This window comes from Centropristis striata, chromosome 3 (genome assembly GCF_030273125.1).
Source record: "Centropristis striata isolate RG_2023a ecotype Rhode Island chromosome 3, C.striata_1.0, whole genome shotgun sequence".
NCBI lineage: Eukaryota > Metazoa > Chordata > Actinopteri > Perciformes > Serranidae > Centropristis > Centropristis striata.
Genome location: NC_081519.1, coordinates 36,064,804 through 36,353,161, shown reverse-complemented (window position 1 = coordinate 36,353,161; position 288,358 = coordinate 36,064,804). Strand labels below are relative to the sequence as shown.

The window sequence follows — 288,358 nt, the reverse complement described above, 5'->3', positions numbered from 1 at the left end:
ACTGTATGTGAATTGATGAAGTCGTACTTGACAAAAGTATTCTGCATTTGTGTAATGAAGCATGCTAATGAAGCACGCTCTCAGGGCGCCGCGGAAACTCCGTTCCTGTCAAAACTAATTTCCGCTCAAGTCCGAGGTCGACCAAAGGCCAAAACCTAGTTTGACTGTAGCTTTGGGAAGAAACAGACCTAAAGTGTCCTTTGCAGTCAACGTCACGGATATATCAGCAGACTTTTCTATAAAAATGAAAATTAGCTTCTTCGCCAAATACATTCCTCAGGCTCAGGCGTAATCATGGCAGCTTAGCAATTATTAAAGTTTTGCTAATATTCACATTGCCTTAGAAGGAAATCGCTCCTTTTGTCTGATATGTAAGCTGTCTGCTGTTGGACAAGACAGATGGCGGTGCTGTATAATCTGACGTTTTCTACTGACACGCCCGGAGGCCAGAGAGCCGTGTGGGCGCATGTGAGTTTGGAGGTACAGGCGCTGACTCCAGGCTTCATAGAGAGAGAAAGACAGTGTGAGCTAACCAGAGTACAGTGTATACTCCATCAGATACACTCGCAAGCCATCACAGTTTTAGGTTACCTGCACTGCTTGAAAGTGGGACGATAAAACAGGCCACAGGCTCTGGGTCAGTGGGAAAAAAGATGCTGCTCATCCTGCCTGCTACAGCAGAGCGGTGCTGCCTCCAGTCCACCAATCAGCTGCTGATTCACACATGAGATCACCAGGGAGAGTAGTTGAGCTTTGTAGCCATCAATCATCTGACCAGGGGTGAAAAAATAGCAGACAAAAAGCTGAAAAATGTTAGTCTTAAATATTAGAGATTTAATCTGCACATCTAGTTAATTTACATTTGCAGCAAATCAAAGTGTGACCTTCTGAGATGAATGCAAACTTTGCAGGACGGTCAGAGCGATCCTCTGTGATTGATGACATACTTTAATGTCTCTGTCTGCAGTGACGCCCCAAGGGGTCATGTGGAATAAAAGTAGGACACTTCTAAAAGTAATGGGAAAGTGACCAAATATATAGAAATAAATAAATAAAATCTCATCTGCTAGCTGTGTGTCAAGAAAATGACAGACCATGAGGAATTAACCAGAGGATAACAGTGAAATAACCGGTCTCACAGTGACAAATTGCTTGAGTGAATTTTGAAAGGTCACAGTTGCCTCTGTGTCATGTCTGGAGCTTGTCGTGGCCCAGACACAAACACGTCCTGCAGACTTTTAACACTGAAAGAAATTGATCAGTCTACAACTACAATAAATTCCATCCAGGTCTATTTGAAGAAAGGGATAAATTGACAGTTCACTAAGCCCTTTCCTCCTATAATTACTGTTGCTATTGCCGTCAAGTTTATCTCACACACACACACAACATTCTTTTTTACATAATGCTTGATCTCACATGATTAGACAAGGGCAGACTTCTCATTTCTAGCTGACTAGGCCTGATATTAATAAGTGTCACTAACGTACTTTACCAGCTGTAGCCTCAAATACATGCATGTACTCTTCACTACAGCACTGCTAACTAACTATTGTTATCAGTTGGTTTGTTTTGAAATGAGAAGCCAGTGAAAAGGACTTAAATGTGCACTTGATGGCTACAAAAGTTGTATTGTGGTAAAACACTGAAGCTAAAGACTTTCCCAGGCAAAAAGTCCTCACCAACTGATATTCAGATGTAGCTGCATTGTTTTGTGCTGCAGGGTAGATATAATGAGCCCTACACAAAGTACTGTATGAAAAGGAATTGTTCTTGCATAACCTTGTTTAAAGGCTTACCCGAGCTAATGATGTACTGCAGAGGAGATGTCACGTTACTACAGTATGTAGTCGTTGGTGGAAGAAGTAAGATCATATTGAAGCAAAAGCTCTAATACCATTTTAAATACACTTTGAAAAATAAAAGTCTTGCATTCAAAATCTTACATAAGTCAAGTACTAACTCTGCAGCCTAATGGGCTCTTTAGTTGTTAAATTATTAAACATAATATTATTATTATTATTATTATTATTATTATTGATGCAGTAAAATGTGCCAGATACATGATTATACTGTTGGGTGGTTTAGAATACCTGTGTAACAATGTATTTTACTTCATAAAGCCATAACTAGTAACCTAAATAATCAAATGAATGTTGCAAAAGTAAGAAGTACAATATATCCCCCAGGTATTAAGTAGATCAGAAGGATAGAGTAGCATTAGATTAAAACACTGAAGTAAAGTACAAGTTGGTCTTCCCTAAAATTCTACTTAAATGCATTACTCGAATAAATGTTGCTTTAGTTTATCTCTTCATCGGTAGGCAGTAAACAGTGACTGTACAATTTATGTTTATACTCTTGTGTTTTAATGACTAAAAAGAGAGTCACATTCACTGTTCAGGGGTTTTATTGAGTGTTAAATTATTATTACACATGTCTTCAATAAGATATTCCTTTATTAAATTTCCAGTGTTACAGCAGGAAAATGTGTACAGCACAAAATAGAAATAAGCATCAATAAAATAACAATGAATAGAAACAAGCAATATTAACAAGAAATGACAATTTAGGCAAGGATAAATATACAATAAGAAATATCAAATAAGGAACAATATAATAAAGACAGTATGGAATTGCACTATTACACAGAGCATATATATATATATATATATATATATATATATATAGATAGATAGATAGATAGATAGATAGATTGATATTACACAGCAGTAGAATGATAATATACCTGACTGAAGTAATGATTGATATTGCACAGTCCTGATTATTTTAAAGACATAACCAAGACTTTGGTTCCTTTCTAGTCATATTGCCTTTTTACCATTCCTAACCTATACCTTTAATGTACATCTCCCTCTACTTCATTGTGCTAGACATCATATAACTCTGTTGGTGTCTGCGGCGTGCAGTTGTGATTCAGTGACTCAGTATGCGACAGACTACCTCTGCGTGGCCGCTGCCCACATCAGATAAAACACTTAAACAATTACTGTCTTATCTGCTGTGGTGGGAGAAGAGCTTGTGGCCTCATTATGACCAGATTAGAGAGAGGAACAGAGCCCAGTCCCACTCAGTCTCCACTCCTGATCGTCAGTCCTGCGGGCCCTCAGGTGACACTAACCACATTACCGTCTTCACAGAGACGACGTAATGATAGTCCAACATCACCATCTGGGACTCGCCACACTTTCTCCTAGTATAAGTCTCAGTCTGTCTAGTTGGTCCAAGTTATTTATGGGGAGACACGACAGGTGAATAGGGTATTTTTTTAACTTATAGATATCACCATGAAACTTCCCCCATTTGTTATTTAGATTAAGACAATATTTTTTTGCATTACAAGTTTTCTAAAATGTTATGTGTAGATATGCAGATGAGGTGTGAACTCATTAAATATGCGCTATATTTCCAGGACGTGAATCTGAACATTAGATAAAGCAAATTTCACTTCAAGTTTTTTACAGAAGGAAATTTAAATTCCATTTTATAAATCAGAAAATACTGTCAAAAGCCATTTTTAAAAATCTATTTTTGTCATGTTTTTAGGAACAAAATGTTCTAGAAATCACAAACCCACTGAAAAGACAACTCCCTTCTTCAGAATATACTTAGAAATAAAACAGGTAAGTTTGGTGTCTGTAAGTGTAGCTGAAGTTGAGATATATGGCTCAGAATGAGAAAAAAACTCATTTTGAGAAAACAACCTTAAAAGATTTCATGCATTCTTAATGGAGATTACTATTTAAAGACAAAATATTGAATCGAATTAATAGCAATAACATTATAGAACATCTAAAACACATAATATTGTGCAGGAGAGTGGGAGCTTTCTGCCTGTGATGACGAAGTTTACTCTATGTTCGCGGTGCAATAGAACAATAACTTTTTGTGAATTTTGGAGAAATCTACAGGTGCAAATTGATCAAATATAGTAAAATATACAACTAAATGTTTGGTTTGGATGTTTTCTTTCCACTATTCTGAAAGAAGACATGTTATGGGAGAAAATAGCCCAAAACATGCCTGTAGGGTCTTGACTTATATAAAAATAATATAATGTGTCTTTATCAGTTTTATTACATAAATGGTTGACAAAGCAAAGCACTTAGCATTGAGGACATGAAAAGTAGAACCCTTTAAACCTTTCAGTTGTTAATGCAGCTCAAACAGATACTGTATTTTTGAGGTTGATTCTAATATTGATATTTTAGGCTCTTAAGAAATTTGTCATCCATATCATATATGATGATAATATATCTGTGATAAGATAAAATCATCAGATGGGTTCGTCAGGCTCTGATTTCCTTTGTTAAAGTTTCTCTTTCTTGACATTTTAATTACTCAGTTTGTGTTCTGTAGCACTGTCACTGCTGCTGTAACTGTAAATTATGTGTTAAAAAGAATTGTGCCCAGGAAAGGCTGACCTCACACTGAATATATACATCAACAGTTCTGTGCAAAATGTGAAAAACTGAAGCTGAATCAGTAACGACCGTACAAAAAAACACTGTGAATTTTGAAACAGTGACTAAAACAATACATTCAATGGCACAACAAAAGTGTTAAAAATCATATAATTACAGCAGTGAGAAGTAAAAAGGAGTAAAAGTATAATAAGTAGGGGCTGTTTCAGTAGATGGCACTGATTTTTACCAGCCTGCTCTCACATCTCCTCCTCGTGCTTCTCTTTCTGTCTCCGCCGCTCTCTTTCATGTGCAGACAATGTAAAAAGACACTCAGAAATTCAACAATAGCGTTTGAAAGAATGATGAAATCTTAATGCTGTCTTTGTACTGTCACACACACTATCTCTCTCTCTATTTCTCACTTTGTCATTTTGTATTTTTCCGGCCTATTCTTCCACTCGCTGCCTGTGTCTCTCCTCCTCTGCAGGGCAGTGAAGGCTGTTTGTGTTGCAGGCAACTACTGATCTCCATCCTAGCATGCCCTGACATTTTTTCCGGTGTTTTTCTCCTCTCTGCCAGCACCGGAATTACATTAGAGTTGTCATTGGCTGTCTGAATGTGCACTGACAGTTGCTGACAGGCCCAATGGCATTATTATTTATCTAATCAACAACCACTCCGCTTTAGCATTTAGCATGGCTGTGAATCGGTTTGTCCTCGCGTAATCTCCATCGCAGGGGATGTTCATGTCACATACCACAGGCTCGACAATCACTGCGAGGAAATTAAAATGTGGAGAGCTGACTTTTAGAAGTTGCTATCTGAACAGAAAGTGGAAGTGACAAGTGGCCGATGGTATGAAATTAAAAAACATTCTGTCAGTCCAACCCGGACAGAAATATTTCAACAACTTCTCATTGATCTTGACTTTTTCCTTCAGCACCACCAGCAAGTTTTTATTTATTCAGTAAAATATCTCTCCATCTGTTGGTGGATTGGCACAAAATCCAGTGCAAACATTCAAGGTTACGAATTGCTGTCACATTTGGTTCAGACCAAGCAGCTGAAAAATGGATCAAACACAGAAGTGATAAAGTTCCTTTCAGGCTGGTTTGAGTCAACCCTCATTGACCCTCATATTAAAATGCCCAATTTAACAGCAGAAATAAAAAAATAAAAGTAGAATAGAAAATAGAATAGAAAAATAGAAAAAAATAATGAGAGAAGGACATTTTTTTCATTATGCAGGTTGAGAAAAAAAAGTTGAAATGACAGAAATCAATTAAATAAAGTTAACATGTTCAGTAAAGTTGGAAAAATATACACAGATTAGTTGTTCTCATATCAATAATTCATCAGAGTAACATTGTTTTCTAGCCGAACAGTTAGGTAGACTGCAGGCTGCAACCTGATTTTCATCAATGTTATAAAATGAGCAATAACCTCAATATTTATAATATCCCCCAACACATAAATGAACTATTCTTGGTAGTAGGTTGCCACAAGTATTGTTTTGGGAAAATCTGCTATTTATGTTATTTTTAGGTATATTAGAAATATTGAGGAAAAAAATCAGGTTGTAGCTTGTGGTCTACTTTAACGGACTCAAAAAGTTATCTTTATTCCCGACATTTCGACATGCTTCTTAACATTGTATTTCAATATTATTCTTGGCATTTCAACTTTTTTCTCCTCATTATTTTTTTCTCCTACCTGGTCCTAATCCTCCTCCGTAAATAAACATGTTTATAACCTAAGTATATATTTTTTTTTAAAAAGGTTTTGGTTCAATAGCTAACTTCTGGCTTCATGATTTTTTATATAACTCATCCCTGTAATTTATATTAAGACTTAAAGTTATGCAATAGCTCTGAGTGACAGGTGGGTGGCCCGCCTCACCTCCACCTATTTGCCTGGTTTTGGATGAGCTGGGAGTTAGGTGGAGATGGCAGGTAGAGAAACTCACATTAAGCTTCAGAAACCTGAGGGTGACGTCACAGAGACGAGGTCCATGTTTTCTGCTGTCCATGGTTCATGAGCCCAAAAGGGATGAATTGCAATAACTTTTCCTCTCCTCTATTATCCAATAAAACCTGATTTCAACAATACTTTTGTATTTGTCCTCACTGCTAATCACTAAATGTTAACAAGCTGAATTAAGCCGGCACAGACCCATGCTCACTGTTTCCAGTCTTTGTGCTAACATTGTACACATTATACCTGCTGGCATGTTAGCTTATTGACATTAGCATTTAGCTCAATGCACGGCTATGTAGAAGCTGTTTGTCTGAAGGTTAGATGTTGTGTTGGCTCTTTACTGACCAAGACTCATAAATAAGATATGTCTTTATTTCTAAATCCAGTCATCACAGCAGCTTAAAAAACAGATGGGAGAGTTACAAGGAATGTTCAAGCAAATTTGCATATAATACATACATAAATATTCATACATTATATACATAAAATACTTACATGGCTGCTATTGGACATTGTTATTCACATTGAACATAGGGGATTCCCCAAGAGAATGTTGTATTGCACAGATACTGCACATTAGTGAAAATAGATAGTTGCATGTGAAATAGATTATTGTATGTCCTTGTATGTTGTAAGATGAACAATAAATTTAAAATATATTTGAATATATATGCCAAGGATATACAGAGTATAAAAGAGTATAAAAACAGAAAAATAATATAGAAAGTATGCAGAAGATATTTATGTAAGGTTTGCAAAAAATATGTAAAGTAGAAAGCGCTTTATAATATTATAGAAAATGCATAGAATCGAAGACAGAGGACGCTGTGGCCATCACAGTGAGACGTTTGTTATGCAAACATTGACATGTTTTCTAACTGTTAGTAATGATTGGTCACATGGTCGTCCTGGTTGTAGTTGTCCATATGTGCTGGGCACCATATGGTGTAGGACAAATAAGTAATACATAATAAACAAATTACAAAATCATTAGACAGGGCTTTTTGAATTGATGTTGAGATATAGTGATTATACTTCCATACCATTACAGATGGAAACTAATAATTCCATGCAACACATGAAACAGAGTATAAGTGCTACTTTTTTCAGGTTTGAAGCATCACAAACTCAGAAATCAACTTGTCCTGTTCACACTATGCATAAATTGGTAAACATTCTTCTCTCTGTCCTCTCTCTCTCTCTCTCTCTCTCTCTCTCTCTCTCTCTCTCTCTCTCTCTCTCTCTCTCTCTCTCTCTCTCTCTCTCTCTCTCTCTCTCTCTCTGTGCAGACCATGCTGACTGCCATCTCGATGAGTGCCATCGCTACCAATGGAGTAGTGCCAGGTGGGTGAGCAGACGCTGGCACCACACAGTCATCACTGTTTGAGTCTGTCCGCTTCTAAAATTCTCTTTTCACTGATTGCTTTTGGCACATTACACCCAGCGCAGCTTGATATCCCCAGAAACATTAAAAGCTTTAGTCTGGGATCTTCTGCACTTTAACTCGTCGTCACACAACGTTATTTACACAAAACAAAACGGCAGCCAAAAGCCTGAACTGTAAAACTGAATGTATGTGTTTGTATCTGTATGCAGACACGATAATGTGTGGAGTATAGCTATGTTTTATAATGTGAGTTTACATAGTAATGATGGCCTGCGTCTTACCAGTTGGAGTGCGTACAGCAGGGGTCAGAGCAAATTACAGGCTTGTGGAGAAGTGTGGAACTGTACGCCAATTATAACTGTCTCTATTATAACTGGTACCAGCCTTTATGCTGCTGCAAAGTGCTGATTAAGTTCTATTTATTTATGCTCAGTTAATTTATTTGCACGCTCTGAGGAAACGGAAGCACTCTGGTAAAACCCAATGATAAAAAAAGATTAGTCACGGAAACAGCGGAACCAGAATTACAACTATTGGAAAGAGATATGACAACAATACTGTTTTACAATTAAACAAACACTTAGTCAGTCTGTAAAAATAGAATCAATTCCAGGTGTAAAATTTAATAACTGAATAACTTTGAAGTACAACTATCCATCAATGTACATATTTTATAAAGCAAATGTATTTATTTTATTCATTTATTTGTATTTCTGTCTTGTTTTTATTTTGTGTGTAGTGTATATAGCTTTTTTTATTTTTTATTTCTTTGTACTTATGTCTTGTTTTTATCATGTCTCTCTTTTATTTAATACATTTTTTTGTTTGCTTTTTTTTTAAACGTTTGGATCAAGTGAATCTCTCCTAGGTGGGACCAATAGCTTAAAAATAGCAAATATGTACTTAATATAGATTTGCTAGAAAATTTCTTTAATAGAAATTTGCACAAAGTCCACCACTATCAGACATTATTTTGGGCTCTGGTTACATGATTTGTCATGAATTTCTAATATTTTTAGAGTAAAAGATTAATTATAATTTCTTTCTTTCTTTCTTTTGCTTAATTAACATTACTGATTATTCTTTGACGCTGGAAAATCAAAGCACTCAAATAATAAATTTGAATTCAACTAGTCTCTTACACATGGCTAAACAGCAAAGTTGGAATAAAATATTTTTTTCCATGAAATATTTGTGATAACGAGAGTTATTCTTGACAGATGTGTGTATATCTCCTCAAAACTTTTCCAAACATATAATAATGAAAACGAAACCACGATTAACAGAGGATTGTGTCTGAATACAAAATTATTCCAACTTCATGGGCGACCGTATAGTATGGACAGTAATGTGCAAAGAAAATGTAATTTATTGAGATTCGCCAAATAAAAAAAAACACCCACTAATTTTCTGAGCTTGACCACATTGTGAAAGCACATTAAGTGATTCATGCAATTGCACATTAAAAGAGTATGTTGCATTTAAACCTTATACATACCTACACACACACACACACACACACACACACACATATTTCTGTTGACGTTGCGGTGTTTGTTGTTTGTATGCAGCTGGAGGCTCCTACTACATGATATCCCGTTCGCTGGGCCCAGAGTTTGGAGGAGCAGTGGGAATCTGTTTCTATCTGGGGACCACCTTCGCTGGAGCCATGTACATCCTGGGGGCCATTGAGCTCCTGCTGGTAAGAAACATCCTCCCTCTTATTCTGTTACTGTCATCATCAGAGCGTTTAGTTTATCATTTCACAATTTTTGAAGGGTTAAACTTCTGTTCCATTCTCAACGTTTGCAGCATGAGCCCACCAGGTGTGGTGACTCAGTGGTTTTGAAAGAGTTCAGATGTCACGTGGAAGAGAGGTGGGGTCGAGACTGTGAGTGCGTCAGACCAGTCAGCGAACCTATATATGATCGTTGGACTCAACCTTGATAACACATAATTAATTAGACATTGCAGATATAAATGGTGCGTTTCTCTGCAGGATCACAGCAGTGTTCTCACCTCAGATTTATTCCGAGACTCTGGTTAATTATCGGTGAGAAATCTGACAACATTTCCAGAACAGCTGCCATATTTTCTCAGACCAGGAATTAGCAGCAGAGACCACTGACAGCCCAGTGAGTGGGCTCATGTTGATGTGAGTAAAGGAGACCCTCTTTTGTGCAGCCCACTTGAAAAGACATCCATTTCAAGCCAATTCACCCCCGGTGTTGCCAGACCACAATGAGCGAAAGGGAAAATGATGGGATAGCGTTGCCAGGTTAGTGGAGGATGACCACTCACATCACAGCTTCTCATTCCCGGCTGTAAACTCTGCAACATCATATTTGACAGTTTGGTCAGAGTGATAACGCTGTCACAAACACTGCTCTCGGGAGGAAGGTGATGTCGTTGAGTATCAAGTGCAGAACTGCCCGTGATTGAATATGACCCCTCAGATTAAATTATGTTGGTAATACATAAAAGATTTGGTTCCACGTTGCTCCATTCCAAAACTGGTGCCAATGCTGGAAATGGTTCAATGATTTGAGGCAATGAGCCAAACAAAACCAGCAGCACAGAGGCATTCAAAAACCAATCACTGGTGTCTACGGAGAAAATGAGTAATCTTTCTTTTCTTTCCTCTTTTCTTTTCTTTAACCAGGTAAAAGTATCTTTGATATTCAAATGTCTTTTTCAAGGGAGGCCAGACCTTCTGACAATCACACCGAATTACCATTTTAGTTTCCGCTTCATTATTCAATCTGATATTGTGTGTGAAGCCTGACAGCTATGGGACTTTTGAGACCAATAAGATTCTGATTATGGAAGGAATTCACAGATTCCTAATATAGTTTTTTTTTTTAACCTAGAGTGAAAATAGAGCTTTTCTGTATGGATTGTTCCCCGATATTACTATGCAAAAGTAGCTAAAAGGCTGCTTTCTCAAACAAATAACTTTATTAACGATATTTAACATAATTATACATTATTATACCTTATACATGCAGTGTATAACATTATCAACCAATTCTAAAAATATAAACTAAGAAAAATAAAAGAAATAGTTAAATAAACATCAGTACTGTATCTTCAGTATCAGTCAAAATAGCTGACACCATTCCTAAATCTAAATCTTGTTTTCTGCATTATATGTTCTGTAAATCAGAGAGTCATATATGTGGTTGTTGTGATAGTTAACTTGAACAAATACTTCTATATACACATTCTTGCCATGCAGCTGATTCGGTCATTATCACACTATTTTAAAGCCGTTTATCAGTGTTTTTCATACCACATCTGGGCAGGTAGGGGCCTACTCCACCTCAGAGTAGGTCCAGTAGGTTGTTATCAGCCCAGAAATGTAATGAAACACTGACTGGCCATTGAATGGACTAATAACAACCTGCTGGGCCTACTAGAAGGTGGAGTAGGCCCATACATGCCCATACTTACAGTGATGATAACCGCTTACTAACACCCCTTCAATTGGTCTTGTCTGTCTTCATGTGAGCCAGCAGCCAGTTAGGTTGAACTAAATGTAATATTACGTGGTAAATATTATGGAGCTGTAGAGATGCTTTTAGGTGGATTAGCTAAGCTTTCTGTTTCTCTCTGTTTCCAGTCTTTCTGCAAAACTAAGATAACCAGCATGTTGGAGGTAACTTCACATGTAGGATGCATTCGTAAATAGTCATTTTGTTCACAGATGTTGCACAAAATGACTGTTGAAAACCATTGATCAGTTACTCAGAGCACCACAATCTGTCTGAGGAGACAGGAATATCAGAACACTAAGTGCAGTTTACCCTTTAGCTAAACTGTTTGTTAATTTATAAAGAAATGCAACACTGTATATTCTGCAGACAACAGTGATGTAATTTTAGTGTAAAGAGTCAGATTGGATTACGAGCCTCACTGTACAAGCATGAGTGGTATCAATCTTCTCGTCTAACTCTTGACATAAATGTAAAAATGTCAAATATGTATCAGATTTGTTTATCTTAAACATTCTGGAAGAAAATTATTCCAAAATGTTGTTTTTGACATATTTTTATCATAGAAGATAACTGAACACCTGACACAAAGGGGAAAAAAAGGATTAGAGCTTTGTAAATGTGTCTTTAATAGTTTTGTTTTTTTTATCAACGTCTAAATGAGCAGAATATAACACAGGAAGAGATTTGATCTCACTATGATGCTTGATAGCAGAATGCAGTGCAGCTCGATTTCTGTGGACACGTCAGCACAGGGAAATTGATGGTGAATTGGCAAATGTGAAGTAGGAAAAAAAAACACCCTGTGCTCTTAATAAAAATGAAACCTAGCAGTGCATCACTATGTGCCAGATGCTTTTGTGAAAATAGAGTTCTCCTCCAGTTTATTTTTCTCCTCAAAGCGCTTTGAAGCTATTTTTTCTCGAGCTGTGTGTTCTTCAACTTGAATTCTGATCAGTTGATGAAATGCAGGGATCTTTCATCTCGATCTTCATTCCTCCTCCTCCTCCTCCTCCTCCTCCTCCTCCTCCTCCATCACTACCACCACCACCACCTCCTCCTCTGCCTTTTATTCTACACTCCTTCCACTGCAGTCCCCCATGCTGCATGGACTATTGGGTAATTATGCAAATACTGCATTAGCGAGCGATCAAGACACTGGCGGAGTAACAAGACAATTCCTTGAAACAGCTCTCATCACTTTGGTCCACTGTTATCAACATACCAGAGTGTTTTTTATTTTATTTTATTCTCCCGTTATTCTCCTTCTGGATGCCTCTAATGGATATGCAGAGTTTGATCATGCCTGGAGGTTAATTCTGTCTTCTGGGTCAAAGCTGGCTTAGTTTCCATTGTAAAATAACAATCCCTGCAGAATTGTAAGGAGCGGATCTGGAGAAGGCTGATTTGAATATGTTTCATCCTTCCACCCAAGCCAAGAACACAAACTGATGCTGCTATTTTAGGAAGCATGAACAGTTCACAGTGAAGCAGGAGATTTGTTTGCCTAGTGATAATGCTGTTCTTAGCATCAGATCACTCTCTCCAGCCAAATGACCGAAATGAGCCCCGACTCTGTGCTCATTCTCCTCTTTTTCATTTTCCTCTTCACGCTGATTCGACTGTCTTGGGTGGAAACCAAATGATGATTTTGAAAAAAAGAGAAATTCCCATGCTTATGTAACAGCTTCGGCATGAATCATCTAAAGCTGATGACAGATACTGACAGACTAATTAGGGGTTTACCGTTTTTATATATGATGGGACTATTCTTAGATTGACCCGTAGTAAAAGTGTAATAATGACAGTTAATTTTGAATATTAATACCATGCTTGAGTTCTTTAATTAAGCTGAATAAAAATAGCCGAGCGGTTTTATGTGTGCTTCTTCGAGCTCCAGTGGACTGCTCATGTGAGCATCACATGTTTTCACACTTCAGAGACTTGTCCTCCTCACTCACCTCACGCTTTTCACACCTCCCTTTTATTACATTTCTTTTTACCCAGGGTGAAATTTATTAGATTCAGCAGTAAACAGTGAGCTAGAGGAGCAGGTTTGTGACCTGAAATCTGCCAGTTTAAATCCCCAGACAGGCTGGGCAAAAGTGAGGATGAGTAACACTCCTGAAACAACCGCCGCCAAGGCGCCCTTGAGGAACGATGAGATTGTATGGAACTTTTATGAGAAAATTGCAGGTGTGATATCAGTGGATGTATACAGGGAGGGAGAAATAAGAGCAAAACCTTTCTTCTTCTTTAGATCTACATAGCGCCCAAAGCGGCCATCTTTCCCCTGGAGGGCCTGGAGGGTGCCGAGGCAGAAGCCGCCCTGCTGAACAACATGCGCGTGTACGGGACCATCCTGTTAACGTCCATGGCCACGGTGGTGTTTGTCGGCGTGAAGTACGTCAACAAGCTGGCCCTGGTGTTTCTGGCCTGCGTCATTCTCTCCATCCTGGCTGTCTACGCCGGGGTCATCAAGACTGGCATCGACCCTCCAGATTTCCCGTAAGAAGTGAAACCTGAAACAGAATTTTAGCTGTTAAGAGAAACACACCTAGGCACAAACAATACCCATCTGAGCTTCAGTCAGGGCTGCAGCTAACGATTGTTTTCATCTTTGATTAGTCTGCTGGTTGTTTTCTAGATTACTCAATTAATGGTTATTAAATGTCAGTATAAGGTGATGCCCTCAAATGATGAAAAGACAGAAAAAAATGTGTGAATATAATCATTGTATGTATTATTATGTATTCATCATAATTATATAGAATAATATATATATATATATATATATATATATATATATATATATATTATATTGATTTGCTGCATATCAACAAATTGCTAAGTCGATTAATTGTTGCAGCTTTAGCTTCAAATCTCATTTTGGCTTCCGGTGATAACAAAAGCAAAAAAATCAAGATAAAGTAAACAGTGTGCCTCTTTTTATTACAATGATGCACTTCTTTTGTCTTGTGTTATAAATCACCCAGCACACCCTTCCTTTACAATGGTGCACTTTTACCTTTCACTGAGTAACAGGCTGAAATATGCTGAATATAGTTTACCAAAATGTTGATTACACATTTAGTAGTTCTTTAGATTTTTTTACATGGTCGTCCATAAAGTTGGAATAAATAATTTTTTACCTCTTCCCATGAAATGATTGGGACAATGTGATTTATCATTGACAGATAAAGTGTATATCTTCTCAAAATTAATCAAAATCTTCCAAACATATCACAATGAAAAAGAAACCACAATTAACAGAGGACTGTGTCTTAATTATTCCAACTTTATAGGCGACGTGTATGTTAAATACTTAATATATTAGTGTTAGTATAAGTGTTATTAATCAAGAAGTCCAAACTAATGCTTTGCTTTTCTTCTCTACAGTGTGTGTGTTTTGGGCAACCGCACTTTGGTGTGGAAGACCTTTGATGTGTGTGCCAAAACCATTGAGACAGCTAACGGGACAGTCACCACCCAGCTGTGGAGCATGTTCTGTGACTCACCTCTCCTCAACGCTACCTGCGACAAGTACTTTGTCGCCAACAACATCACTCAGATCCAGGGCATCCCGGGCATCACCAGTGGAATCCTCGCAGGTCGGTTCATCCAGTTTGTGTAGGATTTTCATACAAGGAGCACACAAATACACACTTCCATGTATCTCTAGTCATTGATAATAAACTCTTATAGGTATCTTTGGATGTTTAGAAGTGAAGTAATACACTGACAACCTCACTTTTAAAAAAGCCGCTGTAGATCAGCTGTAGATTCTTTTTAGGGAGCATTAAGAGTACATTTTGAAATAATTAAGTTATTAATTAAGCCTGTATGTCATTGATATATTCTGTTCTGACATCTGATTAATAGATTCTCTGAATTTGCTAAATAAGGTTCAAATGCATTTTTATGTCTCATACATAGAAAGAAGACATAGAAATATGTATGATGTCATACAAAGAGTCTAAAAGTCTTTCCAGGAAATGTAGGATATTATGAAATTTATCCAAGACAGAGCAGAAGGAAAGACGCAGACCCCGAGAGTACCATCACTCAGCCCAGGGCTCCCTGAAACCTGAGGCTACAGAAAGCCCAGGGCTAACTGAACCTCGTCTCTCTCTAGTTACAGGACTAACAGAAAGCCCCACGTTAAGGATCCACATTTGAAATCAGAGAAAAATGGTTAATATGGTGCCTATAAAAAGTGTTTACCTGCCTTTGAATTTTTCTTGTTATCTTGTTTTGACAAAACGTCCCTTCAATGTCACAGTTAGGCTTCTAAAACCAATCGGCTTCCTATGGGAAAATAATAAATGAATACATACAAAACTAATGTGAAATAAATGCAAAGATTAATTAATTATATGAGGAAAATAAATAGGAAAGTCAATATAAAAGGGAAGGAATACAAAGGTAAAGAAAGAAAGAAAGAAAGAAATTAAAGCATTAAAATCGATTTATTTTCTATTTTTTCAATTGATGAATGCCTTCATTTGTTTTTTATAGTTAATATTATTTTTGTACATTTAATGGCATCCTTATTTATTTATCGAGTAAGTCCTCCATACAGGTGGTTTGTAGAGAACTAATTAAAATAACAAGCAGGAGCTGGACACTCACAAGTGGTTGTTAAAAATACAATTATTTAAGATATTTTTTAACCTTAAATTCTTAAAAATCTAACTTATTACGTCTTTAGGATCTATGAGAAACCCAACCGAGAGACAAAATGTCACATATTTGATCTTGAATTTAAGCCCAGGCCTTTTGGAGACTAGTGTTAAAATCCCCACAAATACATTTTTGGAATGCATTTTTGTCATTTTTTCTTGTAACACAAACATATGAGCATCAAATTACTTCTAACTGGATAACTAAAGTGAACCAGATCAGCTTAAATTTAGTTAAATCACAATCAAAAATTCTGGATTGAGTGCAGGTTTATGTCCTTTTTTAAAAATATATGAATGCCAATCTCTTAACTGTTCTTCCCTCTCACCCATCCAGACAATCTCTTTGGGAACTACTACGAAAAGGGCGATCTTATTGCCAGAAAGTACATGGAGTCGGCTGAAGAGCAGGACGACACTCTGACCAACTCAAACCGTTATGTGTTGGCTGACATCACCAGCTTCTTCACATTGCTTGTCGGCATCTACTTCCCCTCTGTGACAGGTGAACCTCTTTCTTTCAGACTGTCCCTGTGTTTGTGTGTGTGTGTAAATCTCCTTGCCCTTGTTAATGTTTGCCTGTCGTCTGTCTGTTCAGGGATCATGGCTGGCTCCAACCGCTCCGGAGACCTGCGTGATGCCCAGAAGTCAATCCCCGTTGGAACCATTGCAGCCATCACCACCACCTCCTTAGTCTGTATCCTCTCACTACTGCCCCCTGCAGGATAGCAAGGGCTACTGCACAGACCAAGTCCAAAAATATATTTGTTTTATACACAATTTTTATTATTATTCAAATCTTTTTTGTGGTTTTCTAAATCATCAGTTCAGCAGACATATGAAAATGTTTCTGGGTGGAGCCTTGAGTGGAATCGCTTGTTTCAGATGTGCCATTTATACACAATTTAAACATTTAAAATAATGCCAGTTTTCAGTCAAATATTATAAAATTGGAAGATTGTGTATTTGAAAACTTTGTAAACTGTAATAATGTAAAAAGAAAAGTAAAAAGAAGTATTTTAGCCACCACTAAATTATGTAAAACCACATCTTGCAATGTGTTTTATAAAAAAATAAGTACAGATATTACATACCTGTCTGTCTTGGAGGAACTTGATCTGTTTTGAATTCTTTCAAATCCCACAACTCTCTCCATCTGTCTGCACAAGTATCAGTCAAAACCACAAAATCTAACATAAAAAATCTAAAGAACAATGTCCTCCTGCTTCCTTTTAACTACCTAACATACTATTCACTGCAAAACTTTGCCTGGGATAAGAAACATATGCTCTTCTGGTCTGTCAGTGAGAATAACCATATAGAAATAACCAATCTTCTTGCTGATGGCCGAATTCTTCACGTAGGTCATATCAAGGTTTCATAACCAGTTAATAGCCACTTGTAGTGTCTGTAAGCTCAGCTGTGTCAGACAGGACTGTGGTGCTTTGCTCTGCTGTAACAAAAACACGCTGATTGGCCTGCAGGAAGCACCACAATTAAAGGTCAACGTTTAAACTGTGAAAGGCCACAACTGCTACAATTCCAGTCTGGTTTCTCATTGTTTTTTTTCTGATTGGCCCAAGTACGCTTGTATCACTTAACCATGGTGGCATAGCTGCTGAACCAGTCCAATATCAACTAGGTTTTTGTTTTCACTCAAAGACTCCTTAGTCCTCTAACATGATCATATTCTATTGAATATTGAATTTCTTCTCCTGTGTGTAATAATATGTAACACAGTACAATGCTGAGCATAAAAAAGGTGGCATGTTGAACACTATTTGGCAGATGTGAATACAGGCCTCCAACTCTTAAGCAGCCGTCTTGATCGCCTTCCATGTATCTCGTAGTAATCAGCTTGGGGGTCTCGACAAATTTGATTAGGACGTCTAATCGCATCAGCGGGCTGCCTATGCAATCACAAGTTAATAAAGCAGAAGGAGATTAGTTACAATGCCATTGATCTCCGAGATATTATCCTAAACAAAATCGATTGATGTCTTTTCTCAGCAAGCACAGTCGATTGCCTTTTCAAATCATTAAGTGCATCTTCACAAAGAAAGTTTGATGATTTTTATCATCCAGTTCTGTCAATGTCTGAACCGGTTTAATGAAAGCACTTCAAACTAATATCAAAACATGCTTATGATATACATTCCTGATCCATAACTGCTCAGACATGTCCAGTGTGTTTCTGTTTGGTGCCTGCATCGACGGTGTGGTCCTCAGGGACAAGTAAGTCCTGAACTTGGTTAACACACAACCCTCCTTTCATAAACTGCATGCTATTTATCAGAATCTGTTTTTGTTTTTGCATGGTTTTGAAATGGTAAGCAACCTTTTCCCCTTTCTCCTTAAGGTTCGGAGAGGGAGTCCACGGGAATTTGGTGATTGGCACGTTGGCTTGGCCTTCACCATGGGTGATCGTGATTGGCTCCTTCTTCTCCACCTGCGGGGCAGGGCTCCAGAGTTTGACAGGAGCTCCTCGTCTCATGCAGGCCATCGCCAAAGACGGCATCGTGCCCGCCCTCCGGGTCAGTCTGTCTGCTTCTTGACACACTTTGTAATAATTCTACACACCGGGACAAACTCCAAGCAGACATTTTTTTTTTTTTTTAAACAGTTGTGTTGACATGTTTCTGTGTTGTCCCTGCAGATTTTTGGCCACGGAAAGGCCAACGGAGAACCCACATGGTCCCTCCTGCTGACTGCTTGTATCTGCGAGAGCGGCATCCTCATCGCTTCCCTAGATGCGGTGGCTCCCATCCTCTCCATGTGAGAACTGAACTCTCTAATTTACTGCCATTTCTGAGAAAACCAACAGTGGGAGATTGCAGAGCAGCCAGTCCCCCTGCTATTCCTTAAACGATGGAAATGCCAAATTTTATGGGCTCAGGATTTAGATCATCACACAAAAGGGCAGCCCGCTTTTCTGCTCTAGCGATACATATAAATACCCGTGAATGTGACAGATACTAAGACAACATACTCCTCAGATTGCAGTCAGGGTGAAATCACTGCTGTAACAGGATGTAAGAAGAGCTGTGTTTTAAAATGAGCTTCTGTGTTTATGTGTGTCCTGCAGGTTTTTCCTGATGTGCTACATGTTTGTGAACTTGGCCTGTGCTCTGCAGACACTGCTGAGAACTCCAAACTGGAGACCTCGCTTCAAGTTCTACCATTGGTCAGTTCAGCAGATACTCAGACAAACAGCAGCTGGACTTTTGTATTATCTTGAATACATTAATCTCAGTGTGTGTGTCTGTACAGGGCTCTGTCCTTCCTGGGGATGAGCTTGTGTCTCACTCTCATGTTCCTCTGCTCCTGGTACTACGCCATCGTGGCCATGGTGATTGCCGGCTCTATCTACAAGTATATCGAGTTCGCAGGGTGAGTGGAGCGCAACCTCAGGAGTGATTGGATTCGCCTGCTGCCTCTGGATTTTGCTGGATTGTGTGTGTGTGTGTGTGTGTGTGTGTGTGTGTGTTTGTGCTGTATTTTTGGAGTTTTCTGCCTCTAAACCATCAATATTTTTAAGGGGAGACACTACAGGTGTATAGTCATTTTTTTAACTTATAGATATCACCAAGAAATGTCCCCAGGTTGTTATTTACATTCAGACAATATTTTATTGTATTACAAGTTTTCTAAAATTGTATGTTTAGGTATGCAAATTAGGTGCTGACTAATTAAATATGTACTCATTTGCAAATATTTCAAGCAAATTTCACAGTTAATTTATTTTGTTTTGTTCATATATTAGATTCAGAGTTTTTACAGAAGGAAGTTAGGATATCTCCTTTAATCATTTCAAAAATCAGAAAATACTAAATAATAAAAGAATCAGAATCATTTTTATTGCCATGTAAGATTTCAAATACAAGTAATTTGCTGTAAAAGTATATAAATATAGATTAAGGAAACAAGTACTTCCAGTAAAAAAACGGCATCATAAATATACATGAAGAATGGAAAAGTCAACATATAAACAATATTTAATAAATATGAACAGTAGAAACAATACATCTCCAAACAAATGACTCCAAACAGACTCAGTGATGTTTTGCAGGTGAGGTTAAAAAACTATAGTTGTGTCATTTGGTATCGTTTTCACTTCTGTGTTGTTGTTTTACATCGTTTTCAGTGTCATTTTTTGTGAAGCAGAACTGTCAGGTGCTGTTAATTAAAAAACTGCAACTTTAAGCATTTGGTTCACACTGACAATAAAGAGTCTCACTGACTCCACACCGGCACTCTTCTGTACAGATATTATGCTAAATCCTGCACACACTGTACAAATATTAGAGGAAACCAGCCAAGATAGGCTGAGATGAGGGTTGTGTTTTCTTAAAGTAGTGCCTGTGCGACCGACTTATTAATCCATCCGTGCTTATAATAGAGCAGTACGGAGCCGTGCACACTGAGTATTTAACTGCTGTGACTCCCTGTGGTGAGTGACATCATGTTAACTTGACATTTACCAGTGATGCCTAATCCTTAATCACATAGCATTATGTCAAAGTGTCGTCTCAAAGTAGACGTGTTTCAGCGAGCTGACTGTATCACTGTCACTTTTTACATTTTAAACGAAGCTTCAAAAGTATTGTTCATGTCTTGATTGACTGATATTGATTGGCGTTTGTCCGTGTCACAGTGCGGAGAAAGAGTGGGGTGACGGTATACGAGGTCTGTCTCTGAGCGCTGCGCGTTACGCCCTCATGAGGCTGGAAGAAGGTCCGCCGCACACCAAGAACTGGAGGTATGACGCACAGACACACAGTCACACATTGTGTAGATGAACATCATGTCTGTACATGTTCAGACATTTTCTCAATTAACGTGTTTCTCCTCCTCACAGCTGTCTAATAACAAGAAGTGTTTCTGAATTGATATTAACACATCCACCTTTCGTGCTGTTTTTCTCTTTCTCTTCTTCACAGCTAGGACTTGGACTTGGTCCACTCGGCCATTTCTGTCCTCACACCTTTATTTTACTTTTCATGGCTCTCCCTGCCCTGCATGCCTTTCACTCGACTTTTTTCTGCCCTGTGTTTTCACTTTCTCTCCCCTCTCCTCAGGCCCCAGTTGCTGACGCTGGTGAGTACAGATGCAGAGCAAAACGTGGAGCAGCCCCGTCTGCTCTCTCTGACCAACCAGCTGAAGGCGGGCAAAGGTCTGACCATCGTTGGAACAGCTCTAGAGGGCACCTACCTGGAGAACCACGACAAGAGCCAGCGTGCAGAGCAGGTGTGGAGCCCTTAAAGCCCCTCTCTACTCAAAAATGTTTTTTTCTTTTATTTTTTTGTCCCTTAAAGTATCTGACCTTGACTAGACTGACTTTTATCCACGGCAATATTGGATGTTTAGAGTAACAGACATAAGACAACAAATGCGGGCAGAAATGGAGTTGGATGGGTCAAACAAACCCCAGTCTTTGAGCCTGGTGTTTGTGTCCCTTGTGAAACCAAAAGTCAATGTTTTTATTTGATGTTAACTGTGTCTGGTAGTTAAGCCCAACCTTTCTTTAACCCTAACCTTAGTCAAAGCATTTTATTGCCTAAAGTGAAGTGTTTCCTGTGAGCAGAAGTTTATTTTGAAAAGCCACTATGTATGTAACTAGCAGAAAGTTAGACAGCATTCCTAAAATGTCCAAAACTGAAGCAGTAGATGTACTTCCAACCCCTTTTAAAGTTTACTTTTTATTTGAGAAAACCATATTGAATAAAATACTAACCACAGCAGAGCATTTTTACACACTTCAAAAACGTGTCAGCGGGGGGACTTTAAAATTTTTAGGAGAAAGCTGTTTCAAATTCTGTTTTTTGGTGAAAGAAAATGTGTTTCTTTAAATTAGATCCAAGACAAGAAACCATGCTGTCACAGAGATACACATGAACTAAACTTATTTATCAGTTAGAGTCAGAAGACGATGTTTATTTTATAATCTTGGAAATCGGAACAAACGTTGCTTCCACCTTGATCAGGGGATTTTTTCCTTTGTTCTGTTTAGTCTATATAGGAATGTGTGTATATAAAGATATTTATGTATATTTATATGTATATGTGTATCTTGTCATTATAGTCCTCTTTTTTTTGCTATCATTGCTGATTACTTTATTTGAATTTTCAAAAAGAAAAAAAAAAGTCAGCAGATCATGGAATAAACAAAAGAGCCACTCACACACTACAGGGCTCCAATATCCACTTATGTATTGCACCTTGGTGTCGTTTCGAGCCTGTAAAACGTCACCTAGGTGCAATAAATAAGTGGATATTGGAGCCCTGCAGCATGCGAGCAATTTATTTGTTACATGCAGAACTGTATTCACATGCTTTTAAGTGTAGATGCCATATGAAGATATGTTCTGTCAGTGTGGACTTTCCAGACATAGTTAAATCAAAGTCAAAATTGCAAAAGACAGCCATAAAAGTGTGCAGAAATACTGGATTATTTACTATGGTTTGATATTTGAGGATGTTATCTTGGGGAGTTTCACATGCCAGCCTTAGTGCTAGCCTTTCACTTGTTCTCTGCGTCGTGTTAACAGTTATTCTTTGGCTTTCTAGGCGCTGCGTAAACTGATGGAGACTGAGAAAGTGAAGGGCTTCAGTCAAGTGACCGTGTCCTCGAACCTACGCGATGCCACCTCCCACCTCCTCCAGGCCAGTGGGCTGGGAGGCCTGAAACATAACGCTGTGCTGGTATCCTGGCCACGCAACTGGAGGCAGGGAGACGAGCACCAGACCTGGAGGAACTTTGTTGGTGGGTCACTGGAAAAATAAAAGAAACCAAAAATCCCGTCCAAAAGATTTGGCTCTTTGGCAGTTTTTGAGGAGGTGTGTTGGAGTGGTGCACTTCTCTTCAACCAAAGAACTGCAGGACAAAATCCCTACCAGCTCCAGCTTTTTGAGAGCTTGTCTGGCTATTTCACCGATCAGCTGAGGGGAAACGTGGAATGAATGGCTCTCTAATAAGAGTACAGCATGAAAAAGAAGAAGGAATATTTGCTATTGGACAACAGAATTAGTCAGGACAAAAGTGAAGATAACATGACCTCTGATAATAGTTTGTAATGGAAACAGCTTGTGTAAGCAGTATGTCTGTGTGTCTTCTGCAGAGTTGGTCAGAGAAACCACTGCGGCTCACCTGGCTCTGCTCGTCCCGAAGAACATCTCGGCCTTCCCGTCTAATGGAGAGCGCTTCACTGAGGGTCATATTGACGTTTGGTGGATCGTTCATGATGGAGGCATGCTGATGCTGCTGCCCTTCCTTCTCCGCCAGCACAAGGTACTGTGCAACAAGTAATACTGCAAAATGAATAGTACATGGAAAAGGTTTCATGTCCGATGTCATGTCCCGCCATCCTGTCATAGTATTTTCTATAATGTTCTTTTAGGAAGTAAATAGTTTCTGTTGTAGATTTTTGTGGTGAGTTTTTCCAAACAGGTAGACAAGATTTGCCATTGCAAATAACATAGATGTACAATATAAGATTTACTAAGAAACTAAGTCACAGAACAAACTGCAAGGATATGTCAGCTGTTCTTCTTGCTGTTTAGGTTTGGAGGAAGTGCAAGATGCGCATCTTCACCGTGGCCCAGTTGGACGACAACAGCATCCAGATGAAGAAAGACCTGACCACATTCCTCTATCATCTCCGTATTGACGCCATGGTGGAAGTTGTAGAAATGGTAAGGTTTCTAAAAAAAAAACTAGACTGTTACCACGAACAGTTAACCTGTGAACTAGAAGAATCTGCGTCCTCATGTTTAATTTGCTCTAGCAGCCGACCAGGCCCTGGATGGGCCAATTACAACCATTTATTTAATGTGGGGCAGGTTTGGGGCAATGATTGACAGAGGACCGTTGTTGAGGCATTTTCCTAAACAACCAAGATGGCTGCGACTGATGTGGAACATTCTGTTGAAGCTGCCAAACTAGACAGAAAGAACAAACAACTGCACTAAAGCTTTTGTTAATAAGAAAGATGTGTTTGCTGTACTTTTGACAAGATTCAGTAAAAGTTTAATTTACCAGCTGGCCCCACAGGTCGCCAAATACAGTCATGGAAAAAATTATTAGACCATTGTTTTCCATGGTTTTCTTTATAATCAATGTCATTATCAAGAAAACCATGGAAAATGTTGAGATATCAGCTCTTAAATTAAAGTCTTTTTTTTGTTGTTGTCATTATATTTGTCCAAACAAATTGTACCTTCAGTTATACCAGGCATTAACAAGGGTGGTCCATGACTGTAGATGTGGCACAGTGAAAACCCAAGGGCTACTGTCTCCTTTAACTGAGCTGGGAATTGCTGCAAAGCGGTTTTGGCCTTTCCTGTTTTTTTCAAATATTTTAGTAAAGTGACTAATAACACCATTGTTTTAAAAGTCTGATGGCAAAAACTGTAGTCTGTTTAGATTTTTCTGTGCCTCAGCACCACATCATACATTTTGGTTTTCTGATTGGTCGTAGGCCTGCATTTGCAAATTGGTCTTGTGATGTCAGGCTAACTTCCAATATGTCAGACAAAATGTATATCAAAGTGCGTCTCCAAGTGCTTTAATCTCAGTGAAACTCAGCTGGTGACTTAATTAGTGAACGCAGCGATGCCTCGGGTTTGGACAGCTGCTCCAGTGAACACGTCTAGTATTCTGCACAGAAAGAAGCATGACTGCCCTGGTCATCTAAACCTGCTGATTGGTGCGAGTGACAGCATGATATAGTGCGTGTTAAAGCATCAATCGGCTTCAACCAAAACCAACAATCAGACATTCAGACGCCTACTTTATAAAGCAGTGGGACGGGTATAGAGGAGGTGAGAAAGTATGGGGGATCTTTTTTCCACATTCTTCATACAGTCACTTGAAACCAAGTTCAACATCATGAACGCCTTTAAAGAAACATTGTCTGAAAGAGTTATCCCTTTTATACAATTCATTGCATGTTGCTCCATATGAAGGCAGTCTTTTCCCCCTGCCTTCAGGTGCAGCCAAACAGAACAAATATAAACACATTTGCTATGAGACGTGGTGGTTCGACACGTCATTTTAACTAGTTTATGCTTCTTTTTCAAGCATACCTCACTCAGGGACAGAGATATTATCAAACATGCAAGATTTTGCTGTAAATATACTGGTAAATAAATGTGGAAAGCACAAAAAAAAAACAGGAATAATAAAAGAAAAATGAACCGTACATTTCTTTCATCTTAGCATGACAGCGATATCTCAGCCTACACTTACGAGAAGACCCTGGTGATGGAACAACGATCACAGATGCTTAAACAGATCAACCTGACCAAGACCGAGCGTGAGAGAGAGGTAAGGAAGTTTGTTTGTTTGTGTCAAAGTTTTGTTGTTTTGAAAAGTGCTCAAAGATGCACACATAAACTTGACATGACTTGACGTGCCGACTTGGCATGGCTCGGCATGATCTGACTTGACTTGACACATAAGTCCCCCGGGACAAAAGCATATCAACGGTTAAATCAGAGCAGTTGGACACCATATTTACCCTTTCTATCAGTGCTGAACACAGACACAGCAGCTACTGCTTTGCTTTTGTGAATCACAGCGTGATGGTGTTTTGACAGATGTGGAAAATAAAAGATATTGATCACAGTGTTATACTATTATTAGCTCCTCCGAGTTCTTTGTTGAACTTAAAGATTGCTTGCTTCTCCTGGTCAATAAATTTAATAAGTGCAGTGGAATTATCCTCACTCTTTACTTTACTTTTTCTGAGTCATTGCTGTGATATACAGTAAATAAATGTCTTGTAAAAACATTCTTTGTAAAAAACATTCCTATGCTGCCTTGTTTCTTATAAATATATATATATATATATATATATATATATATATATATATATATATATATATATATATATTTATTTTTTTTTATTTTTTTTAAGTATGTGTATCTAAATACATCTCTCCCTTATATTTGCTTCATCTGTACCTTTACAGATCCAGAGTATCACTGATTCATCCCGCGGGTCAATCCGCCGTAAGAACCCAGCCGCTGTGACCACCCAGCTGAGTGTGACCGAGGACCCGCCAGCAGCCAGCAAGGAGGAGAAGCCCGAGGAAGAGGTAGAGCACAGCTGAACTCAGTCTGAAGAGTAAAGTATATTTGTGTGCTTACATGAAGGTGATTTAACACAAAACAAGAACGAAGGGGAAAAAGATTGAGCGGTGAGATGAAATCAGGCACTTAGAAATTTAAATTTAAATCTAAAAAAGTTCCATGATAAACAAAAACTGGATAACATAGTAGAACACAACATAAAGTTAAGAAGAGCAAAAATAGAACTAAACTATATAGTTTAAAGGTTTAAACATAGAATTACTAGGGTTTTTTTTAAATAGTTTTTTGTTTTAGATTTAATAGAAAATAATAGGTTTAATAATTTGGTTTAAAGTTTTGGGAAATATACTGTCTAACCCCTATTCCCAAAAAGTTGCTTTGAAAAACAACATAAAATATTGTAACGGTGGATGTCTTGTGTAAATGCACACCATCAGTTATTACCAATTACAAAAATGTCCTGAAATTCTTATTGATTGCTCATTATTGGGGTTATTTCTAACCATTCAAAAGGGACCTCATGGTTGGTTTTTCTTGCTTTAAAAAAAAAAGATATGTAGCCTTACTGCAGTCCAAGATGATGTGTAAAACTGTTTGTTTATTTTGGATGAGGTGATCATAGATCTAGGCATCCTAGAGGGATTATACCATTGGAATGAATGGGGGATTTGAATGGGTTAAAGTAATATGATATAGCTTAACTCTTTTCTTGCCTCCCTCACAGCCCATGTTACAAAAGAAACAACATAATATGCAGACTAAACTATTCTTCCTTTTCCCTCTCTCAAACACTGTGGCTCTATGTGACTTTGACCTGCATTCCTACATTTTCACCTCAACCGTGACTCTTTCAACCTTCCATGTAATGTACATGTAAATCCACATCCGTCCTCTCTTCCTCTCGTCTCATAGTCAAAGTCGGCCTCTTCCCCTGTGTCCCCCCCTGCTCAGGTTCAGCTCATCCACGACAACACCAACCCAGCCAGCCCCGCCACCCCGGCCACCCCGCTGACACCCACAGAGGGTGCCAAGAGCCCCGGGGAGCAGGTCCAGATGACCTGGACTGAGAAGTGTGACGGCGAGCCAGCCAAGCCGCCTGGCGCAGCCACGCCAGAGGGCATCAAAGACATCTTCAACATGAAGCCGTGAGTGCTCTGAAATGCTCATTGAACCTTTACCTGTTGAAAAGGTGAATTACCTTCTTGTTCCTGACAAAAAGAGCCTTGAGTCTTTTATTCTGTACAATGTAGCACCAAAGAGGTCTGCCAGAGTGCTGTTAAAGATTCATAAGTCTTCTTTCTTTTAGCAGAACTTGGATTAGGTGCACTAAAATACATTCACAGTTTAGTACTGGTAATCATGTGTTTCTCTTCTTGCCATGCTGCAGCGAGTGGGAGAACCTGTAAGTATTGAAGTCCATATCAACCTCATTCAGTCCATGCACATCTCATACTGAGCAAGTTAGCCACATGAGCAGAAGAAGATGAATACTTTTGTGTGAATGAGCATCTGTCACCGAGACTGGCTAATTATCATGAAACGCTTCATAACATTCTCTGAAATATCCCTTAAAGCTGGGGTCGGCAGTTTTCTGGAAAAGGCCAAAGAAAATACAGCCCTCCTCCTACCCCTCCCCCTTCTCTTCTAAGCTCCTCCCACCAGATGACAACAGGCATATACACGTTTCATACAGTTACCTGTACGAGTACCAGTCATACGTTTCAATCATCACGATAATGACTGTGTTTTTTTATGAGAAGTTTAGATTAACATTAGATACATATATTAACACGTTTTATTCCATTTATTGTCAGACTGTTTTTGAGGCTTTTAGTTTTTGATAAGCCTGTCTTAATTTTTTGGAGTAACATTGCAGTGTAGACAGTTGTTGCCGAAGCTGGAATATCAACTTTTTCTGCAGGAATTTCTGTCACTGAATCAGGCTTTCATGTTTGAAGGGACATGCATGCGCTTAAGCATTTGTAAAGCAGCCAATAGTAACTCCTTCTCTCCAAATAACCTGTTATGGCCAACCTCACCTGACACAGGCTAGATTTCCTATAGCCTGAAAACAGAGCCAAGAGGAGAGGTCTATCTTTCTTTCTTTTGAACGGTTATTATGGGACTTTTGCCCAATAACACCCAAAAAACTGCCTACCCCGAGTTTAATCACTGTTTAAACAGTTTTAACTAATTTTGTTTTCCTTTGTCTGCACTCAGGAACCAATCCAATGTGCGACGTATGCACACAGCGCTCCGGCTGAATGAAGTTATCATCAAAAAGTCCTCAGAGGCCAAGCTAGTCCTCCTCAACATGCCCGGGCCACCCAAGAACCGGACAGGTGATGAGAACTGTATCCTTCACCCGGAAAGAAGTAGGTTTGTCTGAGAGGAGTTCCTAATATGTCGGAAACATTGCTGATTACCTTTCAAAACACAAGTAGTTCGCTTCGACAGGGTTTAAGAGTCTCTTGCACTCTAACTACTGTTTGTATCAATAATAGAATGCAATTTAAAATCTCGTAAAAATTATTCATAGTACAGTTTGATGTCGAAATTTCACACAAAAAAGTCATTGTATGGTATGTCATCAAATGTCATCAAAAAAGTCATAGTATAGTTTAGTTTGCCCATAAATAGCGAAAACACAACAATTATGGGATGTCCAAAAATTACCCCGTCAAAAAAAGTACCGTAGCATGTTGATTTTTGTCAAAAATGGTCAAATTTTGAAATGCCTAAAAATGCTTCAAATGAGTCAATTATAGTCTGTTGATACATATTAGAGCATAATAGGGACAAAAGAAAAACAGAAAAACACCTTATTATGTGATGTCCAAAAACTGAAAAAAGTAATTTATATAGTATGTCAATTTTAACAAAAATGGTCAGTGCCTAATTTACAATGCCTAAGAATGCTAGAAATGGTCCAATTATAGTCTGCTGATACATGGGGTAGTATATATTGTCCAAAAATAGCAAAAAAAACACACCATATTACGGGATGTCCAAAAACTAAGTCACATTATAGTATGTTGTCAAAAATGTCATGAAAAAAGTAAAAACTCCATCATCTTCATTCAGTGTCATCCATTGTTGGGGTTCGAACCACCAACCCTTTGATTCTAAGGTAAACTCTTTACCTTCTGACCTACAGCTACTCATGTCATGTATGTAATGTAAATGTAATAGTAAACTATGACGTCCAAATTTTACGAAAACAAGTCAGTATAAATTGACCTCCAAAATTCACTAAAAGAGTCGTAGTATAGTATCAATGCATGGTCAAGGATTGAACCACCAACCAAATGATTCAAAGGTAAACTCTTCACCACCTGAGCTATACATTGTTTAAAGGAATCTTCTGCATAGTATCCCTTCAAGTGTTTGTTTTGTGTACCCAGTAGTACTTGCAGTATATTATATAAGTTCATATTGTCACGCTTCCAGTAGTTTCTTTAACAGTTCTCTTAAAGACATGGAGTTCCTTGAGGTCCTCACTGACGGTCTCAACCGGGTCCTCCTGGTTCGCGGAGGCGGCCGCGAGGTCATCACTATCTACTCCTGAAAAAGCAGCCCCCTTCCCCACTACAACCCCCTCCCACCCCTCCCTCAGCCCTGTTCCTGTGTTACCTTTACTCCCACACTCTCATCAACGCTGCTTCATCATTATGTCGCTATTACCGTTTATTTCTGTCCTCTCACACCCGACCAATAGCCCAGCTCAGCTTCAGCACCTCTCCCTGAGCTCCATCCCCAGCAGACCGATGAGCAGTATCACATGCTCAGCCACTACACCCTTCATTCTAGTCCAGTAAGCTACTATAACTGTTGTCGGCTCTAGACTCATTTAGATGCTTTCTAGATTTGTTCTTACAGAGACTTTTTATCTTTGCTAGTCTGTAATCTACTGTAGTAACTCGCCTTGAGTCGGAGTCACTCGGTAAGGAAGAGGTGGCGGTGTTGGGCGCGGGTTGTTAGCTGAGGTGTGAGCGCACATGCATGTATGTGTCTGTCTTTATTTAAATCTCTGCAGAGTCTTATTGTTTTTTTTGTTTTTCAAATACAAGTGTGGCATAGCAGCGGCTTCTGCTTGGAAAGAACGAGAGCCAGCTGAAATGAGCTCAGTGTAGGATTTGTCTGTTTAGTTCCCTTGTGGTGATCGGACACCTCCCACAGCGTTCCAGCCTGTTGTCTTCGATGTGATTTATCTTTTCAAGGCAAAAAGACACTGCTACCCACGGTCAGGACCACCAGCTGGAAGGAGAAGTCATTAAGTATGAACTGTGAAATTCACATTGGTATTCGAAGAAGACTGAAAAGGCACGTGGATCAACCCTGCAGTATTATCTTTAACCTGTTCACTCCTTAGCATGGCGTCCTTATAACTGTGTGTGTTTTTACTGTTCTGTTCCCGTCATCACCCGTCCTCCTTTCAACTCATTTCTTAGTGGCTGTTCATCCCCGTGGCCACTGTTAGTGCCAAAAAAAATACAACAAGGCTAGCTTAGTGTGTAGAGATTGACACGTAATTAAAACTGTGAATAGTGCGTTTCCTACCAGAAGGCTGGTGTAACAGCGGAGTGGGGAGACAGTACAAACACCCCGAGGAGATTATCATTGCCAGCACCCCTCGACCCTCGTGTGGATCACTGTAAATAATGTAAAAGCTCTGACGCGTTGTTCAGTATGAGTGTAGTATTTTTGTGACATACTAAAAAGCTTCTAGTGGAGAGAAAACGTTCCTTCGCTGAGAGGGACAGCTCAAAAACGCTGTTTTAAAAAATTTATTTATCTATTTATTTATTTATTGGATGGCATAGGCTCCTGTCACTTTGGTAACTGTCATTGTAACCTCGACAAGCACTGCACCTGCACTGTCCGCCACTGTGCAACAAGTGAAATTTTGATGAATGCATCAAATTCATTAAATAAAAAAAAAAACTTACTAAATGTTATTTTTTCATCTAGAGAACAAATATGTATTTATGTTTATAGACAAAAGTTACACATATTGATGATATAGTTGTATGTCATTTTGATTGTCACTCAAAGATATATTGTTGTTTTTTTGCCTGATTTAGATACATTAAATGTGCCATATCAAAGTATTTTTCAAAGAGAAATAGTGAACAAAAATTCTATCGATTGAATTAGAGAGAACAAAGTGTAAAGTAAAAAAGATAAATTAAGGAAAACTGAGGTGTCTACATGAAACTAGCACGGTGATGACACTGTAGATGGAAAGTCGCCCTATAGATGATGAAATAAAAGATGTTCAGACGCTCAGATTTAAAGTAACAGCTCTTATATCAGACCGTGGTGAGATTTGAACATCTATGGATTGATTGTTTATAGGGTCAAGTCTAAATAAATAGAGAGGACAATGGCTTCTGTAGCTAGGAAACTCCTGTTGTCCACGTGACTGAACTCTATGCAGTAGACTCTCCAGTGAGATTTTATATCCTCTAGATTGGTTAAGATTTGAGCCACACACGTACCTGACTGAATGACTTGTGAGCAAATCATATTTAGGTTCAAAAAGTGCATCTTGGAAGGAATGTGCAATAGTTGAAAATCTGGACTCATGTGATCATGTTATTTATTTTTTTACACATATATTTTGTATATGTAGATTTCGTAAGTCTTTAACAAACAAAAAAAATCCAGAATCATCTCACTTTGACCAAGGACAGCTGTCACTTTACTTTATTTCTGTTTCTTTTCTTGAAGAAACTGTTTTTGGTCATTTGCACTTGTAGTAGAAATATGAATATAAATAAATACGTATATATATACAGTATATACAATATAGGGAAGCAAAACAAATTAGTTTCTAGATCTATTTACAAACAGTATTAAATGTTTTTAGTGTTGCTTGAATGTCGGACCATATGTTGTGAATGCTGCTAGTATCAATAGATTTATTTGTACTGTAAATAGAGATGACTAAAGATCAAGTGAAAAAGGGTATAGACATACATATCAGTGGCGGTGGTAGTTTAACAAGACGAGGCTGTACCTGTAAACATTTGGCCTGAGATCTCTGGACAGGGTTAGCTTTCTGTTTTGTTTGAAAATTATACTGAATACCTTGATGCAATATTATAACCGAGGGCAAATCCTCCACCCTTTTATTCTTTTAAAAGAATGAATCCCATGAATAAACTAATTTTAATGTAACAGATTATTTACTTAGAGAAACATACAGGAATCACTAAAATATGTTTAAATATGAATATTTATCTGCTAAACGTTACTGTTTGCAAATTTTTAACACACCTACCTTTGACACCTGTGATACTTAAGAAGCAGCCACTCCTAGTTTTCAAAGATTTTAGGGTGCCAGGTCATGACGATTTTCTTTAATATGCTTGTCACACTTTGACACTCTGACAAAAGGGGTTGTTTATCGCTCACATCAGTTTTTGAAGAATACGGCTATTTTGGGATTGTCTCCACAACATTGCCTGCATCAACTGAGCCTTTTAAATTTATTCAAAAGAAAAGATATCTGATGTTTATTGGAGAAGTTTATTGGAAATGAATTTATTTATTGAATTATAAATGTTTTATAATTGCTGTTTGCATGGTACTATGTGGCAATATTTGTTTTAGTGGTTTATATAGTGATGACTTACATGTTCAAGGTGCAGAGAGGGGTAAAAGGTTGTCAAACGTTCTCATTTAGTTACAGATTTTTGAGAACTCTGGAGCCGCTCCGTCGGCGACATGGCTAGACCTTGAAAACAAGTCTTTTGCAAAAAATAAGAAAAAGTATGAGTTCACTATATTGTTACTTGTTATATTTCAATCTTGCTCAAATAGTCTTATGTAACGTAATAGGAGATTTTGAGTTTGCGAACGGATGGGCCTTAGAAACGGTCATTTCACCTTTGTAAATATATATCACTTAAGTCAGAGACACTGTAACCTACTAGTGTTGTCTTTTGTTGTACACTGTTCTATCACTGTGGACAAAGTCTTAGAGTTTTGTAAAGATTTATGTGCAATATTGTTCTCACATTGGAATTTTTTTCATTTTGTCACAAGTTATTTATTTTCTATCAACATCTGGAGGTGTCACTTATTTCATCAGAATGTTTGTCACCTGGTCTTATAGACAATAAAGATCTACAGTGTTCATCCCAATGTGGCTGAGACAGCAAAGCACTTTAACACTGAGGGGGTTCTCTGTGACAGGATCAGTCTGCAGGAGTGGGAAGGAGTCGAACAAGAGCCAGCCCACTCTGAACAGACTCTATCACACAGGGACCTCTGGTGGCACCCGAGTGTATTACAACCAGCCGTGGAGGTCTGACAGCTCAGACTTTAAAACATGATTAATTCCCATCATTTTGAAGCAGTTTTAAACTGCAATAATCCAGAGACCTACCTGCTGATTTTGTTTACATCTAATCGTTTCAGCATTTTCTTGGACATTTTAGCATGCATCACATTCTTTCCTTTCTCTTGCCAAACTTCTTTAAAAAAAAAAAAGAATAGTAACTGTTAAATTTATAGTGCTTGTCACTCAATCTGTGAGGTGAGCCTTCCCAGAATTCCTCCTCCACTCCCCCCCAAAAAACCCCTTTCCTCACCCCATCTGCCCCAACTCCCTGGCCTCCCCCATCCCAGCCACTAAATCCACCCCAGCTCTGTATTTTAAATGTGATTGCAGTATAATTCTGAAAAATGATCAAAGAATATAAAACTCGCGCTTCCAATTCTGGTACTGGCTCTGCTTGGACGACAGAAGATAGTCGACTTAGAAACCAGCACGTCCCCTCTCCCCACAACTGATCCATGATTTAGATCAGATCCTTCGCCTGCACAACTGTAGCATGAGACAAACTTGCCGGTGATCATTACTCAGTCTCCATCCTTAAATGGATATTAAGGGCTCTGAAACACATCCGGGTTGAGGAGGCTGTCCTGTTAAGATACCAACAGAAAAAAAAAGAAAAAACAAGTCCCAGATAATGACAGAGAGGGCACAGTCTGAAATAAGATCGAACCCTTCAGTATATTTTCACAGAAGCATCAGACAGATGATGTTGGAGCTTATCACACAGTCGATCTCTCTGGGAGTTAAAGAGAAGAACTTAAGTCACTATCCACGCAATGCAAGCGGAGCCAAGTCCCAGTCATGTTGTGTATCTCAGTGCATGCATGCAATTACCCTGAACAAGGTGTATTGAAAATATATTGGGTGTTTGTGGTATAAAAGTATTTTCTTTATATCGGTTAGGAACTTTTCTTTCTAGTAGTATGATTTTCTCTTTCCTTAGGACTGGCCAATCATTGTATCCAAGATGAATATTATTATTATTATAGTACAAGATTCTATTTTTTATGGTAGATTTGTTGACAAGTTACTCTCATTGTGTCAAATATTATCTGCAGATAAACTGACTACCAAAGTATATTTCAGTTAACTACATAAATTATGGTGTGCAATTGTGTGCTCCAGTGAATTAGACACAGACAACAAAAAAATCCTAACCATTATAGATCATAGATCAAAAAAGAAAAGCGTAAATCTATGAAAGTGCCAAAATAGTAGGAGATGCCTGAAAATCGACATTTCGTTGGGAAAGGCAGCCTGTTTAGAAATATTGATTTGCCCACTTTTCAGTAAATAACTGTGATATAATCAGTGTATTAAGTATAATAATTACCGATCACCCGAATGTGTCTGTTGGGATGCGATCTGACAACCTTTATTGAAAAAGTTTGACATTTTGGGAAATACAATTGTTCTTAGGAGTTAGCCGAGCATAGAGACTAAACAATAGGGCAAACAGCCAGCTTGCTGAAAAGTGACAAAAATCCACACACCAGCATCTCTAGGGGTAATTATTAGCACATTTTATATCAGCTTTGTTTAATCCGTACAAAACCCGAAGTGTTAAATCCATAAAAGTAGACTAGTTTATGCATTGGATTGTAGCTGTTGCTAGGCAACTAGCAGACTCCTCCAGTATGTCACCATTCATAAAACCGCGATTTATCGGTTTTACGCTTCGATTTTTGTTTATCAAAGTCTTGATTGATGAGCTTTAGAGGTGCCTGTAGCTACTCTTTTTTACCTTTGCGAGCTGTTTTCCTCTTTTTAGTCTTTATGCTGGTGTTCTGTGCATATGTGCTCCCAGTCGAGATTTGCTACTTTGCGGTTCTGCACATTCGAGGGAGTATTATTTTAAAGGAGATATTGGTCTTATTGGTAGAAATTATAGAGTAGTAAATTATGCTCCCCATATTTTTACAGTACACTTACCCCGTTTGTAATTTTAAAAAGTATAAAGATGTCATAATACTGGCGGAAATACACAACTGGATATGGGAACATTTTTCGACAAGGAAGCATAAATCTCCAGAACACCTAAAACAACAACAAAAAAACCTGCAGTAGCTCCATTTCTGTGGTGTCAAGCTAATGTATCTCTTGGGGAACTGCCATTTCCCAAAATGTATTTTCTTTTACACTTTATGGCTTTGGAAAAATCCAATATTTAATTTGATACCTTCCTACAGAGGAATTCTGTCACTGTTCAGGTTTGTTTTTAATTCACTGGAGTTGTGGGAAACATTTTGTATGGATGCTTGACTTATGTAACGGATGTAGATATAGACAATATATACAGCATACACACAAAGACACACCTGTATCAAATTTCAGTAATATTTTTTTTCCATTCAGAACCCTTCATTACTTTTCCTTGATACTGTACCTAGTCTTATGGTAAAGCCGTAGTGTGTTCCTTTCAGTTCTGTGGGAGTGTGTATGTGTGTACACTTGTAACTGCTGGGGGCGGGGGTGGGAGGGGGCTACGTGTAAATAAATCAAATACAGTTAGTGTGGAGGTGTTTTTTTTGTGTCAGTGTAAGTTAAATATTCTAAAATTTAAAAAAATAAACATGTATTATTCTCTATTGTGTTTCATGGTACATAAAAAAGAGGAAAAAAGTAGTTTTATCTTACATTTCAAATGCTTATATCTCTATGGCTTCTGGCGATACCCGTTCCATTTTATAGATTTGTCAGCACAAAATGCAATAAACCAATACCATTTTATTACAGCAATTGTGTCTCGAGTTTTTAATCATGTCCTGTTTTGACAATGAAAATGTTACAAATTAAAAAGACACAGTGCAAAACTATAAAACACAGAATTGATCATGGTTGGGAAAGAACTAAGGTGTCCATCATGAACTGAAATATACTGTACACATGCATGTTCTTCATCTTTTATCTCGCATGTAAGAAGACTGAATAAATATCTTCTGGCTAATAAAATATAGACCAGCAGTTCGTCTGGACAATTCATCAAATCAAAATCATAACATTCTAATCAAGTAAACATAATATCGAGAGCAAAAAATACAAAAAAAAAAAAATTAAAAGCTTTTACAAAACATCCAACCTTACAATCTACCTATACACAGCTGGTAAAATCACTGCACAGAGGACTGATGTGTCACAGGGAGAGGGGGAGCTCACATTAGAAGAATTAATTGACTACAACCTTCAGTAATGTCGGGGATACATGGACATAGGTGGGGCCTGGCCCATGCTGGGTGCTGACCTGGGGGGTGGCTGCTGAGAGGCCGAAGAGCCCACCAGGTGGTTGAGAGAAGGTCCGCTCTGAATGAGCGTGTCCAGTGCTTTCTGTACACTCGGGTTGTCAAAATTGATACCTGAAGTAGAGCTGGGCGGTCTTTGACCAACTGGTGGGCCTTGCATGCGGCCGGGGGGGGCGCCATACGCCTGGGATGCAACTGGAGAAGGACCAGGCATCACTGGGCGGGGGGGGTTCTGGCTAGGTGGTGGGCCAAGGGAACCGTAGGACTGCACCTGGGAGACAGAGGGTGGGCCAACGGCTCCTGATGACGCCCCGCTGCCGCTGTTGAACAGGCTGAGAATTTTAGCTTGCAGCTCCTGCTGATTGCTGGAATTAGCTGAGGCGCTTGAAGCAGCCGACAGGCCGAGGTGGCTGGACTGTGGGGCGGTGAGAGTAGAATGGGATGGAGGCGGCAATCCTGCGGCTGAGGGTGGAACGTCATGATGTCCTGCTGCAGGAGCTGGAGCTGGAAGGTGAAAGGTTCAGTTAGAATGTTTTGTTTTGCAAACTGCAAAATTCAACAAAGGGGAGCCATAATTCAACCATAGACCATTTATAGTTCAAAGTTTAGAAGTCTATGTTAATCAAATCAAATCCACATTGAGTATGTGGAGAAATAAAGTTGGTGTCTTCCAAATTAGGTTTTTATTACATCTATAATTTGCTTGCACGGGCTCAAATCAGTTGATGAGTTTGCAAACTTTCCCCCTTAGTTTGTGGTTGGTGGTACTACTACTAGTTGCGTGATCTGCTGCGTTTAAGCATGCAAATCACACCTGGCTACAGGAGCCATTCAGCTCAAACCTGCAGAGTACTGCTGGTAGTTGGGTCAGATCGAGGTCTTTTTCACTTGAAACCAACCCACTCAAGAACACAAACCTGAGTTTGAGCTAAACAAGGTGGGTGTGAAGTGAAAATGCCCAAAAGTCTTTTCAGTCTTTTAGTTTCCACAGAGTGTTTCCTAGCTAAGCTGCATTGCAGAACTAGTGACATAAAGAGGACATTTTTAACAAAATATAGTAACTTTAGAAAATACAGTTGATCAAACTCAGACTGTTGAAGCCTTAAATTGACTTGAGCTCAACCCTGGAATGCAATTTTGCACTAAATCATAACTGGATATTTTTGTCCTCAATCACTTACAGTGAAATCACTTTAGTAAGGGATTTCTTCAGAGCCGGTATGGACACAATGAAAGATTACAGCCATCATTTTCTCTTTTCAATGGCATGTGAGTATTTACTGACAAACAAGACTTAGAAACTAATATGAACCTTTCACATCTTACCTGCAAGAGGGTCTGCAGTGCTTCGTAGCAGCCGGGTTCTTTTGTCCTTCAGGTAGGCGATGAGACTGTCCATTTCATCTGGTGTTACAAATCTACCCAGCAACCGCAGAGAGAGAAAACTCAATATTCCAAAGGCAAGTACAAGTGGGAAACTGTAATTGAGGGTTCACAGAAACTTACATGTTCACAACTAAAAATTGTATATTTTTAGATCAAGATGTTACACAACACGGTTGATCTCAAGATAAAAACCAGATACCTGTTTTCAGAAAGCAGTGTGATGGTGGTGAGCACAGAAATGGGGTGGCCCTCTCTGTCCGGCTCTCTGAGCAACACATTGTCAGCCATTTTGGCAGCCTTTCTGGCAATCTCTTCTCGTTCTTTTTCACGGTTTTCAACTTTGTAGGCATCATAATTGTGGGCAACCAGCATCATGGCATCCTGCATTGGCATGTTTCGATGCTCTGCAGAAATAAAGACAAACAAATATGAGCTTGTAAAACAACAACAGCTCTTTGCGGTCGGCAGGGATTCACTAAACTAACTTGCATTACCTTGTGGTGTGCCGAACAAGATGTTGACCGTGCAGGACCGGTGGACCTGGTGCTGCTGGGTAATGATGATGGCAAAAGGAGTGCGGGCTCGGCCTACATCCTCTAGTGCCTGGGTAAGTGACACTTCTGTGTTGAGGAAGATCAGATCCACCACCATGCCCAAATCGCGAACTTTCCGCCCGACCGTCTCAGCATACTCCCGACAGTTGTTTTTGAAGCACGAGTACACAGGGGCAGAGGACACACACACAAAACACAGAGGAGCGATATGAAATAAAAACCAGCCATGTAATGGTTGAACATTTACTGAGAGTTTTCTGGTCCAAGATCTGCTTGTCCCGTAAACGGAGAGAGGACCTACTTTTGCGCCTTGTTGACGACAATCACTGAGCAGTCAACAGGACGGTCGGTGTCGTAGCGCCGCTGAAGTTCTTCATAGTACTGTCGATACAATTCATTACGCCGACGCTCTTCTGGTCGAGCACGATCATCTGCTGTTGCCGAGAGTGTAGAGGGGACTGAAAAGTGTATTATGTTAGTGACATTTTCAGCAGTTGAACACAATAATCCAAACAGACTTCAAAGTGGTACTGCACATGTAAACTCTGAGCTTTAATTACATTATTGTCCCATCATAAAACACATCAATAGTGGTGTTAATATTGACATTTCCTTCATTCCTGATTCAACTATGATATAGTGTAAATAAAAACAACTTTCCCAGTTTGAACATTAACTATCTTTGTGTAGTGTAGGGCGCAAAAGACAGCATCCCAATCAGGGTTGTAGACGTACACACTGAAATACATAGTTTAAAATAATGTTTAATGGTGAAACTGGGAAATTATTTTCATCTGGTTGTTATAGGCTCTGTGTTGTATCTGCCGTGTCTAGTGACATCTGGACCAATTAGTTGGAAAATTAGACACCCAAAGCTACAGAAATAACCGTAATCGTATGTTAGAAAAAGAAAGTTCAATGTTTAGGTACTCTCACCAACTAAACATGACTAAACAATATAATTTGACATCTTAACTGTGCGGTACACATACCCTCTGTCTCGCGGCGTCCATTCCAGGGATCTCTGTAAGCCTCCCTGTAGGGTTCATCCTTCCTCCGATAATAGTCTTCAGCACCACTGCCGCTGCGGTAGTATCGGTCATAGTCATCTCTGCTGTGTGGAAACATTTCAGGTTCAGACGAGAATTTAAGTTAAACCAGGCGCCCCTAATAATAATGGGCTCAGGGTCAGTAGTCACCTGTATGTGGGGTCCGGGCCTCTGGGGTCTGGGCCTCTGGGGTCTTTGTCTCTGCTCTCTGAGCCACGGTACCGTAAATCATGGTCACGAGAGTGGGCACCCAGCCTCGACTCTCTTCCTGGGTCCCTGCCTGGGTCTCTGCCCAGGTCCCTACCCGGGTCTCTGCCAGGGTCTCTACCCGGGTCCCTTGCATCACGGCTGTCCCGAGGCTCACGGCTGTCTCTGCTGTCACGACTGTCTCGAGGCTCACGGCTGTCTCGGCTGTCTCGAGGCTCACGCACATATACAGGTGATCGTGACCGAGGCCGGGGGTCTTTGCTGTCGCCATAACTGCCATACGGGGCCCTGAGAGAAAAGTTATCAATTAGTGCAAGGACGGTAAGAGTTTACACTGCCTATGAAACACTAAAGGATCATTTCTGTCCAAGACTGGCAAGGACAGGACTACAGTTAGAATTGTAAATTTAATCAATTTAATCTGTACTATTCAATATGAAAAGATGGAATATCTATTATTCACACAACCAAAGCATCGTAACAGAAAACCGCCATCGTGTCCGCAAAGGAAACTAGCACAAAGTAAATCCAGGAGCGACTCCGCAAGTGTCCTTTCGCCAACGACGTTTTAAGTGTCCAGTGATCCGTGTATGCAACATCGGTTCGACGACCAGTTGAGTTTCACCATAAATAAGACTCTAAAAAGAGCACAAGTACCTTGGCTGCTTAACCTTTTTGAACGATTGTTTTGCACATTTAGCACAATTTGCTTTTGTTGATTGTTGATTTTGTTCTTTGAAAAGCCGCATTCCCATGCTGCAAATACATGTTCACAAGAAAGGCAAAAAGGAGAAATGCGTGTTTGAGTTTTGAAGAATAGATCTAAAATAGAACAGTAAAGCTCTCATACAAGTTAATAACCTTACCTTTGTAACTTTTAAAACATGTCTAAAAGGAGTTTTAATTATAATCCAACTTTTCTAAATATTAAGCAGTTCAAAAACATTTCTTGGCAGCAGAAATTGAAACTTGCTTAAAACCTTAAGTGACTAAGGCTGACACCTTCTGGTCATTTGGTCGATATGATCTTCTGAACGGTCATTGGTCGGACAATTATTGGTGTGAATTTCTCTTTTTTCCCCGCTGGCAACACCAAGCACTCTTGTGAAAAGCTGTAGCTACAATAGAGTATATCTGCGAAGGTAAAAGCGTCAGCACGAGTACTTGCTCAGGTCTTTACTCTGGATGGAGAGGATGCTAAACCACGTAGGGAGAGGACAAAGCCAGCGTCCGTCCTTGTGACCAGCAGTAATACTCTCTCTCTGTTGCGTGACGGTTGACCTTTGGCATATTTTGACGAACGGCAGCGTTTTATTCGATTTTCCCAGAGAACACCACCAATTGTGCATCGCTCAGCGCAAAATAATCTCTAAGTTTGCATCATGGTCTGAATGCGCGGTGTTCCCACGAAAAACACTTGGTTGACACACAATGCTACCAGGTACAGTGCACTGAGGCTAATTTGATTAACCTAGAGATAACATACAGATTTTTTCACCAATTTTTCCATCTCCATTGACCAATCAATTGGTTGAAGAGTACACATTATTTCAGTGTGAATGCCCGACCACAGTACCCGAATCCCGCTCAAATAAACTCCAGTGATGCGTGGGATGTTTTGTGGCATGTACTGAATCAGCCATCATGGAAGAGTCATTGGGTTAAAGACTACATACAATTTTCATGTAGACACAATCGGGTAAAGGTCACGTTGTAGTAATTGAACCTCCTTAACAGATATAGGTCAGGGTGGGACTAGCAATGCGTTACCTTCAGCTGGAAAGTTGCATATTCTAGTTAGAAGATGAAATGCGGGACAAAAACCACACTAAGAACATGAGAATCTTTGAGACAAAGACACTGTAAATAACATTCATATGGCTTTTTTTTATTTCAACACATCAGAAAATTCTACTAATGGATGAAATATCGACTCTCCCTTGAACCATCACAAACCCATCTAATAGTACGGCAGCTTCCATTAAGCGGACTTCACCGCAGGTGGAAATGAAAGTTGGAGAATGTTACACGCTTTTTATTTGTTTACCGGCACTTCAGAGATGATTGTAGTTCTTCACACCCATTTCGCGTTACTTTACCTTCGTGGGGGGCTCTGCTGGGATTGAGGTTTAGCTTGCCGTCGCTCCACTGCCATATTTACATCTGAAAATAAATCAATCCAAACGTTGAACATAACAGTAACATGTATATCATCTTATGTTTTCACGCAGAATGGAGTGGCCGCGTCATAACTTCCACGATCCAAATGAAACAGAGCTCCAATATCCAAGCTTGAAAATCCAAAATGGACGATAGTCAAAATGCCGCAAATCGAGTTGCCAAATCTGTCGAATTCTGTTTAAGTTGAAGAAATGAAGAGATCTTTTCTGAAAAGTGACAAAACAGTAGCAAAGTTTGAAAATGTAAATTTGATTTTCAACTTGAAATTTGGCCTTCAGAAACCCCAAAAACCACAAGTGCTCGACTGAAGTGACGCATTAAATCCATGTTAAAGAAAATTCCAACAGTGTTGCAAATAAAAGAGATTTCAGAGATTCAGGCTTTGCCAGAATTTTCATTTAATAAAGCACTTGTTTATTTGCTTTGTATGCCAATATTGTTACATGTCTACAAAAAGGTTCAAGTAGTAAGATAGTCACAGCTAAATATCCATTTTGATGCGATATAGGTAGGGCTGTAACGGTTCAAGTATTCATGCTGAAGTGTCACGGTACAGTGGGGTCACGGTTCAGTGCATGCAATTGCACACAGAATACAAGGTATATCAAAGATGCATGTCATTTTGAACCAAAGTTCACAGCACTGTTTTGCCTGCTAACTTTTAGGTGTATGCCATTAGCAAAATTTGTTGATGATAGCACAAGCAGCTCAGCAGTAATGTTAAAGTGTACACAGTCTTTCAGGCTGAGCGGCTCAGAGTCACATTACACCATTTGTGTCCTCTAACGTTACTTCATTACCAGAGAACATCCGTGTGTGTGTGTGTTGACTGCAGAGAATGTGCAACAGATCGAGGGGGAAATAACCAATCGCAGATGGAAAGAAAGGTATCCTTATTCATTGGGGTTTTTTTCATTTGGTTTACGAAAACTCCCACCGAACCGTGACTCCTAAACCGAGAGTATGAGCTGAACCGTGACTTATGTGAACCATTACACCCCTAGTTGTTGGTCAAATCATACAACCTAGACTTTGAGGTTAATTGTGGGCAAGCATGGGGTTCAACTTTATCATCGCTGTTATGGGCATCTCATTTACTGGTTGCAACATATATCAATAAAGAAAATAAAGAAAAAAAACCTATCCAATTTAGCCAAACAATCACACCCACTGCAGTTAAGGCTTACCTATTTTATAACCTTTATATATGCGACCCTTTTGGGCCGCCTTTGCAGCTTCGGCTTCCTCAACACGTTCAAATTGTACAAATCCAAACCCACGAAACATCGACACGCCTGGAAGAGGAACATTTTAAGTGGTACAAACTTAGGATCATTTTCAAGAACATTTTGGATACCTACCCATTTACCCACTTAAAAAAAATATCAGTAGGGACATCATTTTTTACATGCTTGCATTTCATCAAAAATCACGACTCATGATGCTTAATGCTAGTAGACATGATGAAATTGTCATGAAAGAAACGTATTGCTTGTATTGTGTTTTACTGACCGACTATTTTCCCGTACGGGCTGAACATGTCTTCCAAATCCTTCTTTTCCATGTCGGAGGTCGGCAAATTCCCAACGAAAATGCGTCTCTCCAAATCTCTAGGATCATTACTGCTGCAGGAGCGTGAAAAACGCCCTGGGGAGGGGCTGCGGCTTCTTCGGCGTGACATGACTCGATCCAAAGGGTATACCGTTTTCTTTCTTCGTACGTCTCAAATGCTTGAAATACTTTGGTTTGACCGCTAATAAGCGCCTTTAAATTGTTGTCCACAATCCTGAAACATGCCAGTGAGTTAAGAGAAGAGATCAAATTCCTTGGAAGGATGAAAAGTTTTAGTGGAGCAAAAGTTGCAGATCAAAATCACATCAAAGTTCAGACAATGGAAATGCAGTGATGCTGCAAATTCATTTTCAACTGTAGCAAATATAAAAATGTTAAACAAATCGTGCTCGTTAAATCGCAAATTCTTCCAAGACCTTGTGTTAGAAAAACAACACTTCTTGAATGCACCATTGTTTTCTCTCTGGTGCTCACTTGCACAGCAGGGTATCATTAGATTTAAGGCTGCACTGGAACTTCGCATATCAGAGAGCGTGGCTCTGAAATCAGGCACAACGGGCGCAAGTGGGACATCATCAACATGCATGTTTGATGCTGAATATATTAAATGCAAATGTAAATCCGCCACGTAATACAGTGATGCAGTGGACTTTTGCCCCCGTTTTCCATCGTGTAGGGACGTAAAAGCCTTGCATAACTAGTTTAAAGGTCACTCGTTGCGGTTTGGCACGGTCTTTTGTTTGGCATGAGCAAATTTCATGTAGAGTCATTTCTACACCTGATCGGAAAAAATGTGCACTTGCGCTGGGCTGGTCTTTCAACAAGCCTCAAGTGATTTTAATTGTCCTGTATAAATGGCACACCTGCGAAAACTGTGTCATCATATTAATTGGCTACATCATTTGTTCCACTAAATAAATCTAAACTATGTAATTGCATAAAATGCACCATGACTATGTGCATCTTAAAATGACCTGATTAAGTGTCAAAATGAGCCATGTATTGACATGGTGCCTGTTAAAGAATGGCTTTAAATCGATGGTGAAAACACATGTCATGGTACCCAACATGAATCCGCGAAAATGTCCACAAAATAAAATGGCAGCGTTATACTTCAGTTGTGAGAAAATGAATAAGTGTCAGCTGTGCAGCATGATCAGTTGTGCAATCATATTTTAAAAATGGCCTCTTTGCTTTCAATTCCAGAGTCAAACATTTCCTGACGAAATTTCCCATGACTTAAGTTTAGGATGACGTCGCTCATCCCAATTTCATCTCTCGGTCAAATTCTTAACCGCGCAGCTAATGGAGTTTCAGTTGGCAAGAAAAATATTCCCCATTGGGTCTTAATTCGTTTCACTATATAGTAGTGCACACAACTCTCAAACAGTGTTTCCTGCAAATGGAAATTCAGCATTGGTTTAAAATCATCCTCTTCTCTTGAAATGGTAACGACATCTTGAGGAAAATCGCATTGATGAAATGAAATTATTGGCTTACGATCACCTTAAAAATGCTGAAATGCAAATGTTTTCTTTTGTACAAAGAAACAGACAATCTTAAAAAAAAAGTTTTCAGGAAAAGTTGATGTTTTCACATGGCACACTTTAACAGGATTTAAGCCAAAGAGAATCTCTAGTTATTTTCAGTCTCATCACACATGCATTACAAACTGACATAAGCAAGGGTATTTGTGTTACATTACATTTATGGTTGGAGGTAATTTACATAATGCTTTTTTGGAAGCAACCCTTTACATACCTTAACTTGAACCTGGATGTCTTGGGTTCTTCATCCACATAATTTAAAACCCCAAGTCTGAAAGTGAAGGGGAAAAAAACACTTAAAAACACAGTAACAAATACATAAATAACTTCAGATGCTCTCAGATGTCTGTAGTAGCTACAATATATACAAATGACTTCCTCCCAAAACAAAAACTGATGAGTGCATTAAAAAAGTATATCAGTTCAAAGCGACTTACAATAAGTATAAACAACAAACACTACTTTTGGTAAGTGGGTAAGCCTTGAAATGCAGAACATATTGTTGCTGTAATGAAGCCCTTATAACACAGAGAAGACAACACTGACTAGGGCTGTACAAAATGGAAGAAATCTCAAATTGCAATTATTTTTAACTAATATTGGGACTGCGATAGGATTCAATAAATTGGAAGAAATTGTCAGCGAACATAGTGTGATTATTTTTGCAAGAATCTCTACCACTAGCCTATATAGCAGACATAACTTCAAGCAATTAATACAGCTACTTTATACGAACATAAACATGTAAAAGAAAGGGATGTCATATATGCAGTGTGCACACTGTTTATACAATTATGCATTCGTTTTTTAGCCTTTAAATAAACTATGCAAAGTAAATCTTAACTTGTGTGTGCATGCATGTGTTACTGCTCATATTTGCATAAATACGGTCTTTACGAAACAGCTCTCTATATATGGGTCAATGACGTGATCTAACCCAGTGTCAGTTGGTGCAACCAGTCATTTTTTTCCCATAAAAATCTGATTATATACAGGAAAATAAATGTGAACTAAAATGGGGAAAAAAATACAATCCACGTTTCTCTGCAATTTTGTTTTCTGCATCTACAAATCAAGAGGTTTGTGCAGCACATTTGATAAGCAGTGGTTTGGTCGACTGTAATGTATCTTTATCTTTGAGTAATTAAACCTCTGAAGTCCAGGACATTTTGGTTCAAATTTGTCAACTTCCTATGCATTCATTTCTGTTTGTGTTTAGCATCTTTCAGTCTGTCCTTACATCACCTGCATGGCTCATTTTTCTCCACAAACTTGGCTTTCAGTCAGATGTTTTATTTTATTTTAATTAACAAAGTATAAAGCTGCCAAGAATCGAAAATACAAACAAAAGACATGTTTCTATGGAAATGTCCCTTTTTATTAACCATTTATACACACAAAAACAAGAAAAAAACAATAATAGAACTACACAACAGTCTATGTGCATGTAAATTAAAAATAGTAATAGTTTTCATTGTAGAAAGAAAAATTCACACTTTAAAAATGGTCTAGAAACATAACTGGCACACTGTGAAAGCTCTTATGATTGCACTTTCAACTGGCTTTCTCAGCTTGTCTACATATCATATATAAATAAAGTTATTACTGTAAATAAAACATGTGTATTTTCAATAAATAGATGGACTCCAGAGGGTTAACGTCTGGTGTGTCCGCTGCAGCTGTGCGCGCTCCCGCGGTGCCCAATATGATCCCATGCTGCTCTCTTCTCTGTCGCCACAAGCAACGGCACCGGGGTTTGACAACAGATAATACCATGAAGCTTACTGGGTTTGGGCGATTTTTTTTAATCAAATGAATATGCTGCACTTTTACACTGCCATACACTGATGAATTAATGGTTAAGATACGACGTACACGTAACGTTAGCTAGCTACTTAACGTGAGCTAACTTTAGCATACCTGCTATCTCAAAACCAAACGGCTAGTTTCGCAGCTACAAAGCTAATTTCAATGAGGTATACGAGTTCCCACGGCATGTCATTGTATTACAAATAGCAACTGTTTACTCACCTTCAACGTGAATTTTATCTCCGTTTATAGGCTTTCAAGGCCACGGACAGGTACTGACGATTTCGTTAGCGTCTCACAATGCTCCTTCTTCTTCTGCATTCACGGGCCGGCTGCTATCTCTTCTTCTTCTTCTGCGTATTCACTGAACACAGACATCGCCCCCTACTGGCTAATTGTAACTAAAAAAATCAATGGACATTTTATATATAACCAAATACATCACTGTACACACAATACATATTTTGACCTCCCTTTCTTAAATTATGTTTATATGAATTAGCTGGGAAAAAAACTAGTGATTATGTCTGCTAAAGTTTTATCCACTCAACCAACACAGAATCACATGTCAAACTTGCACTAAATGTGGAAAGTTATGCTGGCAGGCAGACAGATTTTGCAACTATGGAACCACTTGTGCCTTACATGAATACTTTAGTAACTAGCTAGCTAACAAGCGTTTATGCCAATGTTGGACTGACAACAATCTGTCGAAGAAGGAAATAATTATTTTGTGCTTCTTCTTTGGGGTCATCCATTCTTTACAATGTGAATGTTGATTCTGTGCACTTAGTAGCATATCCTTAAACTCCACATGTGGCCTTATTTTGTCTTTGATCTTGCCATCTCTGCATAATGTTTTGTTCTCTCTCTCTCTCTCTCTCTCTCTCTCTCTCTCTCTCTCTCTCTATCTCTATCTCTCTTTCTCTTTCTCTTATTTGTGTTCCTCATGCCTTTCTTCTGCAGCTTCAAGTAGCAAAACAGTTCTCTCATTTTTTTTTGGATTGTTTATCAGATGTGCTATTTAACAATTCACAGTTTGTGTTTCTCACAGATGTGGGATTTTGTGCCTCAGGCTCTACAGACTTTCTTTGCTCAACAGCACCTTCTAACAGTGGTTCTATTGAGATTTGACATCCAGCTGTTGTTGTGCTGTTGCTCATCCAAGGGTTACAGAAACTCACAATAGCGAAAGCACAGAAAATACAGGTTTCAGTATGTTTTCTCTGGAGTGCCTTACTGAAGGGATATCCAACAATTAAAGATGTTTGATTGTAATCTCACAATACAGACTAAATGACATGGATTTCACTGTCATAAATATAATTGAAGTATTTGCCTGAGGTCAATGCAGTGTTGAAAACAATATTTAAAAAGACAATTGATAGGTTTTACTACATACCATCTAAATAAAATAAAAAATAGAGTTCATTGCCAAATGAACTCATTTTTGTTGAAAAACAAAACAATCTATTTAATTGGATGGCCTTAACCTCAATACAAAATGGTAATGAGAAACCTTTGCTTCTTTCAATGGAAAGGGTCACTGCCAAGATGAAAGGCAGAAGGAGCAGATTCACAATTTTTATCCAGCGTTCTACAGTGAGTGACCTGACATAAATATGAATGAACCCACTGGACGATTGGGCTGCCATCACTTCTATATAATGCATACCATGAGTGGATTGTCTTGTATACAAGAATTTCTAAGGAATTTGTATATATAATAGTTATTTTTAGTTATTTTTTTCATCCCCACCCCTTTTCCTTCTTTACAGCCTTTCTTGTTCCATTCCTTTCTTTCTTTTTTCTCAGGCTTGAAATATATGATTGTGCCTTTCAGTAAAACTGTATATCTATATCTATATACTGGTATATGTTTGTGTCAGTAGCAGAGTGTGCTGAACAAACACTGACTGTCAATAAAGATTCAGATGAAACTATCACATAAAATGTGTCTTCTTTGATGCTGTGTTCAAGTCATACCTGAATTTCCGTAGTTAATAATTTCATCGTTTAAGTAGAGTTTATGTCAACATCCAAGCCGCAATCACAACAACGAAAATGGCATTTTTTAAAGGTCTCCACGAATTCATATTAAGAACACAAAACAAACATGGATATCTGCTGGTATAGTGTTGGCGTTAACCACGACTCCGTCTTTTAAGGTAATTACGCCCGAATTTAATGGATATATCGCCATATAATAAGCAGCATTCACTGTTTTTAATATTCACACGACCAATTATAACATGAAACTACATTTGTCTTTAATTGTCCAATTTTGTAAACACCTAAACTGTAAACATAAACATTTTTTCCTTTTGTCCTATTAATCCAATATGACCTGAACGCGTCATGGTTGCCAGGTTGGGAAATTGTCAGCTTCCATTTGTCTGTGAAAGTAATGCAAATTAAAACAGACATATAATATATTAGTGTTGTTCGGATTGAAAAACACATATTTTGTAATTATGTAACGCGCGTTGTTAAAAAAATATCTGAAAATTCATTATTTAAAAAATGAGGTTGCTATTTAAAAATAAATAAATAAATACATATATTTATATCATTTTGTTGTTCAACATTCGGACATTTATTCAGATTCTATTTCATTAAATGTATGTACAGTATATTCAGGACAACATGTACAGTGAGCACTACAGGGCTGATTTTTCTCGTTCGGGCTTGTAGTTTGTGCTGGGAGGAGTCACACATACCTGGCAACACCGACGGTCGCTTTGTTAACACTTCATTGAACCAAGATGGCAGATTTCGAAGAGATCAGCGATAAGGATAAGGTATTACTTTAAAAATCCATGCTGTGACTATTCTAATTCTGTTAATATTTGTCTTGAAGCATAGCAGTGCTTTGTGTAACACTTAATATGGAGTGTTAAATGTCAAACAGGCCGTTTAATGTGTCTGCTGGTGGAGCTAGCTAAACCAAGGCAGAGTTGCATTTGACAGCTGGGAGTTGTAGCTTGATGTTGTTCCTGTGCACAAATACATCATGGAAGTTAGCTAACTTATGAGAGTCAGGAACTTTTTAACTAAAAGCGACAGATGCGCACAGTTTGGCTTGTTGCTTAACATAAATGTGAGTTTAGAATAAGCTAATGCTAAATGAAAGGAAGTCGAGCTACTTCCTGCATTGACAGTGAGGATAATGACAGTGCATCGACAGTATAACACCACCCACACCCAGTTTACTGTAATGTAGCAGCTTATACTTGTCTTGATAAGATCAGAAGTTGGAGTTAATCACACATCTTAGTGGAGTTTGCAGATGTTTTATATTTAGCGTATATTGCCTGTAACTTTTTGCACTATATTCATGGGGCAGATGCCGTTTTCCTGCAGTGTTTTTGTGGCTTGCAGTGACTGCCCCTGGCTCATGCTGCTACATGTTGTAAAATAATGCTTTGCATTCCTAAAGCTGATGGTGTGACAGGAGCTTACCCCTCCTAGCATTACTACAGTGAGCCTTTATAATAAATGTAAATAACTTAATGTAATGAAGGGATTAAAATACCTCATTTTCATTATGTATCTACTTTGAGAGTATCTTTATGAGCTTTAAGCTCAAATTGTCAAACTGCTTGGTGGAGAATCAGAGTTTAAGCCTGGGAGTGTTTTCTGGGCTCTGAATGGAGCTGCTATTCGTGAGCAGAGTTAAACTAGGTTACTCATTGTTATGCCACTCTGCCCTTTCAGCTGGACAGGCCATTTGTAGGTCACTGCCAGCTGCTGCCCGGAGGCTAAATAACCCTGTCTGCATGACAGACGGCATCACTGGCACAGCCACACTATAACAGTGACATTAGGATGTAGGACTGGTTGAAGCTGTGAATGTCGTAAATAAGTGAAGGGGAAAAAAAGGAATGAGGGGTTATTACAACTTCTCTATTGACAGTAAACTTTGCTTCCACCTTTAAACACTCCAATGTTAAACAGTCCTTACTGAGTGTTACCTTATGAGAGCACAAGTACCTGCCACGACTTCTGCACCCTACGGCTTTGACACAACACGCTTACACTTGCATACTGGCTGCTAAGAAAAGCCCTTGGGCGACATACCCTGCTTGCCATCTAAGGAGTGGCCAAAATAGAGCGAACAAGCCTGCAGCCAAGAAAGTTAGCAGACTGCTCTCTGCTTCACTCTAGTGGCTGCTTGCAGGTTTTTCACTTCTCATATACACCGCCTGCTTCATCTCAAAGGAGGATAAATTGGCTAGACCCCCCCCTGCTCCCTCAAAACATTCAGCAGATTTGGCTTGTGATGAAGGAGATTGTTGTTTCTGCTCCACCATAGTTTATTTGAAGAACAAGGGAACTGAACTAATACCGTACACACTGTCCTGAATGATAATGTGATGCCTCTGACTATTTTTAAGTTTTATGAAAAGATGTTTATTTATTTCTAGGTGCGTATCGCAGCCAATTTTGTGATGCACGCTCCCCCAGGAGAGTTCAATGAAGTCTTTAATGGTGAGTAAATTGTAAGCACAATATGTGTCAAAATACCATTCTGAATTAAGATGTCTTGGCCTACGCATCATAATCTACCAACATAAGAAATAAGGTACAGATCCTTGCAAAAATGACACCATAATTATTTAAATATATTTTTCAAAGAAGATGAGAATAATGATGGAAAAATGATAATTCTCTCCAGTATTGTGAATCATATTGCAATTGCAATATCTGCCAAATATTGACAATTAGACAAATTGTACAGCCCTAATTGACCTCTGTATGATTACCTGCATTTGAATGTGCATTAAAACAATTTGTCACTGCTTTTTTAAAATCTTCCATTTCTTTACAGATGTCCGAATACTGCTCAACAATGATAATCTTCTCAGAGAGGGCGCAGCACAGTAAGTTATATAATTTTTCCTCTTAAAATGCAGTAAAGTAATGACATCCTAGATATACATGCGACTTGTGGTGTTTTTCTTTTCTTTTTCTTTTTTTAAACAGTGCCTTTGCCCAGTACAACATGGATCAGTTCTCTCTTGCCAAAATTGATGGATATGAAGATCAGGCAAGTTTATTTTCCCATTAATATTTAGGCAATCTACTTTTCTCATTGAACTTACTAAGATTTCATATCAATTTCATCAAAGGGAAATAACACTTAAATATCATGTGCAGTATTACTTTTAGATATTTGATACTTTTCGATTTTAGTTTACTTATTTTACTAAATGTTTCTTACTTTTATTATTAGTATATTAAGCACTGGTGTTAGCATTATTCCTTATACACTTTATATGTATTACTCTGTAATTGTTCTCTGCTATTGTTTTTATTGGTATTAATGTATGTAGGTTTTAATCATATGTTGCTTTAATGTTTTGAGGAAGCTATGGTACAATAATCTTTTTTTTGGGATTATTAAAGTTCTGCATCTATCTTATCTTATAATAATTCTACATCATTTAGACACTGCCTGAGCAAACAGTTATTGTAACAGCTTGTTTCTCTGTCCATCTCTGTCTGTCTCCCCTGTAGGTCCTGATAACAGAGCACGGAGACCTGGGTAATGGCCGCTTCTTTGACCCACACAACAAGATCTCCTTCAAGTTTGATCACCTCAGAAAGGAAGCCAGCGACCCCCAGCCCCACGAGGGTGAGGCAGCTCTCAGGTCATGGAGGGACGCCTGTGACTCCGCCCTGAGGGCCTACGTCAAGGAGCACTACCCCAAAGGAGTTTGCACCGTGAGATCACTCTCCCAGCCTGCACCGCCATCAGTTGCCATGTTCAGTATCACAAACAATGAATCACACACTCATCCTGTTTTATCTGCTTCAGGTTTATGGGAAAACAATCGATGGCCAGCAGACCATTATCGCTTGTATTGAGGGTCATCAATTTGAGCCTAAAAACTTCTGGTAAGTTGAAATTGGATAATGATCTCATTATAATCTTCCTAATCAAATTCACTGAGACACTTGTGTGTTTTTGTGGTGAGTGTATTCAGGATTGGTTTTTAAGTTTACTCTTCTACGTTTTCTGTTTACAGGAACGGTCGCTGCCGGTCCGAATGGAAGTTCAGTGTCTCGCAATCTACAGCAGAGCTGGTTGGAGTCTTGAAAATACAGGTATGCTGGCTATTTATCAGGTGTAGTATGAGCTTAGCTGTGAAATCAGTTTTGTTTCCCTGTTGTGTGAATCTCCTATGTCTTTATTTGAAGGTACATTATTATGAGGATGGAAATGTGCAGCTGGTCAGCCATAAAGATGTCCAGGAGGCACTCACTGTGTCTGTAAGTGTTCTAACTTACCAGTTTTTTACAGCAAGTAGAAAATAATTGAATAAATGTATCCAAGTATTTAATTTTTGATTCATGTTGATGTGTTTAAGTTGTTTAATTAACACCAATAATGTGTGTTTTGGCAGAATGAGAGCCAGACTGCAAAGGAGCTTGTGAAAATTATTGAGGATGCAGAGAATGATTACCAGGTAAGAAAAACCAGGTTTGCAGCAAGATGTGAATGAATGTAATTATTGTGCCATGCATGCTTTACAAGACACTACAGACTCATGTAAGCCTTCAAAGAATACCAGAAAAATTTTTGTTTTTTTAAATCAGATTTTTGTTTACTACAAAACTCACAAAAACATAAATCACTGAGAAAACTCTGTATAAAACTGTAGAAATGAGAATTAATACTAATGATCTTCGTTAGGCAGTGATTTATTGTTTATTTGTGTCCTTTTCTTTAACTTATTGCCCAGTTTAATCTGTGTTTTTTGTATTTAAATACCTCTGAGAGCACCGTAAAAAGCAGAGTCAAATTCCTTTTATGTTGCACACACACACATGAATTGCTGACTTGCGTCTTTTAACCTGTCCGTACAGAACTTAAAGGGTCAACAGCTACTTCAGTTTCACTGCAAAAGGCATGTCCTAAAATTGGCTAAAAACAATCCATACATGTTGCATGCTGCATTTTGTTGCATTTGTTTCAGCTCATCAATAGAAAAGGTTGGGCTCATTTTGAACCAGAGCATCTGCAGATTAATTCCATACTGTTATGTTATGATCCACGAAAGGTATGCACGATATGAGATAAATCATTCTTCTTTTCTTTGCTGCCATCTTGACTGAAAGGGAGCTGGGAGGGAAAATTGAGTTAGATTCAACAACAAACATCAACTTTGTTTTAAAAGGGGAGAGGAAAACACAGCTGGCAGAGATCTGTACTCTACTGATTGCCCTTTTCTAGTTAAATAATCAATTGCCTTCCAGTTTTTTAGCAACTTAAATCAAGATTGAAAATTTATTCCAAGTTAGTTATTTATTCTGTACACTGGAATATCGAGCTGTTTTGTTAAAAACTTCAGCACTTAAAATGTAAAAGAAACTACATTTTCACATCTCACACATTCAGTTTTCCTCCTGAAAATGCACAATTAACTGGCACTAACAGATGGCATCATGGTAAAACATGTTTTATCACTGAGGTACTTATCATTGTCTTTCAGGTTGCCATCAGCGAGAACTATCAGACCATGTCGGACACGACGTTCAAAGCCTTACGCAGACAGCTCCCGATCACCCGCACCAAGGTCGACTGGAACAAGATCCTCAGCTACAAGATCGGCAAAGAGATGCAGAATGCTTAATGACGAGGCTGTTTGTGTGACGACAAACAAACTGGGAGAAGCTGATGCTTGCGCAAACGTGTGACGCAGCGTAACATACTGTATGTCTTTCTAAAAGAGACATCTGTTTGGGGTTTTTACAGAGAATGACGGCTTCCGTTATGCACTACGAGGGGATGCCTTCATCTTACAGTGACATTGAGTGATGTACCTGTCACTCGTTTGCAAACATATTATTTTTTAACAAATAATGCCTTCGGTAACACTGTGAAAGCCGGGGTTGCTCCCTGCTATTGAAATTCTCAGTCACATGTTAAACACACACAGTTTCTGATCCCTCAGTGCTTCAAAATGGACACACATCCTCCCGAAACCCCCTTGACTTTCATGTAGCGACTAATTTACTCTCTATATAACATAACTGATATTCTTTAAGAGCTTCCAATACCTCCTATAGTTTTTTATTAACAGAGGGCAAATACTGTATGCAATTTGTATGCAAACTGAGAGACACTTGGCAGCACCAAATTCTACAGTTTTAGTCTAAAGATGTGTTTATACGAATGCATCCCTCTGGACACAGGGTTGTAGCCAAAGCATAGATGTATTTTTTTCCCATTCACTGACCATATTTTGTCTTCCCTCTGGAAGTTCTTTGTTGCTGAAAGACATTTTCAGTGATTAACCTTCTACTCCCCTGCTGGATTGATAAAGTATCGGTGTCCTCCTGCCAGCTGTTTGCCTTTAGCTTTTGCTATATTTTTTTATACAAACTGTAAGTACATTTATTATCATGAAATAAAAGTATGATCTTCAAGCAATGTTAATCCATTTTTATTTTCACATCTTGTGTGTACTTTTTGTAAGAGCCTGGGTATAAAGGAGGAGTTTACATTTATTTGATTTCATTTTACACTGAACTTACTTCAGAATATTAATTTGAATCTCACCAACACAACATTACAGAAGCAACTTTGTGTAAAAATAGATGGAAAAAATGAATAGGAAATTTTCAATGTCTTTGCTTGTAGGCAAAGACAAAACTTATTTTAATGACACTTAGTATTACATACCTGGCACCAGTCCATAATATAGTGAGATATTATTTGCAGAGCATATCATTAAAATACTAATAAATAAATAAATAAACTTCAATAGAAACATCCACTGAATTTGGTTGGCAGCTTGTCATAATTATCTCAGGTGGGTGGGGTTGTGTTTCAATATTTGGACCATTAATGTCACAATTCACAAAAAAAAGTCCTAGATGCAAAATTATGCATGAAGATATTTAGCAATATGATCAAAACATATCCATTCTAAAAAAAATCAAACAAGCATTGCCTATTTTTACCGTCTTCTTGTTCAAGTCATTTTTTAAGCAAATATACCAAAGATTTGGGAGTTCCAGTGTAGTATATTTTCATGCCACAAATAGTATACTGTACGTGACATGGGCAGAGGATATTGGCGCCAGTAAAGAGGGGCCTCTCTGACCCTTTGGGGCTCATCCTGACCCTTGGGAAAATAGAGACATCAGGACTTCTTGGGGAGACTCTGGGGACAGCTGTTTTGACAGTGGAGATGTTGGAATGTGAACATCGATCAGAAAGAAGAGGGGTTTTGGATGTCAGCCAAATAAGGTTAAAAAGTAAATTTATTGAGTGTATTTGGGCCCCTGGAAGACGCGCCCATGGGTCAGAACCGAAGGCTTAAAAACGCCTCACACACAGAATTTTTAGAAGAGACAGTGCTACATTTGGTGTGGGACCTTTCATTCAACAGCCTTAAAATTGGACAATAGTCTCCTCCAATGTTCCTGTATTTTTTTGATGAGTTATAATAAAGAAGACTAAAAGGAACTTTCACCTGGTCTTCCATCCATTCTTTTTCACTCAAAAGGGGTAGTGAGTCATACACTACACCAGCCTTGTGTAAGGCTTGACTGCTTTTCCTTGTTTTTACATAATAATAAACAGAATATCTGGGTTTTGTACTTTTGGTTTTTGTGATGGTCTTTTTTTTTTGCCATTGTAAACCAAACGATCAGCCAATTAACAGAGGACATCACTTGCGTATGATAAAATAATAAAAATAAACATAAGTGAAACCATAATTTGGATTAAAATATCGAATTTTAATTCATCAAGCAAAAAAGCCAATGCCATAAATAGATAAACTTGCAATGTGTGACACAAATTGCATCATTTATCCGTGACATGAAATTTCCAAGCTTATCAGTCGTTAATATTACCACGTAAAGCTCAAATTAATCATTTCATGCAGCAATGTGTTTTCTAAAAGCATGATAAAATATTATGTAATGAAAATCGATTGACACGCCCATTTCACATGACTCCTCACGCCGCCCTGTAGCCCAGGGACTGTCAACAATAACCTTTCTACGGATGCGTACTTGTGATCAAAATCAGGTCAGGAAAATTAAAATTATGCCACAGTTTGTAAGGCATATACTGTCAGAATACGCTGCGCCGAAGTTGTTAGTTTTAACTGCGTATTTTTGTTTTATTCCCGACGTGTTTACTCTTCTCTTGTTTGATAAAATGCAGACGCTCCCTAACGGTATCTGTTGCAGACCGTTCAGCAGTTCCAAATTTTGGTGCTAAACTGCGCGAAATCGTGGGTTCATGTCATGTCATCGACATTTTAGCCTTAAAATATAAATAAATGAATCAGTCAGGTGGTAATGTTTTATTTCCGAGTGATGCAAACATGCGCATTCACACCCCGGTATGTGATTCACAGCAACAGCCACATTAATACTTCAGGAAATTGATAGTTGGTTGAACTTCCTCGTTTGAGTCAGTCAGCAGCTGCATCAGCGGCCTGTAACGACAACATGCCGTCGACGCTGAAAGACTCGCTTGAATCCGGACTGGACTTCATTGAATTCCTGGGAGACAGAAGATCTATTAACGTCACCAAAAAGGAACTTCGGGAAATCTATAACTCCGAGTTTAAGCCCAGGTAAGACGCTAAAAACAAGCGTGAGGTACATGCAGATGTTCGAGCCGGTGTTGTGTCCTGACTTGTTTCCACACTAACCGGTGCCCGAACTGGTGTGTGCAGCTGTTTTCTGCCTCATTAAGCAGATTCGTCACATATTTAATAAACATATACAGTCATGGAAATAATTATTAGACCACCCTTGTTTTCTCCCTGCTTTCTTGTTCATTTTAATGCCTGGTACAACCAAAGGTACATTTGTTTGGACAAATATAATAATAACAACCAAAATTGGTCATAATAGTTTAATTTAAGAGCTGATATCTAGACATTTAACATGGTTTTATTGATAATAACCCAAATAATTTTTAAGAAAACCATGGGAAATGTCAAAATTACAGGAAAAAAGTCAAAATCACAAGAAAAAATGTCAACATTAACAGAAAAAAGTCAAAATCACAAGAAAAAATGTTGAAAAAAAATTGTGCGTCAGTAAATCTAGCGATTTTCCATTGTTTCCTTCAGTTTCTTCTTCATTTTAGTGTCCAGTACAACTAAAGGTACATTTGTTTGGACAAATATAATGATAAAAACAAAAATAGCTGACAAGTGATCTGATATCAAGACATTTAACATGGTTTTCTTGATAATGATTTTTGTTATAATCAATAAAAACATGGAAAATGCCAGATATCAGCTCTTAAATGTACCTTTCATGAGCTATTTCTGTTGTTGTTATTATTATATTTGATCAAACAAATGTACCTTTAGTTGTACCAGGCATTAAAATGAACAAGAAATCAAGGTGATGGTTCTTGAACAATTCAATTTTGTTGTAGTGAATTTGAATCTTTCTTTTTATTTATAGGTGGCTGTGATGTAGTGTTCACTTATACAGCAATATTATCCACAGTAGAAAGGAGATGCGACCTAGAAATCGCCAGTTAAATGTTTATTAAATATGTGATGAATCTGCTAACTGAGGCAAAACACAGCTACACACACAACAACGGCAACCAGTTAGTGTGGAAACCTGTAAGGACATAACACCGGGCTGTCTATAAACACCACCGCCTCTCTTGTTTGTTTACGTCCACAGAGAGGGAATTAAAGACGCCACCTTTTACAGTGTGCTCTATGCCTTAGTGAAGTTCAACAAAGCCCAAGTAAGGCAGGGAAAAATCTACATAAATGTCAGGCCTCAGGTAAGCTGTCATTACTCTTAATGCGGACAGAGAATATGACTGGACATGTTTTGTGATAAAGAGGAAGTGTGTTATTTTTAATCCCTGCTGTAGGCCAGAGTGTACTGTGACCAGTACAGGAGGCCCCGGGCCCCTCAGCCGCCTCCCAGCCCCAGTGCTGGCGGCCCTCACAAGACAGCTGAGACACCTGCACCCCCCTCTGTCCCTCCGCTGACCCCCAAGAAAAAGCTGGCTACGGAAATCCTTCACAAGTTAAAGGTGAACAGGTAAGTGTGTTTTTGTATGTGCTCTGTATGATGCTGGGAAATGTTTCATGTGTTACTACTTCTTTTTTTACTGTCAAGTGAGGCATTTTGATGAATTAGGCTAAGTAAAGTTGATTTTTATGGTCAGCCTGTCCATATCTGATCTTCAGGAGGGTGAGGGGCTGAAGCCAGTGCCAGCTGACATTGGGAGAGAGTTCTGACACATATAGACAGACAACCATTTGGCTCTCATTCACTCCTATGGGCAATTTAGAGTCACCAATTAAACCCATTAGCTGCATGTTATTGCACTGTGGGAGGAAGCCAGATGTCCCGTACAGAACCAAGAGTGACACACATTACATTTACATGACACTTGGAAAAACAAATTATTGCCTTAATCCAACTATAACTGGACAACTGAAGTGCATGTAAACGTGTTAGTCAGACTAATGTTGGAGTTCTCCAACTCCGATTAAGACACCCAGATAATGCGATTGGAATAGGATTTCCACAGGCATGTATGACAAGCAGGCGGCAACCTCCAGGTCTGAGCAGGGAGGCAAACCAGCTGCATTCTACTGAAAATTCCAGCAGGGGGTGCTAAGTGTGGCTGTAAAAACATTTCTGTGCATTCATTTCAATGCAAAATGAGAAAACTTCTCACTTGATTTATTAACTCAGAATTTTTTTTAGGACAACACTATGGTCTCAATTGCTAGTAAAAAAATCTTCTTCAAGACATTTTGATGTCAATAGTTCAAATAATGGCCCCATATAGAAGAAAATAGAAGGTAAAGAATCATACATCATACATAATAACATACATTTAGTTGTTTGTTTTTTTTGCTTCCCAAATCTAACATCTAACAAATATTAACCAGCTGAAACGACGCATATCGCCACCTAGTATTGAGGTGGAGGACACTTTCCCGTCAGTTATTCAATTTTCTCAGTTAAATGTAAACTGGACAGAAGTCCGATTAGACGCTAAAATTTTATTTTAAGCATAGCTCGATTCAACTATGCATGTAAATGCACTGACAGGGAGAATATGCAAACTCCATATAGAAGAGTCTCAAGCTGGATTCGAACTCACGACCCTCTTGCTGTCATTACTAACCACAGTTTGCATGTTCTCCCTGTGTCAGCAGGGGTTCAGCCAGGTCCTCCCACAGTCCAGAAACATGCAGCTTGGGTTTAAAACATCTAAATTGCTCGTAGGTGTGACTGAGAGCATGAATGGTTGTTTGTCTCTATGTGTCTGCCCTGTGATATTTTTGGCAACCTGTCCAGCGTGTACCCCGCCTCTCGTCCATTGTCAGCTGTGACCAGCCCACTTCCTTTAAGGATAATAATGGAATTAATAATTGGGTTTAGTCGGTGGATGACAATTTTCAGAGAGCTATTCTGCAAAATGATATGCCAGTCTCCCATTCTTACTGTGGTATTAAGCTGGCACAGTTCATTTTTCTATACTCAAAGATGCAAAACAAAGGATAAAAATTTGTAATAAACATTACCACCTGACTGATTCATTTATGTAAAAAAGTAATTTAAAGTTTGACAGAGGTCATGTAAACATTTTAAACTACCTCTGAACATTGGTGTTGTGTTGTGTCCCACATTGTCCCACACAAACACACTCTTTGTCCCACATTTGTTTTGTTGGGATCTGGTCACCCCAGTCTAGTACCGTAAAGACACAAAGACAAAACAGGTGCTTTTTCCATTAGATCAGATTTAATTCATAACATGCAACAATAGGTTCAGTTTAAGTGAATATTAAGAAGACAATAGTGGTGCAAGAAGCTGAGGGGTGAAGAGTCCACGAGAGGTGCAGGGACTCTTTCATCATGCTGGTGGCTTTTTTCAAGGTCAAGGTTCAGCTTTATTGTTATTATACAATACAGGAATGCACAGTTAAATGTTGTAGCCCCCACCATGCTACACACACACACACACACACACACACACACACGCATACACACACACAATATATAGAGTCTACTTTTTCTGTGTGTGTAACCCATTAAATGCATAATATTAATTATTTGGACTGTAAACCGAGCCAGTTTATATTATTTGCGAGAATATGGTATATTATATGTATATATATATATATATATATATATATATATATATATACACATCATAACACTACATTTTCATTACATGTTATCTGCTATGAATCTTTCCATGTAAACTATTATTTTAAAATCAGTCGCGTTTTTGAGAATTAATTCAGTATCGCAAAACGTTATAGGGTGATACCTAAGTGCATGGATCTTTTCTTACACCCTGACAGTACAGTATCAGAAAAACAAGGAAAAACTGTGTCAAACTATGTGTGAAATAATAGTTACAAGTTACAGTGCACAACAACTTGCAAAGGTATAATCATATGCATAGCAGACCAACATAACAGAATCATTCCATAAATTCCAAAGATGCAGTGAATGAACAGAACAGTGTGCACTTTAGAAACATGTACAACATGTAGAGCTGAGGTTTCATTTTTTCTGGTGGAGTGGAGAGAATGAGGTGGACCTGAGGCGTCTCTCAGCCTGAAGAAGGAAGCGGCTCTGTATCGTTTGCCAGGCGACAGCAGGGTGATCAGGCTGTGGCTGGGACAGGAGTGGGGTTTTTTTTGTATCCTTTGGGCTCTGCACACACACCTCATCTCACCAATATCACTGATGCTCGGTAGATGGGAAGCAGTGATGAATCACCCCCTTCTGTTGTGGGCCGTGCACATCCCATACCAGTTTGGGATGTTTTTCAGTCAGGCCTCTTTCTAAAGCTCCTCTGTAAAAGATATCAAGAATTGCATCAAAGTTCTTAAGTTTCCTTAAGAAGTGCAGTCTCGATTTTTGCAGCAACATTCAGAAGGTAGGGTCAGAATTTGGCGTATTTTGCTGATAATGGTGTGGGGGAAATTTTAATGGCACACTCTGAGCCCCTTAGTCCCAACTGAGCATCGTTTTCACACTGCAACCTATATGAGTATTTTTGTAACTTTATTTGTGATTTTCAGATTAAAAGAAAAAAGGAAAAGTAAGGATAATATTGGTAACATAAGACATATATGACCAAAAAACAACAACACAAAGAGTAAACAACAAAAAGCATGCAGGTGTTTTCCAATTACAAATTACAACAGACTTAACTATATTGATCAGATTTAAACTTTAGGAAAAGGCCAGTCTCTCCATCCAGTTTATTTATTTAACTATTGCATTTCAATAGTCCTTTTGAAGGCGGTTCGCCTGCAGCCACTTCGGTGAGATGGAGATTGTCCTGAAACTTGGTCAGGTATAATAAGACAAAAGAGTCATTTTTATCCCAAAAACAGAAGTAATTTCATCTGCAATATCTTTCCAAAATGGCTGGATTACATAAGAGTCCCAAAATACATAAAAAAGTCGGTAGTTTCAATGTGATTTTCCCAAATAATATATATTATTATTATTATGATATTCCAGTCCTCTACAGATATCTTCTGGCATTTCCATGTCCATCCCTTTAGGGGCGAACTTCTACTAGTTTCTTAAACATGTCAATAAGTTCATTGTACTCTAATCAACTCTACAGTCACCAAATCTCAATCCAATAAGGCATTTTAGGGGTGTAGTGGAATGGGAGATTTGCATCATGGATGTGCAGACAAATCTGCTGCAACTTTGCGATGCTATCATGTCTATATGGACCCAAACCTCTGAGGCATGTTTTGAGTACATTGTTGAATCCATGGCACAATATTTAAGGCAGTTCTGAAGGCAAAAAGGGGTTTAACCTGGCACAAGCAAGGTGTACCTAAAAAAAAAAAAAAAAAAGTGTCAGGTGCGTGTATGAGTGTCCCAGCCCTGTCTGTCTCGGGCTACCTTTGTGGTTTTACGGGTAAAGTCCTCCTGACTGAACTGCGTCCCCAGATTGCATCCTGCCAGGGTACTCTGTAGCATGTCATTCTCCTTCTCTTTTTTCCTCATTTCCTGGTGTATCTCTACTGATGGCTATCGAAGAGAGCCTTAAAAAGCTAGGCAGATTATCATCAAATATTAAATAAAGTCCTTGAAGAGAAATAATGGGATCCAGATTAAATTCTCGGCTCAATAATATAACATTTTTTCACTCGGAACTTTGAAATGCAGTTTTGTAATTATCTGATATCAGACAGTCTAGAGACAACAAAAAAAGTGGAGACAAAGACAGGGGGGGGGGCATAATTGAAGTGGGGAAAGATTTACAGTATTTTTACACCATCTTACAGTTGAAAACTCTGCAGTCTGATCATGCCTCTCTCTCTCTCTCTCATAGGAAAAAACTGACAGCTGACAAGGGGGGCGTTGAGATCACTTCAGACCCGGTGGCGAGCGGCGGGAAGGTTCAGTTCACTGTGGATCGTCTGAGGGAGGTGTTCATCGTCAGGTTCCACATTGTTAACAAAGGCACAAACTGCATCCACTTCACCTACTACACCGCCCTGCACAAGATCCGCTGTTTCACTCTGGAGGATGAGAGGAGAGTGACCAGAGCTTGTCCGCTGTTCCTCTGTCCTGGTGAGACGACCAACACTCTTACTGTCTGTTGTCATTAACAAACACACACCAGAGAGAGGTAATTAACGCTCACAGCTCCTCCTCTGCCTCCTCCCTTCTTTCACAGGGGAAAGCTATGAGGTTTTGGTTCGCTACACGCTGAACCACTATGGATATTTCCCTGCCACAATGTACTTTGAGTTCTGCCCGGACGTGCAGGGATGTGAATCTGTGCCCTTTTGCATTGTGAGGGAGATGGAAGCGGCAGCAAAGACCCCGCTGGCTGTGGAGCTGGGGCCTGTGGCTCCTTACAAACCATTTCAGGTGGTCACATACAAGCCTGTCAACACCGTGGTAGTGGAGGGAGTACCTCCTGACAGGTGAGATATTAAAAAGTGATTGCAAACCAGTTGAGGGCTCAAAATAGCATGAAATGCTCTTTCATGCTGGGTTATTAAAGGAGAACTCCACAAATGTACACTCATTAGAATACTACAGCATAAGTCTTTTAGGGCTTTAGAGGGAGCTGTGTGACTCCTGATAAATGCAGCAGCTTTTGGGTCTAAAGAGTACAAGTTTGGAAATGAAAAAACCTGCCCCTCAACTGCTACACAGCAGAATTTGCAACCGAACTGTCAATGTTTGAGCTGCATTGTGGGAAATGTAGGTGTCAGAGAAGGATGATGGAATAAAGAATAAAAAAGATGATATGTTGGTTTCTGCCTTCGATTTTAATACTTTTTAAAGATCCCCTCTGGTCAAAAAATGTTTTCTGTGTTTATGTCCACTAAAATGTCTGACCTTGACTATACTGGCTTGTAACTGTGCAAAATTAGTCACTAAAGTGATTTGGTGTGTCACCACTTCCAAAGCTAAGAAACCTGAAACCTCTAGTACAGAGTGGGCTTGTTGTTCGCAAAAGTGCAAAATTTAACAGATAAACACAGCACACTATCTTACAATCTCCAAATATAATGAATACTAACTTTTCCCCAGCAGCATGAAACCATCATTACAGATTTCAGTACAAATATTTGTTCTAGAAGCAGGTTGAAGCAGTTTTCTTCATTTGTTATTGCACAGAATGGTCACTGAAAATGTGTATGCATGATGTGTTTGTGTTTTATTCTCTGCAGTTCTGTCACGCAGCCTCTTAAGGTGGCAGTGAAGTTAGGAGACTATAAGTACCCTTATTACCTAAAGGAACTGGCTAAACAACGGATGGAGGACTCCGAGTACCTCTCTCCAGCTGCCAAAAAAAAACTTGAAGAAGTGAAGTGAGAGAACAACCTTATTTTACGCAGCTAACACATTTTTTCTGAGTTTTACTCCCTTGTCATTACAATGTTTGTGTTTGTGCTGTATATCCAGGCGTCTCCTCGACTCTGCCTTAAAGATGAAGACGTACGCGCTAAGATTTCACCTCCTGCTACACCTGGAGGAGATACAGATGGAGGTGGACATCAGGAAATATGACCTCCACAATCAAACCATGACTGGAGACCCAAGCAACAAAAGACTGCTCACACTCAGAGTAAGAAGTCCTCACAGTTACCCAGCTACTGTTTCAAACGGCAGCAATGAACGTCATCTTTTCTCTCTGCTTCCTATGCATGATGTTATATTATTTCTATATGTTTTTTTGTCCTCTGGAAGCTTACTGATCTTCTTTAAGCTCAGTGAATAAAAAACACAGCAGAAATAAGTCTAACATGGATCTTCTCCAACAGGTTCCTGGTGTCGCTGAGAATCGTCCATCTGTGCTTCGAGGAGATTGTCTGAGGGTTTCTGAATCTGGAGAAACGGTCCAGCCGATCACCGTTTACACCGGATATGTTCATAGAGTGGAGCTGGATAGTGTGAAGCTGGGCTTCTCCAAGAGGTAGGAACTGGGGCAGATTCAGTCTAGAAATGGTGTGCACCGTTTTGCTTCGGTTTCCGGTTTGAGAAACATGTTTTCTGGTGTTAAACATTCTGAGGTACACTAAGCGCTAAAAGGTTTGGGGTCACCCAGAAAATGTCTGAGTTGTTTTCCATGAAAATAAACTGTTTTATTCATGAAATGAGTTACAAAATGAATCAAAAATATAGTAAAACATTGACAAGAGTAGAAATAATAATTTTAACCTGTTCAAATATCCAACTTTACCTCTAGAAGATAGTCATCCAGCCTGAGGAAGGATCATTTTATTACTTCTCAAATTAGCACAAAACAGTTTTCAGCTGTGCTAACATAATGCTCAGGTGTTTAAATGATCAATGAGCCTTTCAACACTATAAACGTGGATTAACACAATGTGCCACTGGAACACAGGAGTGATGGTTGCTGACAATATGTTATAGATATTTCATAAGAAAATCAGCCTTTTCCAGCTTTAATAGTCATTTACCACATTAACCATGTCAAGACGGTGTGTCTGTTATTTTAATTTATAAAAAATGAGCTTTTCTTTCTTTCTAAGTAACCCCAAACTTTTGAACAGTAGTGTATATTTTTTCTTATTACCCAATCAGCGACATGTTTATGAACCCTGTCATATTAAAAAGGCAGTGCACAATTATATTATCATTATAAAATAATTAGCTCATATAGATCGTAACATAATCTTGAGGGTAAGAAGTTATTATCCATTAATTTGCACTAAAAACAACAAATACAGAGAAAAAGAAAAACATTGAAATTAAATCCTTGAAATCAATCACATCCGTATTTTACAACATAAGTGATTTTCTGTAAATGCAGTTTGTCATTTCTGAAACCAATTTTGAATTAAAATCGTGGCAGCCCGACTTCCAAGTTATAACACCCAATTTGTTACCCACAAATCTTGAAAATACAACATTTGAATTCGCTGTTGGCATAGTTAAGTGAAATCTCCCCCTTTTAGTATGTAAGTACTTGAAAATTTACCTTGAAATTCCTTGAAAAATGCTTGAATTTACCTTTGCTAAAGTGTACAAACCCTGTTTCTACTCCTGTTTCAGGTTGCTGCAGATTTTTCTCAGCAACATGAAGTTTGACGTGGAGTTCACGATCAACCGCTACTCCCTGAAGCTGCAGCATCGGGCGGTGGACTTGGCAGTGAGACACGAACTCGAAGAGGTTCTGTTCCCGTCTGGTGCAGCAGTGGCACATCTCTCCATGCCTAAACTCAGGTCAGAACACCAAAACACACTCCTGATGAAGTATCATTTCCAAACACAAATGTAACCTCATTGAAGTGCTAAATCTCATGTACTGGTGGTGCACAGAAGCTTAAACTCTCCTAATGATGAGTGAGTGTGTTCTGCAGCCTTTGCCTCAGTTCTCTCTGGGCACTCGTCCACCGTATCGTACTCACAGGCTGTTCTTTGGTTTGATGCCATAAACTTGCCTCAAGTGGCTACTGGTAAAATATGGAGGAGTGTGTTGGCGAGGACACTCAGTTCACTGTCATCTGTGAGACTTGATTGTACAAACTTTAATCGTTTTTTCATCAGATTTCAGCAACACATCTTGAGTGTTTTTCTTAGTTTAACCCAATTTTTAGCCTTTCTTTTGTACTTTAAAGTGTTTAACTAATGTAACATTACTCTCCAGGATGTTCAACCGCCAGCTGGAGAATAATCCAGAGCAATATGCTGCCGTCCAGCGCATCGTAGCCGGATCATCAAAGCCCGCCCCTCACCTTGTGTTCGGGCCTCCTGGAACTGGGAAGACAATCACTCTGGTTGAAGCTATGAATCAGGTATTAATTGTTGTGAATGAGGTATTAAAAGTGCTGTTATTAGTCTGCGGTTAAACCTTTTAAACCTATGAAGTCTTCGGCTATTATGTCCGTTAAAATCTGTTAAAAAAATCTATACCATGCCATGTTGGTATCAGTTTTTTCAGGGCAACCTCACCTATATGTCCTGATAATTCATTTTTTACTTTGATTAATTTTGAACCCAAAACAAACTAAGGAAACATGAAATCTGATCTTGAAAATTATGTTTAAAAAACACAGAATTTTAAATATTGCAAATAATAATAATAATAATACAGGTTGCATATCTAACATGTAACAGGTAAAATGAGGATAATATCTAGTTCAATATTTTATACTAAATATATTTGACAATATCGCTGGTTTTACTTGGCTGAATATCATCAAAAAAAATCTGACATGGACTTTCAAGCCAGAACTTTAGAGGGAAGCTGATGGCAAGACTCAATGTTGCTTCATTTTTATGTCTTCACGTCATGAAGAAGTTATGTGCAGGTGCTTTCATGGACTCCAGAGAGTTAAACTAATTAGGTCATTAAGCCTGTTACGAAATGCAGTGGGTCAATCATTTTTGGTGTTTTTGTGGCCAAAGTGAGATATTTGATGAGGTTACGTTGGATTTAGGATATTGTGAGATCCATGTTTTCAGTTTTTTTTAGCTTTATGTTGGAAAAGCATTTATTGAAAATCTTTTTAAGTATCAATATAACTCCAAGTAGCATCACAAAGTGACAAGGACTTGGCCTTAGTGGTATCTGCTCTACCCGTGAGGCACCGGGACACCTAAACGTGGTGCACACTTTAAAAAAAAAAAAAAAGAAATTGCAGTATGCTTGATAATAATTTTACAGCCTCTTCCAGGCTTTCTTTTACAGCACTAGGTTTAATTATTTATGATTGAAGCTTTCACCTAAGATGTATAAAAAAAAAAAACATTGGTTCATATTACATGTAATTTAAATTGAAATAATCTAATAAACTAAATAAAATATTAACTATGTATTTATAATTTGTGAGAGTCAAATAGGATGATAAGGCAGCCATATAAAGGACACTTCCATAAAGCGTTAACTTAATTTAAGTGTTCTGTATGATAGATCACATATTGTGGGCTTGATATTTCCTTCCATAAAACTGGATGTGTAAACTGATGAAATATTAAAACATCTCTGTGATCTAAGTGAATAATTGACTATAAAGGATCCATAAATTCAATTTAGAATAGTGTTTAAAATAGACTGTGACTGGTCCAATTCAGCACCAGTTTGTTAATGTTTTTAATGCATGATAGTTTTGTTTCAAGACGCACAAAAAGCAAAGCATCAAAAATAACTTGTCAGTAATTCTAAGTGATGAATTTGACTTTGCTTACATTGACAGGTCAGCAGGGCAGACCCTTCAGCCCACATCCTCGCCTGTGCACCTTCCAACAGTGCAGGCGACCTCCTCTGTGAGAGACTGATGGTGCACATGGATCCTCATAAGATTTACCGCGTGTACGCCAGCAGCCGAGACCCGAGAACCGTCCCCAAGAACCTGCTGGTGAGCATCAGCTGGCATCTTAACATCCACAGGATAATAATCTGATTACTGGTCATAAACCAGCTCTTACTGGTGGTATATTGCCTATAAATAAATTTGAGCTTTGGATATCCTGCCATTCATAAGAACAGGAATAATCTAATTAACTAGGTAAAGGTAGAAGAGTTTCAAAATAAAACCAAGCCAAAGAACAAAATGTCTTGGCAATGTTGAATGTTTACCAGAACTGATTTTACTTCATTTAAATGCTGCAATTTCAGGTTGGATGAATGGAAAATTGTTCGTTTCAATGTAGGAATAATAATAAGAAAGGTGTAGATTAACTATTTTTCCTACCTCTTGTCTCATCTTTTTTCTTCTTCCAGAAATATTGTAACTGGGATGAGAGACAAGATGGTTTTGTATTTCCAGTGAAAGAAGTCCTGATGAATTACACGATCATCGTTACGACTTTGGTCACAGCCGGCAGGTTGGTTTTGCTTCCATATACAGAAATGATTCAGTGTTTGGCGGCTGTGGCTCTGTTGGTAGAGCGGTTGCCAACTGTTTGGAAGGGCGGTGGTTTGATCCCAGACCTTGGCAGGCTACATGTTGAAGTATCCTTGGGCAAGAAACTGAACCCCAAATGGCTCCCAATGCTGCGTTCATCGATATATGAATGAATTCCCAGTGGTGGCAGGTGGCACCATTCAGGATAGCCTCGGCCACCAGCATGAATGTGTGTGTGAACGGGTGAATGAGCGCAGTCTGTAGTGTAAAGCGCTTTGGATAAAAGCACTATATAAGTGCAGTCCATTTACCATTTTACCATTAACCATCATTCTTTAGTGTTACACACCATTAGGGTTGCAAAGGGGTGGAAAATTCCCGCTAAATTTCCAGACACTTTCCACGGGAAGTTAAACTGGGGAATTTTGGAAATATTCTGAAATTTACAAAAACATGACATTGCAACAGATTTATTTGTAAGTAGAACTTCATCAAGTTTTAATTCTTTCATTGAACAACAAAAACATGAATGTTATGTTAAATATGACTCACCCCCCCCCCTTCAAAAATCCTAAAAAAGTCCCATTCAGAATTAAATGAATTGAATATGTGATGGAGGAATGCACAGTGCATGTAGGGGTTGTGGCATCAATGGGGCGTGACCTCTCAAGGGGCGTGGCCTCAGCATCCGGCAGTGAGAAATTAAATGAAACCAGAATGAAATCTGGTAGTTTTAGTCGAGGTTATGCTAAAATATATTTTCCACAACTAAAAGGTCTGTTAAGGGCCAGCCTTCAATTTTCTAAATTCCCTATTTATTCCCAAAAATTCCCATTAAATCCCATAAATTCCTGTTTCCAATTTTGCAACCCTACACACCATGTTACACTTGTATATTGCTACTGTAACATTTCTGCTGTGTGTTTCTGTTTTCAGACTCGTGTCTGGAGGAATCCCTGTTGGACATTTTTCCCACGTGTTTGTGGATGAAGGAGGTCAGGCAGTGGAGCCAGAGTGCGTCATTGCCATCGCAGGTAAACGCTGATTATCTGAATTATCAGTGTTCTACAACAGGTTTTTGTTTTGCTGAACTCTTGAGAAAGAGTTAAAAACAGAGGCACACTTATAATAAGCATAAACACTGATGGAGTAGATAGATTATGCATTCATTAGTTTGTCGAGCATGATTTCTCAGATAATATCCTAGATATTCTGAGTCCAATTAAATCTGAAAGATGATTCGTCCGTGCATCATAATGCAGTGTACACAAATCATTTTTGGTTCATCAGGATTTCATACTTTCTTGATGTCTTTATAATGTCTCAAACTATTTTTATTCTGATTATTTTGGTGTCTTTGCTATCTATCGGGCTCTAAAGAACAGAGTATACTTGCTCAGAAGAAGGTCTTGTGTTTGAGAAGAGGAGGAGCTGAACAGATTTATCCTCAGTCATTTCACAGAACTTGATCCAGATTTCAGTTGCACTCCTCCTGTTTCTTCTCAGAAAGCACTCAGCCTCTTTATCGCTGCCAACAACAGGCGATCATCAGTCCAGTGACAGAAGTAGGAATGTGAGGAATGTAGTGGACAGAGTTTTTTCTAGCTTATGTACTACAGCTCTGTACATTTTCACGACATTGCAAAACCTCAGCAGTGGCTACAGAAACTGTGCATGTATTGACACTTTAAAATACAAGCAAAATAGGAAAAATTGGAAAATACCTCGCGCACAACTATAAAAGAAGCTTTTCAATGCTCAGAGTATACGTCCACCTTAAGCTAGACTAGTGTTAAATTTGTAAAACAACCTTCCTCTACACATTACATTGTTTCACTTTAGGTGGATTTATGATTAAAGGTCAAAATGTGTATGTTTGTCGTCTGTGGCTGTTTAAAAAGCAGCATAAGGCAGCAGCTGCTAAAATATGTTAAAGCTAGTTAGCAGATATTTCCTCTTACCATCTGTCTTTATTCATTCTATCTTAACTATTTAACCAATATCTAACCAATGCTTGGACTGATGGCAATATAATTGTTAGTTTGTTGGGACTTAGGCGAGTCTTAGTTTTTTTGTAGGCTGCAAATGTGTGTGTAACTCAGGCTGTCACAATTTGATTAGACTATAGTTTTTAAGGCAAGGCAAGTTTATTTATATCACACATTTCAAAGTGCTTCACACAATACATGAGAGCATCACAGCCAAAAAGGGGACATTTAAAGATAATTAAAACAAAACCTTAAAATCAAAGAGAGAGAAAAAAACAGAAACAGCTAAAACAGAAGCTAAAATATAATAAAAGTATACATAAAAAATAAGTGCAAAGTTATATAGTTATAAAACTTATTAAAATAAATAGTAAGTTAGTAAAAGGCAGCTGTAAACAGGGTTAGGGTTATAGTCTTCAACCTTGTATGGTCACTATTTAATTAAGTTTTCAATTTTAATATTTTTGTTGCAGCACTGACAGCTATGCCATTGTTGGACTATTGAGTCTTTATTCATAAAAAATCAACAGATCACATTTTCAGATTCTTTTTTAAAAAAAATCCACATGGTATCAAGTGTGAAATAACTTTTCTGGAGTGTACCACACTGAGGCCAGATGGTCAAATTTATGATTCAGAATCATAACTGTGATTGCACTTTATCCTTAATAATATATGCACTATTTAAATTCTAGACAAATAATGAATAAACATATATTTTTATACTATCTGCTAGTGTCTCGGCCCTTTTTCTCAGGCTTAAGAAAGCTTTTCAGGGTGTCTCATGTCACATATCTCCATTACGTCTTATGATGTGAACAAACCGAACTGAACTGAGCTGTAGGAGCTTCACCAGTGGTGAATGTGATTCGTCTTGTTTCTGACTGGTTGGACTCTCTGTCTCAGGTCTGCTCAGTGCACAGAAGGGTCAGCTGGTGCTGGCAGGAGACCCCAAGCAGCTAGGACCGATCATTCGCTCTCCTTTTGCAAAGAAGTATGGACTCGGTGAGATGCAGGAATTAATTTTGTTTTGATGTATTTTATTGCTACAGAAGCGCCAAGGGTCAATTGAGAAAAGAGAATCTGGTGATCCATTTTCTAAGTTGGATCCAAATACTTTTTTTCTCCTGTGTTTATGACTTAAGAACAGGTGAAAAAAGGTTTTGCCTGGTTAATCTTAGTAGCTATTAGAATAGAATATAAAAGAATAAAAGAGAATAGAGAATTTATTGTCATTGTACAACGAAATTCAGTTTGATACATAAAAAACAGATACAAGATTTTAACAAACAGACATTAAACAATAGACACAGAACATGCAAGTAAAAACATATTTGTAGATTAAATACATTAAATTAATACTAAATAAATAATATTATTACAGTGTTTTACAACTAAAAGTGTAGGATAGAATTACATTAAATGTTGTTTCTATTGTGTCTCAACATTAAAGTGTATAAATCTATGTTGTTTCAATAATGTTCTCCAGAGCTTTCTCTGCTGGAGAGGCTGATGACACACAACACTTTATATCAGAAAAGTGAATCCTCAGGACACTTTGACACTCGCTTTGTCACCAAACTGCTGCGAAACTACAGGTGTGGTTTTTTTCAGTCTTTATCTACATTTTGCTTGTTTTAGTCATGTTTTTTATTAAAAGTCTTCAGCTTTCTTTTCTGTTTCTTCCCTTTTCTTCACTCAGGTCTCATGCTGCCATTCTGAAAGTCCCCAATGAGATGTTCTATGAGAATGAGCTGCAGGTGTTTGCTGATCAGTGGGAGCGCGAGACCTACTGCAGCTGGGAACACCTTCCCAAAAAGGTGAAGTTTTGTTTTTTAATCTCTCAAAATATTTGAAATTTTGAAAAAAAAATCTCAATAAATGTTGAGTTTCCCATTTGTAGGGCTAATAAGGGAATCTAAATCTTAATATTAATATCAACATAATCCTGATACACAGTAAAGTATTCCGAAAAGTAAATTGAACTGAGGCTGTATGTAAAACGGCTGGACATATTTCCGACCAACCACAGTTTATTTTTATATATTTCTCTTAAAGGGAAACTTCAAGTTATTTGGTCGTCAAACTTAATTTACTAGTCACAGAGATTAATAAAAGTGATGATTTTGTTAAGGACAGATAGAAAAAGGTCCAAAGCACCCCAAATAAAAAAAGAAAATACATACATAAAGAAAATAAAACAGGAAAAATATAGTACAGTACAGTAAAAAACAATAAAAGATGTTTTTGAGTTGCATTGTGGGAAGTGTAGGATCCATGTTTTTGAAGCTTGACCCATACCAGGAAGTTAAAGTCAGGATATCTGCTCCACTAATTAAAAAAAAAATGCTAATCTGTTTCTCTTTTTCTCAACTTCATGGAAGTGCAATAATAAATTGCTCAAGTGTCTCTTTAATTATACTTAGTGTCATAAGGCATCAACTCCCACATTATCTTAATGGATTGAACAAAGAAACCAGCCTTAGACTGTCAAAGAAAACCAGACAAAAATCATTATGACAAATTATATCTTATTACAGGAAGACAAAAATCTAATTTGGAAACAAAGTAGGGGAAAATGAAATGAAAAAAGCATTAAAACTTAGAGTAAAAGAAAAAGTGCTATTTCAAGAGGAATGCCTCTTTTTTTAAACAGTCAAGCATTGAAACAAAAGTCAAAAAGTAAGTAGAAATGAAACGACAAAAACAAAACAGGACAGTGTAGAAGTACACAGATCACCAAATAGCATGAAAACCACAAGGACAACATGGATAACTGCTCACATCACTGCAGGGTTTCCCTCTGATCTTCCACGGGGTAATGGGGAAAGACGAGAGAGAGTCCAACAGTCCTTCTTTCTTCAACGTATCCGAGATCGAAGTCCTGATCCACTACCTCACCAAGCTGATAGAGACTCAAGGAAAGAAGGGTCTCCCCAAACTTGCTGCTAAAGACATCGGCATCATCGCCCCCTACAGGAAACAAGTGAGTCTGTGCTGTGTTCATATGTGTTTTATTAAAAGAATAGTGCTTTGCTAGTGCGTAGGAAGTATGTATTCGTATAGTGGGAGATTGTATTTTGTAGCTAATGCTAATGCCTCTTGCTAGTGTAACCTTAAATAACACAGAAACGCTATCTTTCGTAATATGCTTAGCTTTCACTTAATAAAGTTTTGTTTTAACTGTTTTCAATGGATCAAACTGATGTGGAAGAAAGGGCTTAAATCTCCGCTTAGCATGCTAATCGTGAGATAGCACATTACACAGTATGCTGCACTAAAAGTACATTAACATGAACCCAATTAGCTGATATACTATATTGCATGCAAGTATCTCATATCAAATTATTATAGGCATTAAGCTAAGCAACATGAATGTCATCCCTGAATTACATAGCAATGCAGCATAAGAAGTGACTAAAGCTAAATCTCCACTTAGCATGCTAATCGCGCTACAACAACCTCTGCAACTACATAAAACACTTACTTTTCATAAGGTACCACACCATCCAGCACATACACATTGAACATTGATATTCGCTGGAAACTATTCCAATATTATTGGAAAATCGAACCTTGTAGCGCACTTTAAAACTCCTAAAGATAGGTAGGCTAAATAGACTTACAGATGAGATGAGTCAGGTGTGGAAACGATCAGAAACAGTGCAATGTCGCAACACGTCCTACGTAAATAATGATATTTTGAAAAATTAATTTAAAAATCTTCAAAATCGAGGATGCACACCTTCGTGCCATGCGCAAGCCACATACCAAACCTTAGGTCAGTTTGACTAACGGTCAGTGAGATATACCTTAGACCCCACACACACACACACACACACACACACACACACACACAGGCGCTTCTTGCTTTTATAGATAAACCGTTCTAACTCGTCACCTGCAATATTCTTACTTTTCTTACAGGTCGAGAAAATCCAAAAGGCTCTGAAATCCGTCTCAGCTGTGAAGCAACTGGGTGATCTGAAAGAGCTCAAGGTAGGAAATGCTGCTCTGGACACACACACACACACACACCACAAAAAAGATGCCCATTTAAAGTTTCTTCTGAGATTTTGTTCCGTTTCCTCCCATGCAACTGTAATTAAAGCTGGGGTCTGCAGTTTTTTTTGTGTTTCATTGGGCAAACATTTAAAAATGGCCTTTTCTGCATATTGTAGTTCAAGTTGTCTGAGAGAACTAGACTTCTGCACCTTCGATTGGCTTTGTTTTCAGGGTTTACAATACAGGGTGTCCATAAAGTCAAATTGAATTAAAGGCAATTGATGAGCTATCTTAATCAGATTTGTTGTATCTAGTCACTAGTTATCAAAGTTTTTAATCACATTGCATTTGTGTATTTCAGGTACCCTGTTGATAAAAATAGCTTGTGGTAAATGAACCCCTATAAAAAAGGCACAATGTGTATTATGGTTTATCGAAACAAAAAAATCTTTCTGTGGGGTTATGTTAAAGATATTGTGTATCGAACAAAGGTAACGGACATCACTGACCTAAAGCAAAAGATGACGGACTGCTGAAAGCTGTTCAGGACTTTAATTCTCTTGCTGATATATTACAGCAACAGGATCTGGTGCTGGTCTGGTGGGAGGGGCTTAGCATAGAGCGGGCAGAGCAGCAGGAGGAGGGCTGTACTTTCAAACTGTGTTTCAGGCAGTTTTTCCTCTTTTTTTTGCTATTTCTAGAAAATTGTCTGCCCCAGCTTTAAATTGTGATAGATTGCGTTCATTCACAGCTATATTATTTGAAATCACATTTTGTACTCTTGCTGGCTGTCTTCATGTTATTAGGTGGGGTCTGTGGAGGAGTTTCAGGGACAAGAGAGGAAGATCATCATGGTCTCCACCGTCCGCAGCAGCATCAACTATCTCAAGATGGACAAAGACTTCAACATTGGATTCCTGTCAAATGAAAAGGTCTGTTATACACCTTCCTTACCCCTGTACAATGATCATAAAAACAGTCGGATCTTTCTCAGTTTTATTGTATGGATGTATGAACTCTGCAGAGATTCAACGTGGCCTTGACCAGAGCCAGGTCCCTGCTGATAGTCGTGGGAAACCCTGTGATCCTCAACAAGGACCAGACCTGGAAGACGTAAGACAAAGCAGGCAACAGGAGATGTTTTAGCAAATTATAAAATGAAAATTAGAGGTGGGGGATAAAATCGATACAGCTTAGTATCGCAATATTTTGCGTGGCAATATCATATCGCCATTCGATATTTAGTAGCATTTTTGCTGTTTCGCCATAGCGGGCTCACTTTTAGGAATATTCTGGAGATACTGGTATCATATGAAACTTGAAGATCTAAGGAATACATAGGCATGTACGTCAGGATATGTTGTCGGGAAGTTGTCGAGATAACGCTGCAAATGGCTTTTTTTATGTTTCATTCAAAACAATTCAGAGCAGTGAAGCTAAAAGTTGAGGAAGGTTTGAGAAAATGCTGCAGTTTTCGTCCGTACATGTTTGATATCAGTTCAGTTCAGTTTGACTGAATACTTTGTTGGTCAGTTTGTGGGTTTGACTCTCTTTGTGGAGAAATAAAAAGACTGAAGTGAGATGAATAGACTGAGAATTTTCCCTAATTGACAAAACAATTCTTGATTGAATAGATTTTTTTTGGACACAAAATGCAGTTAAACAGTTAAATCACAATATATTGTATCGCAGTACTCACCATATCACAAAATGCTTAAAATCACAATAATATCGTATTGTGACTCAAGTATCAGGATAAAATCACGTCGTGGCGCCTCTTCTGATTCCCACCTCTACTGAAAATACCACAGGAGTGTACTTTCAGTCGCAGACATACTCAGGAGCCTTGTATGGAGACACAATGTGATTATTGAGATGTAAAGTGCATTCTTGACCTTTTGAAAAAATTGACAAAATAACAAGGTCTGTTTGGTAGCTCACATTTTCACAGATTTTCCTCAGCAGGTGAATGTTACCCAGCCATGGAGGAGGAATAAATGTCCTTTATTTTTTTCCTCCATTTTTTCCTCCATTTTTGCACATTTTTTCATGTGCAGGTTCATCAGCTACTGCGTGGAGAAGGGAGGTTACACTGGCTTTGACTTTGAAGACGCAGAAGGAGAGGACGACCTCGTGTCGAGACTGACGACTCTGAAAATCAACGTGGAGTCTGACAGTGAGTACAGACACAGCCTCAGCTAGACTCAAATCTTCAAGTACTGCTTGGCTGGATCATCACCAGCTACAGCTCAAATAGAAATAACTGCATCTGATTAAAACTTTTGCGAAGCAATCATGAAATATTCAGCTTGAAGCAACTAAAATTTTGTGTCTTTTCCTGCATTTTTGTCATAGATCATGTAGAAGAGAGTCCCCTCCAGCAGTATCAGGATCCTGAGTGGAAAAATGAGCATTAACATCCAACACGAAGCAAAAGAACCATTTGCAGTGACTTACGACTTAAAAGATTATTATGTTTAAGCATGTAAAGATGCATAAGATGCACCAGTATTTAATTTCTCCTCTCTTAAAGCTTTAAACACACGAGCATCTATTACTTAAGAATATATCCTTTTTATCAACTTTTCTAAGAGCAGTTTGCACATTTTGATGCAATGAAACGGCACTCGTTTTTTGATGCCAAAATCAATCAGTGAATCTTTTCTCCTTGACTTTTTCTCTCTTCAGTGGCCTTTCAAATGAAGCTGCCACTCAACAGTTTGATTAGCACGAACAATGCCGCACACGAGCAAGTTCTTTTCTGAAAGAGAAAATAATGAGCAGACTTTTCTATTTCTCAGGAACTCTTCACCGTATGTCTTACTGCTCTTTGCACTTAACCAGTTCTTCTCTTTTTAACTAATTTATTTCTGATAGTAGTTGAAAGCATGAAGAAATAAACTCATTTCTGGACCACATTGTTCTGCACACTGTCATGTCATAACTGTTGATTAATCATCACTTTGTGGTGGAATGTAACTGAGTACTTTACTCAAGTAGCAACGTGAGGCTCTTGTACTTTACTGGAGTGTTTCCCTTTTATGCATTTTTATACACTACTGTTCAAAAGTTTGAGGTCGCTTAGAAAATGTCTGTGTGGTTTTCCATGAAAATAAACTGTTTTATTCATGAAATGAGTTACAAAATGAATCAAAAAATATAGTAAAACATTGACAAGAATAGAAATAATAATTTTAACCCGTTCAAATCTCCAACTATACGTCTAGATCAGGCATGTCCAAACTATTCCTGAAAGGGCCATGCTGCTGCAGATTTTTGTTCCAACCAATCAAGAACACACCTGATTCGACTGATCAGCTGTGTGAACCCTGAGATCAGTTGATTCAATGACTCGTGCATGTTGTGCATCTGCTTGGTTTGAAGGAAAACCTGCAGCCACATGGCCCTTTCAGGAATACTTTGGACATGCCTGGTCTAGATACTCCACCAGCCTGAGGAAGGATCATTTTATTTCTTCTCAAATCAGCACAAAACAGTTTTCAGCTGTGCTAACATAATGCTCAGGTGTTTTAATGATCAATGAGCCTTTCAACGCTATAAACATGGATTAACACAATGTGCCAGTGGAGTGATGGTTGCTGACAATATGTAATAGATATTTCATAAGAAAATCAGCTGTTTCCATCTTAAATAGTCGTTTACCACAATAACAATGTCCAGACTGTATGTCTGTGATTTTAATTTTAAAAATTGTGCTTTTCTTTAAAAAATAAGGACATTTCTAAGCGACCCCAAACTTTTCAGCGGTAGTGTACTTCAACTCCACTGCATCTGTGGCACATATTGCACATTTTACCTCACTTCATCCACTTCATGAACAGCTTTACATATTTTTCAGATTAGTTTTTCATTCTCTCCCTGGCCAGTGAAAACTATGTTTGTCTAAAGTTGGTGATTTTGAATTTGAATATTTGTGATGAACTGAGGGATTTAAATTTTCCTTTTGTGTGTTGAGAAAATCCTTTTTTTTTCTTCTTTTTTTTTAAAAAGCTAAATTAACTCTAAAAACCATCTTGGGTCAGCTAAATAAATCATCAAAACTTAAAAACAGGATTGTGTTAAGTTGACTTTTTAGAGATATGTGGTTCTTGTAGGACAGAGACATTAAAAACATGATCTTATAGAATATGATGCATTACTGTAGATAAAATGATCTCAAACTTAGAACATGTACAGCAGTGAAATGCAACATACACATTAATCCAGCAGTAATATTATTAAAAAACATGTATTAAGGAAAAGCACTGACAGAACATTTTACTGCAAAATGAATACTTTAAGTTATGTTATAAATGCAGGCCTTGTAGTGGAGTATTTTCAGTGTTATTAATTTAATTGCATCATATCCAGTAGGGATTTTGCATTATACCGATATTTACAATAACTGACATTTAAGAAATTAAATATTGATATCAGATATACACACACGAGAAACCAGAGGCTGTTCAGTCATTTTGGTTGTTCTTTTTGTACACTTTTATGATTAAAGCCTCTCTTTCCCACTCCCTACACTTTGCACAATAAACGGACTGATAGAATGATTTTTTCCTTCAGATTTTAAGGAGATATCACAATATCACTAGTGTGAATTCCTTTGGCTGTGATAACTGTAAAATTTGTGAACATTTCAAATCACGACAGCAATAATATGCAGTAAATCATATCTGAGAAGAATTGACCACAGAGGACGAGTTGTTCTTGTCTCAAAAATAGTTTATTAACAATGTTCATGTTCACTTCAGATCAAACATTCACTACATCACTTTCTGTTTACAAAGCATTATTACAATGAGCTTTTATATAAATCTGGATCCTTTATCATTTCAAATACTTCAGAGAAAGAAAGAAAAGTTACACAACACTGAGCAGAAGCTGTTCCCAAAGACGTGTGCGTGTCTTGTTTATATATGTATATGTGTGTGTGTGTGTGTGTGTGTGTGTGCTCACTGTAAAGACCCACAGTTTTTCTCATGCATGCATCAACATCATAAGGACAACTTTTGATATAGCGCAACGTTATCTGTTTACACATTAACAGCAGTTTTTTTGTACATGCTCTCAGTGATATGTTCAACACTAAACCCTCTGCTGCTCTCAGGGAATGCTTTCATCATTAGACCATCTCCGCCGACCGCTAATTCCTAAGAATTCCTCAGCGTTAAGCCTGTTGGGACCCGTGAATATGATGCCACAACTATCAAATGCATAACCCAAGACCCCACTGATAAATCTGAATCGTTTCAACTTGTTGGTGTGCTTATTGTTGTGCACAAAGTCCAGGATCCACCATAGAAAGATCTGAGGTAACATTAATATGGTGCTTGTGTATGTGTGATTGTAATCAATGTTCCCTCTCCTGAAAAAAACAACCATTAATGCCTCAGTTGAGCTGTGGAAAATGCAACTATAGCTTCCCCACTGGATACCCCAGCTAAAGCACACGTGCTCGGCCAGTAGAGGGTATTAAGTTGCATTTCAGATTTCATTACAATAAAACAGATGCTGATCCTGTCAGCTGGGTTTGACGCCTTTACTGGCATTGTAAGAAGGTTGCATGCAACATTAAAGATCTCACATCTCAACATCCACCCTCGTTCAAACAGCGACAGAAACATGCAGCCAAGGGACGTCTACAGTACATGAATGAGCAACAGAGTGACGGGATGCCATGAAGAGTCTGCGCCCGAGGCAGCCGCTGGGCCTTTCAACAATCCTATATACAGTCACGGAAAAAAATATGAGACCATTATTTTCTTTAATTTGTTATTTATTTTAATGCCTGATACAACTAAATGTACATTTGTTCGGACAATTATAATAACAAAAATAGCTCATAAAAATTTAATTTAAGAGCTGATATCGAGCCATTTTCCATGCTTTACTTGATGATGATTGATCATCAAAAAAATCATGAAAAAAGGCTAGATATCAGCTTTTTGTTATTATATTTGTCCAAACAAATGTACCTTTAGTTGTGCCAGGCATTAAAATGCACAAGATATTGAAGAAAAAAAAGTCGGTCTAATAATTTTTTCCATGACTGTATGAAGCCGTCATATTTTCAGGTCAAGTTAACAGTCTGAGTATTCTGTGAGGACCAGTGGACGGTCTCTGATGTGTCCCCAAAAGCTGCAATTCACTGCAGACCCTTTGTGATGTTCTGCTCCTTTTCGCTTTTTTTCTACTTAGTAGATCAACACCAACATAGATCAAGGTTTAAAAAAAAGAGAGAGGAATGAACCCAGTTTCCATTTTTCTACAGTTGTATTAACTTTTCTTATCTTGGCAGTAACTCCAAAAACATCAAAGACAGATTCTGGCTGCAGACGGATATTTTTCCAATGAAGTTGAAGAAATCGGTAATAAAAGTTATGTAATTTTCCCCATGATTCATTCTTGACGCAAAATACATGACGTGAATTGGTGCAACCTAGCTTGTCTGTGCCAAGCTAATAAAGATGAGACTGCAGGTTAATATTTATCTTAAGGGAAGAAAAGGTTAGGAAGCGAATGACACATTTTGCTTAACTGAGCCTACGTTTGAAGCCATTTAGAGAACCGAGCTTTGTGAAACTCTTGACCTTTTGAGTCAGTCGGTTTCAGTTTTGCAATGAAGCAGCTGGTCTATCTGGTCGGGGAGAGAACAACCAAAAAGGCACACAACAACAGAGAAGGCACCAGGGGAAAAGCTCACACAGACACAGCTCCTCTCAAACATGTAAAGAATGTCATCCGGCTGGAAACATCCACACGTGAAGGGCTTCTAAACAAGACATGATTTCCACGGCCGGGCGAACCGGTCCAACACGCGGATTCCAACAGCAGGCGTGACCGGCTCACTTTAAACGTAGCAGAAGAAGAGCTGAACTCAATCACCCGCAATGAACAAACAAGGGAGGTTTCAGCAGGCTTTGGCCTTCATTTCTGTGTCGTCTCATCCTAACAGCCATTGTGCATAGTTGAGTCATACTGGCTTGTGCCTCGTGGCCGGTTGGTTCTCACCCTCGTCCAGCTCCACTGCACAGACTGGTGATAGTTACAAAGGATGCATGTCTATAATCAGGTCTTACTGTCATTTTTTCACGAGGCAGCTACTTTCTTCATCCACCATGTTGAGGGAACGCTATCAAAAGTGACACAAGCACTAACTTGTTGTGCAGCACTGAAAGCCTCAGTTATGGCTTTGCTCGGGTTTCATGATGACAACACCAACTACAGTACAATGGAGAGCCCCTCAGCTGAAATGATAGCTGACATACATGAGAAAATAAACGGTGGTGTACAAAAAAAGGAAATAAAAAGGCACTAGCTCTTATATGGTCAAAAGATCAGGACTACCAGGATGAACAGAAGTGATGCTAATAGGACAGTTTGGACTTTTACTCATGAAGACTTTATGCAAGCTAAGAAAGATGCGGCTCGCTCAAGCTTGTGAAGAACAATATTGCATACAAATTTGTGCATCTATCACTGCCTGGTTACATTACAAATATGAAGAAAAACATGTGTAAAGACAGATATTTTTTTGGGGAAAAAAATGCAAATCAGCAAGGAACTTTAAACATCAATTTCTAACCATGTTTTTTTTAATATAGACAAAGTCCGTTTCCTGTATTCGGTTTGTTTGCACTCTGCCTGCCTGTTATCGTGAAATGAGAAATACAGTACAAAGATGCCATTTGGTAAAAGGTCAGTCCTTTTCATGTGTTTCTTTTATTTTCCTGTTGGTCAGTTGGTTTCATGGTGCCCGGGCTGCTCACAGCAGCGTGCAGCCGCTTCTCTTCTTGCGCTTGCGTACCTGCAGCGCCGCCCTGGTGGCCATCTCGAACACTTCCCGCACGCCATCCTTGGTCTTGGCGGAGCATTCCAGGTAGCCGAAAGCGTTAATCCTGCCGGCCATGTCTCTGCCTTCCTCCCCCTTCACTGGCTCCTGCGTGGTTAGAGCAGATTGTTAGGCACAGTCTGAGGATTATTATGAGTCAATATTAAATACATAAATAAACCTGTGAAATTAATCCTGATAAAAAATAGGTTTTATTTTTAAATTGAGATATTTTCAAGGGACTACCATTTCACGATTACACATTTATTTACATCATGAGACTTTTCTATTGCCACATTATTCTTTTTTTATTCCCATTACTTTTATTCATATAAATGGGAGGTCGTTATCTTACAGATTTATTTGTATTTTTATTTCATATTTTACTTTTTATTTAATATTGACTTTAATGGCGTTCCACAGCAGGGAGGAGCGTTAGGAAAAGGGAGAGACATATCTTTATTTTCCTTTTTGCTGAAGGGAAGGTAATCTTCATTTTTTGGGAGTGACTGAAAATCATAAATCACTATCTTATAGCAGCTCCCACAAATGTATTCTAAATCTCAACAAAAAGCTGAAAACAGTAAAGTAGAATATCCAAAACGAACATAAATGAAAGACGAAATTACTGGAATATCCAGTAAAATCATTCCCAATTTTGGCACTTGCTCATTTTTCTGCTACTTCGTCGACTGTGTGTTTTGGTGCTAAAAAATACTATTTCATTAATATATAAAGGTTTAGATTAAAGTACACAGTAATACAATGGTAATGCTAAAGAGCCTGGCTTTTCAAAATGTGACATGGTATTAGAGCTGCATAGTAAGTAAGTAGACAGAATATGAATCTGCAACTATTTTGATAATTCATTAATCGTTTTCAGCTGCTTTTCTACACTTAATAGTTATAAACACTGCATAATTAATCTGGAAAAAAAATGGCTTATTAATCAATTAGGAAAATAGTTGCCAGTAGCAGCCCTAAACATGTTCAGTCCACTGACCCACCCTGATATCTTTTGACCAGAGCTGAATTTGATGCGTCTGTGTTTTCACACCTTCTTGAAATGATGAGAAATGCATTAAACAGGTAAAACGACTTCACTAACCCTCCCAGCACACACGTGTGGAGCCAACAATGTCTGTGACATGTTAACTCCAAAAATGCTTGAACTGATGACTTACGCCTGGATTCCACTGGATGCGTAACGGCTGCAGATCCGTCGTCGGAGCCGTTACGCACCCATTATAATCAATGTGTGAGATTCCACCGACTGCAGATCAGCTGCGTAATGAGTCCGACAACGCAGGGCCATCCGACAGCCCTCGCAACACTTGCGCAGAGCTTCTATTTTTGTCGGACGACGGAGCACTACGCATAAATTCAGCACAGAGCAGATCGTTCGGGACAGGAAGTCTTGCACAGACACAAAATAAAACACCGGTATATTTTCAAAATAAAATACCTCGGGTTCGCTAACGAGGTCGGCCGGCTCGTTAACAAGCCGGCCGACCTCGTTAGAGCTCGTTAAGACGGAGTCGCTGGATTTGTCTCCAGTCATTAACGAGGAGATGTTGATTATCTTCCAGTTATATCAATTGATTAGGCGTGAATTCGCGAGATCTCGTGCTTCCTCGGGACTGCTGTCCGCAACAGCTCCGACACTGACGGATCCGGTGGGTGTTGACGGACTGCGGAGATACGCAGCCGTTGCAGACAGACCCCTGTCGGAGTCGTTACGCATCCATTGGAATCCAGGCGTTAGTGCTACTCTTTGTCAAACGGCTCCTGATTTCTACAGAAAGGGAAAAGCTGATGGTGGAGTTTAACAGAGCTGGAGCGCTTTGTGGACATGTTGCCATTATCAGCTGGACCTGGAGACAGACACAGAATGGGCCGTAGTAGCACGCTGCAGCACAGAAAACCAATATGCTGCTGTCATTATAGTGAAACTGAAAGGCCACTAACAGCCTTTTCAAAGCGCCGTCACCGTTTGTTCTGAGAGGGAAGTTAACTCTCAGTGACAGACAAGTAGGAAGGTAGAAAAGGAAACGGAGATAGCATTCAATTAACATCCTGTCTTTCTTCTGACTCCTGAGAAATTTGTTTAACTTCTTCTCTGATTGGTATTTTTTCACTTTATTTAATTAACATTCTGCTTTTTTATAAATTATACATAAATATACGATATGTATGTACATGTGACCACAGCTTTACCAGCACCTTAGGCAACATGCCACCAAAAGCAGCCTATTGTGCTTTTTAAAATCAATATTTCAAAAAAAAATTAATATTTCACCCTAAAATGACCATTTGTAGATCAGTTGTTCACCCTGTGTTACCATTAATTCTTAAAGAAAATTGACTTTTTCTATCATGCCTTTACAGAGAAAGAAGAATCCAAAAATGGAGAAAATGCTTAATAAATTGCAGTAAATGGAAGCCACATTTAATAACAGAAAATCTATATCAAAACATATGCTTGAGACAGTCTTGTGGAAAACAATAGTAAGATTTTGGTGAAAATACATGTCTGGGGAGCATACCATTGGACAACTGAGACTTGAATTACATTTCATGAGTTGTGTGAGAGTTTGTGAACAGATGTTTTGATTAGGCAACTGGACAATATGAAAATTTCATGTAGCAATTATCCTGGTAATTGTCATTTACAATGTTGAATCAATGTACATAGATTAAATGAAAAAAAAAATGTATTTTCTGCAAAATAAAACAAATTCTTCTTGATTTATTAATCATCCCAGACCACAGTCCAGACCACAGTCCTGATATAGTTTAAACCCCCATTTACTTTAATTAATCAAGAGTTTTCTCCATTTTGGGATTCTTTGTTCAACATAGAGGCATGTGAGACAAACATTTTCTTCAAGCATTGATATATAAATGGTCACTTTGCGCATGAAGTATTCTTTAAATGCACGGAACTCCAGGTGAAGCAGTACAAGTAATAAATATGAACAGAAATATAAATCTTAGTCGATTCACACTGATGCGATATTGTCAACTAATTTACTAGTTTGGACATTTGTCTAAAACTTAAATAAAACAGAATGTGATCTTTGCTAATCCTTTGTGACATATAATTAATTAAAAACTACAAAGACAGCATATTTAATGTTCAAATTGATACACTTTTGCATTTTGTACACAATCTCACAACTTTTTGGGGAATTAGTTTTACAAATCTGTCGATTAAACAACCCGAGTTTCTCCACAAAGAATCACATCGTGCTCATAAGTCTCTCAAGTCATTTGGCATTAAAAAAATATTTTAAAAAGACGGATCAACTAAAGAAATCTTGAGACCAAGCCCACCAATTAGTCAAATATTTGACTTGGAGGTAGCAGCCGTGAGTAATTCAGATAAAACTTGACAACTTGTTCCTTATGACATGTCTCCACCCTGCACACACCCTCAGGCCTTTAGTGCCACAGTTCTTTGACCTTCAGATTACCTGCTTCATCTTGGCCAGCTCTCTCCGTGTGTGGTCATCGTTCCTCAGGTCCTTCTTGTTCCCCACCAGGATGATGGGAACATTGGGACAGAAGTGCTTCACCTCAGGCGTCCACTTCTCAGGAATATTTTCTGTCCCGGGAGAAAGACAAGAAGTGAGCAGAAACTCAGAAGAGAAAGCAGGAGGAGGAGGAGGAGGAGGAGGAGGAGGGGGACTATAAAAAGGGACAGGCAGTGCAGAGTCACGGCGCAGAACACTTCTCATGATGGATTGCTCTGCAGACTGCTCGAGGCAAAGATGTTTTTAGCTGCACTAATCCTACTTCCCATCAAGTCCATTAAGGCATTTAACAAACAGCTCGCTTAGCTGATATGAGCTGCCTTGATTCTGTGAAGATAAACACGATAAATTTCACTTTTATACAGCATTTTTATACAGCATTTCAGTCAGCTTTCTGTGCTGCTGCTGTGTTGATCTAATTTAGACGGACTTGTTCAAATGTACAATGTTTTAAAATAGGCTGCATTGTGTCAGCAGATCCTTACCTAAACTGTCTGGGCTGTCGATGGAGAAGCACATGAGGATGACATCTGTGTCGGGGTAGGAGAGAGGCCTCAACCTGTCGTAGTCCTCTTGGCCTGCAGTATCCCACAGCGCCAACTCCACCTGGAAGAAATAATTAAAAAAAACACTATAAGACACATATAGTACACAAAAGGTGTTCTCATCATGGTGTCAGAAACACAACGATTCTCCTGTTACTCTTCAGTATCGCCGTGATTCATTCATGTTGTTGTTTTTTAAGTGAAGCTCTTTAAAGAGCGTAATATATAGCAATTTTGCATTAAAATGGCTCAAAACAAGTATTTAACATACTATTTTATATATTTTAATTGGTGTTCTTACATGAATACAAAAACTTTGTATTTGTTTTAATTCAGAGAAATTTGGTACACGTGTCAATAGTGTAGTTGCCTGGCAAACACTGTCATAAATTGACTTTTTTAATTATATACTTTAACTAGATAAGAGGATTCTAGGTTATCAGAGAAACAACATGAGTAAACGGCCCCAGACCCTCTATAAGTGTGCCAAACCGCATTGGAAAAACACTGATTTTTAAGGTGAAACTTCCTTATTCAGTATTTTTGCCAATTTAAATCCCTGGGACTGTTGTTTTTTTGAGAGGAAGAGACCTCTGCTGATAATTCGGCTCCTGTTTAAAACCTCCAGAACATCTCAATCTAAATTTATCACAGAAACAAACTGAGCAAACGTCACCAGCAGCTCAGTTTCAGATCCTCTGCCAGCATGCCGAACATCGTCCGAGAAACGCAGATTTTTAAGGTTTTTTTGGAGAGAAAGACAACTTGGCTGCTGGTTAAACCTCCTTAACAATAAACACTAAAGGATCCAGAAGAAACTGACACATTACTCAAGTCTTTTGTTACTGTTCTGAGACACAAATAGCAGCGGGGAAAACTAAATATTGCACATTTAAGGGTTGAACATTAAAATTATCCATCTACCCAGAGTGATGATGCTCACTGTTCTGGATGAACACACAAACAAAACAAATATTTAACCAGTGATGACATCATTAGTGATGAAGTTCCTTTCTTCGTCCTCAGAGAGCCGTGATTATTGAGCATGACATATGAACCTTGAGGCATGCGGTGCGACTGGGTATTTTCCCCAAAGGCCAATGCTTTAAATACCAAAAAGTCAATAATGTTAAGATTGTCTTCTCTCCTCTTGTCACGCATCCGTCACACATACCTCGCATCCTTGTCGTAATGTGTGATTTGTATGTTTTAACCCAGCTGCATTCCTTGGTTAGACATTTGCAGCCCTGACCTAATGAGCTTCATAAGTCTGTTAACATGCTCAGCGTTGTGGAAATGAACTCAGGGACTGGCCTCATCCCATCACACCACTGATTAATTCAATTAGAAAGTGGGAGATTAGCGAGCATCAAACCAGATACCTTCTGTCCCTGTACGGGCATTAACAGCCGCTCTTCACCAGACTTGCCTCTTTCGCTGACTCACTGTGTTCAGGGGGAGAAAAAAACCCCAAAACTTTCGCAAAGTTTTTAATAGTGGAACATCACTGAATGACAATAGATTCTGGTGTGCCCACAGAGAGTGCAAGCATCAGTCAACGGTCCCAAAATAGAGGTTTGCAGAGGCAGAGGGTGGGAGGTGGCTGCACACTGTTGAGACTGTATGAGCAACCGGAGCGGATTTGTTCCCAGCGGAGTTGTTGTAGGCTGCAGACTTTGGGGAAGAAAAGAAAGAGGGGAAAAAAAACAGCTATTTTTAGAGACTGCCCAATCCACTGAAGGTGAGAGAAAGAAAATGTTTTAATCCTCCAGGGGGAAGAACTCTGAGAACACAAACATAATCCAGCTGGTTGTGTAACGGCCTAACTGCAAAATAAGTTGCAGTGGGGAATAATTAAAGAGGCATATCTTTAGTAAAATTATCCCCCTGGAGACCAAAGTCCATCATGGATCCCTAACGAGGTTAACCCCTCCTCCTCTAAGGACCAGGACAGGAAATGAGAGACGTTTATCGGGCGGGAGGGTCCTCGCGGGCGGAGGGGGATTTGCCAGGAGACATCCCTGTTCCCTGTCTGAACAGGAAGCTGGGAAGTAGAGTCATTTCCTGTTTTGCCAAGTGGTGATCCTGCAGTGGTGGTCGGCTCAAGAGAACAAAACCCTTTGACATAACAAGCCATCTGCGGCTCAGACTCGACCGCCGCTGACCAGCTCCCCGCGACACAGATTCAAGATGTCATACACGCAGAACCTTATCCTCTATTTTTCATACCTATGCACTATATTGTACCATTTTCTTGAGTGTCTGTGTGTTGAAATATAGTGGTTAGACTCTACGCCTGTCAGTGATGACACAAAAATGTAATAATCCAGTTGATTTTTTAAATTTCCTTTGTTTGTTGGAATTTTAAAATCTGTCAAACAGTTTGGCTAAAAAGTGAGTTAATCTATTTATGCTACATCTCGTCTTTGGGAACATGGGTCTACTGTTCTTTGGGTGTCAAATGTACAGACCTGTTTTCCATCAACCTCGATATCAGCGATGTAGTTCTCAAACACTGTCGGGACGTAGACTTCAGGAAACTGGTCTTTACTGAAAACAATGAGGAGACAAGTTTTCCCGCAGGCTCCATCCCCGACAATCACCAGCTTCTTCCGAATGGCTGCCATCTCTGTTGGGAAACAAAAGGAGGGTTTTATCAATTTTTTTTACAAGGATTTCTCACAAACATAAAAAGTGGAAAAAGGAGGCTGTTGCGTGTCAAAATTATCAGCAGCACTACAAAAGGCAAAATAAACTTTTTTTTGCCGTCATGGGAGATTTCACTTGTCATGCAGAAATGAGCCAACACAACAACACAGTCACATTTTGTCATCCCATCTGTGTTCCACGCTACGGATATTTAAATTATTTGTAAAGATCACAGGAACACGAGATAAATCAAGAACAGTGCTGTACAAAACTTTTCCTGCTCGTGCTGTGTGGCTCCAAAGCGACCACTCTGACACGCGTGACTGACAGCACTGCACCACATTTACACCGGAGGGAGAGCTCTGTGATCTGCACGCTGCCACAGACAACTGCAGTCACAGACCTTGAATCCCTGATGACAAATCTAGACTACAAAGCTACGTGAAGAACAGAAGAAAAGGAGGAGGATAGTTGTGTGACGGGGAAGAAAAAAAGGAGAGGTGGTGGTGGGGGGGGGGGGGTTTGTTGAGACAAGCTGGGACATGAAGGAATGTGCTATCAGGCTCCTGCTCCGCCCTGTTTGTTTCCCTCTGCGACGTGTGTGGAAAAGAAAAGCGTCCAGGAAATCAGAGCAGCTGCTAAAGCACTTGGTGGTGTCCTAAAGCAGACAAAACACTCTCCAGATGCTTCTTCAGGAACACTCTGTAGACAGCAAGATATCCTAATTCGCTCAAAATTGCTCTGCATTAAAGGAACAAGAGCTAAACCTGCAGCACACATGTTGTTCACGTGTTCCAGGTGTAATTTCTTACACAGGGGTTACAGATTTGTGAGCTGGTGTATTAACTAAGAAGAAAAAAGTCTAAGTACTAATAACACATTGTGAAATGACTCCACTACAAGTAAAAGTCCTGCATTCGATACTTACTGAATTAAAAGTACAAAAATATCAGCATCAAAATGTACTTGAAGTATCAAACTTAAAAGTACTCGTTGTGCAGAATGGACCCACTCAGATTGTTATTAGAGGTGGGGAAAGAAATCGTAGTCATAGTATCATGATATTTTGCGTGGCATTTTTATATCAATCATGGCCGCCAAGTATTGATATTTAGCGTTCCGACGGCCCACTGTTTGCTATTCTGCAGACCATAGCCGGCTCACTTCTTTAGGAATTTTGGTATCACATGAAACTAGAAGATCTAAGGAATCTATAGGCACCAAATATGGATATTCAGGACATTGTTTTGGGAAAATGTCGAAATAACGCTGCAAAGCTATTCTTTGATGTTTCATGGTAATTTTCAAAGCCGTCATGTGACCTCTGACATCATGCTATCTCAATGAAAATAGTTTCCGTCAAGTCTCCTCTTTACATACATGGCTGCCTCCCGATTCAGAACTGAGAATTTTCTCATATTTTCTCTTATTTGACAAAACAATTCTTGATTGAATTATAATATATCGGGCCTCTGCTGATTTCCACCAGTAACTGTTTATTTATATATATATATATATATATATATATATATATATATATATATATATATATATATATATATATATACACTCCATATATATTATTATGTAGTGAAGTAAAAAGTACAACATTTGCCCCTAAAATGTAGTAAAGTAGAAGTATAAAGTTACATATGTGGAAATACTCAAGTAAAGTACAAGTACCTCAAAATTGGATTGATGGAACTACAGTACTTGAGTAAATGTACTTAGTCCCATTCCACCACTGTTTACCACCAAAACAAAACAAACAAAGATGAATGCATGATGTAACATTTTTACAGCCATGCTTCAGGCCTGCAAGAATGACGCTTTGCTGGCTTCCTGTGCACAAAATTTAATCCACCAAAAAACAAAAACAATAGTTCTGCAATAACCCCGGATGAGAGGACTGGTTTAGCTGGTGCAGGCTGCGTGGGGATGAGTTAGCAGTGCAGCTGATGGATGAGCTGGAGCCCTGCTGCCTTGGCAGCTGTGCATATAGTCATTTGGCTCCTCACCTCATCCACTTTCTGCCAGACAGTCTTGACAGCAATCCTCTTCACGAGGGCACCCACTTATCAGGGGAAATTAATCTTTCAGTGCTGCTGGCGAAAAACTTTTGAGTCGGCCCCAAACGCCCACTTTGCCCGGATGCATGGCAACAACAAAACTGTCAGTAAGTAAACCATAAAGAATCATCACGAACAGAAGTTAATACTCAAACTATTGTTGTTTCATAACCATCGGTGGATTAGTGTCGCCCAATTTCATCTAGACGACATGCTAAAAAATATTTCTTCCTACAAAGCTGAGGGATTTGTGCAAAATAAATATCTCGGTCTTCTGACATTTTAAAGCGAATACCTGTCAACATTTGAAAGTCTTAAATCATTAAATCGAGTTAGCACTTACAAGGGAAATAAAAAAAAGGACACCATATGGATTTTACTGAGTAATAGTCTGACATTTTAGCAAATATGCAAATGGGCTTTTTTTGCAGATAGTTAAATATTTGATGCCACTCATATCTTTGCAGTAAATATGAAGCTACTGCCAGCAGCCAGTAAGACTGGAAACAGGTAGAAACAGCTGGCAAATAAGTGAAAAAGTGAAAAAAACCTTTTCAAATAGCACAATGGGAGGTCTTCAAATGTCTTGTTCTGTCCCACCATCAAATCATACATGATGAAGGGAACCAGAAAATAAATGTAGGTATTTTTTCCAGATCAACAAATCAATGAATCGACTAACTGCTGCAGCTCTACGTTACATTTTGAAGTTAATGATCACACTATGATGAACACAAATACAAAAGGTTCTTTGTTTTTTAAACTTAACTCAAGACTTCTGTGTAACTGGATAAGAGAAAAACCTGAAAACTGTTGGATACGAATAATCCTTGGACACATTAGCAGGGAAATATGTACCAACTGATCTATGAAATGTCTTACTAGTGTCAAATTAACAAAAAATGTACACAAGTGTCCAAATAATGCTCCAAAAAAAGCTCATAAATATGCATATACATGCATATACACAGTGTTTTAAACACATTTAAATGGTTTTAGTTGCAAAGTTAGCAAAGAAACAGAGCAAAGAGCAAAAAGGGGAAAAACAAGGATAGAAGAGAAGAAGCTGTTACCCGGCCATGTTTCCATGGATGTTAGAGTTGGCAAAACCAGAAGCCATACTGGAAATTTTGGGCGTGTTTGCTCTTTTGACAGTTTTATTAACATCTTGGGTTTATTTCTTCTTTTGGGAAATCTTGTCATGGTTTGTTCACATTTTCTTCCTCCCTCTGGTGCAATGTGTTTAGTTTCAGCTGCACGGGTTTTTGCCAAAATGTGCCACAGACTCAAATTAGAATGTTAGGCTGCAACAGCAAATAGTGAGCTCCTGTTGTTTCTGCGTGCTAAATATGCATTGAGATATATATAAGAAGCAAATTCCTTGAATAAACTGTAACTAAAAAGGAAGAAAAATAATTTTTCACTTCATCTGCATTTCAAATCTTCTATTATAATGAGGTGGTATTCAACAAAAAAATGAATATTTAATGAGAACTGCTTCGACTGGAGTGACCAACTGCCAGTGGTGGAATGTAACTAAGTACATTTACTCAAGTGCTGTACTTGAGTACAATTTTGAGGTACTTGTACTTTACTTGAGTATTTCCACATATGTGACTTCATACTTCTACTCCACTACATTTTGAGGTTAATATTGTACTTTTCACTCCACTACATTTAGCTGCTAGCTTTAGTTTCTTTTCAGGTCAAGATTGTACCTGAACATAATCAATCTAAAGTGATTACACTTTTTTTTTTAAATTAAACCTCATGAAAATATATATCAAGTAGTTAGAATGACCCCTCTCATTACAAATCAAAACACTGCTTACATAAATCTGAGTGGGTCCATTCTGCAAAACAAGTACTTTTACTTTTGATACTTTAAGTACATTCTGATGCTGATATATTTGTACTTTTACTTAAGTAAGTTTTGAATGGAGGACTTTAGTCATTTTCACAGTGTTGAATTAGTACTTAAGTAATGGATCTAAATACTTCTTCCACCACTGCCAACTGCACTGTATCTTTAGATTTCCAGAAAATAACATGTGGACTATAGATGGCCTGAACAACATGATACGTTCAAAAACCAAACAAGTGGGAGACAGCAGCAGCAGCGAGGCCTCAGAGGCTCACCCTGTGAAACAAAACAATCCACTTCCTGTTCTGTGCAGCCCGGGAGGAGCTTTTGGCTGCAGTTCTGTTTGGACAGGCCTCAGCAGAGCCGGGACACGGAGAGGGCTGCCAGAGGCAACGCAACAAATGCAAGCACGCAACAATGCTTACATGCACATGCAGAGCGTCTCTCTGCACTAAACTGATAGCTTGTCCTTTGTGCCAGTGATAGTGGGAGCCGAGGGAGGAACATCTTGACACAGTGGCAAAAGGAAATTATGCAGGAAAATATCTCAGGCTTTCTATGACTGATGCCCACAATTTAGGCGCTAATGAATACTAATGATGGCAACAACAGAGGAGGGAATCTGAATGCCAGGAGTGACAGATTTCCAGACTGAAGTCATCCAGATCGAGCCTGTTTATCACGTTAGTAAAGCCTGATCTCACACTGACGCAACCTCGCCACGTGAATTGGCACCTCTTATCTGCAACCGGTATCAGCTGGCTGACCTTTGACCCCCCACTAACGAATGAAAGCAAAAGGTGTCACAGAGAGATTAAGCGTCCTCGCGAAAGCTGTGACAAAAGCAGGAATGGTTCGACATGACTCTGCAGGCTCGACATATCTCATCACTCAGTTCAGGGTGCAGACATTTTCATTTAGCCGTCACTTTGACTCTACACAACACAACTGAGATTTATCCAGCGGTGCAAAGAGGTGCGCTGGAACATATTCATAAAGTCTTCAATCACTCCGAGGTTGACCGAGGAGCGACTACAGCTGTGAGACAGCAGGAACATGGTGTTACTGGCAGGCTGACACATCAAAGAGGCAGACTGTAAGCAACAGTCAAATAATACTGAGCTGGCTGAACTTCACTTAACCGCTCTTCTAGCCAAGGTTGTGCTTATTGTCGTATAAGTCTTCATTTTATGTCTTATACCTGCACTAACGTAATAACATAAGCTGAAGAACACATGTGTAACTTGATAAATTGATAACAGGTGTTTATAATAGTGATCTAAAAGCATTTTTCTCCAAGTTTCCTAGCAGTGGTTCCAATTTTAAAAGGACTCAACAGTGAGGAACTATTTGGATTGATCATATATTTTCATGCAAAAATGGCAGCAAAGCTGTTTTCAAACTCTCAGATATCAAGATTTCCTGCTTCTTTTTTGTTTTCCATCATATTCTACTGAATATCTTTGAGTTTTGGACTGACAAAACAAGACAATTAAAGACATTGCCTTGGACTTTGAACAACTTGGATGGATCTTTTGACCTAAGTACTAATAAATTAAATGAGAAAACAGTCAGCAGTTTAATGGGTGATAAAAATAATTGTTAGTTGCAGCCATAATAAGAAAGAAACGTGTTTTTCTCCATCAAAACCCCAAGAGTAGTATTTTGGGTTACTATTGTGTACTTTTTCAATTGTGGGTTATACAAACGAAGACAATTTTCACTAATTTGGGTTGTTTTATTGAGTAAACAATTAATCAAAAACAAATTAATTCATGAAGAAAATAATAGCTGCAGACAAAAAGTTAATAAATAAATAAAAAAATGGGAGCCGTCGCCATGAGTTCATTGTGCCTCGAACCAATAAAGCAGACAAAGTGTGAAGTAAAAGCACACAAACCTGATCCAAACACAACAAGAGGATCCAATAAAATACATATGGAAGCAAAGCACCATTACTTCCTACAACTATTTGAGCAATGGCCCGGGTTAATGAACACACCACCTCCCTTTCTCTAAGGAGTTTTCCTGAGGCTTATAGGGGCCAACAGGAGTTATGCAACAAGCTGAGCAGAGTTAGCACACTGAGAGCCTGACCAGCGAGGTAAAGAGCTGCCTCTCAATCCTCATATGACTATTAAATCAACAACAACGCTGAATGTAGACAAACACACAACCAATAAAAGGCCTGTTGTTCCTGAGGTCCCGCAAACAAGCAAACGTATTGCAGGAAATTAATCTGGGTGTGATTGTTTTGCTCGAAATTAATCTGGGTGTGATTGTTTTTGCTCGTCTAACAGGCTTCTCAGAGCTGAACCTCTTTTTTTTTTTTACTAGATAAACTGAGCCTGAAGTTATAGATCAGCTGATATCAACACTGAAAAGTTTAGAAAAATGTCCTGGGTGTTTGGTTTTGTTGTCAAGAAGTTCAGTCAAAGTCTGGTTGTAGATTAAGTGCTTCATCACTAACAGAGCAATAAAAAACAAGGCTGGAGACAGAATGTTTGTCAGATAAATATCACCCAGACATGATAAGTCTAGCCTAAATCTCTATGGAACAATGAAAATATACAAACTATAAACTACTTTAAAGCAATTTTATGTTACTTTTACACATTAAAATGACCCATTTTGGGGCCTTTTTGAGCTGTGTAATGACAAATGTTGCCAATAATGTTAAAATCCAGATTCATTTGTAATTTTAATCTAGTCCATGGCCCCATACCATCCACACCATTCATTCAATCCAATAATCAAAAATGGGCCTATAACACACATTTTGGATCTTTTAACTATATATTTTAACCAGATGAAGGATTTATTTTTAGTTATCAGAGAAACAAGCTGAGCAAGTATAAGCAGCAGCTCGGCTCCACACCATCCCGCGTCTGCAGAACATCATTGGAGAAACACTGTATTTTAACATCAAACTGCTTCATTCAGTGTTTTTTCCAGTTTTAATTACCTGGTTCATTTGTTTTATGGAGAAGGAGACCTCTGCGGATAATTCTGCTCTCAGTAAAAACCTGCTGAGCGATAAACACTGAAGGATCCTAACAGGGAGAGGCTGACTACAGGTGCTAAAGGCCGCAGTTGGACCATAATGAAACTCTGCCTTTTGTTATTGTTTTGATTAAAAGACCCCTCACAGCAAAAAAAATATATTCTTTTAAGTACTGAAGGGACCTGATTTGTACAGGAATGCCCTGAACAAAAAAATTATTGTTTATACAATTATCTTTCTCAAGAGACAAAAGCTAACAAGCTTTTGGTTGCATTGGAAGAAACTTTCAGATCTGAAGGAAAACAGAAGTTTGTGAGAGAAATGGGCCAAAGTTCATAAACTAGCAGAGCTTGTGGCTGAGACGCAGCAGACAGCCGGCTGTCTGCACCACCTTTAAGCAGACGCACAAACATCTTATCTGAGTGAATCTGACAGCAGCTAAACACACATCAGATAACACGCAGGATCCGACGTTGGGTGACTTCTTTAAACTAATCTTATAAAGTGAGCTTTAGGCTCTTTCATTTCCAACATTTATGGACACAATGTAGAGATTCCTGAGCAAAGCTGCAGACTCAAGTGCATAAAATTGAAATGTGAGTGCTTAGCTCTGTTACACAACAGCAGGAGGATATGCAGAGGATCAGGTCAGCCTCTTACATTCTTTGGGCGTATGTTACAAACACAGCAGCTCCTTGAGTCATGACTTTACTGGTACACCCATGGAAATGACCAAACGTCCCAAAAGTCTGCCAGCCCATGAAATAAAACCAGGTGTGACATCGCCCTTAAGGCCTCTTGAGGAAAATAACCTAATCGTCCATTCCAGGAAGAAAATCTGACTCTAAACTGGTAAAAAATGTAATAAACACAATTTTCTGTTTAGTTTGAGATCTTGGGATATACAATAATTTTTATTTTCTGACTTGAAGAGAGTTAGATCAAAACAACTCTCATATGTGGCAAGTGTAAGTTAGCTTAGCTTAGCATAAAGAAGTCCCAGCTGGTTTCCTGACGATAAAAACAAGACTCCAGTCAAAGAATTAGTCGAGCTAACACCTCAATGAATGTATTAGAAGAACAGGAAACTGGACTCAAAGATGGTGCATATTCAACTGAACAAAAAACTGATTTTCTTATTATACTTCCGTGTGTCTGGCCCACTGCACATGTCAATTAGAGTTTATCTCGCTGGCCCAGCCCAAACGCTCCCAGCCTGTCCACAGTCTAAGTTAAATATCTCCTCTCTAGACTCTGGGGAAAGTTTAACAAACAAAAATCATTTTACAGATAAAACATTTCTAATACAAACAGTTGAAACTGACAGAGGCCGGGTGATAATTTGTGATAATTTATCGTCTTTCAATGGAATCCTACACAGTTACGTTATCTAAATTGATATAACGCACACAATTTGATGCATGTACATATATTAATTTGTTTTCTTCTCTAGTATTTCACTTAAAACTGTTATGTTCATTTGTAATCAAGTTCTCAAATAAATGAGAAAGTATTTAATTGGCACAGGAGTATGCAAAAATAGGCTTTACCGTGTGGTTATTCAGACTATTTATTAACTAAAATGCACAGAAAACATGCTTTATTATGATATATATTGTTATCAAGATATAAAACTACCTATGTTGGGATCAACGATTTTGATCACATTGCCCAGTAACTGACCTTATTTTACAGATGTCTTTTATTATGGTGGTCTAAGTGGACAATATTTTATGGCCACTGGTACAAAATACATCCATTATAACCTGCCATAATGGTTATGTAGATTCTGATACATTTGAGGTTTATCCTGTGTTTTATTTTTTATTTTTTATTATTTACTTATTCTGTTATTTTATTTGGATTATCAGTTACTTCTTCTGTTTTACTTTTTTAGGAGCCCTTACCATGTACAATATTACCATTTATGCCACCAGATATTGGTTCCTTTGTCGTAAAAACAAAACAAATCACTAAAATGTACTTAATAAAAAAAAATTGTTTTAAAACTTGCCATTTTTACACTTCAGGTTTGAATAGAATGGACAAAAATAACATGTTAATTCGTGAATTTTGTGGTTAAATTTGAATTGTCGCTTGCCAGGCTGGTTAGTTAAACTAAGCTAAACTACAATAAGCTTCATGTATACTGTACAGACATGAGGGTGGCATCTCACGACAAGAAAGCAAATTTCCCAAAATGTTCCGACTATTCCTTTAAATTCACTTGAGCTGGTCTCATCAATGTATTGCCATTTTCAAATTAATGATCCGCAGCTTTGTCCCCTTTATGGCCTCTGACAGGCAGCACTTTATAAATACACTAAAGGAAGACACTGCTGCTCTTAAAGCCTATTGAGAGGAAGTAGGGCAAGACAGGAGAGACGAGTCAGCTGGTGGCAGTCGGAGCGTGATGACCAAACTCAAAGACAGAGGCAGAGGATACACCGACACCTCATGACTCACTTCTGTTCAATATCTCAGGTCAGAAGCAGAGAAACAAGATGTCCTCAGCCTGGACACATCGGATCCTCCAGGGACAGACACAAGGGCTGACACTAACGATTGTTTTCACTATGGATTCATTTTTTGGCCTTTAATGTCAGGAAATGGTTGAAAATCAGAGAAGACTCAAATCAAAAGCGAATTTCACATTAAAAAAAGCTGGAATTAGATGATTTATGGCAAAAGACTCAAACAATTAATCAATTAAAAGTGATGCAAATGTTCTGCTGGTCAACTATACAAGCGACTGATTTGTTGTCTGATTTGTTTACAACAAACCAGGCAGTTTTGGGACTTCACCTTGTGCTCTGTAAAATCATCATGTCATTTTTTTCAATATTTTATAAACAAACAAACAAAAAAATCAATAGATTATTTGGTCAAAATTGTTAGATACAGAACATGCTAAAAAGATATGTTTGAAATTAAAATGTTCCTTTTATTTTATTTAAAAAAATCATTTGGACAATAAAATGCAAAGAAAATAGTGAGAAAAATGTATTTTGCCATCCAGGTATTGAATTTATAATAAAATAAAAAACAGATAAACGCGGCAAATATTCACATTTTAAAAGCTGTAACCAGAAAATATTTCTCACTTTTGCTTTATTAATTATTTAATCCATTGAGTTCATTATTCTAGCACTTTAGTTGCACTATTACTGTTACTGCCACATGCAGGTTGATTTTCCAATAAATTTGAACATATTCAAGACAATGACGACAATACATGACCATTTTATGTGGATTTTAAGTGGTATTTTCCTATTTTAATCCCATTGTATGAGATAATTAAGCCAACTTGGGCGTTTCAGCCTAGATAACTGCAAATATGCCTCTCCACATGTTTTGTTGTGTTTGCAAATCATTGTTGGCAGTTCAAACAACGCCCTGTAAGAGATGGGAGAGTTAATAATGAGGAAATTAAGAGTTCCCAGGAATAGAAGTGGCTCATTAGGAGATTTGCCATGCGGAGTTGGTTATTGAGGTCGCAGCAGTTGGACAGATTGTAACACAGCAGCAGGAGCTGATCTGCTGCTTTGACTTTGAAACTACCAACAATGAAGCTATCAACAGTTGTACAGAAACACGCCCTGACAGCCACACTCACACTGGATATGTACTTTCATTACATTCAGCGATCAAACTACAACCGGAGCAGGAAAAAGGCGATTGTTTGCTTGAGGACAAGCCACCACCTTGTTCTCTCACCCAAGTGAGTGAGCCGTAATTAGCCCGTCGACTTGTGTCAAATAAGAAACCTTTAGTCAAACTACAGCTTCCGTCTTATAATTACCTGTCAGCAGCCAGATGAGAGGTTTTTATAAATATTAATCCCCGCTTTTCCTCTTGATCGTGACACACACACACACATATACACATACACACACTCACTTCTTGCTGCAGTATTCGCTAATTTTACAGAGAGGGTGCTGAGAAACGGGGCAGCGAGCAAGATCCTCCCACCGACACCAGCGACAAGCTAGGCTAGGCTAGCCAACGGCTGCTTCCGCCCGGGAGCTTCAAAATAAAAGGGGAAGATACCATAGACTGTATAAAACATAGAGATAAAGGAGATACACATAGAATACAGACATCAGCCTTCTTCAATAATAATAATAATAATAATAATAATAATAATAATAATTATTATTATTATTATATACTTTCCTAAACATTTCAGCATTGCTATGAGGCATGTAAAATTAGACAATTAATTAATGAAATACATGAATAAATTATTGTCATTATTATTTTTATTATTATTATTATTATTATTATTATTATTATTATTATTATTAGTAGTAGTAGTAGTAGTAGTAACAACAACAACAACAAAAAACAATAATAAACTTTATTGATACAGCACTTTCAATAACCATTGCAGAATTGCAATGAGGGCAACTAAAAGCAGATTCTTTAAATAATACTAACATAAATAAATTAAATTAAAAATAAAATACACAACAATAATATAAGATAAAAACAACAACAATAACAATAAATAAAAAAAAATAAATTAAATTAAATTAAATTAAATTAAATTAATTAGCCAAAAAAAAATAACGTAAAAACAACAATAACAACAACAATAACAATAATATTTATTCATTTATTCAGCACATTTAATAACAGGATTTCAAATCAGACAATTAAAATAATATAATATTTTACAAAAACACTTATACAACACTTTCAATAACATTGCAGAATTGCAATGAGGGCAACTAAAAGCACACAATTTAAATAATACTAACATAAATAAATAAAATACAAATAAAATACCCAACAATCATATAGGATAAAAAAAAACATTAAAAAAACAATAATAAAAAACAATTTATATAGCACTTAAAATAATAGTTTAGGATTGCAGTAAGGCACTAAAATCAGACAAAAAATACAAAAGTAAATAAAATAAAATAAAATAAAATAAGTTACCTAACAATAAATAGCGTAAAACAACAACAATAATATAATAATAATAATAATAATAATAATAATAATAATAATAATAAAAATAATAACAATAATCATAATTATTATTATTATTATTATTATTATTATTATTATTATTATTATTATAAGATAATAACAGATAACATATGTTGGAAATAGAATGGTTTTGCTAGCAATAAAAATTCTGACCAGTTTTTCTTCTCGTTATTAATTAAAGGATATGTGATGCATTATGAGCAAGGCTGGCCTCCAAAAAACCCAGGTTCACCTTGTTGATTATTTGCAAAACCGTATCACTAAAGTACAGTCCCTTCCTCTATCCTCTCCTACCTGACTTAAAAAAAAACTACACTATTATTTTGAAGGCTTCATCCTGTATTTCCGTTGTTGTAAGGGTGAATCTAACGTCTAGCTTCTAACTTGACGGAGCTGCTGCAGGCTCTGGAGTCACCCAGGTCCCTCCTCCCCTCCCCGGTCAAAGATGACATCATCCGTAGTACAAGAAGACTCGTGCAACAGGAGGGATGGGTGTGGATCTCAGCAGTGTGTCCCTCTGACAGCAGACAGTGTACTGCTGCAGGTGTGTCCAATTCCAATATGACCTGAACTGGACATTCAGCACCAAAACGTCTCTGTATCATGGTCTGTCTTCGTTTCTTTTCATTGGCTGAAAAATTAGCAGTGGTGCAAAGTAGCTACATACTACTCAGGTAGTAGTTAACCCTTTGGAGTTTGAGGCTATTTTGTCGGTTTTTGACTACTTTTCATTCTGCCTGTACATAAACTGAGAAATGTTCACCATGCCATGTTGGTATTGTTTTCAGCACAACCTCACCGATATGACCTGATTATTATTTTTTCATTTTGACTTAGTGGATCAACATTCAACACAAAAAAACACAAAAACACACACAACCCCCCCCCTTTTATTTTATTTTTGTTTAAATTGCAAGTACTTATTGTAAGTACTTATTGCAAGTACTATATTTCTACTTGTTTAAATTTTACATTGTTAATACTTTAAAAGAAAATATTTTTTTACTTGTTTAATTGCTAATAACTTTTTATATTTCTAATTTATACAGCTTGTTTACATTTTATTGATATTTTGCTATTCACTTTGCTGCTGTAATACTGGAAATTTTCCCATTGTGGGACTAATAAAGGAAATCTTAATCTCAATCTTAATATGCTGCATATAAATGTTGATCCTGCATCAACTATTTAATGTTTTTTTTCTCCTCAAAATGTAACTAAATTAAACCATGTAATAAAATATTCAAATCAAAGAAAGATAAAAGGTTCCCTGTAGTGTTTTTTTTTTAATTATTTATCTTTAGTAGCACTAACTGCTACAGTTGGTCCTTGAATTTAAAGGATGTACACATTAACACAACCCTGAGACCAGGCCTAATCAGGCTAAAGTTAAAACAGCTGTGTGGCTCAATGATGGCGACCTTAACATTCTCCACCTCAACAGTTGAATTCAAAAGCTGCTCACAGGTTATAACAATTTATAAATAAAGCAGTATTTAGACTATGGAATTATCCATTCTGGAAAAGTTGTGTTGACCTAAAGGATATTTTGCCAGTAAAACTTTATTATTTTTTATTCAGGTAAAGTTTCCAATGGAAGACTTTTAGCTGTAGTGGAGTGTTATGTATTTAAATGATGCTAATTTCAGTCATTTTGGTCAAAAGTGTAAGGCTGGATTGTGTCAAAGTGAGGAGTTACCACATATATATGTATTTGTTTACCTATATAATAGTTTTATATGGCTGTATGTAAATTAATATTAATACATAGTATTCTCATATCAGAATGTAACTGAATGAAACGATGTACATGACAACCCAATTTTCATCAAAATTGGAACGCCAGATTGTGTCAAAGTGAAAGGTTACCTCTACAATACTTTATCAAGAATAGTAAAAACATTAGTTGTTGAAGTAAATAAGAATTAAACGTCTGAGACTCAGTAAATAAGGAAGTTGAAGCCAACATCAACAACAAAAAAAGCACAATGGTTAATATTTGAATAATTAAAATTGGGTACAAATGATTTGAGCTCATGTCACTAAACATGAGCCTACATGAAGAAATTAACTTCATAATTCGTAATTTGTGAAACTCCTGAAATTCAAAATGTGGGAAAACACACCAAGATAACTTCTCTCTTTCTCTTCTCTAGTCTTTAGACAGCTCATCTCATAATATCGTTAATACTGCAAGTCACTGGAGGAAAAAGTAAATATTTCGTGTCTTAACTTTCTTCTGAGTCAAGCTGTAATTACCAGTGACAGGCTCTCTGAACTATTCTGACTCATTAGCCGGTCACCCCAGAGGGTAATTTCCTTTTTGAGTAATACACGAGTCTGAGAAAATAAATAAAACAAGTTCAAAGCAAATGGGAAAAATCTGATTTATTTCTAAGCTGGTACATATTATCCTTCCACCTCACATTCTAGGACACAGCATCTCTCTAAACGAGCAATTAATGGATAAAAACATAAAAATAAAACTTCTGATACAGCCAAAGTCGTCTTCAAAAATATATATGGATAATCTAAATAACAACATGACATAAAAACAAAAATGGTACAAAAGAGGTATACGGTACATTTAAGGGCATACAATGTTCCTCTACTATGATCAAATTTAGTGCATCTGAAGAAAAAAACAACTCATCTTCATCTCTTAATAAGGCATATGTGTGAAGTTTATCACATCTTACTATACCGAGACATTTACAGAGAACGGGTTGTTTCTCCTCAGGGCTTTAAAAGATGTGGTTAAATTAAACAAATGAAACTTTTTTGTCAAGTTCTTGAACACAAGTGAAAGCCTCTGTTCTCTTTATTGTAATGGCAAAAACATAAAACAAATACAGGTGCATCTCATAAAATTTGAATATCATAGAAAAGTTCATTTATGTCAGTAATTCAATTCCAAAAGTGAAAATAACACATTTTATAGATCCATTACACACAGTATAAAACATTGCATGTCTTAATTCATTTAATTTCTTCTAATTATGATTATAATTACATTTAATAAAGACCTAAAATTCAGTGTTTAAAAATTTGGATATTACAAAAGACCAATTTTAAAAAGTATGTTCAATATGGAAATGTTGGTCTCTGAAAAGTATGTCCATCTATATGACTCAATATTTGGTTGGTGCTATTTGACTTGAACTACTAGAAACTGACTTTTCCATCACAATTCAATTTATTGAGATGCATCTGTATATATATATATATATATATATATATATATATATGAGCACATTCAGTGAATCACAAATCAACAGGCTACCACAGAGCGTGTGCAACAGTCTTTAAGTGCTTTTCGTGTCGTCATTCATTCGTTCGTTATTAACACAGGAAGTAAATCAGAACAGACTGATTCTGTTTGAGTCCAGTGCTAAAAAAAGGTCCATTCCACTGTTTTTTTAATTAACTTCCCACATGCATCTTTTAATGTACAGACATGAATCTAAGGATTTTTTTTCTCTCAGTCTTTTATGTTTTTATTTAATTGTACAGATCCCATCCTTATGCCATAACAGCATCTTTGGTTTCCTCACATTCTTTACTGCAATCAGCTCTAAATTATATGATTGTGAAACTGCAAGAGGCCTTATTCTTTTTTCTTCTTTTTTTTTTTTGTACAAAAGGAGTCACATTCAGGGCATGACATGAAAATGAAGAATCCATCCAAAGGATTGAGTCGCGGTCCAGTCTTGAACATAAACAGGAAACAGAAAACACTACGGGGGGTTTAATTCTCACTGGCAACCGTCACAAACAGCAGGTCTGGGAGGACGAGTGTGACTTCTCTTATAATGTCACTGGAGATATTTTGTTACTGAGACCAGCTGGATGATATGGGGTTTCCTGGGTTGGGTTGAAGTCTGGGTCCAGTCTGGGTTGATGAAGGTGCTGCTCAGGCCCGAGGCTTCCCGATGATAAAGGTGTTTTCTTCTCCCGCTGCCCCGTCCGGTCCGTCCGGGGCTTTAGGGAGGCTGGAGGGACCGTGGAGAGGACCCTAAAGCGTCACAGCGGTCGCTGCGACGCCTTGTCATGTCTCTGACTCCTGCCCGGCCAGCGGGATGACAAACACGGTGATGTCATCGCCCGAGCCCAGTCTCTCGTTGGGTAACCGCCAGCCGCGCTCCTTCAGCACGCCTCGTGACCTCATCAGCAAGTCCTGGGCGGCCAGAGTGTACCTGCATAACACACCGAGGGCAGCAAAACAGTCATTATGATGAGATTATGTGTGAGGCTATAATTTAAGAGGAGCACAAACACATGTGTTAAATATAGATTCATATTCAGTCATGTAAATATGTCAAAATAAAAGTGGCTTTTTGTCCAACAGTCACAAACGGTTATTTTTATTTATGTATTTATTTATTTATTTAACCTATTTTTTACTTATATTTATATATATTTCAAAACTCTTATTTTAATTGACTTATTCTATGATTTTTCTTTTAAATGTGCAAATACATAAATACATGAATAAAATACTGCTATAAAAAATCTGAATATAATATTCTTTATAAAATTCAATTTGTTTTTACAATTGAATTCTTATTTATCTTAATTTAATTGATCTATTTTTATGTATATGTGGATGCATATGTATGTGCACATTATTTTTTTAAATCTATTTCTTCTTCTATTTATATATATTTTATTTATTTTTTACTAATTCTATGACTTTTATTTTAAATGTGCAAATGAATAATTAAATAAACTGCTAGTATTTAAAAAAATCTGAAAATATGTTCTTTTAGCTGAGGTTTTTTTTTTTTAGATAAGCCCTTAGTGGGTTTCTACCTCGACTGAACATGCATTTTATTTTTTATTTACTTATTATATGGCTTTTCTTTTGAATTTGCAAATGAAGATACTAGAATCAAAAAAATCTGCCAGGAAAACAGAAATTACAAAATAAAGATATATTTTTGTCCAGCATTCACTAAACAAATTATTTCAGTGCATTGTATCTATTTTTTGTATCTTTCTATCTATCATTGTATCTATTTTATTTACATATGTGTGTATATACATTTTAACTATCTCTTTTAGGTGAGTTTTTTTTATTATTTATTTTTTTATGAGCCCGTAGTGGGATTCTACCTCACCAAAGAAATAATGTACTACTATTAAAAAGGTCTGACAGGAAAACAGTCCTTACAATAGTGTGATCCATTATAATTTAAGACGAGCACAAACACACACACAAGATACAGAATCATATTCACTCATGTAAATATGTGAGGCAAAATAAAGATGGCTTTTTGTGCAGCAGTTATTAAATATATGATTTCAGTGCCTTTACTTTCACTTTTTATTATTTGTTATTTTATTACGCTATTTTCATTTATACATATTTATTCATATATTTTAATCTCTTTTAGATGAGTTTTTATTTTTATTTTTAGATAAGCCTGTAATGGATTTCTACCTCGCCTGTACATGTATTGTATTTTTATTTACTCAATCTATGACATTTCTTTGCAAATAAAGAAACAAACTTAAGTATAACTTAAAAAATGAACTTCCCTTTAACACAAACATTAAAATGTCCCTATATTTGCTTGTCACTATGTTTACAAATGACATAATGGGCCATGAAGTGTCTCCCAGGTGAAATCATAACTTCTCTTTTACTTACTGTAAGCACAACTATCTGCCACCACCTAGTGGAGAAGCTGAGAACTGCTAATACAGGGTTTATGAAGCTGCATGTTCAGATGGCACATGACGAGACATCCAGCCGGAACAAAAGCCTAACGTAAAGGATTATTGTGCATACCTCATGGGATCAGAGGGGTCGCAGCAGGATAAGTAAGCTGACACAGCATCTGCCACTTCCCTGTCCGTCGTTACGTCCCACAATCCATCTGTTCCCATGACCAAGACGTCGTCTGGGCCGTGTTTGTGTTCATCCGCGTTATAGACCTTCACCTACGACAGAAAGAAATCAAATCTTATCAAATAAATTTTATTTATAGAGCCCTTTAAGACAGAGCTAGCTGATACAAAGTGCTGTACATGGCAGGACAGACCAACAATAAAACCAATAAAAACAAAGAACAAGCAAAAACAACTAAAACAAAGCGAGTCTCATGCTGGGTAAAAAACAGTAAATAAAAGTGGGTTTTAAAATTAATCTCAATTTTAAAATGAATCTTAATTTTAAAAAACCGCAAAGAACAAATAAAAACAAAAAATAAAACAGAGCAAAGGCTCATGTTGAGTTAAAAGCCAGTGAATAAAAATGGGTTTTAAGATTTCTTTTAAAAGCGAACAGTGAGGAGGCCTGCCTGATGTACAAAGGTAAATTGTTCCAAAGGCTGGGAGCAGCAACAGAGAAAGACAGAATATCGTGCTGTAAAGGTTTTTTTCCATACAGAAGAACATTTTGTTCTTGTGTGTTCTGTGCTGGAAGATTAGCAAATGTATGCTGACACAACCTCCATGTACAGTATTAAAGCTGCTCATGTTTATTCATATTGTTTGACATTAAGTTGAGGCACTTATTTAAAGTATCTTGCAAAACAAGTGAGTGATATGGAAGATAAGGCAAGAAAGACAGGCCTGATAACATTCCTGTAAGTGCTTGAACAGGAAATGAGAAATAAAGTCTAACAACAGAGTATTTTTAACTCCAGAAAACAAAAACAAAAAAGAAGTGTGACGATGGCAAGAAACCGAAAAAAGGATGTGTGCACTTGTAACTTCACTTGAGGTTAAAAGGTTCTAATGGCTGCATTTATAATGGCCCTGTGCATTTTATGTTTTAATAAACTGAAAAAGGAATCTGATCTGAACAGCAACAATATACTCATGTTCATACTACTACATGCAACAACCTATTTAACCTATTTAACATGTTATAGTATATTTTCTGTAAAAATGCAAAGTACTTTCAGGAAAACAAACAAACACAAAAAATATATATTAATAATGAATGCCAAATAGCAGAAATATATGTATATAATGTGTATAGAATGTATGCATGTCTTATTTTTTTAATATTCTTATTCTGTCTTCTATATCTATGTGCCTGTGTCATGAGCTGCTGTGACAACAAAATTTCCCCACTGCGGGATAAATAGTCATATCTTATCTTATTTTGATATTTATAAGTCAGTGATTCTTTGATTCCTTGATGGAGATTACAAAAACATTTATCATAGTTTTTGCACATAATCAGAACAATTTAAGAATCATCTGAAAACTGATGGAGCATGTGATGAAAAGAGTCTTTGCACAGAAACAAGTGACCTATTTCTGTGTTTTTTTAATGTTTTTTAATCTTGGTTTGATAACAGAAGTATACAGAAGCACATACACTTAAATAACTGAAGTTGTTATGGAAAACTGATGTTTTCCCTGAGGAATAATGGCGAGACCTTTCCCATGTCACAATATGGACACAAAACTGTACAGCCAGACAATATACAGACCACTCAGTTCCCATGCTTGTTCAAGTTTGTTTCCTCTTTCCTGTTTAAGATTCAAGACTTAAGAACACTTTACTTGTCCCTCAGGGAAATGTGTTTTGGACATAAAGGCTGTCACATAATATATACAGTGCTGTAACCGACCTGTACCGCAGAGCCTCATTTCACATCTTCCTCTTGACCTGAACTTATGTAAATTAGCTTTAAATAAAGGTGAAAATAATAACTACTGCGTTAAATTAATCTGTCTTTGCACCATATCTTAGTCTGCAAAATAGCAACAGCTGTTAAAGTGCAGCCCTGAGTCATGATTCTGTCCTCGTTTGAAACTGTTTGAGTTTAATGTGCATTTCTTTGTTGTCTTGTTTCCTAAATTCCTAAAGTTTTAATCCGTCTGTTATCAAGAGGCTGCCTTCCCTCCTTGGCCTATCTACACCGCTGCTCCATATCTATTTCATTAGTCCTTCCCTGCTCCTTTAGATGCTGTTTACACTTGGATTTAAAATGCGTCTTGGGCGATCGGGTCACAAGTGCTCAGCGCTAAATACAAGTGTGAACAGGATCAAAAAAGCATTGTGATCGGATCACTCAAACCACTTGCCGAGACGGTCTAGGGCACATTTTACCACATATATTTTGTAGTTTAAATGCTGATGTGTCCCCGAACAAGTAGGTATAGGAAAGCATGTCATCAATGCAGCCGTGTGGTGGTAGTTTTGATGACAGCGTGCCAACGGTCATAAAAATGGAGAGGAGCAGTGATGTATGTGGTTAGGTCGATTTGAGTGAAAGATTCGGTCTGAGAAAACTTGGTGACTCATATCGAAAGTGAGACGTTTATGAGGGCATTGCTAGAAAGATAGCAACTAGTGAGTGGAGTTGTTGATGTGTGTGAGGCAATTTCACCTTCTAGTGGAAGTGTAGTAGTAGTAGTAATGAAATCTGCACACAAGTGGTCATCTGGACTCTCTTGGAGACACATGATACACACGGGTATAAACAGCGAAGTGTCCTGTCTGTCCACTTGTGATCCACTCGCCCAAGAAGCATTTTAACAAGTGTTAAGTGTCAACAGGCTAGTAGTTTACCTGCCAGGCAGCTCCCTGCCTGCCTCACTACCTCGTACTCCTCACCTGCCCTTTATCTCCTCATTGGTTTAGTTTGTATAAGTCCTGGTTTTCAGTTTAGTCTTAGAATAAAACTCATGTCTTCAAGTTCCAGTTTCCTGCACTTGGGTCCACCCGCTCTACCCTCCCTGACTCCCAGAGCCCAAAAGCTGCTCAAATGTATCCTCAAGGCTCCAGTGTGGCTAAAGTAACAACTCTGTCAGCCAGCGGGACATTTGAGGCAGCATCAGACACAGAGATGAAGGAGGTTGGACAGACTGGTCTAAAGAGCTGGTTCTGTGGTTGGAGCCAGGTTGGACACAGTGGAGGAGGTGGTGGAGAGATGCACTGTCAAGATGTTGGAGGCCATCCTGAAATACCCAGATCATCCGCTACACAAAACCTTTATGGACCAAAAAAACAGCAGTGGACGGCTCCTCTCTCTCACAAAAGATCCTTCGCTCCTACAGCCATCAGGCTGTCTCATTCTTGAAGAGATTCAAGCCAGACTAACGGAATTTCCCCTTGGGGATAAATAAAGTAATTTTGATTTGATTTGATTGATTCGACTCACCTCAGGGACGCAGGACAGGAAGGGCTTGATGTAAATGTTGGAGTTGTACACCTTCAGGTCATGATCTCCCAGCCCACGGGTCACTCCGATTGTTGCCATGACACGTGCCTGTGTTTAACAACACACACACACACACACACACACACACACACACACACACACACACACACACAGTAATGTGGGTTATTGGTTTGGGATCTGATTCAGTTCTCAGAAAATCCACTTAAGAGGGATTATTAAGTGAAGACCATGTTCTCTCAGACAATAATGAAAATGTTTGTCCAGGTCTGATTTCCAGGGCTGAAGAGTTTAACAAATGACTTGGATGAGTAGGAATGCTACATAATTTAATTATTCTGCAGAGACAAAAGATATCAGCTTTTGAGAATCTTTGCATTGAGTAAGATATATTGGGTTTTTCTTACCTTTTTCCCCTCTCCATATATCAGAGGGAACTTCAGATCATCCTCAACGATCGTCTTATAGGCCCTAAAACAACAAAAACAAACAGATCTCAGATATAAATGACTGAAACACGATGGTATTTCATTAAATTAAATTGTTTTTTAATAGTTTAAATCATTTTTAAAGAATAAACGGCAACAATTCACAGTTTCTAGCTTTTCAAATGTTAATATTTGCTGCTTTTTAAAGTTTTTTTAACACTGTAAAATGTATATTTAGGGTTTTAAACTGAAATCAACTTGAGCTGTGAAGCTTTCCGAAGCTTTGTGATATTTATAAACTGAACAAATAATTAATGAATTTAGAGAATAATTGGCAGATTAAATTATAATTAAAATCATTATTAGTTGCTGAATTTATTATCATTTTGGCTTCAAATCATTATGAAAACAAGATAGAGACTAAACAATTATTGTGCCACATTCTGTTTCACAATAATGCTCTCATTTTGTCTTGTATAAATTAAGTTATTTCTCTAATTTTTAAAATTTATTTTGCATTTAATTTTTATTTGCTCTTTCGGCTGAACAACTTAAAAGTGAATGAAAATCCACTATCTAAAAGACATTTTCTTTGGTAAAATAATGACATTGTAATTGCAAAGTCAGTAAGTAATCGTGTTAAACTGACCAAAATCATTGTGATGGTGATTTTTCACATTAATTGAGCAGCTCTACCGCAAACAGAGTGAAGTGTTCATGAAAAGTGATTAAGAGTCAGACATGTGATTAAAACAGTATCTCCACATTTACCATCCAGTCATGGTGTGGTCTCTGTAGAGCATCTTCTTCCCCAGCTCGCTGTGCTGGATCCTACGAGGGAACTCAATGTGAGTGAACTCATTACCCAGGAGCTCCGGCCTCAGGAAGCCCTGCAGTGACACACGAAACGGGTCAGGTCACGTTAAACTACAGAATAAATCACTCAAATGCTTAAATGTGTTTCACGACTGTGAAGGAAGAGCCGTAAGACTGAATGTGTAACAGAAGACCTGCAGTACAGTACGCTGCATACTGAAGGCACAAAACAGTTCCTTATTATAGCAGCAAACATCATCCACCCACTCTGTGACTCAGAACTACAACCTGCTACTAAAACCAACCAATGAACATCAGAATATATATCAGCGCAACACAGGATTTCCTGGTAAAGATAAACAGGTTTTATTGTACCCTTGAGCGGGTAAGCTCATATATGGTTGGTATGGTATAAGGTTTTGTGCATTTTATGACTAAAGCATTTAACTTTCTTCGTGGTTTCTATAGACCATGAAGTTTATTTTCAGGTGTCGAGGCATTTCAGATTTGGTCCCTGGTACTGGGCAGAAGGCAACAAATTTCAGGCTGTTAAATTCCAATTTTGTTTACCTTGTTGCAGGCATAAAAGTGGTAAACATCAATTATATTGTATTTATATGCTCGTAATACAAATTGATTGCAGAGAACTTCTGCAAGATATATTTTAAATTCTACTATAATATACATATTTAATATTTTAAATATTCACAAAGCGGGGAACCCACCCAAAATCAGAAAAAAACCTTCATATTAGATTTACCATTTTCAACTAAATTTTGTTACAGGACTATGGCTGAGGCAGAAAAAAGTTTAGAAAAAAAGTAGCAATTTTGCAAAGCAAAGATATACATGGTTATAATGCAGAGTGATGGGGCAAAAAATATGCAATACTGAGGCTAATGACCTCTCAATGTCACCACAGGTCAAATGCAAACTTCCTCCACATCTAAAATACAACCTTTGGGTATTTAGATTATATGCAAAAAATGTCATGCTCTAATCATAAAAAATAAATAAATAAATAATTTGCTTATCTGCCCCACTATTAAACAGCTAGCTATGCACTTAAAAAGATTATGAAATCCCCTTGAACAGTCAGTTAAGTTACATTTAGTTCATGTATCTGTCAGTACAATAATTGCATTTGAAACATAGAGGACAGAAAAATACCAGATACTGTAGCCGCTGCCTCTCTGACTCAGGTGTGAATTCATTCGTCATGGGAATAACTTCATTATTTCGTATGATTATGGCCCTGCAGAGAGAAAAGAGGCAGGAGAGGCAGGCGTGAGGGTTTACACAGGGGAAAAAAATACACATTTTTTGTTGTGTTATGCAAACAGCTCATATGAGTAGGTTGTTCAGAAAGAGTGTTTGTTGGTAGGAGACGGCTACATAATGCTGCAATATGCAAAGTGAACCCCAGGGGGCACAAGAAACCACCATGTCTGAGGAGATTTCCCAGGAGTGCAGCGCTCCATACGCTGCACAGTGAGCGAGAGTTAAATTACACAGATTTCATCCTGTGGTCTGCAGCAGAAAGTTTCTCTCACCTGCTATCTCCAGCATTGGCCACGTAGAGCTTCCCCATTAAATGCATGGCAGCTAAGGCACAACACCCACCAGAGATGGCATAGGATGTTTTCTCCTTTTCAATTAGGTCATCCTAAAAATAAAAAGGGAAGAATGAGAGTGAAAACAAAAGGCCACGAAACCTCAGCGGTTTAAGAGCTCAATTTGCCTCTCGTCATCCTGAACAGCTCATTATTTTCTCCATAAATATTCATAATCCAAACAGAACGATGGAGAGACACAAGGAGGCTTTTGAACACATAACATATTCTGTGGGTTATTATCAGTGGCGTCTTAAGCAGACAGTAGTTGCATCAGAGGGAGCACCACTTTGAGTTTACTGACAGATTCGGCCTATTTGCACAATTTAAGTTTGGAAACTTATCCACAGTGACTGAAATGGGACAGTTTTTCACCAGTACTGAGAACTGGCACTTCAGATTTTTGTCCACAAGAGTACCCTTACTTCTAACTTTTTACAACTTTTAACAACTGTTTTACTTATAGGCTGATATTTATATAAAACAGGCAATAAATGAGGATTTATTGATAGAAACCAAGCAACTCTATGTAAAATAACACATTAAGCACTCCAATCTGAATGGAATGATCCTTTGTTTCATAACCACATTTTACCGCCTGAATAGTCGACTTTTCATGGTCACACCTACAAGATATACATAAAAATATAAATATATCCAAGACACATTATGTCATGAATTAGCTGAATCAGGGTACTGGCACATTTTTTGCAGTCTGCAGTATAGACTGTACATATAGATTGACATAGGTCAGCTCCCCTAAAGTGAAGCCAAAACGTCTTATTCGCCCCCTGGTGGCTGGCTGCAGTATAGCTCACAGCCTCCATGTTACAATGTTCACTTTTAGTTTAACATGTCAGCATGCTGACATCTTCTTTAATTAGTAGTAAACACTAAGTACAGCTTAGGCTGATCAGAATGTCAGTTGTTTTGACGGCATTTGGTCATAATCTAGGACTGGACAAAGTGACATTTTAGCCTGATGAGGGCGCTAAAGGAACAAATAAGAGATCAACAAACTTTTAACAATTAAACCTGAGGGGAACATGAATGTCTGTACTCTGTACCAAATATGATGGCAATGCACCTAGATGTATCTTCCTGTGAGAACTACCGATGTCTGTACCAACGTTTATAACAACCTAAATGGCCAAAAAGGTTGTGAGAGAAAGTTAGATTCAATATTTCTCTTTCTCCCTTTGCTGAACAAACTATAACAGAACAGCTAAGTTAGTAAACCTGTGGTCTAAAGTGTTTTTGCTGTCAGAGGATAAGAATGTGCATAAATACCTCCTGCAGATTGAAACATGCAAAGTGCTTTTTTCACATAGTTTGTTAGTTTGATCATCTGCTCACCATCTGTGAGAAGGCGGTCTCTATGACTCCCATCACCAGGCTCTCCAAACTGACAACCTTCTCCATGTGAAAGCGCACCGAGGAGTCGGTGACGGCGTCTGGATCCTCATTGTCCTTTTCAGCCCCCTTCTTGGTGTCCGCCTGGTACGGGCTGCCGTTCTTGGCCAGGCAGATGGGAGGAGCGCTGCTGGGGTTCTCCAGCAGGTGGCAGATTTCTCCCAAACGGTCTCTGATGAGGCGGTGAAGGAGCTTGGAGGCCATGATGGCGGCTCCAGAACCTGCATGTCCGTCAAACACGCCCCAGAAGTGCATGGGGATTCCTGTTCCATCCTAAAAAAAAAATCATGTTAAGAAAAAATTTATAAAATAAGATTCAGTATTTCTTATTTTTTTTTATCCCGCAGTGGGGAAATTTAGTTGTCACAGCAGCTCAAGGTACAGACACATAGATATGGTAGACAGAATAAAGAATATAAACATTTAGTTAAACATTACACATTTACACATTATATACATACATGTTTGATATTTGGCATTTATTATAAATCATTTTTTGGGTTTGTTTGTTTGTTTTCCTGAAAGTACTTTGCATTTTTACAGATGCTGCACATTGGAGAAAATATATTTTAGCATGCTAAATAGGTTAGATAAAGTTGTTGTATGTAGTAGTATGAACATCAATGAATAAATATATATAAATATAAATATATAAGTGGTATATGACATATTTAATATAGAAAAAATACAAAAGGCCTATTATAGGCCTAATGTGGTCGGATGTAAACAGAGATAAAAGTTATAAAATAGTAAGAGTGATATAAATATTATATAGAAGTAAAAATTACAGTGGTTGTGGTTTAAAAATGTCCCATGAGATTACAACTCTGAGCAGAAGGCACAGATTTGTGAGGGTTTACAGGCTCCGGGTCTGCAGCTGGTCACATTTTTAATGCTAAGCAATATGCTTCTTCCATTTCAGGTCTTACTGAACCACAGTTGCGGCAAATCTAGATTATACTGTTATGGGAAAGTTGGCAAGACACCAAAATCTAGTTTCTTTATTTTCCACCATGAAAATGGCACAGTTCAAGTCTAAAAGTTGTGTGCAGAAAACAAGAATATCAAGTGAATATTAACCTAAAGTGAAAATAAAGTGATCCATCCTAACGGGACCTCAAGAGATGAAGAGACGTCAGGAGAAAACGTCTCATGGCAGAGCTTCTGCAGATCTCCCATGATGCAATGGCTGAAAAGGCGTTGCCACCTTTGTGTTTTCAGGCATGTTTACATGCAGAGTTGGCCTGACTGACTAACTAACAGATGAACAGGCACGAGACATCTGCTTAGCGCTCTGATGCTCGGCTCATATGGGGGAGGGGTGCAACGAGCGATGATGTAATTCATTTACACCAAATGGAGGACGAGAATGTGTGTGTGTGCATATTAAACTGGAGAGAAACGTGTTTACAAACATTACAGGACGGCTGAGAAGCAAACTGTGTGTGTATGTGCACATTTCTTATTACGTTAAGAAAATGAATCTCTGGGATAAATGAGCAGGGCTTTCTGCAGCTACAATAAACCTTACAGTCATCTTACAGGCATGTGGTTTTGTCCACTAATTGATTAGTTGATTTATTCAACACAGCTGTAAAGCTGAGTTTCTGCACAAAGGATTGTGCAAAAGAACCACTTTGAATACTGTGTTTCCCAGAGATGTGCTCTCTTCTTGGAATAAAGTCATTCAGTGTGATAAAAGCATAAAAAATGACAAAGAAACTGAGGAAATATGAGTTGACTAAGACCAAAACGACCAATTTATCAACTAATCGATCAAAACATTTTCAACTTGATTGCAAAACCTCTATGCTCAGCTAGATCTCACACTTTAAACCTGCAAAAACAGATTTTTTTTGGGCAACTTTTGGATCATCTTTTCAGTTGATATAGTTGCCTATTTATACATTCTGCAATTAAGACAACATTAGCATTGATTTAGAGTTCTGTTTGTGTGTGTTTGTGGCCCTCAACAATACAATGTAAGGCCATTACTCACTCTCCATTTAGCTTCTCCGAGTGCCTGATTGAAATATCCGGCCTTTAGCTGCCAAATGTTCCACTATGTTCACCCGCAGGTTGCTAATTGTGTCAGCCTGCTGTTTGGTACTGAGACTGGTCGTGTACAGTGGGCTAGTAGAGCTTTATCCCTGAGAAGAGCAGCTACTGAGAGACTGTGAAGGTGAATGACAATAGTAAAGTTGCAGGGCTGACAACCAAAGCAATAAACTGAAAGATTTCTTACTCTTTGGCCGCACCGAAGTAGTACTTTAAGGTGTTTTGAATTGGCTTTAAGTCTTCTTTTTGGGACTTTGAGATCAGTTAAATCTTCTTACAACAAAAAAAAATGCTTATCTTTGATATTTTCTAACCACTGGGACTTGTTCCTTACTATTCTTCGCTTCATAACAAGGGGAGACAAGGAACAGTCAGGGATGCATCAGAAACACTGGATAATAGTTAACATAGTGAAAAATTCTCACTGGGACTGGAGGTGAATGCATCAATACCAAACAGGAAACGAAGATGCCACTATCGGGAATCAGATAACTACACTGCCTGCAGTGATGCAATTATAACTTTAATGCACTCCTGCTTGTTCAAAATACCTCGGAAGCCTTCAGTACACTCAGGTCAGATTTAAAGACATTATCACTCATTGTTTATTGGAGACATTTTATCCCTTGTGCACTGACTCTGATGTCTGGGAGTCTGCCCGTGCACTCACCCCGTTGTCCTCCAGCATAGAAGAGTTGCGGTGTTTGCCGCTCGGCTTCTTGATGAACAGCTTCTCACAAGAGCCCTGGTCCTCATTCAGCATGCTCTTCCCCGCATTGATCACCCTGATGGAGAAAGGGAGGAAGGTGAGCCTGCAGTGTGATGATTTATAACGTCTGCTACCTCTAACCATATGAAAATATAATAGCAGCCAGAAATATGGAGAGAGTTGAAGAGTGGGGAAAAAAAGTGGGGCAGGATGCTGTCATGTCCCAGAGGGAACTTGTGGGAGGGATTAAGTGTTTTTATTATGAGTTGATGCCTGCGGAGGATAATAGCTTTAGAGTAATGCACTGTTTCATACTCTAGTAGCATCAGCTCTCCGGGTGTGTGCTGCAGCAGTGTTTGCTGGAGGAACCGATGCAGAACAGCAGTGGAAAGAGTGCTGAAGCTGGAGAAAACAGTGGCCGCCAAACTAAGTAGCTCTATGTAACAAACAAGTAACAAATAGCAACAGTTGCATATTTAAATCTGTGCATGCACAAAACAATCTCATCACACTTTTAAAGGCATTTCACATCAAAAAAATATTTGGATGGACCTTGTCATAGCCTCCTATAGCTCTCAGTCTCCTTTCCCCTTCCACCCCTTTGTGTCTGTCTATCTGTCTGTCTGTCTGTCTGTCTCTGTGCCCTAAATTTTATTTTACAGTACAGTACAATAACAGTAATTTATAAATAACAATAACGGATAATAGCTGTCGGTCCCTGTTAACACAGTAAACAAATGTATAACTTTCTGAATGGCATGGCTACGTGTAATTTGCACATAGTACATCATCTGACGCATATAAATTGACAATTAATAATGACTGAGATGGCATCAATTAACTTAACTGGCAATGTATTAAGATGACATTTATTATCTTTCAGCTAAATATTCTGCCAGTTGTTTATGCATTAAGTCTTCTTTAAGTCATTTTTAAATCTCCCGGTAGATCGGTGTGGGCAAGGCCTTATGGGTACACGGGGCGCACGGGGGATACACACATGCATCCTTGGAATTTGGGCAAAAGAAGGACTCAGCCGTTTGAGGACCCTTCCTTGACATTGAGATACAGCCAGTGTGTTTGTGTGTGTTTAATTGCAGGAGTGGAGACAGGTGTGTGGGAGCCAGGTTGTTAGCTGCCAGGCATTACAATCAGCTCCAGTATTAAGCTGCAGTCCTGACTCCTCCACATAGCCAGTCATCATCAAGCCAACTGAAGATTTTTGCTATCAGAAGATTATGTTTTTCTTTCTGCAATTCTACAGTTCCTCCAGCCTGGTTTCCTGCTCCCATCTTCGGACCACCTGCTACCATTGTTTCCTGCTCCATCTCCAGGCTCTCTCTTTCTCTCTTTCACTGCACTGGATCCCTGCAGCTGAACACTTTGGTTAAAACAAAGAACTTTTTGCCCCACTCTCTGCTTCACCCTCTGCTTCTGCACCTGGGTTCTCTAGTCTGCCATAACAGACCTTGATTTTAGGAGATTTAATAGTTGCACCTTTGGTGTTTGGAAATAAGGTTGATGAGAGCCATAAATGTGACGCAAAACAAGGATGCTGTGGGCTGTAAAAGCAAAAAAATAAGATGAAAGATGCTATAAAGCTCCGTAGAGCTGAAGGGAACTGAGTCAGGTGATAATTTTCTATGGGTCTGTAACTACAAGAAACACCTTTAACATTACTTATAGTACTTTCATCCATTGTTAATGTAAAAAGAATGATTAATGCAGCTGTAACTGCTTATAATGCAATGATAATCTTTCAGCACCAAAACATAATGCAGACTTGACCTTAACTCTAATAGATTACACAATTTAAGCACCTTTCAAGAATGTAATTGTTCTTTGTACTGTTTTGAGGTTAATGAAATGAACGGCTGCATACAAAAATCTAAAACATGTTGTAAAGCATGTTTTGCAAAATGGTAAAGTATACGCCATCTCTAAAACGGGCTGCAGGACACAATCATCCCCCGGCTCGGTCCTTTAAGCTGCCACATTAGGCAGACTTGGAAAGGCTGCAGTTTGGACGGCATGCTGGTATATTACATAACATCTTCAGTTTCAATTATAGATAAATGCCACATTAGCTGGATAATACGGCATAATGCCTATTGCGTAACTCAAGTATTGTCATTAAGATTCCCTCAGAAACTTCTGCAGAGGAGGGATCAGTCATTTATCACTTACTGCAGGGATCATCCGAGGGAAGGAAAAGAGCGCAAAAATGAAAATGAAAGGGAGGTTAGTGAGAGGGAAAAAAAACTGGACGGTCAAACGCGAGAGAGGAGAGAAACCCAGAATAAAAATATCATCAAAATAAGACCTCTGACCCCCCTCGCTCTGCAAATAGTTCAGCTGATTACAATCATTGCAGAAAATGGTCGCTGTTGGGCCAGAAGCTCTGATATCACAGAGCTGCAGAAATGAGGCAAAAAAAATGCAACTGCTGCCCAAATCTGGATTATAAAAAGCCCTTTCACTGTCTAATCAGTTGAAAGCAGCAGGCAGGCTGCACAGTGTCCTGCACAGCGCTCCCTACATTAGGACTAATGACAGGGAAGAATTTAAAGTCGCATGATTGTCGTCTTAACTTTCTGCAAAGACTAAAAGTTGCCCTCCAGATTATATATTTTGTATTTTCTGTTATTGGATGCTTTACCCACGGGAGGCTTACAGTATGGAGAAAAAAACACCAGAATCTCTCTTTTAAAACTTTTTAAAACTTCTTCTTGAGAAAATTTCACACTGTGACCTTTTAATAAAACATATTTTATTAAGTTAAGTGAAACATGTAAAGTAAAACCTCATACTAGTGGAAATATTAGCTAGTTATTATACTTTCACATTGACAAACTCTGAATAAAACCATAAATAATTGATCTTGTTTTGAGAAAAGACTAGGTTGAATATGAAAGTAAATGTTTTCTTACTACATTTCTACAGTGTAATAAAGTTTCACTACTCCCCCAGTGAAGAATCAGCAATTATTCTGTGCTTTGACAGCAGTCACATGCACTCAATGAGCTATAATTGCACATAATGTCGGTAGCGTGGGAGGATGTGACTCTAAAACAGGAGCTTCCTATAATGTGACTTTAACTCTTAAGCATATCTGCGTTTCGGTCATATGTTTCCACAACTTGTGACTGCAAACTAACCAAAACTATGTGTGAACCCTCCTACTGAGCGGTGTATTTTGCAAGGAAAGTTCAAAAGAGGAAGTGGAGCGTTTCCAGTGAATTCTCTGATTGCGGCTGCCAGTCTGTTCAGCGTCATAAATGTGATGAAGAGGTTTGTGGTGCAATTAATCTTCTTGCAGGAACAAGGTTTGTGGGAACTTGTGAGGCTGTGCTAAAAATGTGTTGCAATGCGTATCTCGTAGATACCTCGTATCTTGTCGACCTCTGCAACTCAAGAAGGGCTGATGTGAGGTTTTGGGGGTTAATCAGAGGCAGATCAGTGGTGCACAGAAAACACAAACACCTCAGATAAATTATTTTTAGATTCTTGAGATGTTGAAAGTATTCAAATAAAAAACTATGTACCTGTTTGTCTGGCCTGTAGGTGTGTATTTAATCCCTCTGCTCACACATTTGAGAACTGAGACTGTTTCAGAGGATTTTTGACAAACTGAATGTGAGAAAAAATGATGAAACGGTTGCTGTTGAAATATGTTGCTCCAGGTAAGAGGCTTGACGTGAGCAGCTAAACAAACAACTGCAGGTCTGCACAAAGTCTACGTCCGCAGCGTGTTAGACAGAGTGCAGTCATACTCTGAATTCCTTTAAAGGGAGAGGAAGTTGCTCGTCATGTTTGTGAGGCACAAGCTGCAATGCTGAAATGAAAACCTGACAATCACAAATCCCCTACACAGTAATAATAGGTGCTGCAGTACTGGATAATGTTTAGGACATAATGCAGGTGCTGCAATTAAAACATGCTGCAACTTGTTAAATGTGTCTCACCATCCGTTCAGGATCTGGACACAGAAAAGTTTCAGTATGAGAGCTGTGAACGTTTGTATAAAGGTGTGGCTCTAGACGAAAGATGAAGTCACATTATTATTATTATTTTACCCATTTATTGTATTGTTATTTTATTTTTTTATAATCTCTGAGAATGTAAGGGCACTTGGTTGATAAATGTTCTTCATAATGCTTAAAAAAATCAATAAAAATCTAGGTTAAAAAAGATAAAAAAGATCATAATTTATTGTGATAATTGTATTGACATATATGGCAGTAAAGTCAATTATATTTTTATGACATTAACTTATCCAAACTTTTCTTAAAGCTTAAATATAATATGCTTTTCATATCACTTCTATTGTGATTAATAAAAAAAAACATCCCGCAGTCACCTATTTTTGGCCACTTTGCAGCAAAAAGTTTGAACACAACACAGACATCGTATCAGCTTTTCAGTTAATATGGCTCACATGTTGAAAACCAGTCGACTATCAATACATTCTGCACTTATGGAGAAATGTTATCAGTCATTTGGAGTCATGTACAGCTTGTTTTTGAAGCTTTTTCTCCGAGAACAGCACTCTGAGAGCAAAGAGAGTGAACTCTACTTTCCCCCCGAACCTTTAGCGAGTAGTTTTGTTGCCTAAACCAAACTGCAATCATTCCACCACATTAAGGGTACTTGGTTGATAAATTTTCTTTGTAATAATTGAAAAATCTACATAAAAAAGATGTGGCTTGTGATCATGCTTTGAATTACATAGCAGTATAAAGTAAATTATATTTCTATATCATTAACTTGTCCACTTTCTCAAAGTTTGACTACAATCTGCTTCTCTTGTCACTATTGTGTTAAAAAAAAATAAAAATCCTGCAGTAACATTTTTTGCCCGCTTTGCAGCAAAGAGTTTGCTGACATAGTATCAGCTTTTCAGTTAATATACTGAATATGTTGAAAATCAGTCGACTATTTAGACATTCTGCAGTTACGGAGAAATATTATTAGTCATTTGAAGTCATGTACGGTTGTTTTTTGGAGCTTTTTCTATGAGAACACTATGAGAGAGTTAACTGTACTTTTTCCCCGAACCTTAAGTGAGTAGTTTTGTTGCCTAAACCTAACCAAACTACCAAAATAATTCCACCACATTAAGGGCACTTGATTGATAAATGTTCTTTGTAATGCTTAAAAGTAAAGTTAATTATATTTGTATGACATTAACTTATCCAAACTTTCTTAAAGCCTTAATACAATCTGCTTTTCTTAACAATTCTATTGTGATCAATAAAAAAACATCCTGCAGCAACATTTTTTTACCACTTTGCAGCAAAATACTGACATAGTATTAGCTTAATATAGTTAATATAGCAAATATGTTGAAAATCTGTCATCTGTTTATACAATCTGCAGTTACAGAGAAATATTATCAGTTATTTGGAGTCATGGATGGTTGGTTTTTGGAGTTTTTTCTCTGAGAACAGCACTATGAGAGCAAAGAGAGTGAACTGTACTTTTTTCCTGAACCTTTAACAATTACTTTTTTTTGCATAAACCAAACTGCAATCATTCCACCACATTATGGACAGGTTTAAAATGGTGACTGTTACATTTAGGTATGAGGATGTTAAATCTTCTGCTACCTGTACAGGCCCTGATCTTTGAAAACAATTCTGTGGCTCGTATTTGAGGAAACAAACTAGATATGTGGTCATATGGTTAGAGTTGTTGTTGGGTCTGACAGCTTAACAATGAGCTGAAACTCACTGTATACTCTATACATTTGATGGGAGCTGCAGGTGCATATGATAGTTCTTTATAGGTTTATCACTATGAGCTACACCTTTCACATCACACATTGCTTTCACATTATAATTTAGTACATTGTTATTAAAACAAAATCAATTTTAGCTGTTTTAACTGGAGACTTCTTGCACCTTCAGTGAAAAGTGTCACAGGAGAGATTTAATTTTCACTGCATCACTTAAGCAAAAAAATTATGTGCAAATCATATTTAACATGAAATGATTTTGTTAAAAAGTCATCCTTTACTTGCTTGCACAGAGAGATTTCTTCTTGTACTTTCGAGCTCCCCTAACAGCAGTTTATTCATGCATCATTAATAAAATCACATAGCATCATTGTACCATGGACAAAAATAATGACATTTGCAGTTCTAGATGATATATATATATAGAATAAGTTATTAAAATGTGTATATCTTGGCTTGAAATAAGAGAAAATATCGATGAAAACATTTCCAAAATGAGTTTTTGCCTCCTCACGCTCTCTCATGATCTCAGTGTCAGGGCCTGGAAGCTTGCCTCCGTATTAAATTGTATTAAATAGCTATTTGACAAAAGCACTCTGAGTGGCTTACGGTAAGTGCACTCACATGTTTGTGCTGACACGATGTTGTACAGCAGCGTTACAGCATCAATTAGACTCATTATCTCCAGCTTTCTAAACCTGCACTGTGCTACAAACAGCAGACAGATTTTGAATTGATAACTCCATTTGAAACCAGACGTCGTTCAAAGTTTTTAAGCAACACACATGAAAACAGAGCAAAAATTACTCAGGCTAACCCAACAACAATGGCCATGAATCCTCATTAACACCATCATGACACTAATTAAGTGTTATCAAAGTGGGTAAATTGCAGAGAGTCTGAATAAAAGCCAGCAGGGCGGCCTCCAACTGGACTGCATCCACCTCCACTGTTTGGCCGTTATTGTTCCCCCTCGTTAGAGCACAAGGGGAGTGAGCAGCACCGGACCAAAGCAATGACGCTGATAGATGCTCCAATAGATAAATCTTGAAATCAGATAAACTCTGTGAAGATTATAATTTCAGCCAGATTGATCTGAAGTGAGGCGGCGCAGTTTAATCATCTGTGGTTCGATCAGTCCACAAACACGTCACACTTTATTTAACACTATTTGACGGTTCTTATCAGAGCCGCACCAGCTGTGTGAGTAAATAAATAAACTTCCTCAATCAATCTCAAACAAACACCGCCGTTGATCGTCCAAGTGGACAACCTTTACACCCCGATTACAGCAGTCATTTGGCATTAATGCTTCACTTTAGACAACAGCCCTTATTTCCAGTGTTAAAGGGATAGTTTGGATTTATTGAAGAAGGGTTGTATAAGGTTCTTATATCAGTGTATTACCGAGAGTAGGTGGCGGTCGGCATGCCCCCAGTTTGCAGAAGCAGGCAGGAACACTGCACTGTGAACTCATTTTCATATTTTTACATTTTCTTTATATGTCTATTGTCTATGTACAAAAACACTTTCTGCTTCACTTATGTAGAAAATAAATATTCTATTTTTATATTTTATATTAATAATTTATTTATCTGACATTCCAGAGACACTGGAGCCAATGCAACAGAATTTCGTTCAATGTGCATATTTTTATGTATAACTGAATGTCAATGAAGTCTTAAAATAGTGGTATGGAAGCTAAGCAACATATTATAGCCACCTTAAAAAAAACACCTAAAAGAAAACTCAATATCAGTCTCAGTGTTATACATATTTTTTTTTAATTTTTTTTTTATTGCTCTACCTTGCCTTTATACAGCTCTGTTGAAGTTTCCACAAGAGAAACTGCAGCTCTTAAAGCTCTTCAAAGCCACCAGACTCCATTGACAAAAACAGTAATTTTACCTCGCAGAATGCAGGAGTTGCTGGTGTCTCGCTGCTTCAATCGGCAGGTTAGTTGTGTTTTTGTGTGACTTTGGTGTTTTAAAGAGTTAGTTCAAATTCACCAAAGTCACAAACAAACTACCCAATCGAGGCAGCGGGAGACGAGCAACTCTTTTTTTTCTGCAAGGTAAAATTACTGTTTTTGTCAATGAATCTGGTGGTGTTGAAAGTATTCTGAATAAAGTGTATTTGCTGCTTCCCCGGTCCACACCAGTACATTACATTACTTCTATGCCATTACTCCTGCCTGCTTCTCCAAACTGGGGGTGTGCCTGTCATCTACTGTAGATAATATACCAAGTATGGATAGATAACCTCATACAACCCCACTGAAAAAAACAGTATAGTATCTATTTAATTGCTGATGTTTCACATTCATTTGTGGCTGATTTATGTTCTATCTGCTCACAATAGGATAATTAAACACTGATGAGTGTTGACTTTTGGGATTTTTGCGCTGATGCATGAGCAGATCAGCCGATTAGGGTTGTGTTGTAAACAGCACTGCTAATGCTGTGATTATACTTTCAGCGACTTGCATCAAAGTAATTTGCGGCAGAATACAGATGACAGCACTGATGACGCTGCACATTCCCACACACTAACCTCCCTTTATGCATGACAGCATCCTCATTTGACCTCTCTCTGAGTCTTATGAGACTGTTGTCGTCACAAATCTCGTCCCCTTGAGACTCTGCATGAGTCAGCCTTTTTTTTTTGTTTTTTTTGTTTGCTGCACACTGAGTCCAGGAGGACAGGCAGGGGTGGTATAGCCCACATACTGTACATCAGTCCTTCACAACCTCCCCTCCTCCTCTGGGAGAGTGGAATGTCTGAAAGTGTTTTTCCCTCAGAGGGATTCGCCCAAAAACCAGCAAGTCCTGGCCAATAGTGTGAATGAAACGGTGCTGCTTTGTTTCTACCTGTGAGAGCACTGCAGGTGTATTAGAGTATAAAAGCACCTGCAGTAAAACCAAGGACATGAGGAGTGGAGTTCTGCACCTACGCTCACAAAAAAAGATGAATGGCCAGGGTCTCATAAGAGAAAAGATGAAACAAACACCACCTTAAAGGCTCTTTGTGAATAACAAATACAAAGAAATTGACTTCTAATATAGATTTTATGAATTTTTAAGATATCACAAAAGGTTGTGAGTGTAAGAACACACACAGGAGGCTTGTTCGTAACGTGAGCAGGTAGACATTTCCTGCTTTCACTTCTGTGTCGTGTCTCAATGGCAGCATTACTCTTTAAATCTACTTGAGGAGGAGCCTGTAGTCAAATATCTTTGAACACAAATGCAACTGTGCCATGATAGGTAGCGTGTTGACTAATTACTCCAAATATCGTTAACAGGAGAAGGAGACTGAAGGTAGAAAGTGTATAGCAGCAAAAAAAAAGAAAGAAAAAAGAAAGGCCATGTTGGCCATCATTTGGCTGCTGCAGTGCTCTCAGAGCTGCTGAGGCTGCAGCAGCGCAGGCCTGACACTTCTCAGGAGAAGAAAATCGTAATATTTCGTGATGTGAATGATTTTTTAATGTTAACATTTTGTCAATGAACGCCACTCACTCTGCGTATCCCGTCCGCCACGGAAGCCTGCTGTCTCTCTTTAACGAGAGCACCGGCCGCGATGCGTGCTCGGTGGAGTACTGCAGGAGCTCCGGGGTGAGGTCCAAGAAATCCGGCCGGCCGTAGGGGAAGCGCGGCGGCAGGCTGTCCGGTCCGCAGGTCTGGCCGCCACCTGAGTGATGGTTGTGGTGGTGGTGGTGTCCGTGCGGCATCATCCCTCCCACCAGAGTGGACATCGCGTTTTTAACTTTGCTGATCATCATCGACACCCTGAAAAGATCCGAGATAGGCTAAATTAAAAAAAAAACCCGCGATGCGATGTTACGTTCGAGAGGAAAACAAACAAACAATACAGCAGCTAGTGACGAGGATCATTTCAGGAAGCGATTTTTCCCCTTCCTTGGCCCCATGTGAGAGCTTTCAGGCAGCCAGACGCGATGTTTTCCTCATTCAAACAGAATAAAGCTCTCACTGGCTGCGTACTGGCTGTAATCCGGCAGATGGCTATAACTCATCTCAGAAGGCAGGGCTTCACGGGGATGTGCTGCCAGCCGTGAACACATCATACACATCCAAAAATGTATCAACACACATTTACAGGCTGGTTTATTCACCAGGATACACAGATTACAATGTGGAAGTCAACCTAGACACATTTAGGAAGATAGGGTGCAAAGATATGTGTTTTCTATGTATGACCATTCATTTAGCTGTGTCCAAGGCATTTCAGGTGTATTTACTCTCTACGTGATGCATTATGAGACAATGAACCCCAGGGCATGGACGTGCAAAATGCCCCACCACCTCATAAACACAGGAGCAACAAACACTTTGTGGTTGTTTAGTGTCTTTTTGTAGTCGTTAGACATCTCTGTGTGTGTGTTATTTAGTGTCTCTTTCTAGTTATTTTGTGTCACTTTGAAGTTATTTTGATCTTATTTTTGTGTCTGTGGTAATTTGCCCCTTTTTGTGGTCGTTTTGTGCCTCTTTGTAGTTGTTTTATACATCTCTCTCTCTCTATGTAATCCATATCAATTTCTTTGTAGTCAATTTGGGTCACTTTGTAATAGTTTTTATCCCTTTCCATAGTCGTTTTGTGTCTCTTTGTAGTCGTTTTGTGTCTCTTTGAAGCCCATATGCATCTCTTTGTGTCTCTTTGTGGTAATATATTGCCTCTAGTTGTTTTGTAAATGGACTGCACTTATATGGCACTTTTATCCAAAGGGCTTTACACTACAGACTGCTCTCATTCACCCATTCACACACATTCATACTGGTAGCCGAGCGACTTGCCACCATTGGGAATTCATTCACAGACCAATGAATGCAGCATCGGGAGCTATTTGGGGTTCAGTATCTTGCCCAAGGATACTTCGACATGTAGGCTGCCAAGGTCAGGGATTGAACCACCAACCTTCTGATCATTATCAACTGAGCCACAGCCGCTGTGTCACTTTGATTATTCTTGTTCCCCTTTTTTTGTAGTCGTGTTATGTCTCTCTGTAGTTGTTCTGTGTCTCTTATTGGTCAGTATACATCTCTTTGTGTATCTTTTGGGTGTTTTGGGTCACTTTATAATAATTTTGGTCATTTTTGTATTTGTTTTGTCCGTGGTTACTTTGCTCCTTGTCTCTTTGTGGTTGCTTTGTCTTTGTGATACTATTTGTATACGAAAGGCAGTCTATTTCCATTTCACTTTACCCCTTTTATTAGTCATTTTGTGTCTATTTGTAGTTGTTTTGTTGCAATGATTATTTTTGTTGTGCCTGTGGTTATTTTGCCACTTTTTGTAGTCTTTTCGTGTCTCTTTGTAGTCAATTTATGTTTCTCTGTGGTCAAGAGAACTGGTTAAGGCTTAACAAAGTTTTCTTTCTGACATAAATTCTGTCAACGGGACATGAACACTGATCTCCTGGTGGAAAGCTCAGGGGTTCCACCCATCCGCCACTCGTCCCGCCCAGCCGACAGCAGACCTGTCTGGCTTTGAACACAACGATGTGTCTTCACTAAACAAACAAAAAAAAATCACATGGCATACATACGCATTACAGTGCATTACATTTTGCAGGAAGTGTAACTTTTTCATGCATCAATGTGCAACTTTCAGAGAATTAGGTGGAGCCCCGCCTCTAACAATGTATTCAGTTCTCTGTGGAAAAGGACCTGCTCCGTATGAAGATATGAAGGGCTCATTCTATACTAACGTAAACACAAAGATTGAGACGTTTCAGGAGATTATACACTATTGAAAACATTATTAGATCCCCTTAAATCCTGCACACTGCCTGTTTAAAGAGAAGCACTGAATATTTTTTGCAGAGAAGAAAACAAACGTGACACCAGATCTCTGAAACATGGTGTCTGGTTTGGGGAGGATTCTGAGCAACAGGACATCCTGGACTGACACAAGATTTCGCAACATGTTATTTACACGTTCACTGCGAACTGCAGCAGAGCCTGGGTCAGTTTTAGTAGAAAAGGCCCAGTAACTATATTTTACCACACAAACACAGTAACACAGTTAATCAGAGCATGAAGGAGCTGGAGTTAGAGTCCTTTGTTTTGGTTCAGGTTTTCAAAGAGCAGCAGCACTAATGGTTCATGTAGAGTAGCCTGTAACCCTGTTACGTAATCAGTTTTATCTGAGGTCGCAGTCCATCTTTCCGCTGACAGTGCCCAAGGACTGAGGCTCAGATGAGATTTAAATGCACCACTATTGATTGTTTTTGCTTTTAGAAATCACCCTCAGCAGGTAAATGAAGCATCCATCGACCCGTTTTCTCCTTAATTCAACCGTCAACACTCGTCAATACTAAAGATGTCAACTGTGCTTTTCCTTGTGATATTGTTATCTTTGTTATTGTTTACTGACTATAAATCACTTCTGTTTGTTTTGAAAGATCCAGTACACAAACTCTATCCCTTATCATCGTTTTCTATTGGCTACATGTCATCTGCATTCATATTTTTAGTTGTTGATTTATTTCATTTGTATTTATGGAAGGCGTGCATTAAGTACACAAAACATATTAAAATATAACAAAAATATTTTGAACTCACAAAATATTAAAAGCAACCAAAAGCAGTAACAGTGTAGAAGTTAGCTGTTACATGTGAAATTTCTCCAGTCAAAATTCTAGATTACGCAAAAGTAAAAATAAAAAAAAATAAAAAATAAGTATTGGTATCAAAAGATATACTTGAAGTGTTAAGATTAAAATGACTCATCATGAAATATGAACAACCTTTCAATAATGTATATATCATATAAATGTAAATAATCACTTTTATATTGCAGCTGGTAAATGTGGGACTAATTTTATTTTGTGTATGTATAAACTACCGCTCAAAGTTTGGGGTGACCCAGGAAATGATTGTGTTGTTTTCCATGAAAACAAACTGTTTTTATTCATGAAATTAGTTACAAAATGAATCTAAAATATAGTTAATACATTGACAAGGGTAAAAATAATCATTTAAACCTGTACAACTCTCCAACTTTACTTCTAGATACTCAACTAGCCTGAGGAAGGATCATTTTATTGCTTCTCAAATCAGCACAAACAGTTTCCAGCTCTGCTAACATAATGCTCAGGTGTTTTAATGATCAATCAGCCTTTCAACACTATAAACGTGGATTGATACAATGTGCCACTAAATTATCCATAAGGAAATCAGCCGTTTCCAGCTTTATTAGTCATTTACCATATTAACAATGTCTACACTGTATGTCTGTAATTAAAAACATTTTTTGAAAGTTATTTACTTTCAGAAATAAAATATATCTTTATATAATGCTGGGAAGCTTGGGATCAATAATGGATTACTGATATACATTAATAATATCACAATGTATGTGTCCATATTTTTGAATAATTAATCTGAATCCACAAAGTAAGTAATAATAAATTAATCGTATAAATGTAGCGAAGAAAAAAGGACAATATTAGCTTTTAAGATGTAGATGTATAAAATTGATATATTTTATTAATAGTACTTCAAAACTGTAATCGTATAGAGTAAATTAGTAAATGAAATGAGTTACTTTCTACCATTGTGAAGCTGTTAATTATAATATCACAATGTATGTGTCCATATTTTTGAATAATTAATCTGAATCCACAAAGTAAGTAATAATAAATTAATCGTATAAATGTAGCGAAGAAAAAAGTACAATATTAGCTTTTAAGATGTAGATGTATAAAATGGATATATTTTATTAATAGTACTTCAAAACTGTAATCGTATAGAGTAAATTAGTAAATGAAATGAGTTACTTTCTACCATTGTGAAGCTGTTAATTATAAAGTACAGTTCTTTTACCAAGGAAATACCTTTTCATGCATAGTTTGCATTTTCTGTGCTTTATTGCCATGAAACAATGTAAAATAAAGAGGTCAGTGTGTTATTATGCAGTGATGAGATTGTGTGCAGTTTATTTATTGTTTGCACCTGTGTATGTTTTCCACTAGATGGAGCTAAAGTTTCATAAAAGGCACTTTAAGGCTCCAGTGCTGAAGAGGAGGCTCACATGAATATGCTCATTATATCTGCTGACCTTTAAAACAGAAGGTTTGGTCTATTTCGCATGTTATAACAGACAAATTGTCATTCTGTCTAAGCAGGAATGTTAAGATGTTTTCTGTTTATTTCCATTTTTTGTTACAACAACTGTTTTATTGCTAACTGTCTGCATCTCCACATGCTGGCAAGTGATAAAAGGAAATGAAACGATCTTCTTTGCCTTAAAGGATGGATTTTAAAAAAACCAACAACTTTTATTTCTCCTCTCAAAGATGAAGTACTCTCAACATCCAGACACAGTGGATGAAGATTTAATCTCTCTCCTGATGAATGAGCCACTACTTCTCTGTCAGAGGCTGCTGAGGCAGGCCACCCCGGATCCACGAGAAATGGAGAAATGACGGGAGAATTTGTTTCTGTGACACGACGACCAGATCTCTGGTTGGAAGTCAACAAGTCATGTGATACGCAGAAGAACAAGACAGAAGAAAAAGAACAACTCTGGAGGTCATATTTCACTGTGTGACAATGCAAAATGAATGCACTGCAGTCAGATCTACACTCCAGATCTACATTATAATAATATATTCACTTAATTTTAAAAGCAGCAAAGTGTGTTGAAATGTTGAGCTAAAGGGCTTTTAATCAGTGGTGGAAAGTAACTAAGTATATTTCCTCCACTGCATTTATTCAACAGATATAGTAAATAATTTTCAGATTAAGACTTTAATAAAACAATATGTAAGGAACAAATATAAATCAGTGTTACATATTAGACCAGTGGTTTAACCCTCTGAATTCCAACATATGTTTTCTTTAAAAGATTGCTTAAAATAAATCATTCATCTTAAAAAGAAACTGTAAAACCAGGCATTGTCATTTAAAATTTAACTTTTTTTTATCAGAGAAATTCAACTTCAACTTACAACTTAATTGTAAAAAGAGCAAAAAAATCCCCAAATACGCCCTTAAATGGCTTAGAGTTCAGCCTTTTTGCCTTTTGACCCCCTTATGATGGAGATATACTTGTTGTTAACTACACATTTGCATGCAAACAATGGTTGCCTCACATGTGCTGCCTCTGTTTGGTGGGTCCATAAGATGCAATACACACATGAACGGCAGGAGCAGTGAAGGAGCTTTACTCACCATTTTCCTTGATTTAATGGCCTTAAATTTAATCCACAGTGGCTCTGCTGTTTTTCTGCCTTGATCTAAGAATCAACAATAAAGTAATTTCCTGTTGCCATGTTTGTTATTCACATCCTGCAACTCCAGTAGCTCTCTCAGCTCTGACTCCTCTGGTGTGCCCTCTAGTGAAAACCTCCAGCAACCGGAGCTGCAAACAGGCAAGTACGTGAACTCTGGTTCCCACTGACTGGTCGTAACCAGGGGTTGAACTTTTCTCTCTAGCTTTCCTTGTTTCATTCTAATACAACTCTGTCTGTCAATTTATTTTTTTCTGTGCACAACCGAGTGCAACCTTCTGCATCAGTGGTGGTTTCAGGAGGTCTGGAGGTCAGCAGTGGAAACAAAGGGCACCAGCTGCATGGTGTGGGGCACCACCATTGAGAATGTTTTCTTCTATTTGAAAATGTACATTGTGAAATTCATGCAAAACTTTAAAGAAATGTTTGAATATTTAAGGGTTGATGTTATGAGCAGACTCCTGACAGTCCAGCTGGTTAAGATAGTTCATTAAAACCCCTTGATAGAAACCACAGGATTTGTTTGAAATACTAAGCCAGAAAACACTGAAGCCTTTAAGGGGTTGAATAAATCTTAATTGGAGGACATTTGGAAAGTTTATAAGTTTTCTTACACACTGGGCAGTTGTAGAGGACTCTTAATCATAATTTATCAACCATAGCAGCATCCAAAAGTGCACCTTTGAGGGCACAACTTTACTTTAGCTGTTGATATTTTTATTAAATATGACACGACCCCTCAGATTTATCTTGAGACCCTTTGGGTGTCTGGCGTCTGGCCACCCAAATTAAGATAAAGTAGTTTAAACTAACTCCTCTTCAACCAGCTTTAACCGTAAAATCCTACTTTAATATAATGTTGGCATACTATATGATAGTGTAACCCTCCCAGGACCCATTGTTCTGCAGCAAGAGAGACTTTTACTTTATAATACCGATAATACCACAGTTCTTTTACTTAAGTAGGATTGGAACCTGTTAGGGAGCGTTTTTATATTGTTGTATTAAAGCTAAATAAAGGATCTGAAAAAGAATCCAATACTGTTGAAAATAAAACAGTTTACATGAGTTTGGGGCTTTCTGCGCCTTTCTTTGAATTAGATAGGGAACATTTGCTGTTTTATTTGACCCAATCTATTTTCCAATGTTTTGGGAATTCAAAGTGTGTCAAAACACTATTGATAGAAGTACATTTTCTTATCTTGATTGCAGATTTATTCATGTGTGTAAAACTAGGATCTAATCCTGTAAGACAATATACGTTCTATATGGTAATTTTTTGCACTGTAACATTGTGCTCTATTTTTGTTTATTAAAGCTGTTGCTCTCTCACTGTTCAGACTAAATTGAGTTCATATATTCTGACTTTGTGGCGGTATTATTTCTTCCTCTGTGGCTACAGCTCCCTGCTGGTATCCGAGTGAGTTGGTGAAGTTGGAAACTCCATTAGGACGGGGGCCCCTGATGAAAACCCATTAATGGCTCTGCAATCGGGATTGAGGTCGGGGGAGAGACCAGGCAGTGCAACTGCACACAAAGCCATAAAGCATGATGTAGCCGCCTCTCATCGAGCATCTGCAGCTGAGGAAGAATAACTGTCCCGGTGTCTGCAGACCTGTTGAATTAAAGGGGGCATTAACTGCTGCTTCCTCTGCATTATTGATGGCCGGCTCCATTCCTGAGGCCATTATGCCTCCTATTTTTCCTCTTGCAATTTTCTGGTAGACGTCCCACTGTCTTCAAACACACTTCCGTAGCGAAGGCGAGTGAGGGTTCAGGCAGAGGGCTCGCACCGCTCCCTGCAGGGGTGCTGTTATTTTAAGCCGCACCACCACAATCGATGTCGGTGCCACGTAGTCCTACACAACTGTTGTTCCCTGTGTGTGTGTGTGGAGGGAAAGTAGTCACGGTATGACAAGCATGGGATGATGAGTGTTATGCAATGTGCCACCTACAGTAACAAAAACAAAAGTGTGGTTTCCTCTGTGAGATGCCAAATCACATGGCGCCTCAGTGGATGTGTGTTCCTCATTCCCTCCGCAGTATGACCTCAAAGAGACAAAACCAGAGACTTTTTTTGCTTGCCAACTTACCCCATGACTCACCTCAGCTGCCACATGGGCTACATTTGTTGTAGAGCTCCCTTACAGCAGCTAATACAGGCGGCTTTATCTGCTCTCACGCAGCTTGAGACACCTTACCTCACGGCTGACCTCATCCTGTCATATGATTTAATGAGCAGAGCTGTGTCACAAACCACAATGTCAGGCGTTTGACAGGAGAGGTCTATACAATGCACTAAAGATTAATGAGGTCATCTTCTTCCTCCCCTGTGTGTGTGAGAGATGAAGAGGGAGGGAGAAAGACACTTGATGACTTTGGAAATCATATAATAAATGGCGTAAATAGAATCAAAATAACAGCTTCTCTATTCATAGGCAGTTATGAAGTGATGTAAAGCCCGGCTCTGGTCTACATATCTGCTTTGAATTTTATAGCTCAGCCCGGTCAATGATAATAGCCTGACATTTTTTTGTATTTAGTCCCCTGGGATTTGTGTCTGCTGCCCTTTGATTCCTCTTGCATGTGTGTGTGTGTGTTGGTGTGTCGGCGGAGATGTCTATGAGGTGGATGGCTTTGGCTTTATGATGATAACACTCTCTGAGGGTGTCCAAAATCAATCACATCCAAACCCAAATGCTTGCCTCACATCTCCACAGGCTAGCTCAAAGGTTGGTATTGATTATTCCACCCGTTCCTGCCTTTTGGAGGGCCAGACGAAAGAGACTGCTTGAGAAATGGAGAGATGATAATGCAATTACTGGGGGGAAGCCTTCATAGAGCGGGCAGTAATGTTTGAGGAGAGCGGAAGTTGAATGTCAGAGATAAACAGATGTATTATGATAACCTTGGTGAGTAGTCAGGAGCCTAATGCATGTTGTAACACCCAGGTTCTTCTAAGGGACTGTGTACAAATTATAAGGGGGAGAAAAGGTGGTCAGTAAAGGGGGAGGTTATTGTCATTTCTACTTTTGCTGAAAGGTAGTCTAACTATTTGAGTGTCAAACATCACATTTCTATTTTATGTCACATTTTGTATTTGTGTGAGCTTAAAAAGATTGAACTAAAATGACACTCAGTGACTTTTGGCAAAGCCTCTGTGGTGCATTCACATGCTCCTCAGATGGCCCCATGTCATGAGTCTTTTTGAGCTTTAAATCTCAAGTAATGTGGAAAAAAATGGGACTCTACAAAGAAGGTGTGTTGTATTTTATTGCTCAAAGCGTTTAAACAACACATGAAAGCTGTTTCCAGTATTTATAGGATATCAAAGAGCAAAGGAAAGGGATCAGATAAGCTGTGAAATATGAACAGGAAATTTATTTTTCCAATTATCCCAACAGAACATGAGTGCAGCACATGCAATATTTAGACAAGTGAAAAAAAAAAAGTGTAAAGACCCCATTGTTCGAATGCAACCGAAAATGTAATGGGTTCTTCTTTGGCTCATGCTACACCTTTCCACTGGGTTTCATGAAAATCAAGGCAGGAATTTTTACGTAATCCTGCTGACAAACAAATAAACAGACAAACTGCACTGTAAACACAACCTCTTGAGTGGAGGTAATGATTCCATCAAAAGTTGTTTGTTTTGTCGCGCACCATGGAGGTGTGCTTTGCCACGTGCAAACCCTGCGAGATGGAGATGAGATGAGGTGCTGCTGTGGTTGATCCCTTCAGCACAGAGCTGTCACTTAATTAGTGCTATACTCCTTTGGTGGCTGTAATCAACACTTATTTAGCAGCTCTTTATTAAAAAATAAAGCTGTATTAGCACCATTTTGTTATGTTTTTCATAAATATTTATTATTTTTTTAAATATTCGGGGGAGGTGAGTGAAAAAGGTCCACAGAAAATATTTAAAAAATGAATAATGCTTTTAATAATGATTTTTTAAAATTAACAGGGGTGCCCTCTAGTTCACCTGGTAGAGTGTGCACCCCATGTAGACTAAGGTCTAGAAATAAAAGCCCTAAAATAATCTTTAAAAAGAAATACCTGAATAAAATATAACGTTCAGCACAGGCGGCAACCTCCGGGTCTGAGCAGGGAGGCAAACCAGGAAGTGCCTGAAGCTGCATTCTACTGCATTAATTTCAGTGCGAAACAAGAAAAATTCTCACTGATTTTTTACCTCAAATTTTTTTGGGGGACAACACTGTCTCAACTGCTAGTAAAAAACTCCTTCAAGACAATTTGATGTTAATAGTTCAAATAATGGCTCCATTTAGAAGAAAATAGAAAATAAAGAATCATATGATTTGGGGCGTGGCTACCTTTGATTGACAGGTCACTAACAAGGCGAGCTGTCATCAGAAGAGAAGCAGAACAATTTTTATACATAACATTATTTATATACAGTCTATGGTTCAGCACTCCTCTTGTCTCAAATAATTTTCATACAGTCCCTAAATATTTTTTCTCCTTACCCCATAAACCATAAAAACAGCTGTAAGCACTTTATCCAAAACTACGTCACATCATAAACTACCCTCTTCGGTTTATTTGCATTACATTCCCTCAATATAGAAGCTAAACATTGATTTAAAAAAAAAACACACATTAAATGTATTAATAAAGCCACAAATAATGCTGTAAATGACAGTGAGGACCTTTTGTAATAACATTAACGCTGCTATAGATAGTTTGCTGCTGTCTTCAGCAAAACCATCTGGTTAGCATCATGTGAAGCTGGTTGAGATGAATACCTGCACCGCCTCCCTGTCACCACCACAGACCTCCACTGGGTGGCGCTAAAACACCAGCGCAGCACCGGCAGCCTCCACTCACACACACACACACACACACACACACACACGAATCCGGATGCTCTCTCTCATCCCTCGGACACCTCAAATCCGTTTCTCTAGCTGCACGAAGACGCTGCCAAACCCCTACTGCAACCTGGAAGAAGGATTGTTATAACAGAACAAAAAAAAAAGTAAAGAAAAAAAAATCATGCGTAAATCCAGAAACTATGAGTGACGGTCCGGCATGTGGTCCAGCTGCTGTGGCGCTCCGGCGGAGGGGAAGTTGTGAGTCAGAGCCGGAGGAACAGCAACTTTTATAGACTTTCAACTCCGCCGCCTGCAAGTAGCCAGCAGCCCCAATTTAGACTGTTTTCCCACTCAGGGATTGTGCGTCTGGAGAGCTTTGACACTAGATCAGTGTTTTTAGGTTATGTGTTGTCGAGGGCGTCTTGAAGCGACGCGGAAATGGCATTTCTGTGAAGAAGAGGTCTCTGGTTTTTGTGGTTGACAATGGAGAATAAATGAAAAGGGACGATTCTGGGGATAAATTGACAGCACAACGACAGGTAGGTTGACTGAAAAATGTCATTATTTTATATTTATTCTACATGAAACTGTATCATTTGTGACTTCAAACATCTTTTTACTGCGATTTTCATCCCCAAAAAAGCCGAACAGCTCAGGTGCGACTGTGAAGCCAATCAGGCAAAAGCTGAGAATAAACTAAGCGTATCGATTGCACTATTGATTGCTTCCACTATGATAAATAGTTATTAACTTGCGAGACACCGGAAAGCTACTGGAAACTAATGACTTGAGGTGGCGTGCAGGTGTAGCTGCAGGCTGGGAAATGTTCAGCCTCATGCTTTCTAGATTGGGAAAATTTCAGATCTGTGCAGCAACATATGACCAACACTGGAGGCTTAAATTAGACAAAATAAAAAATAAAAAACAGATTGAACCTCAAAGGGACCTGGCTGCTCATTTTAGGTTCACAAAGATAAAAAAAAAACAACTTAATTTTTCTATATATATTTGTTATTTTTCTTATTTGAGTGTGGTCCCAGACAAGTTATCCGTTCATGGCTACAGAGAAGAATAATCTATTATATTTTACTGTATTTATTACATTGATTATCTATCTATCTATCTATCTATCTATCTATCTATCTATCTATCTATCTATCTATCTATCTGATGCAGTAGATTTCTACCAATCTTAAGGTTAAGCATGTTCAGCTTTTCCAGTTTTTTGCAACCCCTCCGCCCTAAAAAGAGTGCACAGTATTTCTACGTTCAAGCCTTTCCATCAGGTAACCCCGAAACACGGCTCCCCACAGTAAATCTCTACAGCCAAGTCAAATTGCTGCTCTGATTTGGGGACCTGGCGCTGGCTTCACAGCGTGGGCCGTGTCCTCCCATCAGTGTGATTCCCCTCAGCTCCAAAATAGGAAAAAAAACCCCAGCTCTATCTTTAAGCGGCTTGTTTGTGACTTAAGAAAAGTACAATGCTGTTATCTTGTTGGATTATGTTGAGAAGACACAAATGGAGTCCCTAATGAAAACTGGCTCTTGTGTTTGCTGTCAGCTGCTCTGCACACACACTGTAGATATTTATGATTATGCTTACACACCACTGTGAATATTTCTCTTTCTACAACCCCTCCCCTCCTCGTTCTCCCCCTCCCACTTCCTCTCTTTCTCTTTTTTTCTATCTCAGTCCATCTCCTTGTTCACCTCGCTCTTTTATCTGCCCTTCATCCCCTTGACAAGCGTTGTGCGGTCAGCTGTTTTTTTTCTTTCTTCCCCTCAATTAGTGCTATCATCGCATTTCATCCTGCGGAATATGGGGATGGTAATAACCTTACACTGCTAATGCGGGGTGATACAATTCTGCTGTGATTAATTGAAGTCCCCTCAGAGAGTCAAAGGAGGCGTAGATCTTCCCTTTCACACTCACTGACAGGCAACCCATTATATTGTTTTATAGATCGCCGTCAGTAGCCCTTGAAGCTGCCTGCGGCCCGCTGTTGTTCTGGAGGGTTTTATTGTGCAGTGTTATTGGTTGGTATTGCTGACAGGCAGAGCAAAGGCCACCCTGGGATTACTGGAGATGGGATCCCTGTGACAGTTCCACTGTATTTGATGGCAACACTGGAAACTTTGGAGAAGATTTGTGTGCTCTGCAGTGGCTGTTGTAGAAAAAAGCTGGAGTTTGTTATGGAGCTAAAGGCTTAGAATAAAGTTGCACCTGTAATCACCTTACCATGCAGCACTCAGGCATGCATATTCCCAAACAAGTGGTGAGGTAAAAAATGGTTGCTCAGGCTGTTTTTTGGTGCACAATGACCATCATGCAGATGTTAGACAGATTGCAATTTCAGGTCTTTTTAAAAGCCACCACCATCTCACAGACACTGCAACAAACAGCAGAGCCTGAAGAAGGCAGAGTGCACACTGAGGCTTGGAGAGAGTACTTGATATGCATGAGCCACCAGGTGATTTCCAGAGGAAGAGAAACACCATGGATAAGAGGCTTGTCTCTAGTTTTAAGGAGCCACCCCAGGCAGTATTTGTGTTCTCCGCCAGCTTCCTGCTCACTCTGTCAGATCAATAGGGCATAATATGAGAGTCTGGCTTGTGTTTGCAGGCGCGAGACAAAACAATACATTTTATTTCTGCACTCTACTAATATATGTATTCACAGCTCTGTGGTAGTTGTGCTATTACAGTAAGATTGCCTGTTGAGACTACAGCCCTTCTGGATGTCTCCATAACACTGACATCACTGCATCTCCTATAGTGCTGAATATATACATATACATGTGACAACCCAGTGTCCTGTCATGGAGAAGATAGCACTGCAGCAACGCCACGAGTTAACCATAAAATCCTGGGTATTGCATCATTTCAGAAACTCTGTATTCACCACCATCCTTGCAGATTTGGCTTAGTGGAACAATAAAAAGTCAGCCATCTATCTACATGATTACACCCGATTTCAGCACCCCGAGATTCGCTGCTCAGTGGTGTTCATAGGCTAATGTGTTTAGAAAGCACAGTTTGTTCCACCTCTCAAAGCGCCAGCTCGAGCTGTTGGGGTGAATCCATCGGGTGTTTAAAGGGAAATTCAAAGCCCCACCATAGCGAACGAAATGCAGCATTGTTATGCTCGTGTGCAGCTCCGTCATGTACAGAGGAGGAGGAGGAGGAGGAGGAGGTGGATGAGGAGGAGGAGGACGAGGACATGGGGAGCGCACATCCCATGTTTTATAGATGCCATTTAAAGGAGCATGCCCAAGATGGGCTGGCTGCAATGAACTGTAACCGCCGACAAAACACCAAGACAATAAACAAACAAATTGGTTTCCTGGAAGCCAGCAGTGTCCCAAACTTGCCCAGGCTGATCTTTGCCGATGCGGCAAGCTGTTTTTTCCTCAGAGATTAGGCTGTGAAGCACAACTCCACCTCTTATTTATTCATGCTGATTTGCTGTTTGTTTGTGGGTGTGTATGAGTGCGTGCATGAAAGAAGGAGACAGAAAGCGTGTGTGTGTGTGTGTGTGTGTGTGTGTGTACATCTGAAGTGCAACAGTGTTTGTAAAAGTGGGTGTTTTCCCGAGTGTTTATGTGAATGATTTGTGTGGGCGCATCATGCAACTGTGTGAAGGCATCTGTGTCTCTTATTGCACTTTTCCTGCTGTGTGTGTGTTGTGATGCCATTGTAATATACCCTTTTGTTGTCTGCTTAGAGTGCATGACTGGAGTGATCCTACCAGGCTTGATCATGTTAAGTTTACACGACTCTGTTGTACTAACTTGAGTAAACAGCTCACGACATGCATTTAAAGACGTTGTTCCAATAATGGATTCAACCTCTTGCTTGAATTGCCTCTTTTTTTTAGATGTATTTGTTTGTCGAGCTATTTGCGGCCTCCCTGGTTCCACAATTGAAAGTCCCCGGGCCTGAATAGTGAAGCCAATGCAGAAGTGCTTCAGACCTGCATTCTTTCTAATGGCCAGCAGGGGGCGACTCCACTGGGTGCAGAAAGAAGTGCAATGTATGAAAGTCACTGAGGAAATGACCCTGATGATTTATTACCTCGGTACACATTTTCATAATGAGTTTATGTTCTCAATCTTTATTTCATTTTCAAATCATGGTCCCATCTAGTGAAATAGATGATAATGCAGGGTGTGCTTCAAGGCCTGGCTACCTTCAGTTGAATACCATGGTGCACTGACTTCAAACTGTGACCTTTTCAGTGTGTTTTCGCTTTATCAAAGTTAACTGTAACATTTTGGTTGCTTAAAAATATTTTGAAAATGAAGGTGAGCAACAGTTGGAACACTTTTCCAACTTGTAGGGTCATAAAAATCCCTCAGTGAGAAAGGCGAACAACTGCGTTAGGAAATATCTGGTTATTCAAGAAAGAAATTCCAAGATGCAAGACTTTAACTTTAAGGGGCAAAGCTAGATTTTGTCTGGAGGATGGTTTTAAACCTGTTGCACCTGTAAATGTCATCAGCTGCACTTGTATATCGCTTTTCTAGTCGTATCGACCACGCAAAGCACTTAAACACTACAGATGATGTCACCCTACATGGCGTTTATTCACACACACATTCACGCCCTACATGGTGCCTCCTGTCACCGTCAGTGAACCATTCATTCTCCAATGATGCACAGCATTGGGAGCAATTTGGGGTTCAGTATCTTGCCCAAAGATACTTCAGCATGTGCCATGGTGGGTCAGGGATCAAACCACAACCTTATGATCAGTGGGCGATTGCTCCACCACCTGAGCAGTAAGGTGGACTACATCAAGGTGACAAGTTAAACTACTGGAGATCAGCAGGAACAGGATTTTCAGGGGGTGATAAATTACAACTCCAAAGATGCCTTTTGGTATAAAACATCCAATCATAAACCTTGCAGAGTTTTGTTACATGGACCTATACTGGTTGGTGGAGGGTAAAAATGGATGACACAACTTTTTTCATGCATTTTGTAAGAAATCAGTAACTGAACAGTTAAAGATCATCTTTTGACCACAATCCTTAAGTTGGGAAGCAGTGATTGATGATGAATTCAAGCTGAGATTCAAAATATGATGGTTTCTGAAGGATTCTTTCATGTTTTAATAAGTATCCATCTGGATTCCCAAATTACCTTTTGTGTTTAGCTGACTCATGCAAGCAAACTAACATTTTCGGAGCCAAATGTTTGTGTCCAAGCTGCACATACTCTGTTTATAGTGCAGGAGCTATATGACTCTGCCTGGGAATTTCTCCAGCTGACTCTTCAAGTGCTCTGGACACTGAGGACAATGAGGTTTGAGTGGAGAGAAGCCTCAGCAGAGCTTAGGAATCCACTCTTCCATGGAGGTGGTTTTCAGCTTTGTCAGGCATCAGGTTTCCCCACCAGCCCTCCTCCCTCTCTCTCTCTCTCTCCTCCTTCAATCTATCACTGTTCCTTTTCCTCCAGGTAGTCAGAATTTGGCAGCTTTCACTCTCAATATTGTGCCATTGCGCCGAATTCCCATCAACTCCTCCAGCACAGCAGCGAGGAACTCAATTATCCAAGCCCTTAACCATTGGCCCAGTGAAAAGCTTAGGGAATTGCAGATTTCGAGAACCCCACTTCTAAACCCTGGTTACTATTGGAGTAAGGGAGCTCTCATTTTTTTGTTGGCAGATTTTTTTTCTCCCTCCCTCTCTTGAGGTGCCTGAGGGCCCTTAGCAATATGTTTTTTTTTCTCCTACCCTTTTCTCATGTCGTTGTCAAGCTCCACCTCATGCCTGTAATCATTAGACTGCAATTTGGGTAGAAAATTGCAATTATAGGGGTTTAAAAATGAGCCTGTTATTTTCTACGCTTGTTATTTCTTTGTTGAAAGAGCGGGAGAACGACAATCCTGTTGTGATTATAATTAAACGACTTGGATTCAATGAAATTGGCAATTATTGTCAAAGGTCTCTCCACTTGCTTCATGTTTGGGCTTTTTTTTCCCTCACTGAAAGTTGCACTATTTCCTCCTTTTGTTTGCTTACATGATTTTGATGTGCCCTTCTTCTGCCCTCCTGTCTCTCATCACACAAACAATAGAAGCTGGGTTGGATTTTGTGACCCAGCGCGGAGGCCGGTCAGGTTTCTCTATCATCAGATCCCAGCAGTGGAAGAGCTGAGGACTCTTCTTCAAAGCCGCCTCCTATCTTCAAAAGAAATGTACCCGTGTCATTAAATGCATTGTGCAGAAGCCAGCGTCTGAGCCTTGATCTAATGTACATGATGAGAATGAGAAACAGAAATCTGGGTACGTGTGTTATCTCTCCACCATGATAGAATTAGCTCAAGGCTAGCTGCAGTTCATGCTCCTCTTTCATTCGTTCAAACACGCCTCCACTATCAGTCAGTTATGTGTACAATGTACTCGCACTATAAATACATACAGAACATTTCACTTTTAATTATTCTTTTGCAGTTTGATTCGCAAGACACATTTCGATTTGATGTGCTGATGAAGATTGTCACATTGCGTATGTGCAGGCTGTGTTCTCTTTGCGCTTGTAATCTGATTAAATACACTTTTCCCTGCAAAACTGTGAACATTTGAGTATTATAGTTATACTTATAAATAATTTATAAATAATTATAAAAATGGAATCAAGTCATGACCTTAAAACCCAAAGTCAAATCCATTTTCCATTAGATTTGATAAGTCAGAACTACCCATTACATAACTTCAATTATAATACCACAGTCTCAGCTCTTAATGCCCATCATTCAGGTTAAAGTTAGTAAATAACATTAAATTCTGTACTCCTCGGAACAACCAGAAAGCCATGATGGGTACGGTAACGGTAACGTTACAAATACAAATCAACTGAAAATCAGACAGAATGTTTACACAGAGCAGAGAGGAGAGGACAGGTTGTAAAAATGCAAATCCTGTAATATGAATTGAGACCCAAAATGTATCATGTCATGCATAAAATCAATGATCTGATGAAATTTACAAATAATGTTCACAGTCAAAACAATGACATAGTAATCAGCACTGGAAAAAAAGTTTAAATCGAAAACGGAATCAAATCGTGACCTTAAAAACGAATTGCGACATCCCGACCTATTACATGACTCACCTTATAATCACAGTCTCAGCTCTTAATGTCTGTGGTCCATGTTTAAGTTATTACATACATGTCAGTATAATTGAGGGATTTGGACTGTTGTTTAATGTCTGTTGTTCAGTGCTTGGCTGCTGTCTGGGGCCGGAGAACAATGTGTTCAGGTAGCTAACGGTGCATCTTTATTGACCGACAGACTCATCACTCTGTTGGTTGTTAGCAGTAAACAGAAGCAGTCCTCGCTAACGTTTGAGGCATTTCACTCCCTAAAAAACATCTAAAGCAGAGTATACAGACTTTGTGTTTGAGATACATGTTTACTAAGTGACTCTTTTTATTCCGGCTATAACTGGAATTATGCTTCTCTGGGCTGTGTGCGAGCAAATGTACACAAGTGTCATTTATTTAAATGTGTGTTATATGTGAACGGTTTGGGGGTGTTGTGTAAGCGCCTTCTAGGAAGCAGTATGACATTTTACAAACCACAATGCCGATGCATTTCTTAAGCTTAGAGGCTCTTGTAGATTCTCTTATCATTTTCATTCATTCCTCTTGTGGCCACTGCTGTGCAGCACAGCGAAAGCTTTTCCTGTTACTGCAGCACATTTCTGATGCTCAGATTGATGTCCTTTTTTTAGACCAGCATCAATTTTCAGATATAAAGCAGAATTATAAGCCTTGGGATGGAAAACAATTTTGTTCTCTCTCTCCCTCCCTGTTCTCTTTTGTCTTGCTTGCACTCTCTCTTCCCAAACACGCACACAACTCACACGATCAAACACACACAACTCCCTCTTCGCTGCGTGCGGGGTGACTAATTTCTCTTGGGCTTTGGACTTCGGCGTGAGAGAGGGTGAGAATTAAGGAGAAAATGAAAGAGAGAGGAGAAGCAGTGATGCACTGGCAGCTCAGAGGAAGCCGCCCACACCGAAGGAGCCTGTTTTCACCTCCTATCTCATCTTTTTGGTCGCCTGCCTGTCTCAGAAACCGGTGCAAGCCCAGTGCACCCAGCATGCATGTAGCCTTTTTTGGGACTGTGTCAATTTGATCTTTTTTTTTTACTCCTCAGTTTCAGGTGCTGGAGACAAATCACAAGCAATGTGCATGGGGCTCCCATCTGGGAGGCGAAAATTGAAATCTAAGTGTGCTGTTTTTGCATCCAATTTGAGCCGTCTTTGCTGGATTCTGTCGAGCGGAACGGCTGCCAATCAGAAGGGCTTTGTTTACTCACTGTGTCCTGCTGACAACTGGCTGGTACAAATATCAGCTGCTGTAGTGTCACACTCTGTGCCATTGTACAATTTAATACACAACATACTCAAATAGGTTGTATGGCTCTTGTGTTTTATTAACTTGCATACATAAGTTATTTGAGAATACGAAAGAGTTTTTTGAGAGTTGATTTCAGTTGTGGATTCATCATCAGATAAAATAGTTTTTACACAGTGAAGTAAAGTTTCTCTCACTGAAGGCTGCTTGAATAAAGTGTGAAGACAGGGTAGTACTGTGGTTGAAAAGAAAAGGAGCGACAGGTGCAATCTAATGACAGTGTGATTGTTGAAAATCTCGGCAGCAGTTCAGCTGGAACATTTACTGAACATGGTCCTGTAGAAAGTCCTGAGACTTTAGAACAGTGATATTCGTTTTGTTCTACTTTCTAACCTTAAATATCCACTGGAATGGGCTGTGTTGTGTTCAGGTGGCACAGTTTGAATGCTCATTAAGTGTTTCAAGGAAAAGTAAAACTAATGTGCAAGTGACACCTTTACAATATACCCTGACAGACATTCAGGGTTTATTATAAACTTTCACCATGTATTGGAGAAAGAAACAGTAAAGATAGGCATTGTTGTCAAAATTTCTGACAAAAACTTTCTGACAGTCCTTGAAAGGGTCATAGGTTGCATAAGTTTCTGTTTGAAAAAGTAACCAAAACAAAGCTGAAAATTGTGACATTTCTGACTTTCTTTATGTCTAATTTAAAACATTGCTCAAAATAAACCATTTGGAATAAGTAGATCCTGTTAAAAACATGAAATTCTGTGCAAATTCAATACATGTTGCAACTCATTGATGACTGATGTGATCATGTTTCTAATTACTGCACACAGAATTTTGGCTTATCTTTATTTTGTAACTGCATTTCAGATGGAAAAACATAGCAAAAATTCTCTTCTTCAAAGAGGTATACCAAGAAAATAAATGTCAATAAATATAGAGATTTATTTATATTGATAGGTGAATTTCGCACTATAAAAAAGCCACATTATACATTTATTAATAACACATTAATGTTAATACATTAATGTATTAATGTTATAGAGATCAATAATAATCAGTATAAGCCATTACTAACTTTCTTCCAGTTTGACTCCAGCCTCCAGCCCGCTCTCTGTCCTAGTTTCTTTCTTTTCTCTCTACCATAATTTTTCCAATAACAACACCCAAAAATAAACCTAAAAATACTTTTTTTGTTTTCAAATTATCAGACGTCCCTGCTTGTGTCCAACATGGCCCTTTCTTGCTTTTTCTTCGTAGCTGCTCTTTAGTTCATTTGAGACACTGTTTGCCAACTAACCTTTTGCAAGAAAAGATTCTGAGCAGCATCTGAACAAAATCCATTTATTGATGACTTCCTAACATTAAAACAGATTTGCAGATTTGATGGCTCATTAGAAAGTGAGGAACTCATTACCCTCGCGACCCTTTAAATCTGCAGTTCCTGTTGTTATGAAGTCATTAATAAAGGGTCATGACTTAAACACTTTCTGATGAGCCATTAGGTTACAAATGTTAGTAAGTCAATACATGCTCATGGGTGGCTCACTTTCTAAACCATCAATTCTGTAGTTACAAGCATTTGTAAGTCATTAACAGAGGTCTTCCTGATGAGCAGAAGAGCCAGCCTAAGACACAAACAATATGTCATATTGGAGGAGGATTTTTCACAACATGATTTTCCCAAATTAGTTGCAAGTAAGTGATGATGTAGCTACAGTGAGCCCCCATGAACCCAGGGTGATAATTGAACCTTGAGGGGGATAATTTAGCAATAATGACCCACTCAATGTACATTATCATGATTATTTACTAAATAAATCAATGATTAGACACAGAATACTGATGTCTATGATTGGACCTGTCCATAACAGTTTTTTCGATGAACCAGTCTGTAAACACTTCCATAACCCTTACCGTGTTCTGTTTAGTGCTTACTTCATGTCCGTCTTCTTAAGTTATGTCGATTACTCGTCCAGCTCTTCTGCGCTGTTTTCTTGTTCTCTTTTTCTTTTCTTACTGGGTACAGTTCAGCCATCAACCATGGATCAAAAGTTTGATGCTTTTCAAATGTATTAAAATAATCTATATAAAAATCATTAACATGTGCTTTCTGCTGGAGTAATGTAAAGCTAACACATTTTTGCTACAGTTGGTTTGTTAAATTTAACGGACCTCTTTCTGCTTGTTGATATAATTAGATGTGGTCCTGAGTCTGTCAGAACTGTGTCCATATCAACAGTCTGTTTTACATAGTAATGGTCTTTTATACATAGTAACGTTTTGTTATACATAGTAACGTTATGTTATACATAGTAACGGTCTGTTATACATAGTAACGTTCTGTTATACATAGTAACGGTCTGTTGTACATAGTAACGGTCTGTTATACATAGTAACGTTCTGTTATACATAGTAACTGTCTGTTGTAGATAGTAACTGTCTGTTATACATAGTAACGTTCTGTTTTACATAGTAAAGGTCTGTTATACATAGTAAAGGTCTGTTATACATAGTAACGGTCTGTTATACATAGTAACGGTCTGTTATACATGGTAACGGTCTGTTATACTTATACATAGTAACGGTCTGTTATACTTATACATAGTAACGGTCTGTTATACATAGTAACGGTCTGTTATACATAGTAACGGTCTGTTATACAGAGTATCGGTCTGTGATACATAGTAAGGGTCTGTTATACATAGTAACGGTCTGTTATACATAGTAACTCCTCAATTCCTCCTCGTCCCTCTAAAACAGCAGGCTGCAGGTTGCAGCACAGCGCCACTGTTTTAAGAGCTAATTTAATAAATTACGTGGTATCGGATCTGTGCCTGGACTCCAGTACTCGCCGATTCCGATGACAGCATTTTGGGCAGTATCGGAGCAATTTCCGATACTGGTATCGGAATCGGAACAACTCTAATTATATGGTTGTCTTCGTATTTATTGGGTCCTTATCCACTGCACTGTATGAGTACTGCGTTTGGACTTTGCATCTTCACAAATAGCTCCAGTGACTATTAATGGAAAATCATCAACTCACTGCTGTTCAGCACTCTGAAGATTGGGCTGAAATTGTGCCAACACCTATCCGTGTGCATGCGTTTGGATTGTGTCAGAAAAAGGCCAGTATTTTCCACTGCTAGTGCATCGACAGAAGTCTTCCCAAATCTCAGTGCACTCACTCGACAGAGCTGTCAAAACTGGTTTGAGACTTTAGCGAGCACTCATGTCACCCTGCTAATGACATGACTTAGCAAGTTTTATTACTGACACAGAACACCTCTGTGCTTCATGATTAGAGACATAATGGAGATAGTTTTGCGGGCCATTCCCTTCCTCCCTCTTGTACATCTCTTAACACCTCTTCCCCTGGCCCTAATTCATTTAAACATTTAAACCAGGGACCTCAATTATTCATGTCCCCCAGTCGTCTGTGGCCCTGGCCCGGCCTCCTGCGGCTGCACGGTGCAGAGTGTGTCTGGATGGACACATTCCCAGCCTGCTCATTAATTGATGCCTCAGTTGACGCCAGAGGTCTAATGCACTCTCACTCTCTGCTTGCTCTCTCTGCCAATCCAGCACGCTGTCTCTCCCCTTTTGTCACACGGGCGGCACAAGGGTTTTTTGCAGAAAGTGTGATGTCACAAAATCGTGCTTAAAAGGTTCAAAAGGTGTCTTCACCCCAGGGGCCTGCTAAGAGGAAAAACTATGTTAGACAAGGGGTTAGATCAGAAGGAAAACTCAGTTCATGGTCAGATCGCAGAAGTCAAGCCTGTTGTAAGTGCACAACATCCATTTCTCTTTTTTCTGGCCTTCTATCTCTTAACTTCTGTCCTTGTTTCGGATCTCTGGAGCTGGCCTTGTATTTTCCATCATCCAGCGCAGTATGTGGGAGGTGGTTGCCTCCTCTGCACCAGAAGAGAAGGTTCAAAGAGGTCATTAAACTGAAGATTCACCACGGGCAACACAACATGAAGGTAAAACAAGATGAAAAGTTAAAGTCATTAAGAAGTTCAAAATTGAGAAAGGCTTTCTGTCTTTTCTACCCGTTAAAGAGAGTAGATGATCGGAGTTTGCTTTGTGCAAAACAGGAATTCATGAACAACTTTCATGGTCTCATCCTAATGCTTATACTTGGAGAAACATCTTGCCATAGGAAGCTACTGGAAACACTTTGAAAAAGATACATGTTAAATGTTCACTGGCTGAGTGTCTGGGGGCCGAGCTTGGCAGAGAAAGTCTGCTGCAGTAGGTGAGCAGTGTTTGGATTCGGCTCAACAGTTTTCAACATGGTGGCTGAGTCACAAACTTTCTTTTACACCAAATGTTACACTGACATGTTTTTGAAAACATTTGACATTAGAGATGGGTGTTTGGAAGTAACCTGTCAACTCTATTATTTATAACGCTAAATCAATTAATCGATTTATCACTATGTTTTTATACATACTCCAGTATATACAAAAATAAGTACATATATATATATATATATATATATATATATATATATATATATATATATATATATATATATATATATATATATATATTTTGTGCAAAAGCCTGTTTTGATAACGGACGGTTTATTTTGAAAGGATGAAAAGAGATTTGATCCTGTTGATCATGAAACTTACTCAAGTGAGATTAAACTGTAAGGATATCGTCAAGGAGTTCAGTGTTTTATGTTTTAGTCCCTGAAGAAGCATGAGGTTAGTTTTCACAGCATTCTTTCATATTTAAATGTGTTTTGTGTTAAAATAAGTTACAGTAAGCTAGTTTTGCTCAAATTAATACTCTTGTATTTGTGTTTTATAATTGTTATTGCAACTTTTAGTTTGCAAACTGTAGCTTTATCCAACTTAATTCTCAGCTCATTGGCTTATTCACGTACGGCCGCAGAACTGAACGATTGGCTGTGTTTCAGTTCAATGCGTACTGATACACAGTCATAGATACAATTGAAATAAAAAAATACACATATCGATTAAAAATGTTTTCTTCTTACCAACCATTAATCGATCAACTATTAATTATTCCCATCTCTATTTGACACTCCTCTCTGGCAGGAGGCTGCCGTCCATCAGGACTGAAACCTCTCGACATAAGAACAGTTTCTTCCCTCTACAACTGGGCTCATCAACGAGGCCAGAGACCCCCACTGACTCCCCCTCCACCCCTCTATACGTTACATTAATGTATGCACAGCCACCTGACCTTATCTTCACATTGCAAATATTAATTCTACGAACTTGCACATTCCTGTTTGCACAGCTCCTTCCCTCATTTGAATAACACCATCATTGTACATATTGTTTCTATTTTTTTCCATTTTATCTATATGTTCACTTTTTCTCACACATTTTCTATTTAAGCTGCTGTTTTTTGACTAGTAGTTGCTTTTATCTATATCTATATTTCAGTACTTTTTTCGTTCTTATGCACCAATAAACCGCAGCAAATTCCTTGTTTGTGAAAACCTACTATAATAAATACTATTTTGATTCTGATTTAAGGCAAAAAGGCAATGTAGTTATAGAATCTTAATTGATATTTGGGCTGCTCTGCCTGATTTCATGAGCAGAAATTAACATTGCGTTAGAGGCTCCTTGGCTCTGATTGGTTGTTTTCCTGCAGGAGCTGTGAAATATTGCAAATTTTATATTCTATTTGGGAGCGATATGAAACAGGCAGAGGAACAGGACTTTTTTTCAGAGATTACGTGTCTCATAAACTAGTCTCTCAGTGTGAACAAATATGACAAAAAGTTATTTTTTAAAATAAAAGGTACACAACAAGATATTCCATAAAGTTTGAATAATTTTGTTTTCAGACACAATCCTCTGTTAACTGAGGTTTCATTTTTATCATGATATATTTGGATTGAATTGATTGATTCATAAAGTTTTGAGAAGATATACACTTTATCTGTTAAGAATAAATCACATTGTCACAATCATTTCATGCAAAGAGGTAAAAAATATTTTATCCATGGCGACCCTGTACACACTTTCAGATGTCCTTACCTGGTTTATACTGGAACAACATAAAACGTTTAACACATAGTTAAAAATATAATGAAAGAATAATCACAATATAAATGCAAGGATGTGATAAAATAAACAATTGTATTAACTGTGGCTCTTTGATCTTGACCTTTAAGTCGTGATTCACTGGTAAATTATATCTTCAATTGTTTTTTTGTGCCATTATAAAGTTGTTAGTGTCACTTTAACTTTACTGTATAAATGATTTGATGATGATTTGAGTCTTGACTCCTTCGTGTGTTCTTTCTCCTGAAACACAAGGCCTGCAGTCCAGCGGCCTGTCATGGATGCCTGAGTGCCAGCCTGACCACTGTATTAAAACTGTGCAAGAAATCAATTCAGGAAATATAGAGGCAATTATTTTGTCTCCCACATTCGCTGACAAAGTAGCAGCTAAGCGAGCCAAGAAGAAAATACAGAATTAAAGGGAAGAAAATAAATAAGTCTCCACTGTTTGGGGATTGTATATAGAATATGTGGGTGATTGGAAATCGTGTATACTTCTGCAGAACAGCTGTAATTAATGAGACTGTGAATGTTGTTGATTTTTCTGAAAGCTGCACTGATATTTTACCATGTGTGTGTGGCAGGAACAAAGACTCAGAAAAGCATCAAATTGAAGCTCTGAGTGAGTGTATTTTTGAGTATTTCATTCTGCCTCTAAAGTCAGTGCTGTGTAATGGCTCTTTTGGGTATATGAATCATGCACAGTGTATCTGTGTGTTCATGCCAAGCAAGTTCATTCAGTGTCAGACAAGAGCAAGCTGGAGAAAATAGATTCAGTTGTCTTTGTCATCCTCTTTTTGTAAAAGTTTTGTTACATTTAAGCTCCTTGTGGTGTGAAGTTACCCCAGACGACTCCATCACAATGAATGCAGATGATTTATTTGGATGATTACAGAGAATTACAGCTTCTTTGTATATGACGTGAAGCCTGGGTGGTGTTTTTTTTCCCCTCCATACCATTCCTTCCTGACATTTCACAGCTATAGTTGTGTTTCTGTGTAAACAGCTCACAGATGCATTCGAGCAGCGACAAGTTCCCTACATTGCAGAATCTCTTGTCTAGAAAGGAAACATTATTCCACCTATTTTCCTCATGAAACAGAAAAATGCATACATCTTCTGTATTCAAGATCCTATCCTACACCAAAAAAAGCATCTTTGTTTAATTGTGTTGTTAACTCTTCTGAAACACACTTGACAGGAACTAAATAAAACTCATCTGTTTTAGTTACTGTTGAAACAACCACCAACTCTAGTTTGGTCAAAATAAACCATTTACAGAACGTAATCTGTGCTGTGAATTGAAAAATGAAAAATTTCTGTCAATTTAATAATTAGACTGAAAGAGCAGCATCTGTATTTTTGACAGTATACTTGTATACCGTAATACCACAATCCTGCCCAAGTATGACGTCATCCAAGAGAGTGCTTTCCAGATTAAGGAGGCAGTTCTGAGCCTATCATTTGCTCCGTTTATGGCTGTTACAATCACTCAAATCAGGAAAAACCAAGGACTACTTCGGAAGTCTGGAAAAAGTAGCAAATAAAGTGGAGAAGGAGAAAAAGCAGCTGACATGAATCAAAAACCTCTGTCTTAAGTCTGAAAGAGCAGAGTCAACTAAAGTCAAATGTTAATGTTTTGACAATTATAATGTACTGTAGTAAATTTTGTAGGTCTTTTGTTTAACCAAGACCCAATTGTTAATGCATTGTTAATGTTTGACCACACCTCTGGGAAGTATGAGGAAGAAAGTAAATGATAAAGTTAGTGAGACAATTATTCTCACTCATATTTACTCACCGGGCAAAAAACAAGTTGCTCTATAGTATTTTGGTTCTGAGGTTGTGGACCCAGCTTTGCCAGTTGTTCCTTGAGACCCTTATAGTGTTAAAGTAGGTCTGCAGTATGAGGTCATTTGTAGTGACAATCGCGTCCACTTTGGGCAAATCTGTAAAGTAATTTTTACAATAGTCATGCCGTTGCAAATGAGCTACTGATGTGAACAACTTGCATCAATGAATCCGCTAATAAAATACTTAAAATTATATCAAGAATTGTTTGATCTATACTGTAAAGTTTTGATTTATGAGTTGGACTCTCGACCATAAAATTGTCCTCATCAGTATCTTTTATTAATCGAAATGAATCCCTGATTGATTCCATCTTTCATTTCTGTCATTAGCTGTGTGAGTTCTGGCATTTATTCTCTAATCGGATCTCAGAACTTCATTACGCTGTCGGGTCTGTCATGCAGAGATTTTCAGCCTCTTATTTTCCCGTCAAATGAGGTGTGCAAAGATCAGCTGTAAGCCATCAGCAACAGAGGCCAAATGGAGGGGTAATATCCCCCCCTTATGCAAAGATGCACAGCTGCGATCTATGTATTAGCATTTGGGAACAACTCAAACCTCATAATCCTCTGGATAATTAAAAAGGGCACTTTTCCCCCTGTATGGCTTATTATCCGCAAATGAGGTCTATAAGAAGTGAGGGAGAGACAGAAGGGTGGAAGAGAGGGAGTTGATAGCTTGACAGTTAACAGTTTGTGGAGCCTCCGCAGAATTAATGGTGTGAGACTTGATCGACAGTGATTCTGTATTAAGATATGGCATATCATGCCCTGAAGGCCCCCTGGGCACCACTGGGACTACAGAGTTGGACATAGACTTGGACATTTGCATTACAGCGAGGCCCGTGAAGGCATTTCCCCCTCACAGTGTGGGAGCGAAGCCAGCAAAGACTCGGCTACAGAACGAGCACGTCCTTTCCAAAGAGCATGTTCTATGACACGACTGTAAGAATCTGACAGAACATCATCCTGACCGCTGTGAGGAGAAGAATAAATCTCCACTGAAAAGAGAGGGAAATGAAATGGTTCTGGCTCACTGCTAATGAACTGTGATATGTTACAGAAGCTGTCTCTTTCATCTGTTCAGGGGGAAAAAAGAAAGAAAAGACTGCAGTGATGGTAGTCTCTGTGTCTCTTGTTCATCCTTCCTGCCAGGCATTTTGGTGTACGCAGCATCTCTGAACAAGATGACCTCCTCATCAAGTCTACCATGGATAAATAAAGGTTAATACATTCGGCCTTTTCCTGCTGCTGTACATCACTGTACAGCGCACCCTCGGGGGCCAGGGGTCTGGTAAAAAACATGTATTTATGTACCATAATGTAATGTCATGTACCCATAAATTCTGTGTTGGTGCCTGTGTGGTGTATAAAACATGAGCTATTTTTGCAGCTCTGGCCATCGTTTCTTTCCGTTTTAATAACATCGTACTCTCCAATATAATTGCTGAGATCTGTGCAAAATTGCTGAAAATCCCAAGAAGCCAGAACATGAGCAGCCAGACAGACTGTTCAGAACCACACACTTGGCGTTTATACTAAATTATTTCAGAGTGGCGATTCCAGGGACTTCACAGAAACTCTGGTGATTAAATGTGACCAGAAAAAGCAAAAACATGGAGGCGGACTGTCGTCATCAGATGGTTGCAATGATTTGGGTGATATTTTAGACCAAAAAGTAAAGAACCCCCCCAAAATGGATGGATTCATGGCAGATGGAATGAATATGGTTTATACAATATGCAGCATGAGCTGGAAATAAAATATTTTTGTTTTTATCCACCCGGCTTGAGAGACAAAAGTTGTATTTGTGCTGTTGGCTGCCATCTTTCTGGTCTACACAAATATTGGCTTCTCTCAAAATCTACACCCTCCTCCTGCTCTCTACCCACTTCCACTCGGTTTGCACATTCACATCGAGGGTTCATCATATTAAGTGCCATACCAAACCAGTTTTTGGGAGTGGAAACGGCGAACTTGCATCGATACATGCACACACACCACGTGCAACACCTGTCTTGTTCATTCATTCATCCATTCATTATCCTTAATACTCTGGAGTCCACAAAAGCACCAGCACATTACTTCTTCATTACGTCACGAGATAAACTCGAAGCAACGTTGAGCCGTCAGCTTCCCTCTAAAGGCTTAAAGTACAATCTTGTTTTTGATTGATGGTGACAGTAAAAAGAAGATATTTAATATATTTAGTATAAAAAAGTAAAAAAAAAAAACATGTTATCCTCATTTTACCTTTTTATATATTATATTTGCAACCATTTTCAACATTTAGAAACTTTAACTCACATGTGATCTATGCACTTTATTCCTATGACTTAAACTAATTTGCACATGTATTCCAGGCATTTTATTTATTTGCACTTTTTTGTGTCCATGTGAAGTGATCTTACATGTTTGACTTGATTTAAAATTCTTCATTAAAGATGAATGTGATTTATATATATCGCAGGTCTGCCTATGTTGTATTTGGTAATAATCATTGAATAACTTGTAGGGAAGGGATTAATAAATTTGTACTTCTTCTCACTCCTCTTCGAACATGTAAACTAAGGCATCAAGTGGTTGACAGTTTCTTTTGCTTTATGCCTTTCATTTTCTGTAAATATTAGTATGATCATTTCTATTTTTTTGACTGCTGCAAAAACAGAGACGTTAAGAAGAGAAATGCGACCAATAAAGATGTAGTAAGTTTGTATTTGTTAAGTTAGTCTTTAGTTTCCTGCATTTTTTTTTTATTCCCAATAGATACTGAACTTTTGCACATCCCCTAAAACAGGTGTAGGCAACTTGAACGTTTGTGTCAACTGTTGATCATAGCTTACAAAAGTCTACGGTCCAGAGTAACCTCTAAATTTTGCCAACTTCAAGTTCAGTTTTGAGTTTCCCTAGCTAGGATAGCTTTCGATTCAAATCCCCTGAGATATTTCTTCGGTGTCCAGTCTCATTTGCACTTGGGTCTTTGCTGCATTCTGACAAAAACATATTAATAAATGCTCATTATGACCTATTATTAATGTTGGTAGGCTAATTTAAACTCAGTTTTAGGCTTTTTTTCTTTTTTGTGAGGCTCAAAATAAGGTTTGCGGCTCTATTCCGAAATATTTTCTCTTCATTTGGCCAACAATGGCTCTTTTGTTCGTAAAGGTTCCAGACCCCTGCCCTGAATATAACTGCACATTCCTGCCTCGCTATATAATTCATTTTTTACATTGTTCATAGTTTTTGAATCAACATTTTTTTTTTCATTGTATATTTCATTATAGATTTTTCTATTATTTTCTCTCTTTCTGTTTTCGACGGATAGATCTGTACAAAAGTTTTGTACAACAGATACAATCGTGGGATACTGATAGTGGGAAGTTTACAGAAGCTTGACACTATATTTACGTCCTACACATTAACGAGGGTGATTCGTTCAGCAGTTTGTGTTGACTCCAAGCGGAGTTCACTTCATGAGGCGGTGGGAGTGCGGAGGGTTGGATTTGACGAAGGCTGCATGCATCATCCGGCCGGTGAAGCTTCCGGGCCAGCTTGTTCTTATTGGCTGTTGTTAGTTTCTGCTCAACATCCCATTGGAGTTTGTTTCACACTGTTGCAGCGTTGAAAAGTAAGGTCATCAGCCCACTTCAAACCAACACACATCTCTCCTGTGAGAACACCAACATTAGTCTAATTCTGGCAGAAAACGGCGTGTTCGTGTGAGATTCAATCACTCAGTGAGACGCTGATTGAGAAATGGGTTTCCAGACCCTTTATGTTCAGTATTTGATTTTATTTTAAGCTGCAGTAACATTAGGTGTTGGCTTCTCTTTAGTAATTGTCTGGTGATGCAGTGTGTGGTTCAGCACGATGTTTATTTGCCCTTTCATCTTTCAGCGTTTCTCATCTGCCAGGAATCTCAGTTTTTGATTTGTTTCCAAGAATACAGTTGCATTGATTGTGTGTATCTTTTCATGTGCCTGGATATGAGTTTGCGGTGTGTTCATTATGAGTACACATGAATATCTGTGTGTGTGTGTGTGTGTGTGTGTGTGTGTTGTGTGTGTGGGGGGGGGATGAGTCTCTGCTTACGAGCACCCTGGTAGTTGAGCCCTCTGAAGGGGTGGAGCAGACACTGAGCTCAGACACACCTATTCATCACTCTGAAGCAGGGAGTTCATTAAAATAGCCCACGCAGCCTCTTCGGTGGCTGCTGAACCAGAGCCAGCCTCCCATGCTAAACAAACAGGGTCAAAAAGTGATCTCACCGCACGATCACACAGTTCAGCAATAACAAATGCTGAAGAAGAAAAAGCCTCAAATAGAAAAGCTGTTGCTTGCTGCTTGTTTATGCAGATGTTTGTTTGAGAATACACTCGACACATCTTATTTATACTGGATGTTTGATCAGAAGATTCCTGATTTTAATTATAATTGTCTTTATTTTATACTGAATTTTATTTGTGCAAAGCCAAAGACAACATTTAGTTGTTTTATTTTCATACCAAAACACCCGATATTATTCTGGCATCTATATTTTACAGGCAACTTTATTTATAAAGCACAGTTAAGGAACATGGCGATTGAAAGTGCTTTACACAATAAATCAAAAGCGATTTTGTGTAGCTTTTTTTAAAAGCGCTATAAAAAAATCAAATGTGTTATTATTATTATTATTATTATTATTATTATTAATAATAAAAACATTGTGACAAAGGGCAGAAAAACATTTAAGAACATTTAAAGATCAAAAACAAAACCTTCAAATCGAGCAGAGAAAAAAGATAGAAATAGCTAAGACAGAAGCTATAAAAAATATAATAAAAGTAATATAACATTTTAAATGACACACAAATACAAAGTCTTATTTTTTATACTGGTGTCTTGATTTTCAGAATGATTTTTCCATCAAGAAGAGAAAAGTGTGTTTCTGTGATTGATTGTAGAACTGGAAGAAGACTGGATACATTTTCAAAGATCAGTTTTGATATCAGACAACTGAGTTTTCTTGCCAGGTACACGATTAACTAACACCTGGTGGTAGAGTTATTTTCTTTTAATACTTCCTTACTTGTTGCTTTGTTTTACAGCCTGATTGGCAGCAAAGAGGGCTCTGCTTCAAGTCACACAAAGACATTTTACAACAAATTTCAGTATTGATCCATTGATCCCCTGACAGTAACATTTGGAGCAAATATTGGATCTAATTCACAGTTTATTAATGAATACAACATTAGGCGTTTAATCAGGCTTTTTGATTTGATTTGTTTAGTTAAACCAAGCTTGTTTGTAATGTGGCAACAGCTATCAGTGTTTGCACAGACTACAAGCACACATTTTCCACAAAATGTAATCACTGTAATTTCTTTGAACACTTGTTAATGAAATTATATATTTTTGATCTGAGATGTTTAATAAACTGGTTGGTAAGAAAAAGACACTGATGACGTTAATGATGAAGCTGCACTTTACTTCATGTATTCTAAAGTATGTAAAAAGGTGAGAGGAGAACATGAGAGAGCGGGAGGAGAGGCAAGAAGTCCCAAATTCATCTACAACTGTGTACAAATATGTGTCTAAAGCCTTTATCGTGTCTTCGGACGTGTTAAATATATTCCGGCGATGCAGAATAAAACTCATGCACTTCAGCACCGTTGCAAAAAAAAAAATCCTAGGGGTAACACTGTACTTCACCCCAAAATGTATAATCTGCATGCAGTAATTGCTCCCTGTAGTCCGGTGTGAATGAGGATGTTTAAAGATGAAAAACAGAACAGAAGTTGGAGCTTTTAGTGAAACAGTAAAGGGGATGAAACTACAGTTTGTGTGCAGCATAATCAAAGTCTGATGTGTCCAGTTAAATGCGAATAGTTACCAAACAAATACTGAATGTCCCCTCACCTATCCTAAAACATAAAATTAATGGTTTAACCCTCTGAACCTGGGAGAATTGAAATGTCTGTTTACTTAGCAAGATAGCCAAAAATACGCCATCTATCATAGAAGGAAACTGTAAAAAACAAACAAACAGCATTATCATCAAAATTTGAATGTTCAGAACAGATCATAGGTGACAAAAGTTTCCTTTAGAAAAAGTAACTCAATTGAAGCTAATCAACTGTGATAATTCTCACTTTATTTTTGATATTTTTTCTCACTGTCACTTTATTTATGTATAATGTTTTAAATGAGACATGTAGCGTTAACTGTTAGGAATAACTAGATCCTGTTGAAAACATTAAATTCTGCTCCTCAGGGACACTGTGAAGCCATGATTGATTCTGCTGAGACGAACGGTCACAAGACAAATATTCAATGAAAATCAGACAGAACTGCAGGCTGTTTACACAGAGCAGAGAGGAGAGGACAGGAGAGGTTGTAAAGATGCAAATAGTTCAATATGTATTACATGTGGGGACCCAATTTCTTTTTCCAATATTTATTTGTGGGCATTGTGGGCACTTAAAAGGTGTTGTGTATATAAATTAAAACCTTAATTAATTCCTTTTTAAAATGATGTATATCACTATAACTGTTTTGCACAAATGTGTATTTTCACTTTCACAAACTGTATTTTCTACTATTACAATTTGCTGATTATTTTCCCTTCTTCTGTACTTCTGTTATTGTTTAAGACCTCGATCGAGAGGAAAACTAGCAGTGGAACTAAATAAATCTTATTTTCTCTCGCAGTCTTGCTCATTATGTAAATTCGACACACTGCATGGTGAACGACCCTGATGCAATGTTTGCTGCAAAGGTGCACTGCGAGCAGCAGTTTTAACCCTGTCTGCATAGAAACTGTATAGATGCTTTTTGTTTGGCTGTTATATTTCTATAGCTAAATGCCAATATCGCTATATGTACTATACGTGCGTTTCTCCAGTTGTTTTGCATTATGTACATTGACTGCATAAAAAATCGAATTCCTTCCATGAGCACTATACTTTATTTATTCTGAATGAGAACTCGATAAAATAACTCTTTGACTCTGAGACACAGCAGTCGAGCTTGCAGCACACATACTGTAAATGCTTCCAGCTAGTCTTTTCACTGAATGCTTCTCCAACTACCATAAAGCAGCGAAGCCCTTTGTAGACATGTTGTGGGTGTAATATGCTCTGAAACAATGTCGTCCTCTTTGGTAGCTTTTCTTCATAATTTGAACTTGTCAGCGTGGCACAGCGTGATATTGCTCTCTCTATAAATGCCTGGAAACATTTCTTACATCTCACTATCACTGTCACTCTCCACTTATACATTTACTGCACAGGAAAACCCTCTGTTGTTCAAATGATGAGAAATATAGATAAGTGAAGGACAGATCGACGAGGCGGAGTCACTGAGTCGAGAAAAAACACTTTCTGGAAAGCATGGCATAGAATACTGTTAAAATCCAAGCAGGATTTAAGGGGAAGTTTTTCCTTTAAGTGCACAGTCGATACCAAGACGAGTAAGATTCTACAAGTCTTCAGACTACCAGAGATGGTATAAAACACCTGGATGACAATGAACTCTGGCGGTCAGGAAGAATTCAAACAACCCTGAGTTACATCAGTATCTCTCTTTTTGCTGTCAGTTTCTTTCCTCTCCTTTGATCTCTGTGTGTGTGTGTCACCTGGAGCAAAGCTTTGCAAACACACACACACACACACACACACACAGTTCAGATAAAGGTAAAAGGAGAGAAAGGAAAAGTGACGACTCAGCATTGGCTAACTTGTTGCTCATGGGTGTCCCGGTGTCTCACTGTTAGAGATCATACCACTACAGCTGAGGACACACTACAAGATTTTTTTTTTTGCAAGATTTGACCCATGATTCCCAGTTGGCCAAAATCTGCACCAGTCTGTACTGGTATTATCTTCACTGTATTCAGTAAAATGAAGACGATTAGTGCCTTTTCAGTTTTGGCAGCACAACATGTTCATAACAGATTACAACTCTTTGTGTGATTCAAGTTGTCTTGTGCATTTAAGCCGACTTCTGATTCTTTCTGCAACTGACGTGTGTGCACATCAGACATTGTGTGTGCTGTAGAGGGACATGTTCTGTTTTGAGGTCTAGAAAGCATGAAAAATGCCCCCCAATAAATAAAAACAAAACAAAAACAAAACTGTTTCAATGTTAGGTGGAAAAAAATCATTCTGCAGTTCCCTATGGTACCTACAGTGCTGTAGAAAAATATAAGTACTGTCATGTTTTTAGAATTCAGAATCGACTTGGCACCAAAGTATCGCTTCTTGTGTCGTCTCTAGTTTGCACACTTAGGAGCACAATAAGCCAGTTGCCTTCAGTAAACAGATTCTGACCTTGTTTTTGTAGCATGGCCACCCTTGAGACGGCATTAAGTTCATTTAAATGCCAGCTGAATTTGCTCAGTTTTTTGAATGCTAAATGATAAGTGGACTGCATTCAATAGAGCTTTTGTGATGATGAAGGTAAGGCTGAGGTTAGTTTGAGGTATTTTGTCTCCTGTTTGTGAAATGTGAAAACGCCAGGAATTACATTAAGTACATTAGAATGCCAATATGCCCAGAAAAATTGCTGGTTTGTGCATGGTGAGTAGTAAGTGGACTGCATTTGTATAGCACTTTTCTAATCATAGCAACCACTTATAGCTCTTTTATGCAACAAAGTCGACACCCATATATTTACTTGTTGTAGAGATTACCTGCTCATCAGTCAATCATTCATGTGGTACATTGATGGAGTAGACTACCATGGCTTATCCGTGGGCAGATGCACCACCTTATGAACACCTGCGCCGTTGATGGTCACTTTAATGACAAAACTTGCACCCTCGGAAAGACATTTGATATTTACTCTAAAGCAACAATTTGACATTTTGGCAACTATTATTACATTCCTGCTGAGAATTTGACCAGGAGATAAGTACGGCTCTCATATCTGTCCAATGATTGTACTGTTTATATTTTGCAGATTGTGTTCTTGTGTCATGATAAACAAATCTTGATCTCAATGAGACTCCTTGATTAAATCAAGACTAAATAAAAAAATTATATATCCTGAAGCCAAAAGCTAGTTAACGTATAGGAAAGGTAGAAACGTGGAAGCAGCAAAAGCTCATAACCCCCTGAAAAAACTAAAACTCATTTCTCTTCGCCATCTTTTGTTTTTGTACAGATTTAACAAACAATATACAGTGTAACTTGTTAATAATGAGTTTTAGAGGTTCCAGTAGCTAAGAAAACTGGCTTTGTTTCATGTTTAACGTACATATAAAAGAGTGAAATTGATCATTTCATCTAATTATTAAAAAAAGCAAATAGGCATATTTTTGAAACTGCTCAATTCTTACTTTATTAATAGAAACAGTTGAGAACATTTAATTTATATCTAAATGCAGATCAAATTAAATTGCCATTGACTTGTCTTGAATATGTGCCATTTTCTTTTTTATTCAAGTTTAATTTTATTTTATTTAACTAAAATCTACTAGATGTTTTTTTTAAATGTCCTGCAAAGTACAAAAAAAACAAACAACGGAGAAACATGACAGAAGACAACTACAACCCAGATACCCAGAAAACTTGATATGCTTCAAATTCCTATTTCAGAGTGTATCTTTACAAAAAACCCTCTAGTTTATCAGTTTGACCATCAAATTTATCGTCTTCGAACAGTTTTCAGTTGAATATATGCCCCTAAGGATTTGCAAATGTTGAATTCTGTTTCATTCAATTTTTTAGTCCCAACTTCTTTGGAATCAGGGCTGTAACGTAACTTTTGGCAGAGGCAAACAAACGACAACCTCTGAAACTGTTGGGTCGTTAGTCGCGGCTCGCCTGCTCATCGGCACGCACCTTGCATCATTTCCTGTCGGTACACAGCGGCACAGCACATTAGTTTCTTGTCCACACCAGTGCAGAACACTTCACGTAGAGAGCCAGCCGCACACAGGCAGCTGGTCAGATCCTGTCGGACCTCATTTGCTCTGTGACCAATGGGCTTTTGGTCCTCATTGTGTGCTGCAGCGCGGGTGACCTCTGAAGTTTCCTCGGCCATTTCTACAACACACGACAGCTGCACATGCATCATTTGGCTCCATGTGGGTTTGCTGTGAGCTAAAAAATTAAGTTTTATATATTTCTTTGTTTGGAGGATTGAGTGTGAGCAGACTGTATGGTGTGTGTGTGTGTGTATATATATATATATATATATGTATATATATATATATATATATATATATATATATATTTATATTTATATATATAATATATATATTTATATATATATATTTATATATATATATATATATATATATATATATATATATATATACATATGCATCTCAATACATTAAAATCCAGTAGTTCAAGTCAGCCACAACCAGTATTGAGTGCATATATTTTTCAGAGGCCAACATTTCCATATAAACATACATATTTTAAAATGGGTCTTTTGAAATATTGACATTTTTTGAGATACTGAATTTTAGGTCTTCATTAAACTTAAACTATAATCATTATCATTAGAATAAATTAAGACATGAAATGTTTCATTCTGTGTGTAATGTATCAATACAATGTGTTTTTTCCACTTTTTGAATTGAATTACACACACACACACACACACACACACACACACACACACACACACACACACACACACACACACATATAATTATTTGAAAATATTCTGGAAGTGCTGTAGTCCGTGTTTTACGGTTAGTGGATGGTGGTGCACCGGAGCAGATGTGGCATTTAAATGGCCTTCTTTTTGGGAAGCAGGTGGCTGAGTGTGATAGATCATAGATGTCATCTCTGGCTCTGCTTTGTTCTGTGTTAGTAGTACCAGAATGAGTTCCTGTCTTTGGCGCTTCGGAGGCATGCATGTACAAGGACATTCGAAACACACGCACGCACACACTGCATCCACATGCAAACCTTCAGATTCATTTGTGTGTGCACATTCAGACACACACACACACACACACACACACACACACCTGCAGGGAAGAGCAGCCATGATAAAACAACCCTGAAATCCCACAGCGCCACAGTGTCAGACCTTTCCTCCTCTCTAATGACCTGTAAAAGTCCACCAGCACCAAGAGCCAAAGTATAATGTAGCTTGATGTGGAAAATGTTTTAGTCAGATGTACGGCACCACGTGACTTTCAGCTCCTAGTCCCTAGTTTCCCAGAATGCACCTTGCACCATAATGACTTTGCACAACTGTAAAAAGAAGAAAACTGAGTGATTATAATTATGGTTGCATCTGATTTTATAATGATGTGCGCGCTCTCCTCGGGGCCTGTTCCATTTCTCTTCTCATGCTGCTGCTCTTTATTCCCGGGGAGGAGAGAGGGCGTTTCGAACGAGCCCACAGCAAACAGGACTAAAAATAATGACTCTGTGGCTCTGTTTGAGCTTTGCTGCTCTTTGCCTTCCCCTCAGGAATAGCTCTCTAAATACACACAGCGCTGAAGCCGCGGCACAGCTCTGGGCTGTCTGCGTGCCTCCTCAGTCATTTTCTTAAAATATCCAAAAGCTTTATTGATCTGGCCCCCGTCAGCCTTAGATGCATTAGATCTCTCCACTGCCATTTTCAATATATCTTGTGTGTGTTTTCGTGTATGTACGTGCCTCTTGTATGCTCTGGGTTCTGCAAACACTGAAGAAAAAATCAAGCAGAGAAGCGAGCGCAGGCAGCTGAGAAAGTGTGCTAAATTATTGTTATTATTAGCCCATAATGACATCATTTCTCCAAGGGATCGTGAGAGTTTGAGAACAATCTTTCCCAAAACATCAGATTTCTTGTGCCGCCGTGTGTTCTGACAGCGCTCCCCACTGCTCAATTAATTTTAATCAAATGTTTACAATGCACTAACAGCTTGGAATTTTGTGTGTAATAATGATGCAAAATTAAACTTTGTTTGAAATGATCCCCCCAAACAAACACTAATTAGTTTGCTGTGAGAGGTGATATATTATTGCTGTCCAATCACAGGCGCAGAGAGAAGCAGCGGGAAATCTGGATAATTGAGCTCCCACTGTTCGTTCTCTGTCGCTACAGATCTTGGTGTTATACATACATTTCTTTTTTCACTCATTTCACTCCCCCCACTTCCTTTTTCCCAATCTAAATCTCTCTTTTCGTCTCTTCCGTCGCTTCTAAAATACATCAAGTCACCCAGACTTCTCCTTCACTGCTAAAACTCGCACCCTTTCATCCCGTTCATCCCTAAATTTCTCCCTCAGCTCCGTCTTCTCGCCTCTGTTTAATTCTTCATTTTCTGCCTCACCTCTCATGCTTCTTCACTTTGCTCTGTCAGCCTCCCTTTGCGCCCTCTTGAGTATCACTCCTCCAGCTTCTCCCACCCGTCTTCACTGAGAGGCGCCACATGCGGCCCTCTGGTCTCTGCTTGAGTGTGTTTACTGTTCAGAGGTGGCTGATACACTTCGACCAGGGATCGAGCAGATTTGAGTCTGTCAAGGAATGATCTCTTCAAGCTAACATTTGTGACTTTGTGAAGTATTCTGGTACACTGAGCTCATACACATTTTTGCCCCTCTGGACTTATTATTTAGCTTGTGGTCTTTAACTGTCTTTAACTTTAACTGCAGTATGTTCCTTTAGGATTCGATTAATCTCATTAGCGATTCCTGTCGTGGAAATCTCCAAGAAAGTTTATAAACTGTCACTTAACCCTTAATAGGGCACTCATTGAAATACTTGCAAATTCCAAATTTCAACCCTAGAGAATATTGGAGGATATTACATACTGCCAGAATGTGTAAAAAACCATACAGAGGGGGGTAATATTTTGAGAAAAAAATTTACGAGATTAAAGTGGCAAATCTACGAGAAAAAAATTGCAGATTTATGAGATTTAAAGTGGTGAATCTGGGAGAAAAAAATGTGCTTTTCCCCACACTTTTTTCTTGTAAATCTGCAAAATTTTTTGTTGTAGATTTGCCACTTAAGTGAGTAAATTTTCAACTTTTTTCTCAAAATATTACCTGAAGTTAACAAATATAGTTCTTCGCCCGATAAAGGGTTAACTTGTAGGAGTCAGTCCGGTATTATTTCTGACACGTGTCCACAGTTTTACATTATGAAACAAATCATAGCTTACTCACAAATCTGTTGATTTTCTCTTATTTCAATGATCAAAGAAATTCACAATATCTGTGTCAACTAACACATGTTCAAAAGCACGGTAATAAAAAAAATCACTGTGACGCTCCTCATCTCTTCCAAAAGACAAAGAAACATCCTGTCCTATATAACTACAAAACTCCACCCATAACCAACATATTTGCAGAATATATACAAACAATGAATTAATTTATCCAACAAAAGAAATGCTTGTTTGTTCTGTAAATGTATGCATGATGCAAATTATAATTTTCTGAATACATAAACTTTAATTAATATTTACCAAAACATTAAGTTATTACAAATAAAAAAAAATAGCTTCTTTAATAGCTACACCCAAGTTTTCATGTGCACTAAATAAAATAGGCAGTTAAAGGGGCACCCAAAATAATAAAAATGCATATTTTCCTCGAACCTATTGTGCTGTTTGTCAGTGTAGATTGTTTTTGTGTCAGAGCTGTTTGCCTACTCTTGAATATAATGGAACTACATGACATTTGGCTTGTAGCTCTCAAAGCGCCAAACAAAAACATATTAAAAAGAAACTCAACAGCAACTTCTCTTTCCAGGAATGCAAAAAATGACCCGGTAACTCGTGATAGTTCACAGACTTTGTTGTGAGCAGTTTCATGTATGAACTATGAATAAAAAGGATGAATGATTTCTGGATTAAGACATTGCTGTTGAATTTATTTGATTTATTTTTGGAGCATCAAACTTGAAGACTTGGAGTACACTTAACTTTCTCCTCCATTTATTGTAATTAAGGCCTAATTTTTTATTTATTTTTTAAAAGTAGTCCATCATTCTCAGCAAAATCTTTAAATCTTTTAATCATTTCCTAGTTCAGGATGAATTAACCAAACCCCACTCCATCAGAGCATAATCTGATTAAACTATTACTCCAGTACAAAAGCACAGCAGTAAGCTTCTAATAAAGCCATGTGCTTACACAGGTGCTTCTTTATCAAATCTTTATTCTTGGTGGAGATCAGAGAAATAGTTAGAGGAATTAAATGAGAGGATTGATACTATTCTCATGTTACACCAAAACAATCTAGACTGATGAATCCAACTACTGGTAACAGAAAAAAATATGCATTTTTGCAATAGTTCAACATTTTGGGGAAGATGTTAAAACCTTCCAGCTGAGAGTTAGGTGAGAAGATAGAGGGCATGATTAGATTAGCTTAGCTTAGCATGAAGACGGATAGTAGGACGAAACGGCTAACCTAACTCTACCCAAGGGTTGAAAAATACACCAATCCAAACCCCTGGCCACCAAGAAGTGGTCCCAGAATACCTCTTCTAGTTTGTGTAGACAATAATTAGTGAACTTTACAGGATCATGTAGATACATTTTTGAACATTTGGAGTGAGCTCTACTGCTTGTTTCTAACCTTTATACTAAACTGAACTTCTGCTATCTCTTTTGCAGGAGCATTGTCAATGCATCCTGGGCGTAGCACTGCCCAAGAAACCATGCACCAAACTTCTTTTTATTTATGTTAATATGTTGGTTGTTGTTTACACTACAGCTCATATAAAAATGTTTAAATAAAACATATTTGGGTTAAGGCATGGAGTGGAAAAATAACTCTAGTTGGATTAATTTGCTGACAACTTTGTGCCCCCCAGTTCAAAAATCCCATCCACGCCCCTGCAAGACACTAGTGATTGGTTTAAAGAAATACGAACAAGATGGAGTGTTATTCCCTTTTAGCAGAAGATAAAAGGTTCGGCCAGATCTTCCTCCAGCGCTCACACAGTGCTGTGGACATGGGTCTATGCTAACCTGAGCTAACTGTGTCTTGAGAGTGGTATCAATCCTCTGATCTAATTCCTCTAACTATTTCTCTCATTTCCACCAAGAGTAGAGATTTGATAAAGAAGCACCTGTGTAAAGCACATGGCTTTATTAGAAGCTTAATGCTGTGCTTTTGTACTGAGTATTAGTTTAATGAGATTATGCTCTGATGGGGTGGGCTTTGGTCAATGTACCCCCAACTAGGAGATGTCAGGTGCAACCTCACAGCTAGAGGGTCGCTGGTTCGATTCCAGCCTGCTGCTCTTCTGTGTGGAGTTTGCATGTTCTCCCCATGTCAGCGTGGGTTTTCTCCGGGTCCTTCAGCTTCCTCCCACAGTCCAGAAACATGCAGCTTAGGTTTAAATGGTGACTCTAAATTGTCCGTAGGAGTGAATGAGAGCATGAATGGTTGTCTGTCACAGCCGATGTGATAAAGAAGCAAAAAAGGCCCTTAAATTAAAATAATGGAGGAGAAAGTGTAGTGTCCTTCAAGTCTTTGAGTTAGTGGAGGCACCTGAAAGTTCATATAACATCATATCATCATCCTAAGCTAATTAAAGGTTCATGGACAACGTTTTTATCCACAGTGTGAGCTCCGAGGTGATTTTGCAAATGCAAGAATGTCCAGTTGATACTTTAGTGGCTGTGCAGAACATTTTCCCAACTTGTCTCGGAGAGAACAAACAGCCGAGGAAGAAGAGCAAAGAGATCACACCTTCACTGCTGAACTGAACTCGTCCTTTTCAGGCGAGGGGTTGTGTGCGTTGGCGGAGAGAGCAAAAGCAACAGTGATCGGATAATAAGGGTAAAAGAGAGCATATCTATTCAGAAAAGTGACAGTCATAATGAATAATGTGTTGGTGAATGTAGACTTTCATTTTCAACACCTGCAGTAAAGTCTGATATTTACCATGATTCGAAGATTTCCTGCTATTCAGATTGTTCGTATCTGCAAATATCTAAATGTCATGACACTTACATTTTGCCAGGAAACAAGAAAAAAAACTGCCAAACAATAAGACCCAGATATAATACAAGAAATGTGCACTGCCAGAAGCTTTTAAAAAAAATATTCTCTGCTAGGTGCTGAAAAGGTCCAGCTGGAGTACTGTGGAAAAACAGGAAATAGCACTGCTTGGATGTGATACCTTTCTAAGGTTTCCCATTCATTCTCATCACCGCCATCACCAAGTCGCCATCTGGTGCATCCCCAGTTGGCAAATATTAAATAAATAACTGAGAAAAAAATATTCCCCAGTCATTAACCATTCTGTGTTGTTTTGCTTTTAAATTGTACTTCCACTGATAGAAATAATATAAAATGAATAGCAGTGGAAACAATAATACACATATGCAATTAAAAAAAGTTCATTAGCAGCCTGGGACAGTTGTTGAGCCGAAAGCTTAATTGACTTAAACTGCATCTGTGCAAATAGTGTTTAACAATGATAATTCTTAACCTGCTGCGAGAACCAGATGTTAGAGATTCGTCAGTAATTCCATTAGAAGTTAAACTGAAAAAAAAGGTAGTTTTTAGTTTTAAACCATGCTGGTGGCCATGTTAGTCTGTCGGTCGGTCCAACGCTTTCTTCCAACTACTGGATGTATTATCATGACACTTTAAGACATATTCATGGTCCCCATAGGATGACTTCTTCTGGCTACAGCACCACCATACATTCATTCATTTAATATCCTGACCCGCTTATCGGCACTTGGGTCTCAGGGGGCTGGAGCCGATCCCAGCTGATATTGGGCGAGAGGCGGCGTACACCCTGGACAGGTCGCCAGACTATGACAGACACATAGAGACAGACAATCACGCTCTCATTCACACCTACGGGCCATTTAGAGTCACCAGTAAAACCTAAGTGCATGTTTTTGAACTGTGGGAGGAAGCTGGAGTACCCGGTGAGAACCCACACTGACACGGGGAGAACATGCAAACTCCACACAGAAGAGCTGCAGGCCGGAGTCGAACCGGCGACCCTCTCGCTTTGAGGCAAGAGTGCTGTTGATGGATTGTGCCACAACCGTGATTAGCAGGTACTTAATCCTCATGACTTGTGTAGTCCCCTGACTTCTCCTCTTGTGCCACCAAAAGGTCAAATTATGATTAAATTACTAAAAAACTAACAACATTCAAATTCATACCTGTAATTAATGCTTATCTGGGCTGCCTCTAACTACTGTGTTTTTTTATCAATGATCTGCTATTTTATGGATTAAATTGCCTCCAAAAACATCACAATTTCATTTAAATTAACTTTATTTTGACAATCTATATGACATCATTTAATACAGCACAAACCAAAACAACTGAGGAGCTTCTTGTCACTCCAATGATAGTAGCCGGTCCACCTTAGAAGCTGAGGCCACCTCAAGTGATCCTGGGCTGAAGTTTCTAACCTCAGAGCTGACTGCTTTCACTTTATTCAGCTGGTGGCAAACAGCAAGCAATACATGGGAACTTTGCTTTCAGTGTTAAGGAGTTGTCGCGTTTATTCCCCTACAAAAAGCCCAAACTATACAGACTGCATTTACACATTCACAGTTAAAACATTACTGCTAACTCTCTTTCTTTGAACATCCAGCCCCTTGCTCACCTGCTGGAAAAAATTGATTCATCGGTTCAAAATATTGATGTTGACACATTTTCAGCTTCATTATCGTTAATGACAGAGTTATCACGGCAGCGCTGGTGATTATGCTCATTAACAAATTTTAGAGTGCTAAATTATGATTGTAAGCATGTAACAATATACCTGCTTAACATCATCATGTTCACAATTTCATTATGAACAATGTCAATATCATTTTATCCATTTACCCGTCTGTGTTCTGTACGAATACAGAGACAGATAATGACGTCTCTGTAGGCCTTTGTTTACCAGGGAAGCATAAAAAACTGATAAACCAGAAGAACCAAACAGTATATGTAGCATTTTCTTGCTTACTTTACTTTAGTACTTACTTGTCTTTTCCTTTTTTTGGAGGATTCTCAACATGATTTGGCGTTACCAAGTCAACTTTATATGTCAAATATATGTGCAAAACGCATGTCCTCTTCCTATTTGCACCATTTTGAGTTGTTACTTCACTCTCGCATGACCAGGTGATATCATTTGACTCCATTAATGTTCAGGTCACGAGGCCTCAGGGTGCAGATTGAGATTGGGCCGTTGAAAATACATTTTTCGGTCCAGCTCTGCTTAACACAGACGCGACAAACATTAAAACTCTCTCAGAACAGGCAGGGCGAAGCAATCACGTCACGCTATTGATTGTGTGATTGCAATATTAGCCTTGTCGACAGCTGTACTCGCCATGCCTTAACTAGCAGGAGGTAAATATTGCACATCATTTGGGGGCTGATTGAATATGTTTATTTAATTTCTGGCCAGAAGCGAGGCAGGCAGCCGGATGTCTGATTACCGCAACCATTACCACGAGGCATTACTTTAACGTTGAGTTGGTAAACGGTGTGTCCTCCCACTGTGGCACTGGCAGAAATAGAAAAGCAGAGCAGTTTTTACTGTGGTGCTGTAGATGTTATGCTTCCTGTGGGTTTGGTTCTTTTTTTGCGGCGTAATTAATCTTTCTCACGTCACTTGTATCGTGAATATCTCCTGCAGGTGATTCACCGCCGCAGATCAAACTTTCTCTCTGTGCTCTCTCAAGCAAGACCAACTCCCTTTAACAGATTCTTCACACAGACGAGAGTCTGACAATAAAAGCAGATATTCATGCCCCGGCGAAGCATTTTGTCAAAAGATAAAAGCTTTCCTCCCCTCTATCTCCCTTTTCATCAATACAGAAGAACACAGTGTGAAGGCAAACCCCATTTCATACTGCACTCCGAATACCTCCGCAGTGCAATGTGGAGGGTGTCATTTGTAATGAATAGCCCTGAGGTAATTAGAAACACGCTGCTCTTCCAGGAGAAAAACAAGATCGTGAAAAAGTGATGATGAATAAATAGAAAAGAGAAAAAACAGCAGAGGATGAAGCAGAGATGTGCCCTCCTGGCTGAGAAACAGATGCCAGGGCTGCATTGTTGATACTCTCTGCTGTTTGGCAGAGGACGCGGGGGGCTTTTGCCAATTCATTAACCAGTCAAGTAAGGAGGCTTCACACTGTCTCCAGCAGGGCTCAAAACACCGCCCACTTATCTTGTCACTTATGAGCATGTTTGGGTGATGACAGGGTGTCGGCGTGTTTCTCAATGTTTGTGTGTGTGCTGCGTATGACATCTGTGTTTGAATCTCAGAGGCAGAAAGAAATATGAGAGGATATAGTTCAGTTTAATTCAGAACTATGAGGAACGATGATGTTCATGACCCTTTCTCCATTAAAATACATTTATATGTATGTGTATGTATTATATGTATGTATGTGGCTTTGCACAATACATTTAGTGCAGGGGTCTCAAACTCAAATTACCTGGGGGACGCTGGAGGCAGTATCAAAATAACCACCAAAAGACACCAAATTACAAAAAAAAGACACAAAATTACAGAAAAAACTAAATTGCTTAAAAAAGACACAAAATGACCAAAAAGACACAAAATTACAGAAAAAAACTAAATTACTAAAAAAAGACACAAAATGACTGAAAAAACACTAAATTACTTAAAAAAGACACAAAATGACCAAAAAAATACACAAAATTACTAAAAAAGAGACAAAATTATTAGGAAAAGACACAAAATTACTAAAGACACAAAATTACTAAAAAAGACACAAAATTAAAAAAAAAGACACAAAATTACATTACATAACATTTCCACTTCTTCCGGTAACAACAACACGGCAGATAATAAACGGTCCGCTAGCAGCTGCCTTTCTTTTTGTTAACGTCGTCATAGAAACAAGTGAAACAAAGCTCCAGCTTGCGCAATAAAGGGACCTTCCACACACAACACGGTAAAGTGCCATTCATGTAAAACTCACATTAAACTTTCATATCAAAGTGAGGGCCACAAAATGTCGTCACGAGGGCCGCAATTGGCTCGCAAGTTTGAGACCCCTGATTTAGAGGGTGTATTTGCTGGAAGTATCACCTTATCCGCTAAGACAGTCTTCACCTCAACAATATCCGTATAAGCCTGTGCAAGCAACTTAATATGACCCATGTTTATATTTCTTGTAGGCTTTGGCAGTGTTATGGTATATCAGGGTGTTTCTAAATCCCAATGGTATTATTTGCAATACTGACATTAATATAGACCGCATGCGTCACAAGAAGACGGTCTTCACTGGTGGAACAGGCAGCTGAGCAGAGAAAAGATGGCGACTTACAAGAATATTAAGAACGTAAAATTCCTTTGTCCTCGTTTGGGAGTGTTAGTCTTGAGGAGGTCTGGGTCCATAGATGGATCAATCAAACACACGACTTTCACCCAGGAGACCAGTTTGTTAGAAAAGTCAACGCTAAGTTATTTTACTTGGTAATGTTACATTTTTACACTATGTATCATTGCCACAACGCCTTTTCCAAAACATAACCAAGTAGTTTTGTTGCCCGAAAACAACTGAGTAGTTTAATTTCACAACAATAACCCTGTACACTGCAAAAAAGAGGTGTCTAAAAACAACATAAAACACTAAATCTGAGGGAAATTATCTTGCTGCATGGACAGATAATTTCACTTGACAAGATTTCTTGAATTAAGCATGTTGAACACTTAAAAAAATTAATTAATTCTTAAAACAAGATAAATTATCTAACACTTCTAAATATAAGTAGTTTTTTTTTTCTTGGCAAGAACCAAATAATTTGCAGTGTCACCTTTAAAACTGTGAACATGCAACTTTTTTATGCAGTTTTGAGTGTCGCTGGCAAACAACCTATTCTCTCTGTGTAATTCCTCTTAAAGCTGGTGTGAGTAATATACTTTTGCTTGTTATTTGTGCTGAGAATTATCCACACAATTTAATTTTTCAATATCAGCTGATTTATTTTTATGATGTGGCACTTGTGGCAAAATTGTCTCAATAATAATTAAAAAAAATGATTAAAAGAGAAGACAGAAAAAAAATAACATGTCTTCTTTCCTTCTGCTCTATTCTAAAATAATAATTTTTAAAAATCCAGTGTTACCTGTAATGCAATAGCAAGACACAAAAACAAAAATCTGCAGGAAACTTCCACCACCGAGGGTTTGGATACATCACCGGTCTCAGCCTGCTGCTTTCAGCTGTCACGTTGTTAGACCGATTGATCCCTCCTCACTTAAATGCAGCATAAGACAGCCACGTTGACAAGGGGAGGAGGGTTAGCCATCACTGAATGTGACATGGAGGGGAAAAGAAAGATGCAGACACTAATAGACAAATCAATATTCACCATTTTGAATGTTGAAGCAGGCTCCCTGGCTGAAAGATGGCTGATGTGATCTGACGAAAATCTCAGAGATCTCTCAGTCCTGTACGGATGTTTTTTGCCTGTACAGTTATGTGCATGTTTTTTGATATATATATAATATATATATATATAAATACATATATCTTTATATACCCGCTTGTGTATTTGTTTGTATGATAAGACTGAAGGAGGCAGATGTAGATGTGTGAGAAAGATGTCATCTTCACACACCAGACGCCTGTGTGTTGGAAGCTGCAGATTTCCATCCTGTGCGTCTGAATCGTGTGTGTGTGTGTGTGTGTGTGCGAGATAGAGAGAGAGAGAGTGTGTTTGAGGTGACACATGCAAACACAAAAACGCGTCTGTTTGTCTCTACAGAACATTCATTGTACATTTTTGAGACGCAGATTTTGTAGTGAATGAGGTTTAGGATGATAACAGTGTGCAGCCTCAGAATGATGTCCATATTAGTCAAATCTACAACTCATGATTAGTGTCCAATGTCCAAAAAAAGAAGATTGGGGTCTTGCAACAACACTGTAGTTTCCTTGGAAGCTGGAACCTTAAAAACGTTGGCACTGCATGTAAAAAATGTTTGCATCACTGTAATCTTCCAATCTTCATTAAAATAAATGATGAATGTGTACAAGTGCTTAGAACATTAAAAAATGATGTCCTCTTGAGGAAAAATGTAACATAACACCCAACTCCTCCAAATGCAGTTTTTTAGTTCCTGTAATCTCCGTTTCTTCTCCTGTGTCTGAGCATCAGCACGCTCGGAGCTGCTGTCGTGCTTCTGTAACATGTTTGTCTGTTAGGTGACACATTTCAGTCGTCCTTTATAACGCGGCAGCACAGAGCTGAGTGTGACTCGATATGACAAGCCTCTCAGGTTGCAGGAGGATGTCGATAGTAGATCGCTTCTTCGCTCTCACTTCTGAGAGATGACCAGCCAGCGTGCCAGCAGTCTGTGGCTGACTTGGCTTGTTGTACAAGGTAGTCTCACCAGAGGTATTTATCTTTGCTAGTCTGTTAATCTCTGTGAGTCCTAAAGACCTTTTTAAAGCCATCTGAGGAAGATTTTATGGAAACATATCAGCCAAAGTCACAGATTTGGCTGCAGCAACTGAGGACTTGTGCATTTTACTTGTTCTTCCACCGAACAGCAGCGAAAAAGTGCTTTATCCAGAGAAAGCTGGACTCTTGTTTGGTTTGCATTCTTTCAGAGAGTAAGATGAGAAGATTGATACCACTCTAACGAGACAATTAGCTGAATGAGTACTGGAAAGAGGAGAAAACGGCTATACTGCCTCTGAATAAAGGTACCAAAGTCTAACTACCAGCAACTGTAAACATGCTATATGTTGTTTATGTGTCTGACTATTTCTTGGATGAGAGAAATAACCCTAGCCTAACCCTTCTGCTTCGTCTTCGCCGAATAGTTTCTCCTCCATTGCTTAAGTCTTTATTCACTTGTAATTTTGGTTTAAGTTGTAGGTGTAAAACTTCTGACAAGAGAGGTTTTACTGCGGTGTAACTGTGTCTGTTTCTTTGTCCTCTCTGAGGGCCGACTGGACGCTACAGTGCCTCACTATCGCTTCTCAAAGTAGTTTGTATTACAAGATAGGAAAGGCCGGGGCTAGCTGATGACTTTGACTTTAAGTTTAACTTTAGTGGATACCTCTGCAGCACAAAACATACACTTAGCGCCCACATTATTAGGGACAACTGTTCAACTGCTCATTAATGCAAATACATAATCAGCCAGTACATTTAGGCATGACGACATGGTGAAGACGAGCTGCTGAAGTTCAAAGCGAGCATCAGAATGGGGAAGAAAGGTGATTTAAGTGACTTTGAACGTGGCATGGTTGTTGGTGCCAGACGGGCAGAAACTGCAGATCTAATGGGACTTCTTACGCTTAACTATCTCTAAGGTTTACAGAGAATGCTCTGAAAAAGAGAAAATATCCAGTGAGCCTTGATGCTTTGTTGATGTCAGAGGAGAATGGTCAGACTGGTTGGAGATGATGGAAAGGCAACAGTAACTCAAATAACCACTCGTTACAACCAAGATATGCAGAAGAGCATCTCTGAATGCACAACACGTCCAACCTTGAAGCAGATGGACTACAGCAGCAGAAGAACATACCGCCGTTTTATTAGGTACATACTTTACTAATGAAGTGGCTGGTGAGTGATATCAAAACTGTCTTCTGTCTTCTTCACATTCTGTTTAACTCAAATTCTTGTCAAATCTTAGGCATTGCACCTACAAGTTCAGAAAGAATTTGACTGGTTTCTTGATTTGTGTTTGTGCTTCCCTTCATATTTCTGATAACTGTTATTGTGACCTGCCTCTATTCAGCTTGCTTATACATACACATGAGTGAAGTACGGCTTTATTATTCAGATGATATTCCAGCTGAAATGTATGTTGTTCATCTTGCGGCCTTACCTGAGCGACAGGGACTTGATGCTGTTTTACATGAAAATTGAATGTTGGAGACAACAAAAGAGAGATCCTGGAAATGGAGATCAGGTGTTTATACTGGAGACGCTTTGATCAGATTTGATAGAAACTGAATGTGAAATCTGATAAAAGAACACAAGACGGAAATAAGACAAACAACATGCACATTTAGAATAAGCATTTAGAATACATTCCAGGTATTCCTGGACTGTTTTGCTTTCAAAGGGAGCAAAATTGCACAAAGTATTTTTACATTAGAGGGAAGAAATAGTATGTGCATATCTGACATTCATGTCAGCAGATTATTTGCTTGATCCATGCTCATGCTTTGCAGTACTTTTGCTTTTTCTCCAAATGAAAAAAACCCCAAGATGATTCTCACAGCAGACCTCTCTCTTCCTTATCTGCACCTCTTGTTGCAAAAAAACCAACAAAAAACAGTAGTCCAGAAAAGAGGCTTATTCCTGTGAGCTGCACAGTGCACGTCGCTGTCTGGAAGGTGATACTGTAGTTGCAGGTAGTTGAACAGACAGCTGCAAGAAAGAAAGGAGGGATGTGGAGGAGGAGAAGGAGGAAAGGACAGAGACGAGGAGATGAGAGTAGGCAGAGGATACAACATGAGGGGAAGAAAGAGATAAGAGAAGAGGAGAAGCAAGGAAATGAGGAGAGGAGAGGGGGGGGCTTTGAGTCAGCAGTCGGCAACATGTCAAACTGCTCTCCAGATTACTCTGCACACACAAGAGGGCAGAGAAGTAGGCAGCTACACTGTCTTTACAATAATTCTCTGGACCTACTAATGCCCACTCATCTGAAAATACAGATTTTAAGATGCTGCCAGTTAAAAAAAAAAAAGAAATACACCATCTAATTGGTAAATAAGCTCCTGGATCAACTGAAGGTTCAGCATCTGTTTAGCTGTGTGTGTGTGTGTGTGTGTGTGTGTGTGTGTCTGTGTGTGTGTGTGTGTGTGTGTGTGGCTGCGGTGCATATGCTTACACCTCTGAGATTATGCTTAGCAAGCTTATACAATCCACTTAGCATACAGGCTGTAATAAAGTATTAACATGCACAGTCACAGGCCAAATAAATCCAGGATTTAAAAAAAAGTGGTGAAACTGTGACGACTATTTTAGTCGCATAATGAAAGGTTGATCAAAGAGGAAGCAAAAACAAAGCCAGCGTTTCAGATTTTTTTCTTTAATTCGTGACAGTAAAAATATGAAGATTGTTTTGTATATTGTGAGTGAGGTAAGCACCTGGCTCTTCCTTCACTCAGCCTGTGAAAATGGAGAAATTTGAGGTTTGTCTTACAGGACGATGTGCAGGTCCTTCAGTATAAATAGAAAGTGTTTTCATTCCTCGAAGCATCTCATTAAAATACACCGACAAGGACTCTGATGTTTGTCATCTTCATCTCCCCCTCAAATCACACTCCCAGAGAAACGTCAATCATCAGAGCGGTTTAAGAAACACATGTAGAAATAATTCCCATTGACTTCCCATCAGCTCAGATCAGCTGTCAGCGCTCTGCCGTGAGACGGTCGACACGTTCTGTCTCGTTACACAACTTTTACACACAACTTCTGTTGTTCCTGCTGCGTGGTTTTCATTTCTCAGAGCTCCTCACAGTAATTAATTTATGAATCATGAAGTGTCATTCATCACATTATTGATCACACTGAACAGTTGACAGTTCAATCACAGCTTATCTTATTCAGTAATAACAGCATATCACTGCAAGAGAAGCTAATAGATTATATGATGTACTGTCCTCTGCACCTGCCAAGCTTCCTGTTTTCACACTGTTCAGTTTATAATAACAACAATGGCACATTTTCAACAAGGACCTTGTAAGAAGGATGTTAAATGTGCACTAATGGTTACACAAACATCATTTATGTCCCTGCAGAAAGTCAGTTTCATCCCCAGATAATGTAGAAAATAGTGCAATTAAGAAACGGCATTATTCTTGGATTGCAGCATCTTTTTTATTGTAAGTACAATGAAGAAAAATGTGGACTGACTACATACAGCTGCCATAGAGTTGCAGATACTAAAGGACCTACAATTATAGACTGTATATAAATAATGGATGTAGCGACTGTGATGTCACCCATTGGTTTGTGGACTACCTGTCAAAAGCATCGAGTTCAGCGTTACACTCGTCGCCATCTTGTGTCGCCATCTTGTTTCTGATACAGGAAGCAGACCATATTTGGACTGTGGAGGAGTGAGAGGGATCTGATCACTGACTACAGCCTCTCTACACCTCAACCTGACTGAGAGAAGTCGCTGCTAATTCATGTTAGCATTAACTGGGATGTTAGTTTTGGCTAGCAAAAAAAAGAGTGTCTGTTAGTCCAACCAAACGCTGAACAAGACATTTTTAATGAACAAAACGTTCAAATAAACTGTCATTAAGTGAAAAAACAGTGAAAGGGTCAAAGTTATGAGACCAAACCGGTAAACGTTCTTTTTTATATCTATATAACGTTATATATAACTTTATTGACACATTGCCGTGGATACATTGCTCTGCTTCTCTCCTGATGATGGCTCGCCTTGTTAGTGACCTGTCAATCAAAGGTAGCCACGCCCCAAATCATATGATTCTATATCTTCTATTTTCTTCTAAATGGGGCCATTATTTGAGCTATTATCATGAAATTGTCTTGAAGAAGATTTTTTACTAGCGATTGAGACCATAGTGTTGTCCTAAAAAAATTTCTGAGGTAATAAAAACCTTTTTTTTTTTTTTCTCATTTTGCACTGAAATTAATGGCTTAAGGCACTTCCTGGTTTGCCTCCTTGTTCAGACCCGGAGGTTGCGCCTGCCTATAGTACAAAACAATAATTAAAAAAACCTCATCACATTTTCAATTTGCCCTCAAATAAAACTCATGAGCTTGTGTTTATGACACGGGAAGTGTTGGCTGCACAATCTGATGGTGGTTCAAGTGCTTAATTCATGAGTACGTGTCTGCCAGGAAATGGAAAAATTGACGCCAAGAGCAAGAGGCAAACAGTTTATGAAGATAAAGTAATGTAATGCAGGAAATACAAAAAGAGGTGTAGGGAATATCAACATGTTTCTCAGACATGTAAAATTACGAAGAAAAGTCTATGTGACTAATATTACAGTATATTAGCTTACTATCCTAAAAAAATAAAAATAAAAATAATACATTTTATTTATGTAGCGCTGTCAGGGTACTTAAAGACACTTACAATTAAAATGCAGTTAAAATGCAGTTAAAATAAAGACAAACAAACAAACAAACAAACAAAAAGTCAACACCATTGGTCACACATTAAAATCAGTTCTAAAGAGGGGAGTTTAGAGTAGTTTTTTTTTTTTAAAGTTGATGAATCTTAGCAGGACCTGATCTTTTTATGGGTTATTGCAATTGAGTTTCAGTGCTTGGTCCTGATGGGAGGGGAGGAGATTAGCTTCAGAGGAATGGAGGCTGTGGGAAGGGGTGTGGTGATGGAGGAGGCCAGTGAGGTAGGAGGGGGCCCGGTGATGGAGGGCTTTGTGGGTGAGCAGGAGGATTTTGAAGAGGATGTGTTGTGGAACAGGTAGGCAGTGGAGGTTCTGGAGGACGGGGTTACGTGATCACCGGAGGGAGAGCGGGTGAGTCGTTGAGCGACAGAGTTCTGAATGTAATTGAGTAGTTTGGATGGTGTGCCATACAAGATGCTGTTGCAGTAGTCCAGTCTGGAGGTGCCAAAGGCATGGATCAATGTTTCTGCGGCAGAGAAGGAGAGTGACAGACGGAGACGGGTAATGTTTTTCAGATGAAGAAAGGCAGGAGTCATGGCAATGTACTTCCATGACAGCTGTCATTTCTGTACACATCAGAAAAATAAGTCACAATGTATGAATGAATGATTGGGAGCTTTCAGAAAATTTACCAGAGGAGTGACTGTTCTTCTAGTAAACAAAGTAAAGATGGCCCCATTTGACAGCAGCATATATTTGGGGCAACTTTGGTTCGGGTTGCTAGAATGTAATCTTAAATACTGTGACTGTGTCCAAAACCACTCCCTATACACTATAGTCTGCTATATCTACTGCCCTCCACTGTTTTTGAGTGTCTGAGTGTGTAAATGTGTTCACTATAGTGATCTAAACCATTTTTTTTTAACATTCTTTTTATTAAACATTTTCAAAAATATAACAGTCCAGCACAGTACACATACAGATATTATAAAATATGTAGCAAATCCTAAAAACGTCCACAGCAATGATCTCAAAAGTCCTTATTAGTATCTAAACCATTTTTAATGGAATAAAAAAGTATTTTCCATTGCATTTACACCACTTTCTGCCAAAAAAATCTCACAAAAGAATGGCAGTTTACTGCAGTGAAGGAAGTGACTTCAAATGATGACAGCTAATGTTCTTTCATACGGTGGAGAAATACATCGGGCTTTTAGAACGTAACCTGTAAGCCGAAAAAAGTATTGATGTGCTACTTGGCCTTGGAAGTAGGTTTGCTTAAGCTTCTATAGTTAGCTGGAGATGCTAACAGTTGCAGCTTTTAAAGCAGATAAACACACAGTTTGGAGAGAGAGGTTTAGCAAATGGTCACTTTTTCATATTTTTTGTAGCCAGTGTTAGAAAAAGACTGTGCATTGGACTGGTAATGAATAACTTTTTTCCCCAGCATGTAGACAAGTGTGCACTGACCTGAGGGCTCCCTGCTACTGGTAACTTAATGATCACAGCTGTTGCTACATGTGCACTGCATGCTATTGGCTTCAGGCCACCAGAGAAAAGCCGGCCCAGATGCTGTTTGGAACTCGCACAATCTACTATATGTATGTATTTATAGTTTCTTTATGGTAGATATTGTTTTTCGCTGCAGAATGAATTCAAACAGGACTAACTGTGTTTGCTCTGGTCAATAAAAGGCCCGACACAACAACAAATAAATCAATTAGAGGATGTGAACATTTATTTAATATCACCCAACCTTCTGCTCTCTCTTTCCTCTCTTTCCTACTCTCAGCTATAAAATCTCAGTAAACAGAGTGCAAACTGGATTGATTAAACCTTCCTTCTTCACTGAAACCCATCTGTTGGGCCAATCAGGCCTTTCCTAATGCATGACCCAATCTGTGTCCCAGAGCTGTGTTTAATCCGCTGGCTTACATTAAAAAGCCAACACATATAATGTGATGCCTCTCTGCAGCCGCCACCACCACCACCACCAGCCGAGCAGGCACTAATACTGAAAGCGCTTCGAGAGTGGTGGTTAGAGGAATTAGTGAGTTGTGCACGGATCTGAGGCAAAGTGGACTCCTGATTTTTTTGTTTAATAGCCCCTCTCTCTCTCTCTCTCTCTCTCTCTCTCCCCCTCCCCTCTTCCATCTGACATATATGCACGGCTCGTCCCCAGGGGGCTCGCTGAATATGAGGGACACTAAGTGGAAAAGAGTGTTAAGTGTGGTTAAAAGGGATAGAGGGGATATGAAACAGGAAAAGAGTGGAAATTGGCTTCGGCTAGCACGGGCAGTGTTGTTCACAGTGGTGGTGCGGTGTAAGGTAATATTTTAATGAGCGGCGGTTACTGGATCATCACCAGAGCCCCCGCTGAGCCGATTCAGCTCTCAGGTCAAAGGAGCATTAAAAGCTGCTCTGACTGACAGCTCGGCGGCAGCATTTCTCTCTAAGAGCTTGTTGTTTGACAAAACACTCTCCTTAGATGACATGTTTCCATGCCAGTAACTCCTGTGTTGATTCTCTGTTGATATGTTTTCATAAATGTTGCAGCCGGGCTCGGGGGATTGCTGCAGTCATTACTGTACATCAATGCAGCGCCAGTGTTTACAGTGGAACTTAGTGTCTCGTACAATTTAGAGGAAGTATTTTCTCAGCTCACCCTCGATGCTAATGGGACCTACAAGGCTCGATACTGCGATAAAACAATACTTCAGATGTGTTTGGGGACCACAAACCCGTGTCTGGATTACCTATGCATGTGATCGTGATGGCTTAAGAGCATAATTCATGTCAACAACTCAGGCAGGTTTTCCTGAATATTTTTAAGGCTGCTTGACATGCCGGTGATCACAAAGACATATTTTATGAAACAGAACTTCTCAGTCCTTTGAGGGGAGTATTCAAGGCAAAGCTACTGTAGGATTCCTCACATTTCTGGGTCAGATAGCATCCATAAATCTTTCTTATTAAAAATGTCATTTCTGCTCCACCTCGCATGATTCCTTATTCAAAAAAAGTATGAAAAAAGGGAGAGATAAACAAAAACTAAAGGAGGAATAAAAAAAAAAGATTGTCTAGACATATGTTGTGGAGAGAGACAGATAATTGAGGCTCTCCGTCCTTGATCTGGAGATTAAATTTTCATTTACAGAATAAAGTACAAAGCTGAGGAAAAGCCTTCAAAGAGCCTCAGTGAAACTGATAACACAGCACATATCAACATTCACCTGACGTTAGGTAGAATGCCATTATAATATGTGCTGTGCTATCGTTTCAGGCCAAACGCAATGAAAGCAGTTTTCAACCTTGAGGCCTAGAGCACGCCTTGCAGGCTGGCAACTACACCGCCAATTATTCCGCCGCGGTGTCAAGGTTGCATACTTTTCCCACTTGGAGCACCTCCCTGTGCTAATGTCTGCTACTAGAACTGAACAACGCTGTGTTTAGTATCAGTCATTTCCATCATTTTAATGTTTGATAGTATAATTTTATGTCTCTGTGTGATTGGCACTTGAGGCATTAAAGTAAATGTCCTTTGTAAAGTGGTGTCAGAGCCTGTCCGAGCTGTAGGATTAGACCGAGACGGTGATAAGTGAGCAGGCAGGAGCTAATTAAGAGTTGCTTATGCCTCCGAATACAGTTTCATATATCAGTAATCCTGTATGACCTCGGCCACTGGAGACCTGGGATTGTTGGCTTAGGCGCAGAAAGCTCACTTATATATAGAATGATGTAATAGATTTCACTTTGTCCATTAACAGATCATTTGACACTGTAATTAAAAACAGCTCGCAGTGATGAATTAATCAATCCCCCCGAGTGGGATTGTAAGATAAGCTGAGAACAGTTTCTCTCACACCGGAGAGCAGAAGGTATGTGCAGTATTTAGATACTTTGGAGAGGAAACTGACAGCGGCTGTGATTCAAGAGGCGATGCAGCTGAATGAAAAGGGCGAGGCAGAGTAAGACATAAATATAGGAGGAGAAAGGAAGGAAAGAGGAAACACACATCAGGTGTGAATTTGTTATCCAAACTCTCCACACAGCAGGTTGTTATCACTGTGTTTTATTTAATAATCATGGATTTTTGTGGTATTTGTTTAATGTATTTACCATAAGTCATTTTTATTGGTTGTTAGCACTGGGTAGTAACGGATAATAATCAGGATGTCCAATCAGATTACAAGAACGTAGCAAAGTATTCAGTCCAGATTGCATCTTAAGAAATATGCAATTACATAAATATATTTTTTATTATGATGACCAATGCTATTGACTCATGAAAAGCCCGTATGACATACAGGGTTTGTTGAAGTCTCTCTCCACTAAAAAAAAAATGTGTTTTTTTTCTCCTTATTTTTAAATGAGAAAAATGCCTGACCTTGACTATATTGACTTGTATCAGTGCAACGTTTGTCACTAGAGATGTGTTTTCACATTTCTCTACTGGAGGGGGGATTTTTTTTCACTTCACTACAATCTGAGATTCAGACGTGTGCCCAGATTCGGTACGTCACAACTGCGAAAAAGCCAATCAAAAGCCGTAAAAGAATTCTGAAGCCTCCAGAACAGAGCGGAAACACACTGTCACGTTGAATATGTTATTGTGTGTTTCACAACCACGATGTGCCAGCCACTGCCAGTTACAAGCTTACAACGACATAAACAAGCTAAAAGATGCTAACTACAATTACCGTTCTGATACATCTGCTAGTTGCTGATTTTGGTGACCAACAGACTCCTCATCGGAGTCTGGAGGCTCACCGATGTTTCCTCTAACAGAGAACAGAGACCCTAAGCCCACACTACTGCCACAGTCTGCAGGCCGCCAGCCACACAGCTCCGTGTCTAACTTGCACTGATCTTTCACCTGTCAGCACTAGGTTGATGCAATTGTGGGCAGAGTATGATACTAGATTCAGAAATTCTCAATAAGAGGGTAAGACTAGATGTGCTTCTAGCCCCATCGCAAATTCGTTTTTTCTCGTGTTTACTTTTTATATCGAATAACAAAATGTTAAATGAAATATTAATCATAGCAAAGTATTTTAACAAACTTAAAATGTGTCTGGAGGTGGATTTTAATATTTGTTTTGATATTATTGTTTTAATAATTGTTTTATAATGAACATTTATGGATAATGTTATTTCATTCCTTTTTATTTGAATTGAAAATGGAAGATAATATTTTGAGTAAGTGCTCCTTTGGCATTACAGGACAAAAGTCTTCCATGTGGCTTTAGTAGGAGCAACATAAGACCAAAGAGACCATATCCTGCATGTTGTAGAATATATAGAATAATACACACTAGACAACTATACTTTGTACTGTAAACATAAAATATGCAAAATGCTTTTTACGTGTATTGCTATTGTCACTGTTTCAAAATTCTTAAGAATATTTGCGGAGCTCAAAATCTGTGTTGCATCAAAAGCTGCATCCATTTTAAATATTAGGTGTAGTATTTTAAATGTTTGATTTTGAATTCATTCAAAAGTATTCCCATTAGATGACAGTTATTTTGTAATCCAATTGATACTTATTACAAAAATTGCCATGACAGTTTTATTCAGTAACTACATTTTCAAAGTAATCTGACTCAACAACATCCTCTATGCATTTGCAGCTATAAAAGGTGCAATATGGAAATATAATACACAGGTTTGCATATTACTTTGCTGGGAGATAAAAACATAGAATAAGTCTACCACTAAACGTATACCTCACACTGCACATCCTGCACCATATGGATAACCTCAGGCTCCTTACACTCACTCGCACCGTTGGCGTGATAACACACTGACATGTTCAGGGAGGAATTCATTATCACTAAAGAGTGGCATGTGAGCCGCAGGTTACCTGTGAAAAATGGTTACACATCACTCAGTCTCTGCTGTGGCTTTGAAATGGGATCAAACTTAGAAAGGTGGCAGGAAATCACCACTTTTTGTAGTTTTATCAGGTTAATATAACACCCACATGTAACATTTTAACAGAATAAACCTAATGGACATTTTTGCATAAAAACTCCTTGTAGAGCACACAACTGCACATTTTCTTCTTTAATTTTGGACATCTAAGCCTACTCTCGTGGGAATTTGCAGTGCCAAATACAAGCTAACCTTTATGTTTCCATAATGTCACAGCATACATAATAACTTACATTAACATTCGTCTTCCTGCTAAATGTATCTGCAAAATGTTTACTGTTTTTTGTTGTATAGATTGTTTAGTGTAATTTAGTTACAGCAAATTCCACTTATTATAATGCAACTTATGGTTTTCATTGAAATCTGTAATTATATTCAGCCGCTCATCCTCCAGGAGTCACAGGAGACGCAGCATCCTCGCTCGACTGACTATAGGTGAAACAAATAAACAGTAAACTCTATTCCCACTTGCAATTGTCTGTGCACTCACCAAAAATGCGGCCTCATTTATACTTTAAATTAGCTTGCATAAATAGGCTGAAGTGTGCCCGGAAAGCACAAACACAAGACTCCCCGCTGGAAAGGCACAAAGGAGCAGTGCAGAACAAAATCTTTTGAAGGGACTCTAAAAGGGAATTAAGCAGGCCTGTCAAAAATTAAACTGGCTGTGGTTTGAAAAGGGATTCTTTTAGCTCCTCTCTTCTGCCTCTTCATTCCTTCTCCCAGAATACATGGGGCCCTGCCAAGACACTGCAGTCCACACTGCAGATCTTTCTGCCATGGAGGAGAACCTCACACAGAGCCTGTTAATACCGCTTATTGTCTCGTAAGGAAAACACTCGAGCGATGTGATTCTTTATCCAGAATTAAAGACTTGAGCTGATGGTAAATCAGGTCATATCTCGTTAGTCTAAATCTTTCTTCCTTTCTGATAGTCTGCATGGGTTGTTTGTACCAGTTTAGCAGCACCCAGGAGAACCAGATTCATGACTTTCAGTAATTTATGTCAGATTGTAGTTGGTGTGCTGATTGCAGTCAAGTAGAACTCACTTCAGTCCTGATAATTGGGCTACTGTAATGCATAAAGTTGGCAGGTTGCGGTTCAGGTCTGGTGGCTGATTAACGGATGTTTTTGTGGATTGGTCAGGTGAGTGCACATTAAAAACCCTGATCTGAACATCACTAATAGGAAAGAAAAGTAGACCAGATGAGTAGGTGAGGATGGGCTTTGAATAGGGTAAAAAGTCCCAAAAATTAAAATAGAAATTAATATCCAATATTCATGCATGTAAAAAAGTATAAGAGAAAATATGTAAATAAAAACACTATCATCGTCCATCACAATGTTTCACTTTGGACATCATGATACACCAATTTGGTAGATAATGCAAACCCTATCTTAAGTAGTCTGCTATAAATGATCTAACCTGGCTGCTGCCAGACTGTTTCTTATGCAGAACCATCTTTGAATATTTCTTTTAAAAGAACAGACACTTTCAGAAAATACCTGGGAGGTGATTGGATGAATCATCTGTCTATCGCTGTCACAGGAGAAAAGCAGACACCTTCAGTGCTGTTCAGTTCTCTGAAATACTCTTCAGTTTTCATTTTAATGTAACTTTACACTATAAGTACATTAGCGAACCAAAAACTTCAGAACAAGCCTGGTTTTTGAAGTAGAACACAGCGACAAGGTTAGTGAGGTTTCTGGGATACTTTTGCTTGAGTTTTGATGAGGATCTATGCTGATTGCAGATATAACTGATGCTTCCACCATTGTTATTTAGAACTAACAGTCACCTCTGTGTTTCGTCACACAACAACAAGCCAATAGCGCCTCACAGGACACTGGCATGCCCGAACCTCTAGTCGGGCGACTAACGCATTACCTAGAGCCAGACAAGATAGACAGGATAGATTTGCGATTTTGTGATCCCACAATCTCAGTGATCTTGGGATATTGCTAAAATCTGGCTGCTCAGAATCAGAATCTGTTGTAATTGCGAAGTAGGTTTTCACATATAAGGAATTTTCTGTGGCATGTTGGTGCATAAGAACAAAGAAAGAAAGTTTAAGGCAATAGACCTATATGATAGAAAAACTGAAGCATTCATGTGTTTGGTTGGTTACACTTGTTTAATGAGTGGTTAATAACTATTCTGAATGGAAATTATGCGCCAATCCAGCTACTTCATTTTTAATTCTATATTCTTTACATTTAAGATTTGTATATCTCACTGCATGGTATTGTGTGAAAAAGTCAGCGCTGTGACAAAGGAGTTGGCCATGGCTCAACACAGAGCAAACGTCAGGTGGCCGTAGAGAATGTAATAATTATTTTTTTGCTCAAGTGTCATACAATCAAATGCTCCCAGCCCACATGGGCTTTACTTATATTCCAATCAGAGTCAAGAGAAAACATAAGGAAATAAAAAGTCAAAGGCGTTGTTCATGCTTTATTCATGCTTATTGTAGAAATCTAATCACTTCTCTAAGCCTGGCTCTGCTTCATTTCTCGATGTTTTGCTGAGGTTATTTTATCTACAGTAAGAAAAACAAAATGTTCTCACCCCCGACTGGTGGAAGGTGGACTCAGCTACATGTTTTACTATTCCCTGAACCAACAAGGAATTTTAAAAAATGTATCTTGAGCAGGATTTGTAGCAGACATACTCACATATGCTCCCTGGGCGATTTTTAAATGTTTTAACAGGGTGGGCCGACCCGGTTCATTTCATTCACCTGCAACTAGCCCTATAAGTGACTCCAAGATCCAGGATGAAACTGACAGGAGGGTGAGACTCAGAGAAAAAGTTGCACCTCTTTCAGCACCACGGACAGCGACATGGATTTATCAATACGCAGCACAATTAGGCTACTGATATTTCAGAGCCGTGGTCGGGGTCATAGATTGTAACTCACACAAACCTCAGTCAGATAAAGGATCAATGAGTCAGGCAGACTTGACTTGCACCTTCAACTAAACAACTAAACAACCTCTCTGCTGGGCTTAGGACATTGTCTTAATAAAACACATAGTGGTCATTTCTTTTGTGACATATTTTAAACTGAAAATTCAATTTAATTTGACACCCTCTGTCCTTTGACTCTCACATCGGCCAGGGAAAAACTCCTCAAAAAACCCTTTTAACAGGGAAAAAAGAAAGAAGAAACCTCAGGGAGAGCGAAGGAGGAGGGATCCCCCTCCCAGGATGGACATGTCGTTGTACAGGACAAAATGGTGCAAAGATAGTATAGTTTATGGTTATATCTTTGTTCAAAAATGGTGCAAAGATAGTATAGTTTATGGTTATATCTTTGTTCAAAAATGGTGCAAAGATAGTATGGTTTATGGTTATATCTTTGTTCAAAAATGGTGCAAACATAGTATAGCTTATGTTCAAACTAATGATCATTTGTTTTTGTAATTTACACTCTAAATTCTGATTTGATGCATTTAGTTTTTATTTATATTTTACATTGTCCAAGCTTTCGTTATCACCTCATCTTTATAATTAAGTAACTATGACCAGCCTTGATTATGCATCTGTGCCAACTATACTGCACACCCACAAAAATGACTTAAAAGCCATAAATGTGTAAAACAGCACACAACTAATGTTTGTATATGGAGAACACAGTGTCAGAGATTTTCTACGGAGTAAAACTTAAGTTCTAAATTGCTCTGAGAATTAGCTTGTCCAAACATGTCAGAGGACTCAGTTAGACATCCAATTACGGCTGCGGCTCTCTCAGGGCTATCGGCTGTAACAAGTTTTATTAACTACTCTCTTATGAAAAATGAATCCAAACATCCTGCAAATCCTCACTAGATTGGCGAGGGGTCGTGGGGTTGACGTTTAATCCCACTTTGAAAGGTTCGTTTATCTTTATGGCAGCAGCCGCGACAGTCTTTGCAGAAAGGGAGAATTAGATAAGTGGCAGTTGCATGAAAACATGCAATAAAGCATGTCTCAGTGTATTTCAGCTTAGTTGTCATAAGTGTCAGTGAAAGCCTCTCATTGTACGTTATAGTACATGAAATATCCATCTCAGCCGGAGCCACCCCTTCTCTGCTTTCTTCTGTCTGCCAGACGGTGATTAGATCAGTTTAGCACAGTGGCGGTGTGCCCGAATGCCGCCAGAGATGCAAATTTTGTTTTTCTTTTGTGGCCTGCTCGCCCTTGTTGTTTTTCCTGTCTGCATTTTGTCATCTGGCGTTTAGTTCTTCATGGGTGACTCACTTGCACGGACAGCGTTTTACCATGCCCAGATTAAGCAGCCTTGTTCTCTTTCACGCTGTGTGACTGGGCTCCTCTTTATGCTCGCTCTTCCTCGTTCCCACGCGTTGTGCTGCGCATTTATTATTTATGAATGCATGCAAAGCTACTTCTGCTGAAGCAAATGGAACGGGAACCCTGCCTTGCTCCACTGTAAATAATGCATTTGGCACGAACATGCAGTCTTTGAAAGATATTGGTGGACTTTTAGGTGGTGGAGCAGAGGATCGTCGGGAAGCCGCAGGAATACTGGCCCGTGGCCCAAATTGTTGCCCTTTAGAGTCTCTGGCACATATTGCTGTCCTAAAGGGGGGCTAATGAGGTGCAGTTCAGTAGTTCCACGTTATTCCTTTTGACCCTGCACTTATTATGATGCAGAACAGAGTCCAGCAGCAGCACCAACAGCAGCAGCAGCAGTATGGGGACTCATTATTTAAGTGGTGCTATGACTGGCAAGGGTGACTTGTTTTCCTAGAAAGCTCTGCTGTGCCACAATCTAGCCAAGAACGCTGCAATACAAGTGGCTCTTACCTGTGAAAACAACAAAACAAACATTCTGCTCCCTAAGGAGAACCATCAAGACACTTATCAATGACCCAAAACTGATTGAATTGAAACGGATTCAGGAGCTCTCGCCGCCCCGAGTCTGCATTAATGCAGAGGACCGCCCCCATTCACTCTGCCAGTATCAGACTTTATTAGAATCTTATTTCTTTTTACAGCTCATCTTTAAAGTTCAAATTGACCCATTTCAGACTCAGTATAGTAGCTGCTGAAGTGCAATATGCAGCTCGTTGAATAAAAAGGGGATGACATCATGAAGCTGTCACTCCTCTGAGAGACACTCACTGTAATGTTGGTGCAGAATGTAGGTCAGGAGAAGTTTGGATCCACCCGGTCTGAGCCTCACAGAGCTGCTCTGGCAAAAAGGTTTGGTTGGAATATGCCAGCGTGGAAGACGGATTAGAGTTTTGGTGTTTGTCAACTTCTTTTTGCTGTGATCAAGGGTGAAAATCAAAGGTTCATTCAACAATAGATGTAGTCAAATATATGACAAAATGCCTTAGATCTCAGTTTATCAGAAGGCTGAAAAATACCAGGATCAGAAACATCATGTTTTTGTCTTTTGAGATGTCACAAACTTGTGTTACAATATGAAATTACTGTGATGTAAACATTTTTTTGCAATATTCTGAGTATTATGATTGAAACACAGTACCAGTCAAAAGTTTGGACACACCTTCTCTTGGTGGTTTTTATTTATTTTTCTTAATTTCGACATTGTAGATTAATACTGACATCAAAACTATGAAAGAACACATATGAAACTATGTAGTAAAAAAAAAAGTGTTAACCAGAATATGTTTTATATTTTCAATTCTTCAGCCTCCTTTTGCTTTGATATCAGCTTTCATTCATGAGGTGTTTACCTGAAATGGTTTTTTTGATCAACAGGAGCTGCTTATCAAAAGTTAATTTGTGGAATCAAAGCAAAAGGTGGCTACTTTGAAGAATCTGAAACATAAAACATATTCTGGTTTGTTTTTTGTTTACTACATAAATCATTATGTGTTCCTTCATAGTTTTGATGTATTTACGTAGAAAATGTAATAAAAATAAAGAAAACCATTGAATGAGAAGGTGTGTCCAAACTTTTGACCGTTACTGTATATTGTAATATATTGCAATTTATTGTCTCTTTTCACCTATATGTCGCTATGTACACTATCAATTTTGCATGGCAGCTCTACCCTGAGCTTATAGCTGCCCAAGATGATCGTGATTGCAGTGTGAAATAACAATGAGCGACCTTGATCTAGTGTTGTGTGGATTGGTCTGGTTATGTGAGACACTTAGAAAAAAGACTATAACTCTTGATGATGTGGTAAAAACATTGGACTGACACAAAAAGAGGGGAGAACAAAAATCAAACACACAGTTTAAACAAATTTATCCGGTATGAACGAGAAAGTTAATATTTCAAAATAAAGCAGGAAACTATGAATGAATGATAAGAAACAAGGAAAACATGACCTAAAGATGCGGCTGGGACATGACAGTTACAGGATTATTCTAATAGAATAATACATCATTCCTCTGTCACTTCTCATGTCTGCAGTTGTGCGTGGCTTCATAGATGTTGAAGTTGTCAAACTGAACACGAAAAGGCCTTTTTGTCTGGATGTTGTGAGGTCTCCCACAGGCTGCATCAGTTGTCTTTCACTGACACAAGGAGAAAGTGAGTAACTGTCACACCAATGCTTCTTTTTTCTTTCCCAGCGCCCTCTGTCAGTTGTATGGAGCCATCGATGGGCTTCTGAAATAAGATGATAACTCTGAGCTATGAGTTATCTGTACTTATTGTCAATCCATCATCATTAGATTTGCTCAACCTGTACACAAGGGATGCACTGATTATAATATTTTGGGCCCATACTGATACGAATGTTTAAAATAACAATTAGGCTAATGCTAATGTTGATTCCAATGTTTTTTATTCCTATTTTTGTTGTTCTTCATTACTCTTTTTTTGTGCCAGGGCAACAAAGTCCAGTCCAGTTGTCCAGTTCTGACCACCAGTAACCAACATTTAGCCACTGCAACACTGGTATGACACATCTGATAAATATCGCCTACTTCCATTGGTAAATGTCATCTTATATGTCAATAGGCGGATAGGCAGTCAACAATAATAGAGATAACATTCTGCGCCAATTCTGATACTTTTAATTGTTTGAAATAACAATTTGGCCAATAGCCAATGTCAATGCCAATGCTTTTGTTCCTGTAATATATAATTAATACTCTTTTTTTTTTTTTGTCAGGGCAAAAGAGAAAAATTAATTATAAAGAAAATAACTGAAGTGTTTTAACCCTCCTGTTATGTTATTTGTTCAGGAAAAGCAATTACCTGGGGCATGTTTAATTATCCAAACATGTCAGAAACTAAAAAATCCCAATAAAGTTCTATTACCATAATCTGTGCGAGGTAAAGAACACCACTGCACTAAATATTGATCAAATGGTTAGTAATGGAGTTATTAAAGAAAATAATGGAGTTATTAATGGAATAATAACTTCATTACTAACCATTTCAATCAATATTTAGTGCAGTGGTGTTCTTTACCTCTTACAGATCACGGTTCAATGAGGATAATTCACTATTTTTTCATTAAAAAATGCACATTAAAACTTTTTTTATGTACATTTGAAAGAGCTACTTATAAAGTAAAATTGTTTTACATGACATTGATTTTTGTTTTTGTTTTATTCTACATTAAAAAAAAATCTTTTTATGAAAAGAAAAATAATTTTAACTATGGGTACGAAATTGGTCAATTTGACCGGCAACACAAGGAGGGTTAAAGAAAGTTTTGTCTGGATCCGACTACCAGTAACAACACAACATTTAGCAGCCAAAATGTATAAAACCTCAGATAAAGATCAGCCACTGACATTAGAAAATGTCTCTTATTTGGCACATAGCAGTTAACAAGGTAAACATTGGCCGATATACAGTATAATATATAATAACAATAATAATCTTTGTTGTCCACAAATGTGGAAATTTGCCTTCAGCTTCACAGACTGATTAAACAAATCTAATAAATCACAATAAACCTACTAATAAATAACACATCATTCACAGTACAAACAACAATTATGAACATGGTTCCAGTCTGAATGCCGATTATGAATTTAGTGAAGTTATTGCATCTGGTATGAAATACTTTTTGTAAATGTTCTTGGCTGCTGCAGCAGCTCTATGGAGCCTCAAGGCAGTTTTATAAATTAATCCAAAAGGGAGTGAACAGGATCAGACACAATTGTCCGTGCTTTCCATTTAACCTGCGTTTTTATAAATACAGCCCAGTTATTTCCGCTCTTTCCTTATAAATTCTCAGACATGTTTGTAATTTTTCACACTTTCAGACTTCTGTAGACCATCTCCGAAATGTTCTTACTCGTATCAAATTAATCCAATTTCAAGATGCAAGTGCTGCATTGCTTTTTTAAGAAATTGTTTTCTTTGTTGGATGTAAAATTTAAAGTGTGATCAAAAAAGGTTCCTTAATATTGGTGCAGCAGTTGGAAAGTCTTCACAGGCATGCTTATTGTTGGATCTGTACTACACAGTTAAACAGTGATGTTAGAGGAGGAACCTGGTGTGGTAACAAGTTCTCCAACCTATACGACAAAAGAGGTCATGTATCAGTACAACAAATTACAGCACGTATGTATTTATCGCGGCTCACGTTTCACGGCACACGCTACAGCGGCGCATTCTAAAAATAGCACGTACGCTCCGCAGTTGTAAAAAAGGCTGAAGTTTCTGTGGATTTATGTTATAAAACCACTGACTTAGGTTTAGGGCAAAAACTTCTTGTAAGGCGTTACAAAAGACTAGGGTTGTCAAAAGTATCGATACTCAAAAAAGTATCAATACTAAAATGTTCTATCCGAATACGATACTCATTTTCAAAAGTATCGATGCAACAACTTATTAAGCATCTAAACCATAAAACCTCAAAATATTGTTCTAATTGTAATTGTTTATTGTATTTATTTATTTTTTGCACTACCTCAGACCTGAAGCTTGTTTGCACAACTGTTTTTTTATTATAAATATTTAACCTGTGGCTCTGTTCATTTTTACATGTTGCATTTTTCTTCTTAATAAAAATATTTCTGTTAAATTTTGGGGTCCTTGTTTTTATCCTTGTGGTATCGAAAATGGTATTGAGTATGGAATATTTTCCTGAGTATCGGTATCGAGTTGAAAATTTTAGTATCGTGACAACCCTACAAAAGACAGATTAAACAATAAATAAATGTAAGTAAATGCCGGAAGTAAAGTCAAGGGTCACGTGACTACCGCAAGTTACGTAAAAAGCACAAGTTACGTTCAAAAGCGTGGTTCACGTCACTTACACAAACAACGTAACTTTTCACTCTTTTCACATGGGACACGAACCCCGTGCTTGTTGAACCTGTCCACCACCCCAACCCTCCTACAATGCAGGAATCCGCCCTATTTAACTCCGCCTGGCTGTCAACCAAGCTATGTCAGCAAGATGGTGGCAGGGGCATTACAGCTGACGGTGAAATATGTTAATAGCTCGTTTTTCGCTGCCTGTACACACGACCTATACTGACGTTTTTGAGGGAAGAAGGCTGGGTATAGTCTAAAGTCCCCCATCAGGCTCCACCTGCAGACTTTGTGCATCTCTCTCTCTTCACCCTCATTTCCTGTCTGCCTCCGCACCGTCCACTATCCAATAAAGGTGAAATTGACATTACAACAGCAAGAAGGCTGCGGGGAGCAATCAGGACCACACTGCTCTGTTTGTGGTGGTAAAATTCAGTTTTATGTGGAAGGAGGAATTGATGGTAAGAAATGTCTCCCACTTCAGTTGCTCCTGAAAATCGTTGAGGAGCAACGTTAACTCGCACACCCCGAGACTGTTGGTCTGCTGGTTTAGTGCCGTCATTAGTCATTTTTCTCCGGCTTCATTTCTTGGTAGTTCTAATCTGTTCAGTCAGTCGTTGGAGCTTAATTGTATGAGGAGCATGAGGACCCGAGTGAACACTGTTTATTCTAGAGTGACTTATATTGCTTTAAAGCAGCAGAATAATTTTCTGCTTCAGCAGACACATTGTTGGATGAAATGTGGAAATAAAGCTTGAAGATCCACTTAGCATTACTTTGATCTTATTACAGCTTATGCCTGGCTCACGCATTCAGTTTGTGTCAAAATACTTTTCATGGTTTTGAATATTCATTTAAGCGTTTTGTGACTGACTCAATATCAGACATGACAACAGCGCTGCTGAGGGGGAAAATAATTTAGCAAAATGGCCTAGAAAATTCAGCAAACCTGTCGAGGTGTTTAAAATGCAAATGACTCAAAAGTATCCACAAGATCATAAATTCTGTGAGTGAAATGTTAATGCCACAACGACAGCATTTATCACCATAATTTGGTGTCTGAATTCTAACTGGGTTTCAGATTTTGCATGTTATTATTTTTTGACAGCTCTGCCAGTATCTGTGGAAAAAGACTCTCACTCATACAAAGTTTCCAATTAAAGACTCACACCTCCAATAATTCAACTCTTACCTGACGTTTGTTCCATTGTGAGCTCAGTGACTGCAGTTTTTAAAACGATATTAGGCTGCTTCTACACTTACTATTTGTGTAATACCAGAGAATATATGGGTTAAACATGCAATATGTAACTTTCAGTTGTTTGGGGTCTCAATCAAAACAGTTAGGAAAGACGGAGCAATGCCTTTACTGCAGTCAGTTTCTCCCTGGTAAAAAGTCATTGTTTGGCAAGTTTTTTATCAGGAGCCTAATTATCTGCAGAGATCTCCTCCTCACCAAAACAAACAGACTGGTTCATTAAAACCAGTGAAACCACTGAGTAAATAATTTTCCTCTGGACTTCCTCTAATCTTTCTCCAAGGCTGTTTGGCACACTGGCAGAAAGGGGCCGTGAGCAGGGCTGCTGCTAACTCTTTCTCTGATAACTTAAGATCCAGAGGCCCGATGACTACAACTTGTGCAAAATGCTGCTGCTCGTCTTTTAACAGGCACAAAGAAACAGGAACACATATCCCCAGTTTTGGCCTCTCTGCAATGGCTTCCTGTCCGTTTCAGAATTGAAGTAAAGTTCCTGATGTTTATTTTTAAAAATTTTAAACAGACTGGCCCTTGCGTATTTAGCTGAACTCATACATGTTCATAGACCGACCAGAGCTCCAGAGGTCTAAATGAGTCCTACCTGGATGTGCCTAAATGCTTAAAACTTAAGGCAATGGGTCTTTTGCAGTGGAATGCCACTAAGCTGTGGAACAGTTTACTGCTGCATATACGGTCATCAGAGACTTTGGACATTTTTAAATCTTCTCTTAAAACTCACGTTTTCTCCTAGGCTTTCAAACCTGTGTGAGAATAAAGTTGTTTTTGTGTGATGTATTGTATGTCTCATATCATATATTACTTGATGTAATTGTCTTTTTTAATTTTATCTTTGATTTTATTGTTATTCATTTATGTATCTTCTGGCTAGACAGAATTAATAACAGTCAAGGTGCAAAAAGCATATTGTAAAATGTGCCTTTTAATTAGATTAAGGGGTATAAACTGTCACTGGCAGATGAAGCACACTGAACGTGTCCTCTAAATTTACATATTTGTATGCATTTGAAAATATTGGAAACACTTAGCATATGGAAATACACAACCTTAACAAAATATATGGTCACCGGCCACTTTATAGCTAGAAAGGTGTACCTAATAAAGTGGCAGTATGGTCTTCTGCTGCTGTAGCCCATCTGCTTCAAGGTTGGATGTGTTGTGTGTTCAGAGATGCTCTACCTTGGTTGTAACGAGTTATTGGAGTTACTGTTGCCTTTCTATCATCTCCAACCAGTCTGGCCATTCTTCCCTGACACTAGCATCAACAAGGCATCAAGGCTCACTGGATATTTTCTCTGTTTTGGTTCTCTGTAAACTCTAGAGTTGCTGCCATGATAAGATATTAATGGTTGTATTGGTGTACCTAATAAAGTGGCCTGTTAGTCTTTATTATAAGTCATTTTTAGATATTTGATTGCAGAAATGTTTCATATTATACTTATTAAACTCCCCCAGGTTAACATTTAAATGTTCTATATACAACATTAATAACTAGATGTCACTTTTCATGCAAAGAAAAATGAAAAGACAGACTAAAAACAGTAACATAAAAAAATTAAATAAACGCATGAATGAATAAAGCTCAATTAAGAGTAAAACTAAAAAGATGAACACAATTTAAAATAAATACATTATTAAATATGATATATTAAAAAGGGAGGTCTTGAGTTCATTCATCACCTGTTTCAGATGCTTCACAAGAGGACTTCTAGTTGTTGATGAACACATTTAACACTTAAACTTTACTAAAACTGAGAATAAAGACTGGATAGGGGGAGTTTAAATACCAATTTATGATTTCCATCAGCTTTATTCTGGAAACGTTATTGTTTAAGTAGTTTAAAGAGGACACTTTCATTTGTGTGCCGCATATTAAAAAGCACTGAATGATGACTTATTAATATGAATGAAACTGTACAGTATGTCATGAATTAATTTTTCCCTCTTGCATTTTCATCTAACTCTCATTGTGATGCTTGGATGGAGATGTACAGTGTGCCGAATGCAGTTGACTGTTTCATTTGCATAAAAAGGGTACGAATAAAAAAACAACGTGTGCTCGTATGCCAGCAGCAGCAGCAGCGGCGGCGGCGGCGGTGGCCGGCTCTGCCTCCGCTCCCCGCTGCCTGTGCAGTGTGATGATGCAGGAGGACAGCTATCTGATCCCTGCTGCGTTGTACCGTGTGTCCGGTGGCACAGAACATGCTGTGAGGACACAGGATGAGTCAGAAGCAAGTAGACTACGCCGAACCACAATAGCGAGGGAGATAGAGGAGGACAGAGCGAGATAGAGGGACTAGCCGAGTGTGTCAGAGGACTCCAGCTACACTGAGATGACCTCTGCCTCTGCACCCGGGGGGATGTTTTCCAACAGGTCTGAGCCTAATGTTGGCTTCTGGATTTAAGTGCTCGGCCTCCTCTCTTCTGCCCGCTTCCAAAATAACACAACACCAAGCCCGGCGGGGGGGTGAATGTTGGAACACGGCCGCAGTCCTCCACCCCTGCCCACTAAATTTACTGCTGCTTTTCATAACTCCAATTTTCTCTGTCAGTATTAGACACGGTGGGAGTCCACCAGTCACATAGAGTTTGATTGTGGCGAGTTATTGAACCAAAAGTAACTATGTAAAATCAAGTTTTTGTCCAGCAGAATTGGAAATCTCTTTCTCCCTTACTATCTTTTCAACGCACATTGGTAACCGCAAATTCCCCAGTCAGAAAAATAGTCTGAATGGGAGGCAATTTGTTCACCAGATGTCTCGGAGCCATTGTTAAATAGTGCGGACTAATAGGTCTTCCAACAATGTTGTCCCTGCGAGCACATGTGGGGCGAGCTTTAATTGATTGGTTGAGGAAAAACAACTGAAAGGAATATGCCCCACTATTTTCCCCACATAGTATTTATTATTGCTGCACCTTCTTCTCCCAGAATTAAACTAGTTGGGGGTGTGGATTTGGTTTTGAGAAGTTTGGGGACACAAAGTCTAAAATTCAACAGGAACGACAGCAAAAATGCTTTTTTAAAAACTCAGTTTTTAGACATTTCTATCAAGAGTCAATTATACTGAAATTGTTGATTGTGCTTTTGATAAAAATGGTTGTATGACACAAAATACAAATGCTAAATTGCTGCATTTTTAGTACACAAACCCAAGAGATCGTTCTTAGTTTCCGTAATAACTTATTATTTCCAGCAGTGACCTTCATGACATTATCCTTGACTGATGTTTAATTCTAGTGTATTTTAAGACTTTAACATTAATATTAAGATTTCCTTCATTAGTCCCACAACAGGGAAATTTCCAAGGTTACAGCAGCAAAGTGGATAGTAAAATAACAATAACTAGTTAACAACAGGATAAACTAGAAATATAATAATAATAATAATAATAATAACGTTATTTATTTAGCACCTTTTAAAAACAGCAGTTTACAAAGTGCTTCAATAGAGAGCAGTTAATCACAACGAGAATGATGCCATAAGGCTAAAAACAATTCTGACATTAAAAGAAAAACAACAAGAGACAGAGGAGGAACAATCACAAGACATTCTCAGATACACAGAAAATAAAAGGTAAAAGGAGTAAAAAAAGTAAAAAGTGAGGAAGAAAAAAGGAGTGGTAGGATAGAAAGCATTACATAAAAGCAAGTCTATAAAAGTGGGTTTTAAGGAGTGATTTAAAAGAAGTTACTGACCCTTCCAGGTCGCCCCAACGCGCTCTGGAAGAGAAAGTCCGGTCACCTTTGGTTTTTAGTTTTGACTTCATAACGGTCAGAAGGACCCGAGGATCTGACGACATGGGCCAGCTCGTATGGAGTTAGTCATTCTGTTAAATAGCTAGGAGCCAGGCCTAAAAGAGCTTTAAATTGATCAGTAAAATCTTAAAATCTATCCTAAAATGAAAAGGGAGCCAGTGCAAAGAAGTTACAATCGGGGTGATGAGATGTCGTCTGTTAAAACCAGTAAGAAGCCAAGCTGCTGCGTTCTGAACCAGTTGGAGGCGAGAAAGAGATTTTTGGGAGATGCCGGAGAGGAGAGGAGGGAGTTACAGTAATCTTAACAGGAGAATATGAGAGTATGAATGACTTTTTCCATGTCAGAGGGTAACAACATGGGTTTGATTTTGGAGATGGAGCGTAAGTGGAAAAAACAGGACAACAAAAGTAAGACTTGAGTGGAATGTGATTCCCAGATTTCTGGCGGAGGGCTTTATGTTGGCGCATAGTGGACTGAGATGATTTTGGAATTGACTAATGATTTCAGTTTTATTTATTATTTAGTTATTGAGGTGAAGGAAGTTTTGGGCCATCCAACGGTTGATACCCTTAAGACAATCGAACACAGCAGCTAGGCTTCCAGGATCAGGGGAAGGTTTATCTGTGTGAGAAAGAAAGATAAACAACAACAAATAAACAAGTACCAATATAAATAAGTATGAACAATTTTCAATTTAAACATGTAGAAATATAAAAAGTATGAACAATTTAAACAAAAATACCATTAAAACTTGAGGGAACATTATACAATGTTCCCTCAGACAGCGTTGGCAGTTGGATATGTATAAGTGCTGTAGCTGCATGGATTGAAATTGGATCTATGTTTTTGTCATATTATAACCTAAAAAAAACATCAAAGTCTTGCCTGCAGTTTTTTCTCAGGGACTCCATTCTGGTCCCAAAGATGGCTGCGTTAGAAAAAAATAAAATAAATCTGAACAGAGCTTGGATCAATCGGGGCTATTATCACACTGATATGGTTTCCCCAGGGGAATTTAGGGGAAGATAGTGTGGAAGATGCATATATCATATTCATTTACAGTGAGAATTTCACATCTGCTCATGCTTTGCTTTGCATGTAATTATGTCCATGAATAAATTCGCCTTGTGTCCAGTGTGAATACAACATTATGATTTAAGGTGTCTCAGATGTCTTTCACTGTTTTGATTAAAATAAAACTTCTCTCTGGATTATAATTGATTATTAATCAACTCTTTTTTTAAATACAAGGAAACCAAGGATCTAAAGACAGATGTTATGATTGGAAAATGGTTTTAGTGAATGGGCTAAAACATTAAAAAAAAGCCAGATCAAATCAGATATGAGAGGATGAATATGTAATATCATTGTCTTACCTTTCTGTACGTAACAAGTCTGTACACTGTAAAAAAGGATTTTGGAGGGTGGTGTATACTATCTATTCAAATGAATTAAAATCTTCTCAAGCAATTAGTCAGCAAATTAAATGTATAATAATGGTGACATTTACCTCCATTAACCATTTTTTACCTGTAACAACTACAACATAAAAACATATAAAATGTACCCAAAGACCATCATTTCTGCACTGCCATGCAGAGCAGGGCGGGGTTACGGTTTATTTTATCCCATGATGCACTGCAGCGATGAGAAAAAACTACTACAATTTGATGTTTTGTTTGCCCTATTTCCGAAATTCTTTTTTAATGTGTCTGCTTGCAATACAGTGCTTTTACTTTTTGTAATTGAGTGTGCTTGTAAGAGCACACTATATGTTATCCACCGGGCTTCTTCTTCTTTTTTATGAGTATTTAGTCGTATAATGTCATGACGAATCGTAGGTAGACTTTCACTGATTTTTAGTATTTCATAGCTGCTGAGGTAATCTTTATTCAAAATTTGGAATAAAATCTACCCAAAGAAGATGAGTGCAAATTGCTACCTTAGATTTATTGGGCAAATTCTATAGTTTGTTTTTAACAGTGTACCTGCAAGTTGAAGACATTTTTAATTATAATTACTTCAGATTTTGGAGCAAAGGAAAACACAAATGAGCACGAGAATGCTTTAGTTTTCTTTTCCTGCCTTCCTTGTATGTTGCTGTCTTAAGTATTTACATACTTAAAATGTCTTGTGCTCCACTGCCAACTGAGCCATATGCTGCAGTGTTAATTGTGCATTTGATTACATGCCACGCACTATTCCCTCAGAAGTTATAATTTTGTCAGGTAATCAGTCCTGCTGAGTTAAAGCTGTTACTGACAGGCTGCCTGGTGATTTTCCCGTGGCAGTCAGTTGTGTAATGTGCAAATCTTTTTCTTGTTTCAACTTATCTGTAGGATTGCACAGGATTTGTGGGCACCAAAACACGCTGGGGGCAAATTCTATCACTTTATGGAAATGGCCATTCCCTCAATCCATTCATCTAGGGATTTAAGTAGCGCGCTTCCCTGCTCATCCTGTCATTACAAGCCTTCTGTGAAACAGTCGCTCCAACAGCATTTTGGATTGGCGTCGTCTCTGCCTCCGAGACACTTCTGCATTTCACCTCACCGTTATTATCAGGGAGAGCTCTTTCAAACAAGGAAGTGAAATACATGTCAGACATCCTCCCACATGCAGGAGAGGATGGCAGAAGAGCTAATTATTATCACCAGAAAGCATTCGTTTCACCCCTCCACTAAATGAGGTACCTCAGATCCATTTCATCACAGACTCTCTGATCTGTGTAATATCAGGTTGTCATTTTGTCTTTAACGCTCACAACTTCGACTTCAATCCAGACATTAAAGGAGTTTTCGTGAAGGTAGTTTCTTTTAATTGTCTGAACGGTAAAAACCGTCGGCGGAAAGTGTGTTTTATGTCTGCAGACTTCTTTCTGTGCAGTTTAAACGACTGCAGGAGACGAGACGTATAAATGACCTGTGACCCAAGTGTTGGCTTAAACTCACTGAAATGATAGAGTGGTGCACTGAACTACTTGAACTATATATACATTGCACATCCCTCAGGTTAACTGCTCTTATTGTAAACCCTTTTCCCGATAAGTGCCTTTCTTTGACTCTCAAACAGTTCACAAGGTCAACAATCAGGCTGAATGCTTGAACATTTATATATTGCTGACACTTCGCTGACAGTCTGTGTCAGTGTTAGTCTGACGATGTTGACTGTTGGGATAAGACTGGTCCTGGCTGCCTGTTTCAGACCGCATTCTCCTCCTGTTCTACTGTCTCTGCTTGTCTCAAGCTCTTACACAGTGCTGTGGAGAAAGGCCTGACTAATGTGAGACTAAAAATATAGTTCTCTTGCTCAAGTGGTTAAAGAAACATTGTTAATTGTTAACTCTACGGGTATACAATATGGGTACATCTAAAAAAATTAGAATATCATGAAAAAGCTCAATATTTTTTGTCAATTATTTCAGAAAGTGAAACTCGTATATTATATAGATTCATTACACATGTATTTCTTGTAATTTTGATGATTTTGGCTTACAGATAATGAAACCACAGTGTCTCAGAAAATTAGAATATTACATAATATCAATTTAAAAAAGGATATTTTAAACACAAATGTCAGGATTCTGAAAAGTATGTTCATTTCTATACACTCAATACTTGGTTGGGCCTCCTTTTGCATGAATTACTACATTAATATGGCGTGGCATAGAGGAGATCAGCCTACGGCATCATGTTGCTTTGATAGCGTCCTTCAGGTCATCTGGTGTCTCTCACCTTCCTCTTGACAACAGCCCATAGACTCCTATGGGGTTCAGGTCAGGCAAGTTTGCTGGCCAGTCCAGCCCAGTAACACCATGGTCACTGAACCAGTTTTTGGTAGCTTTGCCAGTGTGGGCAGGTGCCAAATCCTGCTGGAAAATGAAATCAGCATCTCCATAAAGCTTGTGGAAGCATGAAGAGCTCTATAATGTCCTGGTAGATGGCTGCTATGTTGACTGTGGACTTCAGCAAACACAGCGGACCAACAGCAGCAGAGGACATGGCCCCAAATCACCACTGACTGTGGACTCCAATTTAAACTGTTCACAATATTCAAATTTTCTGAGACTGAGAGTTTTGGGTTTTCATTTACTGTAAGCCAGAATCATCAAAATTACAAGAAAAACAGGCTTGAAATATTCCCCTATATGCGTAATGAATCTATATAATGTATGAGTTTCACTTTCTGTAATGATTGACAAAAAATATTCTAATTTTTTGAGATGTTCCTGTAGGAATGGACATTCTAAGCAATTTCCATAATTGAGAACTTAAGAATAGGAGGAGAAGGAGGAGTTAGCATTAACTTTCTGTCCGTCAACTTTTGTAGTTCTTGGTTTTGATGCAATGGTACCTTGTACTCGGCTCGTGGAATCCTTCTCCTTGCACAAAGCTTAATGGGACAATGTCTCCGGTCAACAATTTCGTGATGAGCTTGCCAATGTTTTCTGCCCTGATGGCTTCACAACAGCGTGTGCTAACACTGCTTGCAAATGAGGTGCTGAGAGATTACCTACTACCTTTCTTTTCCCTGGGCTTCATGCACAAATGATTCATCATCAAACTAGTTGACATCCAGAAAATGTATTCGAGTTGTCTTGCCCAGCTCTAATTCATTCATTTATACAAGCAGAGTTATTGCATTCTTGGATCAAACTTATCTTTCACCATACCAATACAGCTTAAAACAATTAGACGATTGACCAATTATTAAAAATGACCTGCAACTATTTTGATGACTGCTTGTTGTCTTATATGATTGTAAATAAAATAATTTGGGGTTTTGGATTGTTCTTCAGACAAAAAAATACATTTTAAATGATTTTTTTTTAACAGAACACCAACATTAGACAACATCAATAGTATCATATATGCTATTACTATGCTATTGTCAGTCAACTTTCCGATGTTTTTCAAAGATGCTAAATATATCACGCTGAATATTGGAGAAATGTGTATAAAATCATGCACAAGAAATCAGGAATGTTCCCATTTGATAGAATCATGCAGCCAGAGAAACAACAACAACAAAAGCTGGAAGAGATGGTGCAGAATATACAGTTCATGAGGCTGTCAAGCAGTTTTTATTTATTTATTTATAGTTCTTGTGTGACATAAAGGAACTACAACTTGCAATTCATTGTGCAAGAGAAACACAATACATTAACCTTGAACTTTGAATGTAAAATGCAGTTATCTTAACAAATATAAAGCTTGTTATGGGTAAACTAGAGTTTATTAATTGCAGAAAGAACATGGATCATATAATGTGAAAGGTCTGAGAGTTACAGCAGGACATTAACTTGTACTTTGCTCCAGCAGACTCCATGTTTTCTGTGTCAGTGTAATATGTGTTTATGTAACTGACGAAAGGCTCGGCCCGCGGCGTGACTGCTGGTACACGACCAACAGCGCGGCGTATTAAGAGAAGAGGTAAACAACGCTAACGTCGAACATCAGCATTGCTTTTGTTTTGCCCTCCAACCACAGCGGCCACCTCGAGCTCGTCCGCTCTGTGTCGTGTATCAGCTACAAGCACACTTTCTCTGTCTTAGTCGCCCATTTACTCACCACTGCTGCGAGGCAAGAGGTGCTCAGGGGGAAAGTTTGTTGTGCGAACGAGTGTGTGCGCGCACATTTATCCGTCAGTTATGTCTATCTGTTAGGCTGTAATCAGAGAGGAGGCTTTTTTACACAATGAGCAGCAGAGAGACTCAGTCAGAGAAGGAGATCAAAGGGTAAAAAGAGTGTTATGTTGCTGAGGCTGCTATGCAACACAGAATTTGCCAATATCATGCAAGATACAGTGCGCTGTCTATTTAGCATTAGCTGAATATCCAGAAATAAGTGGATAAAGTTAAACCAGATTCAGAGTCTGCAGCTTTGCAGGAAGATCAATGAGAGAGTTCACCCCAAAATCAAAAATACATATTTTTACTCGTAGTGCTATTTATCAAGATTGTGTTGGAGATAGCGGCTGTAGAGATGTCTGCCTTCTTCTAATGGAGATAGATGGCATTCCTTTGTGTTGCTCAAAGCGCCAAAAAATACATTTCAGAAACTCAACAGCAATGTCCCTTTCTAAAAGTCTCAACCCTCTTACTCAAGATAATCCACAGATCTTGTTGTGAGCAGTTTCATGTAGGAAAAAAAAAATTTCTAGCATAATTTTTCAGTCTGTGTACAAATAACACAACTTTCGACCTTCAAATTACGTGCAACACATACGGCAACAGCAAATATGCATATGATACGCCAATCCGACTTTCAGCCATAATGGCTTTCACGTTCCATGTGAAAACGAAAGTAATCGATGTGATTTAAACATCACGTAACTTTTGTGCATCACATTTTTACATGACTATGTCACTTCCAGTAGTCACGTCGTCCTCATAACTACTTCACTTCACTGCATTTGTCTACCTTTTAAACTATATTTATAACGCATAACGAGTTGCAGCTTAGATTGTAGCTTAGATTCAAACTGCAGCCTTTTTTTACAACAACTAGTGCAGTGCCCGTAGGAAGTATGTAAGATGAATGTCATCCCTGAATTACATAGTAATGTAACATAAGAAGTGAATAAAGCTAAATCTCTGCTTAGCATGCTAATCGCGAATAACAGAATTTGCACATTACATGCAGACCACAACGACGTCTGCAACTCCATCAAACACTTACTTTTCATAAGGTACCACACCATCCAGCACATACACATTGAACATTGATATTCGCTGGAATGTATTCTAATATTATTGGAAAATCGAACCTTGTAGCGCACTTTAAAACTCTGAAAGATAGGTAGGGTAAATAGACTTACAGATAAGATGAGTCAGGTGTGGAAATCCAGAGTGAATTGTGTTACTGACCAGGTGTAGGCCTATCACACAATGGGGCGGAGCTCCCCTAAAAGGCGTCTGATGGGAAACAGTGCAATGCCGCAACACGTCCTACGTAAATAATGATATTTTGAAAAATGATTAAAAAATCTTCAAAATCGAGGATGCACACCTTCGTGCCATGCGCAAGCCACATACGAGACACACACATATACATACACACACACACACACACACACATACCCACCCACACACACACACACACACACACACGGACCCTTCTTGCTTTTATAGATAGATGAATCTTTCAATGTCCTGCAACCAATTTTTAGAAACGCTCCTGTGCGTATCATGTGCATGCAATTGTTTTTTGCCGCATGCATTGAACATCATTTCAAAGTATAAAGTTGTGTTAATAATACACAGACTCAGAAATTCTACATGAAACCGTAACAAGGCTTGTGGATTATCTTAAGTCATACATTCTGTAAAGAGACAATGCAGAGCCTTTTTTTTGCCCTTCTCATCACAAGTGAAATATAAATTTGTTCCATTATATTCAAGAGAGAGCTGAAATCTCCAACACTGACCAACTCACACCAAAATGATCTAGACTGATTCATAGCACGACAATTAAGAGGGAAATATTTATTTTTGATTCTGGGTTGAACTGTCCCTTTCAACATGTTGGCAATAGTTTTGGAAAAATAACAATTTTGTTGATAACGCTTGATGAAAAGTTAAGAAACACGACAAAAATGAGTCATTGCAATCCAACATTTCACTGAAAACCACAAACGTGCACCTCGTCGTAGATTAAAAGTCACCAAACTTGGTATGATTAATACTCTGGCTATCACAAATGTTTGTAAAAAAAATCTTGCTGATCCATTCAGTATATGTTGAGATATTTCAAACTGGTGTCCTTTGCCTTCCCTTCCCACTAGCATGGTCCAAAAGTGGACATGAGAAAGTTGCTAGTTCCTTCACTTCACTCATCCAAAACGAGATGACTCACTACTTTGGTGGTTTAATGATGCCTCTTTGAGTAAAAGCCACAGTTAATCAGCACCTGTTTCTTCAGAAGCCACTCAGTGAAGCAATTTGTGGCGTTCATATTCCATTTAGCTGTTCTGATATTCACGGTGCAATCAGCCAAGCACGTCTCCTAAAATGCTGTTTTTATACCACAGATATTTACAACTAATGGTCTAATACATTTAGAGGGAAGCGTTCCACACAGGAGGCAGGCGGCCAGGGTGAATGGAGGCTGTAAAAAGTTCTGACTATAAAAATAGAGTAAGTGAAAGATGATGAGTTTGGTAAAAGACCATCAGCGTGTCCCAAATACATACCACATGCTTGTTATAAGCAGGTATTAGTGTATTCTCTTTTATTCAAAGCCATGTTTTTTGAGGCTTTTGATGGATTCTGTTTTCTTACACAAAATAAATAAAGAAGCAGCTCACAGATGGAAACAAGCAGATAAATGGGATTGTAAAAAGGCGTTAGAAAGGAAGACACTGCTCTTTTTTTGTGAAGTTTAATTGGCAGTTACGTACCAAAGTTGCAGTTTGATAAACGTATCGTTTTACAAGATGATATTATGTCATGTTGGCATAAAGCAGGTAAATGTGTGGGCTTTTGTATACTGTACTGCTAAACAGTATACTAAGGCAATTAGTGATAAACTGTGCAGGACACAACGCATGATCTGTTCCTCACCATGAAGTCACCCCAAAATCTCAAATATATATTTGTCCTCTTACCTGTAGTGTTGTTTATCAGTTTGGATTGTTTTTGTTGTAAGTTGTGTTGGAGATATCAACCAAAACGATGTCTGGTTTCTCTGGATTAATAATCAGAACTTCAGATGAGGAACGGTCTGATTCTTTCATCCCGGCAATCAGACAGTGTTCCTGAATCCTACACCTCTATGGAATCACCACAATCACTGCTACCACTCAGAAAGGTCTTCTGTGCAGAGTTACACAGTTATAATGACATAAATAATAGAAAAAGAACCTTGAAAAACACAAGTTGAATTTCTCTGATAAATTCTTGTTATTCCAAAAGGTTTATTTTTGGCAATTTTATATGCCACATGTAGAATAACGTGATGTTGAAAGAAAGATCAAAATTTTAAGCTTCTTTTTGTTACTTTTTTTTAATGGAAGCTTTCGTAACCTACAATCTGTTCAAGAACCGTCAGAAAGTTCAAACTCCAACAATAATAACAGATTTTTACATTTTCTTTCTACAATAAATCTAGATATTTTGGGGGATATCTCAAAGAAAACAAGGAGCTTAAAAATTATGTTAACCCTCCTGTTATGTTAGTTTTTCAGGAACAGCAGTGTCAGAAACTACAAAAATCCCAATCAACATTGTTTATATTTCATTAATAACTTCATTAAAAATGCTTATTCCAAAAAATGCATGTTAAATATTTTTTAAATGTACATTGGAGAGACCTACATATAAAATACAATAGTTTTGCATGACATTGATTTTTTATTTTTTATTTTTTTATTTTTTTATTCCATGAAAACAATATTTTTTTACTTTTTTCTTTTTTTTTTTAACTTTGAAATGGGTCAATTTGACCCACAAAATAACAGGAGGATAAATATGGTTGAAAAAACAGCCAGTGATTAAGTGTCCACTCTCTGGCTGAGAAGAAGTGTGGCCCAGTGAAAGTAACTCCAAACTGATCATCAAACTAAATGTGTATGTGCAAGTCCAGCATGTAAAAATCAGCCTTAACCTATCTGGAAATAGATTTACCCTGATCAGGCCATTTTGTGATGAGCCACCTGGTCTCAGTGCCACATCCATCAGGTGGAATAATTATCCTGTTAACCAGCTCCAACAGGCCACCTGAACGCTGCCAGACACAAGATGGGAGTTGTGGTCGAAGATTCTCGAGTAGATTTAAATCTTGTTTGGAAAAACCAGTCACAGACTAACTGTGAGACATTTCATCTTCAACAGGAAGGATAACACGCCCTTCAAATTTCAATTATTTCTGGAGTTCAGCTGTCAGAGCAGATTTATTAGTTTTCTCTCTTCTTGTTATCAATAACCGCAAACAACAACAACAACAACAACAAAAAGAAATGTTTACAGAAGCGGTGATATTTAATGTACAACTAATGTTTTTTTCTTTTAAGATAACCAGACGTAGAAGAAATTAAAAGGTAATAAACTCAAAGTCACAACATCACAAGTAGTGTTTGAAACAGATCTCCAAATGTTTTTTTGCCAAAGTAAAAAAAAAAAAAAACCTTCCTTAATCATGTTACCACTTCATCTGGTCCAAAGTTGGAGGCGGGATGTGTTGGTGTGCTATGTACAGGGAGTACAGGTGAAAATTAGTTTTCTAACTCTGTGGTTGGTCAAAAAGGATCAGGAGAAGTGCTTGAGTTAAGCTGGAGGCTGCAGTGAGAATCTGTTCTGTAACATAATGTTCTGCAGGAGTCAGACTCGTTCACATAGCACCTGTAGGCCACAAGAGCCAGGTGTTAAAGTGAGGGAAGGTGCTTAAGACGCAGTTCATCAAATGACCTTAGAGTTAAAGGTTCCTTTTGATCACGTTAACTGTTTATAGGCGAGTGCATATATGAATAAAAAACACTTAACCCTAAAAAAATTCCAACAAAAGTTTTTTTTGTAGTATTAGATGTCCTTAATAACATACTAAAAGTTTACCAAAATCTGACCACTAAAAAGGTGTAATTTTCAAGATGGCATCCAAGATGGGCAGGAAGCCACCAACACTAGGCAAAGCAATATGAGAAAGGAGAACTATGCCATTACTTTAGGGAAATTGGACTTATTTTTCACATAAATATGCTTGTAATCAATTGCTTTAATATATATTGTACTTGCAATCACTTATCCATCATGAAAATATGCTAATTAGAATATTACATGAACAAAACATGAATCTGGCACCAGCATTTCTGGTCTAGAAGGAGTAAAAATTGTCAGGCGGATTAGGACCAGACTTGAGTAGAATGGGGACACGGTGGACAAAAGCAGCCCCTTTGTTCCCACATGCTCTCTATCAACATAGGTTTCAATTTTTGATGGGAGCCACTTCATCAAGTTGCTGATTGGAGATGGCAGCCATATAAAATCTATGAGAACCAATATATGTTCCAAGCCACTTAGAAGGTCAATCTTGGTGTCAAAATATAAATTTTCATTAAAGCTATTGAGAATATCACTAGATGATTATTTGATCAAGTAGATATTTTCATTTTGGTCATGTATTGAACTTTATTAGCTTAACTAATAAAGCTTTAGCTATTAGTGTTTATCCATTATGCTTTATTTCCTTTCCTTCTGGTTCTTGAAAGAAACTTAAACCCACATTGTTTACCACCTTGTTTGCAAGCCAGGACTTATTCTCTGCTTTTCTTGGCTACATTTCTTGGAAAGTTACTGCAACCTTCACACAGTATCACATCACATCACCAGCCCAGCATGGGCACCCATGGGCCTAATTCAACAACCATTCATAGGAAGAAATGACTTCTTAAAACCCAATTTTTCCCAGCTTTCACGAAGGTTCACCCATGCTTTATTACGTACTAAACAGCACACTTACGCACATTTTAGTGCTTATATGTTGGTCCAAAATAACTGTAATAAGTAACTGTAAATAACTCTAATAATTGCATTTTCTTCAATTCTACTGTTTTTTAAAAATATATCTTTATGAGTATTTTCATTATTTCACAATTGAATATGTTCTTTTATGTTGAAAAACACCACACTATCAGTTATGTTAACTTGGTACCATGCCACCCAATAATTAGTGATTTATCATCAATGTATCAGCCTAAAGTGAGCCTGCTTTCTGTGTTATGTTATTTAATATTATCTATACTGCTGACACTACTTGACATCATAGCTCATTTATTGTTCTCTTCCTGCAAAAGTACATCTACTTCAGAACTATTTAATTAAAGATTAATTTACGATAAATTACTTTATTAATCCAACAATGGGGAAATTCAACCTTTGCATTAACCCATCCTTTTTTTACACACAAGTGAACACACCATGCAAGGAACAGTGGGCAGCACATTACACATTACTTTATTTGTAGGTTTCAGTGCTCCACCTTCTTTAGATTTTCCTTTAACTTCTTTTTAATGTGTGCACACAGCCCCTAGGTCTTAGGCCCTTTAATGCAGCTTGGTGGAGTGTTTACCTCTGCTCGTTGAATGACTCTCAATTCACAAGGACAATGAAAATCATCATTATATCGACACAGTTCCAAACAATTCTGCAGTTTTTGTTCATGTTGAGAGCCTTGTGCAGGCAACAAGCATGCTCTGTATTCTGTGTACTGCCACTTTAAGAGAATTGTAAGAACAATTGAGGAAGATATTGGTTAATAATACCTGCATTGCTACCAGTGGTCAAAAAACCACAAGGGGTGCATTTGACAGGTGTCTCAGGCTGTCACAGTGGTTGTTGCTGCTTTTTGCATCACCTCTGGTCCACTTCAGGCTCCAACCCATTTGGATGATTTGGCTTCCACACCTGACCAGACGGGAACAGCCGTAAACCTACTGTAAACCCGCAGGCTTCAAATAGTCCCTTTAGTAATCTGCTGGTGGTGCTACAGACACTGCGTCTATGTTTGCCTACAGTCTGTGTGCTCATAACATCCCGATTGCGTCAGCTGTCTGGTAGAGCCTCTCGTTAAGATCTCCCCCAGCTCTGGCTGTCACTACAAAGGCAGTCACAGCAAAAACATCTCCCTCATACGCGAGCCTCTGCCAGATAAGCAAGAGTTGATCTCTTTTCATGAAACCAAGCATTTTACTAATTTGAGTGGCTGCACTGGAACAGAGTTCAAAGCGGGGCTGTGATTTGCGGCTGCTTCCTCACGAGAGAGCAGGCCAGTTCTGTTGGCAGTCAGATGAGCCGCTGATTGCACTGCTTGTTCCGCTCTCCACAGGCCTCTCAGATGGAGATGGAGAGTATTACTGGACAACAGCCCTCTGAAAGTACATGAAGATTACTGAGCTGAGCACATTAAGACAGACCGCACAAACAGCATTACTCACCTCCCAGGTAGCAGGATGACAGCGAGTGGGAGAGAGGGAGACAGAGAGAGTAAACAGACTTCATTTGTTCTAGCTGTCTCCAGATCTAAATTGGTATTATGAATTGCAGTGTGTTTGCACGCGGTTGCCAACTCTCACACTTTTGGCGTTCAGACTCTGTCTCACGCTCTCACTCTGCTCAAACAAATCTCATGCGAGGAAGCCACAAAGGCTCTTCATCTTGACAAAATATAGTTATGCTGGTTAAATATGCTTTTTCTAGACACAAGACAAAGTCTGAATATCAGGCTTTTAACCACATTAATATTCTTAACGCGACAAGGTGGCTGATGAGATGCAGGCTGCAGAGTTTCAGATGAACTCTTTTCAGTATGTATATGACTGTCTGTCTGTCTGTGTGCCTGTTTTTACTTCTTGTGTGCTTTTTATGTTGATGTTTTCTTGCGTTTGGTGAGCCGACGATAAATTTCCACCCCTGGCGGACAGTAAAGATATATTCTATTCCACCAGTCCACCAGTATTGCACCATAAACATTACAGCCGTCAAAACCACAGAACACCTTTCATTTAGTTCAGCCTCATGCTCAGTGTGTCTTAATGTGATCAGCTATTAGTCTGAAATTTAGGTCAGATATTCTGAGAGTCACCAATTATAATTTATGAAAAAGAACTATGATATTAAGATGGTATTGGATGATATTTTCAGTTTAACCATGGCACATCCTAAAGCAAAAGCAATGTACTGTATATTTAAAGTATATTAGGCCTTCTGTATATTGTCTATATTATTATATATGTCATATACCACTTATACTATACTGTGAATATATTCTGCACATACTACTACATGCAACAACCTATTTAACCTATTAAACATGCTAAAATATATTTTCTCTAATGTGCAACATCATTATCTCTTACTAGCCATGGTAGAAAAAAGTTTACCATATTAGATCAATGCAAGGGGGCCATCACACTAAGGTGTGCTTCAAAAACATCTTGATAAAGCATGTTGAGTAAAATCAGCAGCTAATTATCTAGCCTGGCACAGTAAACAGCACTTTACTCATCAGAGAGATTCACCTGGTTAGTACGACGGTTAGTATTTGAATAATGTGATGACCTTGAATCATACAGTTCATCCCGCTAATATCAACCATTAGCATTATTTTACCAGTGTCAAAACAAGAGTAGCACTAAAGCCTGCTTGCATATTGCTTAATTTAAATTCCCCTTTAGATGGGGAAATTCAAACTCTTCATTTAACCCATTCTTTCTGACACACCAGTGAACACATCATGCTTAGGAGCAGTGGGCAGCACATTTCTGCACGCCTGGGGAGCTGTGTGGGGACCTTGCTCAAGGGCACTTCAGTCCTTGACCTGTCAGTCCTGGGATTCAAACCAGCGACCCTCCGGTTACAAGCCTAATTCCAAACCCCTAGGCCACGGACTGCCCAGATGGACTGCCCAGATGGCTTCTTGGGTCAAGTGTGACATTGACGAGTGGTGTGACGCGGTTGAGAATCATTTCTATTCTATGTGCGTCGAAATAATTAAATTCTTCATTCTTTCTAATGGCCAGCAGGGGGCGACTTCAGTTTGGAAAAATAAGTCTGTTTGTATGTTAGTCAATAGGAAATGACCCTACTTCTAACTTGATTTATTACCTTAGTAGACATTCTCATGATGAGTTTATGGTTTCAGTTGTTAGTTTTAAGTCTTCTTCAATACAACATGATGTTCATTTGGTAAATTAGGGTTTCGTTAAGAGTAAAATTTGACACCAAAGCAGGTTACTACCACTTGTCCCAACCAACCATTCACTTTTGACTTTGAACATGGACCTCTTTCAGTGTTCAAAACTAAAGGCTTTTTCTCATAGTTCACCCTGTTTTGATTCATAAAAATCAGTAGATCATTGGTTTTATGCCCTGATAAGTTGACATTAAATGTCTTCTTTGAAACGGCTACATAATATCAAGTTTGATACAATTGTCATATGTTTCTGTAATGGACTAAACTGAAGTCTGGTTTCCATTTCACTAATTTAAAAAAAAAAGCTTTTTCTGATCGGTGTTCAATTCAGAATTGATATTGTGATACCGCTGGTTTATAGCGATGCTTCTGTTTGATTTCACGTTAATAGGGGACACTTCTGCATGGTACATGGAACTAAATTGGGGTATTGCATCCATTTAAAAAAACATACAGCAACATGTTTGTTAGAATATAATACAGTGTTCCATCAAATGATGGACATTGTGAATTGTAATTATTGAACTATGGTATTAATATAGTTGTTTATGAGTCAATTAATTGACATGTTTGTCTTAGTTCCAGCTTCAGGCTTTTTGTCTTGCGTGATATTAAAATGTATTTTCTTAGATTTGCACTGAATGTAATTACAGCTGTTTGTAGGATTCTTTCTTCCCAGTTTAACAGGAGAGGTAGTGTGGCACAGCAGTGGTAACTTCATTAATTATTCATAACTATTAATTATCCCTGACACAGCCACAGGATCGGTCAGGATCTAACGGATCTAATTGACCTTCTGTACTTTGCTTTACTTCAGGGGACGAGGTAGCTGTCGCACACACATCCCAAGTTTATTGGCTCGAATCGTTTCATCTTTAACTTAACGACTGTCCGTCCTGAGCTCCGTCTGAACTGCGGAGACATTTATTATTTCTACTGTAAAGGTTGGACTTGACTAAACAATGAGTGCAAATTTTTCTGATTTCCGCGAGCCATTTTACTGGTTGCTGTGATTGCGTTTGGCCGCGCTGCAGATATGTGTTGTTGTTGTACTTGTTTACATTTGATCGTAGTACGTAACCACATTTGTGCACCATGGGGAACCTGATTGTTTGTGGCTTATGCTCAACACAGCCAAAGAATCCAGTCAAAGCTCTGTAGATCCAAGCTTTGTGATTCCAGGAGTTACTATAATTGACCACCTCTCACTGCCAAGCTGAAGCTGTGGGGGCTTGTTGGCGTGAAACCAAGTGAGACAGCCTGCACATCTGAGTGTTTGTGTTATGCAAATATGGCTGACCGCTGATTATTTTTTGTCTTCTTTTATTTCCAGAATGCGGGAGAGGGACCTACAGAGCATGTGCAGAAGGGCGCTGCTGCTGACCGTCTGTATGGTGTCTCTGTGGGGACAGCTGACGAGTGCATCGTCACACAGAAGCCACATAGGTACAACTCTGCATGTGTTCCTTTGTTACTCTTCCAGGGCATCTTGCCCAGACAAAACAAAGTCTGCTACTACTGGCAGCTTAACTGGAGAAGCTGAGGATTAAAAGAAAGGAACAAGTGTAATTTTATTCATTCATACAGTCATTGCCCATGAAAAGGCTGAAAATAAAAAATTGTTTTTTAATTTATTTTGGAAAAGAATGGGAGCTTTTGAGATCCAGGAGGGCAGGAGCACTGGACTGTGGCAAATACAGCAGCAGGATAGATATTTCATGCAGAAAGAAACAAATACAGGACAGAATTATACATAAAGTACACTGGCATTATCTTTTAAATGTCTCACTGAATATAACTTAATTACTTTAAATTGTTGAGGGATGTCTAGCATTACCAACCTCCGGGCCTCAACAGTGAAGCCAATGTAGAAGTGCCTAAAACCTGCATTCTTTCTGATGGCCAGCAGGGGGCGACTTCATTGGTTGCAAAAAGAAGTCTGTTTGTATGTAAGTCAATAGGAAATTACCCTACTTCTAAACTTGATTAATTTCCTCAGTAAACATTTTTGTAATGAGTTTATGGTCTTAATCGTTAGTTTTAAGTCTTCTTCAATACAGCATTATGTACATTTTAGTAAATTAAGGTTCCATTAAGAGTAAAATTGATGCCAAAGCAGGTTGCTACCACCTTTCCCAACCAACCATTCACCATTCATGTGTTTTCAAATTTGAACATTGACCTCTTTCACAGTGTTGTTTTTTGGCCTTTTTTCCATTAGTGGTAGATACACAGAGGGAAAGGGGGAGACAGTGGCAAAGACATGCACGAAAGGGCTCTGAGCAAGATTCAACATGGGCCTGCTGCAACGAGCAACCGGGACACCAAAACCAAAATTCCCATACCAGTAGTCGATCCCGGGCGAAAACCCGGAATCCTAACTGCTAGACGATATGGGATTTACATTGTTTTCACTTAATGTCATTGATTGAGTTCACAGTTATTTTTTAATATTCAACACTTGAAACAGTCTTGTTCAGTGTTCGGGTGGATATGATGATATGGTATCATTCTGGTTCCCGATCTGCTCTGCATATAAAATATTGGTACAACTATAAACCAAGATGGTGACAACACACAAGCAACACAGTACAAACCAATGGGCAGTGGACATTTACTCAAGTACTGTACTTTCTATATTTCTTATATTTCTATTTTATGTAACTTTATACTTCTACTGCAGTACATTTTGAGGCAAATATTGTACTTTTTTCTTCACTACATTTAGCTGACAGCTTTAGTTTCTTTTCAGGGTGAGATTTTACATGAAAAACATGACACATTCAAAGTGATTAGACTTCTTTTTTTCTTTTTTTTAAACTTAACCTGATAACAGTATTTAAGTAGTTAAAATGAGCCCTACCTTTACAAAATTAAAACACTGCTTACATAAATGCATCAATATTAATCTAATAATAATATAAATATAAATAAATACATATTTTTTATTTATTTATTTTAACTTTTACTTAAATAGGTTTTGAATGCAGGCCTTTTACTTGTAGAGGAGTAATTCACAGTGTGGCATTAGTACTTTTACTGAAGTAAGGGATCTGAATACTTTTCCACCACAAGCCAACGGGGGAGGTCAGGGTGACTGAGTCCACTATTATAATACAGTAGTATGAGTCAGTTCAGTCTATTACTCACTGATTGTCCCTGCACACCTACATTTATGTATGGAAGATAAAATAATCTTTTTTGCCAGAAATGTAAATCATCAGCTATGTATGTGTCATCAAACTGACTCCTTCTCTTCCTTTTAACTGCTTTCAAACAAGGTTTTATCAAAATACACTGAAAAAAAGCTCCTCCAAATAGATATTTACTGCCATTTTTTAAACCCTGAACAATAAATCACAACATGCAACGGAACAAATATGATACAACCGATACTGTATCAGCAAATCACACAACCCATCACTTGTTGGGTGATCCGGATGGATGATAGTTCTCTCACCGACTGAATAGGCAATCGCAACCAATTCTTTACAGCCCTGAATAGTTGTGCGTGTGGGCCACAGTTCATCTCAATGGCTTTCTCAAGAGAAGCTGATATAATTAGCTGAGCTTTGTTGGTTCCTCTGCTCACCAGCAAAGCAAAGATTCACTGCAGGATTGTGTTTTTGTGCAGTCATGCAAGTCAATATCACATAGGATAGGATAATATACACACACACAGTGTGTGTGTGCGTGCGTGTGTGTGTGTGTGTGTGTGTGTGTGTGTGCGTGTGCGCGTGTACGTGTGTGCGTGTGCGTGTGCGCAAGGGACAAGACCTGATCCCTGGGCATAACTGTGAATACACATTGAATAATGAGCCTTATTCTATTTTCCATTATCTACTTTGTTACTACTATTTGTTGTATTCCTACTACTTTTTGATATTTCCCTACTACTATTTGATAATTTCCTACTACAATTTGATATTTTTTTTACTACTTTTGGTTGTTTTCCTACTACAAATTGAAAAATGTATACTGCTATTTGATATTTCCCTACTACTATTTAATAATTTCCTACTACGATTTGACATTTGCTTACTACTATTTTATATTTTGTCACTATTTGATATTTTCTCACTACTTTTTGTTGTTTTCCTACTACAAATTGAACATTTTCTACTGCTATTTGATATTTTCCTACTACTATTTGACATTTTCTTACTACTATTTGATATTTTACAACTACTAATTTATATTTTCTTACTGCTAATTGATATTTTCTTACTACCATTTGTTGTTTTCTTAATACAAATTTATGTTTTCCTACTATTTTCTGATATTTTCCTACAGCGATTTGACATCTTCTTACTACTATTTGATATTTTCCTACTACTAATTTATATTTTCTTACTGCTAATTGATATTTTCTTACTACTATTTTATATTTTGTCACTATTTGATATTTTCTTACTACTATTTGTTGTTTTCCTACTACTAATTTATATTCTCTTACTACTTTTTATTATATATTTTCCTACTACTAATTGATATTTCCTTTTTCTACTACAAATTGGTATTCTCCTACTACTTTTCATTAAATATTTTCTTATTTGACATTTTCTTACTACTATTTGATATTTTCCTACTAGTTATTTAAATTTTCTTACTGCTAATTGATATTTTCTCACTACTATTTTATATTTTGTCACTATTTTCTTACTACTATTTGTTGTTTTCCTACTACAAATTGAAAATGTTCTACTACAATTTGACATTTTCTTACTACTATTTGATATTTTACAACTACCAATTTATATATTTTTTGCTGCTAATTGATTTTTTTATTACCATTTGTTGTTTTCCTACTGCTATTTGATATTTTCCTACCACTATTTGACTTTTTCTTACTACTATTTGACATTTTCTTAATACTATTTTAGATTTTCTAATTGATATTTTCCTTCTAATATTTAATGTTTTCTGACTACTATTTGATGTTTTCTGACTACTATTTAAGTTTTTTTGAGTAATATTAGATATTTTCTTTCTCTTACTACTATTTAATCTTTCTTCAAGCATCACATAGGAAATACAAAAAACATAGGAAGTAATACCAGTACAGTAAGTGTGTTCGGTGGTTTGTGTGTGTGAGTGCAGAGGACAAGACCTTTCAAAATGATTCCCCTCAGTGCAGAGACAGCCTAGTCCCTGGGCGTATCTGTAGAAAATGTGAATACACATTGAAATAATGAAGCTTATTCCACTGGGGACCGTCTCCAGCACACACTGGCTGGAGGGAACCAGCTCCACGTTATCCGAAAACAACAACTATGACCAGCAAAAGACTTTGATAGGACATTGAAAATCCAGAGCCGTGACAGGGCAGACTGCACAGGGAAGGAAAGCACATTATATGAGACAAAATGCATCATAGCATGAGCCACGTTGAGGTGTGTTTCAAATCGAGTCAGAGACAGAAGAAGAAAAAGCTGTGACAGCAGAATTAACTCTCTGTCAGCTTAATTTTCAACTAACTCACCAGCTGCTGAATAATTTCACCATTTAACAGCTTCATTTCAGATTCACCTGTGGAGAGACTTCTAGTCATGAGAGGTGACTGAATATTTAATGAGTTGGGTTATATGTGTTAGTAATCTGTTATTCAGTGTTTTTTTACAGGTTTGTGCAAGTAGGTGCATGTAAGAAAGTCAGAAGACTTATATATAATGTATTTTCTTACTACTATTTGATATTTTCTTACTACTAATTGTTGTTTTCTTATGAACTGATGCTTTCTTACTACTATTTAATGTTTTTTTAAGAACTATTTGATATTTTCCTACTACTATTTTATGTTTTCTTACTATTAATTGATGTTTTCCTACTATAATTAGATATTTTCTTTCTATTTGTTATTTTCTTACAACTAATTGCTGTTTTCTTTTGAATTGATGCTTTCTTACTACTACTACTACTACTACTTTAATGTTTTTTTTACTACTATTTGATATTTTCTTCCTACTATTTGACCTTTTTTTTTTTTTTTTTTTTACTTCTTTTCTGCTATTATTTCATATTTTCTTCCAACCATTTCATATTTTCTACCTACAACTTTATGTTTTTTCAATATTTATTGATGCTGCCTTACTATTTGATGTTTTCTTCCTTCAATTATATGTCTTCCTTCTTCTTTCTCATATTTTCTCACTGCTATTTGACATTTTATTAATACTATTAGTGTTACTACTATTGATGTTGACTATTTGCAACAGGTGCAGGATATGGTCTATCAGTCCTACTAAATGCATTTTGGGCCTTTAAGATGTCGTCTCTGCATTCATCAGAAGTCTGAAGAAGAGCCTGGTGCTTGAAACATTACACATCATTAAAATCCTTCGAACTAAGATCTATTTGTTTCAACTCTGAATGGGAGAAGTTCCCTGCAGCCAGGAGATCCTCCTCAGAAGAGTGGAGGCTGGTAAAGTGGGATGAATGGTTTTGGTTTGATGTCCACATACTTTATGGGCATTAATATTTTATGGCCACTACCTCTCCACATCATTAACAGGGAACCACGTTCACATTTGACCTTCTGGTGTGATAATTTAATGAGTACATTTAATATTTTCAGAATATACTTGATGACTGTAGACTGACAGTAGAGTGGAAAATCCCACTTGTTTGACTGCCAACATGTTGGATAAACAATTTAATCTTCAGGCTTACATCTCCGTCTCTTGGTTTTACGTTTGTCCCGCTCTTGTGGTTTGTGCGCTGATTCCTGTGATTTATTAGTAGGGAGAGCGGGGGACGTGGCCCCGTTCTCCCCTGGCTGCGCTGACACTTAGGTAATCACGTAGCCTGTCCCTGAGCTACGGAGGTCAAGTCAAGGTGGGCCCAGTAAACAAACCTCTTTAGCCCCTCTGTTTATTGAGGTGGGGGCTTCGCCAAAGCAATTGAACCCTTCACCATAGCCTGACGTGACCACGCTGAGCCTACAGCGTGCACACATAACCCCTGTAATAAGACCACTGCATCCCCCAGAGCACCATCTGCATTCATTAGCTAGTCATGAAAGAGTGGAGAGGGAGAAGAAGGGTGAGAGGAGAGCGGTCTGGATAGAAAGTGAGCACGATAACAAGTACCCTTCGGCTGTGCAATTTGTTTTGGTCCTGTCGATAGGATTTAGACTGATGATGTGACCCGGTCAAATGGCGGCCTCATTACTCCGCTATTTAGATACTTTTATTCATCCTAACAGTATCTCATTCTGTCTCATTTAAAAAACAGTAATCAAGCTCTCAGTGGTGTGTTGGTCAGTGTCTGCGAGGGCAAATGAAATGTGATGGAGAGGAAAAGAGGCGTAAAAAAACGTGTTTCCCGCTGAGGCTGTGTGATGCAACACGGCAGCAGCTTCCTCTTTTGAGATAAAACCGCTCTAAGCAGCGCCGTTTACAGGTCGTAAACTCTGTTACATTTTTAAATATAAAGCATTAAGCCACATTGCTTGTGGATAGCTCCACAAATTGGAAACAAAATGACTTTGGTGCTCAGGTTTACGTTGGGTTTAAATCAAGGTCCCATTCTATATTCACATGCACACAAGAGGCCGGGCTGCCTTATTAATAAGATAAAACTGTGCACTGGCTCTCATGTAAATTCAGTGGAATATTTCCATATTTGCTTATGGTAGAGACTTTCTAAAAACTGTGATGCACTCTAATGGCTCATTCTCAGGCTGATTTTTATGCTTCAGGGGATTTTTCTTTTTTTTTGTATTCAATGCAAATTGGCTTTAACTTTTTTCCCTCTTCATTTTCAGTGTTTCATATTAAGAACAAACTGATTCTCCAGAGCCTGAATTAATGGAAGAATACAACATATACTTTTGAGTTTTTTAGCTGACATTTACTTTTTTCCCCTCTCTCTCCCCACTGTCCCAGTCAAATTACTTTTTTGGAAAAGATATATTAAGATGTGTCACATTAATACAATTTGTACATTTTATTATGCTTATTAGATAAGTTTGAATTGTTTCCCTGTGTGTGCCTGGAGGGGAAAAGCCTGTGAGAAGAGAGAGAGAGCTTTTCATGCTTGATGGGTCTTGATGAAAACCAGGCAGCAACATTCTTTTTTTAAAGTTGAAAGGCTTAGATTATTTTAGAAATTCAAAATAATATAATATGTGACAGTCGGGTAGCTCTGGGGTAGATTTAGTCATTGTGTTTTGAGCAATGAAAATTATAATTTTTTTTGTTTACAGTGTACCAGTAAAGAAATATTAAAAGGGAAATTGGTGCTTGATTGAAAAAAAAAGTTTATCTTTCTATTGCAGGGCAGTTGCTTTATTTTATACTTAACCTCTTTATTAACATTTTCCATGAAGCAACAAAAGTGACAAAATGGAGAAAAAGTTACCACACAAGTCAACATGCATGATAGTTTACATTTTCACTCATTTTTTATCCTCAACTGCTTACCCGCACTTGGGCCGCGGGTGGGCTGGAGCCAGGTGACATTGGGCAAGAGGCGGGGTACACCCTGGACAGGTCAAGGACCATCACACTCTCATTCACACCTACGGACAATTAAGAGTCACCAATTAAACCTAAGTGCATGTTTTTGGACTGTGTGAGGAAGTCGGAGGACCCGGTGAGAACCCACGCTGACACTGGGAGAACATGCAAACTCCACACAGAAGAGCTTTACAACATTTTGTCAGTTCTAAATAACTGTTTAAGCTCAATCAATCACACATTCACTGCCAAAAATGGGACAAAAACAGGCCAATAGAGAAGATAAATGCAAAATAAGGCAGTGATTTTAGTGGCTCATTTGTCAGTTAACCGACACAAAATAAGGCAAAAAAATGTATGAGGAAACATTTTAGGAGAAGATTTTGATCCCAGCCAACCGGACCCATGCACGGTGCATTTTTCTACCTCATTATTTCTCATCAGGAGCTTCAGTACTTGGGTTCTTCCAGTTTACTGGCCTGTAATGAGCCCTGTAATGCAGTGTATCTCCGTAGCATACATCAGCCTGCTGCACACTCCACATGGCAGGTCAGCGTGGAACCCTTGCCCAGGGATAGCATGACATTATACCGAGCGGCGGCGGAGCAGGTCACCCCCACCCTGGGGAAGTGTCCGGATGCGACTGCAGAGCATTCGTCCTGACATTTGGAGAGCAGGTGGACGACACAATGGTAGACGGAGATAGCGAGTGGAGGGAGATTGAGATGGAGATGTGGGGCTGTTTGAGATGCACTGTGGGGATGACAGGGGTCAGCTCGCCCCATCTCCCGGTGGCAGCTCCTGAGATTAGAAAACCATCAAACGTCCTCTGCTATACGCATCTGAATGGCAGCTGTATAGATGGGCCATGAGTGGCTGTGTGTGGCCTTGGTTGTATCTTTTGTGTGTGTGTGTGTGTGTGTGTGTGTGTGTGTGTGTGTGTGTGTGTGTGTGTGTGGTCGTGTAGCCGGCGGAGGGGAGCAGGGGGAGAGTGTATGTGCTGAGAGAATGTCAATAGTTTTATTCACATGCTTAGAGGAAATCAAAGTTCACTCCAGAGCTTGTTCTTTTTATCATGTGGGTAATGTTACAGTGATAAAAAATGGAAAAGTCATTTTATACATCTGCAGTTTAAAGGGAACTTCTGGTGTCATTCAACCTGAGTCCTATTTTTGCTCTGATGGAGCCCAAAATGACTCTGAGGACTGTGAGCATCAACTGTATATATGTGTCAGAAGTGAAAAGAAAACCTCATCTGTCAACTGTCCACTCTGTTCACCATGTCTGTTTTGTGACTCAAGGCATGGATTGTTTAAATTTGCATACTAACGTAGTGTGCACTACATACTCAATCAGTACAGACTGCTTACTGAATTAAGTACGACATTATCAGGAGACCATTAACACTGAAGTCGAGCAATACGTCTTTTCTGCATCACATCACTGTATCGATCACATTACCAGTCCGAGCTGCTGTTAAATACAAACTGTTTATCACAAATATTAATCAACATTACCTCTTCCCCCTTAATGTAATGCTTTCCAGTGTTAATGAGGTTCTCAACTGTACATTATATATGTTAGCTCCTTTGTTTTTTTTTCCACTTCAATGAACCTTAAAGTCATTCGTAATTATTTTATACAACCAGTTAAGTATTTTAATGCCTTTCCAGCTAACCACCATTATTAAGTCTGAAGAGAGGAAATGCATTGTGGGGCAGCTGAGTGTATCTCAGAGTTGTGGAATCGAGTCACTTAAATTTGATATGACTTTGACCCAAGTCACAAATACGATTACTTTAAGTTCTATCTGGATTTTAACATCAATGAATCGCCACTTTACTTTTGACTTGAAAAACTATGCTACAAGCTATGAAAATGCATTGTCAACACTACTTTACTCATTAAGTCTAGTCACATATGATTAACAAATTTGTTTTAACAGATTTTAACTTTCATGATTTTTGTAAAAATTACATTTGGTGAAGTGCACACAATGACTTGTTAAGGACTCAAAACTCAAAGCTTAGGACTCCGAACTTTGTTAGTCTTTACATGGGACTTGAGTGCAAAAACTTGAGACTAACTTGTGACTTGCAAAACATTGAGTTGATCTGTCCAGTAAGTGACAATGACTGTTATGTCCAGTAAGCTCGAGTCTCATACTTGAAAATTGTTGCACAAAACCCACATCATACTATGCAGTTGGAATGCACTACATACTCAATTATACGTTAAACTTAATATGAATAGCATGATCAAACAGAGGCATTTACAGTATAAAACATTTTTCTTGTGAAAACAAACAGTTTAGATTTACTCTACCTCAGTTTGACCACCAAATGAGGGAGACAATATAAGCAATACATGATATTTTAAAATCCTATTTTTAGTATTTTGCTCCCGGACAGAAATAAAAATAACAAAATAACAAAAATAAAATATGTGGGGCAGAAAAAGTAGAATCAGTTTCCCCAAATTTCCTTTTTGCACACATCATTTTCCGGATTTTATCAAATATTTTTTTGCAGAAATATATTTTGCTGAGATTGACCAGTGTAGATAATCTAGATAGCTTGTTTACAACCTGTCACAATTTGGACCACAATTTTGGTCAAATTAGATTTTTCCTTTATACTCTGCCTACATCGAGGTAAATTCACATCCGATCACAGTTTCCACACAAACAGAAACGAGAACAACAGCTGAGTATAATCTGCCTGTGTTTCGTTGTTGCAGATAGGACCCATACTGTGTCACAATCAGATACGCCAGCAGTCCTTTATCTCCATTCCCTCTCTAATTACAGCTTAAATGTAAACCCATTATCCCTCGCCACATTATGACTTACCTCTAGCTATTCTGAAACTCAGAGAAATGAGGATTTTTTGGATTTTGATCGAAATCGAAGGAGAGCCTGGTGATAACGATTTGAGCTGATGAATGCAATTAGTGGAGAAGTGCTAACAGCATGGCGGTAATTGGGTCTTACAAACTAAAAGCCTGCCCTTACCCAGCAATTAGAGCAACCTCCTTTAAAGTTAGTCAATTGTATTGCTGTTAATGGTCTGTGCTCGGTTGAAGCTTAGCACGGCGAGGTACAGTCCCCTTTTCAAATTGGCCACATCTCCGCTCCTTGTCACAGGGTTTCTGCGCTCTGTTTAAACTTTAATGTGCAGAAGAATTTTTGAAGCGATTAATTTGTTAGCGGTGGTGATTCACTGCTCTACAGACCGTGTTATATGGGAGGCTGTTTGATGCATGTTGCTACATAACATTAACTTTAGAATCAGTCATTTATTACAATTTATGCATCATAAAGAGTAATAGTGCCATTGTTCAGCTTTTAAACATATTGTTTCTGTGCTCTGACAGTGTTGCTGTTATTAAAGGAAGGAGGGGGGAGCTGTGCACTTATAAATCTGTTTATCTTTTAGTACTATGAATAAACTTTTTAGCACATGATGCAGTCTGTAGGATAAAGAGCACAAATCATTTGACTGACAAAACTCCTGTATAGACAAATCATTCAAGTAAATGAGCTCACACTCTATAAAAAGAGCATTATTTGTCATTTTATCGACTTATATTTGCACCAAAATAAGTTTATATTCTGTAATTTTTACTTCATTGATGTATACGTGCACATGATTGCACTTTATTTACTTGAACAGCAAAGTATCCAGATTGTACTTTGTGTTTGTTTGTTTGTTCACCTGTTTTTTTGTTTTTTTTTCTGGTGAAATGTGAACATACCGGTGTTTGAAACCTTTCTTGGCAACTCATGACCTTTTGTACGCTCTATTTCTATAAATCGGACAACTACTAAAAAACAAACTTACATGAAAAATGAAATTTGTACCTACATAAGTGTGATAAGAACTACCTAAAATGACAGAAAAACATCTTCTTGGGGAAATTGATTTGACGTTTATTTGAGTTTTTGGTTTTGCTCGCTTCCCATCCGCTAACATATAGGGGGCGGGGCTAATGACCTATACTGCAGCCAGCAACCAGGGGGGCGATCGAGCTGTTTTGGCTTTACTTTTGGGCACATCTTTATAGACAGTATATGATGTGTAAACAATTAAAATAAAAATATTATTGAAGGGAAAAGAAAAGAAGTAAGCTGCAGGGCGGACAGAAGATGACACATTAAAAACACAAACATTTATTTGCCCTAAGACAAAAAAACAAAGTTAATATATACTGAGAAAAACTTTTCATACAAACCAGAGAGAACTTTATAAAATATTGACAGACAGAAAGGTCGGTGCTGGTTGGTGCTGAGAGGACTGATTGGTGGTTCAGCGCTGCATGTTTTTTACTTGAATCCAAACAAATTCTCTTCATCTTCCCAATATTTATCAATGAAGTAGCAGCAGCTTGTGTACCAGCATGGAATAGCAGATAACACATTTTCCTCTCTGATATCTACTTTCATAGAATATTTCTATCTCACACATATTGATGAGCCGCCGTAGGCTGTAAGAGTCGAACACGTTAATGCTGTAGCTCAGTTGTGCTACACTAAATGCTCCACAAATGGTTTGTGGCTAAGTGTTTTTCTGGTGTGGCACACACACACACACACACACACACACACACACACACACACACACACACACACACAGTATATGCCTATAGAGTGTATCATAGCAGTTTAAATAGCTTCAAAGGAGCAGGCAGGGATGTCTGAGTCATGATGGAAACAGAAGCAGACAGGTGCAGCCATACTTAGAGGAGCCTGAGACGTGTTAGTGCAGAAGCAGTCAGATGGAGGACAGAGAGAAAGGCAGGCAAAGATCATAGCATTTCAACTTATTGTGCTTTTTATGGAAGGTTTTCATCTACACCGTCAAGTTTGCTACGTTTGAGCATCTAAACTAGTGCATCAAAGTAGAGCATTTTCCTATAGAGCAGGTGACACAAGAAATGGGTCTGAGCTGATGGTTTGAGGAGCATGTTTGGTAGTTTGAATGGTTTACAAGTGCATTCTTCACCTAGCGATCTGAAAGGCCCCTATCTTATCAAACATATTTGATATTTACAACCTGATCTGTCTGGATGCTTCCTGTGTAGTGTGGGGATCACAGACTTCAAAGACAGTCGACCACCTGCTGAGTTTATAGTGAGTTCAGGCCAAAGAATCATAAATAAAAGTTTGAAATGTGCCATAGTTGTACATCACTGTGCTGTGCTCCTACCTACAAAAAGTTGATTAATTATGAATCAGTGCTAACCTGAAAAGCCTTCTGTGGGAAATTATCCAAATCAGCTTAATTCAAAGTGGCTGATTGGTAGGCGAGTCAAGTCTTGCCAATTAATTTAGTGTGCACGTTTAAAACCAAAAACCAAAAATACTGACACGTGCTTTGCAGAGACGATAAATGCACTTTTCAGATCAGAGGTTTTTAAACTATAAGGCAGGCTGAAGAAGGAGAGAGAGATGTGAGGCAGAGATGCTGCATGCAGGTGTTTCTGATTATAGTTCAGACTGCTCACCAGTTGCAGCAGCAGCGGTATTGTTACCTTGCACTGCGGTTGGATTCTTCAGATACCATGAAAATCCTGTCAGGCATTAAGATAGGCCGATGTTTCATCCAATCTCCTGGTATTTTTTTTTAAGGTGTCCACACTTTTCCAAATACTTTCACACGACGGCTTCTCATATCTCACAGGTTGTGTGTAACAAACCATCTGGCGTGTCCGGTTTGTGGTTGTGACAGATGTACTTAAAACCCTGAGCGCCCAATTTGCGAATGTGAATTGTTGAGCTTTCTGGGGCAGCGCTGCCTTTTTTAGAGAGTAGTATTCTGCTGTCAGTATCTGTCACTAGTCCAATCGTCTGTCATTTATCAATTTTGCATCAGCAGAAATGTATATGTATGCATGAAAGACATATTTCCATATACAGAGAAGATAATATACAGAGGCAAAAGGATATATAACAAAATTTAATTCAGCGAATGATATCAATCAGCTAATGATATCAATCCTAACATATTAAGAGACATGAAACCCATCACCTGGTGCATACACCTGCCACTAATTTTAAAAACGTTAACATTTTGGAGACTTAAAAGCAAGTGGGTACAGGACCTTCGGATCTACAAGCCCAAGACAAAGTATGCATCATACGACCAAAGATAAGTGAGCTAATGTTATTCTGAGTTCTAACAAAACTTCAGCTAAGTTATTTTACGTTTATCTAGCAAAATGAAATAACACTGTCCTACCTTTGTGTCTGATCGTTATATACTACATTCTTAGTTTTCAACCTAATTCCTTGTGTAGTGTTTTGTCTTTGATAATTTCTTGTTGGCAATTACAGTAAACGCCCACCTCATCCTCCTCAAAAAGGGCTGACTTGCCGTTGATGATATCCACAATTTGCGTTAACCACCACTATTTCTTGGAGTCATAACCCAGTTAAATCTGAACACATCAACACGATACACAATTCTTACACTTTTACAAGGATATAATTATCTTTGATGTTTATAATGATAAACTGCCCACACATCCACTTGGAATTCAAAGAAAAAAATGCTTCTTTTAACTACAGAACTCGCCTGACAGCATCACCTTTCTAGATTTTCTTCAGCATCAAAGTATTCTAATGATAGTTGCCTGAACATCCACGTATACATTGCAAACAAGAACTGCTAATAGCTAATTCAGCAAACTTTTAATAGTGCTAATTTGCCAAGATGTAAGTAATTACAGGCTCATGTTGTAGCCTACAGCGTAACTAGCTGAAACAACACTGTTGCAACATTATGCTGCTTGTTTACCACCAACACATTATATGAACTGTAGCTCCAAACTTAAGGCAGAGCTCTGGGCACATTAGTTTTGATTCTGTCTGAGGGGGCTCACAGAGTCAAACCCCTGCTTTAGATAAATAAATTCTAAGCAAAAGAAAAACGTCCTGACTGCTTGCTTTGACGTGGAGTGTTCGTCTTTAGGAATTTCTCTTCCCCCTCTGAGGGCTGGTTGTCGTAGCTCTGCTGTCATTTAGACTGGCGAAGGCTCTCCAACAGCCTGACATCTGTCTCTAAATTGGCATATAGTATTATTTCAAGATGTCTGAGAACATGTCGGGAAAGTTTAATGTCCTCTCTAACCGCTAATTCCTTGTACTTACTATTACAGATTTGCAGCCTTGCAATCGTAAATATAATCCATTTGCCTTAACAACTGTCCCCTGGAACCTCTTTTCCCATGCAGTTTGATAATATAAATCCTAACAGACATTTATGAGTGCTCATCTGTAGTCAGGCGATGTTGAGAAGCAAGTCAGAGAGAAACTCGTCAGCTGTTCAGCCTTGGGTAGTTTCCTTTTTTTCTTTTAAAGTAATGCCACGCTATAGCTTGGTAGTTATTCACTAGAGGCTGGATACTGACTGAATAAAGTGAAATATAAGCTTCTAAAATGCAGTCTATCAATTGCTTGCCTCCATCTTCCGGTTGCGCTCCATGACTTTTCGCCTTCTGGCTCACATCTCCTCAGGAATGAAGTGCAGCGCCGAGTGTCCACATCGGACCATAAAAACAGCAACCGAGGCTGAGCATCAAGTTTATGTGAATGGACTGGAGCATAAAATGTAATGGGTGGAACCATTGGAGTTCTCCTGAAATGGCTTTTTTAAAAGGTTTGTCGACATATTTTTCAGCAAGATGGTCTATTAAAAAAAGGAACATTTATATTGAGCTGTCAGTGAGCGGACAGGTCAGATGCGCCTTTAATAGTGTCCTCAGGCGGCCCGCAATTCAACAGGGGATCAGTGCCGGTGGCTGCCTCGCCACTAACGAGATATTGTTTTCCGGGGCGAGGATTGATTTAGAGCAACTGGTTAAATATACCCCTCAGTTTGCAGCATTGTAATGTAATTACGTGACAGTCTGATTTAGAGGAGAATAATCTCTGATCCTCGGCTAGGAGTAATTTGAAGCACAACACACTTCTTATTTTTAGCCCCTTGCTTGTTACTCTACTTTACCGCAGCTCTATCGTCGCCTCCATCCAATCTGTGGTTCAGATCGCCGTGACTCTGTCATTGTTACAGAAATGTAAAGTTTAAGCGGGGACCCTCGACCCCGTTTAGTTTAACCATCCCTTTTGTGCTTCATGACACCGTGCCTGTCACTGAGCTCGGAGGGACATCAGTGGAATCTGCTCAAGATGAAGAAACATGGGAATCTAGTTGGAGAGCAGAGACGGCAGCCGTTTAGAGCAGACATGACATCTGCTTGACAGATAACCAGCATGTGTGCATGTCAGATGAGAGACCAGAGACAGGAGAAGAGAATCGCCGGCTTCTCTTTTGTCTGCCTCTGTGGAGACAAACACAGTCATGGTGTAGCTGGGCACGGGGCGCTTTTGATTACAGGAAAGGAAATCCACTGCCAGGCATTGTATATGCTCCTGTAAACCCTCTAGAGAGAGGTTTTATTCACGAACCTTTGAATTCCTTTTCAGTTTAAAGCCAAAAGGTTCTTTATCAGGAAATATTTGTTGCGGGAAATGTAATGCTGCAGAAATGTTGTTTTAATAACAAATAACAAAGTGCAAAGTCTACCCTGCCAACACATTTTGGTGTTTGTGTTTCTGACAACATCTGTTGGTGCCAGCTAAAGCATTTTTTTTTTACAGTCATGCTTTGCCAACTCAAAACAGTAACTTACAACCCTGATGCCAAAAAAACTTGTGACACTGAGAAAAACCTAATAAAAAACAATTATTTATTTTTGTGACCTTTATTTAATTGAAAACAGTACAAAGACAAGATGACCAAACTGGGAATATTTTTGTTTTTGTGTAAGTAAATACATTCATTCTGAACTTTTTTAAAAATGTGTGCTTTACACAGTGTCCCAACTTTTTTGGAGTCTGGTTAGGTAAAGATTTGGATCTTGGTTAAATGTTGAAGCTTGAAGCATGAAACATAACTCGCTTTTTCAAGTTGTAATCAAAATAATAACATTTTCTCTTTTTGTTTCTTTTTGGTAAACACAGTCTATGAGGGTTTTTTTTATGATGTGTGTCCTTGAGGCGTAACAAACCATGTGTTGTGCCTGTGTATGTCTGTTTTTGCACGACAAGAGATACAAATGAGATACAAAAAAAAGCCGGACCTACTCATTAAAACGTTGCTCCACAGAGTTCCATTGATGTTTCAGCTGCTTTAAATGGAAGAAAAGACTCGAACTACATCCCCTCTGTGTTGTGGATAGTTAAAAACATTGCCAGTAAACCTAATTCAGGGAGCAATTAAACTTTCAAATGAATAGGTATGAGAAAGAGTCGACCATGAGAGCCGCTGCTGTCTGTCACAGAGATTTCCTATTAGCCATTCACGACCTTTAACCTTGTGTTCTAAAAAGAGAGGGACAGGTTTGAAAAATAGTTGTCTGCACGATTTGTGCTTATGACAAATGTGCTGTGCCTTAGTTGTGCCCATGTAAGATTAATGTTAGGCCATAAAAGTTTGAAACATTATAAATAGAAAAGGTGGATCTAAATGCAGATGGTCTTATTTGCCTATGAGGACTATAAAACAGTGCACTTTAACTGGGGACGGAAAATCTAAAGAAATCCAGTTTTTACATTCACAATCAGGTTGGACCAGATTGATATTGAATCTTACCACTGGGTGTCACTTGACGCAGCAGCCGTTCATGTGTGGAACATAATGAGACTGAGAGAGAGCCATGAACGAGGATTTCGCAGTCTGGTGCCAGTAATGCACCTCTAAAACAAAACTGTTTATACGTTACCTTGTTTATGTTTTTTGGCTCACATCACTCTTCCTCTGGTTTCAAATCCAGAATGTTGTCATATTCATCTAGTTTTATTGTCTTCTCCCCCCAAAAAACACATGAACCTTCTAGTAAACAAACACTGTGTGCATCATTCCCCTGAAAGGGCTACCAGTGGTGGCCCTCAGAAACATTTTGATGCGTCTGTGATGTCACCATAGGTTTCTAAAGAGCCAAATTTAGCTCAACATGGCTTCAGTCGTCCCCAACTTGCCTGACTCCTCTGAATTCTGTGCTAATGCAAAAAATGGGCCAAGACTTGGAGTGGGGCTGAGCTGAGGTGGACCAAATCCAGCAGCGAGCCACCTATGAGGGCAGCCACCTGTCACTCAAAGTGACCAAGCCTTTAATTATGTATAGCTTTAACCTTATTATAACTTAAATGGGTGTGTTATATGAATATTCACCCCCTTCACAATTGTATCTAGACCAAAAACTTTTTGGGAAACATGTTTATTTCTATTGTAAAATTTTTGCATTAATATTAATGTGGAAATCTCTGAGGATTGCCCCTCTTTTGGTGCCAGCCTCAAGTGGCCAGGTGAGGAACTGCAGTTTTCGACCAGTTCATCCACAAAGCCAAACAACATTGGCACTACTTTCTAATTTCCAGAATAAAACTTTTGACTAATCATAAACATTCTCTTTAGTTACTTTATAACAAGAACATCTAAACCACAGCATGATTTAATCTAGGTCAGTATCATCAAATGGCAATCAAAAATTAGGTATAAAGTTGAAGCTTTAATAAGCAGCCTTTTCCTTCATGAGAGCACCTTATGATATTCAGAGAATGTTTTCAGACCTTAATAGAAATAAAAAATACATTTACTGATAGAAACATTGGGATATTCATGCCAGACTGTTTTAATTCAAGTGCTTGCAGAAGATCATGAGAAAAATGTAGAATATGCCCTTTATTGTACCATATGGTGCTATGTTGAGATGATGAGAAGAGGTGAGAGATCACATGATGAAAAATGCACGTGTAGTGTTATTGGCAGATAATCACATGTGATGAAATGAGAAGAAAGACTATAATGGTTCGTTGATGGTGTGTCTGAACATCCCTTATTACATTTTCAGTGACTGTCTGGAGAATGAGTTACCGTATCAAGACAACACTTTCTTTGCAGAAGGCTTGAGTCTGTGTATAAGTCCTTTTCTGCTGCTGCTGCTGCTGCTGTCCCTGGGTTTAATAACTTCAGTAGCCTTTCACTTATAAGGCTGTATGATTCCTTGAGGGACTCCAATTGATCAGTCAGTGGTGGGCTCTAACATCTTGGCAGCCAGATGAATGGTACTGACATGGACTTCATCTAAACCGCTAAAGCATACACTCGGGGAATGTGAGGGCCCACTCATCTGTTTCTATATTCTTTCTCTCTAAAGATCGTCCTCTGTGAGCAAAAGATTAAAAAATAGAAGAAATTCTGCCACCAGAAAACAGACCTATGAGAATAAAGATCGATGAGCAAGCAATACTCACACTTTATTTTAGTAATTGAAAGCAGTAGGACCTCAGAAGCTCCGTGTTGCAGCTCAGTAATGGTCGGCTTGATTTTTGGCCTGGGTGCTCTCTCAGGAATAATAAAACACTGAATATAATATGCACTGCAAGCACTCCTTTAGTGGTAACTTACAGTATTTTTCAACCTTGTGATTCTTATAGTTTTTGTCCAATATAATAACAAATATAACATTTTGTCACCATCCCGTGAGGAGAAATATGGAAAACAAGGACTCTGCAAACAATTGTGTTGATAGGGATAGAAAAACAAGCTTCATACAGCTTTTTATAAACCTTCAGTCTAATAGAAATGATCCCAAAAGTCCTCCAAACCAGCTTCCTCTATGGCTAAAGTTTAGGTTTAGACGGCCAGAACTCCTTCATTTAGATTAAGAAAATGTTGCAGCCATGATTAAAAGAAAACCAACACATAGTAAGACACAAAGCAACATCAGCATTAATCTGGAGTTGTGTCTCCACCAAGCAGCAATCTGCGGGGCTGAGAAGTGAAGATGTAGAAGTGACTTCAACCTGCACTCTTTCTATTGGCCAGTAGGGGGCAACTCAGCTGATTGCAAAAAGAAGTCAGATTGTGTAGCAGTATAAGAGAAAATGTATTATATTTATTGTATATATTATTATTAATTCAATTCTCACTTGATTTATGACCTCAAACAGACGTTAAAGCAGAGTATGCTTTATGACAAGGCTATCTCGTGATTGACAAGTTGCGCCCATTTCTGTGTTTTTGTCTTAGAACTTTGACATCGTTGACTTGCACTTTTTCAGTTTATGAAAGTTAATTGTGGCTGCCTAAGAAAAGTCTTGTTGAAGACCAAATATACTTCTGTCTTGAAAAACACCAAGATGGCAACAGCCAAAAAAACAATATGGCCACACGAAAAATTTTAAACCCAAGGCTTTAAAACAATAGTCCACAAACCAACAGCTGATGCCATAGTGATAAGGTCCCCTTCTTTTATACAGTCTATCCCATCCTTTAAAGAAGAATAGCTTAGCTTAGTCCTCCTCTTCCCACATGGGAAATAAGGCTTCCATGATCCGACACCTTACTATCTTCTGAGCCTCGCCCCATGGAACTTAAAATTCTTTAAGCTCGCCTTTAACTGTTCTGTGTATCTCCAACTTCCTCCTGAGGGCTTTCATTAGCAAGTATTCAGATCCCTTACGTTAGTAAAAGTACTAATACCACACTGCAAAATTACTCTATTACAAGTATGTAAGTAAGTCCTGTATGCAAAACTATCAGCATCAAAATGTACTGAAAGTATCAAAAGTAAATGTACTTCTTATGCATAATGGCCCCACTCAGATTGTTTTATATAATCCAAATATATTATTATATTGGATAATTTGAATTATTATTGAGGCATTGATGTAATATGTAATGGGGGTCGCCGGTTCGAATCCCGGTACTGACAGGTACTGACTGAAGTGCCCTTGAGCAAGGCACCTAACCCCCCTGCACAGCTCCCCGGGCGCAGTAATGTGCTGCCCACCGCTCCTCCATGGTGTGTTCACTTGTGTGTAAAAAAAAAGGATGGGTTAAATGCAGAGGTTGAATTTCCCCATTGTGGGATTAATAAAGTAATCTCCTTCTTCTTAATATGTATTTTATTTTTGGAAAGAAAGGGCTCATTTTATCTACTTTAATATCCTGTTTTGAGGATTAATTGAAAGAAAAAAGTCTAATCACTTTAAATTCATCATGTTTTTTATGTTAAATTTCGATCTGAAAACTAACTAAAGCTGGCAGCTAAATGTAGTGGAGTAAAAAGTACAATATTTGCCTCTAAAATCTAGTGGATTAGAAGTATAAAGCTACATAAAATTAAGATATTCAAATAAAGTACAAGTACAAGTACTTTCTGCATATTTTCTGGCTCCAGTCCACTGGAAGCCCTGTAGAAGTTTGTGTTTGCATTGTCATCGTCGTCTCTGAAACCCGCCAGGAGTATGATCCCCGCCGGTTTAGCTTTCAAGACTCACAGAGACATACAAGCCTCTCCACCACAGCGAGGTACCAACACAGGAGAAGGAAACAGTCTATGGGCTCCACCAACTCCTGAGGGAAATATGTGGCCCTTTAACAGCTAAGTGCTCCACTATGTTCACCAGGTAAAGTGGCTGTTGAGAGGGTAAATCAGAGCTCTTCCACTGAAACAAGAGTGGTGAGACGGAATGAAACAGTAAACTCGCAGGCATTAAAAAGCTAAAAGATGCTAAATGAGGGCGACATTTGTCTTCCTGTGCCTGAACATTGTTGTTGCCAGAGTTGCCATATCCCTATAATCTAGGATTGATAGAAAAAATGACAATAACATGCAGGTTAAAAGGGGAAAAAAACACAGTAATTTCCTTTTTAAACTAAACTTCAGGCTTCAGTCTCTCCCTCAGGCGTGAGCTTATTTCTTGAGTCTTGCTGGCTCTGATTGTCAGCTCAGCAGGTTTACAGCTGGGTGGAAATTAGTCAATCTTTTCTGAATTTGGTAATCTCATTAAGCACCAGTTCTGTTAGAGATCTCTTCATGTTCCTCACCAGGCGAGAGGAATGAATGTTTTATGAACCAATACCTCAGTATGTCTCTGGTGGCCTCGCTGCCACATTAACAGACTTTTAAATGTGGCAGCGAAACCATTTGAATTGTTTCTCTTGGAACTATTTTTAATACACACTCACACGTTTCCTTTTAATGTTGAGTGTTTTGGCTGTGCGAGACCGACAGCTGTGGTCTTTTTAGCATCACAGGCTGAGTTTTACCTGGGAAATATGCTGCAGTTAGTTGTGTTCTGCATGTTCAGAGATTCTTTTTTGAGTCGGCCAAAAATAGGTTATTGGGATCTGGAGCAAACAGAATGATTTGAATCATTACTAATTCATATGGTGTCTCCATTGTGTGGCCCATACAACCTCTGTTTTTATGGCTGCTGCTGTGTTTTTTGTGGTCTGGGCCTGTGGCCAGGATGGGACTCTGTTTCCAGTGTTTTGATCTGCCTCTGTATTTCCCGACTGGAAAAGGCCGACTGGCAGCGCGCGGCATGAGGCCGGATTGAAACAAAAAATGCACACTGTATATTTTGCTCTTTGTCCAAAAGCCTACTGAAGCCGGACTTGTTGCTTCATGCCTCAGTGCATGCAGAAGTTTGTTTCCTGTCAGCCTGATACGACTGTTCATGTCAACAGGGCGGTCAAGAAATCACATTACATTTGACGTTAATTCGACGGAGCGTTTTGGGGCGCTCGATTCCTCCTCCCATGATTGGTTACCAAAGGCTGTCAAGTGTGCTTGTTTGATCTCTGCACTCGGTGTTTAGACGGCCAGGTTCGTGTTGAATAAGTGACTGCAAATTGCTGTGTAATTGCTTTAATTATTAAAACGTTTAAGCCGTAATGCACTTTGGTAATTATGTTTTTTCCTTTATACAATCTGGGCTCTCTGAGTAGGCGTGAAGATGTGCTGAAGTGTACACAGCTGATAACAGTATAAATCCTCACTGCTTATTGATTCTTCTGTGTTGCAAAACACAGCCTTTAAAAAAGAAATCATATTTTGCCCTTATCAGTGCGTTTTCGTTGCACTGATGTCAGTGAATCAGCGCCGGAGTGGTGTAGCTAACCATGAAATAGCCTTATCTGAATATTCCCCTGTCTGAGGTTATGTAGCAGGTCGTTGATATTCAACACTTTGAGCCTGTTTTCTTATTTATCACACTGTAGTTCCTTGATGAATTCAAACTTTTTAGCACCTTGAAGAAAACTCTGTGGATTTCGCTGTGTTCTTGTTTAAATAATTCTGAGATGTAGTGAACGTTATAGATGACCTTCTCTGCTTCCTCCGGCTGTATAATGAGTCACCGAAGCCTTAAAGAAAGTTAAAGTTATGCATTTAAATCTGCAGTACAGATACATATTTTTAATGCTGAAAATGTGTTTTTTATTTATGGTGTGTGGTCAGATGATTAACGGTAAATGGTAAAGCAACACAGTAAAAACTTTTTAAAACTATTTATGTATTTATTACTGCTTTAGGGGCTGCTGAGTTCTAAAACAAAATCAGAATGTTTAGAGTGAATTCATTATAGTTTGACCGCAAAAAGTATGAAGATTATTTGATGATTCGATGTCAGGAGCCAGATTCACCTCCCAATCTCACAGTCAAATAGTCTTAATGGTGGAAAATGTTGTTATAAAACAAATGATTACTCAATTTGGTCTATAAAGGGCTGCTGATTTAACAAAGAATTGCTTGGTTTCTCACAATAAATCATAATATTTAATCTATTTTTATATAAATATCAGTCTCTCATGTGCCTGCAATCAACAAGGTTCCCACTGTTTAAAAATAACAATTTCCAGGACTTTGCCTTGATAATAGAGGACAGCACTTGTTTACAAATAGTCAAATGATTTACTGGCAGGCCTGGTACTGAACCCCAGTTTCAATCTCTTTGCAATATCCAAATCTGCAGGACCATCTGAGCCTCAGAAAGGCAAAATAAAAACAGCATCAGTCTACTAATTCAAAATTGAAAAATACATTTTTCAATCAGAGCACTAACAAAAGAATGTAGCTAGCACTGGCAGAGCACTAAAATTTGAATTTATGAACAAATCTCTGAAAATCAGCAGGAGGAAACTGATGACCTCAGTCACCAGCTCTCTCTCTTGTTAATGTCTCTTGTTTACCTCTCCGTCATTTCACTTCGATCTGTGCATTATTACAATGGGAGGAAGGAAATAAGGCCCAAAAGTTTACAAATGGAAAGTAAGCGGGCTTAGAAATCGACATGTTCTCTCCGCTCCATGTCAGAACTCATTCAAAATTGAGAAACACAACATGTAGAAACAGCTGATGGCCTCGATCTATTGTAAATGTCCCTTTACTTCCCTGTCCTTTCACTTCCGTCTGTTTTTCTCTCTCTCCATGTCAGAACCACGGACAGCGCCGCACAAACACACAACAAACACTGGACCAACAACACATAAGTCACATGAGTCTCCGCCAATCATTTTATTTAGTTTTTTGCTGTTTTGTATGGAAAAAACTTAAATACAGAGGGGTCAATAAAGAAAAAAAAAAATAAAACTAAAAACATAAATAAACAAAAAATATATTTTTAAGATGAATCTTGTAGCAATATTTGAATGTTGGCTCAAAACATTGGCCAAATATTTATTTTGTTTCAGATTTGGTTTTATTATTGCATTTTTGCATTTTGCTTTTGAACGATAATTGATACTACTCTATAATGTCTGTATGTCTAATACAGAGCTCCAGCTATCAGCCAGTTAGCTTAGCTTAGCATAAAGCCTGGAAACAGTTAAGCTGGTTCTGTCTAAAAGTAATAAAATCCAGCTACAAGCACTTCTAAAGGCTAATGCATACTCTGCAAAAACAGAAAAATGTGTTCTCTCTCCCAGGGCTGCAAGGACATAATGATGTCATTCAGTTCTTGCAGACCTGGGAGAGAGAACAAATTTCTCTGTTCTTGACACATTATCCGTGTAGAACTTGTGTGGTGTCCAAGAACTATTGTGTGATTGGTCAGAAATTTGAATTTAAATGAAACATGTGCTGCAGTGGGAGGGCCCTATGTCTTGTGAAGTATGAAATGGCCAGAAATAACTTTTTTCTTGTTCTTGCCACCTCAAGAACAAGAACAAATTTCTCTGTTCTTGTGGAGTATATAAAGGGCTTGACGCTCATTAATCAGAAATGTAATTCCAATTTTACTGTGCAGGGTTAATTATCATTTTTAAGTCTCTGTTGGTGGTGATGAGACTGTGAAGTCACAGCTCTCAGGCGTGAAAACAGGTACAATCACAGACTATCATCATCATTTCCAAACTATAACTTTTGTTCGGATTAATGTGTTATCATGTGACCGACATGTATTCAGATAGAGAAATATCTGTGATACGTTCATACCAGCCTGCTGATGTTTGTCTCCAGCTGTGATGTGATTGAGGTGACAGTGAAATAAGTCATTTAGAGTTTGGTTGAAGATACACAACTTCTTTTTTAAAGTGTTGATTGGGTTTCTCAAGTTGTACCTATGAATAATTACTGATGCTGTCTGCCTTCATCACTTCTGGAAATAATTGTTTCATGTTTATATTAAGTTTTCACTGCATACCAGGAACAGCAAGAGTTTCATGAATTCCAAAAAAACCTGCCATTTTTTAAAAATATAGTGTTGATGTCTTTCTGATGTTCTGATGAATTTTAATGAGTGCTCTGTGATGTGAAGCAGCTGCTTTCTTTCTCTTTTTTAAGGCGGGGCTGTCTTGTGCTTTCAATTTGCAATCTTGGAGTTTGATCTGGTGTTTTTAACCATCTGTCTTCTCAAACCATTCAGTCAAAAATTAAGCCTTTAGACGAAAAAATTATTCTGCCAGTGGTTGCAGATAATAAGTCTCCAGACATGTTTTACCTCATCTCAGACATGTTTCAGAAATTGGTATTTTTTGAACAAAGCTTACCAAAATTGGTGCACAAAGGAAATTATTCTATTCCAGGAATTCGTACATAATCTCCCCGATGACAGACTCCTTTCAAGACTTAATGACAGACTTTTTAAACTGAAAACCTCAGTCATTGAAACATGCGTTGCATTATATGTGACACATGATTATTTTTTTATTCTGACTCATTGCGATCAGTGACGCCCTGCTGTCAGCATCAGAATCAACGCAGAGCTTCTGTTGTATCCCCTGTTGTGCTTCTATCGCTGTATCTTCTGCTTGACTGGCCAGGTGAGGATGATACAGCCAGTCATGCAGCTGACAGGTAGAACAGTGTGTTGTTCTTGATGCCTCCCAACCTGCATGTTAGATCAATTGTTTGATTACTGCAGAAGCTGAAAGCAACCTGTGGCTTCGGTCTAGCCTGCATTATTACCCCTTTGATAAGGACAACAGGAGAGCACTTTACTCTGACTGGCAACAAGTTTCAGGACAGAAATGAATTCACAGTGCTGCTACATAATGTTCTGTCTCTGGTGGGAGTTCTCCAGGGCTTTCCGAGCTGGGACTGGATTTATTTTGAGTTAAAGGACAAAATTATATTCTGCTTTTAATGTAAATGTGGCCCATATGGGAGAAATCTTGCAGAAGTCAGCTTCAAAACTTTGTTCATGGATTAAAATACATACCGAGTGTCAGATTGACCTCTATAGCCAGTGGTAGGCTTTTAACTGTGAGATCTTGCTTTTTAACAAATGGCAATATGTATATTATCAATATACCTAGGAAAGCTATACATCTGCTTAATGCTCTAGGTCTCAAATTGTTACAAAGTTGGTCGTAGTTTGTGGTTGTAATGTTTCATTAGGCTGTGATTATCCTAGAGGTCACAGCAGCTTTTATACACTAAGGTCAAGTTGCAAGAACTGTAATTAAACTGCTTCTATGGGGACTAACGTCATCACACATGAATACAAGTGGGCTCATTAAATCAAAATGAGTCTCAGCTTTCCAGTAATACCCAATTTATGCAATTCACAGACAGTTTAGTGGCCCCAGTATGCAGAAATAATCATATGCAATAGGAAAAAATAATGCATGAGAAAAAATGTACGTTTTTGCCTTAAACTGCGTTTTTATCATTTAGCAGATATGAATGTAAAGAGAAGTGTGGCTACTAATTGGGCCCATTTTCATTCAGATACTGTATCTTCAACCCATAACAGCCTCTGAAAGGGAAATATCTGAAGGTCCACAGACTGGTCTCCCCTGAAAAATGACCCCATGGGTCATTTGTGAAAAATACGTAGGTTTAAGTTTTGGACGGTCCCCCACCGCCCTCTAGTGGCCATAATAATTATGAATGACGGCGATTCGGAGTATAGAACCCAGAAGTTACTCTCAGGGCGGATGGGTCGAACAGACGTTGGATTTTCACCCAGGAGAAAAGGGTTCTTGTCCTATGTGAAAACAAAAGCGAAGGATGTGATTTAAACATCACTGAACTTCTGTGACTCAGCATGTGTTTAGGTAACTATGTCCGGTAATATCCAGCATTACGTACATTTATTCACTGTTGAAACTGTCGTTTGTAACACCTTACCAGGATGTTTTTTTTGCCCTAGATTGGTGGTTTTGTTGCCTAAATTCAATGAAACCATGAACCGTACTTGTATGTATAATTTATGAGAGCAATATTTATAGAACGCTCCACTCTGTACCACAAAACACTCATATGGGTCGTTATGGGTCTTGTTGGATTTTTGTGCTAACTTTGGTGCGTTTTTTTCACTTGATGTCAGTATCTTCTCTCTTGCCTTAAAATTTAGCTCACTAGAGCCAGTGTTGTTTTTGACAACCATCTTAGATTTAGTCTTAGTCTTAGTCTTTTGGACTAAAATGCTTATTAGTTTTAGTCAAATTTTAGTCACTTCTATATGTGATAGTTTTAGTCCAGTTTTAGTCGACGAAAAGTCAAAAAGGTTTTAGTCTAGTTTTAGTCAAGAAAAGAAAGAAGTATAGTCTTTTATCAAATTAATTTAGGTCAATAAGTATTGTAGATTGCGGTTGGGCAGTGTCACACAAGTTGTGAAAATAGCAGCAGATCTATAAGTTCAACACATTGTGATCTTGCAGATCGGCTATTTTCACCAATAATTACAATAATAAAGGAATGGTTTTAGACATATAAGGTTTCCACCCAACTGCAAATACTTTCTGATCTAAGGATTGTGCATTACACACAGAAAGTGGTAACCGTGGAATCAATGTTAATTACTCCAAAAAAGCCAAAAACAAAAACATTCTACTTCGGCAATTGTGGCTTTATTTCTCAGAATTTGCTAAAGTACAATGAACATACACATGCCCAAAATATGAGTGATGGATGAAGAACACATATGCTCAACTTGGCCTTGTCTGCCAGTGCAATTAAGAAGAACATTATTTGTAAAAACAGACATCATATAACCCCACTCCATCCACTCCCACTCCCCACCACCAGGTTTCTCTTTAGGAGTGCTGGTCTCTGGGATCTGGTTGAGGAAAAAACAAAGAAGGGATACAATTACTCTATCTCTGTATACAACGTACACCTCCTGTAAAGGTTTACAGTTGAATACAAAACAGTCAAATGTAGGTATATCATTAAAAATACTATGAAAAATAGTCAAAATACTACCATGTTAAGAAAATAGAATGGTCTTAACTATCAAACAAGCAAAACAAAAATACACAGCTTATTAACTGACCCTGTACTCAAGCTTTCTGATCTTTAATTCTGAGCAGCGGCCAAATTATAATGCATCTGTACTTTACTGTACTGCACAACAACTGCTTTTAGGGCTAAAGCTAGCAGACTCTATGTATAACAGTAACTCGACCTGTTTAACATATCAAGTTATGTACTGACAGAACATAAACACACAAAGAGATGACCACGCCGTCACTGACTGAATGTAAACATGGCTAAACATGCTGCTAAAGTAACACGAATTGACGTTAGCGTAACAAAAGCTATTTTTAGCCTGAAGTTAGCAGCCCATTTGCGCCAGGAGTATGTGGAAAACTTACTAATTTATAAGCTTACTATGAAATTTATCATGAGCCGATTGTCGAGAAATCAATATAACGTTAAGTAGGCTATAGGATATGTTAACAACACTTGTAACTTACCTTTGAAAAAATATCCTTGTGGCGAGCCTTCAGGTGCCGCTTAAGATTGGTCGTATTTTTTCCGCCTACTTTGTGGCCACATTTGTCACCATCTTCCTTCACAATACACTCCGTTTTATTTTCTGCTGGGTTATATTTAAAATACACCCATATGTCGTCTCTACGTTTGCGGCCACCAAGCCCCTGTGTTGAAACTGCCGCCATCATGGTCCATTGTCTGTGATGAATGAAAACAGTGTGACGTGCTGAGCACGTTGTGCGCTGCATGCAGGTGGTGGGCGTGCCCAAACAAGGACAGAATGCAGCAGCAGATACTTTTGAGGTTTTAATTGACAGGCACAATAAGCAGAGATGTCATGCATTTTAAACGTCTGACAGACCACCCGCTAACATTTTCGTCCATTCTCGTCTCGTCAACGAAAACTCACACAAGTCTCGTCATATTTTAGTCATCAAAGAGCCATGTTTATCTCGTCACCGTCTTGTTATCGTCATGAAAAAAAGTGGCGTCAACGAAATGATTTCGTCATCGTCATCGTTGACGAAAACAACACTGACTACAGCTTCTGAAAGAATGGAAACTGCAAAAAGTTATTATGTTCTAATAATAATTATAATACATTTTATTTCTATGGTGCCTTTCATACAAACCTGCAGCTTTACATTAAAAATAGTGTAGTATATTTGAGTATATTTAAATTTAACAGATCATTTTTCAAGTTTTGGAACATAAAAAACGTGACGACAAAACGCCTTACAAATGCGAGAATGCAAATTCACCCATAAATCCATTTTATAAATAAAGCCAAGGGAAATGCTTCCCTTCCTCTGTCCGTGTTTTCTCATCACGTTTGCTAACTGCTGCATGAAAAACACAATACCAAGTCAAAGAGAGTGCAGCGAACAATGTGACGGGTAAAAAAGTAAATTGAAAACAGAGTGCATCCATCAACTCTCCTTTTTTTGTGTCAGAGGATTCACACGTTGCCAGCTGCTATTAATAAATGCCCTGTACCCTCATAAAGTAATGACAGGTTTGTGTTTTCTACTTTTAGATGTGGCGCACTGTTCACATCCACTAATGCACAGTGCTGTGCAGTTCACCGTGTGACACGTAGTAGTTTGTTAAATTGGATAAGTAACTGCTTGTCTTCATCAGTTTCATTTAATCACCACTGATTAAGTTCATCTTCTGGTTTAATTTTCATATGTACAGTATGTAAATGTGCTTCTTACACACTGTTGTGTAACAGGGATTAAAAAAAATTGGATCAACAGATCAAATAGTTCCAATCATACCTTTTGCATGGAAAAGGAGATCTAAAGGGGACACATTTTGCAAATTTCCAGGTTCATACTTCTACTAGAACATGTTAAAAAAAAACTATTTTTCTCATGCTTTCTGTCTGAATATACCTGAATTCACCTTCTGTCTGAAACACTACATTTGTCTCTTTAAACTCCCCTCCCTTAAAAAACCACAGTCTGCTCTGATTGGCTTGCAAGAAAAATACTTTACAAAGGTAGATCTCAGGCTGTGGGTGGAGCTATTCAAATGGTGGCATGGTATATACTAATTAGCCTGCATTTCAAGCTGGTCTCCCCTTAAAAATACCCCCATAGGTCATTTGTACAAACAACAAAATATTACCCATATTTACGTTTTAAGCTGCCCTCTCCTGCCCTCTAGTGGCCGTAATAATTATTAATGACGCTGGGACTGAGTATACAACAGGAAGTCGAACAGATCCCTGACTTTCACTCCGGAGAACGTTGTTTGTGTCCCATGTGAAAAAAAGTAAATGCTTTAAACATCACTGAGCTTCTGTGCATCAAGTTTTTACCTAACCGGTAGTAACGCAGTCCTCGTAACTTCTTCACTTTCTGCATTAACGTGCATTTATGTACTTTTTAAACTGTCTTTTATAACCAGGAACTTTATTGGCCTCAACCTAGATCAGTGGTTTTAGAGCCTATATGCCTTTTTTTAAAAACCGTGAACCTAATGTGTATGTATGCGTTATTTTTAGAAGCTGCCCAGCTCTGTACCAGCAAAACTCTGGGTTGTTTTGTGGTATTGATAGACGACCGATTCTGTTGTTTAGGTTTGAGATCTAGTTGGACATTCATCCACAGTCGGCCGCAGGATATATGGAGGAAAGTTCTTATTTAGAGGGGATTTGCTTTGGTGTTTTGATGCATCAACAAGAAACATGACAAAAAATGAAAATACTCCATCAACTGACAGTTGAAGGTAAGGCCTTTGGAAAAAACCACAAGGACCTCACATTCTCCTCCATCCTTGACACAAAAGAGGTGCTGCACTTGAGAGGAGCATTGGTTTGTAAGCCTGCATCAGCTCACCGCTGCAGGGCTTTATAACCATGCCAATGGCACTTAACCTCAACGAGAACACGCAAATGGAGTGAGAGCGGATAATGGGAGGGTGCAGGGGATGGTTTGGAATTGGGTGGTTTCCTGATCTAGTCAGACCACAAGAACTGAGTTGACTCATTTCACAGTTTGTGGGTTGATGGACATCCCATATAGTCAATTGTATCTGCATTGATGAAGTGTGTTGTTCACAATATGTCACATTTAATACTCTCCTTTGTTTAATTTGTTGGATCACATTAACATGTGCTTCCTTGTTGACATGTTTGGAAAATTAATTCCTCCAAGGTTCACTATTTATAACCTCTAAATATAGAATTTTAAAGCAAGGTAACTTTGGCAACCCCTTGAATCCCTTCTCATTTTTTCATCATCAGCTGTCACAACATCCTGTCAGCTGCTCGACGCTGTAGAGAGCAGAGAAGAAAAAATATATATGTGCATGGAGAAGAGGAGAGGAGAGGAAAGGAGGATTCTACATTATGTTTTGTGACGACAATTGACATTTGTTTTACCAAAGTTTTTAACATTCTTCCTACGTAACGGTACGGTTTTTGTTAGGTAACAATTGTGCATTTGCCAAATAAACCATGCAGGGTTTAGAAATGTTTCAATCTGGCAACTAAAACATTTGGTTATGGTAAAGAAATGGCCGGGCTTATTGTTTTAAAACCAAAATAATCAAACATAATTTGAAAGCGGAGAATAAGATGCATGAGGTTGAGTGAGCTGACTTCACTTACACCCTTACTTTCCGCCTCAATCCAAAGCTAAATTGCTTTTTGTGTTTGTGCTGAATTCATGATAACAGGCTTGTGGCCACGCCATTTAAAGGCTGTGTTTTGCATGGTTGCATCCGTTTGTTCACAAGTAAAACCAGATACAAACTTTGTATATAGTAATTTTTAATTAAAAGAATTGCATTAATTGCATTAGCGATATTAAGGAATCTTATGCAGCTAATTCAATAGATCGGATGATATTATCTATTATCTATTTCAGTCAGTATCGACACAATATCGTATCCAGCATTGTTGGTCCATCCACCACAAAGGAGCAGAATTTTTATATATTTGTCATAAAACATGACAAATCCATGAGGTCCACACAACCAAACTGTTGTCCTCCCAGTCAATATACTGTATTATAGATAATGTGAGAACAAATTTTGAATGTAATACACGTTCACCCATAAAGTTGGAATAGTTTTGTTTTCAGACACAATCCACTGTGAATTGTGGTTATTTTCATTGTGATATGTTTGGAGGAGATTGATTAATACAACTTTGAGAAGATATACATATTATCTGTCAAGAATAAATCCCATTCTCACATCCCTAATCCTGTTTAATATGGGTCTCTAAAATCTTCACATTTTCTGCAACTTGAGACTGATTCATGTTTCCCATGTGCAGCAGATTTATAGTTTTTCAATTTGTTTTTCAGTTTTAAGAAAAAGTTAAAACACATTTAGTTTCCAGCTTTTTGTACTGCAAAAAAGGTGTGTCTAAAAACAAGATAAAAACACAAAATCTGAGGGAAATTATCTTCCATCATGGACAGATAATTTCACTTGACAAGTACGATTATTAAATCTAAAAATAAGCATGTTGAACGCTTAAAATAAGAAATTAACTCTTAAAACAAGATAAATTAAAGCTGCAAGCAGCGATGAACTGGCCCGAGCAGAGTGCACTGCAAATCATTTGTTTCTTACCAAGAAAAAAACCCCTTTAGATTTAGAAGTGTTAGATAATTTATCTTGTTTTAAGAGTTAATTTCTTATTTTAAGCGTTCAACATGCTGATTTCTAGATTTAACAATCTCAATTTAAGAAATCTTGTCAAGTGAAATTATCTGTCCATGCAGCAAGATAATTTCCCTCAGATTAGTGTTTTTATCTTGTTTTTAGACAGCACTATTTTGCAGTGTGCAGGTTCTGGTTGCTTATTGGTGTTTATCAATCAGTGATCGATGGATATGATTGTAGTGCAGAGTGCTTCAGAGTGATATTGATTGAAGGGATGGGCCGTGTGCCAGTTCTCATTAGCGTCTCGGTCCTTTCACCTTTCTTTGTCTCTGATCCGTCCGTCCTGCTGACGTTGGCGCCTGCTGATTCTAACTGATGGCAGTCCTAAGTGCTTCAATAGAAAAACACCTCTCACCTGCATGTATGTTACACTCCATGACTCACACACCGTATGAAGAGCATGTTGGTGCTGTGTTCAGGGCGACAGGGTGACCCTGCGGTTAGACGGAGCATTTTACAACCAGCGAATCAGAGGGTCAGTGATCCTGCAGCTGCTGTCACAGAGTCCTTGAGCAAAACAGTGACCTGTTAGCTGCAGCGCTGAAACGTATGCATTCATGTATGTTTGCCCGAGAAGGACACGAGGAGAAAAAAAAGCAGTAATATACTCACATCTGCTTGTGTGAAATAAGCCTGAAGGGTGTTCTAAATAATGAATGAATGTTAAATGATTCATAAAAGATGTTCTTGTCACTAAAATGTTTTTTTCCATTTGAATTTTTTTTTTCCTCTTTTTTCTTTCAAACAAAGAACAAGACGGTTTAAGACAAGGTCAAAATCAGAACAAAAATGAATGAAAGTAAATATAAATTATACAATAAAATAAAAAATACCAAACACATAAAATAAAATAGAGTTAAAGGAGAATTCAACTTTTATTAGTGGGGGAAAAACTATAATGCTTGTATCTAATTTTAGATTAACCTTTCCACATTTCTTTTTAAACATATCCATAAGAGTCTGCTGACCAAAAAAAGCACAATAGAAAACAACAATAAATACATTTGTATGTCTTGTAACAATAATGAATAAATAATGAAAAGGCTTTACCTTTGTAGTACAGTAATTCAAACCAAAGCAAGTTTATGCTGACTGAAAATCGTATTACACCTACCCTTTTCACATTAATTATTATAAAAATTTAAACAAAAAGAAGTATATTATATATACCATAAAGTCTCAAATGAAGAAAAATCAACACATTAGTGTAAATACTTTAGTTTTAAATTTGTTATTGCATTAAAATTTTGATTTAAATCTTTTGATTTTTAGCACAATTAAAAATGAATAACCGATTTCATGCAACTCTTAATGGAAAACAAAGAAAATAAAACTAATATATTTTGTTGCATAAAATATCATAAAATTAACAAACTCAAGATAAAATGAACATAATAATAATAATAATAATAATAATATATTTAGTAATATTCCAGGTAAAAAACATTCAACGTAATGTACAACATCTATCATGCTTCCATTAATCCCTGTCATCCAAACTTGGATATGCAATACATTTTCAAAATATTTGTAAAAGAAGCAAATTCAGAAAAACAGTCCTGAAATAAAATGATGCAGGTCAAAATCTACAGTGAGCATCTTCTTCAAGATCGCCCTGTCCAAAAATGATCATATTCCTAATTTAAAAAAAAAAAAAAAAATCTATGATACACATTTTAAAAACTATCCCACAAGCTAATTTCTTTAGCTGTTTCTTTTGCATGTCTTCTAATCTTTGTCTTTTACTGACTCACTTTAATTTAAAAAATCTTCTAAATACCACCTGGAAACATTTTATTTCTTCATACTTTATACATTAATTATGCAGTTTTGATGATGTGGTTCATGATAATCAAGTCAAAAAAAGTTCCAAAATGTCACACCATTTGTTTAATGTTTGGAATTTTATCTCTCTGTTGTTGTTTTTCCACTTAGTTAAGCCGCTGCTGTGGCCTCTGTCTACTTTTCTGTGACATGCTCTGAAGATTGTTCATTAATATTTATTTTTTTCATTAGTTCAGTTTAGGTAAGTTGGTCTTCTCTCTGCTCCGTCACCTCACAGACTCCATGCTCAGTATATATGGTAACAGCAGCAGTCAGACAGTTCACGGTTGTTTCTTCTCCTATGGATCGTTACCAGCTCGGGCTGACCACGCCGCCCTGCTCTCTGAACTCTCATCCTGTCCACACTGCATGCTGGTTCTGGGTCCAGCCTCGGAGTCAGCGACCTTCGCCAGCAGCTCCAGTTTTAATCAGCAGCTCTCTCCACACGGGCAGCCTCCACCAGCCGCTTCCTGCACCTTAATGAGTGGAGAGTCCCAGGCTGTGCCCAGCCTCAGCTTCAACTCTTTCCACATCACTGAAAAAACAACATCCAATGGAGCACATGAGAACAATTTAAAGGCTTTTATTGTGACACCCGGCCCTTCCTTTTTTCTAATTTGCGTCTATCTATATGCAGTGTTTAACAATAGTATTAGACCACCTGTCTAAATGAGAAAGAAAAAGAAAACAAATACTTTAGAAAATCTTTCAAAAGCTTGTTAATACTAAAATTTTATTGTTATTTATTTGGCAAATAAAAACTGAATTCACCTTTTCATAGCCAGATTTTGAGCCGGCTTCAAGCATAACATTCAACCACTAAAACTAATTTTTCTGTTGAATGCAAGTAAAAAACAATAATTTGACATGTGAAGTTTATTTGTTGCCTGCTTGGCGTGTTTGAGTATTTAGAAAAGCGCTATATAAATGAAATGTATTATTATCATTATTATTATTATTATTATCATTATTATTATCATTATTATTATTATTATTATTATTATTATTATCTTCTTGGCGTTCGACACCGTGTAGATGCTACTTGTATGTGTATCTTATTGAACTTTATCTTATTTGTTATGTACTTTATTTTTATTTTGGGTTGTTTTATTTATAGCTATGTACAGCACTTTGGCCCTCTGTGGTTGTTTTAAAGCGCTGGATTTGATTTGATTGGATCTTAATCAAGAAATAATAATGTGCTTTACTATTTTACAGGGTTTTTTTGTAAAATGGTGCATTTAAAAATTCATGGATAACAATAATAATTATATTTTAGCATTCAAAAATATTATTTTGGTTAAAGAGCTTCTACATTCTGCTATATTAACCATTACAGAAACATGAAAAAATGATTTTGATAATTACTAATGCTGTTAATTGAGGACAGCTGTGCATAAACCGGTGGTCATTTATTAAGCATTGTATTTAGGTATAATAGAGGAATATTATGTTATTGTATCATCTTGATTTGTTATTCTGTTTGGATTTAATTAGTGAGCACTTTCTTGACTCTGGCAGCGACACATTATTTGTTTTCCTGTATAATCAGGTGTCACCTCTTGTGATTGCCTATTGTCCATGCGCATCTGTCTCTTAAACAAAGTTTGAATATTCTATCCAAGCTATCCCAACTTTTGAAATTAACTTTGATCGGGGGGGCGTGCTGGTGGCTTAAAGATAATCACATCAAGGGCACGGAGCCTGACCTGTTTTTGCATCAGTAAGTTTCTGCTCGGTGAAAAGCACTCAATCGGCAATTGTTGTCTTGCCTTTTGTGGGAATGTGAATAGCACCTTATTGATTGGAAGCAAAATGTTTTTAATGTTGTAGATGAGATTTCAGGATTGCTAGCTAATGGGAAGATGGAAGCTCGCTGCAATCTATTTTCAAGTCAAGTCCCAAATTGAAAATCTTTACAGACATAATTAAGGCTTATCTGAAAGGAATGTCAAAACTTTTCAAATGCTTTTATTTTTTTCACCGTCCAATCCTGATTGTTACGTGTAAATACACAAACATGCTCAGAATGGTGATGAGTCTATGCAGAAAAGTAATGAATATAAAATGGAGAGCAGTATTGATGTTTGATCTGACTTAATGGCAGAGAAAACAGTGTCCTTGTAATTGATATTGTAGTGTTCTTTCACGTAAATAGGCAGTTTAGTGATGTTAATCAAGTAATTTCAAAGGAGTTGTGTGTGTTCTTATGACGTTATTTAACTACACAAGTCTTATCCCGATGGACAAATTCCCTTCTCGTCCTCTGGTTGAGGTTCAGGGTCAGTGGATTAGGTGTGTTGTTCAAGGAGACGTGGACAGGTGGGGCCGCTGCTCCGGGGGTCAAAGTCAGGCTCCTCCACCTGGGGGATGACCTGGATTTCAAGTAGCCATTGTGTTTGGAGGTTTGATACAAGACTGTGCTGAGAAACTACTCAAAGGTCCTCAGCCAGGCCAGTTCTTTTCACTTGTGTCCGGTCTTTATGCTAAGCTAAGCTAAGCTAACAGGCTGTAGCTTCATATTTAAGATGAGATAAGACTTTATTCATCCGGCAGTAGGGAAATTTAGTCACAGCAGTTCAAGATTCAGACATATAGATATAAAAACAGAAAAAAGAAGAAAAACAAGACATATACATACATAATATACACCTACAATATGTATTATATACATAAAATAGTATTTTGTATTTCACAGATATTGCACATTAGAATAAATATTATTTTAGCATGTTAAGACTGTTGTAGTACTCCAAACATCAATGAATAAATATATAATACAAATCTAAAATTAATGTATTTATCTTATATCTTATTCCACTATGCTATAGACCTCCATCTCCATTATTGTCCAAGAGCACATTAATTAGCCTCACTGTTTATGTATGCAGCTCCAAAAAATGATGTTTCCTCACTCACTTTTGGCGGGTTTGAATCTGGCTCTGAGCCCTTTTCTGCACGTCTTCTTCTCTGTCACTCTGTATCTCTCCACTACCAATTAAGCCGTAAAATGGCCAAAAAAACAACACGAAAAATATCAATATATTGTTGAACATTAACTTCAGGTGAAAGCAGTATGTTCATTCGACCCATTCATCCACCCCAACATTCCCCATGCACAGACATCCACCAAATTTTATTAGAAACTTTTTCGGAATACGTAGAGTACAAACATAATCCAGTACAAAATATGTTTTTGTAGAAACTGAATTAATGGGAGACCAGGTTTACTGGTCCCTTGAGTAAGATGAACTTGGCGCTGCATGTATTGTGCAACTTGTAAAAAATATGTAATTGCTATCATTTTGGTTGACATTGCAGTTGCAGTATGATTCATCATTTTTTGCAGATTAATGCATTTTTTAAAGAAAATGTATATCATAATGATAATGTTGTGATATTACAACCAATGAGGATTTCAGGACGATGATGACATCATCCTTCAGCCAACCCTATAGACCATATCAGAACCCCCTTTCCATCCAAGTACTCAGCTCAACCCTAATACCTACCAGCATATAATCACTGTTCTGTTTTTCTAATAATCTGGTGACAAGATGGAATTACTGCTGCAGAGCGCCGTCACATGTATTCTAACCATTGTACATGTTTGTGCTTTCAGTTCATGTGAAAGCGGGAACCTGCGAGGTAATTGCAGCACACCGATGCTGCAACAAGAACAAGATCGAAGAGAGATCCCAGACTGTCAAGTGCTCCTGCTTCCCTGGACAGGTGGCGGGAACAACAAGAGCGGCTCCATCTTGTGTAGACGGTACGCCAGGCTTCTCATTATAGTTTTGGAAATGATTTGAGGCTGACTTCTGATTAGGGCAGAAATGCAGCACGGTGCAAAAAGCTGTCACACCTGTCACTGTGCCTCTGGTACTTATTTCACTGATTATTTGGCTACGAGAGGTTTATTGTATGAAAGAAGAAAAAAAACACAGTGTTGAGATTTTCCTCATCCCGCCGCTGTGTCTTGAAGGCTTTATAATCTTCCAAATCGAATCGCCCACCGGTTCATTCCCTCACCTCTTTGTCTCTTGTCGAGGCCATGTGTTCAGCGGAGGAGACAGAAGGCCAGGTCATTTAATATCATGTCAGAAGTGGCCTCAGTTACAGGTGAATCGATCCCCCATCTCGCTTCGCTCTGTAATGGCTCAGACAGGGACTTCCTCGCTTTTGACACTTTCTCTTTTCACTTTAGAAATGTCAGGGGAAGATGTTTGTCCCCTGCAGGCCTCCTAGGAGTAACTAAAGACCTTGACGCACCCCAAACCTCGGCTGCATGCTTTATTTCCCCTCCCACATACTAATATTCACCTTCCTCACCCTGCACGCACCTGCTCACAACACTCACCGACTTGACATTGACCCACACCCTGTAATTCAGACCTGAAAACACACCGAGGCAGGACTGACGGGTCTTCTCTGTCAGGCAGAGATCAAAACACGCTCTCTTCAGTCACTGTCTTTTATATGGAAAACAAAGGCAACTCGTTGTTGCTGCAGCCAGGGCAGAACCTTGCTTCACTCTCAAACAGCATGTTATTAATTGCCTCCAGTACCTCCATTTACTGTTTCTTTTATATTCCTCACAGCATCCATAGTTGCACAGAAGTGGTGGTGCCAGATGCATCCCTGCATGGATGGGGAGGAGTGTAAAGTGCTGCCAGATCTCAAAGGATGGAGCTGCAGTACAGGAAACAAAGTTAAGACAACAAAGGTGGGTTTAATTCACAAAAATATCTTGGTGGATAGTCTTAAATTCTTAAATTAAGTCTGACAAAATGTGACTGTGAAATAATAGAGGAGGGCTGGGTAAGTGTTCCAAAAGGAAAGAAACAAGAGAGCACTGGAGGAGATTTTTTTTATTTTTTTTTTTTATCAACTTGAGATGAGAGCCGAGCCGAGCAGGCAGAGTGGGAGGCGGCAGGAGAGGGAGATGTGACTCACAGGGGAGAGTCACTGAAGTGTTTCTTGAAGCGATCGGCTTACAACAGTAGAAAGGGGTGAGTTAGGTTCAGCTATCTATTTAGCTACATCTCGCAATTTGTTGTGGAAGTCTAAGTACAGTCAGTTTATTGTATTTTTACTTAAGTTGCTAATTTGGTGGAGCCCAGTACATCAGGTAATCAGTAATCCAGCAGCCTGTCAGGCGACACTGAGGGAATAGAATAGGATGTTCTGGTGAAGCTGCACCAAAACCAAAATCAGCACATACACTCCTATGCACTACTGTTAAAGCCAGAGAATTCCTCACAGTATATGTTTTATGATTTTTTTTAGGTTGCAGTTTTTTTAGGTTCTACTGTGTGAAAGCAGATACTATAATTTTGTGGTACAAGATTTATGATTTTTTGCACGATTTCAAAGCTAAACTGCTGATTATGTGCTCTACAAAAAATAATCTCCCGAAAAAATCTCTGCTGAGCTTGTCTCTACTATTTCAGCAGTTCTTCAATGAACAGTGAGTGGAAAGAATGCTACGTAGCGACCACACAGTAACTGTACCCCCGCAGTTTTATATAATATACAGGTTGTAACAGATCCATGCTAACACGTTTTTTTGGGCAGACAGAGCTATTACAGAACTATTGCCGCTAGTCTCCATTCATATAATTGTTATATTATTGTCATATTATATATTATTGTCCACTCTGTCATCATTTTTCAGGCTACAGACTCAACACTGTAATGCTTTAAAGTTGAATTCTCTACAGGTATTGCTAATGACTACGTTTACATGCACACAATAATCCGATAACTGGGAATATTCTGGTAATGGAAATAATCTGATGCCATGCATTTACATTCACTTAATGTGATAACTGAAAAAAATGATTCAGTCAAATAAGTCGGATTTCTTTTCCATGTGCATAACGTAAAATACGTTGTTTGTTTTTTACCTGAATGCGCGTTAGGAGAGGGGACTGATGGGAGAGAACGGTGCTCAAGGAATTCTCAGATCATGAACTGAGGTAGAATTTCAGAATGTTGCAGAGATCATTTATGAATGAGGAGATGACAGTATGAGTAACAATAGTATTCTACAAGCTTGGTAGCTGCGGAGAGTCTAGGTTTCATCATCAACACGGAGCTGCATCCACCCATGTTTAACAACATCCTGGTTTTGTTACACATACTCAGATGTAAAGGAACGAAAGAAACCTGATTAACGGCATACATGTGCCTAAGAAAACAAAAAAATGGGCAAAAAGCTAGCTGTGTTTATTAGATTTCTCAAAACAGATTTCTTTTAATCTGATAAAGAACATCAGTTTATGCTGTTTACATGGGCACTTTACATAAGTATTTCAGGCGATTCGATGATGCCAGCACACATCTTGGCCAAGATGGCCAGTCATTGCTTAAAAGTCTGTTTAGCTACTTATTGTAGGTGTTTTTGTCCAGATGATATTCTGGTTAATCTCAAACTGAAAGAAAGAAAAGCTTCCGATATCAAAATTTGTATAGACTCTGCAACCACATGCAAATATTTGTTTATAGCAATTATACTGTCAGTATTTCTGATATAATAAACAAGGTCAAGTTGCAGTTTTAACATAATAACGCTCTTATAATGCATTATATAAGACATAAATAAAGAAATATGATGCATGGCTTTGCCTATGAAGATTCATGTATCACAGATGATGCAGAATGACAGTCTCCAAAACTCTCCAATCAGTGAGTCTTGGTTGGACCACAACTAAAACTTTTATTTGGTCCAAAAAGCATGATGTCTTAATACTGTTCATTATTGCCTCCATAGAGCGTGCATGCATATACCAATGAATACAGATTGTAGGGGTGGTCGGTAGCGTAGTGGGTTATGCAGGCGCCCCATGTGTAGAGGCTACAGTCCTCACTGCAGCTGGCCCCGGTTCGAGTCCCGCATCGGACGGCCCTTTACCGCATGTCATTCCCCTTTCTCTGCCCCCTGTTTCCTGTCTCTCTTCAACTATCCTGTCCATTAAAGGCATGAAAAAGCCCCCCCCCCAAAAAAATACATTTAATACAGATTGTAAGTTTAATGATGGCAAAGTTCTTTTGAAAATACAAAAATCATCCAAATGCTATAAATATTGAGTGAGGACAAGACTTAACTGTTGTATGACAAATCTGTTCACATCTCAATGTAGTTTCAGTTATTTGTACATTCAGTTACTGATGAATGTCATCACAAATCATGTGTTAACAACTAAGAGTTTTCATTTTTTAAAAACCCAGTGACATTTATAAGGATTGTTCTATAAAACTTGTGTTTTTAGACTGACAAACCAAGTCATTTCTAAAGCAATTAAATAACACAAAACCTGACTACAAAACCGATTGTTTCGTGTCAAAATGATTCATGAATAAACACGATGTGTGTGGTTTGTCTTGTGTGTATTGTGTGATTTCACAAAAAATCAAAATGACAGGGTAGAGATAACATGTGTCAGGATGAGTCACTTGACTGAATAATTAGATTAATAATATGAGAATTAAAGTTTCAGTTTGGAGCAGAATAAGACGTGTATAAATAGTTAAAATAAATATAGAAACAATGGTGTCGTGAGACTCACAGTTGGTGTCGTCGGTGAGAAATGGACACATGCAGCACATGACAACTCGACGAATGGAAAATCAATTATCGCCTCTGTAATAAACAGTGTGATTGTACACAAGTGTCTCCCGGGAAGCCGAGCAGACATCCAGCTGACGCGTCTCCCGCCTCTTCCTCCTGGTTTTATCACTGAGGGTAAGAGAGAGCCGGCTTGAGTCGAGTCCTGCCTTTGAACAGTCGGAGCAGGCTCGCGTACGACTTCAAAAGTGCCAAAACAAAGGCGAGCAAAGGCAGGCGAAAGACAAACAAACAACAAACAAAAATCCCTCCAGGAAGCCAAATCGTCGAGTGGGATGTGCTGAGGCAGTGCAGGACGGCTCAAGCTGTAGCACTTCCAGAGATTAATAGAGGTTATCTGGACGTGTGTTTTGGGTTTCAGGGTGTGGTAGACCTGAAGTGAATGGTAGGTGAGAAAGGGGGGACACAGTGGGCCCTGAGCCATCCATCACGGCCCAGTGTTTGACTCACCAAACGCCTGTAGTTGAGCTGCCTCTTCCATTATTCATGGCTACAGGAGGCCTGGACGAAGCAGAGCTTTTTATTTTAGCCGGGTTAATAATTCATGCCCTTTCACACAGCCACGGGAAAGCAGAAACAGAGGCACAGACAAGCAGGGGTCCAGGTGGCTAGTAGAACCCGTCAGAACTTTGACTCGTTTTTTGATTTGGGAGTCAGCGGGGGTCGCTCCATGCTCGTGGCCCTGCTGCCTCCCACAGAGAGCCAGCGAGGGACAGCCGGTGTATGCTAGAGGGCCTCTGTAGCCGGGTTTCCTGGACTGTTAACATCATTCTGAGGAATAAATGGAGCGCTCTGCTGAGGATCCAGCTCAGCCTCACAAATTAAGCGACACTTTCTTCTGAGAAAGGTGATGTCGGTTCTTTACGAATTAGTCGAAAATTCAAACCTCTCCCGCAGAGTGTCCGTCCTAGAACAATAGATTCTGTAAAACTCACGATTTATTTTATCTTTGTAATATAATATGCCTTAAACTTAATATGAGTCCAGTCAAGTCCAACTGGGGCTGCACAGAATAGCTGAAGCTTCATTTATAATGTTGAAGATCGAAATTTAAAACAACATTCAAATGCTGCTGAGCATGTGGAATTTTTTGCACGTCTCTTCATTCTGTTTATTCCCAGTATAAACATTAGGCTGCAGTCATATTATCAGTATAACACGATTTGTAGAATTAAATTTCAGTTATGGCTGCATGATCGTTTACGGCCCATGTGATTCAAACTTTTCAAATAATTCCAGAATGTTAAAAAACATAGATGTAATAATTTCCAAAATTCACATTTTTAGATAACAAAATATTGTGTTTCAGTCCATATTGAAATTTAGTCTTCCAAAAACAAAAATGTTCACTGCAGTAATAAAAAAAGAAACAGTCTTGCAGCAAACTGGTGAGTTCCAGTGATTTAAGATAATTAATTTAATTTAAAAAAAGACTAACTCGTTTAATCTGATGAATCACTTTTTGAATAAAGTGATTAATTAAAGATTTTGTTCAAGGTTTTTTTTTTCAGGGTGATAACATCATTGAATATAATGATAGGCATTTAAAGCTTCATTTGAAAACCTCAATAGTACCTAAAAATTTAAAAAAGCAAATTGCAAGTGTGTGAATGCCAACAATATTAATGATCTGGCATGTGAAAAATTAGCCTAAACCAAGTACTTGTTGTGTCTTTGAGCTTATTGTTGTGGGGGGGTTTTTGGCCCTCAACTCATTTTCTTTTCTAAAAAAATTGCTTTTTTATTTGTACTTTTTTTTTGCTTATTTTTGCATAAAATGTATAATTATTATTATTATTATTATTATTATTATTATTATTATTATTATTATTGTTGTTGTTGTTGTATAATTAAATGTATTATTTTAATTGCTCCCCGAGCAACTGCTTGTTACATTTTTTATCAGGTGATTATATGACAATGTTAAAAAAACAAAGATAATCCAGCAGATGAATGGTTAAATCTATATTATATTTTCTCCGTTCATATTTTCTGAACATTGATGAATGATGTAGCCGTAAACAGACTCCTCAGTTGCAGTGCATGCCTCATATAGTACTATAAATTATTTCTTCTTTGATGTCCAGCGGTGGCATTGTTGATAAAAAATGACGGTGTCGTTTCACCTCATGATGAAGTCACATCAATAAATCAGACATCTTAACGCCCTGCAGGCACCTTCTCGGACAGCTCCAGTTGTTCGCTCTTTCTCTGCATGTCCGCGAGCAGCTAGTTTTATAGTCCTGCTGGTAATGTCAGGAATTATAACCCTGGCAGTCCTTGCTTTTCACTTCCTATCAATCAGAGGACAGAAGGCGAAAGAACCACAGAGCCTCTCCGTGTGACAGGTGCTACGATGCTTGTTCAGAACGTGTTGAGGGTTTGTGATGGATAGCTCTCTGAGGTGGGTTTCTTTTCTCGGCACAGTGGAAATTCGAAATGCATTCAAACCACAATTGTGTTAAAGATACTATTAGCCTAAATATAAGACTTGCAGCTCAAAATGCATCACTTGAACTGCACCACTGTGTGTTTTTATTTCCTCCTCTTGGACCAGTTTCCCTGAACCGGAGTCCCCTTCTCGGGACGGAGCGAGACTTGCGCAAATGTGCAATTCTTAATACATTTGGGACCATAGTGTGCAAATAGCTGCTGATTGACGAAGGCGGTAGCTCATTATGCAGTCAGCTCCTTGACTTTGCCTGGGCCTGACCTCCAGATGCATTCTGTATGTGAAGGACAGCTCATGGGCGAAGTTCAGCGCTGGGATTTCTACAAGATCGCCAAGTTCAGAAGATAAATGATAACCTAGTAATCCACAACCTTTTCTACGACCACATTAGACAAAGGTTTATTTCTCATAAAATTCCGATATAACTATCTGAAGGACAGGTTATGTTACTGAGGCATTAGGACTTTATGGGATGTTGTAAAAAGAGTTGAAATAAAAGGCACAAAATATACACTTCTCAGTGCAACGGTTAGAGAGCAGGGCTTCAGGCTGCAGCAGCACCTGGAATACTGAACTGAATCTATTTTTTACTAGTTTCTACCTACAGTCATTTTATGATACAGTAGTAGTCAGGTCTAAACTGAAATATGATTCACACTAGCCAAGACTCCTCGACTTGGTTCAAACCAGCTTAAATCGACTCATTCATATATTTCCAGTGTTGGAAGGGTTATTTTTTACCTGAATACATACTCTAACATTTCTAACATCTAATAAAACCTTTCTAAATATATTTTTTAGACTAAAAAAAAAACTCCTGCTGAGCTCATTTGTATCAGTTTTTTTCACAACAACGTAGGAAACGCACCCAAAGATTTCTTATATGTAATACCCCAAATACTCTATATACGTCTTTAGATATTTAGCTGAATTAAGACGTTTTGAGACAAATAATTTCCCACTAAAACAAGCTGATGTCATTCAAGTTGAACCATGCTGAGTGTTAGATTTTAGTCCTCTACCCTGAAACAGGGTGTGAATAAACACATTTTTAGAGTTAAAAGGCAGGAAGACAGCGTGAGACATCCAGCCGACGGATGGCCTGAAAAGTGGCGCTAAATAATTCTATTGATGATTGATTTGTTTTTACAGGCCATTAAGACGCTGCTGGAGGCCAACACTGACATGCAATTTGCAAATTTAGAGCAACATCAAAACCTGAAATAATATAATTTGATTAAATTCAAAAAATAATTTGACAAGACGATTGCATTCAGATCTGAGAAAATTGAGAGTCGCTTCAATATTTCTCACCTTATGATAATGGCACAGGTGTGTGCTTCAGTGGCTCCCCATCAAAGGAAGGGTCTCCGTTTGTTTTAGTCGATGGGACTTTGAACCGACAGCTGACCAGTCAAGTGTGGTCTTTCATCCTGATGCAGCTTAAGCATTAAACCCTGAGGAGCTGCCTTCTGTTCTCCTGATTCCCCTTTGTGTGTTTACTCACCGATAACCCGCATTGACGAACTTCAACACCTCTGCATGCTAATTGCTTTGATAAGGCTTCACAATTTTTGTTCCAGCTGCCCCATGCATGCTTTTCATTCTGTGTGTCTTAACTCTTTATTTCCCTTTCACATCTCCCTTATGAGCTGAAATTCTTGTATTTATCGTGTATCTTGTTAGGTTTTAATACTCTTTTTATTGTAAGAAAGAGCTCAAAACTTACATTACAATGATCAATAAAACATTAATCATAATGTTGTGTTTGTGAATGCATTCATTCAGCCACTGCAGCAGATCCAGAAATGTTGCTGTGAGCACAAAATAACCTGGAGGCCCTAACTGAAAACCTCTGATAATGTTGTAACGGTTTAACTTACTGCACGAATGTTTGTCTGCAGCCTGCTGCTGCTGCAACAGGCGCTAGATCAAATCATTTTCATATATTCTCTCACGTTGTGATTCCTGAGGATTGTCACGCGGAAGTGAAAATTAAATTGTGGCTCCCCAAACAGCAAGTGCCATGTTTTCATCTGCAGCTTTCCACTAAATATTAGGTCTGTTTTTGCTTTGAAAGACTGATTGCGTGCGGTAAACCCCTCACTGGTGAGACCCCGCCAACTGTTAATTGAATGACAGTAATGGGTAATGTGCAGAAATTCACATAGGAACACCTGTGTGTGTGTGTGTGTGTGTGTGTGTGTGTGTGTGTGTTATCGTGCTTCCAACATCAGAGGGCAAGTCAAAAAGTTACTTGTGTTCTACTTTTAAAGGGCAAACCAACAAGAGCAACATTCACCTCCCAGAGTATTTTTAGAGTTCAGCTTAAAATGGAGTAGTACAAACTGCATCTTTCAATTTCTGAGATTAATATTCATGAAAACGTCTGAGAATACTTATGCCAGCAGTATGCCACCATGAATAATAATATTTCCCCTGTTTGCATGGAAATCATCGAGCACGATGTTCTTTGCATTACGCCTGACTTCGAGCCGTTCACTGTCTTCTGATTTTTCGCTGTATAACACCACAGATGTTTGAATTATAAACACGCCAGCTGGGGAATGTATACACACCTTGAACCTGTCACAGTTTTGACAGATGGGCTGTTGTGAGATGTGCAGCATCAAAACAAGAGTTTGTTTTAATGAGCCACATTTTGAAGTCGAGCAGAAATGATTAGTCAATAAATCAAATTAACAGATAGACAAGAAAAACAAGCTGAGGGTATAGGCACAGCAGTTATTTGAGTTAAATGCGGATATCACCCCATAAAGAAAATGCTAAGTTGTTGATGTTTAGCAGCTGTTGTTTACTTTATGCACCACATAGACTGTATAAAGACGGACAACGCGAAGTGTAGCAAAAAATTTCCATCACAAAATTTTTTTTTATATATATACATATGTATATATATATGTATATATATATATATATAGGTCATATAAAGGTCATAAACCCCACCCCCTCCATGTTTATAGAAAGGACATGGTACATTCCCAGAAATGTTTCCTGTAATTTTAGGTAGTTCATATCAAGCTAATGCATGTTCTGCAAGCAATTTATTAATAATTAATAATTTGATTCTGTAAAAAGGGGGTCAGAACTCATGATTGACAGCTGTGATTGGCTCACAGTGGGTTGCAAACGTGTCTGGGTGGGACCTCCATACCAAGCCTCCAAATATGCAAGTTGGCTCCAAATATGCAAGATGTCAACACCCATATTTGTTATATTTTGGCTTCATTTTTGTACAGGGGGAGAACGTTTTTGTGCATCTTTATATGCAGTCTATAACAGGGTGCTTATAGCTCATAGACCAGGTAGGCAACCCACTTCTCCGGAGCCACACGTGGCTCTTCTGGCCATCTGCAGTGTGGCTGTGACAACGAGATTATATGAAATGAAATGAATGGAATGTATTCATTCCTGCATTTTAACATTGGTGTAGGCCCAACGCAATTTGTATTCTATAATTGAATAATGTGTAGCTTAAAAAAATGTTTCAACAACTAAAATGTGCATCATAGCTTACCAAAGTCTACGGCCTGGTGCCTTAACTTCTACATTTTGCCAACTTCATGTCTTGTTTTGTGTTTCCCTTTCTATTCCTCTACTCCTGAGACATTTCTTTGGTATTCTTTCATTTGAACTCGGGTCCTCGCTGCATTCTGACAAAATCATATTAATAAATGCTCATTATGATCCATTAGAAATATTGGTAGGCCAATTTAGACTAAGTAGGCTGTTTTATCTTCATTGCAAGGCCCAAAGTAAGGTTTGTGACTCTTTTTCTGGCAAACAATGGCTCTTTTGTTAGTAAAGGTTGCCGACCCCTGTCATAGACAGACTGCCAATTTAAGGAGCCAGCATACGATTGAAGGCCACACAGAAAAAATTGAGTCACAAACTGTCCAATGAAATGGCAATAACAGCAACTAGCATTGATGACAGTGTTGACATGCAACAAGTAGTTTTCTACAAGTTGTCCTAGCTAATTTAACCAATGCTTATCAGGGTGTTGCAGTTTAATACAGCAGCTAAGTAGTGTGTTAAACATAACCTACTGTCAGTGAAAGTATTGAAATGGACGATGGAAGATGAAAATATAATACAAACCTTTTCTGTCAGCACAACATGTTTTTTAGTTGCAACCATTGCCCTTCAGGTCCATATAGCAATTCATTTAGGTCTATGGTGCACCATCCTAGTTTAGCTCATATGTTTGCCAACCTTTCTTCATTAATGTAAAGTAAAGTAAACAATCTTTTATGCAATTTGTTCAAGTTCATGTCATTTAAGCTGTGGTACGCAGTAAAATGACGTTTCTTTTCTCCAGTTGCTAGGACATATGACAAAGAGCTATTCCAACCATCACATTAATGGACAAGAGCATTGAGTTCGACCATGAGTGGGTTGTTATTGCACATTATTGACTCACTTGCTAGCTTGTTTAATGTGATTATTTGTTGGTTTTCTTCATATTCCCTCTTAGTAAACTGAATAGCTTTGGGTTTTTGATTGAGGTTTTTTACTATTTCATGATGTTCTGTAGGCAAACTTTCTATCAATTCATTGAGAAGATAATGGTAAGAGTTGTCAATAATGAAAATAAACTTAAGTGGAACCTTTTCTTTAAAAAATGATGGTCAGTACGGAGAAGTACTGACCATCGTACTTCATGCACATTTGTCCCTGTTTACAAAACCATAATTCATGCCGACTGTATTTCTTATTTGAAACATATTTTGGCATTTTTCTTCTTTGTGGCTACACTCCCACTTATCTAAATATTGCTCAGCTGTAACAATTACAGTGGGTTTAATTATTCCACTTCTCTCTCTGTGGTTCCTGTCATATTTAATGTCAGATAGCACTGGTTTTGAGAATGTTATTTCCACTGTTTGTCATCATTAATGAGTCAAATCCTGATTTTTTCCCCCCCAGCATCCATTCATGGCCAATCTTTTCCTGATTCCTACATGTTTTTCTCTTCTTTTCCTGTCTTTCTAGGTCACACGATAGTCGTCTGTTTCCAGGATAACCTTGTTTGGAAACATTTGTTTCTTTGACCAAGACCGCAGGACAGTAGGACATCATGTGTTTTGAGGATTGGTGGAACCCAGGGACCAACAAGGACAATAATCACGGACATTCCACTGCACGGATAGAGGAACGGGGCCAGGAAGTATCATATAAGACTACATATCCAAAAAGATCCCTGACTTTAGATGCAGCACCAACAGTAGCTGTCTCTGAACTCTACTGCCCACCAAATCTCTCTTTGTATTATAGTTTTATTCCTATGGACTAGAAGACTCGACCATGAAGATATTTATTGACTAAAAAGACTGTGGATTACACCAGAAAAAAAAATCACCCTGAAAACAAAACCACGTGATGTGAAACTTTTGTGTTATTTTCTTGCCACAAAGAGCTCCAGGACTCTTGATGCGTATCTGTGTTGACGATCTAGTGAGATCATAAGCATTTTCATTCCTTTTAGCCTTATGGAGAGGAGGTATCTCTTCTGTTTCTTTTTATGTTGATTTTAAACTATCAAGTGTTTGGCTTCCTTAAGTTTGTTAGGAGTCTTGTAGAAAAGTCTTGTTTTTAAAGACAGAAGACGACAACAGAAACAGAAAAAAAATGTAGTGAAGAAGGGTCAACACAGCTGAGTTCTGCCAAAATGTTTTAATGGTATCTGTTGTTTTTGAAGCCTGGTGACTACCATTGATTACAAATGTCAATATTATCTCAATAAATCTAACTCAATGGATATCTCTGTTCAGAAGAATCTGGGTTTTTACAGTCTGCGTTGGTTTGCTTTCTGTACCAGGCCACAGTGCTGTATAGGCAGGAGCTGTTGAGACTTCAAACTAGCAGGTCAAGCAAATAATTTGACAAAAAAAGGAGGAGAAGGAGAAAGAGGAGGAGAGCTCACAGCTAATAAATGTTGTGTTCCTGATAGAAATGAAATGTGAAATTCAGCAAATGTAAAAATAGGCCATGCTCAGAAAACACAAAGGGAAAATCTCACGGCACTGTTTCTTAAAATGAACAGACTTCACAAAAAGCCATCTGAAATCTGGTCCGGGGAGAGACTGATAATTAGCTCTCACCCAAACACAACCCTAATCCTATTTGATGCATTCCCAAAACTGGATGTGGTCGTCATCCAAGCCTGCTTTTTATTGTGTTAAGTTAATGCTACACATCACCAACCAGCGATTGATGGTGGGTGGTGGTCCGAACGATTTCCTGTAAGGCGTTCACTGTTAGAAATCCCAAAAGGATTGTTAGTGCGTGTCATTAAAAGCTTACAGAAAATAAACCAGGCTGGGAAGTTTGGAGCAAGAGGGTAGGTAAAAAAGGGACAAAGACAAAAAACAAAGCACAAAGGAAAGTAATTGTTAAGCTGTTTATCTGACCATCCTGAATATGTCCAATGGTGAGAGAGATGTCCATCCATTCTGAGACGTGAATATATATAGTAACATATTCCACATTACACGTTACCTTTTTAAAAAGTAATGCATTGCTCATTTACTCCCTGTAGAGAGTATTTTGTTACACTACTCCTTGTTTTACTGACATGCATCGTCACATAATTGCCAGTTAACAATATAATGTATACCTTACCAACAAATTTGTATGAACACGGTTTGTTTGTTATCCTAACCATGGCTGTTTTAAACGTGTTTTTAAGGTTGTAATACAGAACTACTTGGTATGGCTCAGGCAACAAACATACTTCTTTAAAGTTAGTAAAAAAAGAACCCGGGTCAGGGTTGAAATAAGTACTTACATGCAAAACTAGTTGCATCTGTAACATAAAATATGAGTAAAGATATTCCCAGTGGAACATCAACACTGGCCTTCAGGGTCCTACCATAAGTCCTGGGTTGGTGCCATACAACTCCCCTCCTGCCTGCTCCTAATGTGCTTCACATAAAGAGATGTACATAAACTGATTCAATTTCGTGGGACAGCTCTGGGAAAAAAGCACAAACTCACTTGAGTTCTTCATTCACCAAACCGCCTTTACAGGAGACTAGTCCAGCTTATTTAACATATTCCTGACAAAAGCAGAGGTTTCACCTCTTGAGGAGGAGTCTCAAATCATTTCAGGCTAGATGGCATCACTGTTGAATATGAGAATTTATGTAATGCAAGAGATGACAAAATTGTTAGCAACTGTAATGTCATAACCATGCTTCGGAGCAGAAACATGTTACGCTAGCCCACTGCATTACGGATAATTTAATTAGATTTTATTTATAGTGCAAAATCATAACAGTGACTATCGTTCAGAGCAACAAAACTCCCAAAACACAGATCAAACTGTCAAATTCAGCAGCGTTGATAAATATGAATAAATTCTGTTACAGCATTGCACATTTCTCACCTGTAACTGTAATTTAAGAAAATTTGTGACATGGATGCCATTTTTTCCTGCTTGAAAAGGGCACCACCATAACTCGCATGTGTCCCTCAGTACGAGGTCATCTGAGGCTTGTAGGTTTATCCAGAAGACACCTTGTATATCTGAAATGAACTCAGAGGTTCCACTAATATGTGTTTGCTAATTAGTCTGGTGATGCCAGGTTAGGTCTAGACTCCGTATAAACATATGAATTACAGGAACCCAACACCCTCCCATGAGAAATGGCGGTGAAGAATAACTTTCCATTAATCTGAAAAAACCTTGAGGATAACTCTTCTCTGGTGGGCGGCCACCTCCTGGACCAGTTGGTGTGTAAATTTTACGTGATTACCGTAATGTCTGACTTTGTTCCACGTAGCATTGATCATATATTAACATGCAGCTCCATCCTCCTCTCTGTGGGGGCCAAACAGGTTCGAGGCAGGCTGCTGTGAAGAGGCAGATGTATTTATATTTCACCTGCATGTGGCATTTACACCTTAGGGACGAGAAACTGTGGCACATAACACAGAGCCCCTCCTCTGATGTGATAATAAGAGACATTTCTGAATTGTAAATTTTCTCTATAGTTGTCATGTTTATGACTGCGAAACAAACATCAACATGCCATCTGTGTATGAACAATCATCAGAGAAATGTTGTCAGGTCTGGCTGAAATTGAGCTTGTGCACGAATGTGTGTGTGCCGTAAATCCACACGTTGAAAGCTTTAGTCGATTGTAGGGGCGTCTAGACTCCAAACAAACCACTGCTTTATGGGGGATTTCATATTTTGTAAGTCAATTTCCGTCTGTAATTGAAACAGTGCATTCACCGCAGAATGCTCCTTATACTAAACATAATTAATTAAGCAAAAATGTAGATGGCTCGCTCCCAAAGATCAGGCCCGAGGGACTGGCGCTGAAGGGGGGGCGTGCGGAGGGCTGCTATGGTTAGCGATCCAGGTTGCCTCTTGTTTGGTTAGAAATCATTAAATTACAGTAATGACTAATTTCTCATTCCTGCATGCAATTCGCCGGGGACCACCATGGATTTAATAAAGAGCTGGCGATGAATTACAAACAGCGAACGGCTGAGGAAAGGCTACGTGATTATACAGAGTAATTCAAAAGTGCATTAATAAAACAATACAGAAACATTGCTAAATCATTTGAGATAAAGGCTATTTGCATAATTCATTAAGATTAATCAGACCAGGCAATCCACCACAGTGCTCCGAGGAACAGAGAAAAAGACATGAATCCAATCCCTTGGAAAAACCCTTTCTATCTACAAACAATGAGACAAATCTACCCTTGGATCAGAGAATTAACCTCTGTGCACTTTACAGCCCCTGCAGTGTTGAAACACAATCCTTCAGTCATTCACCTTTATGTGGGCTAATATTCTATTAATATTGAAAGATCTTTTCATACCATGGCTCCTCTGGGTTTTGTTGCTCTGCCATAAAAGACCTTCACAAAAGTTGAATGGAAATGTATTCTGCGTGTTTGGAAACCACAGTGTAGATCTGAGGGCTGGCGGTTCTATGTGCTGCTATTGACTTTGGTGTTTCATTCTCTGCAGTATAATGAGTCGGGAAAGATGCACGTGGGGCGGGTTTGGCAGCATTCACGGATCGTATACTGCAGATAATTCACCTGTTGTGCTGACGGCGGCGACCACCTGTAACCATCACAGTCCTCACTGCTGCCATGTTCCCTGTCACTGTGAGCTCAGGGACGAATGTTTAGAGAATGTTTAAACGTGAAATAAGTGTCAACTTTAAACGTAACATTTGATTTTGTGATTATGAATAGACACGTTAGTTTGGAGGTGTATATAGATAACTATATTGGGTAAAAATAATTGCTTTTGTGATTTTTTTTTTTGCAATTGAAAAAGTTACATGGCTCTTTTTTATCACAATATAACAGTTACTATGCTTTTAAGCAGGAATTAGTGTGCTGAGTGTTCTGGCGAAGCTGACAACGATGCTGTCAGTCAGGTGGAGCTCCACTGTTAAAAGCTTCTCATTCAGTGATGATCTGTGATCAAGCAGCAACTTCCGGGATTGTAAAGTGAAGCCTTAAACCCGCATTAATCTAATGGCCACTGGTTGCAAACATAGACTATATATAAATAATGGACGTAGTGACCGTGACGTCACCCATTGGTTTGTGGCCCGTTGGAATCATCAAGTTCAGCATTACACTCCTCGCCATCTTGCGTCACCATCTTGTTTCTGATACAGGAAGCAGACCATATTTGGACTGTGGAGGAGCGAGAGGGATCTGATCACTGACTACAGCCTCTCTACACCTCAACCTGACTGAGAGAAGCAGCTGCTAATTCATATTAGCATTAACTGGAGCATTAACTGGGATGTTTGTTTTGGCTAGCAAAAAAACAAAAACAAAATGTATGTTACTTCCCTCAGAAAAATGAACAGCGACTCTTTGAAGTGTCTGTTAGTCCAACCAAACGCTGAACAAAACATTTTTATGAACAAAACGTTCAAATAAGTGACAATACAGTGTGAAAGGGTCAATGTTATGAGACCAAGCCGGTAAACGTCTTTTTTTATATCTATATAACATTATATGTAACTTTATTGACACGTTGCCGTGGATACGCATTGTTCTGCTTCTCTCCTGATGATGGCTCGCCTTGTTAGTGACCTGTCAATCAAAGGTAGCCACGCCCCAAAATTCTAAATGGGGCCATTATTTGAACTATTAACATCAAATTGTCTTGAAGAAGAATTTTTACTAGCGATTGAGACCGTAGTGTTGTCCTAAATAAAAATTCTGAGGTAATAAATCAAGTGAGAAGTTTTCTCATTTTGCACTGAAATGAGTGGACAGAATTTTTTTGCAGCCAAACTTAGCAAGCCCTGGATTTTTGGTAGAATGCAGCTTAAGGCACTTCCTGGTTTGCCTCCATGCTCAGACCCGAAAGGTTACCGCCTGGTTGCAAATAGAGGTAAATGAGGAAATTAGCCTATTTCTCACTTGATTTATTGCCTCAGCAAACATTTTCCTAATGAGTTTATGGTCTCAATCGCTGGTTCCAAGTCTTCTTTAATACAGCATGATTCTCATTTAATAAATTATGGTCCTATTTAGAGTTAAAAAAGAAGATCAAGCAGGATATCCTTAATGGCTTGGCTACCTTGTGATTGACAGTTTTCGTCTGCGAGCCTTTGACTTTTTTTGACCATTTTGGATATTTAAAAATCTCAGGTGTAAGATGTCAGCAGTTAATTTGAATGAACAGATGCCCCTGACTAATCAAACTAGCTAGCTAACTCTAGCATTAACAGATAACTTATAATCATTCTGACTCTCTATATCTTCTGTGCAAATAGCAAAAAAAACCTGGCACCAAAAACCATGATGGTGACGGCCACAATCCAAGATGGCGATCTGCTATTTAATAGCAATCTGTGTATGTGATAAGTATAGCCAGTGTAGTTTGATGATTCAGTGTTTTATGGTTTGTTCATACATGCATCGAACACTTCTAATACCACCCTCATGTCTGTGTGATCAATATGATGCTACAACCAGCAGCCCATTGGTGTAGCTGTAACAAAACCAGCCTCCTATCACCTCTGAAGCTCAGTAATTATCACATTGTGTCTTTGATTGTTAAATCCAGATAAAAAGTGTGAAAATTACAAGATAACAAGACTATTTTCTGGCCGGTAGCTGTGACTTCTCAAGTCTTTGTGAGTGAAATCAATCTTCTTTCAGCGATAAATGTCTTTCCAAAAAAATGAAAGAATTCCTTTACAGCAAGCGATACAGTTTTATATACATGCTGATCTTCTTCTTTTTTTAGTATTACAATATTCCTATCAAATATTTCATATTTTTTTCCCCCAAAAAATTTGTTCTCTATTAAACTTCTCCAGTGTAACACCTACTGATGAAATTCTTTGAGGCGGTTTAAAGTCTGCAGGTTATTAGCTTAGGGCTGGTTTCATTGCAGGTTTTACAGACTGAAGCCTCTGAAGCTGATGATTAAAGTCCTCCCACACCTCCTCCCTGGAATAAATTCACTGGTCAGCCACCTGAAATAGGAAATATTAGTGAAATGGCATTTTCTAACTCTGGTCAGGGAGGTGCACGGATCTTATTGGAAGTGGATGACCCAACTCACCAATCCTATTTTTATTGGAAAATTCAGGTTTTTATTTGTAGTATTTTTTCTCTCTCTTTCTTTTAAAGAATTTCTAAATTCTAAATTCATTAAAAAGAAAAAATAAGTGAACACAAACTGAAAAGCACTAACAGCCAATTTGTTTTTTTCAGTTTATCTAAATCAAACAAGACAGTAATCACAGATCGTTAGAGACAATGTTCCTTCTCCTAAAGAAAAAAACAAACAAAACACGATGTGCATTTAGATCTAAATCAAGAGGGGTCTTGCACCTTACGATATGTGCACACAGAAAACAAAGCTCTCAGTTACACAAACACCATCTGCTGGGTTTACCAGAGCTTTATCTTGACAGGATGAATTAGTTTGAAAAACTGTCAGATACACCGAGCAAAATTAGATTTTCTCATTTCATAATGAAAGCTGACAGACTGTAATGAAAAACCGCTCGATCTTGAAAACAGCCAAGATGAACTGTAAAAGTCTAGCTGGAAAAACTTTCATGCCTTTTCTGAAATCTAATTGTGTTATTCTCCCTTTTCAATATCTGGGGTATTTTTCGTCCCCAAATTGGATGTTCTAATTCAGTTTGGGTCGGAGTTTGATGTTATTTCTGACGGCTGTTTGTGTTATTCTCGTCATCAGTAAGCAGTTTATTTTGAAGTGAGTTGTGCCTCTCTCTCTGTGTGTGCACTGCTGTGACCTGAGGCATAATGGGATTATCCTGCTCAAGGCAAGACGTAGATGCCTTGAATTCTAATATCAAAGTATTCCTCGCTGTACCTGACACCTCCTCCTCTCTGTGTTTCTCATGCCTGACTGGACTGAGAGGCGATTAGCTCATGAATCACAACACAGCCTGCAAGCGGTTTCGGCAAGTCATTCACACATCCTGTCGAGACTTCCTATCCAAAGATGTTTTTTCTTTCTTTTCATCTTTTTTTTTATCTGGGTATTTACACCATCACATACTGTAACTTCACATTCACCAACAAGTTCTGTGAGAAGCAAGTGTCAGCTAATAATACTGGAGTTTTTTTCTGGAGCCCAAAATGCTGCAATCAGACCGAGCTGCTCTGCTCAGCAAGTCTGAGGCTGTGCAGGATCCTATAGGCGCCCGTGTCCAAGCATAGTGTTGACAAGACATTAGTGCTGGCCGGTGCATTTGCTCTCACCCCTCATCAGAGACACTCTCAGCTCCCACACTGCATTATCACAATGCCCTCGGGTCAGTGAAAAGGCCTGCTGTAATTTGAAAAGGAAATTATCTTTTGTGGAACTTACTCAAACAGACCAAAAGTAGGAGGGGGGGGGGGGTAGGGCGGGGGTGAGTGGGTGTCTATAAGCAGGGGGAGTTGATAGAAAGGTGAAAAATACTACTTCCTCTCTTGGCAACCTGTGAACAGGTTAATGGGAGTGAGGTTTGCAATGAGCTGATATCTATCTGGATGGGCAGAGAGGGAGAGGCAGAGACACACAAAATGACATTCTGATGGATTTCTAACTGCCTCTTTTCTCCTTGGCCCCATTTTGTGCCACGTAGCTGTGCATTTATTTATTTATTTATTAACTCTTTTTTTTTTTTCATGCCGTAAATAGCATCCATTTCTTTGCTAATGTCCAGCTTGCCCTGCACCAGGAGCAGGGCCAGTCCCACTGCGACGTTCGGTGATTGCAGGGACTAGTAGATGATGCTACTGAAATTAAAGCATCTTTATATTTTCTTTTAGAGGTCGATGGGGTCAGTGGAGCTTCATTCAGATCCTCATTAATATTTTTTCGTTGCAGATGTCCCTCGCTGCTTTGAGATGCAGCTGGGTTGCTTGTTTTTTTTCTAGATGCTTTGATCCAGAGTGGAAAAAAAATCACAATTTGAAGGATGAAATTTTGTACAGACTGAACTATGTGACTTTTAAAAGAAACAGTTCCATCCCTACAATCCACTTATCTTGGTTGCTGTGGTGGTACAAGCTTGAGAATTTCCATTTTATGTACCTTCATGCTTCTACTTCACTACATTTTAGCTGACAGCTTTAGTTAGTTTTCAGATCAAGATTTAACATGAAAAACATGACACAATAAAAATGATTACACTTTTTTATTTTTAATTAAGCCTCATAAAAGTATATTAGGTAGTTAAGTTGGTCCATTCTGTATAACACATACTTTTACTTTTGATACTTTAAGTACATTTTGATGCTGATATATTTTGTACTTTTACTTAAGTAAGTTTTGAATGCAGGGTTTGTAGTGGAGTAATTTCGCAGTAGTAAGTAAGTAAGGAAGGGATCTGAATACTTTTTTCACCGCTGCTTAGTTGGGACCGAATAACTGCGACCACTACAAAAAATAACTGATCACACCCTTGTTACAGCATGCTTACATGCTAAACTAAGATGTTGGACATGGTAAACATTATACCTGCAAAAAAGAGAGTATATTAGCACACTAGTGTATGCTTTCAACTAAAATGATGATTATGGGATGGTGATAGTGGGATATTACACTTTTACGTTGGTTCCACAAAAACATGTTAAAGCACTCAACTCATAAAGGTATAAGTCACACACCTCTAAAAACACAGTATAAGCTGAGTTTAAGTCTATTTGTCTTTTACACAATGATTATAGTGGAGTAGTGGTTGGCAATGAAATTCATGATCTTGGGCTCCCTCCAACAATGTTATTATAATGTAAGATAGGAGAAAAACATGCAGTAAAAATGAGAGTCCAAGAAAAACACAAAATAGTGCAGAAAAATGGGAATCATTGCATGTGATCCCATTTACAGATAGCTATTTCAGATATAATGCACTGAAAATTAGATTGCCCACACACACCCGAGGCTTTTTTTAAAGGCTGAGATGAGAGATTGAACTTTGAAGTGAAAAAGATGAGGTCCGAGAAAGTTCAAACTTGTTTCAAATGTTTAATTCAGCTCTTTCTCATTTGATATTTAGGTTTGTTTTTCAGCACATTGGGACCAACTGAAGTTCACGTAGCATCCCACTACAGCCATATGGAAGTGTACAGGTGGACCTTGGTGATTAATACAAATGATTTATCAAAGTAAATAGCTCGAGCTGCTCACGCTCCACTCTGAGCCAAAAAATGATTTAAGATCTGTGGCCCATGAGGTACACGGGAACTTCCTCCAGCAGATGTTCCTGACTAATTATCTATTGTAGCGCGGATCCCACAATCCCTCAGTTCCTCTGTTATCTTCCGGTGGGACCCTGGTCATCCCTGTTTCATATCCTTGGCTTGGTCTCCACTTACCTGGGGCACTCCTCTCCATCTGTGAAGGGAACTGGAGAGACACATGATAGCCCACCAGCAACATACAGCACCATACACACACCTTTAGCTGTCATTTTCAAGTGCAAACACTCCTCTATCCTGCTGCTTAAACTCAACGGGAGAGGAGTTATATAAAGTGCAACAGTCTACAGCTGTTATGTTTAAGCGTGCTTTGCAAAAAAAAAACAGCTGTAGCACGGCTTACTGGGCTTTGATGAAGCCATGTGGTTATTTATGGAAACAGATCTCTGAACATTCATGCTAGTTAGGCAGCATTTAAAAACAAACTAGCTATTCATTCTGATTCAATTTATTCATCCAGTTCAACAAGTAGAATAAATCCAACAAGAGTGAAAAAGCATGAAAGTGAAAGACAGAATTCTCCCATTTGTAAGCTGATGTGACTTGATTCAAAGGTACTTTAATGCTGTGTGAATCCCTTTTCAAAAGAGTTGAATGTCTGAGACGAAAATGAGTTTTCTGCTCTTAACACCGTTCTCAACGATGAGCATGTTGGCACATTTATTCCTGATGAATAATTTAACAAAAGAGCGTTTACATGGAGAGCAAATTGAAACAGTGCGCACGCTTTCACAAACACAGCCTGAATATTTCAGTAGGTAGGGGAGGTCAGAGAAAAATGGCAGGTTTAGCTGTACACAATATAAAACGACAGAACACATCTGTTTCTTTCAGCTGTCTAAAGGTCCCCAGCTTTTACAGCATCTTCCATTCAGACTAATGGACTAGCTGGTTTAAGAAGACCCCTTCTTGTACACAGAGAGAGCTCCAGCAGCATCTGAGGCAACCCAGGCCACAGCAAAGCAGAGCTAGAATGGATTAAAGTATGCTTGGCTGCCTTTCGCAGTCCTGTCAATGTGGGCTGTGGCTGTGGGCTGGCACAGATCACAGAGACGCAGGAAGGTCATCGCCACTGGGAGAAGGAGGCAGTGAAAATATTGTCCTGACAAGATGTAGAGTGACTTTTGCGACTCGAGGCTTGTGTTTCAGATTAAACCATGTTGTCTGATAGAAAAATATGAAGTCAAAGGAGGTGTGAAAGGGGGACTGAAAGGGTGTTGATGCTGCCACCTTTGGATTCACAGTCTCCTCCTCTAAATCAGTTTACATAAGAGTTTTTGGAGGATGCATGATGAAAGACTGTTACATTTCCTGCCAGTGTTAAGTGAGTTTACCCTCTGCACCCATAGTGTTAAATGCTTAGAGACATTATCCTTTTCCTTGGTAACTATTTACAGCGTTTCACAACAAAATTGTACAATTAATATATCATGCATAGGATATTTTTCACAATACAATTACCTCACTTATTCCTGCTGTATACATATTTGGTATACAAATATGTATACATGGATATATGGATTTTGTGGCCCTTGTTAAAGAAGTTATTCCATATTTTTGTCATTGTCAACACATGTCATGAACAAAAAGAAAATGTTCTACCCCATCTTGGCTATTTTCAGCCCAAACACCATTTTTTTCCACTGGAGATTTAGGTTTTTATCATTCAACCATCCTTCGCCCAAGAAATGGTCTTATATGCAGGCAGTTGTAACCCATATATTCGTTAATGGTTAGGTTGCAACCTTTGACCTTGCACAACAGCTGGATACTCACTATATCACAATACCACATGAGAATTAGGAGCAACAATAGGTTGCGAATCCTGCAGCATCAGGTGAGGCGACCTCTAGTGGTGGTATTATGATGGGAGCCAAGTTGGAAGTCAGGTAATATATCACCCGTGATTCAAAAAATGTTGGGAAGTTGTTTAAAAAGTAAATCAAAGGGAATGCGATCATTTGCTTTACAAAGGCTCAACTCAACTCAACTCAACTCAACTCAACTCAACTCAACTCAACTCAACTCAACTCAACTCAACTCAACTCAACTCAACTCAACTCAATTTTATTTGTAAAGCACTTAAAAACAACCACAACAACAGCTGCATCAAAGTGCTGTTCATAAACAAGCAAAACAAGAACAATAAAATATATAAAACAGGAATAAACACTAAAATAAATAGTTTCATTGCTTTTTAAAAAACAATTTAAAAAACAATAAATAAAGCAAACCATAAAAAACTAAAACAAGAACAGAGTCTCATGTGTGGTTGAAAGCCAAAGAATAAAAATAGGTTTTAAGATGAGTTTTTAAAAAAGGACAGTGAGGAGGCTTGTCTGATGTGTAAAGGAAGCTCATTCCACAACTTGGGGGCTGCAACAATATTTAATGTTAATATGTGTGTGTGTGTGTGTGTGTGTGTGTGTGTGTGTGTGTGTGTGCAAAGTGGTAAAGTTTTATTAATTTGTAAATGTAAAGTTTATAGAGAGTAACAAAGTCTGTGTAAGGAAGGAGGTTGGGACAAACACAGGATTTTGACCCAGGATGCAAATATTTGTATCCCGTGTAAAAGAAAGTCAGTGTTGACTTGCACCTGTTCAACTGCTCGTTAACACAAATGTCTAATCAGCCAATCACATGGCAGCAGCTCAATGCATGTAGGTATGTAGACATGGTGAAGACAACCAGCTGAAGTTCAAACTGAGCATCAGAATGGGGAAGAAAGGTGATTTAAGTGACTTCTAACGTGGCGTGGTTGTTGGTGCCAGGCCAGCTGGTCTAAGTATTTCAGAAACAGGGATCTACTGAGATTTTCACATACAAGAATAAGAATAGAAATAAGTTAGAATTCTTAGTACACACGTTCATCATAATGAGGGAACATGTCATCCAGTTTAACAATATATTGACATGTTTTCATTCCATTTTATTTATGTTTTGACAAGAGAAAAATAAACTATAAGAGGCTTTGGCTTCACAGGGAATACTTGTTCCTTGTTTGTTGGGCTCTTTTCATAGAATTTGTTGACAATAAGAAAAAATATAAATATCACCCGTCCAGTCTTATTCTTTAATATAATTTCATTATTTCATCCTCTGATGCATTCCTCTCCTGTGACAAGCACTGTTATCCCAGGGGACGTGTTGTCTAAAATAAAAAAAATAAAAAAAAGATCTAAAAGTGTTATTGTGATTAACGTTCTGAGTCTAAAGCTCTGTGTGCATGCTGCACAAAAGTAAGTACTTTGTAGAACAAACAGACTTTTGAATCAAACAGCTCAGCATAAATCTGCACATTTTAAATCATAACTTTAATGCATGCAGATTCATTATAGATAGACTGTATCTGATAATAGACCAACGGGAATGCTTTTTAACCGAGTAATGTTTCATGCGCCTCGCTGGCTCCCCCCAGCTTGTTTTTTTTCCTTAATCGTTCATTAGGCCTGCCAGTTATGGTACCGTCATGCAGGTCTTCCTGTTTATTTCTCCGTGCATTGGCAGTTTAGGTGTAGTTCTGGCGCGGTCCAGAAAAGCCTCAGCAGCACTCTCCATTAGTTTGGCTGATTCAGGGTTGTTAGCCATTTTTAATTTCCCATTAGACCCACAAAAGCTCTATTCATGTTCTCTCTCAGGTAACTCATTAATTTGCTGTGATGCATATGAGATGGTGAGTGAGGGCCTCTTGCCAAGAGTTGGTTAGCATTTTATGCATAAAAGAAATACAGAGTGGAGCAGATGGTTACATTAGGGACTGATGATACTGACACAATGCAGCGTGTGAATCTGTCTGTGTGTTTGTGTGTGGGTATGAATAAATTACATACTCTATGTGTGTATTATATTAGGATATTAGGGTGTGATGATGTGTGCAGATCCCATATTTCATGCCTTTGCTGAATTTGCATGTGTGATCGGTAAAGTCCTTCAAACTCTGGTTGAAGTTTGTGAATATGTGCTGTAACAATCCACCAGTCTCCGTAGGTTAAGAATGAGCTTGTACACCTGTAGAGAAAATCAAACAGAGAGAAATGCATCTTATCTGGAGATGTTTGGACCAAAAAGAAAGGGAATACTTGCTCACATATTCGGCACATTTTTTGCCGATAGTGTCAGAACAAGCGAGGCCGAACAGAAGGCTGGGTGGGCTCCACACTGCAGGGCTCCGCTTTCATTAAACTCCATGTGAGTCTCAACACGCTCGTCTTTGTCCAGCCTGTTCTCAGAACATTACCACCATTTTTCACTCTTGCTGTATACAGTTGGATTACCTCTGCGTGACTCCGCTTTATAAACGCACTGTAAGGTAAGTTGGCTCTGTGGTGGATTTAATTAAGTGATATAGTCTCACAGTCACGGACAAAAGCATCAAACCCCATCACTTTACCTAATGCTATAATAAATCTAAATTGGTAGAGAGTGGTTATTTATTGTTGAGCCTATAAAAATGACAGGAAGTTGTATTAATGCCCATCAAATTATCCATAGCTGTATACATATTCAAGTTGTTTTCCTACTACCTTTGTATAAAACAGGGGAAATCTTCACTATTGAGAAGCTTGAAACATAAAATGGTTAGCAATGACTTTGAGTATGTGGATTTAAGTCCTCTGAACCCACACAACCACTTATGTAATTTGTTCCTAAACCCTCTAATACAAACCACAGGAGTGTTTCATAAAATAGCACCCCGACTATTGGCAGGAAATCAACTCTTATCTAAACCAAACAGTTGCTGTTTTAAACATGTGGTTAATGTTTTGAAAAGATTGCAGTTTGGTTAGGTTTAGGGAACAAAACTCCCTAACTATATATATATATATATATATATATATATATATATAACATAATAACACAGATTTTTGGTTTCACACAGGACATGAACACCAGTAGTGGGAGAAAGTCTCATGTTTGTTTGAATCACCCACCCAAAGTGGACCTTTTTGATTCTTTTGAGATGAATTTAGTGACCGCTTTGTGTGTTCAACCAGCTATTATAAAGGTTAAAGGAATTAAACACTTTTCAAAGCAGCTTCCTGAATTTATTACATATAGTAAGGAGATGCTGCTGCAGTAATGGAGACTTGTTGACTTCCGGTACTTCCCCAAATTCGTCTTTATTCCCATCATTATTATCATGGCCACTAGAGGGCGATGCGTAACAATAAATGTAAATATGGATCATTTTAAGCCGATTTATAATGACAAATGGGGTCTTTTGGGGGAAGGAAAGTCTCCCTTGAAGGTCTGTGCTCAGCTAGACTCGGTTTTGATTGACATGGGTCCTTGAGGGCAGCCAATGACCCAAAACAACTGACATTCAAGTCTTGAATAAGCATTTTATTGCGATGGATGGATACATAGCTAGATAGATCAATAGACAAAAAGGGCAAATTAAGTGGCTGACTGATTGATCATCTGATTCTATGTTGTGTCCATTTTCTTCAGAATTGAACTTGACTGTTGAAAAGCCTCTGCTAGCCTAACTAGAATAAAAAAAATACCCCAAACATTAAATTAATAATTGTGATTATGAGCAGAGAAGCAGAATGTCACACTGAAATCAATTTCGGCCGAGAGCTTCCCATTACAGGCTAATTTTAAAAATCAATGTAAATTGTAAGATAACCTCCTAAAAAAAGTGCTTTAGCCACATTGACTGTTTTAATTAAAATGCCAATATCTGAAAACTATTATACTGGTCCAACTCTACACTTTACATCCATTGGCTGATCTATGTTTCTTTTTGCTTTTGGTAGAAAATTAAAGCCAACATCTAAAAAATGCTCTCAGGCTACCTGGGCAAAGTATCTTTATTCAGTGCTCAAGTCAAAAGAATTCAGGACTAAAAGCTTGGATGTCACCTGTGAAAGTATATTGAAAATGTCAAAGGTTGATTGTTGAGCGAGTTGTAGTGCAACATGGAAATGCTGAACTAAAGTGCAGCATTAGGTTTAAATCTATCATACAAACAACCAGTGGCGGTTCTAGACCAATTTTACTGTGGGGGCCAAGCAGGGGCCAGTATTTAATCAGAGGGGCACATTAAAAATCGTCAAAATTATATTTAAGCATTCAAAACCTTTATTTTAGCTAAAATTATCATATTTGGAAGAACTATATTGATTGAAACACTGAGACTTACCAACATTAACAGTTATTTTTGTACGACAATGACATTTCTCATTTTTGAAAGTGCAGTACAGTGAGAATGATCTTTATATTTAGCTTTTATTGCACAATTAAACTATTATACAATGTACACATTATGGGTTCCTTTTGTGTACAATGAGATATTGTTTGAACAAAAAATAGGTAAGAATTGTTCCGTCGTTCATTGTCATAAATTTATCATTTTAATTTGACACAGGGGCCACAGCAGGGGCCAAGGGCTTCTTCACAGGGGCAGTGGCCCCTGTAGGCCCCTGTGTAGAACCGCCACTGCAAACAACCTCTACAAAGTACTAAAATATGTATTTTTGTAATGTTCAACCTTCTCAAGGATGGCAGAAAATATGAGATGTGAAAATAGTAATCAGTGGGAAGATGAAAAGAAGCAAAGGAGCCCTCATGGAAGAACCTCTGAGGGGCTGGAGACATTGCAATTATAGAAACTATTGACTTGTGTTTCCCGAGGTATGATCAATTGCAGTGAAATAATGACATCTCTGTGTTGTTTTGACCCATTCACAGTGAAGGCAATTTATTTTGTGTGACAGGAGGCTTGCAAGGGACAACTCAGCTCATGTGTGCCAGATATCAGGGAGAGGAGACTCTACAGCTGGGAAGAATCAGAGGAAGGTCATTACTTTTGTACTTCAGCCTGTTTTAGGACAAGGACTCAAATATTTCTCTCTTTTTATGTATTTGAAAAGTCAGTCACGCTGATGATCTTTCATGAGTTAACAGTAAATAACACAACATGATTTCTTCAGCATTTCAGTCTAAAACAAATTCCTAACATTACTTGAATATAGAGCTACATTCGCAATTTACTTTTTCTGCTCTTTGGAACATCTTTTCAATGGACACGACCTTTTACTCACCTTTCATTAAACACAGCTTCACTTAAATGATTCAAAGGCATCAATAGTAATCTGTTTCAAATGATGCAACCTATCTATCTATCTATCTATCTATCTATCTATCTATCTGAATATACATATCTGCTCTTGTAACATAATGTAATTCAGCACTCTGTCCTTCAAAATATTATTTGTTTGACAAAATGAGACCCAAATCAATTAGTTAATGTTTGTTCATTGAAAAAATTATTTATTGAGATTTTTTTTTTGCTCCACAGCAGTCCTTCTCTCTTAGTTTGATCGAAATGGTTGTTTGAAAACGTTTCAGACAACTTCAGACCACTCCTCCCACTGAGCGATGATGTCACACACTCTGACATGAACATTCCATGCAATACACACCCATTATAATCTCAGAATTTCTCCAAAAATGACCATGGTCATAACAGGGATTGATAAAAAAAACTATGTGACCTATCGAAACGTGAATTACGAAATGAATACACCAATACACAAGACTTGGGTTTACTGTTTAAAGTTTAAATGGAGTCTCTATAGGTGAAATTATGCCGGAGAAGTAGACGTTTGAAAATCTCCAATTATTGTTCATTTTGCTCATTTTTTTTCGGCCGTCCCATTCACCTCAATGCAAAATTTTGCGCAGTTTTTTGTGTGTCGTGAAAAATTTGTATGTGTAACAACAGGGGCCTATTGTTATACTCCGGGGCCCTAATAAGTTCCTGAAACATTATAGTAACATAGCCTGTTTGAACAACAAATTGCCTTCTACTATCTGTTATGTTTAATTGTTTTTGTTTGTTTGTTGTCTTATTCTTAATAGTCCTCTCACTTAGAATTTATTTGGTTTATATCACATTGTATTTCATAATTGCGTACTTTTTTTAAATAAAGTTTAGCTACACAAAAAACGCACTTTGTAGCCTGGAACATGGCATCCTAATTGAAGTGGCCAATTATAAGTACTTCTTTGCTCTGCTCTGCCATTTTAATTTGCATATTCAGCTAACATTTACCCTCACAGACAAACTGTCTCATTCATGTCACATCTTTCTTGGAGGTTTTGCGGCGGAATAATTGTGTTTTTGGAGGTGTTTTTTTTTCGCCGCGGTGCGACTTGGAGAATCTCAAACTTTGCAAGCTAACGGTAGCTAACGTTCGCTAAAAGTAGCCGTTTGTTTCATCGCCTAACCGGCCACAGAACCACTGGGAGCCGGAAACAGAGCTCCCCTGCTCGGCCGTTGGCAGTCGGAGACCTCGGTGGATCTTCCCAACTCTGCTTGGATGACGGGGAACACGGAAAGCTAAGTGTTTACTAACATGTTTGTTTTTGTTATGTCTATGACAGAGGTAGGCAACCTGCGGCTCCGGAGCCACATGTGGCTCTTCAGGCCATCTGCAGTGGCTCCTTGTGGCTGTGACAACAAAATTATGTGAAATAAAAGAGTTATTTCTTTACATTTTAATGTTTGGTGTAGGCCCAAAGCAATTTGTATTCCTCAGTTGTAAAAATGTGTCACTTATACAGGTGCATCTCAGTACATTAGAATATGATGAAAAAGTCAATTTCCAGTAGTTCAAGTCAAACAGTCCCAACCAAGTATTGAGTCATATTGGACATACTTTTCAGAGGCCGACATTTCCATATTAAACATAGCCTACTTTTTAAAATTGGTCTTTTGTAATATTCAGACATTTTTTGAGACACTGAATTTTAGGTCTTAGTAAGCCATAATCATTAAAATTAGAAGAAATTACATAAATGAAGACATGAAATGTTTCATTCTGTGTATAATGGATCTATATAATGTGTTATTTTCACTCTGTGAATTGAATTACTGACATAAATAAACTTTTCTATGATATTCTGATTTTTTGAGGTGCATCTGTATATGACATGATAAAAAAGTTTTTACATTTAAGTAAACTAAAATGCTTACGCAAGTCTACGGCTCAGTGCCTTAAACTCTAAATATTGCCAACTTCAAGTCCAGATTTGAGTTGCTGCATTCTGACAAAATCATATTAAGTAATGCTCGTTATGACCTATTAGTGATGCTGGTAGGCTAATTTAGACAAAGTAGGGCATTTTATTTTCATTGTAAGGCTGAAAATAAGGTTTGTGGCTCCAGTACAATATTTTTTCAATTTTTTTGGCCAACAGAGTCTCTTTTGCCCATAAAGGTTGCCGACCTCTGGTCAATGATGTCTGTTGGATTGGTAACTCGCTGCTTCAGTGTTGTTTTCCCGCCTGCGGATCTATTTGTGGTTAATGTGTTGATGTCTGCTGCCTGGCTGCAACTTTCTGCTGTTCAGCTGTTGTTTATATATCTGTGTGCACTATTTTATAGGACTCTTTTTTTCTCAGTCGCTTTGGAACATTTCTCTTATCATCCTTAACATTGTTAGCAGATAGGAATGGAAGTATATGTAGAGGTAAATATATCTATACTTATGCACAAGGTGGGAAAAAAAAAACTATGCATACTGAAAATATTCTGACACATGATTAATTATGGGAGCACTACATGTGTAAATAAGAAAAAAGAAATCAATATATGATATAATATATAAGATAAATGGATAAACACACACACACACACACACACACACACATATATATATATATATATATATATATATATATCTACTACAGGCCAACAGTTTGGAAGCAGCTTAAATCTTCTGTTCACAATGGCTTTCTTTAAAACCAGTATGGATTCTTTGGAATTTTGGATGTGTTTAATACATTAGCAGATTTTACTTTCATTGAATTGAACCATTTCCCTCAATTTACCTTTACGTATAGATTGATGTTACCAGACCATTGCTGAATTAATGTGAACAAAAGAAAATAAGTTTTAGGGTTGAGAAGATTTGGAGGAGTCACAACTTCAGTGCAAAAGTAAAAAACAAATCACAGTTTGCATTACTCACTTTAGCTCTTTGGCTTTTGAGAGATTTGATACAAAAATCCCAATAAATCTCAACTGTGTTTATATCTCTGACAAAAGAAACAAGAGTACAGATTTATACATTAAGGAAAGAAGGATACACAAAGTCTAAGCAATAAAAACCCAAAGACTGATAATTATAGTGAAAATGTGTTCTAGTAAGTGACTCTTTATATAATATTATTTTGTTGCAAAGTATAGCAATGATGATCTTTTTTTGTACAAATTTGATCTTGCTTCCAAACTTTTGGCTTGTAGTGTATACATCATACTTATTTACTTATTTATGTATGTATTAATAATTTATGATTAAATAAAGATTAATGGAGAGGTAGTGGGACTGGTTAACTTCACACTCCTTTTCCAACATGTAGAATTGATTGGTTGTTTTCTTATACACTATTCTTTTTTTGGTTATTCTTTTGTTGTCTGAAATAAAGATATCAATTAATCAGTCAAAGATTTGCAAAACAGTGGGCCTCATGCAAGAACTCTCGTACGAACAGATTTGTTCTTAAGAAGCTTGTACCAGTGATTTAGAGAACTTTTAGATTCACCAATTATTTCATGTTTTTTTTCTGAGGCGCAAACACAATTTTCAAGTGCTCCAGACCTGTTGTAGGAGTCATTTTTCACTAATGGAAAATCCTATATACATGATATACATGATGAAAATGTTTTTGCATGAGTCCCAGTTCGTACAAACGGCACCACACAATGGATCACTTGTTGTTACTTACTCAAAATCATTATGTTTGTGTCTCAAAAGTAAATAGTTGAGTCAATGACAATGTCAGTGCCATCAGAATAAATAGACCTTGTGCCATTGTTTGCAGACAAGATAGTCAAATGCTTCATGTTGTCAATATAACAGAGTACTCTAAGTGTTATAAAAGCTGTGGCTTTTTATTGAGCGATTGAAAATGTTCAAGGCTGCATTTTTCTCTCTCTCTCCATATGCATATACAGTACAAAGCTTCACCATATTGTTTTTGATTGATTGCAAGACATTTACATGTACTCCTTTGCTCTCTGCACTGTAATTTGTTTACAGATCATGTCATTGCAGTACAGTAAAGAAAGAGATGAGAGTATTTTAAAGCACGCCAACGCAAGAAGAAAAAAATTAAATGTAAACACTCCTAGGGTAGAACTGTACATGGAGCGCCGTATATGCATTTTAAATGTGAGCTATTATAGAACTGATTGATCCAAAGCTTCACACATTCATTTTCATTGGGATACAGGTCAATGTAATTCATTAACTTGGTTCATATTAGCAAAAAAGCTGGAATATATAGAAACTATTTTGACAGTTTATGACAACTAGTATTATAGCATCCAAATGAGTGGTGCAATTAACTAATCCCTAGATGATTTAGGGTGTAAGACTATTGAATAGAGAACCATTATAATACACTTTGATCAACATGATATAAGCACCTGATAATGTAGAAAATGACAGACTAAGTATGCAATCCTTTGTATGAATGTTCCAAAGCATTTGTAATTTGTACAAAAGATTGGGAAATTGCTTTTGAATGTGCACAAGTAATGAGATGATGTGGAGGTTGAACAAGTAGTTTTGATAATTTCAGTCCTGATCTAAGAAATGAACCAAAGCAACAAAAAAAATGTGTTTTTGCAGGTTAGTTGATGTCTTTTTGTTGTTGTCTGGCAAGTGCATTATGATACTTTCATAAAGAGGGTTTATTATCACATTAGTTGTGAATATTATGCTTTTGTTGGCTGGCTTGCTACAGAATTAGTTTTACAGCACAGTTCCTTCTTTGCTTCCTTTGTTTTGTGGATTTTCTGCTGGTTTTACTGAAAGCTTGTGTATCTAGTTAGAGGCTAGTTTTGTGTACTGGCGTTTGGCATGTAAACATAAGTGTCGTCTTGCTCGCAGCCAACACACATAATTATTTCACTGTTTCACGAGGAAACTCAACATGGCATTTGTCACACATTGGAGGGGTAGTCACATTACTTTTTTTCCTCACTCGGCTAAGCCTTAGAGACACATTTTATTTCACAACAACTGATTTATGCCACAGCTTGCTCTGC

The 288,358-nt window shown here is 38.3% G+C and overlaps 7 protein-coding genes across 12 annotated transcripts in view; 4 read left to right on the top strand and 3 right to left on the bottom strand.

Annotated features, from left to right (window-relative positions):
• Positions 1-34,780, top strand: part of slc12a5a (solute carrier family 12 member 5a) — a 179,857-nt gene extending 145,077 nt beyond the window's left edge. For 2 of the 3 annotated variants that reach the window (XM_059329847.1, XM_059329849.1), the window contains exons 5-26: positions 7,694-7,748; positions 9,363-9,493; positions 13,546-13,793; positions 14,685-14,896; positions 16,305-16,472; positions 16,566-16,664; positions 18,145-18,202; positions 18,327-18,501; positions 18,624-18,742; positions 19,053-19,151; positions 19,238-19,357; positions 20,622-20,726; positions 21,046-21,214; positions 22,535-22,730; positions 23,086-23,255; positions 23,528-23,659; positions 25,185-25,292; positions 25,940-26,065; positions 26,973-27,205; positions 27,448-27,462; positions 28,281-28,414; positions 29,537-34,780. In XM_059329847.1, coding sequence (XP_059185830.1) covers positions 7,694-7,748; positions 9,363-9,493; positions 13,546-13,793; positions 14,685-14,896; positions 16,305-16,472; positions 16,566-16,664; positions 18,145-18,202; positions 18,327-18,501; positions 18,624-18,742; positions 19,053-19,151; positions 19,238-19,357; positions 20,622-20,726; positions 21,046-21,214; positions 22,535-22,730; positions 23,086-23,255; positions 23,528-23,659; positions 25,185-25,292; positions 25,940-26,065; positions 26,973-27,205; positions 27,448-27,462; positions 28,281-28,414; positions 29,537-29,628 — 2,964 coding nt within the window. In that variant the 3' untranslated portion in view covers positions 29,629-34,780. The remainder of the gene's footprint in view (positions 1-7,693; positions 7,749-9,362; positions 9,494-13,545; positions 13,794-14,684; positions 14,897-16,304; positions 16,473-16,565; positions 16,665-18,144; positions 18,203-18,326; positions 18,502-18,623; positions 18,743-19,052; positions 19,152-19,237; positions 19,358-20,621; positions 20,727-21,045; positions 21,215-22,534; positions 22,731-23,085; positions 23,256-23,527; positions 23,660-25,184; positions 25,293-25,939; positions 26,066-26,972; positions 27,206-27,447; positions 27,463-28,280; positions 28,415-29,536) is intronic. The other variant, XM_059329848.1, reaches the window with a different exon arrangement.
• Positions 34,781-36,133: 1,353 nt separating this feature from the next.
• On the bottom strand, positions 36,134-47,302 carry ncoa5 (nuclear receptor coactivator 5). 4 transcript variants are annotated; one of them, XM_059329852.1, is made up of 12 exons: positions 47,175-47,302; positions 45,358-45,414; positions 43,537-43,810; positions 43,212-43,319; positions 41,943-42,006; positions 39,787-40,131; positions 39,580-39,701; positions 38,889-39,045; positions 38,528-38,730; positions 38,233-38,437; positions 37,974-38,065; positions 36,134-37,151 (listed from the first exon to the last, which is right to left on the bottom strand). In XM_059329852.1, the coding sequence occupies exons 3-12, from the start codon at positions 43,703-43,705 to the stop codon at positions 36,592-36,594; spliced, it is 2,025 nt and encodes a 674-aa protein (XP_059185835.1). In that variant the 5' UTR covers positions 43,706-43,810; positions 45,358-45,414; positions 47,175-47,302; the 3' UTR covers positions 36,134-36,591. The 4 variants fall into 4 exon arrangements, with proteins under 4 accessions (XP_059185835.1, XP_059185833.1, XP_059185836.1 ...); XM_059329850.1 differs by having other exon boundaries at positions 43,537-45,414; XM_059329853.1 differs by having other exon boundaries at positions 39,580-39,698; positions 43,537-45,414.
• Positions 47,303-49,366: 2,064 nt separating this feature from the next.
• On the top strand, positions 49,367-55,381 carry capza1a (capping actin protein of muscle Z-line subunit alpha 1a). The gene is made up of 10 exons (XM_059329274.1): positions 49,367-49,753; positions 51,380-51,443; positions 51,784-51,835; positions 51,939-52,002; positions 52,473-52,679; positions 52,774-52,853; positions 52,985-53,063; positions 53,157-53,228; positions 53,363-53,425; positions 54,452-55,381. The coding sequence occupies exons 1-10, from the start codon at positions 49,718-49,720 to the stop codon at positions 54,590-54,592; spliced, it is 858 nt and encodes a 285-aa protein (XP_059185257.1). The 5' UTR covers positions 49,367-49,717; the 3' UTR covers positions 54,593-55,381.
• A 1,706-nt stretch (positions 55,382-57,087) lies between these two features.
• Positions 57,088-78,217, top strand: mov10a (Mov10 RISC complex RNA helicase a). Its single transcript, XM_059330197.1, has 22 exons — positions 57,088-57,559; positions 58,638-58,743; positions 58,837-59,009; positions 63,306-63,547; positions 63,654-63,906; positions 64,663-64,803; positions 64,898-65,060; positions 65,257-65,408; positions 66,512-66,682; positions 67,107-67,254; positions 68,656-68,817; positions 69,183-69,286; positions 70,243-70,340; positions 72,201-72,299; positions 72,784-72,892; positions 72,997-73,114; positions 74,089-74,280; positions 75,222-75,293; positions 76,106-76,231; positions 76,324-76,412; positions 77,357-77,475; positions 77,655-78,217. Exons 1-22 carry the CDS (start codon positions 57,432-57,434, stop codon positions 77,714-77,716), a joined length of 3,027 nt encoding a protein of 1,008 aa, XP_059186180.1. The 5' UTR covers positions 57,088-57,431; the 3' UTR covers positions 77,717-78,217.
• A 1,795-nt stretch (positions 78,218-80,012) lies between these two features.
• rhoca (ras homolog family member Ca) lies at positions 80,013-100,771 on the bottom strand. Its single transcript, XM_059328904.1, has 5 exons — positions 100,612-100,771; positions 89,695-89,852; positions 87,164-87,284; positions 86,619-86,749; positions 80,013-83,250 (listed from the first exon to the last, which is right to left on the bottom strand). The coding sequence occupies exons 2-5, from the start codon at positions 89,848-89,850 to the stop codon at positions 83,077-83,079; spliced, it is 582 nt and encodes a 193-aa protein (XP_059184887.1). The 5' UTR covers positions 89,851-89,852; positions 100,612-100,771; the 3' UTR covers positions 80,013-83,076.
• A 3,932-nt stretch (positions 100,772-104,703) lies between these two features.
• Positions 104,704-127,774, bottom strand: ppm1j (protein phosphatase, Mg2+/Mn2+ dependent, 1J). The gene is made up of 10 exons (XM_059329928.1): positions 127,249-127,774; positions 117,955-118,069; positions 115,170-115,499; positions 113,754-113,866; positions 113,371-113,455; positions 112,156-112,274; positions 111,364-111,427; positions 110,939-111,046; positions 107,605-107,756; positions 104,704-106,006 (listed from the first exon to the last, which is right to left on the bottom strand). Exons 1-10 carry the CDS (start codon positions 127,509-127,511, stop codon positions 105,859-105,861), a joined length of 1,497 nt encoding a protein of 498 aa, XP_059185911.1. The 5' UTR covers positions 127,512-127,774; the 3' UTR covers positions 104,704-105,858.
• Positions 127,775-137,939: 10,165 nt separating this feature from the next.
• Positions 137,940-267,320, top strand: tafa3a (TAFA chemokine like family member 3a). Its single transcript, XM_059329953.1, has 5 exons — positions 137,940-138,357; positions 217,304-217,416; positions 255,076-255,225; positions 256,055-256,179; positions 266,552-267,320. The coding sequence occupies exons 2-5, from the start codon at positions 217,305-217,307 to the stop codon at positions 266,561-266,563; spliced, it is 399 nt and encodes a 132-aa protein (XP_059185936.1). The 5' UTR covers positions 137,940-138,357; position 217,304; the 3' UTR covers positions 266,564-267,320.
• The last annotated feature ends 21,038 nt before the right edge of the window (positions 267,321-288,358 follow it).

Excerpts from the sequence above, each read along its gene's own strand:
- rhoca (XM_059328904.1), bottom strand. The coding sequence starts at position 89,850 with ATGGCAGCCATTCGGAAGAAGCTGGTGATTGTCGGGGATGGAGCCTGC. Across the intron at positions 86,750-87,163 it reads CGACAGCCCAGACAGTTTAG|AAAATATTCCTGAGAAGTGG; the intron begins GTAAGGATCTGC and ends CTCCCGGGACAG. Across the intron at positions 83,251-86,618 it reads AGCTGGCCAAGATGAAGCAG|GAGCCAGTGAAGGGGGAGGA; the intron begins GTAATCTGAAGG and ends CTAACCACGCAG.
- ppm1j (XM_059329928.1), bottom strand. The coding sequence starts at position 127,511 with ATGATGATCAGCAAAGTTAAAAACGCGATGTCCACTCTGGTGGGAGGG. Across the intron at positions 113,867-115,169 it reads AGACCGCCTTCTCACAGATG|GATGACCTAATTGAAAAGGA; the intron begins GTGAGCAGATGA and ends TTTTATTTTTAG. Across the intron at positions 113,456-113,753 it reads GCCAATGCTGGAGATAGCAG|GGCCATAATCATACGAAATA; the intron begins GTGAGAGAAACT and ends TTCTCTCTGCAG.
- tafa3a (XM_059329953.1), top strand. The coding sequence starts at position 217,305 with ATGCGGGAGAGGGACCTACAGAGCATGTGCAGAAGGGCGCTGCTGCTG. Across the intron at positions 217,417-255,075 it reads GTCACACAGAAGCCACATAG|TTCATGTGAAAGCGGGAACC; the intron begins GTACAACTCTGC and ends TTGTGCTTTCAG. Across the intron at positions 255,226-256,054 it reads GGCTCCATCTTGTGTAGACG|CATCCATAGTTGCACAGAAG; the intron begins GTACGCCAGGCT and ends TATTCCTCACAG.
- ncoa5 (XM_059329850.1), bottom strand. The coding sequence starts at position 43,705 with ATGTCACGCCGAAGAAGCCGCAGCCCCTCCCCAGGGCGTTTTTCACGC. Across the intron at positions 38,066-38,232 it reads ACACTGCTTTCTGAAAACAG|ATTTGTAACACCAGATGAAA; the intron begins GTATCTGGTTTT and ends GTTGCTGGGTAG. Across the intron at positions 37,152-37,973 it reads CACTGCAGACCCTCTTGCAG|CTCCAGCTCCTGCAGCAGGA; the intron begins GTAAGATGTGAA and ends TTCACCTTCCAG.
- mov10a (XM_059330197.1), top strand. The coding sequence starts at position 57,432 with ATGCCGTCGACGCTGAAAGACTCGCTTGAATCCGGACTGGACTTCATT. Across the intron at positions 72,893-72,996 it reads AAACTGCTGCGAAACTACAG|GTCTCATGCTGCCATTCTGA; the intron begins GTGTGGTTTTTT and ends TTCTTCACTCAG. Across the intron at positions 73,115-74,088 it reads GGGAACACCTTCCCAAAAAG|GGTTTCCCTCTGATCTTCCA; the intron begins GTGAAGTTTTGT and ends ACATCACTGCAG.
- capza1a (XM_059329274.1), top strand. The coding sequence starts at position 49,718 with ATGGCAGATTTCGAAGAGATCAGCGATAAGGATAAG. Across the intron at positions 49,754-51,379 it reads AGATCAGCGATAAGGATAAG|GTGCGTATCGCAGCCAATTT; the intron begins GTATTACTTTAA and ends ATTTATTTCTAG. Across the intron at positions 53,064-53,156 it reads TTGGAGTCTTGAAAATACAG|GTACATTATTATGAGGATGG; the intron begins GTATGCTGGCTA and ends CTTTATTTGAAG.